The sequence below is a fragment of the Anopheles arabiensis genome, chromosome 3, assembly GCF_016920715.1.
Source record: "Anopheles arabiensis isolate DONGOLA chromosome 3, AaraD3, whole genome shotgun sequence".
NCBI lineage: Eukaryota > Metazoa > Arthropoda > Insecta > Diptera > Culicidae > Anopheles > Anopheles arabiensis.
In genome coordinates, this window is record NC_053518.1 from 22,811,221 (window position 1) to 23,098,917 (window position 287,697).

The window sequence follows — 287,697 nt, forward strand, 5'->3', positions numbered from 1 at the left end:
CCACGGACCCGGTGGGGCGGCGGAGAAACAAAACTCACCTCCGCAATGGCCGTGTTTATGGCGGATGGGAAAATGCTTTACATGGTGATGGCGGTACAAACGGCTTTGCGGGGGGAGGTAAAATCCGGTTTTATTGTACCAGTTTGCTAGCACATCGCACCACCCGTTTCCCGTGCCCTTTCGATTCGTTCGCTCGGTGCTGATTGTTTGTTCGGGACCTGCTATCCCGAATTTCGATCGCCTATCGTGAAACGAGAACCAATTTGCCAAAGTTTCCTGCTGCCCGCCGTCACACCGTTCCCGTGCACTGCAGGTACTTACAGGCAGCCCGCAAAACATCAGCATTTTGGGGCCAAATTTATCTACCAAATACCTTCTTACGTCCCACACTCCACGAAGCAGCAGCACCCCGCTTGGGCCGGTCTGCTGGGCCGGGTGTTTTGAAGGAGGCGCATATTAAATTGCTATTTTCTTGGCCCAGGACGACCCCAGCCCGGGACCCCGCAGGGATAAAAGATGAGAAAAAAAGGGGCGCAAATAGAGAAAATGGGGAATGGAGAACAACAAAATCCCCAAACCGATTGGATGATTTGACCACCGAAAACCGAAAAAAAGAGTGTGTTTTTCGCTGAGCTTTAGCATTTTTTTTCTCCTGTGTGTTCCTTTTCTGCCTGACCGCCGCACAAAACTGCTACTTTGTAATTTTCCAGATATAAAGAAACAAATCGCACACTGGGAGGGCTGGGGCAGTGCTGCTGCAAGAACGAACCAATCTGCTGCCGACATTAATTAAGCCATCGATAAATTGTACCTTAATCAGTGCATCTGCGGCGGTCCCTTGGTGCCTTGGTGTGAGTTTCTTTAGGCTTTTGTTTTGTTTTTTTTTGTTTTTTTCTTCGTTCTGTTTCTCACCCACCAACCACAGTAGCAAAAGCGGGGGGTTTTGTTGTCATGGTGGCAGTGTAATGCTCTTGTTTGCGATATCTTTACGCTCGCGCAAGCACGGAGAAAGGTGAGCAAGCACAATGGAAGCGTCGCGCGGTGTCAATGGCGAAAGTCAATCTAATTCACTGTGTTGTTCATGTTGCTGATCGTGTTTATTATGCTGCGAGCGTTGCTGCAAGGTAACACGTTACAACCGATCCCATTAGCGAGCGAGACTAGAGGTGAAGCTGGTTAATTTGTAAGAGCGTGTTTATACGACGGTTAAATGAGTTTTAAACCATCTGCCAGCCTCGCCGATCAATACACAATTCCTTGACTGGTGGTGGGTGTAAGGGTGTGAGCATAAATTGTGTGGCCTTTTTTCTGTGATGTCGTCTTGTTCCCAAACGAAACGGTCTCATCCCACGCGGGACGCAAAACGAAACAAATGAACAGAAATCGATTTGTAGCGTTCGAACAAGTTCGAACCAATCCCGCCGCGAACTGCGCCATTGTATCCGCCTTGTTGGGGAATTAGGGCGACCCCATCTTTTCGCACTTGCTTTGCCGCTTCGTGAGAAAGATGAGAGAAGCCCTTAATGAACCAGCTGCGGCCATGGATTAAGCAGAAGGTGTAAATCTGCACCAGCCCCTCCCACGAATGAGGCTCGCCAGCGACCGGCGAAGGAATTAACTGGTCCGGTAAATGCTTTTACGGTTACAAAAGATGCTGCCAGAACCTTCTGGGTGAAGAATGGGGTGAAAGGGTATTTGGTGTGTGTGTGTGCCTTTTTGTATATCGCACCTTAACAGCAATACCCGAACCCGCTCCGAAACGAAGTATCTTGCTTCGGAATGGTTTTGCCAGCGGCGTAGCGGCCTGTAACATTCCTTTTTCTGGATCGAATCCATGGCCATGGAGCGGATGAGGAACAGGGATGAGGCACAAGAACAACTTCAAAGCACGAACGGGGCAGCTGCCATCCAGTTAGCTGTTGGGGTATGAGCGGTATGGCGGCAGCAACATTACGGCATTATGTATGTAGGCATAAGGTAGGAAGTGAAAACGATAATGTATATTTAATGATGTTATCATCCTTCCAGCCAACCAAACAGCGATCCCGAGGTACCGTGCAGCGCCGCATTCTGCCGGCGGGAAAAGGAACAACTCGCCGGAGCGAACGTGTGCATCGTACGTGTGTATGTGTGCTGCGGATCCTGTGGAGAGGGACCGATGCAGATGGTGCAGAAAAGGTATCGGGGGCAGATTTTGGCAACATTTGCTGAAAAATAATCCACCGAGAGTTGGGTTGGGTGGTTTGGCGCCGGGGAAAGAAGGAGAGAGAGAAAGAGCGAATGAGGTGGCGCCTTGAACGGAAGGGCACGGTTGTTATTATCTGCTAATTTTAATGCCGACTCTGTTATGGTTCTGTGACCAAGTCGAGCCAGGACCAAATGCCGGAAGTGTTTTATTTCATTTTCCCTTTTTGCAGCCCTCTCGTTCGGTCTTTCTCTTTTTTACAGGCTTCGGACTTGGAGATGCTGGTAGGGGGGTAAACAAGGGCGCGTGTTTTCGATGCTGGAATTACATTTTGCTTATTGATGCAGTGTTTTATGGGATGGAAATTGGTGCGGTGCTGTGCACAAGGTGTGCAAGTGTGGTGCACAAGGTACCGTGCAAACCGTGCCGCCTAACGTGATTGGATGAAGCCATTCAATCGTGCCGCGAAAGGAAAGGAACCGGCATTGTCTTTTTTTTTGGATGAATGCGTGTTTCTGTGTGTGTCTTCTGTTTAAGTTGTGTGCTTGTGCTATCTGCCGCCTGAGTAATTATTGACAAAGGATAGCGCATGGCATTGTGTTCTTGTCGATCATTAGTTGAATTGTTGATCTAAGTAATTCTTGTGCAAATTTGCATTTTTATTATCAGTTATTTGATTGTTAAGTAGACTTTAAACATGGAGGAATGAGTATATAATGTTTACGATTGAATTCTATTTGAATTGTATGGTAGTATTTGAACGAGAATTAAGGGAAGTCAAATTCAATTAGTTTTCTGTTATCCAAGTATAAATTATCATCGGAACTTATTGTAACAGAGAGCATTTTACAAATGAAAACATTTAATTAGTATAAAAAGGATGTACGTCCACTATAAATTTTAAATACGTAACGTGAAGTAATAATAAAATAATAAAATCAACTAATTTGGCAGTTCAATTTTATGAGTCCGAATTCACAAACAATAATTTTTAAAATAATTTAAAAAATATTGTTACACAATTAAGTTAAATGTGCCACACAAAGTAAGGAAATATAAAAGCGTTAAGAACGAAAAATAAATAAAAATTAGTAGTTTCAAAAATATGGAGGTGCCTGGTACTTTGTACAAACTTTCAATGTTAAGTCCTTGACGAGAAAAAAAATGCATTTTTCTTTCTTTTATGCGGATAAATCGAATTTTCTAAATATATCCAAAAACTTATAATAATGAACAGTTAGGAATCACGCGTTTTGTAAATGTTGTATCACAGCCCAAGTGACATTTGCTCGAAATTGGTTTCCCATATCTGCTCGATTAGTACTCGATACGCTTGAAATGGTGGATTTGTGTGTGATTAAGAGTGTTGAAAGCGCCAAGATTTGGTGTGTTCGTAAATTAGACGTTCTTCTATCGAAGGACGATGCCGTCAAGCTCATTTTTCATCCATGGCTATGGTTTTTAGATGAAAAACAAAAGCTAATTTTGTGTGCCGTTATTCTATAAAAAATGGGTATTATTTATGTATAAAATGGGAACATGACCAACTATAACGATAAGATACATAATTTTCAAGCGAATCTATAAGAAAGTAACGAAAAAGCCGCATCACAGGTGATTTTAAAGGACTTTTTCTGACTTTAACGGGAAGTTTAAGGCTTCAGTTTAAGGGAATTTGCTCGAATTTCCGATTATTCGTGCTCGAAAATGTCAATTGGGAGCAGAGATTATGAGCTTTCGTAGATGATGAATTAGTCATGTGCTTAAGCTTCTTTCATTCTGGGTTGTATGTATATTATTGGTTATGCCACGTGACCTTTTAGTTTTGAAGGTGCCTGTACATAAGGGTGTTTGAATCCGTGGCGGTCATACTGTTAGGTCGTTCGACATAATGACTGTATCTCGCGAACGACCTAAATGAGTAATGTTTGTTAATTTAAGTTTCTTAATTTTATAGGAACAAATCCTAAAATGCCATGTTTAAAATAGTGTACGTAAAAAACCTTAAGTGTATGAACAAAAGGCTGTCTGCATGCCTTCAAAACTGTTTTTATGTAGTATAGTAAGCAAACCCAAGTAAGCAAAAGTCTCATTGCGAACAGCTAAAGCCTATTTTTGTACCGATATTTTTTTGCGATTTTAATTTTTCCTTTGCTACTGCATAACATCATATCTAAATCTAAAAATCGAAAAAATAAAAAAAATAAAAATGAAGTATGATATTTTGTTGTTTTTAAACGTGTTTTGATTGGTTCCAAATACCAAAACTGACCGTATACCTTTACCTAAAAAAACTATCAAATTTAACTAGTGTATACTATTAAATCAGTTATAAATACATCCTCAAGAGCTTAACTTCGTAAATGAAACCAAAGTCCTTTACAAAACACAAAGAAAATCGCCTTGCCAGACAGAAACCATACGCCAGCAAAAATGAAAACGATTAACAATAGACTTCCTAGAAATTCCCGAATAAAATTACCTCATTTCAGCGCTCCGTTATGATGATGAGGCCAATGTAGAATGATACTGCTACCACCGTGCTCCGCCGGACTCAATAACCCTAATTCTGTCCGTATCGAATCACACGGTGAAAAATGATACCTATCATTACCATAGCTATTTCTTCCTTCCACCCCTGGATGGTAAATAAATAATAGTATTCAACAAAGCAAAGAGAGGGAGTGAGAGGAGGAGAGTGGAGAAAGATAGAATAAACCTCACTCACAAACAAACACAAACTAGCGAAACATCGCGAGAAAACTAGAACTGGATGGAAAACCACCGAACCACCGTACGATTGTGATGATTCGCCTTTCGCCTGCCGCACCGATACGACCGATCGTTACGTTAGTTCCGTTGGCTAGAGCTTTTTTTTTGTTTCCTCCACCCTCCAGCTCCTGCAAGCAGTGAATGTTTCCCTTTTGTTTCCTTCCATCCGGCACCGCCACTGTGTAGTTGCCACATTTCCACATTTCATTGGCAAATTTTTACATTCCGAAAACGATTCTCATCACCCACGCCCACGTGCCGCACGGCGTCGGCACATATTAAATATGTTTTCTCGGCTTCTCGGTGGTTTTGCCCCTGCATCACATTCTCCGTTGCCATATTTCTTGGCGGGGTGGTGCCACGGCCGCGGGCGAAAAAAAAGGGGCCGGAACGGGTCGTACTGCCTTCGCTGCGGCCATAAATATCCAGCTAATATATGCGTTGATTGTTTATTCGCTTCCTTCTGCACGTTGGTTTGCACGCTGTATTTATTCCCACCCGTTCCCAGCGAAACCAATCAGTCCCGTGCCAACCATCGGGCCTTTGCAGGGGCCCAAAATTCGACCACAGCTCACGTTTTGGTGGTGGTGGAGCTGTGAACGCGTCATGTTTACCATGCCCATCATCATCATCGTCATCATTGCCACCATACTACCTCCGGCGTGTTCTAGCCCGACCACCACCGATCCACGCTTTTCCCAGGGCCGATCCTGAGGGCACATCAGCTTAAGTGATTTTTTCCGTTCTGATTGAATGGTAGGGCAGGCATAAGTTGCAAACTGTGTTAGTGGTCGAACCTCCGCACCCGGCTGGTGTCCGGCCTTTTCACGCCACGGTGGTCCATGATGGACGCTGTTTTATAATTTATGTATTATCCTGCGATAAAACAATAAAAAATATGTTGTAACGCGCCAGGCAGTACGAGAGGGCAGTAAAGTTAAAGTGTTTTGGGTCACTTTTGCTTTGTGTGTGTGTGTGTGTGTGAGAGGCATTTGATTTTTATTTATTTTTTGGTGTGCCCATTTTCACCATACATGATCCCTCGCAGCCATACACACTCATGTACGGCTGCTGGCGAAACCGCTTCTGAGCCTAATCAATGGCCGTTGCAAAGTGAAGTAGTTTTTCATCCCATTTTCGCTCGTGTGTGATAGAATGGACCTTCCAAAAGGACAAAAAACAAAAAACGATGAAAATGGAAAATTCAAGCGCACGGTGTGGATGCGGATGAATGGATGCGGTGCCGTCCTTTATGATACTGCCGCTTCAAACCGCCGGCCGCTTACAACGCCCCAGAGTTCCACGACCTCCACTCGATGGCTAAAAAGCTTTTCAGTTTTCGGGCAATCGAGAGTGTATATTTATTATTTTGAGGCGAGCTTTGGCGCTTCCAGCAGCGTCCGACCGGCGAGGAAAATCGTTAAGAAACATGGAACGTTTCCCCGGACCTTGTTGCCTGTTGATGCCTGCCCTGGTTGTCCTGCTTGAGTGTAGGTCAGTGTTGGTAAGGGACGGGAAAAAAAAGTCAGAAGGCTTCGGACGAAACGAGAGACGGCGGCAGGTATCGGTCACATTCCAAAGATACGACCCGGGCCCTAACATCCACACTAACCACAGTGTGCTGTCCATGAAGAGTCGAAGGGCCGAACAAGGGCGATAAAGTACAAAACAACGATCACATCGCTTGAGCCGTAAACTATGTGTGGTTTATCGATTTTTCTCACTAGTTTTGCTGCCGTAGACACGGTGGGCGTTGTGTGCGAACGGCTGCAGCACGCTCCAATGCTGCGGGGAGGAATGGTAGTTCGTCCATCCCGCTCAGCCTATCGAGGGATAGCGTATCGCTTTATCTTGCCTTTATCTACACGTATCTGAGGCGAACGGGGGTATGCCTCTGTGTGTATCTGTGTGTTTGTGTGCATGTCACTAGATGTAGCCCATTGCAATAAATGCTCGTCCTTGCTCGACTCGCCGTGTCATGTAAAGCGAACGCCGATAAACAAATGATCTGTTCAATGAACATGATTCTCCTCTTAAATAATATTGTTTACTGCAAATTGAATTTTTACCCCCCAAAAAAAAAAAAGCTTTGGCAAAAGCAAATATAAAAAAAGTGATTCTGCATTCTTTGTACGATTGATTATTGGGTCGGTTTTGTGAAGGGGTTTCCGTTGAAATATGTGGTAAATAATTCCCACAATGGTGGTACTTGCAGGAATTGAATTTTTGCTTTTAAGGGAAGGACTGTTGGCAAATTCATCATGTAAATTGTTATATGTGACGAGATACTGTCGTGATATGTGCTCAAATTACTTAAAGCTGTTCTGAAATGCATAAAAGCGGTAATATATAAGCAAGAAATCATAGCTTCATGCTCCAAGACATATATTTTTTTAATTTTTACACGTTGTCAACAGCTTAGAATTGTTTGTTAAAAGAATGTATGAACGTAGTTTAAATTATCTTTCGATGATGCATCAAAGTATTTTTTTGTATATTGTTACGATATAAATTAATGCTCGATTCTTTGCTACATTTTGCGAAAAAAATCCAAACAATTACTATGGTGTAAGATCAGTGGTCTCCAACTTGTGGTCCGTGGCGTTAACAGATGTGCGAATGAATTTATTTTTGAAGAAGAAAAGTTAATTACTATAAATATCGTGCAATTTTTATTGCCACAATCAAGATTAAGTATTCAACAGGCAGGTTATAATGAGTTAAAAACATATTTTTGATAAAAAACGTTGAGCTCTACAAACTGCAAAAAGTCTACAAACTGCATGCCCTCAATCGATGAGGGCTGCGGCAAATGTATTTTCAAAGCCAAGTGGTCCGCGAACCTAAAAAGGTTGGAGAGCACTGTTTTAGTTAACCTTAAGATAAGTCAAAGCAGTATATGTCATTATTGTACAATACTTGGAAAATAAATCCGTTAGCTTTAGAAGCAAAGAAAAAATACAATAACTTCAACTTTAATTTTATCAATATATTCTACTTTTTCTTTTTTGCGTGATAATCTAGAGGTCGATCTAGACAAGCTTCGAGACATTCAGTTGACAATCAAGTTTGTACGGCATTATAGTAACTACTGGCCCTGGTAGTTTTTGTTATACCTTATTTTCCATCAAAACTAGATTATGTATGTAAAAAATCTGTGTATGTAAAAAATAAACTGTCCAGATAAATGATTCAAATTAAAAAATAAACATTTTTCATTAATTTTAACGCCTTACAGATCATTACAACATTATTTTTATTTAGTGCTCTGTTCATATTTTTGATATTATAGTTATTGTTATCATTGGATAATTTTAACGTAAATCTTCATTACAATGATTTCAATACTAATTCAATAAATTGAATTACCAACATGATTGGCAAACACCGTTTTGAATCAAATTACGGACAGCTTCAAACTCCAATAACAATCATCGTGTTTTTATAGAATTTCTTCATTTCCAGTCGCTGGGCATACCGCTTTTTAATTTTAAATGATTGCCATGATGTACAATAATCAATTTAAATGTTTCTGATCTCTAATAGGTCCTGATTCACCATCAGAGGCATTCTTAGCAGCTATGCTTAAAACCGTGGAAAATCGTCAAATCGCTCACCAGTTCGTTCGTTCGTTCGTTCAATGCATCTACGAGCACAAAGAGAAAAACAGTACCCAAACCCCGTTGTGTACAGTATGTTAAAAAAATATAAAAATTGATAGCGAAGAGTTTTTATTTAAAGCGTAATTGCCTGTACATTTGGTTGTTATAATTGAATAAATACATATGAAAACCATACTTCGTTTTTTTAATGGATGATTTCTTTCCTCTCTTAATTTAATGTATGATTTCTTTCGCCTCTTAATTGTCAATCCAACACTTGACGCCTGGTAAACGTCTTTAGCGTCACCAATCGCAACACACAGCAAACAACAGTCTTGACTTGTTGACCGCAAACCTGATTAGCAGTGCAACATATCCCGTAATGATATAATTAAATGAATAAAACAGATTACAGTAACACTCGGTGTCGCCGAAACCAAACCAAGCGCAACTGTGAAGTCATCTGCGAGTCGCCAAATTTGATTACGCTCCGTGGGGCCGTTTGTTCGGCGCGTGGAACACGCACAACAAAAGCACGAAAATGGCCACTCGGTGGTTTATTTTCCCCCGACACTGTGCCCCTGCCACGTCATCACTCCCCCCACCCCCCATCATCCTCCCCTCCACGGACACCGTGTGGCGGGTGTCATGAGCGCTCGATAAAAGGCACGTAATTTGAAATAAGAATCAATTGATCGTCTAACATCATAACAGACTCGCATAAATTAGCAGACAGTTAACAATTCATGCTACTTTCGCGGTGTGTGTGTGAGTGCGCCACACGGCACGGGAAGCTGCGGGATGAAGCAACGGTCGGGCGGCGGGCTGGCACTCTACATATTGACGGATGGCCAGCCGAAAGCCGGCTTCTGTTTTGTGGTTTTTCCACCGTTCGTTCGACTGCGAAACGCAACGGCAAGCGGTGTAGTTGGTGAGTGACCCGAACGTTTTTCACCGAGCACGGGCCCGAACCCGAAGCAGCAGCCGACCTGCCGGTGGAAAACCTGCTGCTGCTCTAGTACTTCACCCGACGGCGAGCCGGCGAGTCTGAGCCGTTTTGTCGCATCGAAGGACCGTCGTGGCAGGCACTCACCGAGCAGGATGCGGCTCGCTTTCCCGTTCTGCGAAGGGAGTGTTATACACGCGGGAGACACGGGAAGGCTCGTGAGTACCCGGTAGTCACCTGTCGGTGGAATACGGCCGCCCAGCGAGGCTTCCAGTACGGCCCTAACGTTCATTGCCGACGGTTCGGTGCAATACGGTCGCTGGGGAAATTTTACGCGCCTGCGGTACATTATTAATGGTGTGTTGATCGATTTCGCGCCGTGCTTCAACCGTGAGCCAGATCAGTGGAGACAGGAAGTGCATGGTGACGGTGTGTGTGATGTATGTGTGTGTGTGTGTGTGTGTGTGTGTGTGTGTGTTTGAAAGGATTTGTTGTTTTTTTTTCTTTTCGCCTTTGAGTGATTTGGGAAAAATTGGAACCAATTTCCTATTCCGACAAATTAGCGCTGCTACGACGCGATCGATGGATATTGTGTTTTTCCTTTGGCATTCGGTGTTCGATCGCTGGCTGATTCTTTTATGAGCTACATTCTCGTTCTCTCGTTGGTGGGGGGGGGGGCGAAGGGGGTAAGCGTGCGGACGAAGTGGCAACCGCGAGACGTCAGTGCATCCCACTCACGTGCTTTCACAACGCTTCGGGAATTCCGGTTGGCTTTGCTGAGATGGGGCAGATGAAAATGGTGCAATTTTCACTGCAGTCGCGATGAGCCCGTACATCGAATGGTTTGCAGCCGAGTGCGAGTGTGTGCCGTTGTTTGTGTGTATGCGTGTGGGTGTGTGTGTTTGTACCACTTCCGTTCGGTTGGTTCGTTCGGATTCACTTCCGTCGCTTCAGTGTGATCGTTGCGTGCGTATTGGCGTATGTTATCAGCTTGCGAGCGGCGGGAAACTCCTACCTAACTCCTTCTTACCTCTCCTCTTACTGTCGGCAGTGGAAGAGCCGGTCACCGGAGGAACCTGTTTGGAGTTGCCAAGGCATTTCGTGTTGCCATTTCAGCGTGAATTGGATTGGATTGGATCGTGTCAGGCATCGTGCCGGGTTAGACAGCCCCACAGGTTGACAGTAAGGGATGGCAGGATGAACCTACCTGCCACGCACAGGGCACACACACATACACTGAGTGGAAGAGGCGCTTTTGTGCTGTATGTGTGCATGCCCACGCGATGCACATCAAAAAAGGGCCCTCGCCCGGGGGTCCGTTAGTTAGTTTAATGAATAAGTAAACGAATCTGTCCGTTCGCGCTGTCCTCCCAGCCGGCAGGCTCCGAAAACCTCGGCACAAGTGACAAGACCCGGATCCTGATCCCAGTTCTTTCGCGAGCGCTGTCACTTTTGGGTTTGAATTTTTCGGGGCGAGGCGGGGATATTCTCCGACATTTTCGACTTTTTGCCTCCCAAAAACTCCCGCGTCCCCGGTTTTGCCATAGATGCTGCGAGAATTTTGCAAAAAAAAACAAAAACGCCACATGTTCCTGCGAAGCTCAGCATAAAGGATTAGCGAACACGCAAACCCGGGTTCGTTGTTTCGGAAGCATTTCGGTAGACGTCCGTACAGCCGTCAAAGCTAATTATGGCTGGTTTAGGGTTTGCTCCAGCCTCCCCACGCAGGTCTACCATGCAGCATGGGGGAGGGCAGGTGTATCGATCGTGTCCTTGTCCGGCTTTGTTCTTCCGTTCAAAGCCGCAGGGCAAAGTGGGATAAATTGAGGGGGAAAGGTGGTTTAAGGGGTGATGGAGGACGTCCAATTTCAAATTCCGCTCCTGCCGAGTGTGTGTGTGGGTCATTGTGCACAGGGGAAAGGGGGGGGGGAAATTGAATCGTCAAGGACCCGGACACCGTAACCATAACCTCAAACGAGAATAAATCTGTGACCGGTAAAGCGATGAACATCGTTCGCTGTGTGTGTGTTGTAAGGCATCCTTTTCAGAATTGCTTTGCGTTCTTGACAAAAAAAAGAAGGTTGTTTGCCATTTTTTATGTATGTGTGTGTGTGTGTGTGTCTCAGGAAGGACCTACAGGGACACACGCCATAAATTAGGTCAAATCAACGCACAACGCAAAAGCGGCGCTCGAACTCCACCACCACCAGCATGCCGAGATCAAGGTAGGCGTTGCGAGCATTGCAAGCTAACCCCAAAAGGTAAAAAAAGAAGAATGTATGCAATCCGCCAGTCGCCAGGCTGCAGCTACGTACGCACCGAGGGCAGGTGAAATTGTTAAAAGCATAAAGTAAATAAACAATCAGAATAGTGGATAGCGGAAACAAAACAAGCAAAAGGATCGCCCCCCAATCCGTCGTCGCTGCGTACGTATCATCAATCTCTTTGCCCGAACAGGCCGGCGCGACCCTTTTACTGAATGCGAGATACTTCCGGGATGGTGGATCGCAATAGCCGGAAGTTGATCTGAATGTGTGTCGGTGTGTCTGTGTATCTGTACAAACGGTTCATCCGTGTACGAACCAATGAATCCTTACCATTCTGCTTGTATCGTGTGATGCGGTCGGGGTACGCTGATAGCACATGTGCACGTGTGTTTGAGAAGCAGGGATTGAGGGATTCCGGGATTTTGCCGGCGAAAAACTGGGGGGAAGGTTGGACGATCCTGACCCATTCGCACCGTGCGCTTTTGGCGTTGGCGGAACACCGCCCGGGCGGATTTAGCGCAGAGCCGCAGACCGGAGTTTCGATTGCAGGAAAAGTAATCCATCATATCACTCTGCGTGCGTGCCCGCCCACCCGCTCTGCTGAATGTAGTGGATGTCTGCATGTAGCACCGGTTCTACTTCTCCTCTTTTTCCCAGTGCAGATGGCGGTGTTGAATAAAAGAATAAGCTTGAAAGCTTGAGGAAGCAGGCAGCAAACCAGAGCGCAAACGCTCCCGGGGAAAGTGCTTACCCGCAGGGTCTGGGTGTACAGTGTAAAGCCAGACCTCCGGAGTACTGTGTGTGTGTGCGTGTGTAAGGAAAAACAAAGCAACAGCAAAAAAAAAACAAACAGGTAAAAGTTGGACATCCTGAAGTTGGTTCGGGTTTTCGGCACCGTGGCCGAAAGTGAGAAACAGCTCTCTAAACCCACTCACCACCACCGCCGCCGATCACGTCAGCCTTGAAACCGGGAAAAAGCGTGCCCAAAGCCTGTGCTGAAACGTTCAACCCCTCCGAGTAGTGTAGAAGTGTATGTGTGTACATGTGAGAGTGCAAGTGTCTGTGTGTGCATTGTGAAGTAAATTAATTAAAAAAGTTATATTAAAACGTTCTAAAAAGGCAAAACCAAATTAATGTTGCACGCTGTTTTTCGGGCACCGGCACACGACGGCGCGGCGTGGGAATACGCGTCAGGATTTCCGTTTGCGAGTGTGTTGTGGTGCAGTCGAGCGAGAGCGGGGGCTGCTTGGGTGAAGCAGTGGCCGTAAGTCCCCTCCTTGTTGTTTCCCTTCGTTTACACCACCCGGTCCCCTCGCCATCCGGTGTCGGCGGTGCAGTGGCTGGATGGAAAAGGGTTTTTAGCCCGAGTGTGATTGCGGTTAGGCGGTTCGGTGTTCTCCGCTGGGAGTACGAGTGCGCGTTTGTGGAATTGTGTGTGTGTGTGTGTTTGTGTGTGTAGTGCATGTTTTTTAATGTAGCAATAGAAAAAGGTGTGTTTTGCCTGTGTCCGACATGTGTACTGGTGCCCTGGTGCCTGGTTCGGTTTGCACGGCAGAAGTGAACGAGCAGCAGCAGTAGCAGCAGCAGCAACGGCAGTGATTTGTTCAGTGAGAAGAAGAATGCGTATTTGTTATGGTGATGGTCTGTTTGGTGTGTGCTTTCGGTGTGAGTGAATGCTGATTGAATCATGACTACCATTTTCATCGCTGTTCCGGTTCGTTAAGTGGCAAAATAAATCGACGACTCGTTTTTTTTTGGAAAGCTTGGGAAACAGACACAGCGAGGCATGGCAATGGTAGTGGGCCATTGCTGAACGACTGAGTTTGTGGGGATTCGTCTGACGCTTTTGATTAGGATTATTGTTTGGGAGAGGCGAGAGTGATCAGGTGGAGCCAGCTTGCAACAAAGTCAGCAAGAAGCGGAAGGTAAGATTGAAAAATTTAGTTAATTAAAGTAATTTTCCCTTTTGCCATATAACTGTACAAAGTGGTTGGAAATGTTAAATTTGTAATTCAACAATCAAGTACGCTTGATGTTGCGAATGACAGATAGGTGATTTGTACATTATTTGAATTATTTTGAGTCTTTTGTGAGCTTTGTAATTTAATCGCATTTGCAACAAAATCGACCTCAGTTTTCAATGTTTTGTTAAACCGCCAGGTACACACAACACCTGTTGTTGTTTCCACTTATATGTATAACGTGTTTTTGTGGCTTGACCCAACTTACAGCCATAATAAGCTTTACCTGAAGGGATTGTTTTGTGTTGATTCCTTTTTTTGTGTTGCTCTTTCATCCTCAATCTATGGTTGCCGCACGATGCTACAAACATATTTTATTCGGTTCCCTTTTGATAGCCCCATGAAACCGAGCGGCACAGCTATACATAACCTTTGAAGTTCAGTGGTACACGGAACCAAATAAACCACATGGAACACACAGCAAGCAGTAAAGAGAAGAAAAAAAAAACGCTCTCCATAAAATAATACTATCGTGACCTAAAAGCCACAGTAAACAAACAAATCCGAACCCGTGTGCGGCTTTGTTGATCCGTACGGTCTTTGATATGTTGCTACAAGCTCAAAAAAAAAAAAAGGATTAATAGTGATATTTTAGGATAATCTTAGATAAACGATGATATTATGCTCGCAGTGTGTGCGCTGGATTAAACTACACTGAAAAAAAAGTTTTTTTATACATTTCAAAACTTTGCAGTGATGTGCTTGATCTTCATTCAACGACGCAATGAAATATATTTAAATCAGTTTGAATAATATTTGCAACCGAGCGTTGAAAGCGTGCCCTCCTTTTGACTTGCAAATTAATATAAATTAAAGACAACGCTAGGCGCTTTCGCGCTATTTTACCGATCCACAGCGCAAACTTTCATTCCCTTGGGCAATCGCTTTAAACAATAGCTTGGAAACCCAATCATCTCCCTCCCCTACCCACCTTCCTCAGCCACAGCCTCACACTTCCATTTTGTGGGAGTAATTTAATCATGGTAACGATGGTTGAGCAGCAAATAGAAAACTCATCAGCTTATCTAAAGATTTTCGGTAAAAATCTTACAAGACACATCTGGCGGTGCGCACAGCAACCCTGGCAGGCCTGGCAGAACCAAAGCGTGAATAAGTTGAAAACTGAGTTTAGGTAAATTTGATTACAGTCACTTCAAGCCCGGATTTTGAGGTTCACGGCTTCACGGTGAAAGGGTTTTTCGAAAGCCGGGAAACGGAGACAGGCGACGAGCGCGCGATTCGCCTCCGCCCGTTTGCTAAGCGAGTGTGTTCCTGTGAGCGCAAGATTAAGTGTATTGAGAAGCCAAACAAATAATACCGCTCTTCTACGTCCGGCCGGCTACGACGACACGCCAGTTAGGGACTGAAAGATCACAAGACACGGGTGTGTGTGTGTGTGTGTGTTGTCGGCATGGATAGGCACGCCAGCCGTGGAATCAGTGTGCGGAGGAACGGGACAGGCAAAAGTTTACACTGTGGACCTGTCGACCTGTCGCTATGCTCTGAGCGGCTGCTTCGCCATTCTGCTGGGCGCCACCGTTTGGAGGTTTTGGGAAACGGTGGTACCTCGGCCGAGATTTGGAAGGGATTATACGTTTGCAAAGTTTAGACGGTGATGGATTTTGGTAGGGAGCAGCGAGCCTGGCTGAAGAGATTTAAGCACTGCCATAGTGAGAGGATTACCGGAGCGAGAGGACCTAGCTTCCGGTGGTGCTGGTGGATGCGGGCCTTTCCGTGCCTTTGCTTTGGTTGTAAAAGGGCTGCTACAAAACAGGATAAATACAGGATGGTTTCCTAAGTTTGATGTTCCATCGATTGGTATTAAAGTGTGATGCTCCGATGGGAACTGAACGGTTTAAATTCATCTTTTGATTATCAAAACACGTGAAATATTTCAGAAATTTTGAAATCAATAGAATAACGTTAGGAACGCTCCTATAGCCGATAATAGAAAACATAAAAGTAATGAAAATGGTCCTTGTAATGAGTTCACAGCATGTCGCACTGCTTGAGCTCAGGATCTCTCTCCTCTTATCTTAATCCCGGGGTGTAGCCTATTAGTGTTCAGTAAGGATTAGCTTGCACTGCTACTGTCCGTTTCCCGTTCCACATGCAACACATTGGCTGGCTGGCCTGGGATGCAGTCGGTGCTGCAAATGCTACTTAAGGTGATGCATCCGAGGCGTTTATCGAACACTTTCATCTTCTGTTCGGGCTCTGGTTGGGGGCTCATGGGCAATGGTACCTGTATTTTTCGATCGAACGATCCCATTTCCCAAACGTTGGCAGCCCCTAGCTAAGGTTAGCCATTGCGCTGGGCTTCAATTTTCGTTCGGCGCTTCGAGAGGGTGACTTAGTGAACAGAGAGCTCTTGGCAATGGATGTAAGAGTGCTTCAGAAAGCTATCACATTCTACACTGCTCCCCAGTAGTCTCCAGGAAGCTCCAGCTGGACGGCCCGTGCACCGTGAGAAACAGCGTGACTCGATGGTTGTACACAAGTGCCCTTTACTGCCGGAAGAATCAGTCGTGTTGCCGAGGAAGCTGAAATCGATTTTCAACAGCTGGTACCGGGACAGCTGACTGTTGTGCTTGGATGGTCGTTGCAAACTTTTTTGGTTCTTTTGTATGAGCTTTTGTGCTAAAGTATTGAATTGGCATTGAGTAAAATGTAATTTAAAAAAAAAGTACTTTTGTGAAATAAAATGAAATGAAGCTTAATAAGGTTCAAATGAATAATCCTGCATACATTAGTAGCTAAACAAACGAAAAATAGTTATGAATAATATGATACAACAATGCCATAGTTTCATAGAAGCGTTCCATATGAAAATATAATACTAAAATCACCCCATGCTCCTTAAATATTATATTTAAAAAAAACACACACACACTAACAACAGAGAACAGTACCATCGTAGTCCATCGTACACTTCCGGAGTTTAGCGCCTTTCATGTAGGGAACGTAAGAATCGTAGCGACAGGCGGAAAATATGAATACGAAATGAGAAGGCAATGGGAGAAAGTCGTACCACCTTCCGGCACTAATCCTAGTCCCTCCACCCACCCAAATGCAATCGAACTTCCACCGTCCACAAGTCAGGCCAGCCATCTGCACCGGCGGTGTCTACCCTCTTTCGTACGTGAGCTGTTGAACATGTGCCGCTCTCGTTTCCTAGAACTTGGGGTTTGGTTGCAGTGGATATATCCGGGGACACCTGGGGGGGGGGGGGGGGGGCGGCATATGGGACCCGAGGCAAAACTTGACTACCCAAAACGGGAAGGTCATTATTTTTACATAAATTCTCTCCCTGCAAAGATGCGGATGTGGCTTATCATTGCCGGGGAGGTGGCCGGCTTCGTATTCGTAGCGAAAGTTTTATTAATAAATCAGACTTCCGTTTGCAATGGTGGCGGTGTTGTCGGGAGAGCCGAGCAAAGTTTGAAGATATTCAAATGGTGTGCAGTTACGGAAGGTTTGTTCGGGGAGAAAATTATTCCTCCCCACCCGAAAAAGGTGCTTTGGAAAAGTGAACTGAACTGTAGGAGAGGATCCGAGTATGTTCGAAAGAGCAATCACATATTTAGACATGCTTGTGTTGTTGTTTTACATAGACAAAGTAATAGACGAATGATGAACTTTACGATTTAATAAAGCAACATTACTTGTCCGGAACAGAAATAGAAATGAATACTATTGTCCCTGAGGGGAGAATCATTGTAGAAGGCCGTTCAACACAAAACTTTTGGAGCATTCCTGCTCAATTTCATAGTTTCTGTTTAGTTTGGTATAGACAGTTGATCGCGTAGATGTGTAGCTAAGCACGGGTAGCTCGTCAAATTCTCATCCACAGTTCAGGAACTTCCTGAACAATTCGTATTGACCACAGACAGACAACGTTTTTCTTGAGAAAGCCTACACATGTGGTTGGAAGTAAATGTATTAACGGGAGGATTAGGAAGTTATTTGCTGGTAGACAGTTTATTTTTACTGCTACTTTCAGTTTAGTTTCCATCTATTTTTGGCCTTTAACTCATAAAAAGTTATAGATGAGTTGGTTATAGCTGATGTGCCAAAGGAACGATTGATAGAATTGCTTGAAGTACAATAGGTATTAGTATCGATTATCATAATGTTTCTGTATTATCGTCTCTTGAAGTAATATCTTAAATGTTCGTTATTGTATTTATGTTTTTTTTTTGTAAGGAAAATAAATTTATCGAATAGGTTTCTAACAGTAACGTATACTGCATTGTAACCAAATGTAATAGCAGTTTTTAATACTGATAGAGAGGCGTGTAAACCTCAAGAAAATGTGATAAGCGATGATAGATATCAATCATCTCGATTCTAGTTCCATAGAACCTTACATTGCATGATGCTCATCATCGTATATTATCGTTCAGCTGCTTAGACCAATTTACTCCTTTGCCCTGTTATTTCTCCTATTTTCATGTCACGGTAAAGCAGTATTTTAGCACCTGATTGAGCTGCTGATATAACTTCCCGTAACAGGCTCTTGACATATTTTCAATTACTCCTAGCGGAGCGTGCCCATCAAACCAGGACGGCTCAAAAGGCGCTTCAAAACTGGCGGGGTGGGTTAATTTTATTAGTGACAAATCTTCCCCTCAACAATATCTGTTGAGTCAGCAAGTACGGCAGCTAAAACGAGCCGTGGCTGCTTTCAGCTGAAGATCAAATCAATAGTAGGGCCCTTTGCGCTTTGCGGGGGTGTGAGGCGAGAAAGCAAAACCGTGCTCATAAAACGGAAGTACAGAGATGCCGTTTCCTGTGCTTGTTGTTGTTGCCGCTGGATTGCATCGAAAGGCGCGCGGCCGCTAAAGCCCCGCGCGATATCCTGTTTTACGACTTTGCCATATTGTCTCAGCACAATCGCCTACGGACACTCTCGCCGTAGAAGAAATTGGTATCGTTTTTAGCCCCCCCGGTCCGTCGGCAATGGAGAAGCAGGGTGGATCGATGGAAGGCTGTTGCTAAAGAGAGGCCTAAGGAATAGGAGTTGATAATAACTTTACTTTTCGTGGATTTATACCAAGCTTTTCCGAGCGCTCCGCACAGAGGGTGCTCAAGATTTTATGAGATAAGCGTGAGAATAAAGAGTGGTCATCAGTGAGTGTTACGACCCTCCAGTTGAAAGTGAGACACAGTGACATAGTTTTTTATGTGCTTTTCCCAGGTAACTCATTTTGTATTTTTTTGTTTCCACCAGTTGATTGGAAAACTTAGTTGCAGTTCTTAAAATTTAACAATTTTCTTTGTTTGTCTAGAGTTTACAATAAATAAACTCAAAAATATGTTTGGACTACTCATAAAATAAATGCAAATAAAATGAGTATAATAGTAAAATTTACTAACGGAAACCCCCAAAACCCTGACCGTACCGAGTGCATCGGCCACACCGGGTGGTAAATCAGAGTCCACTGACTTATCGCTCTTTGCCACCGAGCCCGCGTTGAAGTGTTAAATTATAATAAAAGTAACTCCACCGAACTCTCTCTCTCTCCGTTGCGGTAGAAAGTGGGAATGACATTTGTCATTGGGTAAATGTAAACGAGTGGCTCCAATAAAACAAAACCGTCTGCCGACACAGTTCGGCATCGCTGCCCGTCGCGGTACGGTAGATTCGTTGCAGCAGACAGAAAAACAAACAAACAAACAAACAGACAAAAAAAGGTACAAACCCCCAACACCGAAACGACACCAAACGACTTCGTGAAGCGTAAAAGCCTTGTCCTAGGTAACTTCGTGGCTCGTTTGCTGTTTAGGTGTTGCGGTGTGTGTGTGTGCTTTTTCGTGCTTTTTGTTAGTATGTTCCTTTCCTCCCTTCTGTAGGTGTGCCGCCGTTTCAAGCCTTCCTAGTGAGACAAGACCGCGCTCCACGCTTGCCATGGTTTTCACGCGTTTCGTGAAGTCCCTGGTGAAAATTCAGTCAACAATAAATTTTCAGATAAATGAAAAACGAACTACCCACGGGCTCTGACCGCGAGCGCGAGGCCAACGTGTGGTGTAGTTCGGTGCAAAAACGACGCGAAAACTCAACGCGGGAAAAGCAAGACTGCAGCAGCAGCATTAGCTGCAGTCCTTGCAGTTGGTTTCTTCCTCAACGGAGTAGATATTTTTGCCCACCAGGCACCGGGGCTCATTTGAGACCATGCGAAGGGATGGGAGAAACCGAATCTGCAGGTGTGTAATTTATTTTTCGCTAGCAGCAATCCCTGCCCCCGAGACGGGCTGGAACGGACACAGTGCTTTACCTCGTGCATTATTGTTTTATTTTCGCTCGCCAACCAACGCGGTCGAATGAAGTAAGGCAAAACAATTGCGGCATCCACGTAATAAAAAGAAAATCGCTCACCGTGTAGTAAGGCAAAAAACAAAACGGGAAACGCCACATTTGGCACCACCGGACTCGGACTCTTGGTGGTTGTGCATGCGGAAATGGTGTGATTCGCGGTTGATGCACAACCAAGGTGGAACTGTCGCAGGGAAAGAGAGCGTTTGCTCGGTACGATTGAAATGAAAGCAATGGGGAAGTTTTTAAAACCAACATTTATATCAAGCAGTCCGCGTGTTCAACTGTACGGTTGTTCCGTTTAGTTAATATTAAAAGCGACAAACAGCAGAAGCACAATTTCTCTTGGAAGCGTGAATTTCACGTAAGGGAAATTGTTTATTTTTACAAAACTTCAAAGTTGCAATTTTTTTCCCCAAATCTACCACCAGAACCAGCTGTGCAATCATAAAAGGACCGTAAACCCGTACAACAAATAAAACGGTCTGCAAAAAAAAAAAACAAATCGAGAGGGAAAAAATCGGCAAACAAACAACTTTCACCGGAGGTTGCGACAGTGCAAAGTTGTTAAGGTATTTGCCACCTTTACTTCACCCTATTTCCCGGGAAGAGGAATTTTCTGGCATTTTCAAGAGCTGTGTTTGTGCGCAGTTGTTTGCTAAACGTTGGCTTCACTTGTTGTAGCTCAAGAGCGTACACTGTTAACGGGCGTTCCAACGAATCGTAAAGCTAAGCCGAGTTAACTGTTGCGTGGCGCAACTAGAATGGGAAGTGTGAATTACTTTCGTGCTATATTTGTGCCTTATTTTTATAGATTTTTATGAAATCTGTGATTAGAATGTGAGGTTCTACTTGATATGTTGAGGATTTTTTTTATAAGTTGGAAGCAATTTGGCTGGATTTTTGCAGAAATCCTGTTCTCACTCTTCATCTTGTGGATTTAGCTTACGATAAGATTCACTCAAATTGCCATTCGTAATTGTAAAAGCGTAAGGTCAGCAAGATTCCATATAAACCGCAAGCAGATCTTCCTGACGGTACTGATACACAGTGTGATGCACCTTCACTCATGTAAACAGAACCCATCATGCAAGGACAGGACTATTTAAGCGCTCATTTGAGGTCATATAAATGTAATACTAACGCTTCGCTGAATCTTCGTTCTGAACCGTAAAACGGGACCGTCTTACGAAATGGAAGCATTTCTCGCAAGCAGTTCTGTGCAGAAATTACACCTTCGTTCCCTTCGCACACACACACACGCAGCCGGTGAAAAGTCGTTCCTCCCAGCGTTCTCCCGTGTGCGGTCGTCTGTCTCGGGACGTTTAGCGTTGCCCCATAAATTTGAGTGCATGCATAAAATTTATGAACCCCCAAAAAACCGTAAGGAATTCTATAAATCTCTCACGCGGGTTGGCACATGTATCTCGTTTGGCGTAACATTCGCTTTACAGTTTCCACAGGGGTGGGGTGGAACGCTTTAGGACGTACGTAGCAATAAAGTGATGTCGTAAAAGCTGTCAGGTGTAGTTGGGTGCGATTTTGCATTCTTTCGGCATTTCTCGGTGGGAGTTTTAGGGCAGAGCGTTTGTTGTGTTGTGTGCTGTGGTTTGATTTGTTTTGAGTTGTGTGATTTGTAGAAATGAAAAGAATTGTGGGAAAAGTATCAATAGGGACTGTCTTCAAATATCTATCATTTTGTTTTAATTGATAGCTCAACAAAGCTTTATAAAATCTATTTATAGTGTCACTTGGTCAAACGGTTCAAACGGCAAGTATATACTGCAGATAACTATATATGTCTTATGAAATCTCCAAAATATTTCATGTAATGGAGTTTAAAATCTAACAAGATTGTTGCACTTTTTTGAGCAATACAAGCTAGAGAGCTATTTTTCGATGACGTACATCATTACTTGTTATTATGGGATAGATGCAAAGGATTGTGGTCTACATTTACTATTCAAATCAAATTTTCAATATTTCAAGAGTTTTTCAGCAGCTCAAGATCGTCAGCAGCGTCTTTTTTTAATTCGACTATTTCTTAAAATTCGACTAAAGGAGAATTTCATTTGTATTTTACAATTAATGTGTCAAATCAGTACCATTTGCTCAAGGAACTGTCCAATTAAGAAAACCTTGTATATCCGAATCCGCGTATAGGAGGTACCGTGTATCTTGGGGGCTACCTTTGCATTATTTCTAACGAACACAGAGCATACTTTTCTAAACTCAGATTTCGAATCAGCATTATTATTAGTATTATTATTATTATTATAATAATAATAATAATAATAATAATTATTATTATTATTATTATTATTATTATTATTATTATTATTATTATTATTATTATTATTATTATTATTATTATTATTATTAGTATTATTATTATAATTATCATTTATTATTTACGTTATCGGGCAATAGGCCGAAATAAAAGATACAAATTCTTAATTAGTAAACAACTTTAACATAAATAACACTAGCCCTTTACAACTGACGAAGGGGAGAAAAAGGGATATGAAAATCTGCAGATTATTCAAGTCTATTATAGCTGACACACATTTTAATTAAAGGGTCGTTAGCGCCAAATGAAGAAAATCGAAATGAGATCCTGATTAAAGACCTGCTTCTAAGATCCCTAGTAGGTGCAGAAAAGCTGATTAGATTTAAAATTTCAGGTGCATCAATAAGCATTGATAATTTACTGTGGCATTCTATTGTAATACTGTACTACCTCTGTGAAACAAAGAATTTCTGGCTCCTGCAGTTTTATAGTTTGGCACTCTTGGAGCATTCGCTTCCCATGTAGGAGAATGGTGGATGTGTATTCCACTCACGACTCTTTGCGGAAGATTTTAAGGTAGACGTCGTTTAATTAGATAATCAATAAAGATCTTTGTCAAATTCGTCACTCTTTGTTGCATGGACATCCATTGCAGAACCATTCACATCGTAACAGAAGAGGTATGACGCCCTCAATCAAGGATAGATCTCATCGCCTCATTCAGCAGCCTTTGAAGCAAAGTAAATTGTGTATCAGTAGTCAAAAATAAAATTGTAGCACAGAAATCTAGATGAGGTCGAATCAGTGATTAGAACAGTTGTATCTTACCTCTGCGGTACATTCTTTTTTCTTTCTAACATTTTCAATATGGTTCATAAATCTTAGTTGGTCTTAAAGGTCTTACGATATCAGTATAGTCAGTCCATCGGTTGGAGGGTTTGCTCCATGTGGAGCTTTATCTCATGACGGACACATTGATAAGCAAACTTTTTTCTCGAGTCGGCTCGAATAAAATACCACAAAGGTTAGTGTACAATACATTAGAGCTTTGTTTCAAGATTAACATGCGCATTAGAAAAAGCTTAAACGTACCAATTTACATCGAATCATTCCCACTGATGTATAGTGCTATTAATTAAGCTGTGCGTGTAAAATATAAAAAAAAGTGAGAACAAACGAACGTACAAAGCAAGCATGCTGTACAAGAAACAGCAATGAATAATGGCAAAACCAACCAAAATGCTTTGTTCGCCAGCCCGGGGTCTGCTGCTCAGTTGCTTAACGCCGTTGCGGGAAACTTTGCGCGCTAAGACGATGTGCGATTAAGAAATAATAACAATCCATCCCCTTTAATCAGATTTTCACCGTAACAACCCAGTTCCTACGCATTATGTAAATCAAAACGATACCCCCGGCTCTCGGTTTCGCTTCCACCGCTAGCTCTCGGTAGCTTGAAAATGTCCAAATGCAAAGCGCGGCGATACCTAACAAGAACGCACACACACATACGGTACACGGTAGAGCTTTCAACTACACTTTTATGCTGCGCACTTCGGTGCCCTAGCTCACACGGTGCCGCATCCACGGTAAGCGCCAGAAACACAAACAGTACCTTTACGGTGCGGTCGTTATCGTGAGCAGAATCGAAACCCAAACCCCCGCGTGTAGGGTAGGTTGATGGGGCCCGAGGATGCATAAATAACGAAACTCGCACATAATGCCATTACATAAAATATTTGGCTCGAATTTTATTTATTTTGCTTCTCGACCTCGGCGGCTTTCATTCACTTCCTTGCAGGAGGGGGGACGGACGACCGGCTATGTGAATGACGGTCGGGTTTTATTTTATTTTCTGTGCCCCACACAGGAAGGGTGGCCCATCAAACGTTCGTCTCGTTGCGGTCTGTTTTTGCGTAGTGGTAGTGGAGGAGGGTAAGGGAGGGACACAGTTTTCGGTAACGGTATATGTGTGGTATGTTCTGCTCGAAACATATCGAGCGGTTACACATGGCCATAATGATGGATTAGCTTTTTAAGTTTCGGGGGTTGGTTCACCTTTTGTTTTTACACGCGAAACAATTGAAGTTATGCGTTAGCTGCATCTCAAGAACAGACGTTTGGGACTTCTACCAAAGATCATTATTCTCTACCTAACCCATCACGCGCATCGGCTCGCTTTCCGAGGAAATTTAATGCTTCTGCTTTTGATGTTTTCCGTTTCGAAGCGTTCGCCCCGCGCTGACGTGTTGCTCTTGTACGTTCAATATGTCTGATTGCTCTGACCGACCGTTGCGGTAATTCGCTTGTTTGCAGCTGGTTTGCACAACGGGTCCTTCCCATGGGGGTACAAAGCGACCACTTTGCATACCCCGGGTGTGTCTGCCAACCGGCAAACGGAACCAGCGACCAGGCGCCCCCATCGCCCGGCCCGGATGTGGTGAATAATTTCTGGAGGGCTGTAAAAAAACGCACAACCTCCCGAGCCTCAAGCGACTGCTGCTTAGAATATGTATGTATGTGCACATTACTCTTAGTGGCAGCGCTGGACGAATTCCTCGCAGTCGAGCGCTTAAATATTTGCGCCACTGTACTGTACTTTGGGTGAAAAGGGAAATATTACCATTATGTTTTATGGCGATGTTTCCGCTTTCACCTGACCCGTGCGCGGGGGAGAACGTTATGTACATTTTTCGCACGTTTTGTGTTTTTGTACTGTGTTTTTTCTTCTTCTTCTATTTATTCCATTCCCCTTCGTTTTAAGGGGCCGCTTAACGGTAGCGCTAAACATTGACATTGGTCGTCCGTCGCAGATCGTTTGAGTGAGAGAATGTCTTTTTACTGGCTTTCCATTCCGTCCTTTCGCAGTTAAAACTTGTACCAAACACATCAATGAATGCGACCAAAGCCGCTACGAAGCGTCTGTTTTTCTCAAGCTTTAAAGTATGTTTCACAGCGTTCATATTGAGGGGAGGCCACATACATTACCAAAGCATCACGCCGCTTCCGCGAAAAACGATTTGGTGGTGGATAATGATTTTCGGCTGTCGTACTGGTGGTGGTACCTCTTACCTGTATCGCCATTGCCGGTGCGTTGGGGCGTTATATTTGTCAACCGATAGGAATTCTAGCTCCACTGAATGCTAACGCCACAAAACGCCGGTATACCTCGAGCGCCCGCTTTGTCATCGTGCTGACGGTGTTGACGGTGTTTTTGGGGGCGTTATTTATGCGCGTTGGCTTCGGCTTACGCTTCCTTTGACGAATATTCCTCCCCGGGTTAGAGGTCAAGTCCGTGGCATTCCGTGGGGCCGCTTTTCTGAGTGTCAACGGGTGAAGCGGTTTTACTGACACTTTTACTGGCGCGGCCAATGTCATTTGCATTTCTTCACGTTTTTACGGCTTACCCGGCGCGAAGGCCAATCTCGTTGTGCGGTTGAGATGGGGCAGAGAAAATAAAACCCAAAACACATGCTTGTTGCTATGCGCTTTGGCAAAGCAGTAGCAAAATGTAGGAAATTTATTTCCCATCGTGCGCCCATGCCGACTAGTCAACGCGAGCAAATGTGGGCTGTGTTGTGTACGAGGTACTGAGGCTAGCAAAACAAAAACTACCTGGAAATGTTATTCCTAACCGGCAGTAACACTACAAGTGTACCTGAATAATAATAATAAAAACTAGACCATTCGCTTTGAATTGCAAAGATAATTGAATATGCTGTTAGCTTAACTAATCTGGTTTATAACAAACGCGAATCTTGCGCGGTGGTCCAGTTTCCGACCGGTACTGCAATGTCATTTTCATTTGTAAATTAAATTTACCTTCCGTTGGTTAACAAAACCCCGCTCCGGGGTGGGAACGTGGCCACACGCGTCCTCGAACGTCCCAGCGTGGTTAGAGCTTGCGCGATTGTAATGGCTTACTAGGCGACCGGCGTGGCGGTGCCCAGCTACGGAAGTGGCTTGCGTAGAGCGCGCATAGGAACATAGAATTTTATTTCGTGCGCCCGTTGTTTCGCTTCATGTTTGCGTACGTGGATGATAAATTCCAAACTAAATTAAAAAATGCGGCCTTCCCACCACATGGAGCGCACAAAACAAAACACACTCACACACTAAAAACAGGCGCAGCTTACTACTATGCCATATTACGCCGCATGCTTGCTAGCTTTCTGGCAAACAGACAAACTGCCCCGCCGAAAAAAAGAACCTACAAAAAAGTCTTCCCCTTGGGGCGTTAATTGAATGGCTCCGGTGCACGAAACATGGTACACGATGGTTTGTAAAAATGTTCTGTTTGTTCTCCGCTTGGGTGGTGCGCGAGCGCCCGCCCTTGTTGTTTTACTTTATTATTATCTTTTTTCGAAAAATACCGGAAACCATTTCCATGTGTCGCTGCGGATGCGGCTACAGATTTGAAGACCCGCGGAACCGGACGGGGCCTTTGTTTGCGATAGGCTTTGTCGCTCGGAACGGCTATCTGCGGACCCCGGGATAGGCCAAAGCAAGCAAAACGATCAAAATCCTCACCCGCGGCCACTACGGGCCGCGTGAGTTGTGTATGGACTCGAAAGCAGCTTAAGCACACACTTACACAAACAAACAACGATGGCTTGACGAAACAGTTTAAAAAAAACAGCTCGAAACGACCGAAACTGCAGCCCAAAAAGAAGCGCGGAAAAGTCGGGAAATCCATTAGGACAAACAGAAATGGCTGTGTCAATATTGGTATTTTTCCGCTTTAGAACCTTGTCCGCCGCGCTTGTGCCGTGCTGACTGTCCGGCGTGCCGGTGGGTGAAGGTGCACCCGTGTCACGCCAATAGAATCGCTTGACTGACTGTTTCTTAAATCTCGCCCCTCGACGCGTTCATTTGTTTTGTTTTTTTTTTTTTTGTGAGGTGATTTTGTAGCTGCTGTTTCACGACTCACTCAAAGCGATAAGGTATCAGGTTTACGATATTATTAAGCGGCTGGGGCGGTGGATTTCCGCACGCGCCTGGGTGTTAATCATCTGTGTAAATCTTTACCTTCAACCGGACAAGAATACTTAAGAGAATTGAGAGAGCCTCAAACTTCCATCAACAGCAGTGGCATTGTTTGTTGTTCAACAAGTTAAATAGTTTGGTGCCTCAACAAATCTGGTAGTAAAATGCCTCACAAGTGACTGCCAACGAAGCATTATATCAAAGTTTATTTGCACAGGAAACATTAGTGGATTTTTTTTGTTAATCCGCTACGTTAATGCGCTACAAAATAGTTTTAAAAATGTTTTAAATAAAAGGAACCATACGGTTTATGGTTTAACATAAACAAAAATTGATTTCTTTTATTAACAGGGTTTTGCAGGGGTTTTCATACTTGTCGGACACTTCCTTGACTTTTTCCTATTGGAAGTGAACTGCATATGTTGGAAATAAGACTCTATGGTACGCTTTTAGGACAGGCGTCTTGGAAATTCCTGTTGGATCTGTCCAACAAGGATGCTATAGAGTCCGATTCCCATTACATTAAGTTCATTTCGCGTTTGAAAGAGTCAATATAGTACCCCTAAGCTATGAAAACTTCTGGAAAACCCTGTATATTGCCCGTTCACTTTGGTATTTTTGTAATTTTACACTAAATTAACAAAAACTTTTGATGAAAAGTAATTAAACTATGATTCAGTCCAAATTGCAATTCAATCTCAACTCTAGATTTTTGAAGATGTTAAATGTTTCGATTCATACATTTTTTGTTGAATATCATGTTGAAACATCATAATATTCATGAAACCGTCAGATGTAAAGCGGAATGTCAAAAATTTAAAGGCTAAAAAAGATGTTGTGTAAAAAATGATATTAATTTACATGACATCAGAAGTTAACATCGCGCCGAACCCACCTCGTGCTGTTATTTATTGCAGGAAATTCAGTTTTCATTTTGTTACATTTTCATCGCTGCTACCTGTGTGACATCGAGTGACCTGAAATCAAAGCATCCGCTAACGAATTTCCATTTATTACTCGCCTTTACCTTTTTTTTACCTTTCTCATTCGTCCATTTTGTCTCGTCCGGCAATATTAACCTTCCATTAAGAGGTGGTGGTGGCGATCCTGTCTGGTTTTGGTCGCTTCTGCCCGAAACGGGATCACTTGGGTCTCATGTGTATGTGGTGAAAGATAAAATGAAATAATAAAATTTAATCAAATAAATTGATATAACTTTTGCATGCTGCTCCCCGACGACCCTGGGCCGGGGGTTGGTTTGGGATTGCTCTTATACTTTCCTGAAGGTATATTACAACCCTCAACAGTGACAGGGTTGCAAAAGGGGTAGGCTGGTGGTAGCTGGGATATTTCGAAAATCGAATGATGATGCTCTATCCCTGACGGATGTTAGTCGCACAAAATGAAAAGTGGCAATGGAAAACGGAGGGAGGCAAAAAAAGCGACCTTTTTCCCATATCCAACCGACAACCGCGCGGTGGGTGATGGGACAAACTACTAATGGAACTGTGCAGCAGCAGCAGCAGCAGCAGCAGCTAAAGAACTCCTGGGTCACCTTTCGTGATCCTTCAAATGGAATGGGGTTTGTGGATCGAAAGAAGAAAAAAAAGAGAGCAAGTAGAGATTGAGCATTGCGGTACTAGTACAAGTGATATCCGCAACGCACGTTGCACTTGAGCGACGGGCGCACATTGTGGGACGCAAATGGCGCTGGGCGTCCCTATCGCAAATGTAATTATGTAAATGGAACACGGCACGTGATGTTCAATATTTTAAATTACTTTACCGCTGTGAGTAAGTGAAAAACATTCCTTTTATTCGCTGAGAGCTCTTGCGCTAATTTGTTGCAGCGTCATTGGGAAAATGAGCAAAGGGAAAGCCCGACCCTCGGGGTCCGGCGGGAAAGCTGGATGGTAGAATACTTGCCAGCGCAGATAGGGCTGGGTACTAGGCTGGATGCCAACAGCACTGAGCGAGCATTTAGTTAAATTAACATGATACTGCGGGATGGACGCCGAATCGTTGGCACGGAACTTATGCGTTGCCTGCAGTCGTCGGTCGATTGGTTTTCTATGCCAGTGCAAAAGTAAACACTGAATTTCCAAATCAGGCTAATAAATTATACCCACCGGATGGCTGGCGAGTAGATCTAGCAAAAGATTCTTAAGAAACGAGGCGTTTCGGGTGGGATTACCACAGGCCAACACGATAGGATTTGCAATGGGGCGGGCGATGCCTAGGGAAATTGTTCAAATGTTTACCTTAGTCTAGTTCGTTTGAACAGACAAACCGGCATTCGAGAAGGGCATTCTGGATCAATTGTATTGGCACGTGTCAATTCATTGCCTAATCAAATGGAGTAATGTTGTGGAAAAGCTACCACGCTACCTGTGGGCGTTTGACTTTTATGTTAATGTCAGTATTTACTTTTGACCTTAGCCAGTGCGATGCTTTGGACACCTTCAAAAGTGTGAGCTTCGGTTTGTAACGCATCATTTATTAGAATCGAAACATTTTAGAGTCATCTTCAAAAGCAAAAGTATTTAATCATCATGCACTTGTTACCAAAATACCATTGGTAACTTCCAAAGAAACATATTTTTAAGTCTACTTTTCTACACCCATAATAATAGTTTGATTTTCATAGATGTATTGGGACCCTTTATGTAGGATGGTAACCAAATAGAATAACTGAATCTGTTTTATGGCATGAAAAACTAGATGTGCAAATTCCAGCTAGATTTGGTGCAAAACGTTAGGTATTACAAGCCAGTTAACCGACTTGTGGGACATTCCAAGAAATGGTATGAGTTGGCAGGAAATTGTATTTTGAAAATTCGGAATAAACGATTCTTGCTTGAGGGCAAATTTGCACTCATTTACACTCTAACTGATCTCACATAGGTGAGTTCTATTGCTGTATTGCAAGCAGTTGACATTTCTTCTGATTTTTTTTTCTGTTTCCAGGAACTGTTTTTGTTCTTATGGCAATCTTTGGTGGGAGTCCGTTAAGAATTTTGTTGTTTTTATTTTGTGTTAAGAAAACTTGTCTGTGCGTTTCTGTTGGCAAAATACTTGTTACATTGCCACAATTTGAATCAAACCAATAAGAATTTGAAAAAATCCCATGTCATCGAAAAGAAAAACACTGAAAATCCTCGTTTTGTTGTCACTGTAAATCATACAAAAAACGTGTCTTCTCACCTGTTACCCCTTTTGGTTAAATATTGACACACTCTTCTCTAACCCTGTGCCACATTTGTGTTCTGCACGTGTTTGTGAGGTCCGCTGGCTTTCGTTTTGCTGCGAAAGGTTTTGCACCGAACGATACCGATCCTTCGATAACCGTATCAGCTGTCTGCTGTGTGGCAACAAAAGCTGCTACGGCAAATTTGCATAATACGATTCCTGTAAAGCCCAAACCTCCCTATCCCCACACCCAACCATGCGCAGGGATAATAAATTTATGCACATAATAATTATCAAAAGTACGTGTCATAATGTAAATACATTTTCTATTTCACAAAAACCGAACCCACAGCTGGTTAAGTGTAGCGTTCGTCCTACTAACCAGCACACACACACACACAGAACCCGATACCAACGACGAAGGGAAACTCGGACAGTGAAACCAACTGGTGCCCGGGCAGTGCTGCAAAAAGCACCTTGATGCTAGGTCTCACAACACACTTTTACCAACATATAAACTAACGGGAACCGTTGTGCTAGTGTGTGTGGTATTGTAGGTGGATAGCAGTACCGCCCCAGCGGTTGGCTCCGGCCCAACCAGGAAGTATCGTTTGAGCGAAACGGCAAAACAGTTAGTTAAGCAGAAATGTCGTACCGGGGAAGGGGCCGGCACAGTCACAGGTTTTTGCATGCCACCGGCTGCTGGTGGCAGCAAAAGTTTCGAAACATTTCCGCACAACACAATAAAAGTAGGCATCATAATCGGTTTAGCGCATACCCGATATCTACCTACACGGTTTCACAAAATTCAAAGCCACACATGAATGCAAATCATACCTGTGAGGGGGTAAGAAAGGACCTCATAAATACTCCATTTCCGTTTCGTTTCGGTGGAGAAAAGGAAGCGTGTTTCCGGAACACTGAACCTGGGATAGTCTCTTTTTTTGTGGAAAGTTAAGATGTATGGATAGATTTCCTACCGCACAAGTGCTCGTGCATGTAAAGACAAAAGAGAGAGAGAGCAAAAAAAATGGGAAAAGAATAGAAACAAATAGAACAGAATTGCTGTTTGAATAGGTACAAGCTGCAGTAGCTGAATATTTGAAAATGTAAGAGGATTATGAGTTTTTCTTTTGTTTGCTTCCGGACAGCTGCTCGAGAACAGATTGGCAAACGTTTATAGATCATAGTCGGGCGATAATAAAGCACCGACCGATCGGGCAGGATGGAGAACATCGGTTTCCCAAAATTGTTTCATATAAATGGAAACAAATAGCTCAATAATTCAAATGTCGATCCACGATTGAACGAACCCGGTCAAGTATCGAGCTGCTGCAACTGGGCGTATATGTTCTTGGGTCTGCTATCAGAAGCAGCAGCCACAGTTCATGAAATGTTCCCGGTAAGCTTAAAACACTACACTCCAAAGGTGCTGCTACCCATACGATGGCCAGCGTTTGTCTGTTGCCCTTGTTGCAGGGGCTAGTAACGATACCCCGTTGAGAAGTGCTGCCGAAAATGGGATGCATTTATTTTAAACGATGAAAACCAGCTGCTACTACCTTCTTGGCTGGAGAAATTTCGGCACCCGACACGTGGCTCTAACGTTGGGCTCCGTTTTATAAAGTAGACTCCCGGGAGTAGAATCGGGTGTAGCCAGTTGGACAGTGCACGGAGCCATTTTTCACACAGCAGCAAAGTTTCGGGTTTCTTAGCACGGCACTGCAGGGAGTAGGGGTAAGAAAAGGAAGGTAGAGCCTCGATCAGCATGGCATAACTTTCGCCTCACAACAGACTTTGGGAAGGTTAGGATGGTTGGGAGTGGAGGGGAAAGGGCGTGAATTTGTATGCAAATAATGCATTTTCATTTTTCATCGCAAATGCACCACTAGCATTCGTGTGCCATTCGTGCACGTGGTGCAGAGCGTGAACGAATCATCTGTGGATTTCAGTTGGACCTATGGTGTCATCTATTATTCAGCTGATTTTTGACTTTTCATTTTTGCTAGTTTGTCAGTGTTTTTGTTATTACCAAGGGGGCGGTATTCGGTTTGCAAACTGTTAAAGTGGGGGAACGTATTTACGCTGGAGAGGAAATAGAAATGTGCAATTCCTTTGAACAATTTCCGGTGAGATTTAAGGTGAGCTTTTCAAAAGAACTGCGAAGGCCTCCGGAGAGGATCGTTTTGCGAAGAAATGAGTTATGATGCTTGTTTGTTGCTGTTATTTGAGTGGAAAATAGGTTTTGGTGTATACAAGTGTACAGTTTGATTTTGATCTCCATGAAATTTTCTATACAATATGTATTACAGTTCTGATTAGAAATTATGCGAGTAGCTTACCAGCCTTCAGACGTTGGTGTGCGGAATTTGTTAAACAAACTGTGTAATGTTATATTGGTGTAGAAGTCCTATGTCACTATGTAATGTACTTGTCGTCACAAGCTTAATTAGAGAAAAAAATATAAGAAAGAGACAACATAAGTTTGAGACACGCGTGCGTACAAGTGGACAATCGGATCTAGTTTTGGAGAGTTCGCTGTCTCCACGCAGTCTGGAATGTCACAGCGGAATATTCACTTGTGCAGCAGAACATTCACATACGGAATTGCCCACATGATTGTAAGTAGCCATTTTCTGATATATTAGGTTCTCTTGCTTCGGAAGGTAGTACCCTGGAGCCATCGCCGGTACCAGCGGAACTGGCCATAAGCATGTTGCGATTGTGTCCTGATAATTTCCAATACATTAGGTTGTCCTGCTTCAGAAGGTAGTGTCCTGGAGTCGGCGTTGGTAGTAATGGATCTGACCCTGTGCATGTCACAGTTGTTCCCTGATTGTATTCGATGGAGTTAGACCCGTTCTTTTTTCTTGATTGAACTACGTTGGCCATTTTGGGTATGTTTATGACTCGGTGAATTCTTTTGAATGCCGTTCGATACCACCACTTACTCGTACATTTTTCATTTATTCAAAAACTACCTAAGAGTAATATTAATAATATTAAAGATACTTCCGTCCTTCTCAAATCTGTGTTGGGGTAAGAGGTGCATCTCATCATCATCATCATAAATACTAACCATTAATCAGTTTTTGGTCATTAATTCTAACGGCTCGGCTCGTGGTACAGTCGTCAACTCATACGAGCTAACAACATGCCCGACATGGGTTCAAGCCTCTAAACGACCTTGCCCACATACGTAGGACTTGACTATCCTGCGATGAGTAATCGATAAGTCACTGAAATTCAAGCCCCTCTATTGATACAGGCAGGCCTTGACCGACAGCGGTTGTTGTGCTGAAACAAGAAATTCTGATTAAAAGAGAACTTCAAAATTAGCCTTAGCTCTTTTCTATAATATTTGTAGTTAACAGTGATAATTTAGAAATAACCATTTTTCTTTTCAATTGAAAGACATTTTTATAAAACATATCCCCTATATAAATGTTGTATCACTTAGTATAAGTAGGTTTGTTTATAATAACACCTGTTATCGCATCCACACCAATAGCCACTCCCCATTAAGCTCCACGCAGATGACAAAGGCATTCTGAAGTACGCTTTTGAATGATGCATAGGCCGCTCTGTTCGGAGCCCACAAATTGACATTATGTCACCGCAGAAAACATTATCAATTAAATCCGCCATGTTCGGCTGGCCCTGGGTCTGCGGTACACCGGACGCCTCGCTAAGCTCGATGTCACTTGTTCGATTACGAGCGTAGCACAATAACGATGATGCGTGGTTAATATTTGATTAAAACATGCCCTCAAATCAACGGTTTCCTCGGTATGGAAACGCACACCGCGCTAGCGACGGAGACCCGCACAGAGCTCGGCGAGGTAAAGCGTGGTGGGTAGGCGAAAGCTGGTGATGCAATTATTCAGCAGGGATCTCGTGCATCCCTGCGTGTCCGCGTGTGGCCTAGATCGTTTGGCCATTAACGTTGCCATTATGCAGGCTTTGGGCGACTCGGGTGATATCGGGCGAGAGTGAACCATGAGATACACTTTCAGGCGTAAGCAATTCAACGCTGCGCATTGTCTCCGGCTTCCCCCCAGTGGGCCGTTCTTCAGCGGGCCGGGGGCGGGCACGGTTATAGACATCGAGCGATGATGGCAACCTGCAACCTTTCCAGCCCGCCTACGACTGCAGAGTCCCTGCCCACGAGAAGGCTTTCCTTTGGCCTCGGGCTCGCACATACACACACACGGTCACACAAACACACAAGCTCCCTGCCGCCACCCCATTCTGTGTGCTTCTCTAATGAGTTTTACGATGACGCTAACGCTCCCGGAGACATTGGTGTACCTTTGGGCACAAAGCACAGCACACACACACACACACACCCGTGCGCTCAACTATCTCCTGACCAACCATCCCCTCGCTCCCTCGCCATGAGTTCCGCTTCGTATCGGCTCTCTAATTAGAGCACTCAGCACGACCGATTGCCGGCAAAGATTGTGTATGCAATGTAGCGGAAAATTAGATATGAGCAAGATAACGGACCATTACAGAGCTATTATACGTTTGTTTACTCTCATTATCCCGTGTAGTTTTCCCGTACCAATAGTCGCTGGCATTTGTGACACTGTGGCGAGCGAGTGCTCGGGTTGCATACAGCATCATCATTATGTTGTGAAGTATCTCCAGGGCGAGCCGGGCAGAAACTTCTTCGCCTTGGTGCCAGAGTTAAAAGACAGTTGGGATTTGGAGTTGATGTGAGGGCAGGTTGTCTGCTTCTAGCTGGATGGTTGTGGTTGCACGTTGCAGTAGGATGCGGGACCTGGCTGCACAGCCAGTGGGTATTGTCGGTGAAGAACAGTGAAGATGAATCACTGCAATATTTTGCACTAACTAGACTGTGCAAACGATGCCAACTGAACAAATCAAAGCGGATTTTTTTGGAACAAAAATGAAAAATTTAATGCTTGTGATCCAAGAAATTACTTAATTTTAGGATATAAAGACCAATCTTGATGTTCATTATAATTTAGATGGAAAAGAAGGCAATACATTTTAATTTAATTTTTACTATTTAATAACCATAGAAGGATTGAGTGAAATTGAACTGAAATTTACTGAAAACTCGCATCAAAATAAATGCTTTACAAATGATTTTAAAAGCAAAACACATTGTTTGTCGTACTTGATAAAACCGTTTCGTGGTATGCTTAAGCTTAACCGGCTTTGCGACTCTTTCTTTGTCGTGCCACTGGAAACCCGGCGCACTGCATGAGCCACCCCCCCCCCCCCCCAGCCCGTAGATATTTGATATCGCACACCATCTCCACCCGAGAGGCGTGAAAAGAAAGGACCGCTCATTAAAATGCAAAATTATTTTCCGTTGTCTTTTCCGGAGCCCCTTAAAGGGCGGCGAGCGCTACCATTCTCTTCGTGTCTTGGGCGCTTTATGCTCTCGTTAAACCCCTCGTCCGATATAATACAGCCCCCGTACCAGTATGGTGCGTTTCCCAGCCATAACAGCCTTTTTCGGGGTCTGATAAACAAGACAGGAATCATTTGAAGCGTGTGTCCCTTTTGGTGCGAGAACCTTTCATCGAGTAAAGAAAAAAGGTGGAAACATGAAACACCAAAAAAAAAAAACCAAACCACACTCTTGCCGATACCAGGCCGAAAGCTTAGCAAGCACGCCCATTCTGCTAAACAAGTACTGCTCATTCGCACGGACACCGTTACTTCGGGCGGCGTTTGCTTTATGCTACCCGAGCGCCACCGTTCACGAGCAAGAATCGGCCCCATTTTCAATGCAATTTCAGTTGTCTATTTTTGGCAGTAAACGATGTTTTTTGGCAGCGCTGGTACGATGAGAATGGTCCGGCTGACTGAAAAAAAAAATATTTAAAAAAATATGCGAAAACGTGCGTCATGAATGGTCTTTGATGGAGGGATTTTTATTTTGCTCGGCTACCTTTCGCTGGCTTTCCAAGTAGCTGAAAGAAGTGGTTGCAATAATATCAGCAGCGAAGCAAAGAAGGTGCTACAAAGCTTGAAAAAAAAAAAATTATGGCAGGAAAAAAAGAGTGCCACCTTTTGGGCTAGGGGATGTGCCGTGGTTTGTCGGCTTTTGAATTTGATTTCGTCGGGGGAAACATGAAAAAGAACAAAAACGCAATTTTTAGAAGATATAAATATTTGAATTTTTATGAACCGCAATTTAATTGGCGTTTTGAAAAATTAATTTCACACCCCTTGTGTTAATGGAGCACAACGAGCAAGAAACAACAACAAAAAACAACCGGCAAGATAATTGTTCAGCGTATTTTTACCTTTGCGCCCATAATTGGGACGGTTTGTGAAAAGGCTTTAACAAGATGTCTGGATACTTTATTGCCTAGAAGAATGAAGCGAAAATCCTCCTGTTTTTTTGTCTTTTTAAGTTGAAAACACTTAACTTAATATCAAAGCGATAATTAGGTTTTTTTGCGAACGAAGGATTTGGTGGGTAACTTTAACGATTAATTTTATTGTTTTAAACTCAATCATATACGTTCTATATTATATGTTTTCCCCCCTAATATGTAACAGTCCCATGTTACATACTTCTTTAGAATGAAAGAACATATTGGTAATAGTTCATACGCCCTTCCTTTCGTTATGAAGCATCCTTTTAGCTAATACAGGGTTTTCCAGGGGTTCTCATTGTGGTGGGACACTTCATTGACTTTTTCTTACTGGAAATGAGCTTCATATGATGGAAATTGGACTCTATGGCTCCCTTGTTGGACAGGCTCCTTCAAATTTCTTATTGGATTTGTCCAACAAGAGTGCTATAGATTCCAATTCCCATTACTTTAGGTTCATTTCACGTAAGAAGGAATCAATAAAGTGCTCCATAGCTATGAGAACTCCTGGAAAACCCTGTAAAGGTACTTATTATTTAAACCTGACTGAATTATGAATTGCTGTAGCCTAATATTTCCAAAGAAAATTACCCGTTGTTTATCCACAGCGCAAAGCTATGATTGAAGACTATAAAAATGTGCAAAAAAGTATTGCACCATCTGTATTAAGTGCGTCTGAAACTAGACGTGCGGAGGCCGATAAGAGCAATAATTGATTTTTCATATGTTTTTGTTTTTCAATAGTGACATACAGGATTAATAATACACGTAGACAAAAGAATAGTGAAACAAATGTAACCGCGTAGCTATATTATTTATGTGCTTTACCACACCACATACGTCATGCCCCTGCCAACATCAATAACAATTGTAACACCTTATTGATTATTTTTACTTCACAAACAATCATTCAACTTCAACAACCTCACTGCGATCTCACCGCTAATTGATATCATTGGAAGCTGTCAATCGACGCTAATTAGCGGGTTACGGTTCGTCGACAAGGAAGCTTGCCCTCTGCCGTCAATCCCACCACAAATACCCCTCCTAGCGATATGATGCAGTGTCCTGAGCATTTTTTTTAATTACGTTAAATTATTTTCAAACACTTTACGGAAAGTTGACCCACTCATTCATCGGTCATTTACAGAGGAAAAACAAAAAACAAAGCAACAATAAAGCTTACAAAGTTTATTTACTGAGGCAACAGGAAAAAAACGCAACACGAGCCAGCGTGCCACCGTCGTGCCATGGTGGACCGGTCGTGCCAGGGTAATCGATTGAATTCAATTAAAAAATCATTCCCAGCGTCAACCACCATGTGCGTGCCTGTAACAGAAGCTTTGCAGGCCATTCCAGCCCGTACCGGCGCGTGTGTTTGTGCGGTCCCTGTTGCTGGAGTGCTTCCAGCGGCCACGCACGGGGCCCACTGTTTGGTGAAGGTGTGGCGGTGCGAAACCACCTGTGATTGGATCAGCACGAAACGTAAAGCGACCATTGCCACCACCGTAAAATGGAGCTCCTGTCCCCGCCGAGTTCGGCCCCGTGCGGTAAGCGGGGTACGGCTGGCTTGAATCGATTTTTCTGTCTCATTAATAATGTCCGGTTTCCGGTTTCCCGGCATTTCACGCACACCGGGCTTCGGTTTTGGATAAGCGCTGCCCGCGTCAGCATTATTGGATTGCACTAGTCAGATTAGACCGAGAGAGAGAGAGTGGAGTGCGAGCAGGCTCAGGTGCTTCGCTGCTTTCGAGAGCTGTTGAAGCGCGTGCTAAAAGGGTGCACAATGAGTGTGTTCATAATTTAATACGATGATATTTATGAAACAAACAAACGCTAACTGTTGCTGCAGTGGCCGCGCATCGACGGGCGCAAGCATTAGATCGATCCTGGCCGCACCAGTACCCGTATCATACCGGCATCCGCCCGGGCGTGCCTCAACGATTGGCCCACCCGAAAGCGGGCCACTTCACGATGAAATTATTGCCGGGCTTGCTCTTTGATATCATAATGGGCTCTTCCCGCTGCGATTCTGTTCGCACTTGAATGTGTAGTCGCTCGAGTGACGAAAATCAGGACAAAATTCCATTTCGATCGACTCGATTGCTTACAGCGCCGGAACGATTTGCGCCACTCGAAGAGACCCACTCGAGAGCGATTGTTGAGAGTGTGTGTGTGTGTAAGCTGTATGCTGGGTAACGGAAGCGACACAAAGAAGCAGGTTGTAAGATGAACGCCTCGCCGATCTTTGCTAGCAAAATGAAAGCCCGAACGATGGCCGCATTGGCAGGAGCCAAAAGGGAGGGTGAGACAAATTTCTTCGGTTTGGAATTCAAAGCTCGTTGAAATTGACAATTTTTCCCAGGAACGTGACGCTGAAATGACTCTACTGCTTTAATTTGACGGCGTGCGAGCAAGAGAGCCGTTTTTTCCTGTGCTTTTGATGCTGTCTCATGGGCTTGTAGCTTAAATCGATTTTATTAATTTAATGTTACACGTGTTGGTTGTTACAAGGGAAGCTTTACTAAAAAGTATCACATGCACTCAAGTCTATCCACTGTTTTTTATTAAGTTTCAATGAGTCTGATATTAATAAAAACTAATATTCTGTTTGAGAACCTCAAGGTAAATAAAGATAGACCAAAATATTCAACTACTTGTTGTTCGATATAGCTCTCCTCAGGCTTTTCCTCTTCTCCAAAAACGGAGTAGAGCAGAACGACATGATTGATTATCCTGCACAGTTGTACCTTTCGAGGATGGGTTTGATGTAGGATGAGTTTTCCCGATCCCACCGTGATAAGATAAACATGATAGCGCTCATCTTGCAACCTGCTTCAGCCGCTCCAGCTGCTACTGCAAAAGGTTTTTGCGTTAAAAATCCCCGCTGCAAGATCTTAGGAAACGATTTGCATCGAGTAAGCAACTCACCAAAAACCCTCCGATCGCTTATAACGATGTCCGTGCTCCGTTGTGCCGTAAGAGGATGTTATCCGGGCACAAAGCACCCTCGCGGCGCTGCGGAAAAGGTGAAACGGCTTAAGCGAAAGTAGACTGCGAGTAATAACCATGATGAGAGATTTGATCCGATGATGATGTATCAGCTCGACGTTGTGCCGCTTCTACGCGCGCTACGTCGTCTGCGTTTCCATGCTGTACCGATGGCCGCTCACGACAAAAAAAGGAAGAGCGAGTGGTACGAAAATCCAACGCTGTCTGGCGTAGGGGATAACGCTGACGAGGATTTATCACGTCGTGGCTCGTCCCGCCTGTGCCCGGGGAGCGCCAATAGTAGCGGTGTGCGCCTCGCGCCTAGGTAGGACGAAGTCACCCAAAAGTCACAATCTATCCCCACTGCTCCCCGCATCCGTCGCTGAGGTACGTCTGATTGGGTGTTACGTGCTTGAAGTATTGTCGGACGTGATTTATTGCTTTTCGAATGCTTTGGGATGGGTAAGCTTTTGCACGGCTTCTCCACCCCTCGCACGGCCACATTCCTACTCTACCGGGGGACAGAATTTGCTGGCTTTCTTTTGATCAAAGCAAGGGACGGTAAGCATCGACGACAACGCGTTCGGCTTCCGTTAGCATAGTGTGATGCTAAAATGCGCCATCGTACGTCAGAATTAAGACGAGACGATTGCTGCTGTGTGCAAAGGCACGCCGAACGCCCGCCCGGGCTGGTCGCTCGTTAAAGACGCTCAAAAACGGCACCAAAGTTATGTTCAATTTGTTGTGGTACGATAGCTGTGGGGGGAAATTTTCCGGATGCCGCCATTACTTTGGGGTTGTGTGATTTATAATGTGTGCAGTTGATGGTGCTCGGCGCGCGTTTAGTTGGCCCATTTCGTGTTTTATGGTTAAAATCGAGAAGGAGTTTTTCATGAGTTTGAGATTCGTTTTTTTTTTGCTCGTTTGTTTCATTCTGCTGATTCGTGATTCGAAACGACTGCAGGGGCGAGAGAAGAAAGGGTGTATTGATTTAATAGGTGTGATTAATGGGAAGCAGGGAGTATTGTGACTGTGAAAGGACTCGGTGCTGAGCAGGACGATTGATCGATTTTTAATTTCAAGAATGATGGATTGAAAACATCGATTCGCAATCTTTTACTTTCGACAAAGAGTGTGTCATTTTGAGTGTAGGTAGGATTTTTTGTTTATCAATAACCAGACAGTATTTTGACGCAATGATGAAAATTCTGGTCAAAAAGTAACTGTGCTACATTTTTTTTAAAGTAATTAAATGTTTTTACAGGTTGGTCTGGTTTTTTTTCAATTTAGATGCTCTATTTAGAGTTTTGCTTGAATCTAGAAAACATACATAGGGATGACGGCTTGATGAGGGTGCAGCTGGGTACAAGCTGAGCCATTGTTTTGGAAACGAATAGGACGAGATAGTGAGCTTATTGTCTATCTGTGTTCATTTTGTAAGCTCACGTAAGCCTAAATTTCGGATGCTTGTTAATGTTCCAATTTCTGGTTTTGTTTTTCGTTTGCTTTCAGGCATGAACATGACGGATTTTACTATCACCAGAATTAGAGACCGAGAAAGTGGACAAGTACATGTCACAGATGGAGTCGAAGGCTTTTGTTTTCATTTTGATTTCGATTCGAGAAGCAGCAATCTATTCAATGCAGAATCTTTACAAACTCACAATCGCGGCTTCCCTGATTGTTGTTAAAAAATAAGTAAAATCTGATTATTGTTTATCCATCTCGGGGCCCTAAGCGGGGGATATAATTGGGGCCCTAGTTTTCTGAGAAGTCCAGAAAATTATATCGCATTTTTATGAATATCTTGTTACGCATACCAACTATGTCATCCTGATTTCGTTAGGGATTAATATTCTTCTGTCGTTTTTTATCTTTTAACTAACTGCTTATTATTTTAATAGCTTCTATTGTCTTCGTGTAATCAAGCTAACATATTTTTCCATATTTTTACGATGTGCATCATCGTTGTTTCCGTCAGCGCAAAAATCAAAACTATATTCAAATTCTATACTAGTGTTAGTAGTGTTTGGTGTGAAGAAGCATTTCATTCTCTGTAGTAGTTTTTCAACACAAGTACGTATTAGGTCGTTTTTCTAAACTAAGAGTCTTTTATATTGAAATGAATCAATGAACAGTGAAATTATGAACTGTAGCTATTAAAACTCCAGACTTTCCGAATTTTAGTACAGATCTAGGCATATCTAGATAAAAGCATATCTGGAAAACCTGACAAAAAATCAGAATTTTACTAATTTACACTTTTGTATTTTTAGAGCAGTTTGCAATACATTTGTTTGCTCATTCGTGTACATGAGCAGTGAAAGCCACTACACAAAGCTTGTGTGATTTCCTGTTTCAAAGATGCATAAAATGTGCCTGAAATCCAAGCGTCCGACAATGATTATCCTGCAATTGCGTATTTTTAGTCTTTTCCTCCTTGCAATTGCGACCGTTTAGGAAGTTCTTAAAAAATATAAATTAATCGTCCCAGGAGCTTCTTTATGACTATTATTTATGACCTCACGAGAGGATTTATTGGTTTTAATATGGAAAAGTGGCCGGTCTCGTAGTACAGTCGTCAACTCGTACGACTTAACAACATGCCCGTCATGGGTTCAATCCCCAAATAGACCGCGCCGCCATACGTAGGACTGACTATCCTGCTATGGGGGGAAATCAATTAGTCACTGAAAGCCAAGCCCACAAGTGGGTACAGGCAGGCCTTGACCGACATCGGTTGTTGAGCCAAAGAAGAATAATATGGAAAAGTGCGAAAGTATGTAAAATTTATTTTGGCCTTCAAAAATTATCTCCAAAGTAACAACTTTTAATAGCTATAAATGTTATCAACACATTCCAAACAGTTACTTGTAAGAATTTACTACTTTGAGAATGATTTAGTTTTCCGTTCATTTGGGCATTAATAACAAAAAATCAATCGCTTATAAAAGTGAACTAACATGTGGAGGTTTAGCTCGGAGCCCCCTTTAGGCCGGGGCCCCCCCCGCGGCCGCTCAGTCCGCTTATAGGAAAATCCGCCACTGGGTACAACCATTTTCAGATACAAACTAAGTAACTTACAGCCCGAGGACTCATTTCAAAGATTTCGATGAATTGCAATGCCTGATGAAAGACTTCAAATTTCTCTTTTTTCTATTGTAGAAAAATTTGAATTACAAATGTAGTGAACCTTTCATGTAATATGATTTTGATATTTTGACACAAATTATTGTTTTCGCCATTATTAAGGTAAGGTATTATGCAATTGTTTAATTAGTGATAACCATAACTGCCATGCTGATTCATTTAATAACGTCAAGCTTCATCCACTATGATACGGTGCTAATTGTAGCAAAGTCTTAACCCTCTAGCCCCGCTACTAAACGTCTGGAGTGGGCTAATTTCCCAATAAAAGTACCCCAAATTCGCTGTCTAGCATTATTTCGCTAGCCCAGGCTCATTAAATCTCTTTCAACACTCTTACGACAACGGTAACAATTACTACCCGGCAACCGCAAATTCACGGTTTTGCATCGGTGCTCCGAGAACAGTGCCCGAGTGTACGGACAACACCGTGCTGCTCTACTGCAAGCAGCACCCGGCACCACTGTTGGCCCATCGAAATTAGCCAGCAATATATCAAATTTATCCTGCAGCCAAGGCTGAACGAGAAAAATTCCCTATCCAGAGGATTTCATTAATTTGAAATTCATTCCGTTGTTATACTTTCATGCGCGGTGGTCCCGCACGACGGGCCGGAGCAATGCCGGCCGTCGAGGGAGATAATAAATATTTTAACAATTTTGCCCGTGCAAATGAACGGGATGGGCAAAATGTTTCCGTGTCCGTCTCCTGGGCAGGCCTTTTAGTATTTTTTTGGTGAGACCAAGCAAGGGTCTCACAGCACAGGGACCTTTGCCCGTGCGCTTGGAGGTCGCTTGCACCAAAATTCTGACTAAGGAAAACCTAGTTTGCTTTTGGGGCGATGCTTCACGGAGCGGCTCTCATTGCTCGTTGCATCACCAATTTTTGCTGATAAATACTGCTCAAAGAAGGGGAAAGGGACCGAAAAGCACCAAGCGGCAACAGACGAACAGGCGGGCACAGTGATGAGAAAGGATGGTAAAAAGAAAAAAAACAACCACGGAACACCGAAATCGAACGTATGCTCTCGTCCTAAATCTCGTGGGAGCCTCTTGCCTCCCGTTTTGAACCGCGCTGGCCACAGTTTCATGCCAGCGCTCAATTTACTGCCTCACGAACGTTCGCTGCAAACTATTTAAACATTTCCTTTTCCCAATTTTCAACAGTTTCAAGCCGCCACACCAGCCACCCGCCGGCAGCTGCACTGCGCAAATGGAGCAGTTTCCGGTCATTTCGTTCGGTTGCTGTGCCATTGCCATGTATTTCACCCAGGGAAATTCTTTTTTAATTACCTCGCATGTCGAGGTTTCTTTCGCTCGCTCGGATGGATGGGAAAATTGGGTGGGCGGACGAGTTGAGGCATCGATTTCATTAGTGGCCCTACAAGGTGTGTGTGTGTGTGTGTGTGTGTGTGGGTGAATGAGCGAGAGAGAGAGAGAGAGAGGGAGAGCTTCTAGAAGCTAACGTCGGCGTGCAAGACCGCGCACAAAGACCGTAATGATTTTATTTGATACTCAAACCATTTCTATGGCGTCTTAATGCACGGTAAGAACCATATCAATTTAAATGATAGCACTCGAAATGAGACCACGCCGTTGCCTTCAGCCCTTCGCACCCTTCACGGTGGCATCATGCTGTTGGAGTAAGCGTTAAAGTCACCGTCGAAGCAGCGTACTATTTAAAATGTGCCTTTAACTTCTGTAATTGGGTTGAGCAACTTTTGCGCAGTTTTCGAGCTGGAAATGACAAAAATCGAACTCAACGAGACACACACACACACAAACACACATGCTCAATTTTGTTGAGAAACTTTCCATCAAACGCACCGATCAAGCAACCCTCACCGAGCGCAACCACACATACCAGAGGGGGTTGAAGGGTTGATCACAGTTGAAATGTGTGTTGGGTGAACCTTTCGTTTTTTTTTCTTGTCAAGCTCAACTTCTCGACTCGAACATCAAACATTGGAAATCATGTACCGTTTTTTTGTCGTCCTTCTCCTTCGTTTTCTTCTTCTTCTAGTCGTCTACTATACTTTCTCCACACGTGTGATATGCTTACGAATGCGGAGATTGCTCCCTTCCTTCCTTTGCTGATGGGTTTCGCTTCAATGGAGGTTGAAATTTATTCTCTTCTCCACCTTCGTATTTCCATCACCAAACCACTCCCTTAGCTCCCATGCAAACATGATAAATGGGTTTCATTTATCATGCAGCGTGTACGTGTACGTGTAGACTCAAGGATCGCTAGGTATCGAGTTTGTTAGCAGACTGGGATGGAGTGGGGGCTGGTAGAGAAATTGCTTCCACCCAGCGCACCCAGATTATCTGGAACGAGTGAATTTGTGTTTCTGAAAAGTTTGGCGCACGTGTTTTATTGCACAGCGGTGGAAGAGTTGTGTGTATATTTTTCTTTTTACTCCTTTTTTCTTCTCCTACTACTGATACAGTTCAATTCCCGTTCACGTTATTCTAATCTACTTTGTCGGTTTTATCTTGCACCCTTTACAGCGAACAGCGTCACCCTTCACCATGGGCATCCCGGCCACCGTACGGTCCTGCGCGGACCTCGTTAGCATACTGCTGCTCACTGTGATACAGACCGGCACGCTCGGCTGGAAGCTGGATAATCGAAACATCATGTACACTAATCAGGACATCTCGTACGAGTGCCCAATCAACACCATGTGCCGGTGTGCGAGTTTGCCGAACGAAACCGCACTCCTCGAGATCAATTGCAACGAGGTGTCGCTGTACAAATTTCCCGGTAAGTAGTAGAGGGCGCACTTGCAGCCCATTACACACACACATCCCCGTCTCACCTGCTTAATCCCAACAAAACAAAACCGGGGCGCCGAAACCGGGTTAAGATAACATTTTAAATGCAAACAAACAAGCGAGAACAACGACTTTCGGTCAAAGTCAAAGTCGGCTCTCAATTATTGTTGGCAATGTTTATTCATCGCACCCTGCCGGACACGCAGCAGCAGCAGCAGCAGCCGGTCGATTTGGCGATCTGGAAAACAGGGGGCCCAAACGATGGGCAAGCAAAAGATGCCGTGCGTATCGGAATTTTATTGAAGAATAAATATTGACCTTAGCAAGCGTAGTTTGCCGTCACTGGATCCACCCGGTGGTTCGCTTACGTCGTTTGTCGGCTTTTGTGAAGGGTAAGGACTCTTTTATTTTGTGCAAGGGACGCCCACCTCCCACACCGGCGTCGGTGATAATCTACCGGAACGGTGTAGCAGGGTGAATTTAAATTCTGTTCACCTTCAACTGATAGGCCCAACCCGGTACGGTAACGCAGCATGGTCGCAGCCGTCCTGCGAAAGGACCATCCACGGCGACACGCTTCATTCGCCTCGGACGACAAGGCGTGATGGGTTTCTTTCTTGTTTCGCTTCCCTAGAGAACCCCGGAGGACCTGTTGTGTTTTTTTTTCTTTCTTCGCACTTTCTTGTTGCGCATTCATGGGAACCACCGTGTTCGCGTGAGTTAGTAAATTTGGGTTCGTGGCTTGCTGTGTGTGTATGTCTCTCTCTCTCTCTCTCTCGCTCTGTTTGAGCGCAGGTGAGCCTGTGGGTCTTCCACTTCCTGTCGGCTCTAGTTCGCCCGAACAACGTTAAGCAAATATCACTAACAAGCTAGTCGCACTTCAATCTTTCTCCGAGCGAAAGTGCCCTCTTTGCACCCGGTTCTTCCGGCGGTCCGGACGGGTTTAGAACGGGAAGCTGAGGTACACAGGGGTACATCTCAACTTCATGGTTCGTTGTGTAACTGTGAAAAAGTAGGTTCAACTCAGCACTGCACAGATACAGGCACACACACACACACGGAGCCCACTTTTGGGCTCATTCGGTTGAGGGGTTCGTTTTAGCACGAACTTCTTGCTTGTTCTTGGCCACCGCGGCCCTGCTCTGGCCCTCTCCTTCTGTGGCCGGTCCTTTCTTGTTCTTGGCTTGGCACTACTTTGTGCACGGTCTTACCGCCACACCACCCAACCCCGTTTCGTTTGCTTTGAATGGCCAAACCTCGTTCCTTGGTTGTCTGCAAACCTTCTCGAGGAAGCACTCTTTTGCTGAGCGTTCGTTTGCTTTCATTTCCAAGTAACATTGCAAATAAGAGGATTGGGATTGTTTATTTTGACATTTTGTAATGTTGTGATTTTTTTTTTGTTTGTAGCACTCCTTGCCCTCCTCTCCTCGCCAGCCACCTTTATTGACTTGTGCAGAACAGAGCGTCGGTGGCGTCACACGCTTGGCGCGCCACACCTTTTCTTGCGCGCGTACCGTAAGTGTTGGATTCCCTTTTTCGAGAGTCTTGTTAGCGTGACGGGTCCGTTTGTTTGAATCATCTCCGTGATGGGGCACTTGCACCTTTTCCACTCATATGGCTTATCACAGTGCGGTGTGGGGAAGCGGGTGGGGTAAAAATGGCTGTAGTTTTGCTGAGAAATCAAATTATATCTGGGCGAAAGTCAGAGCTGGCCAGAGCTTGACAGGGCGGTGCCGACCCACCTGCCGTCTTATCTCGGGAGGCAGTCCGGTTCGGTTCCCGGCTGAGGTGTGGTTTGAAATGGCGCATCATTACGATCAATATGTCGAAGTGGCAAAAATGGAAGACCGCAATTTGTGCAAACCAAACCTGTGTGCTCGAGTGGTGACAACTCGTTATTTCCTGTGCACGGACGGAAGCGCCCGGCCATGGTTTGACTCTCTATTTGTTTACCTCGCAGCCCCCTGCCCCCTCGACCCACCGACCCGGGCATACTTGCCAGTGAAGGAGTGCTGAAGGCATGACTATAGCCGAGCACTGTTTATTCGCTTCACCGTCAAAGAGGGCACACGTTGCGACCGAGCACCGAGCATTGATCGATGTTGTTGCAACACATGAATACGAATCATTTCTTGAGCAAAGTGTGGTGACTGCTGCCCTTTTTACCCGTGCTCCGTATTTGTCGAAGTTAAAAATGTCGAATTACGCGCCGGTTCGCCTGGATGGAAGGTTGTCGTGCATTGCGCTGGCAAATGTGTACCAATTGGCATTTTGGAATGGGGTAAACACGGAGGTTAAAAATATAAATATAACTATTGATTCGTTCGCTGCTTACGTCATACGCTGGGGCTGCTGGATGGGAGCGGTTATTGGTGCGTGAAATTAGTCAAAGGAAATGAATTTTGCTGGCTGTTTGCATTATTTCCCGACTTCGGTTTGATTGATTTCGGTGACGTCAATTGCTCACAAAAAAACACATTAAAAATTGGAGATTGTACTCCAGAGAACATGCAGTAGGGTGTTTAAAATGTATTATTAAATACAGTTCTTCTCTTGTGGTATATAATGTTTCATTACAGTAGTTTTCAGTTAATTTTGGTTCTAAGGTATCAATTTTTGACACTATGTAACAATGTTAGCTTCTAAGGGATCAAATTTTGACAGTACCTATCAATTATTGACTTTAACGTTTCGTTTTAGTCTATAAGTCAATAATTTTTTACTCTTGTATGAATAATGAAAAATTTACTAATAAATTTAGCAGATTCATGATATTTTTTTATTTTACATTGAATAAACACTGCTAATAACGTGAAATTGTTTTTAAAACTAATGATAATTTTTTTAAAAAATTAAGACATTATTATCACTCGCAATGCACACAATTCTTTTTTTATTCCGTCGAAACTTTAAAAATTGGAATAACATTCTTTATATTTTATAATTACATCAACTAAATTATTCATGACTTAACTTGAATCGAATTATTTAACACACAGTTTCTGACATAACGTTATAAATTTTTAACAAAACAGTTGACATACCGGCAAAAAAGGATACCCTAGAGACAAAAAATGTGAAATGCTGTTAAGAATTGGTTCCATTTAATATAAAAGTTTTATATTGATAAGATAAAAAAATGAAAATAAAAAAATAAATAAATTAACTTAACAAATAAACAAATGTTTTCGAACATGAATCAGATTACAGTGTCTGAGTTTCTACAAATGTCACATATGAGTTTTGAATATCATTTGATATTTCACAACGTTTTATCTTTGTGAACTAGTCATGATTGTATAGTAGAACTTTTTTAGCATAATTTTTACGAGATGCGACTGCTGCCTGCATCCTTTTCCAATACAAAATTGTAATAAATCTTTTAGCTCAAAAAACCTTGCAAGACAGAAACGTTACGTACCCTGTTTCTAGAAAAAAGATTACGCTTCAATGTAAATTCAAAACGTTAAGGAGCATGCTATAAAAATTTGTTAAAGGATCTGGAAAAATAATTGATAGTATTTAGTAATACTATGTACACAAAATGAAGAATAATAACGGTTAATATATCAAAAAGAAATAAGAAGAGACATTAAATACAATACGAACAAAATTAATGATTTTTACGTTAAAATAATCCACCAAGCAGCTTTGAACGACTGATGTTTTACAAACTTTTAAACAAACAAATAAATAAATAAATAAATAAAAGCATTACATTTTGTTTGGCACTTCAAACACCCTCAACTCATTAATGCAGATGATTTTATATTCACTAATACACAGCACATAATCCAAAACAAGCTATAAAAATAGCTTTAAACTACTTTAGGCACCAGCAAACTAGCCCGTAATCACACCTTCAAAACTGTTTGTTGCTGTGCGCGCTCATCACAGTAAATAATCATCACCAAGCGTCTCCATCAAACTGTCTCGTAAAAAACCCCAGGTTTTGCCCAAACCGGCCATCAAATCCAGACCATAGCGTATACATTATTAGCAAATATCCCGTACACAACAACAAAAAAACCCGCCCAACAGTGCCAACAGTCTTGTGTTTTTGTGAGCTACATTAGCTGCTGTAAAAACGGGGTAAAGTATGGCCAATGAAATATTGAAATGCACCATAAAGAAGGTGATTCCGATCGCCGGGAAGCACCCGGGACGTCGGGTGCCCGGACACACTGGGCACTGGTGCGAAACGTGATATACGTTCCCACGGTGTAGGTTTGAAATAAAAGGTGGGAAAATGGGCGTTGAAATATACGACGACATGAAGACGACACGGCGCCACTTGCACTCATGCCCCGCCGTGCTGCTGGTTTGTTTATTCCAATACAAAATAATCCCACCGATTCAGTGACGGACGGGCAGGGAGCGAAAAAAAGCCACGCTGCACTTTTAGTCCGACCCATTTCCGGTGTTCGGCTTTGCTTCGCCGAATTGCCCTACACGGTTATAAATGGTCCGGTCGAAGTTTAGAATTGGCACGGAAGCTACGGCACTGGGGGCGGGTGGGCAAACAACATGGGAATAAAAGCAAATTTATGTAATGTGCAGCAAGTTCTAGCAGTGCTATCTGTTCCCCTTTTCCATTGGATCGGCCTGCTTCAGGTAACATCTTCTTGCTTCGGTTCTTTCGGCAAACATTGTCACGGAAAAGGGCAAAACTTGATCCTTTTCCATCCATCCGTGATGTTTGGGGAATGGGAGGATGGAATGGTTGGCAATACACTGCCAGGCGTCTGCCAGCCAGCCAGCCAGCCAGCCACCTGCTTATCTGGGTTGTTCTTTTTGTTTCCATTCCGGCAACATCAAACGAAGGGAACGAACGTTTCTCGAACGCTATCACAAAGCAGCGAATAGAAATAAAACAAAGAAACAAAAATGGGAAGCTGGGAAACCCGTGCTAAGCCCCGCGGATACAAACCGAGTGGAAGGGGGTGAGTGAAAATGGTTTGATGCTTTTAGTTACGGAAAACAAAGCTAACCGGTTTTGTCATCTTCCTGCTGTGTTGTTGTGCGTCCTTTTCTTTCCGTTTTTCCGTTAAAAAATGTCTTGACTGAAGAGAGATAGCAGGCAAGACAAAGAAGACGAAACGGTGACCATTGGAAGGGGTTATACCGCCCAGCAAAAGATACAACCATCAAATGGAACGGAACGATGCAAAGAATGCTACGGGAGTGCAGTGGGGGGAAAACCGGTTCTGTTTTGCTCTGCCTCCAGAGTTTTCTTACCAGTTTACCCGGTGTGTTTATCAGCGGCTTGTGCTTTGAAGTGGATAGGGATGCGTGCCAAAGGTGCCATGATCCTCTTGCAGCCGGGCGGCAAATGTTTTGCGGCCCTGCAAACTACCCAAAATGCCGGAAAGTGTTCTGGTTTTTGCTACGCTTTTCAAATCTTTCAACACTTCAGCTTTGGAGCTTACGCCGGTTGAAGATGTGAAGGAGTTCAAGCGTGTATGTTGAAGAAGCTAACGCTCGAGAGCCAATCCAGCAAGCGGAGGACGTTTTATTTGTAAAAGGCAAATTGTTGTGGAAATAATAACAATTGCATACATTCAGGCATTACTACAATATTATTCAATAATTGAAGATTTGATTCAATCGTTTTTTGTGTTTCTTTTCTTTTTTATGATTTTTTAACATTTTTTCAAAATTCTTTTTCATTTATTAAATTATCTAATGTATGATCAACCTGTTATATTTTCTGTAATTTTGAGTTTTATTTCCACGATGGAACTTACCCTCTGCTGTGTTCGTGCTTTGTTAGCCTGTTGTAGACCAGAACTGCCAACGTCGCTATATTGCTGACTAGAACTTTAAGCCATTCATCATCGCAACGCAACCATAATAACCCTTTGTTGAAAGTCCTGAAACGTCGGTTAATGATTGCATGTGTACGCGACGGTAGAGGCCCCCCCCCCCCCTCAGCCAAACCCGTTTGCAACGCAGACACTAATAACAAATACAGCTGCGTTCGCAGCACAACAGCAGCAGCAGCAACAACATCAAAATCAACAAAAATAACTAGTATCACACCCAAGCACGCTGTCCCACCCGAAAAACGAACCACAAAAGCACCATGAACACACACACACGCAGCCAAAATAAAAAAAGGCAATACATAAAGTCTGTGTACATAAACACAATTCACAGGCATCAGCACCGGTCGGTGCTTTCGTCTGTCACGTGATTGTCCTCACGGCGAAACCCCTCGGCGGTTTGAAGCTCATGTGCACACACGTACGCGGATTCAAGGTTCATGCGGCTTTGGGCGGAATGAAAATATAAATAAACAAACAATGCGAACACATTTATAAATATGTATAAAGCAGTGAAAATATTTGCATGACATTTTGGAATATTTTTGCGCTCCGTTACCAGATTTAGACCGACTGACGGTGGACGGTGGAACACGTTCGCGCCCGGAAACGGTGGCCGTGGCGCGCTGTATGCGTAAGTTTTCGCCACGCGGCTCGGTGGCTTAAATAATCGATGGCATCGGGGCGACCACGATTTGCGTGCAATGCTCGCTTCGCGGCTTTAAGGATGAGCTAATATGACACACATTCGCTGGGTACTGGGTGTTGAAAGAGACAAATTTTACCATGAAAGTATTTGGTAAGTGTATCATACTGTGCGTTGGGAATTGTGTTTTAATTTAGAAGTAATGCTATAGTTTTGAATTTTGATAGAACTTTCAGCTATTTAAAATATTTAATAATGTACCGTGACCACTAATTGTTAGCCTATATTTAGTAAAACATTCGTTAGGAAGCAAAAAGTAAAATGAAACCATCATTTTCGATTCATATCGGACTCACCACAGGGAGCCGACCATGTGGCATTTTTAATCCTTCCTGTGCAAAACACCACGCTTTTGTAAGCTTTTCCATGGACGTGAACATGATGCATGATATTTCATTCAACACTTTCCACAGTGATTTCTTTATTTTCAACATCGTTTTCCACCGTGCTTTATCGACCCACAACGAAGGGTCGCATCGATAATGCGATATCATTTCTCGCACTGATATTTGCTGGGATGGTTTTTTGTTACACGTGTTTTTCCCCTCCACGCATCTCCACAGAGCTGTATGCGGTAGGCTCAAAAAGCAGAGGCGTTTATTATGACGACCTGCTTTCATCCCAGGACCTAACTCGATCGATCGATCAGCATAAGCGTCCAATTGTGGTTTGTGAAGTGGCAGATGTCTGCCATGTAGTTATCAAGCATTTACACGCATACAAACGTGTTGTTTTGCTTTGTAGTGTATTTAAAGCATGATACCACAGTGGGAAACTTGAAAAGGGTTAATCATTTACAACATAATAAAAACGTTGTATTCTGTGGCTTATTATATTTTTACATCAAGCCGCAATCTGTTTTGCGTAATCCGTGATCAGTGAGTTTGCATGCAATGGTGTATATTGAATTTTTGTTTTGTGCGTTAAATGTACCCTTTTTGTATTTCCTATGAATGCAATATGAATGGAAATAATGTTCCTATGAAACAAACGAAACGTGAAACGTACTATATGGCCAATTGGATTGTCATAGGAAAAAATACAACAACTTGCCATGTTACAAACTGCAACAACCACAACAAACTGTGCCAAATCTGCAATCGAAGATGAAAATTATGTCATGAAATTGTTACGCGTTCCTCCAGAATAATAAAATATATTAAAAAATGTACTGTGTAGCTTACACCAGCTGGCATGTGATCAAGTGCTAGACAGCGATGTCTATTCAAAAAAGACGGTTGTTATAAACAAGTGGATTGTTTTTTTTATTAAGCTGTAAACTCTGTGATAGAAGTGATAAATATACAATTAATCCTACAGCTAAAGACATTTACAAACAAACTGTAGCATCGCTTCCCCTACCACACATAGAATCCAAAATACCGTCTTTGAAATGGAACAGAATTTAGACGCTTTTGAAAAAGAAGCACTGAATTCAAAACAACGAAACATATTTTATCTTGATTAAGAAAAAATAGTAACTAAAGAACATGAATTTGAATTTGGTATGAAAACAACTCCAAACTGAGCGTAATTTGGAATCATCGACGATCTTGAGAATGAATTTAAATAATTGTAATGATTTAAAAAAAGGATGTTTTTGCATAAATAGTCAACAACGAATTGCATATAACACCAACGATTGATAACCTCATCAAATTAATAATATGAAAAATGAAAAAATGGTTATTTATTATTTAATATTGATGTATAACGAGGACCTAACAAATGCTGTACTCGAAAACCTTTTGAAGGACATAATATATTAAGCAAATAAATTTAAACTAATTAATAAGACTATTGTTGTTAGAGTCTATGTAATGAAAGCAATTATATGTTTAGGATTGATTACAGGTTTTCCGAATCTCTGCAATGCATTGTAAAACATAATACACGATCGGATAGTAAGTATAGTTGATAAAGGATCGCCACAGAACTGAAGCACTTTTGAACCTCCATTAAAAAGCCAGGGAGCCACTTCTTTGCCGAATGCTATCGTGCTGTAAATTAATTCAAACAATTGACTCAACCTACCAAATTCCCGATTGTTTCGCGTAGTGGATTGAAGTACTACCCTTTGAACCATCGCTTTAGGGCTGACTTATCAAACATGCTTTACGCTACAACGACCCAACGCTTCGGCCACGGTTTCCAAATGACACTTCTTTAAATTTCATTCAATTATTCCCCGCTATCTCAGTGTACCGGCAGAAAACAATAAATCTTGTTGCCGATTTGTTCGCCTCGTGTTCGCGCCGCCTTCTAACGACCAAACAATCGCCATCTGTAGTACACCCGGACGCTCCTGACGCTAATGCGACCCGCATTTGCGAAGTGGCTTCGTGCCGGCACGTCTTTTTCTTGTTTCATTGACAATTTCATCAGTGAATCAACCACCCACGAAAGCGTTTGGGCATTTGTTTCGACGTTCGGCAACAAAAAAAGGCAAACCACCCAGCAAGTAACAAAGTCAATATTAAATTTACTTCATTTACACAGCCCCCGGCTCAAAGTGTCGTCAAGGAGCGTGTCATTAATTTTATTGAGATGAAAACTGACTCTCCCGTAATTGTGTTCTCCCGCTCGTGCAGAACTCTTGTCGCTGGCACGACGCAACAGCTTTTGATTTAAAGTACCTGGGCCCCAATCTCATTCAGCGGGTGTGGCAGCGGAGTGGTCGGAAGGAAATTCCGCGGCCCAAGAAAGCAATCAGCCCAAGGGTGTGCACTGCTGGGAAACGGCGAAAAATCCTAACAAAAACTAACCTACGGTAAAAAGTTGATGACAACGGACGTCTTCGACCCAAATCACATAATTTTACCCCTTTTAGCCGCCGGAGGATTCGTAAAAACATGTTGACCCATAGACCTCCGCCAAAGGGGATTAGAAGAAATGTGTGCCAGAGCACAGAAAGAAAAAGCACAGCGGCTAAAGCGACTGCCCATGGTCCTCTTTTTTTTACTTTTACGACACTTTTGGGATTGGGCTAAAAGTTTGCTTCCACTTCACTGGATGTACATGTTTAAATTATTCGGTTGTTTTCCTTTTTTGTTACTGCCTGTTTCGAGCAAACTTACCAACACTTTCCACACCTTAAAGACCGTCAATAAAGTATCGGTTAGGCTAAAAGGTTCGGATCATTCATCATTTGATTTAAAGATAGCCAATGGGCGTCTGTGCTGGTTTTAGGGAATTGAAAAACGTTTTAATGTCTTATGATGCGAAAATTTGGTCAGCTCAAATCGGTGTTGTGCGCCGCTAAAGCTTTCAGGGCCCCAATTTTCACCTTACCATCGTGGTGCGTGTCTTGAGCGTCATATTTTAACAGCACCACACAAAAGCGCTTCGTTTATGTTTCCTGGGGATGGCTTAATGTTTGGCCCCGGATACACGCGCAACGTCGAACGATCGCGCTCTGTGTGCGCTGTGTGTGTTGGGCACGGGAGCCGAATCTTCCACCACAAGAATGCGGACCACAGCCAAGAGACGGGCATCCAGGAGCACCAATTGCGTGCTGGCTCCATTTGTCTTGTGCTGGATGTGCTCGCGTGGCCCTGTTTGGTTTCGCTTTAGCATATCTTCTCCCCCGGGCGAAGCAACTTACGAAGTACGGGCAACCGTTTCCGAGGCTGTTCAATTTGCCATTCGATGAGCGTGGTCTCCCGTGCTGCGGTCGCGGCAACAGAGATTGTACCGCTCTGCACCGCTGGCTTAAGGTTAGAGTTTTGAAATAGTGCCAGCACGGGCTGCCGTTTCATATTTTGCTCGCTTTTCATTTCGCTACTGACTGCTGGTGCCGGTTTTCGTCCGTTGTTCATTCCTGTTTTGGTTGTTGCTGTACTTGTTTCTTTTACTTGAGGGCAACTGTAGTGCCAGCTTCTTTGTCAATAGGGGCTTTGCTCCGGAAGCGCCGAGTCTATTTCTGTTTATTGTTGTTTGCAAAATTCAATCTACAATCAGTGTTGATTGAGTGACATTGAGAATTTCCCGTGCTTAAGCAGAGAAAAATGGAGATTGTTTCAGGCAAATGGAAAGTGAGGAAAGCGTTTCCGTTTTCCCCGGGTTGCGTTGTGGAGCTGGCTGCTGAACGATTTTTGAATGCTATTTTGTACGAAACGATGCCATGATAGCATAGGATTATGGGAAGAGATTTTTGAGCGTGGAGAATGATCTTTTCAAAATTTGGGTACAAAAATCGAACTGTTTGGCTGTTTAAATTTAGTAACTAAGTCAAGTGCATCTACACTCTCAGGATATGACTTTGTGGGTGGTTATGCAAGGAAAAAGAAATTTCTCTGTTGTTGTATTTCATAACCATATTATTGTAACGAATGAAAATTTACTTCAATACGAATGTGTTATCAATTGTGTTCCAAATGTTCCACATGAAATTACAAAACGGATTACATAAACTGCAACCTCATATCGATGTCCTAACGCAAATAGGAATGTGAGAAGCGGAAATGTTCGTGGAATATTGGCAGCACAAAGGTATAACCGTTTACGGGCCACCTACAATTGCTCTATCGAATGGAAAAGCGCCAGGTAGAAGCGGGTAATCGAACCAGTGATATCGACGGGACCGGGACGATACAATGTAAAATTCTTGTTAGTATCCGTTTGGGGAACTGTTTGATCCTGGGCGTGAGTACCTATTGGAGTGATATTGCTATTGGAAACATGCGGAAACCATTCACACGGGCCAGCGTGCAGGGCCATCGAAGCAGTGCACGTAACGAGAAGCGATAGGGAAAACAAAACGGATCAGGTCAATGGGAAATGTAATCCAATTTTTCATCTGTTGAGTGGGTTGATTGTTTAATTTTACTCTTTCTGATCCCCTTTGATCAATAAAGTTCAATTTATAATTAAACGTATTTTATTTAACTTTACCTTAAAATGCAAGGTAAATGAAGCTGAGTTTGTTAAAAACCATTACAGTAAGAATAAACAGTGTCAGTTAACATCAGACACAGCAATGTTCGTGCCAGCATCAAACAAGAAAATCATTGCTTTTCTTAAAACTCTCCGTGCCTCCGTAGTTCCAAACTGTGCAAAAGGCCAATTTGCTGCTTCCCTTGAAGATGCTCTCAAAACATCACGAATCAAAGACAGTTGCGCTGCGTTGCGCTTAGCAGCGTCTTTTGCCGCTACCTGAACAGTGTGTGTGTGTGCTTCTTCTCGAGAAACACTCCGCTGTGCAAACAACCTAACCCCAAACCCGAGGCTTTAGAACGGAATGCACGCTCCCGTTTTGGTGTGCCCGACCGGCAGTTTCTTCATCTGGGAAAATATTTTTCTTTAATTTCTCACTCTTTATCGTGCACGGTCCCCCTGCTCGGAGATGTTGGCGCACTGGAGCAACGCATAAACGCGGCAAATGCTCATCCCCGCCCCCCATCCCGAGGCAGTTGCGGGTTGGCGGGTGTTCACGAGTGCGGTCGCAACAAGAGTGTGCGGCATTTGCTCTATTTATGTTTGACTGCGACGCATGCATGCGCTGCTGTAGGTGAAACATTCGGGCAAACATTCCGTCAGTACGTGGCGCGTGTGTGTTTCGTAAGCAACTCGCCAGCCAGCCAAAACAGCTGAGCTGAATGCACCGTACGGAAAGGATGCACAGCTATCCTGCGGGCGAATCCCGACCCGTGTTTCCGTGCATTCCGGGCCAACAACGTCGGGAAATATTCCTGCAGCGGGCCATGCTTAGCATTGCTTCGTGCTTCGTGAAACGGGCACGGGAAGGTTGAGCGAAACGAGCGCGTAGCCTGCCTGGTTGAGTTTAATAATGATGCTGGCCTTGGTTTAGTTTCTCGAATTAAGCTCACAATACGTGTATTAGATTAGGGCTCGAGAAAATGCCGGTTTGCTTTAATGCGGAGTTTGTGCCTTTAATTATTGATAGTAGTTTCTCTTCCACACTGCGCACAAATACACAGATCTTTTAAATGAGAAAATGAGCAAAGAAAAATGGTTCAAATTGCTGGGAATTATCGATTGATGTTTCGCACCGATTGTTGCCCTTTTTTTGTTTTGAAAACATAATTTCCACTAGGTCTTATTACTTTAAACAAGTGGTTAATTGGTGTTAATTATCGCAAAAACACTTTCAAAAGCTTAATAAACACACTGCGATGCAATTGTGCTTCGTTCGAAGCCATTAAGCTGATTTATCGAAACACCTTTAAAACAATTGAACCCCACGGCTACTTTGGCATGCAAATGCTGTCCCCATTCTGCTGCAAGCTCTAGGGACCTCTGGGTATGCAAATATTTAATCACACTAAGTGTACGATTAGACTGTTTGAGCTTCACATCCACAGCACAGCGCCGTCCGTTTGAAGTGAAAGCCGGACGGACCGGGCCTGGCAACAACCAGTAACACCTATAATTTGTATATCCCGTTAAGTGTTCCACTCCACCCGACGGTGCTGGACGTGCAGCCGAAGGGCGGAAGCAAATGCACACTAATCGTCGCACGGAAAATCCACCATCAATGCGACACGCGTAGACGAAGCGACAGACGGCGAAGGAGAAGTAACAACAACAAAAAAACATTACACATCACGGAAGCCACCACACAGCGCGCACACTATTATCTTGGGATCTTTGCTTGGGCCACCGGTGCAAGCCGCGGCTGCCGTCGCCCGGAAGCAACTAAGAAGCGTGACACACTTTCCCCTGGAGTGCATAAATAACGCCCCCGAACGACTCCCGGGAGGCTTCTGGCCCGGGGAAAATGATGATCGCTATCAGCCGCCAACCGCGATAGCTGTACATGTGACCATGTGTGTGGGTGTGTGTGTTTGTGCTTGGGTACGCAGCATTTTGGGATACGAACAACGATACAGCAAGCCCATTAGGATGGGACGCGGTGTGAACTGATGCCGTCCAGACGAGCGCTACGCTACGCTACGTACAAGCTGTGTCACTCGCTGCGTCAGGGGGGCCAGGGGGGGTGGAGTCGGAGGGTGTGGCTGTGAGTAAACGAAAACAATGTTTTAGCACAACAACTTTGTGTTGTAGCTGCTCACGTGCTCACATGTTGCATGCTAATTTTATTGATATTACCAGAACGTTTGCGCGAGTGGCTAAAGTTTTACATTGTGAGTTTGCTACATGGGTCGAATAATTGTTTTTTTTTCGTTGTGAACAATGAAACAACAGTGCAGGGATGTTTTTACAATACTTTCAACATGTCCAGCCCTTTTACTACGAGTCGTCTAATTTAGTAGCTACACTCACAGTACACCAAAGTAATTAATTTAACCACCAAAATAGTTGTAGGTGGCTATTTTAATCCGTTCTTCCGATAAACCATCCGCAAACCAGAAACGAAAAAAAAGCAACCAGCTCTATTTATTTACGATTATTTGCACACCTTTGCACACAAATAAATACTGACCTTCGGTTAAGGCATTTGAACTCTGCAGCAGTCCTAAATTGGTAGCTTGCGTGTGGATGATCTGCAAACAAAAATAGAGGGGAAGTTTGTTTGCCTCCACGTTTTGCACCACCGTGCAAATAAACTTACGCCTGCAAATAAACTGGCTCTATAAATAAGAGAGACACACACACACAATAAAAACGAGCCCATTTAACTACATGTTGTGCAGTGGTAAAAGCAAAATGGAAACTGATTGTGGTCATTGCAGTAAGAAGCAAAAAACAGTCGCAGCATGTAATGAGCGATAAGCGTGTTCAAACAAACGTGAGCGCCTTAAAAAACAAACACAATCGATCGATTAGGTCCATTTAGTCTGGTGAGATTGGAAACAACAAAGTACTGGTTGATAATTTTAATGCTTTCTATGGCTTATTTTATACAAAATTACGGGGAAAAAAACAAACAAATTCAACCGAACAAAAGGAAAATGATAAATAAACCGATTCTCATTCTTCTCAGAAACATTAAATGTTCCACGCTTCGCTTCGTACCATATATAGGTTATGTACAAAAAGTGCATCAGCTCACTCGGCTGCATAACTTTTTAATTTGAACGGGAAAAAGCCCGTTCCATTATAATCACACCGACGCTTAATAGCGAACAGCACGGTCAAAGCAATTATTTAACGATTCTTACCCCCGCCCAACATCCCCCCCCCCCCCCCCCCGAAAGTCACTGGCTCGAAATGGAGATAATCATTAATGCAAAGCAAATATCTCAATACTCCCAAAGCCAAAGCGAACGGCTTAACAAGGAAGGCCAGCTAACGCTCACAAAGGAACTGGCCGGGGCCGTAACTGGTGGTCCATGTCTGAGTGCGGTAAACACACACACACACACACAAACGACACGACGAAACCATATTTGCATGATTGTATAATTGCATCATGGCACGATAATTAAGCTCCGGAGCGCTGGATTAGAAATATTCCGAGGCAAACTTTAAATCACGGGGCCTTGTTAAAAGCGGGTCCTCCCACCCCCGTTTACCCTTCCCCGTTTTGCATGCGAACCTCGTGACAAATTCGGAAAACGTGCGGTCCGCCACTTGGTCCGCGCGCTCTCCGGCACGACCCGACACGACACGGCAGAACCGGGTAGAGGCGGTTCTTGGAATTCATTTTCTAGGCAAATTGATTTCAGAACGCCAGCGTTAGCATGAAATGACACCTGGTGGAGGGGTAACAACAAAAAAACGGGACACTTTTCGTAGGTGACAATGCGAACATTCCTGGTGGCGCACCGGCACGGCAACAGTGAATGCAGTGCACACCGAAAAGCTGTCGCTGGAATGGATTGCGTGGCAAATGGCAGTGAATTAAACATGCAACTTAGTGCTGAATTTTGGAGCACGTGCACGAGTCATTTCGAGGTGCGGGAACATTTGGCAGGGCGCCCCAGAGTAACAGGAATGAAAGTAACATTTGGTTCCTCGGCTGGTTTCGCGTGGTGTATCTCACTTTGCACTGTTCCCGGGGTGCCGCCTTCAATGGAATCAATGGTGGAAGGTTGGCAACAATAGTCAACCAATTGGCTGAGTAAGATGGAGTGAAATAAGTGAAATGAGCTATCGCTTTTGCACAGTCAAAGTATTTCGGGGGTTTTTCACAGCGAAGGTTGAACTCGATGGAGGCGCCCAGTACTGCATTCGACTGCATTATGATTAAAATTGGAATAAAGTAATGTAATCATAAAATCTAAGATTTGCGGGTTTTTTTTCTAAATTAAGCTTTATAAAATGATTTTAGTCACAAGCAAACTTAATCAAAAAATATCAAAATAATAATTATAATTAAAAACATTTACTGAATTAATTAGATTTTATTCATTCATGCATTACACTAATGCGACTTCCATTTAAAGTTTACGCCAAATTATATGTATCCTACAAAGAAACATGTTTTTATTTCGTCAATTATATGCTTTACATAAACTCAGCTCTATTCATTAGAATAAGAAGGCGTGACTTTACCTTCAGAAGGCTACCAACCCGTTGACCTTAAGCTTTGTTTAAGACCACAAAATCGATCCTTATATACACACCCTTACCGCACCTCGTGTGTAGTGCTGTTTAATTGTAGCTCTGAGGTCAAGAGTGATTTACAGTGTACCACTCTCCACCTCAGTAATCAATGTTAATTGATCCGTACATAAAGCTTACAGCTACGTGGTCACCAACGTTCGTTAGCCGGTGGTTTGCATAAAAATAGCACCAAGATATTTGCAATCGTTTGCATTCACGGTGACCTTGGTAAGGTGGCAAAGGTTCGTTTTTTGTTTTGTTTGCCACGTTTAAATATGCCCTTTTTCGATCGTTCAGATATCGACCATAATTTTGCACACACAAAAAAAAAGCTTAATTGAAGTCATACTGCGGTTAAGCGTGTCATGTTGCAGGGAAATAAAGCTAAAATGATTGTTTTTTCTAGTACCAATAACAACTTATACTGCTCCAGGAAAAAGTTAAAAAGGCTAAAAGAGTTCATTTCATTTTTTGCCAATTCCACGAATACGCCATATTGGTAGTGTTTTTTTTACAACAAAAAACTACCACATTCTTCCAGACATTCCCTTCATGTTCGATTTCTTTGCAATCAATCACTCAAAGTCCAATTATCATCTGTTTCCAAGAAAGAAAAGTGTGTTTTATGTGGTCGGTTGTTGACTGATTTTTATAGCCCCATAATATAGCGAAAATCGACAAACACCGATGGTACCTTTTTAGCCAATCGTGTGCCCTTCCAACCTGTTAGGGGGAGGAAGAAAACATATTTATTTTTACGACTTTTTCTGCTGTGCTGTGTGGTGTTCACCTTTTGCCGATCTGAAGTGTGTGTGTGTTTGTGGTTGTTTATTATTAGCTTCCATCCACACATGCTCCGACCCTGCACCACACCTAATCAGATAATTTGTAGCCCATCATCAGCACCTTGCTGCATCGTACTGGCACGGCACCATCACGCCTCATCATCGCCATCACTCCCGATACCACCCGATACCACAACGGTGACACTCGATTAGGAGGACGAGCATATAACCTGCATGAACGCGGCGGCTCGCATAAGCTGCTCCAACACCGCTCAAGCACTATTAAACTCTCGCAAGACGATGAGGGCGCGTGGGGTGGCTCTCGCGTGATTAGCAGCTTCTCCATCGTGATTCACTCGAGCGCCCAGATGCCACAGGATCAGCGATGGTTTTGCGGATGGACCAACATCACCATCGCCTTCAGCAGCAGCAGCATGAGACGTGGGGAGGCTTCGAGGAAGACCTCAACCTAATAAGCTATTGACAAAAAGCACACAAACACCCACTCGCACACGCGTTCAAATTGGATCGCTTGGTCGTGCTCGTAATTCGCGAAACGGCGAGCACTGGGAGGAAAAATCGTAAAGCTTATACAAACACTCACACACACACATGGGCGCGCGCGCGCGTACGCACTTTGCCGGAAAAGTTTGTACCCGCCTAATCAGATTAGAGAATTGTTTACTTATTTATTTAGTTTTGTGACTCCCCCAACGGTTCCAGCAATCGGTTTGGTGGTGCTACCCGCGTTCGGCAAGAAGATGCCGGCTAAGAAATTGCCGAGTCTGAGTTGTTTGTGTGATTTCTTGGAGTAGCTGTTTCGGTTCATAAAGCTCTGTGATACTTTACCGAGCGAACATTCACTGAACCACGCAGAGAAGAAAAAACAACCACACACAGGCACACGCACGCAAATAGCAGACAAAGATGAGTGGCAAAGTTAGGATGATCGTTCCGAATGGGTATGACCGTGCACTGTGCGTTTATTTGGTTAACCGCACGGTATCGCATCGGAATGGCTGGAATGATGACTGGCGGATGATTAGAGGGCATCGGACGGGGCGACCTTCCGCAAACGAAAGTGAGATTAAGCTGAAAGATTAGGAGCCTTTGTCTGAATTGAATTAGGAGGTTCGGAAATTAATTGCTAATGGATTTCCGATTGTGCTCGCCTCGGTAAGCTAGTCGGCTTTTGATGAAACACATGGCCGAAGCGTGACGGGCAAAGTTTTATTTATTTCTTTCTTGTTTATTTATTTATCTCACCGTTGACTGCCTGTCTCTCCCCCCCCCCTCTCAAGTACTCTAGTTCCACACCTGTTTGAGTGCTCGGCGGCTTTCGACCATCGGTGGTGTTGGTGCCATTAATAGTACTCAATATAAGAACAAAGCCGCAAAGACTCGAGTAGGGGCATGAATTATGCTGACATTATGTAGAAATTGGTAAATAATTCTATGGCCTTGCTAGTAAACTTGATTCTTTGCTGATCTCATTCTACTTATTTGAAGCAAAGCTTACATTTTTGAAGAGAAGTTATCTTAAGCATTACATATAATGGAGAAACGAGCACTTAAACGCTTCTATCTGGAGAAGAGCGATGGATCAAAAATTCTATTGAAGAATCAATTCTCATTCCATACCTTTTTGTGTATAAGAATGGTTTTTGAAGTGAAGGCTGTAATAATTCATCATAAGCTAGTGCACTTTATCCATACTGATTGCTGCAAACAGGGTCAATGTTGGAATTATTCAACAAAACTGATGTCACAAACCAATGATGTTTACTGACCTTTTGTGACTATAAAGAATGTATAAATCATGGAAGCATCATTGAAAAACTAGTTGGTTTCTTGGTATTAACATCAATGAATTTGATTGTTTCGATTTCTAATGTAGTATCTTCTTCTTCTTCTTTGGCTCAACAACCGATGTCGGTCAAGGCTTGCCTGTACCACTAGTACCACTAGGCTTTGGCTTTCAGTGACTAATTGATTCCCCCCCACTGCAAGATAGTCAGTCCTACGTATGGCGGCGCGGTCTATTTGGGGATTGAACCCATGACGGGCATGTTGTTAAGTCGTACGAGTTGACGACTGTACTACGAGTAACTAATGTAGTATATGATGTAAAAATTGTTTCAAATAACAAACGAAAGCTTTGAACTAAATACACAGATATCGTTTTGTTCGAAATTACGCGTTTTTGAAGCATTTCTTGTATGCAATACATTGTTTCTAATATAAATATCCGTTGCCGTATCTCTGTAAAATCCATTTAACTCAAGCAAACTTTCTACATCTGAGATATTCATGATAATTTCCAATAATATAATTCAAAACATTGCAAAAAACATGAAATTTGAAGGATGTTTTGATGAAAATTCGGAAAAGTTTTAATTGTTATTATTAATTTCCGGTACTATCAAAAAATCGTCAATAAACTTCAAGAAAGTTTATAATTGTTCAAAATAACTAAATTATGACCTCAAATTCGGTACTTTTCTTCATTCAATCATAGGTGTTCAATTGTTTTATTTCGAATTATGGGGTTTTTACCATAATTTTTAGTAGAGTGTACCATCGATTTAGTTACCCTGTTGATAGAGTAAGTGATGTATGTGCTGTTGTTATAATCAGAGCCTAGCACTAGAGCTGAGCTGAGTTGCGCGCAAGGATGCTGGCTGCCAACTGGTCATTCTACAGCCTGAAAAAGCAGTTCACCTCAAAGAACCTGTCGGGACGGACGAAGCTGGGACTATATAGTACCTGTATAGTTCCGGTACTCACATACACCTCTGAGACATGGACACTGTCCAAATCTGACGAAACCCTCTTAGCCGCGTTCGAGAGGAAGATGCTCAGAAGGATACTTGGCCCCGTATGTGTGGAAGGACAATCGAGGAGCAGCTATAATGACGAGCTATATGAGATGTACGGCGACCTCACTGTCGTACAGCGTATTAAGCTCGCCAGGCTCCGGTGGGCTGGCCATGTTGTACGCATGGAAACGGACGACCCAGCCCGTATAGTCTTTTTAGGCCGTCCACAAGGACAGAGGAGGCGTGGTAGGCCCAAATTGAGGTGGCAAGATGGCGTGGAGGCGTCCGCCATTAAGGCCGGGATAACGGACTGGCAGACGAAGGCGCGAGACCGTGAGCGGTTTCGGACACTCCTGAGGCAGGCCAAGACCGCAAAGCGGTTGTAGCGCCGGATAAGTAGTAAGTAAGTAGCACTAGAGCATTATGGCGATAATATATACAAACTGAAGCAGTGGTCGGGCCAGGTACTGGATGAGAAGAAGTTGATTAAAACATGATACATGTCCAACATTTGTAGCTGTCTGTAATTTGCACCACAGCGTTGTCAAGACTTCTTCTTTCCTTGTCAGATGACTCCGTAACACTTTTACATAAAATCCTATTTAACAAGACAACCCACTAACGGACGTTTCAAGTTGTACAACGTTAGAATCACAAAAAAATCTCTAATTTAAAAAAGTGAACCCCCTCCTGAGTTTTTAAAAGTATAAAAATGAATGTTAAATATCATTGTGTGTTGAGAGTTGATTTCTCTGTGATAATCATCATTTTCTTCCTCTTGCTGCCTTTAAAGTGGTATGCAAAGCAATTTCATTTGTCATTTTCGTCTTTTCCCGCAACGAAACAACAAAGTCAAACCCCCAACACCATTTTCAATCTGGTAGGAATTGTGTGTGTGTCCGTCCATCCATGAAACATACCTCTTTATTTCCTTTGAGCGCAACAAACGGCCCAAGGCGTCCCACACGAGCTTACCACACCTTCAATGTCGCCTCCCCCTTTCTCCGTCCCATCGCTTTAAGGCGACCTTAAACTTCGCTCAAAACGTTCCGTCGGTACTGTCAAGCAGCGGGACAACAGTGTAAACATATTTGCGTAGAAAAAGCAGCTCGTAAAACCTGGAAACTAACTGATGGCAAAAGCTAATTCCACCACACGTACACGCGGGGAGAGATGGGCACAGGGTATGGTGTTGGGTGTCGTCACCGGCACAGTCATTACCCGGCACAACCCGCAAAACTAGCTGCTACTCGGGAAGATTCCCGAGTTACTGCCACCATTGGTATTATAAAACCCAAAAGGTTGGCCACACTGGGTCGAAAGATTTTGCCCTACCAAGCACGGGAAACGGGAAATGCTTCCCAGCACCTTACACACCCACACACGCACACACTTACGCCAAAGTGCTGCCATGTGTTCGCGAGGTGCCGAAGAAAAGGATATTTTCGTGTAAACATGATGTTACGGCAAATAATGTACCTTTCCCCATCAGCACCATCGTGTCTGTTCGCTCGAACAGTCGGAGGCACCAGAAACGGTGTAGGCTAATTTCACAACCTTGTCGGTCTAATGGTAGTGTTTTGTGACAATCCACCTCGACCCGGGAACTGTGTGACTCTGGGTACTCGGCTGGCACTTTTACCGGCGCACCGATTGGAACCTTCTGCTGGATACGACGCACTAAAACTTCAGCGTCGTTCAGCGCTTCGAGCTGGTTGTGCATTTGAGCCCAGAGCTGCCAACTGTTGACCATGACAGCGCGTTATGTTTAATTATTTCATTGCGAAGGAATAAGTGTCTAACCGCACCGTTTGGTGAAGCCATCGGAAAAGGAAACGAACAAACGATGGTGTAAGGCTGGGCTTTTATTAATCTCAGAGAATCTGCCCTTTTGTACAGCTTGTGTAAAACGGGTTTTAAGTACAAATCGTTGGTTCCAGCCATTCCTGAATTCAAGTTATATTTGCTATCAGAATGCTGAGAAAAAAAAAACATCAGTCAATAATTTTAAGCTGAAATCCAATACCAGTCCATTGAGGTCCTTTTTTCCACATGTCAAACATAAAGCAGACAGCAATTTCAATTCAACGCACGCCCTTTCAGTGAGGTATTAATCACCGTTTACGAGCGACCATGAGCATGAGCCACAGCCCATCGTTGCCGTCCGGAGTCCGTGTCGAACATCGTCGAATCGTTAAGCGTCGAACGCAAATCGCTCGGCAACACTCTCGGTCCCGATACGGGGTGCGATCCATAAATCTTTGCTTTGCCCAGCCCGGGTGCGTCGGGCAGATAACGGCGCGGCACGCTGGTGCACTTAAAACACCTTCGCCCGTATCGGCGGTCGGTGGTTGTTCGATTTGCTGTAACAAATCGAGCATTAGCGAGCGCAATTAAATGAGTGGAAAGTTTTAGAAAGACCCATCCACACAGCACGCTCCCAAGCGTGTGGCGGTATCGATAGAAAATGGCGAGTGTTGTGACCAATCCCCCTTCTTCTCCGTCCCATTCATCAGGTGGTGGAATCGAACCGGCCGGGCTTGCAGCTTATCGTTCTGGCCAGCGGGCAGGGTTGGAATTTAATTATTCATCATTTTTATTGCACTTTGCGAAAGTACATTAAAACTGGATCGATTTGTTTCCCATACCTCCGGCGGAGTTTTGTGTTTGTGTGTGTGTGTTTTACAGCTCGACCACCTCACCCCGTGAAGGGTTTTTCGATTTCGGTTCGACTTCAGCTCGAGCAAAACCCCGCGATCACGATTCGGTTTGCGTACGCAGAGATTTTTGAGAGCCATTTTCTCCCCACGTTCCTGCTTGGTGTCTTGAGGCCCGTCGCAGGGGAAAGATAGTGAGCGCAGACAAGTGGAAAATGCACGGAATGCTATCACACGACCCTTGCGCGGAAACTTTCGCAGTACCAAAACCGAAAAAGTGCCGCCGGCTGACAAGCAAGCTCCGGTGATCCCGGTTAAAGAAATTTCCGGACCCTGGGAGTGGGGGAGGGGAGGAGGGGCAGTGAAGGGAATGATATTTTGTATCCACTGGCCCATCTCTCCTCCGCTCGGTATGTCCGTAGGGTTTTTGAATTTCCATCAAGGTTGAGAACTTTATGAAAAAGGGAATTTATACAAGGTTTTTCCTTCGCGCAATCTGCCCTTCCGACATTTCTTTTCTTTCTCTTTCTTCTGTTTTCCCCCCTCCCATTCCTTATGTCCGTGTCCGTGTTTCAGTTGACTACTTTAAACTTTCATTTCGGTAAATGTAGTGACGGCAATGGAGGAACAAAAACACGCAGCCGAAAAACCGCAAACAACCGTCTTGGCCCACCCAAATCTCTCCTGCACGATCGCGTTGTTGGTACACCGTTCGCCCAAAGTGAAGTGAGCCCCCGTCCCTCCCCTGGCCGAATTTGGCTGTCCCTTTGGTTGGTGGTAGCGGTACCTTTCTTGAGGTCTTATCTTACCGGTTAAGAATCCCGTAAGAATTCGTCTCACCGGAGTGCTGCTGCACGGTGCCGAAACTTTTCTTTGCGTTTTTTTTCTTTGTATGTGTGTGTGCATGTGCCTCTTTGTGTTTCAGTTTTCTTTTGCTTCATCTCAGAGCCCACGTGGGTGTGTGTTGTAAAGCTGGGAAAGTCAAGCCAAACCAGAATGAGGTAAAATTTTTGAGTCAAAAAAAAAAAAGTTTAATTGAAGATAAAGTAACTTCTGCCAGCCTCCCTGTTCCTGGGCGCCCAGGCTCCCCCGGTCGTCTCTACCCATTCTGCCTGATCCCGGTGAACCTGCTGAATACATTAATTCATTACGAAGTTTCACCGGAGGATTAAGCGAAAATAGGATCTCCACGAGTCCCAGCAACGACGACGACGACGACGGTGGCGTCTTTCACCAAACATGAAACTCGTTTCGCCGACCCTAATGGTGTTTTGTGATTTTGGTCGTTTCGAGCGAGCTTGTAAAAACTGTTGTTGCTACATGTCGTTACTAACTATACGCGCTCGGGCATGACACTATCGCCTGAGCGAGCCAGGGCAGGCAACCACCGTATTGTAAGCACTCACTAAGAGCGGACAAATTGTAATGCTTCGTTTCGAAAGAAAGCTTGCAGTTGTATGAGACGGAGAGTACATGCTTGGTTTTTTGCATGGGAAGATTATGAATCATGTGACAGAATGCGGCAAAGTAGTAACGACTGTTTACCTATGTTTGTGCTGAGCCTAAAGTAATTGTAAGCTTGTTTAATTTTTTGTGTCGCGATGCTGATGTAAATGCAATACTGGCGCTAGTAACAAAGGAAGTGAAACTTGATGGGTATCGTGCATCTTTAAAATTATTACTAAAAATTATTATTACTAATTACTGTAAAAATAGCCTTCAAAACAATAGCATAATAGCTCGTCCACGTACTAGTTTTTCTTGAATACGACTCCTATTTAATAAACTTGTAAAATTGTTATCATTTTATTAAATCTTTATCCAAACGTTATAAAAGAGGAAAAAACATTGACATTTTTTATGGGTTTACCTTCACCCGATTTATTCAAACGTTAAATATATTTTATAAAGTAGTGCTCTAAAAGTCAGCAGGCAACATTTGACACCTTTATTCGTCAAACTCTAACCGTGATGGCCAAAACAGTGATGTAACTTCGTTAATAAGCGTAGTAGTTTGTGGATGTCATATAACCCTTTTCCGGCATCTACAACATCTTGACACTATTAGACAACAATGAGAGCATCGAAAGAAAGCCTAGTTCCGAATGGTCGAAGACTCTGAGCGACTTGACGCTCCAAAGGAAATTGAAAATAAAGTCCGAATGACGGTGAAACAACGAAATAGTACCTGTGAAACATGAACAAACATATCAGGAACTAGAAATCGTGTCCACTCGCTTCGCAGCGGCAAGCAATGACGCCAAAACTCAATTGGACAATTTTATGTGAATTTCGGCTGAATTTCGATAGGACAAGTTCGCGAACGGGTCCAACTTCCCCCCTGCTGCGTGCCATCGAAATTTTCTAGAGCAACATGATCTATTGATAAACATCAAAGGTTAATATTAAAAATATGCCTACACGCATTTTCGTCTGCGTCCGCCGTGGCGAAAATTCCGGATAACTGACAAAATGCGCAAGGTTGTAAGTTTATTTTTCCTAGTAATCTTCAATAACTACCTTTCAAAGTATGCAATGTCAAATTTTTGAATGAAATAACAACACAGTACTTGAAACATTTTGGTTGAAAGTAATGTTTTGAGTTATGCATGCCAGGTGGTCCCGTGGTACAGTCGTTAATTTGTATGAATTAACAACATTCCCGTCGTGTGCTCAAGCCCCCCACCGTCCTAAGCCCATTTGGACCGTCCTTCAATAGCAAGAACAAACGTGGTACTGAAATAAGTTTCGAAAGCGCCTGTATAGGCAAGCATGTCTGCATAGAGTTTTTATTTCCATTTCCACATGGGAACAATACTAAGCTCTAGAATCATACTCACGCGTATCATACTTCAATATTTTAAACCATAATTTTGCTTCGTGGAACAAATTATGATGAGAAAATACCAAATTAGTACATCAAGAAGAACTTAAATTTCTGTTAAATAAGAAATAATAGTTAGTCTTTTCATTGTGTACAAAATACAAAGTTCAAAAGAAAAAACATAGAAAAGTCTAGATTGAACGTATAACGAATGTAATAAAAATTTAAAACAGACTACATAAAATATTGCATGCTCATCTCAATATTACATTGCCTTTCAACTGCCACGTCATCTCATTCAAAACAGTTAAATAGCCTACATCTTTAACCTTTCGCAAGAAGCCTCTTGCCTGTGCCCTAAGTTGATTTTATCCCAAAGCTAGGGCAGTGCAGATCCGATTAAAATCTGTTGATTCACTAGCTCCCAACAAGGGCACCAGATTGGCCAGCTGTTCCCCTGGGCGACCACTTGCCAGAAATAGTATCTGCATCGCACGCCCCGAATCTTTACCACCTTTCAGCATTCAACTGGGGAAAACACATCGGGTGCCAGAATGTCAGCGCTCCCCATCAGCAGAAGCACCCGCCAGAAAGACCGGAGCTTAGTTTCACTTTCGGGGTTGACTTTGCTAAACTTGCTCGCTTCTCATTCAAATGATATCCCGTGTGTTTGTGTCCTGTCAGCTTGAGATAAAAGAGATGAATAGCTTCTCGGTTTGTCGGTTTTTGTGGTTGAGCTTCCTCTTCCCTCTCCTTAAAAATCCCGGCCGGCAAACCCGAGCAAAGATGCATTCCGCAGCAAAGTACGGAGTATTTCTGCCGCACAACGGGGAAGCACAACGAGCAGCTGGTCTCCTGTGCTGTGGATGACTAGTTTTTTGCCGGTGTACTTGCACATTTTGATTGTCGGATTTTTGCCATTGGTTTTTATTTGTTCAAAATGCTTCTAAATTGTGCCACGGCAAGCAACGAGCACGGGACAGGAATTTGGTCCAACTGACACGCTTACGGTTCAGCTGCTGCAAACATTCTGCGACAATTTTGCTGCTGCTGCTGCTGCTCTCGTTCTTCAAGACGTACAGCTATTGTGGCAGTTGGGGATGCATCATACAGACAGCTTGAAAGTTTCATTTTGAATGAAAAGGGATAGCGCGGGCCACTTGACTGAAGTGGGCAGTGCTGTACGACATGCCAAACGGCTACCAGCTACTGCTATATAATGAATGAAGAATGTCATTTGCACGTCTAATACGTTTGCTAAGACTAATCTGAGCAATTAGTTAAATCTGATGAAACAATATTGCACAGTGCGAGTGGGATCTTGTTAAGATGAATTGTAATATTTATGAGATATCGCATTGCTGGATGAAAAGAGCATGATTTTTCTAATGTTTTAAGATATAAGAGAGTAGAATAAGTGTTTTATATTTGAGAATGGTGAAGAATAGTAATATATTTCTATAAATTTGAAATTTGAGGCAAGCAACTTTGAATTGATTGCATATATTTTACTCTTCACTCATCCAAATCACGTTACAAGCTTTGCAGAACAGTCATATTGTCACCATTGCTGTAATTGTAATTTAATCAATCAGCCCAACACATCACCAATCTGAACCGTTCTTTTAAACTTATTTTTCAAAGTTCGTTGCTCCATGACAACACCCTCCGTTAATCTAATGTCGATCACATAGAGCCCATTTCTCGTCGCGTGAAAACAACTAAGCGGAAATGATTATCCAATTTCATCACCATCGCCAAATGAAATCCTATCCACTGAGCTTAACCTAGACTTCACAAACCTAGTGACGCGCAAATGCACTGCTGCGAACCATTAAATTAAATGAAACACAGCAAAACAGCGCTTCCTTGACATAGAGCGAGAGTGGAAAATACAAGCGACCAAATGTATTTACGTACCTGTCACAGATGAAAGATTGTCAATGGTTGCGTTTTTCCTCCCCCCTTACCCCACCATGAGCAAAAAACCACCAACCTATTGCGCATTCTATTTCCAGCAGACCGTGTCCTTCCGAGAATCCAACAAGAGACACCCACCGGCTGTTTAGAGCCACCGCCCCCAAAAGGACACGCAGCAGCCGCTCTGCCGAGGCGGAAGCTGGCGCTCGCAAATGTGTTGTGTTGCGTTGAAGTGAAAATTAAATTTTCGCTTCGAAATTCTTCAAACCAATCGGTGGGAGCGGTACGGTCGAAGGGAAACGATTCCGAGCCATCATTCACCATCTGCTTGCTGATAAGCGGGGCCGGTGACGGGCTCGAAATCGGACGGCCTGTTCGATCCATCCTTTAAAGGATTATGAAAAATTAAATCTTCCACAGAGAGAGATAGAAAAAGGGGGAAAAAGAGAAAGAGAGAGAAAGAGAGTGGTGGAAGCGACCACCAACCCGTCCCGTTCTGACAGCGTGTGGCAAACCGACGATAAGCCTGTGTTCTGTCCTCGTGGGGCTCGTTAAGCTTCGGAGAGCGGCGGGAAGATTGCTCCCGGCACGGCAGGGGTCATCTTTCGATCGGGACAAAACCTTTCACCAGCCCAGACCTTTCTGACGGTACGGCTGAGGTGATAATGGGAAAATCGGTTACGTCCTTGGGCAAGAGGACGTGGTGCTTCTTTTTTTCGTTTGCTGCCACTTTCTTCTTTTTAAGGGCACGAAGCGCTGGAAAGGTAGATTCAAATCATTACGGCAAGCTGAGTAAGCACAAGATTCCAGCACCACCAATCTTGGCATGACAATGGCCAGCCTGATGATGATAGTGGTGATTGCCTCGGGAGTTTCGTTGCGTTGAAAAAAGGATAGAAAGAGGGGAGGAAAAACTATTGTACAGCTCCGATGGTGGTGGCCAACCGAAGGCTAGAATGAAGCAGAATGGAGTGAACCTTCCCTCTGACGGAACAGAACACGCACCAACCTATGAACCATCTGCTCCGAATAGCCATTAAGGGGCTGCAAGTGGATGGCTTGCATGTATTTAGACATTTGAGGACAGCAGGCTGGCTTTGAGAGCACGCAGAGCACTTTTATTGACAGCCTCCAATGGCTGATACAATCTCCTGTTGAGCCTTTTTCGCTCGTTTTAAAACGAATTAAATTTCCGATGAGAAAAACAAACCAACTTTCCTTTCATGCGTTCATTCGTGTAACACATTCCAAGCACAAACACTTAAAGCGTCGCTTAAAATGCGTCCTCTTAATGGATGTTTTAATACCTTCCCGAGCCGAGTGTGTTGATCGTTGAACTAAGTGTACACATGGTAAGGCAAACAGAACAAAATGCGCCACCCGTTGGCGAAACAAAAGACTTATTATTTCCGGCACGTTGATCGCTAAAACCGTAAATCGTTCATCGTTTGTCGCCGTCGCTGTATTGTTGTTTGCCTTCCGGCCTCCTACCTGGATGCTCAATCTAAATGCAAACCAAAGTTTGTTTTTCCTCCGACCGATGTTTCGATTAATTTCGCTCTCCTCCTTTTTTGTGGTCCTGTTCCCGCAACCATTAACCTATCGTGCTATCAACCACCACTTGGGCTAATCATTTTCCTCTACATGTTTTTTTCTCTACTTTTTCTTAATGTCGTCACACAGAGTTTCTACACGGGACGATAAAGCACATCGACATGTCACGCACCTTCATCCACAACGTGGACGACGAAACGTTCCAGGGGTTGCGGCTCGAGTCGCTCAAGCTGGTAGACAACAAAATACAGGACATTTCGGAAAAGAGCTTCAAGTAAGTAAACACACATCCACACACATGCACTGGTTACGTTTTATTACACATTGTACCAAAGCACAGGATCGTTCGAACGTACGAACGTACGACCCTAAACCTCTAGCAAGAAGTAGCGACGAACTGTGCTTCCGGTTTCCGGGTGCTTTCAAAAAGGGGCGAAAGCAAAGCGTAGCGAGCCATGAAAGGAACGTGGTGCAACGGAATGAAATATTGAAAAAAACTAAAACGATGCCGGATAAAACGTTAGCTGACCATTCGTCATCCTTCATCGTCCGGGTGATAATTGAAAGCAGAAGTACGACAACCTTGCCAGGCGAGTTTTTCCTCCGTGTTTTCCCCCGCAGTCTCAGTGTGCCGCAGCAATGCCATCACTCGCGCGCTGCGGACGGAATCATTCTTCGCAAAAGGCTCACATACAAAACGGGGAGGTTATAATGAGTGTGTGCGCCTGCACAGGTGGGGTCCTGCCCCATCCGGTGTTCCGAGTCATGCCCCTGCCGAGTGTGGGAAAATTACGGCGAAGCACAGCACAGACCCTCCCGGCCGGTGCCGGACAGGTATGATTGATGATGGGCCACACGCCGAGTGCTGGAGCACGCCACCAACGCCCCAGTAACGAATCTTCAAGCGAGCCTTGCCCTTCCCTATGCAATCTCTGCAACACCCCATTCCTGCCCAGCCTGGAGCTGTGGAACTGTTTTTCACGCTTTAACGTTTCGCTGCAGCAGGAGCGAAAGAATGAGAATGAACCACTGCACAGCATTTCCACAGATCCACGTGAAGGGCACGTTTATGAGCTACCCAGCACTGAAATGGTGGTAGTGCGAGAAGGATATGCTTTTTCACCACCACCATCACCGTGGTGTAATACGAATACAAAAACACCTTTTCTGTGGCGAGCAATCGATTACGTGGAGCGCAAAGCAGATGGAAAAAGGCAGAACCAAAGAAAAAACACCTAAGGAATGCATGAATGAATGAACAGCAGCTACCGGTTGATGGCAACAACCGCAAATCTCCATACACAAATAGAAACACACACACACAAATACACTCAGAAGTGAGGGAAAAGCCTTGACACAGGCGAGCAAAATTTCAATCGTTAGTTTATAATGATTTTCCCGCTACCGTTGTCGCCGAGCGGGGCTGCGGTCCGCTTTGATTTAGGGGAAAGCGGGAAACCGACGGAAAGAAACGTAACGTCTGGCTCGCTCGAAATGTACTAAGAAAACTGGGCGCACAGGTAAGCATGCCAAGCATAGCAGAGCGAGAAGGAAGGCCCAAGGACGCCGGAATCGCGTTGCGACGGCGGTTCATGATGAGTTATGAATAGGATGTAAAATTTAAATTAAGCTTCGACGGTATTTTGTACCGAGACGAATCACGATGAAACGACGGAATGTGCTTTATTTGCGCTGGCAGATGATTTATAATGTGCGTCTTGGTTGCGTCTTGGGCGATTGTTCTGCGCCTTCCCTTGCCGTACAATTTCTCTGTTTGACTCTCACTGTTCGCAATGAGCCATCAATTAGCGGGATAATAAATTAAGGGTGGAGCAATTTTCGAGCCGCTCTCTTGTGAAGCGCTACGGGTAGGAGAAACACTTATCAAAAACGTTTGCAGAAACGGATGATGGAGCGTTTTCTTTTTTTCTTTTTCTGTACCTTTTCTGTAGCTGTACAGTATCGATTTTTTTTTTCGGAACAGAAACAGAATTTTGAAGCACACAAATGTATGGCTCCAATTTCAAATTGGCCGTTAATACTTTATATCACAGTGGAGTGTGCAGCCACCACCAGGTTCGGGAAGCAAACAGGGATTTCAACAGTTTATTTCCCAGCGATTAAAGCCATTCAGCCGAACCGTTCATTGGCTTCTAAATGGCTGTTTAGCACAAAACCCCATTTGAAAACTATTATAGCACGTTCAATCGTAGACAGCTATCAAGATGCACTGGAGCAACTTGGTAGCAGAACGGGCGCTGCATAAACATAAGGCTCGAGCCAGCGTACCATATAGTGCGATTTATTCGCCCACACAAACCACACAAACCACCATCGTCCATACGCGTCTGTACGTTCTACGACTCTGTAAAGAAGCAGCAGCAGCAGCAGGAAGCGCTTGAGAAAAGTTTTATGCCATAAGAGATTAGCAATATTTCGTGTTGAATCGTTCCGCCACCGGTTTCGTATGTGCGCAGTTCGTCGTTGCAGCGCCGGAAACTGTCACTCGGTACGTATGCTGGCCATGTCCCGGACGAGATAAAACGTGAATTGAAGTGGAAAAAGAAAACGAAGAAGAAGAAGAAAAAGAAGGAAAATGGAGGAAAAAAAACATCTGCAAACGCTCACTCACTAGCATCCACACATCAGCACGGGCGCGCCCGTACAGCAGTCACTCCCGGCAGCGCTGCCAGTTCGTTCTCCGTAAATGCTTCAAAGTGTTTGCGGAGCAAAATTGGACTGAAGTTCTGCTGTACAACTGCGCACACAAGTAATGCTCAAGATAGTAGTTGCTCGTTGATCCCTCGGCATTCCCCGCTTTGGCACAAGACAACGGGCCGGAGCTGCCGAGTTGGGTGGCCGAGGGCGACAATGTCTTTGGATGATGCATTTTGGAGCTGATGTTATGTGTTTGAGTGTGTGTATATCTGTGTGAGCTGGTTCGCAAATGAAGCTAACCTACTGAAATGCATCTTTAGCACTTTCTGCATTAAGTTTTATGATTTAAAAGCAAAACACTGGTACTCAGAGTCTCAGCAATACTCAGTGCCGGTGCATCTTACCGGCGTAGGTTCGGATCATAGAGGAGCTTGGAATCCGGGGGCTTGGAATTGAGTTATGTTATGTTTTATTTTAAGTAAGCTCTCTAAATGGTATCATGTACGGTAACAGATTGAATTTCGGATTTGTGGGAGCACCCTCGACTAGGACAATGCGAGATAACCCCAATGGATGGGGTGTTAGTAGTACGCACTAGAGATGTGAACTTTTTGCCGCATGGGTTAAAAGTGTCTTGAGGTTCTTTTCTACATCGATATGTTGGGGCAACAAATCAGAGCAGTAAACTAGTTTTGTCTCTTATTTTTGCGTTTAACTCAACTGAAATGGTAAGCGTTTACCTAGTTACCAAGATTTTGTAATTAATTGTCTGCTATTGGAGCCCTTTTCGTTTTAAGTTCGTAGGCTGAAATTTCAGCTTGACAGCTGTATGCATTGTATAGCAGTTTTCGAGCAGCTATCTAAGTGGGTACAATATACAGGTGGGCTTATCTCAAGGTTTAAGTGTTTAGAAGACTGATTTTTATCGCTTCTGCTTCCGAATAAAGATTTTTAGAGTGTTTTGTGTATTTTTAAAGCTATTAGATCCTGTGTGAGCAACAGTTTTCACCCGTACTGACAAAAGGGGACGCTCAGATTTGGTAATGAAAAACATGCTATGAGGCCACCTGAACTACATACACTTTGATTCTAGGTTCCACCACCTGATCTCTTTAATTCACCTTGGTATAAATGAAAACACCACCTTATTTTGCCATTTATTCGAGCAGATCTAGCTTTGAGGCTGAAATAATCTAGACTGAAAATCGCAGGCTAGTTTTATGTGTGGGTTTGTATGGAGTGTTGACATGATTTTAGCCTCCAACTGTCATACTCCATATAAAAAAGCTGACTAGAATCGTGACGTTGTGTGTTCTTTGTTGCAAAATACTGTACTAATGCTTTCATATCTAAACTAATTAAAATTCGGAATAACTCAGTTCAAAAGGGTTCAAAAACTATTTTCTTTTGAAAAGCTTACAAAAGCTCGAAGCACAAAAACGTATAATGAACAGCAATATGTTTTATAATATACAAAAACTTTTTTTTTACAGTAGCGACAGTACTGTTTTGTACTGTTTAGTATTTAAAATTAATATTTAGATATTAGCAAACTTTATGTAATTTTCGAAGATGCTATATAGCTGGACACATCTTAGATGTATTCCATGTAATGTGTTTTTTAGTTCAGCCTTTTCTAAAATAAAAAATAGGCAAATCATACTCAAAAGTTCATAAAAATCTTGAGGAAGCTCTCATTGTTCGACATACGCGGCTATTGGTATTAACTATGATGTATTGTTTTGCTTGTGATTGTAAAATACTACAAAATATCCTTAAAATTCAGCGAATTGTTAATTAAAATCATAGAAATGAAAAAAAATAGTAAACACAAATATTTCAAGTTTTATTTAATTTTATAGCTTAGTAGTTCTCTCCTCTTGCGCTTTCTTTTAAGATCTTTGTTTGTCATTTGTATTTGTCATTTTTCAATACTGGTCATTTATTCATATTCAGTCTTTTGATACCTGAGCAAGGAAATGTGTATATTGTTTAATTAATTTTGGGGTGTCAGTTTGTAAAACAATTAACTTCATCATTTATCATTATTTACATACATTTCATCATTATTTAAATACTAGCAATACCAAATCCAGCGAATTGTAACACCCGACATGCTAGGTGTATAACACTACTTCACGTTACCCCATCTTGCTAATGTTGCCACTCTACTCACAGAACCACTTACGGTAAAATCGTACACTACCGCACAAGCGTGATTCCGATTTGCACCGAGCACAGCGCAAAAGCTTAATCTATTGTGTTGATACGTACTACGATTACGAAGCGGAAATGGAGATGGAGAGTGCAAATGACTTTACCAGGATTTTTGTGTGCATCGTACGCTGTGCTAATTTCAAACTGCTTGACGTGATTATTTTTGACGCAGCAGTCACTAACTTTGTCAAACTGTCACGGCAATGTACATGACTTACATGCACCGCTAATGCACTCGATCCATTTGTGCAATGCACGGGGTCGGGTCAAGGGGGGGTTGCATATTCTTAATGCACTCTGCTCCCGGAATGGTTTTGGCGTCCGCGGAAGGATTTCTTCTGCCCGCGTTTTGCACCGCGTTCGCCCACACGTACGTTATGCTTCGCGCTGTACAGTGCGCAAGGAAAGCTTATACTTTGTAGTAGGGATTCGACGCGTGTGTGCAGTGTTAGTGTACCAGTAGGGCTACCGACCAGAACAGCCACGGTACGAGTTTGCCGGGGCCAAGGAACATCATACACCAGAAACACAAACACTTCCGGCCCACGTCATGGCGGGCTACTTCCGTTTCGCTGTGGGTTGCTCACACACATTCACACGCATACACATGCATACATGCACACTATTGCCGAGTGGCAAACCGCACGTTTCGTTGGTTTGGTTCTACCCTTCTTTTTTGAGACGCTAGAAAGGGCCGGAAAAATCAAAGTAAATGCATCGTAAACCATAAATGAACCGCCCGAACCAACCGAGTGGGGCGTTAGGAGGCGAGCGAGGAGCAGAGGAAACAACCTTTTCAATGGAATAGAAGAATTTTCAATCCAACCCACATCTTGACTAAGAAAGTAGAACAAAAAATGGGCAAAAATAAGGGCACTGTGGAATTTATAGAATAACGCGACAACCACAAGAATCGTTTGGATGTATATGAATAGTTGGAAAAATACGACAATTCGACATTTTTTGTCATAAGTAGTCCACTGCAAGTTCAAAAAAAAAACTAAAATTACATTAATTATAAATTATAAAAATATGTCTGTAATTAAACCTGGTAATGTACAATTAGTCCTACGATCATATAATAAATAAACATGTATTTTCACAAAGAATTAAAGTACCAGCCACACCGTCGACCCCTACCGGGAGCCCTTTTCGACGGGTAGTCTATTACAAACTGCTTGCTTGGATGCACTCTGCACACACTTAGCGATCCTCGCTAGCGTGTGCGTCATAGTGTGCATGAGTGCACTGTCGTTTCCAGAACGTCGACCAGCAACAGTGTAACTGTCGCGACAAGTCCCGGGCTCAGCACGTCCGCCCACAACATATATGATAATAATAATCAAATAGCTATAATTTAAATTAACGTTAAATTCATAATCTTCGACGATCTTCATAGAACAAATTAGAAATGAAAAGCATTCTGTTATAATACTTTCAATAAGCTCTGTTCAAACCGCACTCTTATAGGAATGCTAAACTTTTCATTTAAAGGACTTCGATAATAAGGTTAATTTAGCTACACGTTTGGTAAACACATTAGCTCCCACAAACCGTGTAATTTATATGCTGTATTCGTGAGAAAGCGTCATTGGAAAGCTGAAAATTGAGCTTAATTTTTAAAACGGCTCTGAAATTATTATTTTTTTTTTCCAACGAATGAAAATAAAGGATGGGAACAAAAAACCAGTGACATTAAATCCACCTGAAGACATGTTTATCTGGACAGATAAATAAAACAAAACATTAAATACACGAGTTCTTATACACATCTAGCTTACACAACATATGGAACGAATTTCACAAAAGTGTGTCTCACTTCTCAAAGGATTTTTTATATTTTAAACATAAACTCAATTTATATAAACGACAGCGAAACTAATTCCCTAATGATCAAACGAAACATTCGCGAAACGTAAAAAAGGAATGTATCTTGGAAAACAAGGCAGCAAGTCATGTGCAAAAAAAAAATAAAACAGCCCCATAACCAAGCAATGGAAAACAATGATGCTGCATTAGAAGCGAATGCTCTCTGCATCGGGATCAAGCTTAATGCCAGTTGAGACGTTACATCGTCCCGCATGCATGGATCTCTTGTGCGAAGGCAACGAAAAATGGATTTTCGTTGTCGATTGCCACTGCCCCCTGATGCCTGCGATGCAATGGGAACAACCCCTAGGGAAACAGCTGGAACGCGGCAAGACGCCACAGCCCACCCTCTCGCTCCGAATGCCAAACGTTTCTATTTTCGTTGGCATTAATACGAATCACGTCGAGTGATCGAGGAACACAGCATGTAAACCTGGTTAGAGCGGCACGCGAGGATAGAATCCAATCCGCTACAAAAGCGCACACCCCATCAAGTCGATCGAGGACCCAGTGCCATCCCAGCCCTGGGCTAAACCCGAAAGGGCACGACAACAAGAAAAAAACCTCGTATAAATCTTATCTCCGCGAGGCAATCGAAATTTCTTTTCAATTGTAAAGCAATAAAGATGTACAATCTCTGATTTCTGGTGCAGCAGGACCCTCCTTGCCTGCGAGTGGCACGATTTCGAACGCTGCAGGACGACCCCGCACACTACTCGGAGATTGCATGTCACGCGGCGTGGGGGTGCCTAGCGGGGAGATGATGAACTTTTTCCGTTGTTATGGGCCGTTCGTTTTGCACGGGGCGTTTTATTTTCTGCCCTCGGAAAATGTGCGGCATCCAGGGCATCCGAGCGCGTTCTAGCAGTCGTGTTCAAAATTGAAATATAAAAAAAAAGGACGAGGCAAATTTTGCAAACTCACAGAGCGCACACAACCTTACAGTCTGCACCAAAAAGGGGGAGGGGGAAGGAATGCATTTTTCCCTGCACAAAAGTCCATTTTCTTCTTCTCATATTTTTCATCTCTCCGTGCGCATGGTCTGACGCAGTTAGCTTCACTCAAGTGAATCGAAACAAAATTGTACCTCGGCACTTCTCGGGTACGGCATGGCATGGCAAATGGGAATCAAGGAAAGGCGTTACCGGCCAGCCAGCCAGCCAGCAGCAAGAGCGAAACAGTCAAAGAGCCTGGAATGCCTCCAGGAGCACAAATAACGGAAAGAGTAAATCAAGGAACACTCGACACGGTAGAGTGAAAACAAACGGGGAGGAAACACTGCAAAGGGAGAGCGGGCAGGAAAAACAAAAAAAAAAGGGAAAAGGCAGCACCTCGTCGTGGTCAAAAAGTTCCTGATAGCATCTCCAAAGTGCAAGGCCTTTGTGTGACGAAGTTGTTGATGTTCGCTGTGAGTACGCTCCAAACGTACGCCATGCATGCGCACCGGAAACGAACTTTTCGATGACCCGTTTGCGGGCCGGGCCGGAGACGGGGAGCAGAGGGACGTTGCTTTAAAGGGTTTAAAGGTCCTGTTCACCCCTTGCTACATCCTCTAGTGTCATAGAAACTGCAATAGTAGTAGTAGTAGTAGCAGCAGTGGTAGTGTTTCATCTCAAACTTTCCACAAATGATACGGTCAATAGTTTTCATGGTTGAAGGGGATTGAATAAGATTTGTAATATTCTATCAAGTACACAGACAAGTGCAGGCAGGCAGGCATGTTGGATTGAAGTGCTCTGTTTACTGCGTACTCTGGGAGGGACTTTCTCATTGTAGACAATGTAGAACTCTCGGCAGCACTCGGTGTGATTAGTAATGCACTGTTTGCCATCGGAATGAAAGGAACACGGCTTGAGAGATTAAATTCCGTACTGCAAAAAACGTCTGACTTTATTTGGATAAAGGACTGTGTGCGATTTTGTTGTTTAACCTGCATTACTGCATTTCAACCTGCAAGCTATGTTTACAGAATAAGTTAGAAGCTTTGAGCGATGCAAACACTTTTGGTTATTATGTTTGTTTTAAAACTGTTTCTGCATGCAATTGCCAAAAAAGGGTTTGTTTTTCGACCGTGTTTGTTAAGTACCCGTGGATTGTTAAGTACCAAATAGTTTCTACAATTTGGTAACCAAATGTAACAAATTTATCTCAAACGTTCCTCTTTTGTTGAACAGTGACCAAAGCTTCTATGATGTGTTTGACTGGGCGATGGCATCCTTATTCCAGGAAATAGCACAACTTAACTTATTAAATATGTAATATGCAACAGTTCCGCTTAGTGTCTGCGTAATGTTCCTGAAGTTTAGCCAACAGTCAAAATTGCCATTTTTCTTTACCTAGACACAAACAAACCCATGCAGAATACAAAGTTTTGCAAGATTCTCGGAACTATCCATTCCAGGAAGCTTCCGTTCACCAGCTCTTTGAGTAGCAATAACAGTGGAGCGTCTGATTCTTGCAATGTTTACTCCACAAGACCGAAAACGGTTTAGGTAAACGTCCGTAGCAATTTTCGGAAAGGAAACTCATTGTTTGATAGGGTTTCCTTTGTTTCATCGCCGTTTGAACCAGAGCGAGTAATGTTTGCCAAGACCCCCAAAACTAATCTCACCCGTACTATTGAATGTTCTTTGCATTTCTTGAAACTGGATTTGGTTCAAAATGGAATCGTATTGAATGACTAAGATGGTAAATATTGCCTTGTTTCCTTTCGCGGAATACAAGTGAACAAGATTCATGATAACTCTTTTCATTGTCCACTTTTTCCATTGATTTCACTTCCAGAATACGATGAACCTTAGAAATTCTTGGTTTTTACAGTTAAAGTGTTATTTACGATACCTTTGTCTAATGTTGCCAGTCGGAAAAGTCGGTGAATACAATACATTCAAGCTCCTCGTTACTCTAGTTACTCCCAAGGAAGACTGATGCCAAAATGAGCGTGCAGTTCAGAACAGTCTAGCGCAGCGGTCGGTAAAGTCCGGCCCGCGGACCACATGCGGCCCGCCACAGCATTCAATCCGGCCCGCGAAGGGATTTGACTGATTTTGAAAGATGGGAAGAAACGATTCGTACACAAATGACTGAAGATCTTTTAGTATTCTATATTATACCTTCGTACTGTTTCAACTTTAATTAAAGTACTATGGAATGACGGACCGTTCAGTATGTTCGAACTCGAGGTCAATATCCCCGTAACTTTTCCATGACAAAATATGCTGGCTGTAGAAGAGAACTAGAAAAGATAATTTCTTTACATTTACATGTGTTGAAAGGGAATTATTTAAGCGTACTAGCACAAAGAGTTCGAGACTTTGCGAATTGCCTTTCGTCAGTAATTAGGAATTTTCACCATGGTGAAAGAAGACATGCATGATTTAGGTTCTACCTTCGTTTTTATACAATTCCTGCTAAGTTTTCGCTACAAAATTGTTAGAGTAGAGTTTTTGCATCACGTTGGTGCAGAAAAAATCGATGGGACACAGGTTGCGGACTAGGGTGTTATATCGAAATTCTGTCGAAAATCACCTGAAATGCAATGACTTTTCGCGTAATTGTTTGCCACTGCGAAGCCAGTGGATGCGATAACTAATTCCTGATCGGTTTCTTCATGTTTCCCAGCTATTATTTTACTGTTTGGAGGGTTGCATCGATCTCCCGGTCCAGCTAACGCAGTAATTATTATTATTATTATTATTATTATTATTATTATTATTATTTATTAATCTTCAACGGGCCGTATGGCCTAATTAAGATGTAACAGTTCAATAAAAAAAAAAAAATACATAGCAAAAACAAGATTTGCATCGCAATTCACTGCGGCCACGGCAAAAGCCGGAGACGTTCCTTGAAGCACTGAGTTGAGATGTCGAAGTCGAAGCAATCCGAGACAGTGTTGAAGACAGCCGACATGCGGAACATAGGGTCTGACCGACCAGCACTGGAACGGGGTTGAGCGAGCCGTAGAGTTTCTCTAGACCTAAGTGTTCGGGATGGTGCATAGATATCGACTCGATGCAACAATGGCGATGAGTCGATAGAGCCATTTAGCAATCCAGCGATGAAAGAACACTGTGCATTGCGTCTTCTAACCGAAAGAGGTTCAAGGCCTAGAAGACGGCACCGCGCAGCATACGGAGGAAGATTATTGCGATCCTGCCAGGGAAGTAGGCGTAGGGCATATCTCGTGAGCTTACGTTGAATCGCCTCAATTCGAGCAATTGAAGAAGCGGTAGTAGGGCTCCAGACTACGCACGAATATTCCAGAACCGAACGAACGATACAGTTGTACACAGCTTTGATGCACATGGGGTTGCGGAATTCATTAGTTGTCCGGATAACCACGCCAAGTAATTGATTTCCTCTGGCTACAACGTCATCGATATGCTGTTTAAAGTTCAAACTAGAGTCAAGCAGAACGCCCAGGTCTTTGGCATGATTCTGTCGATTAACTGCAGTGCCGTCCATGAAGTAGGTCCCAGTCACTAATGTAGCCACTTGTCCCTCTGTCTTCATTTCAGCTTCTTTTGGAACCTCAAAAATGAACCTGTGCTTTCTTTCGATGCTTTGATTGTTGCCTAATAGTGCCAAGATGTTGGTGACCAAAATGCCGAAACGGGTATATACGACGTCCAAAAAATTCCGCACGGTGTCCATTTTGGACGCCACGGGGTGCCATTCTTTGATCGCGCACGCTTTTGATTCACTTTTTTGGCCATCATGGTTAGAGTTTGACTGATAAAGATGTCAAATTTTGTCTGCTAACTAATGGGAAACTACTACTCAAAATGCAATTAACGTTTTGTTAGTGCGGGTTAAGAAAACCCCTTGAAAAATCGACAATTGTTGTCCATTTCGTAATGCAACCGTTATGTGATATTAACATTATTTTAACATCACAATAAGACCATCGAAATGAAGGTCGCAAACGAAATTTTATGATTTTATGATAAAAAAAAAATATTTTAGGTAGGTATTATCAATTTTTAACCATGCTTGGATAACACAATTATAGGAAAACAGCAATAATACCAATCGCATTGCTTGATATCATTAACCAATTATTTTGTTTCTAAAATGTTATACTGTAATAATTAAAGCACAATAATAGAAAATCCGCATTCTCCCGGCCCGCGGCTTTAGATCATTTACTAAATTTGGCCCTTTGCCTCTAAAGTTTGCCGACCGTTGTTCTAGCGTGTTTTTGTGCAAAGATAGTAAGGTTTAATCCGGAAAATAATGTCTTAAGTTTATCTGCACAGTCAGTTCCCGAGTAAAGCGATTTTCTTTTATAATAACATTGAGGTACAATTTACTTCGAGAGCTGTCAAATATAAACTATATTGCTTTTTGAATTAAATCTAATCCTTTAATCCGAAAAACCTTACCATCGATTAGCGCGTATATTTGAGTAAAGGGAATAGCTTGGGAACGCTTATACCGTGTAAGTTGGCAACCGATTGTAAAGTTTTAATCGAATGAAGTTAAATATCATCCAATTTGTGAATTGACATAATCGTCAATTCATAACAATGAATAAAATTCCCCCAAATTTTCAAGTTGCGGCTATTCATCAATATTATTCAAAATAACAATATTCAAACTTGAACTTCAAAAGCACTAAATCCATTTATTTCTGCGTCTAACTGAGCTATTTTATAGAGAAGCCATAGCTAGGGAAAAAAGGAGAGCAAAATATGCTCGTGTCTAAGAAAATATTGTACCTAGCCAGCAGAATTGATTCCCGAGCTCGTCTAGCCGTTCCACTGACTGCGCGTTTTCCCGAAAGACGAAAGCTTCGGTCTATTTCAATTTGCCGGTCGTCGATTGTCAATTTACAACCGCTTTTAGCTCGTTTATGCTTTGCTGGTACAAAAACACGGGCATGGAAACGAACGAACCCCTCCACGGTAGCACACGACCGTCCCCCGATTTGGCATTCGTGGGACGGAACATCGTTCCATCACCGATGTTTAAGGTATGCGACAGTAGCAGTAGGCAAAGCGAGCGCCCACGGAAATCCGTCCACGCTTTGGGGATAAAGCGGGATTTTTTTGCCGTTCTGGGCTTCTTCGTACCTCACACACAGACACAGACACACACACACTCAGCCAAAGAGCGAAGGATAAATTCCATAGACGGATCGGCGAACAAATCGGTCGGCCAGTTGGCCGTTCCGACTGTGCTGGGGTGTCGTTCCGTTAGGGGCTCAACATTCCGCCCATACACGTCTTAAACTATGCCGACCGGGTTTCCTCGACCAGTCCAGGTGCTGGCACGGTGTGGCGCAGGAGCAGGAAGAGGCCATAATATCAAACATAGTTGATCTTCAGTCCGAAGCTGGTCCAACCGCAGCGCCGATGCGGGCTGGCCAATTTGGCCACAGCTCACCGACCCGAGCCTTTTTCGTGGTGGGCTGGAGGCGAAGGCGATATCAAATAAAGGAGATTTAAAATACAATTTAAATTTGCATAAAAACCATGAATAGATATGATGGCATATATTATGCGATGCTTTCTTTTCCCGGACGTTGCGCCGGCGCTGCTGCTGAGGAAGAGGAATGTACACATGCCACACGTCCGAGGGGCACCATGAAGTGCCATGGAACCATGGAGTATGACACAATGCTTCTTTGCGGTGCCGCCACGTTCGCCCATTCCCGATCCTGCATGATGCGGTGTGTTACTTTTCGAGCGGAAAATATTCCCAGCACAAAAGGGCACTCGGTTAGGGATAGGGCCGGGAGCTGGAGGGGCTGTTTTCCGCTAGCTTTCACGATGATTCCCTGGATAGGCTTGACCGACCGGCTTTCTGCTGACTCGTCGTACAGCGAGCCTCAGAGGGGCATCGTTACGGGGCTTTGGCATAACTTGCAGCAAAACATTTATGCCCGTCGTTTTTTTTTTTTTTTTTGCTGCTGCTACATGACAATGATCCTCCAACGATCCAGAACATACTGACAGGACCTCTTCTTACGAAGAAGGCTAACCCGTCTTTAGTCGCAAGCTGCATCGCAATCATGATGCTACGGTTCGAGCGGATCGGGGCGCATTCCCTGGTGCCTTTGGCGGGCACTGCATTTCCATTACAAGAATGGCAAGCCGATGAAAATTCCATCGCAAAGTGCACTATGACAAACGACAATGACAACGATGACGATGTCGACGCCACCGACAGGCTGTGTACTGTATGACGCAGCAGCAGCAGCAGACGGGCGCTCTCCGGAGACACACCAGAAGACGGCGGTACAGTCACGAAAGTCAAATCGTTTCCACTGGATAGTTCGCACTTTGCCTTCACGCTAACGCTTAAGCTTTGCCTCCGTTTTGCTGTGTGATGGGCGCTTGGGAAAAGAAAGGCCCCATATGCATTGTGCAAAAGATCGAACGGAAATCTCGCACTGGCAGCCCGCCTAAAACAGGACCGGCAGGAGTGGGAGAAAGCCGTTCAGAACGATACACCGGGAGCGTATGTGCTGCTGCCGCTGGCAGTGGCAAATCCGTACAATCGAAAATGACGCATCGTTTCGCCGCCCGACTGGTACGGCAATCGGCAACCGATTCGGCAGCTTAACGAACGTCACTTTGATTGTCGGGTGTCACTTTGCACACGGTGCCAGATTGCCACTGCCTTCCCGTTCCGCCGATCGAGAAGTGGAATCGGGGAAATCCAAACGAATCGACGGAAGAATTAAAACTGATTTACTGAAGCGAACCGGTCGAGACCAATTGTGGTAAGTTGATAAATTAGACAAAACCTTCGCACCCCGGATCGCTTGGATCCGCATCCGGGATGGTGGGGATGGGAGTGTGCCTCAATGGTGTCAGCCAACTCACAGCCAACTCACGAGAGAGCGACGAAAGGAATCGAGAATGGCAACCGATGGTTGTCAATGAGCTTTTTCTGTCACCGGTGAAGTGATAAATTTGCAAAAGGAAGTGACATGTTTGCACTGATTAAAAATTTATCACATTTAACGAACGAACAACAGCGAGATGGAGCTAACTTGGAGCGAAACATTAGTAACTGGCAAAATGGTTCTTAAATATTAGTAATGACAAATGCCCAAAATATCGCTTTTTGTGTTATAAATTTTATTGTTTTATCAATAATTATTAAAGCTAATTTTACAAATTACTTGATTTTGTGGACAATCTGTGGTAGCTAAATGAGCAAAAAAAAAACCATATTCAAACAACGTTATACAACATGCAAAGCCTGCAAAACTGTATCTTTTCAATGTTTCCGGCCCAAACGCCCAACGATTGAAAATTGTATGTGTGTGTGTATTTGCTTAGTAAATGGAAAATTTATAGCCCCGTTCCGTTCGAAAACGGCTCCCCTTAATTTTGGAACATTCCAACCATACAAACATACCCCCTGTTCCATGCTACAGTCACACGACGGACAGAAGATGCAGCCGTACACCGGAGAGCGAGATGTAAAATATTAATAATTCACCTCACCGGCACAGAGGTCTGCACTTCAGGTCTGCACTTAACCGATCCAGTGTTCGATGTTCGCTCATCAATGTGCAGGAAAACAACGAAATTCCACATTGTAAAGGATGCAGACGAGCCGAGTTGTTGGGAAAATCGTTGGGAACAGAGCAGTGAAAAAAAGGGGCCAGAGTTTTGGGCAGGAGCAGGATGATGGTATGGCTTTGTGTTATTAGTACATCAGAGCAGTGTCTGTGCCGGTGTTTGATCCACATTTTCGACACAAAGTTTGTCCACACAGGCTCGGATGTTTTTCGTCCCGTAGAGAATCATTGTTCTTGCACTTCTACCATGGCAACAGAACACAGAGAACAAACGACTCATCCGTGTTTGGTTTGATTCGAAAGCCACTCATGCGGATGAGATACCTTGTTGTTGCGGTGTGTGTGTGTGTGTGTGGGTGCATGCAAGGCTTTCGGCTACGGATGTCGAAAATATCGTGCAGTTTTGTGCTTTATACACAATTTTACAGCGAATTTGTGGTATCGTTCAACACATCATTCATGGAATTTAATGTTGGATGGTTTGTATTTATCGCAACAAAGAAAGGGATTCAAATCGAAGATCACAATTAATGCCAGAGAACGATGCATCCAGTGGTAATTATGACTTCTCGTAGAAAAAGCTACGTATGAACAGTTCCGTGCTAAACCTTGTTTGTATAGACGATTTTTGGAAATTGTGTGATTGGTTTGTGTAACATTCCACTTCCAACTCCGATGCACAAACATCCCACGAAGCTACCTCACACATGATGTGGATTGAGTGGTCCGTTCAAACCAGAAACACGTTCACTACCATCCTGTGTAAAACCAGCAATCAAGTGGCATTGCTCTAATTTTGCCCACTCCCAATTCACTCGATTCCCGGCAATTTACTGATACCGTCTACAGTGCGCTTAACCGAACCCGAAACTCCTCTTCTCCTAAATCTCCACCAGATAGGGCTGATTTTTCTAAACTTATCCCTCTGTCTCATCACGCTCCTACAGTCGAGCCTTCGACCAATCGACTTCCGAACATTGTGTGCTGCACAAACACGGTTCGAGGCCCTATGTCTATTTCCGTCCTATCCCTACCGGGCACTACCGAGCATCGAAACAGCGACCATCGGCTAATACCATCAAATGCTAGGCTATTGAATTAGCTTCATCTTCTTATCGGCCGGCCCGCATCAACATGTTTTTGCTGCCAAAGCCCACAGGCCAAGACAAAATTCCAGCCCCACCCCCTCCCAGTAACTGGTCAAGGTGTATGTAGCGGCAGAGGTCAACGGAGGATAACTGCTAACGGCTAAACGGTCCTGGCCCAGTCCACTCAGAGACGTATCCGGGGTAAGAGAGAGAAAGAAAAAAAAAAACAGCTATCGCCAGCAGTGAAAAGCCGAGAATGCATACAGTCAAACAAATGGATTGGGAAATTTGATTTCGTCCGGTAGGAAAAACAATTTCCAATTTAGTTTCGTTTCGTTCGCCCTGACCCGCTCGCACTCTCCCGGGCGGTTTTCTTGCGGGCGAAATCTCCCTGCCGTCCGCTCGGATGCTGAGGGCAAAAAGGTTTTTTACCCGGAACATCGAAAAACGGTGGAAACGAAATAAAAGAAACAACAGCTGGCTGACAGCCGGTGGACGGTTGCATCTGTTCCGATCGATTCCGCAGGGCCCGCGGGCAGGCAGACAGGCAGGATGCAAATACTTTAGGCGAATGAGTCTACTTCTAACGTGCACCGCATGTTAGTTTATGTGCACACACCGTATTGCTGATGTCTACCTTCATCCTGCTTTCGGACAACCAATTTAAATCCTTTTTTTTCGCTTCCGTATCTATCTCTCTTTTCCCACAGCTTCATGCAGCATTCGCTGGTGTCACTGGATCTGTCCGACAATCAGTTACAGGGACTACCGCTGGATTCACTAAAAAATGTCCACACGTTAAGCCGATTAGTAGCTCAGCGGTAAGTATGGGCGTGCTTGGTTGGAAAAACGTATTCCGAAAGCGGGAGCGAAAATAGCGCTGCGGTTTATCTCAGCTTCAATTCTTTTGGTTTGCGTTGGATTTGTGCGAAGGCGTTATACAGATTTTTGATTTTTGTTCAATGCAGTACTTTTTCCCCTCCAACCTGGACTAACGCAAATTGCGTTGAAAACCAACACCAATCTTACACCATTTCAGAAATAAAGGCACACAAAGCGCTTTTGGGCCTTTATTATTTCCGTGTGAACGAATTTGTTTGCACGCCAAACAGAAGCTGCTTGAATGTATTTTTTTTTTTTTGACACTTCGCTTGACTGTGGGTGGCTCTTAGGAATCAATCAAATTGAAATTAAGGCAGCTCTTAAGAACCATTTCGATGGTTGCATTTATTTTCACAAAGAAACTGTTTGCCCACAATTTCAATGGATTGATTGAATGTCAAGAATGTTTACTAGAACAACATCCTCTACAGTGAAGTTTGATTGATTGTTGAGTTTTTTTTTATTTTGTTGAGAAGATGATCCTTCACGTATTTGCAAACAATTCACGTTAAAATCAACTCTGCCGAAACATGGCGATGAAGGTTGGAATATTTGAATGTTTAACTAATTTTACATCCATCGTTACTTGGAACTGACAATGAACCATGCACAGCGCCGTCTAATGATTTCTTTTTTCCCAAACCATTATCCCCAAACAGAAACAACATCCACCATCTCGATGGCAACTGGGGCGGGCTGGCGGATTCGCTGCGCAGCCTGCACATTTCGGGCAACTCCATCTCCGAGGTATCGTTCTACACACACGACGAGAAGCGTCAGAACCATACGGCACCGAACTCGCAGGCATCGATAATCAACGCGAAACAGTTCTCGCAATACCCGCCCGGTACGCCAGGGATGGGGCAGCAGCAGCAGCAGCAGCAGCAACAACCCGGTGCCACGGCGGTCAACGGCCAGCAGCAACAGGGCATCAAACCGTTCGCCAAGCTGAAAAAGCTCGTCTGGCTCGATATCAGCTCGAACCGTATCGCGCACATCAGCCCGAACACGTTCCCCAAGTCGCTGGTAACGATCGATCTTTCCAAGAACATTCTTTCCCAATTCCCGACCGCCTTCCTCGAGCATCTGCACGATCTGCGCGTGCTGTCGCTGAAGGATAATCTGATAGCGAAGCTCGACGGTAGCCCCGACCCGGCCGGCCCCACCCGGATACGGCTCGAGAAGCTCGACCTTAGCCTGAACCTGGTGGAGGAAATTCCACCCCTGCTGTTCAACGGCAGCGTGCGTATAAAGGCAATTAATTTTGATAAAAATTTCATCCGCCACCTCGAGGCCGACACATTCCAGGGGCTGAACATCGTGCACATGGTGCTGGCATTTAACTTTATCGAGTCGATTGACGATGGTGCGTTCGGTTCGCTGGAGAACAGCTTGGAGTATTTGGATCTGGAGCGCAATCGGTTGACGGTGGTGCCGTCCGCCATTGGGCGATTGAATCGGTTGCGCTATCTTTACCTAACGTCGAACGAGCTGACGCACATTCCCGATCAGCCCGAGCCACTGCTGCCCACTACGCTGAAGGTGCTGTCGTTGAGCGGAAATAACTTTACCGCCATCCCGGTGGACGCTCTCTCGAACTGTACCGAGCTGTCGTACCTTAACATGGGCTACAACAAGATCGCAGACATCGAAGAGAATGCGTTCGCCGGCTGGGGCTCGAACTTGCAGACGCTGCTGCTGCGCAACAACAAGATCACGAGCCTCAACTATGGCGCGTTCAATGGGCTGGATACGATCAAAGAGATCAGTCTCAGCTTTAACGACATCCACTACGTCCATCCGAATGTGTTTGATAATGTTTCCTCGACACTTAAGATTCTGGAGCTTTCGTTCGGTATCTACCGAGAGGAGTACCCGGGCGAAGCGTTGGCCGTGCTGACTGAGCTGATGTGGTTGGGACTGGACAATAACAATCTGAAGACGCTGCCGGACGGTGCACTCTCAACGTTGGGACAGCTAACGTACGTCAATCTGGCGTTCAATCGAATAGTTGCCATACCGCGATGGCTTTTCCGGTCAGACATTCATCGAAACTTGGTAGAGATTGATCTTTCGTTCAACCAGCTCGAAGACTTACCGAGCGCAACCTTCGACAGTTTGGAGCTAATACAGATTATCAATCTATCGTCGAACAAACTGCGCACGATGCAGAAGAACGCACTGCACGATCTGCCGTACCTGACGTACGTGGATCTGTCCTACAATGTGCTGCAAAATATAAGCGAAGGAGCATTTAGCTATCTACCCAGCCTGCTGAGCGTGGACCTGATGCATAACGAGCTGGCCACACTGTCGCTGAAAGTGTTTCGCCAAGTGTCGAACGCAACCACACCGATGCGGCTGAACATTAGCAGTAACGCGATCGAGTTTCTGGATGGAGACGTTAACTCATTGCTTTACGTGTACTCGCTGGATGCCAGCCACAACCAGCTGCAGGACACGACCGTGTTTCGTGCGTTGGCTTTTTCGCTGCGCATACTCTACCTGAACTGGAACAACTTCACCACGCTCGGCAACCATGCGTTCGGGGACCTGCAGATACTGGAAATACTGAACCTGGCGCACAACAACATCAGCTCACTGCGGCGGCGCAGCTTTGCCGGGTTGATGAACCTGCAGGAGTTCGATCTGAGTCACAATCGCATCGAAAGCTTGCAGATTGAACAGTTTTCACCGCTGAAAAAGTTGCGCCTGCTGCGCCTCAACAACAATCGATTGCGCACGATCCCGCGCGATACGTTCCTGAATACGCGCATCGAGTTTTTGGACCTCTCGAACAATCAGTTTGTGGCGTGGCAGGCAACGGCATTTGCGGACATTGGATTCACGCTGCGCTCGATACAATTTGATAACAATTTGCTAGAGTTCCTAGATCCGTACATGTTTACCAGCACACAGTTCTTGTTGGAGCTAAATCTGGCTGGAAACTTGATAAAACTCATCCCTGATAATGCGTTTGCAAATCTGAACAATTTGACGGTGCTGGATCTGAGCTACAATCAGCTTATGCCGGTGAACTTCCGCGAGCTGTTCGTGAATGTGCCGCGTCTGCGGGTGTTGAGCCTCCGGTCGACGGGGATCTATCGGCTGCCGACTCTGGCGCTGCCCCAGCTCGCCTCGCTGGACGTTAGCAACAACAACCTGCAGGAGATCGACTCTCAGGAGGAGCTGTTTTTCCTTCGCGAGCTGCACATACAGGAGAACAAAGTCAACAACATCTCGAACCTGCTGCGCAATCTACCCCCTGCGCTGCGCGTACTAGACATCTCGCGTAATCCGATCCGCAAGATATCGTTTCACGATTTTGCACTTTCTCGCCGGCTCGAGGAGCTGTTCATCGAGGACATTAAAATCGTGAACCCGGACATCTTCATCAAGCTGCACAATCTGAAAAAATTGCGCATCAGCGCACAGCACAACTTCAGTGAGTTGGTGTCGAAGTTGCGCGGTTTGCAGGAGCTGTACGTCACCATCTACGACGAACATCTGGGCGATGGACTGTTTACGTCGCGCATGCACGCCAACACGAAGCTAAACGTGGTGGAAATTACGGGCCGAAGGTTGGTGTCTATCTCGAGCAATGCCTTCCAGGGGTTGGCACGGAATCACGATCTGAAGCTGCGGATACGCAACACGATGGTGAATGATTTGCCGCCGGGCGTGTTCTACGCGCTGAAGTACATCCCCCGGCTGAGCATCGATCTGTCGGACAATCTGCTGGCGGCGCTCGCACCGGACAGCTTCTACCCGAATGCCAGCTCGTGGGATGCGGTGGGGACGCGCAGCGTCATCGGCGGGCTGGACGTGTCGAACAATCCGCTGCAGTGCGAGTGCGGGTTGGTGTGGCTGGGGCACTGGTTGCGGCGCTGGTTGCGCGAGACGGCGCAAGTCAACTTGATTCCTAAGGACGAAATGAAGCAGATGATTCGTGTAAGTAATAGATCATTTGGTACAAATTTTGAAATAGATTTCTTACTCGTATTTTGACTGTCGTAGTTGAAGCTGGTGAGGTTCTACGTAAATTGTATTTCCAGTTATCGACAAGTCTTCATTTCTTCGAAGAACTGCAATTTATAAATAATCTGTTTGATCAATCGAAATCCAAATCAGAGAGATTTCATTCATGTTCTACAACAGAGGTAAACTTTTGATTATCAGCTCTACGCTTCGCTCCAAAGAAATAAAACCAGAACCCAAAACTTCGTGTTGCTGGAACTGTGCCAAAGCCAAGCCACTATTCACCCACTCCGCAAGAGGACCCTTTGCAACTGTATCGAGTTGATTAATTACAGCGTTGGCTGGTTCTTCAATCATCTGCAGCGCTGGGGCGAGCACTGCCCCGCGATAAGGCAAATCGATATGACGTGCTGTTTCTTTCCGCCCGATGCTCTGGTGTCTGGTTGCACTGTGATAAAGCAAAAAAAAACACAGCTCTAACGACTCACACAGTCTCTCTCCGGCGCGCCAAGCCAATCGTTGTATTTTGTCGTAATTACGCCGTTCAGCACAAAACACAACATCAGACCAAACTGGGTGCACGGCAACGGGGAAATGGGGGGGGGGGGAGGAAAAGCGCTTGCAAAATGTAAAGCTAATCTGGCGCCACACTTTGTGTTTTTGTTCGGATAGAACCACCAGTACCACCGGTGCCGTTTTCCTCCCCCTGTCTGCGCACCATACACTCTTTTATTCTGGAAGTTGATTAATACGAAACGACATCCATAATTTATGCTTCCCGCTTCCCTGTAATGATGCTTTTGCGCTGGTGCCATTTTATTTTGATGATGCGTTTTTGTGCTTTATTTTTCGAGCTTTCAAAGAATCGTACGATCGTTTTTGCGGGAAAGTTCGTCCTCTCGCCGCAGCAGCTAGTTAGCATTGTGGTTATATTGCTTTCCCCCATTTTTTGTAGTTGTTACCGCTAATGGTGGTGATGGTGCCTGTGGTTGCAAGTGTTTTATTAATGAAGACGCTAATAAACAGCGCAGGATGTTGGTTGAAGGCGCTCAACGCAGTACCGTGACGTGACGAAAGCTGTAGGTGAATAATTGTAGCAAATCTCTCCGTTTCTGAAATGACACGGAACGACTGGAGCAACAATGTTGGCAAATGTTTATGCTGCTGATGCAATTGTTTAACTTATTTGATGCGATTTCATTGCTTTTGTTGACGTTTGACGATGTTTTATTAGGTGTGTGCGAAATGCGCCCATTGCTTGTAAGTGACTTGGCATTGAAACTGAACTTCGGTACAACATCTTCCGCCGAGCTTTCACACTCAACCCCTGAAAAGGCAAATTTTGATAGCAGCTGAAAAGGAAATTGTTGTTCATCTTTGTTGCTTCCGTACCCCTAAATGGATGTTGGCGTGTATGTACCACGAGTTAAGTTTTTGGAACACCCATCCCAGCAGTAGACAGACTCCTGGAGCAATGTGTTTCGTACACAAAACTTGCCGGAAGCTTTTCGACATCCAAACCAACGTGCTAACAACAGCTGCTGTACTATTTGTGAGTATGTGATACAGAAGGCAACCGTTGACACACGTTATGATGCTAAAATTAGGCACCTCTTAGGTCAGCTGCATAGTCCCGCCTGTTTCGTCCGCACTCGTTTAAATGTATACCACTTCAGTGCTACCACGATCACTCTCACCCGGTCTTTAGCCGGGTCGCTCTGGGATTGAAGCGTTGCTCTTTTTCCGAACAGCACCAAAGACTGGCCAAGATTGCTGCCTCCACTAGCTCGAAAGCTTTTAGCAAAAGTTTTCCATTCCCATTCACCCGGTGCAATCGTCCCGCACTGTTTCCATCGTCCAGCTGCTTTTCCGCCAACGCATTAGGCAAAGCATGTGAGCGTCGTTGGAAAGTTTTTCCAACTCTCACACAATACGACGACAACATTTGCACGGCTTGTTTACCTTTTGCTTCGGAGTCGAAGTTCTGTCCAAGAAGTTCTGGCTGGCGACCTGGCTCCCTGCTAATTCCCTACTGTTGTCAAAGCGAAGCTAAGGTTGATGTCTTATCGACGGCAATGGCACAGGTAGGATAGGGACAGAAAGGAAAAAGGTTCACCAGAGTTCGACAGAAGAGTTTTGGGAAGTTAAACTTTCATTGACTCTTCACCCAAAAACATCATTTTTTAGCGTTCCTACAGTTCACAAGTCATTAAATTTAAAACTTATTTTACTCCGAGATTGAAAAGGGTTAAATGGGAGTTTGTTTCATTTCGTTTGAGGTGAATCGAACTGATTATTTTCTTGAAAGCTTAACGTTAATATGTAAACCAGTTGTTTCAGATGTTGTGACGTACTAACGTTCCCTTTTTTCTCTTCCTGTTTCGTTTCCAGCGAGCTAAAAGGAGTACCTGCACGGATCCGCTCACCGGGAAGCGCCTGCCGTTCCTGGAGATCTTCCCCGAGGATCTGCTGTGCCACGCCAGTGCCCTGAGTAGTTTAGCGTTGAAGTTGCGCTTTCGGTTTATGTTGCTGTGTCTCAACATGCTGCTAGTGGTGCTGCACAAATCACGAACTTTGGTACTGTAATTTCGGTTCGGCTGACAGTATCAAAAACCGCTTCATCCCCCATCCCCGGACATCCGATCCCTTTGTAACAGCACGGAACACACTCCTCACTATTCCCCGACTCATCACTATCTTCCCGCGGCAACATGTGTACGCGTAGTGCCAACGCGCCAACGAGTAGGTAAGCATCGGTTAAGAACTGTCCTTATTGGCCCACTGCAAAGCCAATCTAAGGCTCACTAATGTTTGACATCGGATGGGCGAATGTGCTGAAGCAGCACCGTCGCCATCCAGCAGCAACAACAACAACAACAACGTTCACTCATTTTAAGCATTTTTTATCGTCCCACTGGTGGTACATGATTGTACATAGTAGTAGAATTGTAAATTATAGACAACAAAGTAATAAAAAAAACGCCCGTTTTGTACGAAGTACACATTTCCAACACGTCACGCATATAGGCAGCCAAAAATCAACAAATCATAAAACAAAACCCCAACTGATGCGTGCGTGACGGAGAGTGACAGACAGCAATATAGAACATGAAGGAAAAAAAATATTAAGAAAAACAAATTGTCCTAAGAACTAAGCACAGATAAATAGCAGCAGTAGGGTACAAAAAGAAAACAAACAAGGAAACCTCCCCGCAATGTGTAAAATGTGTAAATGAGCAAAACGAACCTAGGTAAGAGATCACAGTATCTCACACGTTTTGATTAATTCCGATAGTAAGATATTAACAAAAAAAAGTGCATGAAGCAGACGAAGAAACCCATCCAATCAAAACCACATTCCATCACGATTGTAGGAGCTTTAGTGTACGATATTAAGTTTTCGGGCACCAGTTTTGCACTCGAGTGAGAAAGGAAGGTAATGGTACCTTCAAATTGAACCAATCGGAGGCTTAAAGTAGCAAGTTTATGGATGCGAAGGACACGATGTATTTAAACCTCTTTATTTTTAATTATATTACTAACATAATTAATGGATTTAATTTACTTTTCATCCAATTTTTAAGCATTGATTAAAGCTACGGCCCGCTTAAACCTCTTCCAATGCACACCTGTGCAAAACTGTTACAATGCGCAGTTATCGGTAGATAAACACTTTACCTATATGCTCATCGCAGCGAATAATGCCATTGTAAGGAAAGTGCTTTCACTTCACAAACAGGCCGAAACAGTACATACAAATGGTTGAACGGTTGAGCCATTACCAACGGGTGAGTGAGTGGGTGAGCGAATAAAAAAAGCTCCAACAACCCGTCAAATGAATTTGATAAGCCGACACGTTTCGCCCCGTCAATCAGCTAACAATGATGGCCCGATGACCTCGCCATCCTGACCAGAAGAAATGCACCCGTAGTGCACTCACGCTGGCACCACCCCACCCCAATACCTCCTGCGGCGCGATAATGTGTGTCGGATCACAGCGAAATGACATAATTATGCAATTTTCAGTCCAATTACGAAAACACACAAACGGGACACAAACCTCGCTCCCCTCAAAGTTTTCCCATTTCTTTCCTTGTCGTACGGGTCCGCAGGACGCTCGGAATGGGACCGGGAGTTTTGCACAGTTTGTGCACACGTGGATAAAGAGAGAGATAGCGAGAGAGAGACAGACAGACAGAGAGAGAGAAAGCAGCATTGGGGGAAGGATTCCATTGATTGATATTCATAATGATCACACAATTATTATCACACACTGTGTGTACGATTATAATAATGCCGGCCGCACAGCCGCATGGCCGTGGCTTTTATCCGGGGGGAAGGGCTGAGATGTTAATTAATTTGCCATTGCTTCCGAGCTGTTCACGTTCACTTTACTGCCATTTTGTGCCCGTAGCAGCGCGCTCTATATGGGACTGTTTTGCTGTAGATTACTGTTTTTTTTGTTATTGTTGTTGTTTCGGTGAGTCCACTAAGCAATGATAATTAACTTTGATTTAACTGCTAATTGAATACTAAAATAGATTATTGCATTTTTAAGGTTTCTAAAAGCCACATAGATTCAATTATTGCTACAATGATTCTTAATTTAGAGTAATTTTGTTATTTTTACCGATACGTTATTCTTTACCACCAAATTAAACTCTCTTAACAACCTGGATTGAAAATGTTTGTTGATTACTTCATACTCAAAAAAAAATGTAGAAAAAAGAAACAATTCTGAAAAAAAGTATTTGAAAGTAGAGATGTGAATATTCTCTATTTTTAGGGATCAATCAATTAACCTAAAGTCACAATAGAGATTTGAATCATTGATTCACTCTTTACAGATCTATGCAATACAATGCATTTCAAGCATTACTAACTGATGCTCAAAGTCTCTATACAATTAGATATAAGAGAAAATCAAATATCTTTTCAACAGTGCTCTTTTGGTACCTCAACTCACTCACTCTCTGTGCCGCATAACGGTAGGACTATTAATTCATTCTTTTTGCATCCAAATCACTCACTCTCTGGACCGATGATTTGAAGTATAACTAACTATTTCTTTGCCCTTACTAGGGACTCGTTTTTGTTTGTTGGATTCTTCTTCGTGAACAAGTTCTGATAAATGCCGGAATGTTTGAGCCATAAAAACAGAATCAAAAGCGAAGAGAATCACATTTACTCTTCGTGCTGAGTTGAAACTATACATTCACTTGTACGATTCAACTCACACGCTGTCTATTTAGTGTGCACATCTCTGTTTGAAAGAGTTAAATTTGCTGGAGCTCATATTTTTCAGGTACAAAATATGACTGGTTAGGAGAATTTAATATTTCTGCTTGGTTATGAATAGTGAAATATGAAGAAACTAACTATTTTTATTTTTAGTTTTACATTAAATGTTACATATAGGTTTTGATTGAAATCATAATCAAAACTTCCAATCTCAGAATAAATCCTATTTTTAGTACACACAATGACCGAAGACACGGATATGAAAGTTTTCTAGACATTTCCTTAATTAGTATTCATAGCATTCGCCAAAACGTGTCCGCCATGTCCACCTAAATTGAATGATGGGCTTTCAAGGCTGATTGGACCATTATTTCGCCTATTACACTGTCACCACATCACATCACTTTCGCCTAACAATGATTGATGATGCAGCTCGCCCATTCTTCAGATTGTTGTCACCAATCTGATACTTATTTAATTTATCAAGCAAACTTGCAGCCCTTTTTTTCAGCGACGTTTGCCACCCCCTGGACACACACACACGAACGCGCCACTGCCTTATTCACACATCGTTGTGCGGTGTTGCGGTATGATCCCCCAATTGACAACGGCGTTTAGCGGCACATAATTTCATAACTTTACCTATCAAACGTTCCTATTTACTTCCGTCGTGCACGTTTGGCGCTACGTGTACATGTGTGAGTGTGTTTGCATGCAGTGAGTATAATTAAATTTCGAAAATGGATTTTCCATCCATTATGAAAGGCCCCGGAACGGCGTCGTGTTTACCGTTGCGTAGGGCACCGAAATTATGGCGCAGCACACAAGACGAAAAAAAAAACGCTTCTCCACACAGTCCGTACAGGTACAGCACTCGAGATGCTGCGACGCGGGAAGGAGGTGAAAGTGTCCGTGCACCCGTTGTGGAGTGGGAATTGTTTTATAATGAATGAATAATGTGTTCGCTTCCCTTCCCTTCGAACCCAACGGTTTGCGGTTGCAAATGGCAAAGAAAAACACTTTTCCATCCATCAATCAAGCGGCGGCAGCGTGTGTGTTTCCGTGTGGCGTCCCGTTTATGGCGGGCGTCCTTTAAGAATTCGATCATGCGTAAGACACACACACACACCATCGATGTGAGCCTTTTGTCGGTGTCAGGTTGAACCGAGCTTGGCTTTTACGCGGCAACGAACGAAGGAAAAATGAAGGAAAAACCCAAAACATGCAAAGCCTAAAATCGTGCAAACCATCATCATTTTTCAACGTTTCAACCCGACCGGGCTACGTACCGCGTTGGTGGATGATTGTACTTTCATTTTCTTCCGATTTTGCACGGTGATGTTGACAGTCACGGGGGGGGGGGAGAGTTCTTTTTTTCCTTTTGCCCTTCGCTTCACCGTTCCGTTGCTGTCAACCGTGTGGCATGGCGTCACATTTCTGATTAATACAAATCACCGACAAATTTCTCAATTGATAAACTTCACGTTTGCGTCAGACGACAGCCTGTATGTGTGTGTGTGTGTGTGTGTGTGTGTGTGTATCTACCCCAAATGCTATCACACATTTGCCGCGAATGCGAAATGGCACACCAGCCACGCCACGGGGTCTGGTACGGGGTAAATGTGCCCCACGCCACGTACGGTTTGCATGTGTGATGTGACAATGACAGGTGATGGGTTTCCGGTGGCGGTTGAAGGCTAAAAGTGGTGTGGTATGAAAATGGGCGCAAAAGAAAAAGTGGTAAATCTCCAATATGAACCACTTCCTTTCGGTGGGGGAACATCGAAGGGGAACCTGCTCCGAACCAAACGCGCGGTCTAGACTAGAGGTTTGGCTGGTTGGTTTTACCTTTTCTTTTTTTGTTCTCCGAACGGAGGCCAGCGCCTGTCAGGAGGGCTGGCGTCGATCAATGAATCATTTTACCCGTAGCGAGCGACCGCACCTTGACAGACATGTCGCGCGCCGATCGATCGATCGCAAAAACCGACATCTACATGTGGTTTAGACGTGTGTGTGTGTGAGTATATATGTTCCAGATACTCCACTGAAAACTCTCGCTGGAAAAGCCCGGCGCAATGGAGTCCTGTGGCGCGTAAGGAGCGAAGTGAATTTTAATCTTTGGATGTTTTTGGAGCCTCCATTCCCCCATACCGCACGCTTGGCGCGTACCATCCATCATGTGTGGTTCCTTCGATAGGGGACGGTTCCTTCCGCAGCCATCCTAATCGAATCACCCTGAACGAGCGCACGTGGGATTGTTGGGTACGTGTCAGTGAAAGGAGAACTAAATTATGCCCCCTTTTGCCATATCCATTGTTGTGCAGAATGCGGGGAAATGGAAGAAAGTACGAAAAAACGGTTCTCCTGCCAATCATTCAGTCACGAAACCAGGCCGCACACAATGGACGCTTTTGCTGGACCCCGGGAAAGGGGCCAGGCGAGAAAGAGCGATCTATTGCGGTTGTTCGGTGAAGGGCGGTACGCGTGTATTTGAATGTTGTTGTTAAGGCAAAAGGACGACGACGACGACGACAACGACGGTGTGCGGTTGCGTGCCGTGCGTGCCAGTATACGCTTTGTTCCAAGCCATGTCTTTTCCGTCTTTTGTGAATGGATGTGATTTCCCACGATAAGGTGCTTCGATGAAGTGGATATTGAGCGAAAGCGGGAGGGGTTTTGTGAGAGTGCGAGTGAGGGCGTTTAAAAACTTTGAACGTTCGCCCTGATCGGTTTTCATGTCATACCGATTATCGCAAATGTTGGTAAACATTATTCTATTTAATCATTTTGTCGTAGAACAACAAGTTAGGATACTGCTGCTGCCGCTTTTGAGGGAAATACCGGGTTAGGATCGAGACTTGGGATTAATGCATGTTCCAACATAACGTCAAGACTGTAATACGTCCGGTCTTAGCGCCAGTTCCGGAATTAGTTTGTAGTCCTGAACAAGACGGTATGCAAGTGGTAAAAGTCCTACTACTAGGTTCAGTTTAAGTTCCGGTATAATTGGGATATGTTTGGAAGAGATCCTAATATTGCTCCTAAGACTGAGCTAAACTACCTTACAACATAAATAGAACCAAACCATTACTTCCGAAGCTAATAATAAGTCTACAAATTATTGCGCATTTAGTTAAAAATATAAAAGTTTGATTTTGTATAATTTAAATAAACCTCAGTTTTATATCCTTTAATGCATTTAGTTAAACTTAATATTAAAGTATTAACTCCCAAACAGCACAAACAAAATACAGTATACTTTCATAATGATGATTGATTGTCGATTATAGCAACAAGCGTGGCCTTATTTCTCTTTGTGGTACATACTATCACGAGCGTACAGTACTTGTCCACATACACTGAGCACTGTACTCCAGACAAAGACACTTGAAGTAGAGAAATGTTCCACCCCAAACCAAGGCATATTAAAACGTATTCTGAAGACTTCATCACTGCATGTAAATTAGTTGAACTTGAACGATTCAAGGAACTTTACTCCAAATCAGGACCACAAACCGCTGCTCTCGACGTAAGCTTGCAACCACTTGCCAGAGTGAAAAGAGCACTAATTTGCTGAATAAATGCATCACAAAACATCAATGGGGAAACAGTTTACACACTGTTTCCCTTCGCTGCCCTACAGCGTGCTTTGTACTATCGCCCGGTACAGAACTTCCCGAGGCAATGCAACAAACAACGCTCAACAAATTATCGACCGGAAATGGAAATTTCCAACAGTGGTTTAACAACTCGGTTGATTTCCTTACCGTCAAGCTGACACCCGTACGAAAAGGGAACGAGTCACCCGATGGCCCGAGTGTCGGAAGGAATGGAGCAGCACTACACTAACCTACGAACCTGCTGCGTGTGATTCGCGTCGTACACCCGTAAACTATCTGCAATGCTGCCGTACTCGGGAGCCCTTAAACTTTGTGCCTGCAAAACAAAAAAGGAATGTGAATATATACACACCCCATATTAAATATTAAAGCCCTGTAGACAGCGAAACTCAAACTCATTACGGCAGAGTAATCCTGGCGCGTTTGGTTGGGATAGGGACGGGCGGGCAACGTTAAGGGCAACGTGGGGGCTTGGGCGCTTGACTTCAATACCATTGTCAAAACAGCACAAAACCTAACCCTGACGCCCTAGGTGGTGGTAGTGGTGGTGGTGGTGTTTTGACCTTACAGGACTCATTTCAATGCCAGCCCGTGCCAGACGGTATCATGGGTGTGCCACGCTTCAATGAACCATCAGAAAGGAAGCATGATCCCGTCACTTCCCTTCCTAATCCACACTGCTCTCTCTATCTCTCTCACACACACACACACATAAACACACATAACAACACACACTTTTCCATACTTCTTGACGCCCTTTTATAACACGCAGGTTAAATGTGTAGCCCATGTTGGGTGGGGGCCAGACCGGGCTGAGTTTGTTGGTGGAAAATGACGTCCCCACAGTAAATGTCGACTGTTGTGAAGTGAACGCTATTCGCAGTGGGATTATCCTGCCCCATGAAGTGCATCGCATTACACGTCAAGCGTTGCGAGCAAGTTCTACGTACTGCACCAACTGTTTCATGCTAGCAATGGATCTAGGAAGAAATTTTGAGACCAGAAAATATAGAGTAAATCTTTGTCAACTTAACACTAAAGGTTAAATATTCGAGCCATTTTTGGAATAGAAGCAGATTGTAGCTTCTTTTTAAGGGTCTGTTTTTAGTACATTTATACTTATTTTTCCTTTATTATATATCATTTTAAGGCTTCTCGCATTGTAGGTTCATTGCCTGTATCTTTTTCTAATTAGTTACCAACTCTAACCTTAACATAAGCATACAGGTGTGACATTGTACATTGTATGCCATTCACCTGAAGGAAAAAGTGAGACATTTCATCAAAACATTTCCCTAACCTGAATTCAATTCCTATTTGCTTTTCTTGAAAAAATATATTTTTACAAATATATCGTGTCTCTGAGCTAAACTTTAGCTAAGCAAAGGATGAAACGTAAAGGGTAACACATTACTAAAGAGAGCAGAAACCAGTTCGTCAGTCACGTTAAGGACGTACACGTACGGGACACTCACGCATCCACTACACGAATGAATTGTGATATATTTTTATACGAAAATCAGCGTAATTGAATGAACAAGAAAGCATAACGGTAGCCAATTTGTAAGGAACGTTCAATGTGTACGGCAACGAAGAGCCAACTACAGAAAAGTGTAAAAGTATTGTTAGTATGACTTATTTGCATTTTTTTGAAACGTATCTAAAGTTGGGTAAATCGTATGAATTTGAAGAAGTTTAATTTAAAGGTGAAAATTGAATGAAAAACTAATCAGAATGTTGAAATTCTTAGAATCTGTATTTACTATTTCCAAAAACATACAATTTTTTTAATTGTGTAATGAGTTTAAAAGACATTTACAAAGTAAAACATTATAGTAGATAAGGAATGGATTATTTGCTGTTGCAACATGAGAAACAAGAGAAAGTATTATCAGTTGTAGTATACATGTTTACTATCATTTGATATTCAATTGCTGTTATGTAGTGTAACCCCTACCAATCAGGACTGATGTGAATAATTTACCCATAGTCTATCGTTGCTTAAATGTGTTTTGTATTTGGATGTGAACGTTGTAAAGTGATGGGCAAAAATTTAACGAAACTAGATAATGAACGAACGTGAGATTTTAGATAATGAAAGCAAACTGAGGTGTAAGCTGCTAAATTGTTTTATGCATAAGAGTCACTGCAGAGTTTACGATCGTACCATAGCAAAAACCAACTAACGCACTTAGTGACAGTAGTATAGATTTTTTTTGTTTTTATAGAAACATAAAAACCGATCGATCCGATAGGATTGAGATAAAACACAACAAATGTTAAAAACAAACAAGTCGTAGTGGAGCCATTATTGTTTGACGCTCCAAGCACACCACACTCAGCATGATGGAATTGCACCATCATCGATAATGCTTGTCTGCAAAAGAAAAGAAAAGGAAAAAAAACAGCAAAACACTAGAAAAATGCCACCAAATGTAAAGTAAGACACCTCTCACACCTTCCCGAGCGGATGACCTTTTATTATCCCTTAGCATACTAACACACAGCACACGTACGTAGGACACTTTGCGGGCAATGAGTTTGGGAGTTTGGGACGTTCGTCGAGCAACCAACTAGACATTACCTTTAAAGACGCATCTGTAGCAGTGAACGTACGGCTCATGTGCAGGGAGACAGGAGACGCGCAGGGCAACTTCAACTTCATCCGCAACACAATACACGGATCGAATCGATAGCATGCACGTAATAGAGTTTTTAAACAGTTGCTCCGTGCGGCACTGACTACAACAGAGAGCGAATGAAAAATCCATTTCCCAAAACTAAAAGCAAGCAAATCAGCATCGTCAAATTGTTGATGATGAAAGCAACATTTAAAAGACGCAACTAGACATACAGATAACGAGAAAAAAAGGGGAGAGAGCTCTAGAGCAAAGAAGAAAGAATCAACGAAATGTACTAGCGCGATACTAAATGTGCGTGAAGGTCCTAACGCTTGATTTTTTTTTTTCGAGCACACACTACCATGAGGGCCATCTGCTGCAGTCACGTCGTCACGTCAAGTAGCTCAGAGTGTAACGTACTCTCGGTGGGGAAATTTTAAAAATTTCCCATGTAAAAACAAAGCAAATCTGATGCAGATAATAAATCCTTGATAAAATAAAACGTGTCTTACATAAGCATCAGTTACAACCTTGCGAAAGAAAAGATATCATTAGAATAAATAGTACCATGATCAGCAATTGACTTCCTATTCAAAATCATTACCAGCCCAACTCTTCCTTCTTATTTCTACACAAGATATATAGCCGACACATCACAGCTACCAGACACAGTAAGTAATCCTTAAACTAAAGCATACTACAATCTCACCATGTTTGACAAGGAGATGTCATGTACGTTATAAATTACCCTAGTCTTTCATTCATCTTTTCAGCAAGTAAACAGAAGCTCCCTTCCATCGATTAAGCATTCAAAATGGACATGATAACGCTGCTCTGTTTTACATCGCCTCGGACTAAACGTTCGGATGAGTTTGCAGCCCTTTTGGCCCTTTTTCCACAAGCAACGACACGATCCCCGTTTGGGGTAGCCTCGCCCGTAAGACAGACACCCGGTCAGATCAGGCCTAAGGAGCAAGTTCGTCGTCGAGAAACTCCACTTACCGTAAATCATTTCTAATGAACCTGTCATAGATCATTACACCACTACCGCGTGCCACCGTTTTCCCACCCGTGTGAGGGTGTCATTCGCATTTTGTAAATTGCAACCGGTGCAGCTTCGTTTTGCTCGGTGTCCCCGAAGCCACAGCTGAAGCCAGTTGCCATCTACCGGCAACCACAAATATTTCAATTACCCAGCTAGTAATGCAACTTGCGGGGCGAAGGGAAGAAGGTGGTCCACACGCCACTCGAAAAAGGAAATTCTTGCCCGGAAACTTCATCTTCATCTACCGGGGGAACCGGTGCGAGCAAGGAATGCCGTAAATTAAAAATGTTACAACCACACTCACCGGAGCCAACCGTCCCGGGAAGCTCATGAGCATGAATCAGGCTGCAGTTTAATTGCACAGTTCCTACTCAGCGTCCGAGCGGCGTACAAAGTGCACTCTGCCAGGGCGGCTCTGGTAGTACTGACAGATGCACATGCACACGACATGTATGCAGCGTCATTGTCACGTCAGGGATCAGGAAACTGCCAGGGTTGTTTGAGGGAGTAGCAACCCCAATAACGAAACTAACAGAGATGACATAGAGTGGGAACAAAAAAAAACCAAAACGATCTCACACAGACGTTCAAAAACATCTCTATTTCACGTTTTTAGTAGGACAGTGGTGCGTTCGTAACCAATGGAGATGGGACAGCAGTAGCACCGGTAGCAGCAGCAGCATCACCACCATTACCAGTTTGGTTTTTCCAAAGAGTTTGTCAAGATCGGGCCAATGATCGGGCACTGCGGTGTTTGCCAAACTGTGCATGTGTGCGGTTTTGCATAAATGCGGTGCTGGGAAGGGAAAACCGCACGAAACGGCAAATTGATAAAGTCGTATCCATCCAGCCGGCAAACCCACGAGTGTCACGAACTTTTCGAACAATTCGAATTTACAGCCCGAATGTGAGTGCACTTGATACGATACCCCTCTATGGGTGCTCTTCGGTGCGTTCAGTCCTGATAGGGCTTGAGGGGGGGGGGGGGGGTTGTTGCATTGCAATGGAGGAAGAACAGATCAATATCAAAAGTGGTGTTCCCGAGAGCTTACAGCTATCATTACAGCAATTAAATATTTGTGTTTCTCGTTGCTCGACGGGTCAAGTGTACTTGACTACGGAACGAATGGATAAAGCCAGTGTAAATTTTCCCTCTTTTTACATTGTTAAAGTGAAAGAAGTTCGTTTCACGGCACCGTTAGCATTAACAAAGAAAGTGATTTTAGTGTATAAAAGAAAGGTGATTAATCACAAATTTGTAGAAAATACGAAAAACATGCAAACTGTTAACAAATGACATTTGAACTTAAAGATTAACTTCATGAATTAGATGTTTGAATTCAGACAACTAATAAATAGAACACTACAACTAGAAACCCCAAATGAATCAATAACAAAACATTGTTTGATATTTGCAAAACAGACAGTTTTGTGTTCAGGAAAAGTGTTTTGATGTTTGAATTATACCGTTTACATTGAATATTTCGTCGTTTTCCCTATTGGAAACTACCTCCATTAACAAGAAATTCTTGTTAAAAACCTTGGTATAAAATTTACGCAAAATAGTGTTCATTAAGCTTACGATTTTAACAATTCAAACATGTTATTTTTTAGTTTTCTTCGTACCTTGCTTTGTAAAGTTATATAAAAAATCGTTCGTTATCCGCCATTATTGTAATGCGAGAATGTCTATCAATTGTTTTTATGGTTATTAATTTGTAAGAAAAAAATATAACATGTTACTCTTCAAATAAACGTTATAATTTGTACTTCTATGAATTAAATAGGGCCCAAAGTTGTAGAGACTTCAGGAAACTAGAGTAGTAAAGTTGAGAATTTTGTTGTGAAAATTTGAATGAATATAATCCTTTATTTATTTTCATACAACCCGTTGATTCCAATTTCAAAGTGAAAACTCTCAACCTCGAAATCAGTTGACCACCCTCAACCACTCACTAATGCTTCCCATTGGTTTTGCATGCCTTCATGCTAACTTTAATTTAAATATGCTTCCAGTGCCAGCTATTGGCACAGCAGCACAGGCATACTGTCCGGAACTATTTCTGCCACTGTACATATTGCAAAACAGTACCGGGTGTGCGGTTAACTGTACCAACTATATCGTTCGTGTTAGTGGTAGTTTGAACTTTTCGGTGACATTAAGCCCGTATAACCCGCTGCCGGGCGGCAAGCGCTCCAAAACGACTTTATTTGCAAACGTGTATCCTCCTGCTGGCGATGGTGATGGTGGTTCGTTACCCGTGAGTCTCCCATGGGTGCACTGGTAACGAGCAGTCGAAATTTGTGCTGCTTTGTTCCACTCATAAGCCGTTTGAAGAAGTCCTAGCGATGACAGTAGTGCTGCGGTTTCGCCAAGCTTACCTCCCTTAATGCAGTGCTACCATGCAATGCCCTCGGGGAGACGGGGAATGTGTGCCGTATGGATGCCTGTATTGCATAAGCATTTGCAGTATTAATTCTAAGAGTAACGGGTGTATGTGTGTGTGTTTTTTTTTGTATGTCTTTTCTAACGAGTATTGGGGTTTTGGCAGATGAAAGGGGAAATAAAAATTAACAACAAAATAGTTTTATACCATTGAGGATTAAGAAACTAGCAACTGTATGTTGAAAACATTGCATGGGACGTTCGTCATGCATGTTTCCGTTTATTTGTTTTTGTTTTTTTTTGCTTTTGTTATATGCTACAACATTTGCTTAGCCATAACATTTACCATTGGACATTTGCAATTGCTATGTAACTTTACGGGGAAAATATGGAATTCTTAAATGAACATCATGCGCTTTGAATATGAGTTTTATTATTAACATATATGGTAATTTAACGGTTATAAGAAAAGTAACGAAATTTCCAGATGGATCTTAAATCAATCAGAAACATAAAAAGAAACTGATTGCATCCAAACTGGTCCTGGAACTGATCACAGACTCATGTTAATCTTGACATTTTTTAAAAGAATTTTACTCATTTCAGTATTGGAGCTGATCCCAAACCCATACAGGTCTAATCATTGATCGTGAATCCAAAATAATCTTGGATCTGATCCCAACGCCATAACAGTCCTGGAACTGATCCCAAACTTAATACTACTCCTGCAACAGAACTTAACCCCTTCTGACACTGATTCCGAGCCCATAAAGGTCCACGAGATATCCAAGAACCTATACTATTCCTGGAACTGGTACCAAACCTATACTACTTTTGTAACTTATATAGTACCTATACTGGTCCAGGAACTTATAAAGCACCCATTCATGTCACCATAATGTTCCTGTTACTAAGCCTCCTGGCATTGATTACGAACTGAACATCCATAGCGTTCCTGGAATTCTAAATCAATATCTGTCCTCAAACCAGTCAGCAATGGATTCCACTATCATATAAGTCAATAAACCATTCCCAGTAGCAGTTGATTGATAAATTTCTGCGTAGTCATATGGAGCCACCCAAGCATTTACTTTTCCAACTCAATCTCAACCAATCAGTGGTGCCAGCAAAGTTTAACCAGAAATCATCTTCCACTTGATCGCTCTCTAACCGGTGCGTCCCAGCTAAAACATTCGCCAAAACTAACCCATACATCATTCGGCATCCTGAAACTGCTGGCCCATATGAAGTTTGCAGCTTAATTTATTTTCTTCACTGCTGGCTTGCAAATTTGTACAAAGTTTACATTTTCTGTCTAAACAAATCAGCAAGAGAGGCAGGAGGTTGCTGCTACCGGGGTCAGACACAGACAGTTTCAGCAAAAGTTCAATTCCAACCAGTTAGCCAACGACCGGGGTTCCCTGTCGGATTACATGCTTCCATCAAGCGATGACATTGATCCGCTTCTGCCTTTCTATCGGCATGCTTAGCTGGAAATTCGCTTCCGAAAGCGATTCATCCGGCCAAGCGGCTTAAGCGTCAGTCCGCTTCTAAGCCTATATCACTCGAAGCAAAACCCTTTCCGCGTGAGCATCCCATACCCACCCGCCACGTGTCTGTGTGTGTGTGAAATGAGTGAAAGATTGAGCAAATGGAGCAAACAACACATATGCAACCTTGTTGATATGTTATCAAGTTACGGGAAGCATTTTTCTTTTCCCACTCTTCACATCCAAAAACCTTTCAAACCTCCCAAAACAGATCCCCGCTTCGTGCAACGATATCATGAGAAACGTGGAGAAGAAAGAAAAATTATTATCCTTAAATTTAAACTGACATCCCTGGCCTGCGAATAGAAAGATGGATTTTGCAGGAAGCGGACGGATGGAAGCAACGGCGAGAAAGGATCTCACGAAATCTTACATATTGACAGTTCCATTCCCCGATACAAATCAGCCCAGTTACGGAAAGGGATACCTAAGCTGAGGGAAGAATTTATTATATACACTCACTTCCATCCTCCGTCGGGTTTCGGCTTCCCTCAAACAACACACAATTCGCACACATCGCAGCTATACACCCGACACGGAGCAACCAATCAATTGGGCATACTAGAACGGTTTGGAAGGTGTATAGGTTACCCCAACGTGGCTAGGCTTTTCGTCAGATGGTTCGGTAAATTTATCTATTCGTTATCCGTCGCTCCATGGTTGATTACATGTGATTAGGGAGGCACATAAATCTGTTGTTTTGATTTTTTTTTCTTCCAGTTCGTGCCTCTCCGAGCATAGGAGCGTGCTTGAACAAACCAGAACAAACTAACCGGAATGAATGGATTTGGTTGGTTGAGTAGCTCGAGATTCGGTGATGCCTTTGGGAGCTAAATGTTGAACCAGGGTGTGGTACAATTGGATCTATCAATGCATCTTGCCAGCTGGGTGGGAGGTTATTTGGGAAGCTTTTCATCGAGATTATTGGATCGAAAGGCATGTTTTCTGAAGGTGCGATTGTAAGGACGTGATAAGCAACGCAATGTATCGGTTTTAGGTTTGAGGTGTTATCAAGATCGGTTCAAGTAAACCTCTCATACACTGTTCTCACATGCTCCGTGTCTTCGTGTTATCAATGCCTGTATCAATTATTTTTCCAATACCTACTTCAGCAGGATAAATCAAAAGCGTCCGCACTGTTGGATGTACTTGCGCGCAGAAACACGTGTCATATTGAAGTATTTTAAATAATGAATCATAAATCATACATTATTTACACCCCAATAGCGTTTCACGACATTGCACCCACCGGCTCCAATAAGCCACATTGATAGCTCTGTATCTCTCTCACTGTGTATGATAACGATGCTCGGTGTGATGGTTTCTTTGATATCGTCCGAGCTCGTCCGAACCACACCAAGACTCCGGGCCTTCCGGACGGTGTGCGGCTTCTAACGGTCCCGCACGACCAACGGAACGCACCGGCCGGTGACGAGATATCACACGAAGCAAGGCCCTTAATGCATCATATCAAAAGTTCCGATACAAACACTGACACACGCGTACGGATCATCCGCACGAAACCCCGTTAATTAAATATTGAAAGCTAACGCTTGTCCAGCGCCAGGAAAGGAGCCCGGCTTCAATGGCTCCACTCGTATGCCGCACTCGACATGATACATGATACCGGCCAGCCGGATCACTGTGGCACAGGAATCGATACAAACGCGCTGATTATTATGTGTACAGTCACATAAAGTAAATCTATGAATGCGTACCGGCAGTGTGTGTGTGTGTACACGGAATGGATTACTTGTGCAATGCAGCCCGGTTTCGATGCAATCGTCAGCTGCTAAGCCCCGTTCTGCCCCCTGGTTTCTGCCACCCGGATTTCGTTGTTTGTTAATTTATGAACGCCCGCTAGTCACACAATTAGAAGACGATACGTACGGTATCATCGCCACTATTCACGCCGACTGATCACTGTGCGATGGGCTTTGGTTCGGTTTCTGCCAGCCGGCGATAAGGAGGATCCACGGCACTGCACTGTCCGGTTGGCATCGGAATGAACTGCACTCAGGTGTCTGTTTCGCTTACTCACCTTTTACAAGGCTCACGTGACCGTGGCACGGCACTACAATGATCAACTTCTATGATTTAATGAAACGTTTCTTCCCCATTCCCTTGCATCACTCACAGTTGGCAGCGGAAATGGGATTTACGAACTCTCCATCCCTCCCCCCTCTCTTCCTTTGGGCTCCTTGAACTGCTTGAACTGTCGGTGGAAGCTGCACGTAGTTTGCACACTGCACGGCCCGCCCCTCCGCCGGGACTTTGGGGTTGGTTTGCAAACATTTTACATTAGCATCAATCTAAATGCCAAATATGACAATGAATATTTATGACAGTAAATAAGACTTCAGGCGGGCAGGTGGGTGCGCGCCCGCGCACATGCATCAAACCCGTACGCCCAAAGCGCAACCTAACCCCATTGAGGCTGATTAAAATGAGCTGCAAAGTTTGCTTGGATGAATTTCGCTTTCCCGAGCGTGGACAAAACGCACTCGTATACACACACACTTGCTGAAGGAAGATTGTTTAGTTGTCGCCGTGTCGTAGCTACACTTTACCGCACCATGGCTTGCCAGGACGGTATCGGTGAGCGTTTATAATGAATTTTAATCTTTCCTGTTGTACGTTGATAGCAAACTCTCTCCTTTTTCTTCGCAATTTGTTATTCCTTGCAAGACAGTCACAGAAAGGGTGTAACCAGTTACATGATAACCAATGTAGTACAACAGTCTTTCACTTTCATGCCCACCTGATGTGATGATTATTCATGTCGGTTAGGCAAAGTAATCATAATGTTACGGCAAAATTCGCCCTAAATGTATGGCGGGATTTAAATGTAGCATAGCTCAACCCTCTGGTCAATCTTTATAATAATATGCGTTTGGGGTGTGCTTGGTTGCACACCTATTAGGTTTATTGCATAACACGCCGTTCGCCGTTGCCCATTGCGCCACATGACCTCTGGGACCGTGTGCAACCGTGCAATCTTTCATTCCGGTCATCAAGTCTTATCGAACAAGGCTGCAGCGGCGAGGCCACAGACCGACCGAGTCGAAGAGGCACCTTGATGATATAGTTGTTTTGATCGGTCACTGTGCTCATAAAGCTTGGCCGGTGGTTTGATTTTCACCCTGCAACAGAGTGTCCGAAAGTCCGGCCCGATCGAAGATTTCGAAAACAGCACAAGTGGATTAATTACTCACACTGCTCCTTGAACCGTGTCGAATTAGGTACCGGAGAGAGGGTGCCTTAAGGCTGAGCGTGTGTGCTGGGTTGGATGTTTTTTGTATGGATCTTGTGAGATAAAGCAAATCGACACACACCAAAAACGGGAGAAACCCCTGTTAAGATCAATACATGAAATGTATCAAATGTATCAACGTACAAACAGAGATGTCAGCTTATTAATTCAGCTACAGCACAAGTTGAAGCTACCAAACACCGACCGAGCGAGAAGTAAAACTAAAAGCGTAGCAAAAGTTTCTCCTGCATTACGAGGGCCCACACATGTATAAAGTTGGGTTGTAAACTTTTCTCTCACCTTTGCTGCATGTACAATATCCACCTGCACACACTGCAAACCCTTCCGTAGCCATCCATGAGACGCCTTCCCAATAATGTAGAGCACTTACGATGCTTTTTTTCTTTTCAGGGATTGAAGCAGCTACACACTGCAAAGCAACAACGAAACAAAAAATTACCAATTCCATCGAAAAGTTGATTATACTTGTAACTTTTATTTGCCGTCATGATACACGGCTGCCTCCTCGGGCTTTTCCGAATTTCCTAACACACCCCCCGTGTACGATATCCGTCAGTGATTTTGCGTCATTAAACGGCCGCAAACGGGAAAGAAACGACGACGACGACGACAAAGACGACTACAATTCGGGTGAACTTCATAACGGCGTTGGGTTGAAATCATTTTCGGTGCTGTTGCAGCATACCACCACCACCACTACCATCCACCGGTGTCCGAATCTTGGAAGATTCACGCATCACTTCCGTGCAACAAGCAGCAGCAACAACAACAACAGCTCGCTGTCGAACTGAGCCGCGACCAAGCGAGAGGGTCGCTGGCCGCTTGGGCGCCTTTTGGGCAGGGGGTCTTGCCCGAATCTTAATTTTCCAACTCAACTCCGCGGTATAAAAGCCACTGGCCGGCGTCTTCGAAAATCAGTTCTTTCTCTGGTCTCGCTATCTCTGGTAGTAGTTTTTTGGTGCGAAGATAAAGTGTACGCAACCATCAGCGCGTTTTGGGTCGAGCATCGACACTGCACCACAATGCGTATGGTACGTGAACGATTTTGTGAAAAATATATAGAGATATAACTACAGTGTGTGTACAGGTTCATATTGAATAGTTTGTGGTGAATCTACCGCAAAGCAGTGAACATCAACTGTGATGAGTTTTGAGGGTGATGCGTGAAAGTGGCTCCAAGCATGCTCGGGCGAGCATTCTACGCTCATCTACTGAACAATACGCAAAGGGAAAAAGGGGGTGCATCTGATAAGATAATTGCAGAACCAGTGAAAACCTAACGGCACTCAACGTCTCTCTGTGTGTGTGTCTTCACTTTCTTTCCTGCCTGACTCGATCGATTCGGACGCTATCGCGATTCGAGAATGATCAAGTGATCGATAGAGAAGCGAAGAAGAGCGAAGAAGAGCAAAAAGTGAAACGCACGCCGTATCTAATACTTGGTTCATACAAAAAAAAGCGCGTCATGTTTTTGCCCCACGCGCAAGCTTGAACTCCCATTCCGCACACACGCCCATAACGCGTGTATAATAATGAACCCCTTTTCGAAAGGGGGCATCGGTGATCGAATGGGCCGTAAAAATCGACTCTCGCTTCATCGAATCTTCCTCCGTGATTGAATGCCGGGCACCAGCGGTGCACCAGCTTCCACCAGTCTCTCTATTTGTTTTGTGCGCAAAACATCACCGCCGAAACATCATCCCGGGGCCGGGTGAAAATTCGATCGAAAGTGGTGCCCCACATTAGTTTGGCTAAGTGGAAACAATTTAAATCGCACTCGGCCGCTCTTACGTTGCAACGTTTTTACGCACACCGAAGCAGCGCGTACAAGGAATTGCTTCCGGAATGTGCATCCAATCGCGGGCATTTGCAATTATGCATTATGAAATGATGTGCATTTCAGCGCGGATCGAGCGCTAATTTGATCGGATGGTTTGAGAGTTTTTGTTTTCGAGTTTTGCGAATTCGTTTTCAACGTGATTATGGAGATTTGTTTCCCCCCGGATCGAATGGTTATGGCATTTTGTGGGGTTTTCAATCCGATGTGAATGGTTTTTCCTGCTCGTCCGATCATGTAACAGCTGCTGCTGGCAACAATTATGACAGTTTATAGATGTTTGAAGAAAAGAAATAGAGATATATGGAAACGATCATCTTATTTCATCACTCTTGCATAAGACCAATCCAAAACAAACAGTCAACAAGATGTCTAAATGGTTCCCTTTCGAATTCCACCTATTCCCTCTCTCTTTAGTTCATTATCCCATGCTGCCTGGCCCTGCTGGTGGCATTGGCCACTGCGGAAAATCCTGCCGAGCAGCAGCAGCATCAGCAGGCCGAACAGAGAAGCGTAGAAGCTGAGTCAAAGGATTCTCAACGTCTAGAGAAACGAGGAGCATCGCTGGACGAATGGAGCCACCTGTCGCACGGATACGCCGAGCAGCACGGCTACCAGCAGTATCAGCCGCAGCAGGCGCACTATCACCAACAGCCGCAGCACCACTACCAGCACCAGCACGTCAAGTACGAGGAACCGATCAAGACGATCACGATCGAGAAGAAGTACCCGGTGCCGTACACCGTGCACAAGCACTTCCCGTACACGGTCGAGAAGAAGGTGCCGTACGAGGTGAAGGTACCGATTCCGAAGCCCTACCTGGTGGAGAAGAAGGTCCCGGTGCACATCAAGGAGTACGTGAAGTACGCTGTCCACGTCCCGGAACCGTACACCGTGTACAAGAAGATCCCGTACGAGGTGAAAGTCCCGGTCGATAAGCCGTACGAGGTGAAGGTGCACGTCCCGAAGCCGTACATCGTGGAGAAGAAGGTGCCGTACGAGGTGAAGGTCCCAGTGCCGGTCCCAGTTACCGTCGAGAAGAAGGTGCCGTACGAGGTGAAGTATGAGGTGGCCGTCCCGAAACCGTACACCGTCTACAAGAAGGTCCCGTATGAGGTGAAGGTCCCGGTTGACAAGCCGTACAAGGTGGACGTCCTGAAGCCGGTCAAGGTGGAGGTTTTGAAGCCGTACCCGGTGGTAGTGGAGAAGAAGGTCCCGTATGAGGTGAAGGTGCCCGTGGACAAGCCTTATGAAGTAGAGGTGCCACGCCCGGTGAAGGTTGCCGTTAAGGTCCCAGTGCCAGTGCCGTACACGGTCGAGAAGAAGTTCCCGTACACGGTGGAGAAGCCGGTGCCGTACGAGGTGAAAGTGCCGATCGATCGCCCAGTGCCCGTCTACAAGGAGGTGAAGTTTGCCGTCCACAAGGAGGTGCCAGTGCCGGTGAAGGAGAAGGTCATTGTGCCGGTGCACGTGAGCGAGAAGAAGCCCGAAGCCGAGTACCACCAGGAACTGATCCAGGAGCAGCAGCACCAGCAGCATCACCATGAGCAGCCGCAGCAGCTCGTGCAGTACGAACAGCAGCATCAGCAACAGGAACAGTACTACCACGATCAGCCACAGGCCCTGGCTTACCACGCGGAACCGCAGCAGGTTGTGTACCATCAGGAGGCGCCAGCCCACACTGCCTACCATCAGGAGATCCAGCACCATCAGCAGCAGCAGCACCAGCAGCACCAGCAGCAGCAGCAGCAGCAGCTGCATCACCAGCAGGAGCAGCAGTACCACCAGTACCAGCAGCACCAGCAGCAGATCTACAACGCTCACCAGCAGCAGCAGTACCAGCAGCAGGAGCAAAACCATCACCAGCAGCACTACGAATCGCACTAAAGGGCGGTGATGCGTGATCCCCCGTGCCAGACCGACAATCCGGACGATGTGATAAACTGTTCGCCTTAATTCTAAGAAGTTCATATACCTTGCCTCGTGACGCTTTGCAGCAAAAAAAAAAAACAAAATCGGTTGTGCCGCGATTGAACGGGTGTCGCTACCTGCTCCGTCCGCAAGATCGAAAGAGTCCTTCGTTTCGCGCGACTCGTGTTTATGTATAACGCTTTACTGTTTAAGATTAGCCCCAGCCAGTGTGTCAGCGAGTCAGCCGGCTTTGCCAAAAGAGAACTGACCCAGACGCAAGCAAGCGCCAAAATTGGGAATGTAGAGTCAATGGAAACAAAAAAATCTTGAAATATTCGGATGCACCAATCGAGCTGCATGGGTCGAGAAATGTCGCAGCCTTAACTGCTCCGGTCAGATGCAGCCACATTGACTAAAGGACTGGGAAGATGTGTGCGTGCATTTGGCTGGAGCCGTTACCGATCGGGGCGAAATGAACGACCACAGGTGGCGCGTTTGGCGATATTTGCATCAAGTTGTTGTTAGTTGTTGTATCGAATGACTGAAAATATTAAAACAGAAAAAAAGATAAATATACAAAAAAGTTATGATCACAAAAATGGAGATTGAGTTATACTTATTGTAAGAAGATGAGAAGTTCATCTAAAAAAATAATAATACGGAATGTGTCCCAATCCGAACCATGCTGAGTTGAATCTTCACACTGGTAGCTATCTTAACCATCATACTTTACTAGCTTACTTACTTATCCGGCGCTACAACCGTGACTCTGTCATAAGATTTGGACAGTGTCTCAGAGGCGTATGTGAGTACCGGTACTATATAGGTGCTATATAGTCTCAGTTTCGTCCGTCGCGACAGGTTCTTTGAGGAGAATTGATTTTTCAGGCTGTAGAATGACCGGTAGACAACCAGCAACGTTGTGGGCAACTCAGCTTCCATTACACTTTACCTACGATAAACAGTGGATGTTAAAATTATGATTACTGATTAATTTCATTTGAATTAACCGCTTCAAGAAGAATTGTAAACTTCAAAGATTAAAAAAATATTTCCGATGTTTTGAGCCATCCGTCCTGGCCTGAGCGACGGTTTCGTTACACATTGCTCTTGAAATACTAAATATCTCAATAATAATAGCTTGTTCCAACTTATGTTTTGGATCACTACTTTATGCTGAAGAGCTGAGAAAGAAAATATGCACGTCAAAGTGTGGATCTATTTGGTGGAACAGTCGTCAACTCGCCAGACTAAACTACATGCCCGTCGTGGGTTCAGGTATAGAACGGTACATGCTTTTTACGCTTGTGTGAAAACTACCGATAAATTTCAGCGGGATAACGTATACAATAGCTAACCTAAATCCGAAAGAGGGATGATCTAGATACGTGAGGAATTGCATGTGACGCACAAGCCATGCTTTGCTGACTTATGCCTTTGATAATGTCCAGTTCTCTCACAATTGTTGACAAGCCAATTGAGTGAGGCTCAATACTTTTCTCAGCTAAAACTAAACGCTCTAAGAAAGTAAACTTTAAATGATCTCTATGATTGGTAGGCCCAACCTGAGAAGGCTCGAGGGTTTGAACACAGCCTCTTTAAACTACTAAACTTTGACAAACGACGCCTCTGAACTGAGAACAACTTGAAGCTGCTCAGACCTATTCAGACCACCAAGACTGTAATGGCCAACAAGAAGGTAAGCGAAGGAAGTTACTGAAATGTGTTTCATCGTGCTTTGCTATCAAAGTTTGGTTAATGTTTTTTCTCCAAAAACATTCAACAAACAATCCCAACAAATCAACTTTTTTCATTCGCCCGAAAACTGGACCAAGCCTCCCGGGGTGGCCGCAACTCGGGAGGCCTCGGCGATAATTTGTATGCACTATACCATCGCAAAATCCTGCTGCTGCTTAATTTCATCCAGTTTTTTGTTTCTTCTTGCCGCCAGCCCCGTACCGCCGCGCTCGTGGAAATCAATGGATGGCCGGATTGCAAATTTAAATGAAGCGTAATCTAATTAGGTGGAAAATTTATAAAACCCCCTTCGGGCCTGGGTCTACCCATCACCCCTGGTCTACCCAGGTCCCAGGTGAGTATGGTTCGATTGGGTTCCCCATAGCGGTGCTGATTCGGCTGATTTCGGAATTCATCATCATCCCGCACGGAGCCTCCGGAAAACATTTGGACGGAACGGGCGGCAGTATCAAAGTGTACAGAGGAACAAACGGGGAAAAAAGAAAGCCGAAAATTAAATGCACCACAGTGCACACGCGGGCGCACGATCGGGTGCATACGGTCGATTCCCTTTGTATCTCTTCCCTTCGGCTTTTCCTCCCTGCAGGCAAAGTCGTGGCAGTCAGGCGTGCCGAGAATTCCGAAAACAGCCTTCCGAGTCCACTCCGGGTCCAAGCCGGGTGGATCACTTTAGCCCCGGATGTTATTGCCGTTCCTCCCTTGGGGCGGAGTGAGGTCAAATGCCGGCCTCCCTTCCCAAGGGGACACGCACACACACACATACATCGAGCTGAAACCTGGGAAAGCTAATTCCCGCCCAGCTCCAAACCGAACTGAACCCGGCTCAATCTAAATAACAAATTTTTCATGCATAAATTTGATTATTTGCAACGCATCATTGATTACGGGCGCTGTCGGTTGTGCTGTGGCGGTGCGCTAATGCAAAACCTTTAGCTACAGCAGTTTGCCCACCGTACTTCCGCCGGTGGGTCATCGGACAGGGTCTGCTCACTGTTCGGGGCCGTAAAAACAGTCGAATTAAACAGCCGACCAGCATCATCACTGTTTGCCACCCAGCTGCAGCCTTCTGCATTCTTGCATTGCCCCGCGAATCCACGACTCCACGGGGCGAAAGTCAACAGCTGCAATAATAATTATGACTATTGCTGGTTTCGCTGTCAGGGATGCTTTTTTATTCCCCTAGCCGAGCGCTATTAAGCCAATTGCCATACCATTGTGCTATTTTGGGTTGCTTTTGCTCGCGCACCTAATCAAGCGCACACGCGCGCAGAAACCAATCATTTCCTCACCCACCCAACTGCTCAACTGCCATACTCGAGCGAACTGGTGTGAAAAAATAGCTGTAATCAAACGGAAGGGAAACATCGACAGCAGCAGTTGCAGTAGCAGAACAAAAACAGGGTGGCGTGGTGGTTTTTCCACCAAAGCACCAAAGCACACATGAACAAATGAAACGTGTCTAAAATGCTGGTGTGTAGTCGCAGCCCAAACCGCTCAAAACAAATACACTGTTCATTTATGCGTACTCGCTAAATAATAATAGTGGAGGACCAAAGTGGAGGAGAGAGCATCAAAAGGGTTTGTAGTTGCAACCTCATTTGAAATTGCCCAACGTTACACAGCTCGCGTATGTATGTGTATTCCCTTTTGGTGCTTCGTAACGCGTAACACGTCACGTGCCACTCACGAAGGTTGAGTAAATAATCAGCCCGGACGAACGCGCTGTGGCCGTTTTTCACCTGATCGTAGCGTTGCGGTGACAAGCAACCAGTCCCCGGCCATAGGTCGACTGGTGGGCAGGACAAGCGTGGGCAGGGCAGGCGAGGGTCTAGTACCATTCCACTTCGGTGCGAGCATTTTAGTATTTTTCATTATTAATGCGATAAAAATTGGAAATATGTTTTCCAATTTCATAATAATTTAATATGCAAATTTCAATTGAATTTTAATGCTACTTTTCAGTCGTAAAATGGGACCCATTGGGCTGCAGCCTGCTTGCGAGTGAGGACGGGATATGGGGCATGGGTGTAGTAGATGTGGGCAAAGCAGGAGAGACATATACAGGAACAAAACACATACTGTGTAAAAAATGCTATGCACAGCTAGTGGGACACCACATTGCATTTCATCGCTGCGTGCTCATTCACAGGGAAATGGGAATTTGAAAAGAAAAAACTGGGTGGTTGGTTTTTAGAGTGAATAATACTTGTATGATCTAGCATTGTCGCAATGTATTGAGTCGAATGAAGCATTCCTACCGTAGTGAACAGTTCGTGCACATTGATTGTTACTTTTTTCATTTCCATCAATTGTTATCTGCTTTAACTACACAGCACGCCAACGAATCATTGCTATGTTTCAATTTGGAAAGAATTTACTTCGTTTGTGATGAACATGGTTCATAATTCTGATTGATAAAGTTCAATCAATACAATTCAACGGGAATTTATAAAAGAGATAATTCTAGATTCTACTTTTTACATGAACTTTAAATTTTAATACAACCGGTATAGGCCGAACACGATTGAAAGTATGTGCTATCGTATGTATGATTGGTTTCTATTGAATGGTAAATATGAACGATGTCTTTCAGATGTAAAAAAAAACTATGATGCATTGTTCAAATTTAAAATTTTCTGAAGCTTCCTAGAAAATGATGATTGTGAAATAAAATATTCAGAGAAACAGACTATGAACCTATACCAGCTCTGGGAGTGAAAAACTGATCATGAACCCATAACGGCTCTGGAACTGATTCCTCCATACCATAACGCTGAAGGAACAGATCATAAACCGTTTTCAGTGCCAGTTGTTTTTTTTACTGATTCCGTTTCCATATTGGTCCTGGAACTAGTCCCGAACACAATCCTTGTACAAATTCCGATTACATACCGATCCTGTAACATTAAACAATCCCAATACAGACGTTAAACTTATGGAAAACGTAATTCAGTTCTCGAGCAGGTCATTTCAGACCATATTAAAACGAGAACTAGTACCAAATGCGGGCCAAAAATAGATCTCAAACTCTGTTCTATAACTAACACATTATCGATAGTTCCAAATTGGTTCTGGAACAGATTCTGAACACGTACAAGGCCTGGACATAATCTTAAATCGATTCCAGTTCTGGAATTCATCCATATTCCACATCAACAATTGTATCCTGTCCTACTTTTAGGCGAGAACTCCTTACTACAAATTGTACAACGATTGTACAAACTTGGGAAAAGAGAAAACCATTTCACAAATTTCGATTTGCCAAGAACATCCTAGAATCCAAAGCAAGCAAAATTTGTAAGCATTCTAATTTTCCAGAAATGAATGATTTTCTAGAATGTAATTAGATGCACAGAAATATAATTCTTTTCATTCGTTGAAATAATTACAACACCAGACCGCTAATACCATCTTTTATATGGCTTCACATGAGTGTTTTGTGCAGAAGTTCAGATAGCATTGTAAACTTTCTAGCATTTTTTAGCCATAGTCATATGAATTCTAAAGTGGCATAGTTTAAACGGGACCCATCTCGGACAATGATAACACTTCACTAACCTTGCTCAACTGACATACCAGAAATATCATGGGTGATACAGCTGAGATCCCTGTTAATCGTTCGCTTCCATTTGTTGGCGAATTGAAACGAACGTTCCACAATTAATAGTTCGAATCGTGTATTACGAGAGTAAGCAATACTTTCTAATACATATGAAAATAAAAAATATTCCCTACGGAATAGATGATGGTTGGCTTCGAGCCAGTTTCATGTCAAAAATGCAAAAACTAATTAAAAACTTAGAATGGAAAAACCAGAGAGCAATAAAACAAAAAAATATGATTCATTTAGATAGATTGCTCCTTTTAATCGTCCTTCTTTCCTAACACTTCCTAAAACCAGTTTAAGTGTGTTCTGAATCCAGATCATCCTATGCTTTTCGCTAAAACATTATTCTGTGTTATGGTGGTTAGTAAAAACCACTCATCTTTATATCCAGGCTCCTCAAAAAATCGGAGGTCTTTAAAACATGGCTTCCGGTGGTAACATTTAGCAACTTAAAAACAATGGAAACTCTTTTTCATCTGCCAGAATTAAAGCTTCGCTTTTAAACGCACAGCAACGCTCGAAGCCGCTCACACTCACAAACTGTCTCTTTCGGTCATTTTTCACGTCCCATTCACTTCCTTCCAAACAAAACGAATAGCTTTCAAAAGCATTGCGAGGCAATGTGGGCAGCATAGCCAGCAAGAAAAAAATAACATCACTCATGCACTAATTGAAACAATAAAACGTTAAAAGCGATTCGCAATGAAAAATATGCACTTTGCACTGGTAAAGCTTTCATTAAAGACTAAGTGCATTTAAAGACACTGACGTTTGGGAAGCAATTTTACCCTATTAATTCTGACAGGCACGTTCTACGGCAAGTGATAACTTTATGGAACATTGATTTAATGGCTTCAAAAACGGAGCACAAAGGGTGAATTGATTCAGCGCACTCCAAACACTTTATTTGGTATGAAAATAAATCAACTTATAGTGAGGTTGGGTTTATAAATATTTATTCTTGGGGACATGTAGCGTTTAACACTGACAAACTCGTGTTTATCCAGCTGCTGATGGTATGGTTGAATGGAAACTCGAAGTAGCTCATAAGACCACACTAAACCCATCCACCCGAGAGCAGTGTCTTATAAATTCTAACCCAAGATCATCATGACCTGCCCTCTTGGAGGGATAGAACGCCTTCCAATTTGGCGAGAAAGCGTAACACAGCAAAGAACGGGACCATCATAATAAGCCCTTTTCTTACGTGTGCCGCCCGGCAGTGTGCATTCAAAACCGTGCTAGAACGGCGGCACTAAACCCGAAAAGGGAAAGGGCTTCGTCCTAATAATTCATCCACAAAGCACAAGGCAGCACAAGCAGCAGCTGTGTGTGTGCCCAGCATCAGCTAAAACGGCTACACCGTGTCCCGTGTCCACCCCTACCGACCAACGCAGTGGAGCTAAATGTCTCTTCGGGTTGGAATTGCCGCGTCGGCCCGAACCGGGCTGGAGCACGCACTAAAAAGCTCATTCGCTGTAATTAACTTTAATAATACCACTTTGTCATGAATATGAAATTTAATGTAGCCGATCCTACTAAATAATGTAGGCCTACAATATTCATATCCGAGAGCGGGAGTGCTAGTGCCGCCAGTGAGTGTCGGCGAACCGAGTGAAAGATTAAGGAACGTATGGTGCAGAGGTCGGGATTTTTAAAGTGTAGCCGCTGCCAGGATCGATTTTGCACTAGAAGCGAGTAAACATATTAGATGGAGTGGTATTTTATCCCGTGCAGTTCAGTAGATATAGAACTATTAGTTATGAGCATGGGTAACAGTGGTGATTGTTTTGTTTAGTTTTGTTCATTTTATCACATCATAAAAATATCAAATGATATTATCTGAATATTAATGAGTATAAAACTTATAGCTACTTGAATTGTGAAATAAACATTGCTCGCAAAAATGACTTACCGATATAAAATATTCGAAAATAGACAAACTTTTAACTTGACAAATGGGTAAAGATTAATTATGCAATATCTAAATATCAGGATAAGGCATTTTTCCACTCTTGGGACGCATTTCAAGAACGAAACAAGACCATCCTAATGTGATCCAATCATGAAGGAAGACCTAGACAAAATTAGACTGTTCACAAGGGTAGTTTACCAAGAAGTAAAAGTTAAAAATTAAGGGTACATACTCGCTACGAAACCTCAATTTAGTACACCTTGGGCTTGCAAATTTTGATAGCTGTATTTGAGCCATATTGGATAGTTTTATGTAATTAAATTTAATTTAGATCATTTATTCATCGAACACTGCGGAAGGTTTTTTAAAGCCTATCGTACAATTGAGATGAGTTAATGTTCGATAAGCTGGATCAATCGGCAATATATCACTTACGGGTGTTCGCGCTAATGTAAACACACGATCAAAAGCAGTAACATATTGCCAGTTCCAAAATGATTGTTCCAGAAAAGTTTGTAAAAAAAAGATTATTTGCATATTCTAAATTAAATGGCTTAAAATGCATAAATGAATCGTAACCGTCATAATTTGTAGCGGTGATTAATTTCAATCCATAAATTAATAGCCAATTTTATTAGGAAGAAAGACACAATTTGAATTAAGTTTCGCTCTTCTCGAAACAATTTTACCACAAACGAAAATCAAAATGTAGTGGGCCACAGGTTGACTTTATGCTTGCTTTATGCTAATTAAAATCATTCAAGAACATCTACGCTATCAAAACTTAGTCACATTCCATACCACATTTGAATCGATTGACGTTTTGCTAGGGGCGACACAACATTATGAACTTCGATCACTCGAACGCAGAGAGCAGTCTAATAGATAGATCCATCGAATGGTATAATTTGCTACTCATGCAAATGGTTGTAGCTTGTCTTATATGAGGCTTACCTTTGATGTAACGCTTTCGAAAGTGAAGATATTAAAAACTATATTTTTCATAATTATTTGAATAACAAAGTTGATCAATCGATAAAGCAGCAAGTTTTGGAGCATACCATAGTGGATGAAGACCAAATCAGTTTCAGCATCACTTTTAGCTATCTACATTAGTTTCTGGTAACTCATAATAATTTCATAATAACTATATTTGAATCACTTGTTTCCCTACATATCGTTTCGTCAGTGCTGAAAGTTGATTTTATTTCATTGCAAGACTTTCGTGTAATTCCTTTGAACTTACTCTCATTCGAAAAGGTGGATTAAACATGTTGTTTACCTTACAGTACCGGAACGTTTTAAAAAGCCGCTCCTAAACTGTGAGCTGATTGTATGATACGAGTGCATATATCAGTGTAAATACAATCTCGATCCACTCGGCCGTTCAGCAGAACAGGAAGATCAAACCGACAGTACATCAAGTACTGCCGGCACAGTTTCCGGCAAGCAATACCTATCCTATATGTGACACAAAATGAATCTTCAGTTGCTACATCAACTCGCCGCCCGTGCCGTCATTAATAGACCCATACGCACCGAAAGCAAATAAAAGGCCCCCAGCAGGCAAACATTTCCATGCAAAAAGCGACCCTTCCCTCCCCTGCTCGGGAAATGTGTGGTAAGAGTGAGAGGGTGCGGGAGCGGGCAAAAAAGCAATCTTCAGGAAATATGGCAAAAGATTCTTCCAAAGATAAAACACCCGAGCTTGACCCCGTCGGGCCGCAGCAGTCAGTCCTCCAACAAAGCGATGGAGCGAGGGTCAAAGGTTATGAGAGCAGACGGCTCCGGGGGATCGAGTGCCATGTGCACTCACTGCTATCTTTCTGAACTCCAAGTAATTACAGCCAGTCGGAATTGGCCCTCAACCCACCGCCACACGCCGGGCCTAGCAGACGACGGGACCGCTCCCAGGAAGCAAAACGTTATTTTACTGCTGGCGGTGACTTTTGTCAGCTTTTATCCAAGCTTCATCGTTGACACCCGACGAAAGCGAAGAAATGTGTTAAATTATTGATAGCATCTCCGGCGGCCAAGCCCAGCCCGGTCCGTTTGCTTTTGCGTCTGCCTCGATTCAATTCCTGTTATCGGCTTGCGAACGGACAGGAGCTGTCCCGTTCGGGAGGTTGACAGTGTCGGTCCCTTGCTGGAGACTGGAGAGGCTGATGCGTACTCGAGCCGGAGCTGCTCATCCAACCATTTCATTCAAGATTCAGTTCATTCATGCATTGCCTTCAAGGGCAGCGGGCAAACGATGGAGTGCTGGCCTCGGCACACGGTACGACGAATATTTATGCATTCAAAACCATCCTGGAAGTGGATCCCAACGCTCAATCTGGCATCCCTGCGCAGAGCAGAGTTGTAAATACTTTCTAAAAATGGACAGTCCGAACGGTTCACCGAACAAGTACACAATTGAAGTTCTTTTGGCTTGCGTGCGAAAAAAGTTCAACAGATTGATTGAAGGTTAATTGCACGAATATGTACGTATCTGTGCGTCGTCTAATGGGTGTGAGTACTTTTTTTCATGAATTAAGCAAACCGTTGCTTTCAAGCAGAATCAATCGTCAAGGGTAAAGGTTGACTTAATTTTTTACAATGCAATCACACGTGAAAATCATTTTCCAATGAATCCATTTCGCTTCCATTTCAATTAATGCTACAATGTACGCCATTGCAATTGGAAATTGACAGTAATGCAACAAAGTGCACTTTGGTAGCTTGACGGTTAATCATGGTTCTGAAAATATTGAAATTCTGGAAATATTGAAATGTATTTGTACATCAGTATGTTTATTGATTCCAGTTATAAAATGATGGACGTTCCAACCATTCTCATCACGACAGCGTTGTCCGTTTATTAAACATTTCAACAAAAGGAAACAGTCGTTTAATCCTCATCATAAAGTAATAAATGCATGACGTTCTTTGAATTTAACGAATAGCTCTCATCGCTTTGAAAAGTTAGGGCTTCAGTTTGATGCTCATGGTCAATTTCAACATAATTATACAAACGTTAGATGATATTGTTTTTGTAGAAGAACTTTATTGCATCCTGAAACATTTTTGAAGCATTCCAAGCCCGTTCCAGCTCAAAAGTATACATTCGAAAATATAACATATTTAATGACAAAATGAGCCCCCAGATAATTTCCAGCTAAGTTCTCCTTATTTCAGTTTTACCGATCCTGTTTTACCTAGAAGTTAATTAAATGTAGAATTTAAAACAGCATATTGAATTCATCTAAAGCATTCGTTGAACAGATCATGCCCCAAATACCTACAAACATGCTATACCATAGAACAAAAAAACAGAACGTACTCAGAAACCTTCAAAGTACAATGTAAATGGAAAACGTTATTTTCAACAAACAGATTAACCACAACTACTTAAGGTAGGATCTTTCTGCCCCAGCACCAGATTTGCAAATAGTGGCAAAGCGGTAATGGAAGAAGTTGTTTTACGTGTCCGGATAATTTATACTTTCCCCAATATACAGACTCTGCAGCTTGCTGGACACTTGCTTAAACTTCTCTACGAAAAACTGTTCTAACAAAGCGTTTTCCTATCAATTCCTATTTGCACTAGAAAAATAATGTCAATATTCTACAAAAACAAAATGGAAAATTTAAAAAAAGGAGGGAAATTTGTGAGTTTCTCCTTATGTTGAACAATCTACATTCCACACAATAGCCACGCAGCTTCCCAATTATGGCCTCTACTACAATTCAAGCCTTGTTTTCTTCTGAGAATGGATTATGGTACTTTCAACTAATATAAAAAATGGAATCAAACAGCTACTATTATTTCTTATCAACTTATTTCTGCTTCAGCCAAACAAAAAATCAATATCTAACGAGCTAATTTGATCGAGCCAGCGACGAATTGGCGTTTATTTGCATATTTTCAGGCTGAAACAAGGTATCATATGTTCAGGCCTAATAGACTGCAGGTAGGTTCTTAGGTTTGATTTTGGTAGCCATGGTGGATGAAGCTTTTTTATGCATATTGGCAGATGGAGAGAGATTTTTACCGAGCTGTTCAATGAAGACTTTTCTAAGTACAGTAGAAGGTCGATGTTTAGTAATTTATAAACTTTAATCTAGGCTGAAAATCTTAGCCTAGTTTGGCGTGTGGTTTTGTACGGAGTGTTGAAATTGATCGACCAATATGAGTTACATCTGCGTAATACATTACCTTATCCAAGCGCACCGACCAGTCTGTAGTTAGTTATTGAAATTGATTCCTGATTTTTGGTAGTCTATTCGAACTGTTTCTCAACCCTTTTATCATCCGCCACCGACAACAATACATCAATTATTTTGTTCATGTCAATTTTTATTACTGAAATACAGCGCACCTGCCCGGCAGTACAAGTTAAAATTCAATTTCCAATATCGTGTTTTGTATGTATTTTTGTTTGTTTTTCACTTTCACACATTTGCTTAAAAAATAAAGAAAAACCACCCCTCATAAATCGCATCCAAAGCCAAGGGAGCGATAATGCCCGCTCCTGCTAGATGCATCGTTTGCTGCATGTGATACGGAAAATAAATTAGAGCACCTGTACTAGCAACTAGTGCAGCACACCCTGTGCGTGCGAGCGTGCTACTCCTGTACAAATGAGTGCCTGCGAGAGAAAGATTACACACACACACGCGTGCGTGTGTCATCTCTCGATCCTGCAGCTTTCATTGCTAGTGTTACTTAACGCGTACACGATTGTTTCGAGTTTAGAAATAAATTATCTGCAGTACGCACGACCACTGCGCCTGCTCGTAAGGTAACTTACTTACACCTATATTTACTTACTTCCTAAAAACACTAACCAGTGTGCTTAGCAGATCGAGGTTTAAGTTTGTAGTCGGTGCCAATGCGTGTAAAAACAAAACCATGGGGTCCTGCTGGGGCTTGGGATACTGCCCAAGCCTCCCAAGCTGTCCAGTGTCCACACGCGCACGGGCATCAGTCTTACGTGTAAGCAAATCCTACAATCCTGACAAACCGGTACGATGTAGTCTTAAAAACGAATCTCACTGTTTTTTGTGTCTCACTCCGGGACACAAGTTTATCTTTCCAAAACCTGGAACCATCATCACACCAAGTGTGTGTGTGTGTGAGAGAGAGAAGGATGAGTTTCCACTGGGGAGCGATTGTGCTTGGGATCACCTCAAAGCCACCGAACGCACAACGATGGTTGTGACCGCGCTCATTGTGGCCAGCGCGTTTGCCGTCACTCAATTATCACCTTTTTGCTTCCCTCTCTCTCTCTCTCTCTCTCTCTCTCTCGCTCTCTCTGCTTCTTACTTTTGTCATCTCTCTATCTAGCTATTGCTGCCGTAGATTGAACGCTTTGAAACGGAACTGCTCCCCCGTGACCCGGAAGCCGCGACCCCCGAGGGCGGTTAGCTTTACGACTCGAAGCGCATGCTGGCCCTCACCACCGTTTCGACCATTGTGTTATTTTTATTACTACCTCCCTGCTGCTGCTGCTGCTGCTCGACCGCCACCGGATGCTGCTCGGTCAGACCGCTGGCCGCGCGCCTGTCACCGTCGGCGGTTTTATTTGCATTCATTAATTTTAAGCCGAGCGCCTGGGCCGGGTCCATTTTTCTGCTCTCCGTTTTATCACCCGGGGGGGCCGGCGGTCCGTGGGTGACCGGGGGCGGCGGTCGCTTCGTTTTCGGTCGGAAGTTGCGGATGCCCGAGTTAGACTTGACCGGCAGCAGCGTCACCAGGGTGGACGGTGGGTAGGGCGTCGTCCCGGCGTGCTTCCCGACCGCCATCGACTTGAGCATCTCCTCGTACTGGTTCGGATCGATCACTTCCACCTCCGCCTGGCCGACGACGGCCTGCTCGGCGGACAGCTCGGACGATGTCTCGAGCATCACCGGCACGACGTCGTCAATTTCGTCGTTAATGACGGTCGGAATGACCCGTGACATCGGTGTCGTCGTTTCCGGGTACTGCTCCGTCGTCGTTGTCGTGGTGCTGCTCGGGACTTTCGTGGGGCGGTTCTTTTTCCGCTTAGGCCGGGTGGTTGTGGGCCGGCTGGCCGTCCGGTTGGCGGTGTTGCGATATTGGTTCTTGATCTTGGCGAACGAGGAGAACGGTGGCATCTTGCTCGAAACCTCCGGCTGGATGCCGAGCTTGGACGCGAGCGTGTCGAATATGTCGGACAGGTTCTGCAGGTGCGTCGTGCCGTTCGGCCGGTTGCTCTTCAGGTCGTCCAGGTCGGGGGTGAGCGGCTGGCGGGGCAGTGCCGTCGTCCCATCGGGCTGCACGTTCACCACCACCAGGGCTTGCAGCGTTTCGTTGAAAACCTTCCTGGTGGGTGGCTTTTCGGCCGTGGTGCGTCGCGTTCCGTTCACAAACTCCCACTTCGTGATGGGGAACAGCTCCGGGAGCGTGTTGGTGGTGGGTGGCGGTAGCGTGGAGGGTGTGTACTTTAACGTTTCCACCTCGACGTAGGCGGGACGCTTCGGTGCGCTGCTGGCAGGGGCAATCGCCGTGGTAAGCTCCACGGAACTTTCTTCCGAGCTCGGTGGCATCGTTTCGGTCGTGCTGGTGATCAGCAGGTCCTCCGCGTCCCGCTCAATCTCCTCGCTCGAGCTGTAGGTGGTGGTCGGCATGGTCGTGGTGGAGGGTTGCTCCGTGCCTTCCTCAAGCTGCTCCGTTGATCCACCGGCGGTGGTGATGATTGCCGGACTGGGCGTTGTAGTTATCGCCGCCTGTTCCGCATCGTCCGGACTGTTGCGTGACTCTAGATCCATCCCCACGTCCACCAGTGCCTCATCGTGCGTCCCATTCAATCCCCCGGACAGTACCGGATCGATGCCTTCCGTCGCGGATGCCTCTCCATAAGCCTCCGTGGAGCTTTCATCGGACGATTGACTTTCCTCGCCGGAACTGCCACTCATCGGCGTCTGGAGAGTGGTCGCGCTGTCGCCAACCTTTTCCGTCGTCGTCGTTACCGTCGGTGCTGCCGGCTCATCCGGTGGCCCGGACTGGTCCGGCTTTTTGGCAATCACGCCATCCCCCAGGTGCTCGAACCGCTGGTCGTCCAGCGTCAGGTTGAGCAGCTGCTCGGTCGCATCCACTGCCGTCGGCGTCAGGTACTTAAAGTCCGGTATCACCTCCTCGTGGATTTTGTCCACCGGCAGCGGGTACGGCCGGACGTCCGCCACGCCGAGCGGCTCGATGCCGAGCGTGGACGAGCCGAAGCTGGGGTTGGTGTAGCTTTGGTAGTAAATTTGCCCGTTGGGATTCTCCGTGTACGCCAGCACGCTCTCGATGTCCGACGGCCGGTTCCGGTAGAGTATTTCCTCCGCCAGGGAGGGCTTCTTCCGGGCGGGCAGACCGGTGCGCTGGTCGGCCTTCGCCTGCTGCTGCTGCTGATTGGGATTGATTGGGTGCCACGGTTGCTTATCCAGCACCGGGGCGGAGGTGAACAGATTTACGTCCAGCTTCGGTATGCTGTCCGGCTCGACCGTGCCGATGCGGCGCCGTTCCGGCGCCAGCTCCCCCGGGATGCTGTCGTTAAGGATGGCCTGAAAGATGGTCTCAAGCAGGGTGTCGTTTTTGAGCTCGCTCTCGGTGTCGCCCGGCAGCCCGATCACATCCACCACGACGGGGAGATGCGAATCGGTGTCGGTCGGTTCACCGACCAGCTCGTCCTCCTCGTCGCTGGACGAGTCGTCCTCGGCGGATGACGATGATGGCTGCTCGTTTGAACCGATGCCCTGAGATGGCAATACCTGATAGCGGAGCGTTGTCAACCGGCTGGTCGTCGTACTGCCGACCTGCGTAGGTGTCCTGCTACGAACGGGCTGGGTAGGTGCCATCGTCGTTGTCGTCGTAGTGGTCGTTGTTGTGGTGGGTGACCTTGTCGTTGTTGTGGTTGTGCTTCGACCGACATTTGCCGTTGTTGACCGACGTCCTGCTCCACCACCACCCACCGGGCTGGACGGTGGTTTGAGTGAAGTCGTTTTAATTTTCTTCGTCGTTGCAGCGTGCAGCTTATCCATTTTTTCAATCTTAGCCGTTGCCGTTTCATATTTTGGCTTGGCGCCGCCCGCCGCCTGCTGCCCGTACCGGTAGCCACCGGTTGATGGGCTTTCACCGTCCGCCTTGATCGCCTCCGTCGCCTTCGTCCGGTCGCTCCCCCTAATCGTTATCTGGGCCGGGCTGACGGCGAACGGTTTGAGCGTCGAGGCAGCGACCGGCACACGTCCGACCGGATCCGTACTGCTGCTGCTGCTGCCGGTTCGCTTCTGCGTGATGTCGGCATCTGTTTTCGTTATCTCAAACGATCCTTGTATAACCGGTAAATTATCCATGTCAATGTCAGATTCCGCCTCGACGATTCCGCCCTTGCTGGCGTCGCCGGCACGGGCTGGTGGGGCCGGCGTGACGCGCGGTGTAAACTTGTGGATAGTTTTTTCGATTACTCCCGTCTTCTTCGTGACGTGCCGCTGGTCCTGATCGGACGGTGGGCCCGTTCCGCCGGGCGACGATTTGACCACGGTCGGAAAGGCCGGCTGAGCGAGCACGGTCATACCAGCAACGTCATCACGGTGGCCATGAGTGATAGTGTGCGTCGGTCGGTTGCAGCGCCCGGCAAATAAAGAAAAAAGGGGAAAAAGATGGGGGTAGGGAAAAAACAAATCATCATCAGTGTTATCTAATCCAGGGGTGGGTTTCGGGGAAAGTGCTTACCTCATGCCGGGTGAGCAGGGCCGTCTTTAGGACCTCCTGGTCGAGCAGCCGCTTAATCTCGATGCTGTCCGGATCGATGCGTATGTTCTTGAAGGCCGAGCTCGGGTTGAGCACCTCGCTCAGGAAGGCGGTCCGGATGTGCTCCTCCACGTTGTTGATGGTGCTGCACGGTGGCCAACGATGATGACATGAAAAAAAAGTGGAGTGCATGGAGAAAAGAATGTATCGTGGACGTTACACAATCACAACAATGGCGCAGCAGATAAGTTTGAGCTCTCCAAACCGTAGCGATCGAGCGGCGGTAGTTGCAAACTACTTACATCTTTATCTTCCGCATGTCCAGAAACACCCGGAAGCTGAGCGCTATGGTTGGGCCGTCACCAAAGTTCATGATTTCCGTGCGGGAAACGGTGAGACCGCTGCGTTCGAGCGACGTTTCGATCAGCTTTTCGTAGAACGCCGTCTTCTGCCGGTACACCGGCGTGCTGTTCGTGCGCAACCCGGTCGTGTAGATGTCGCCCCGTGCGACCCGGAACGTACAGTCGAAGGCCAGAATTGCTGGTGTTAAAGGAAGGGCGGGAAGAAAGAGGATAAACAAATTACGTTTCAATATGCTGTCAGGTTTGTATTTATGCGGCTCGTGTACCACTTTTCGATAAATAGCAGTGCGTTCTCCCGTGATGATATGTAATATGAATGCGTTTCGAAGATATTAGCGTTACTTGAACATCCGTGATAATCTTACATCGTTCTTTTGACTCTAGATACCTAAAAATATTTATTTACACAGGCTTTCGAGAGTTATTAATATCACGTCGCCTGATGGTCAATCCTTGTTACTACGAGACGGTCATGTAGGGGATCGATTCCGTTCGGTCTTGTAGGAGCCGAAACTTTAACGAAACTGACAACTGAACCAACCCAAAAGTTTTTAATTTTATTCTAATTTTATCATTTGATAAAATAGCAACAAAAAACAAATAAAAATTGAAAAAAATCCAAATTTTTGAGCTCAAAGCATTGAAATTGCAAACAAACTATTGATTAAATCAGTATAATAGTTAGGTCAAAGCTTTATACAATGTCCTTGGCAACTAAAACTCTCTATCTGCCATTCTTCATAAAAATCAAGGTCTTTGAAAGAGAACAGATCGATACGTTTAGAATAAATTGACAGAAATCCATGGGAAAAATTTGACAGTTAAATTGAACATTGTTTATGTTTAGCAATGGACGTTGCTATGCAGTGAATAAGAGTTTTGTTCAACATTTTGCACTCATTTCCTGTTAGAATATTATAAGAATTATAATCCAAATAGGGTATTACATGGCTGATACAATCCAAGGATCTCTTTTACCATTCGTCGCCGGGTTATAAACAGAAGACGGTATGCATATTGTACTTGTGTGTGCCGATTCGATGTTTCATTTAACTCTCAGTGTTTAAATGAAAGTAAATAGTACTTCTGTTACCCAATTGGAACATGTAAAGTGCTATTTTGTGCCTGTTAAACTTTTCGTTCTTGCAGCAGGACCGTTGCAAAAGGTCCATTCGTGGTCACAGAATGGCAAACAATGAGGTTTTCTGAATACATAGTAGACTGCAATTACTTCTCCTTTATTCTCCAGAAGTGATTGTCCGCAAGAAATTTAACCAATAGAAACTTCCTAATAGTAAATTTGTCCACTTTTCTACGTTAACTATTAGCCTTTTTTTTGTAAACACTTTTTCATGAAACTGTCAAAAGCGAGCTGAAAATGGCAACCTAGCAAAGGGCTTTGCGTCGACCTGTTCTCCTCAATAGCTCTTGATAAAAATCTTCATCCATCATGGCTACCAAAATTTAGGCTAAGAATCCACCTGCAGTACTTCTAGGCACCTTGTATGATATATCACAAAATCCACATCAACACAGTAAGCATAAAACATCAAAGGAAATGATCTTTTAATTAAAAATTTTGTGATTACAAAAATATATTTCCTTATATATTCCCTTATTTTAATCATAAGCATCCCATTTGTTGGAGAATTTGTTGGTAAATTATAAATATATTTATATGATTTTAGTATTACTAAATCAGAAGTATAGTATTCTTCTTTTATGTATTATAAAATGTAAAAATTAATGAGAAATAAAAAAAAATTAAAACAAATAATTTCTTCATTGAACTTATCTCTACCATTAATTGGACCTTAAATTGCTAACCAATTCATCGAGCTACAGACTGTACATCATAATAAATATGATGTTTTGTGTAAAAATTCTTTACAGTTACCCTGAAAAAAGTGCAGCCAATGCAATACCCCACAAAACACCACAACTCTCTGAACTTCTGAACAACACAAACAACACTCCAGCACAGTCAAGTACATCGTAAAACCACTCACACACACGCACACCCGCTGCTTGTTCTATTCTTGTGCAAACACAACGCCAAAACACGCACCGGCACACCGCCTCTCGCTTTTAATCATGAGTCGCTGTGGTTTTTTGATTGAAGATTGATGAGCATAATACGATAGTGCAGCACAATATCATTCGGCCAGGCCAGCCCAACCACCGAGTTTGCTAACCTTCTGCCGTGCGCAACAGCACACGCAGGATGACGACAACGGGCAACACGACAGAAAAAAAGAGCACCACAAAAAACACATCACAGAACGGGGCTCATCTATTGATCAGCTGACTTTAATTAAGCTCCAGTGCAAAGTTTGTTTTTCGGTGACCCGAACCGACGCCGGTCGGTGGAAAACTGTTGAATTATGGTTCGCAGAACCCCGGTCCTCCTCAGTGTGTGTGATGGCACGTTGGTGTGCAAAAAAGTCATTCCGATGGTCAGTCGATAGACTGACAACCCCTACCGCGTAGTAGTGGGTGAGCAAGCCAAAAGGCACACTGGCAAAAAATGCACCGGTACCGTCAGCCATTTGTCCACAGGCAGGGACTATCATTAAATCCACAACAAAGAGACCCCTCGCGTGGAAAGCGAGGAAGGGGGAAAGGATATGAGCTTCATAGCCAGGGTTCCGTGATGATGGGGATGATGATGATGATGCTAGACAAGTATGGGGACAAAACCGAACCAAAAAAGCATCATATACGCCGCCTGCCACCAGGGGCAGTGTGCCCTTCAACCGTGGTGTGCCATGGTTATCTTTGAGCTGCCGGAAGGAGTGGTATTAAATCAGTTGATGCATCAAGTCCCGGCATGACATAATGAATGCCGGGAGTAGTTTTGCAACTTGTCCAACCATGCATGGGTCGTGGCAGTGGACGTGGTGCGCCGTTGTTTCAGCCCATGTATATCGTACTGCGGAAGCGGGGTGTCACAAAAAAAGGGCGACACAACTGTAGGAATCATAGCACGAGAGGACACGATGGATGCGCCAGGTGTTTCATGCTGCCCACACCTGTCAACGGGCGGGCTAATGTTATCCATTATGTTTGTGCAGTTTTGTGCTATCCGAAGCGTAACGGGAATGGTTGTGACGAAGTGCTGGAAGAAAGTGGTGTTTTCATACTGAAGAGAGAAGCTGTTAGATGGCACCGTTACCTACCAGAAATGGTTCATAATTTGCTCACTAGATATAAATTCCATTGCTTACTCGATCTTTTAATTTCTTTTTGCCCTTTTTTATACTCTTGCTTTTGAGACAAAACAATGGAGTTTTCAATGACTACACACTTGCAGCTACTTACTTTCGCTGAGATCCGCCTTAAACGTGCTGAAGTAGAACGCCAGTCCGGCGACGCACAGTACCGCCAGCACGACGATGAACGCGGCCGACATCAGCAGGATGGAGAACGATTTAATGTTCTTCTGCTTTTTCGCGTACAGCGACGAGGACAGGTTGCGGCTGTCCCGCCACAGCCCCCAGGACGTGTAGCCGTAGTGGCTGCTGAGGCTGACGTCCGTCGGGTAGGAGTATTTGCTCATGTGCGTGTACGGTCCGACGAGCGTCGACCGGCGCCCGAGCGTGTTCTGGTAGGAGGCATACTCATTAGCCTGGGAATGGGGAGAAAATTTAACAAAGAAAAAAACGGTGTTAAAGAGTTTAAGACCAAGCAATACAATTTTTTGAAAAATAATAAAAATATCAGTTATGATTACTATAATTACTGTTGTTATTTTAACACTTCTTTTTAATATGTTTAATGTTTTCATCTGTTTAAAAAAGACATCTAGCGTAGGCTGGCCTACATTACTAAATAACAACGAACCTAACTGAACCTGACATCATAGAAAACACATAGTTCTGGAGAACGAGTAAAAATAAATTATTAAAAATACTTGAATATATAACTTAAGCATCCGATTGTCATTGAGCAGCTCAAAGCATCATTTAAGATGATGTACTAATTTTAAGGTAGACAATGTTTTTAAAGAGCTACATTCAGTTATCATTTGGTGTTATGGATATTTGCAGTTAAATTCTGTCGACCTTAATTCAATGCTTAATATTGCTCGTAGTCTTGATTCCCTGCTATTGACCATATCATAAATTTTCAAAGCTATTACATTACATTTCCTGTACTGCTTTATTATTGAGATCAATTATGCACATTTAACCATATCTATAAGCCATACTGTGCACTAAGGACTTGCTCGAACTGTGACAGTTTTATTGAAAAATCGCTTAAGCAGCGAGAATTATAATGCTCCTCTGATCAATGAAGAACGTTTCACGACGTGATGTGTAGTTTTGTAAGAAAAGCCATCCCGTTTTGGTGTACTGGAAATCGTCAACAGATATTGTCAAGTGATAGAGTTATTGATCAATTTTTAATCGGAAACGTTAAATCACGCCTTGTTGCGTATGAATAGGCACTTGTTATATGGAAGACAGCTTAAGGCCAAAATACACTGAACATGTTGCATCCAATTAAATAGAAACTGTAAGAAAATTGAGGCAATTTTCATTAGATTTTGTTATAAAAAGTATATTAAAACAAATTTCAACTTAAAATGTGTACTTTCAATATAAAAATGCTCCAAAAGCATATGATAAAAAGCAAGACATATGCAAAAGGTCATGATATGAATGGAAAACTTACACAATAACAGTAAATTACCAATAAAGTTTCCATTTTTTGCAATGAAAAATTATATCTTCAAAAATAAGGCATGATAACTCGTCAAACTGGGAAAATGAGTAGATAAATGATGAATAACAATCAGTATAGATACATCGCAACCCGAATAAGTAAAGAACGTAAGTTAGTTGTGAACGTACCACCTAATGAAAAGAGCAGTTTAGTTCGAGTAGAGCTAGGATATTAAATATATTGTCTGCCCATCTTCTACCAAACTGAACTAAAATCATCGCTAACGATAATAACATACCAATTCGAACCAGGAAACATGTATTTATGTTCGTGTAATTGCAAACACTTCTTCGCGTGCAGTGTGTAAAGTTTACCATTCGCACCGCTTAATACCCACCGCTATAGGGAGGATGAACTCATAAACGATCAACGTAAGACAAGCTCCACAATGAACCACTTAACACCTGCACACCACCGTTTCACACACACTTCGCTTTGCCGTCCACTTTTCTGGCCAGCATTACCAGTACAGCGCATGAACAAAAAAGATAGAACTGGGCCACAGAGCGAGAGAGAAAGGATACGAAAAAACCAGCACAAATCAAAAATCAACATCCAACCGATAGGAATATATGAAGTGTATGTGTGTGTGTGTTTGTGGTGTGGCTTCCGTCTGGTCGGCCGAGTTTCGTTCACATCGTTCGATGTGGATCATCAGTCGACAGGAAATCGAAGAATACCGACGTACCGGGTAATCCGCCGTGGGATCAAATAAATCCCATCAATTACGAGAGCATTGCGGTTTGCCCCGTCGACCACCAACCTACCATCCCGTCTAGCAACCGTACACCTTTTTCCGGCGGACGGGCTTGTTTTTCCCTTTTTTCAGCAACACTCTCAGCCCTCGCAGCACACAGTGGCAGAAGTACGTGGAGTAAAAAAAAATACACACAGACACAGCAGCAAAATGAACGTTCACATTCAGCGCCACAGTGCGCAAATGGATGCCATTTGGTAAATGTTCGACTTCGAAACGATCGAGGAGTGTTTTGTGCAGTACATACATATGGGTGAGTGTGGAGTGTGTTTTATGTAAGTGATGTTTTTCTATTTCGCAGGATGTGCCGGCCGCCCCCGGTACCATAAATACCGATCGGTGGTTTATTTGTTCCGCGTCCACACTCACTCGGCCACGCCAATGCAAACTCTTGCTGCTAGCGGAAAGGGAGGAAGGTGAGATAGTTCTCCCCGCTCGAATAAAAAAGAAGAGCGACAGAAAAAACAGGTGATCTAAACACCAGCCAAAGCCCGGCGGTCGGATTGGCACCACTCGCGTGTGATTCTTCCTTCCGGGGCTGACGACGGGCCGTGCCGGAACACTTCGGAAGCGTTCAATCAAACAGGGACATGGGGAAATGGCAGAAGATGCGACCAGAAGAAGATGTGCGCTGCATTTCCATAACATGGCACCGACTGCCGCGCCCTATCGTGTATGTGTGTGTGTGTGTCACTGAACTGGTAGCCTTGTCGGGCCGGCAAATGGCCATGATTGAAATTCTATCCCAAAACATTCGCCAAAGACACAGACAGACAGACGGACGGTTGCTCACGTTGCAACGCGAGTGCACCATCGCACCATCAGGCACATGAGAAATGTCCATCACCGGGGTTTTGGGCCGAAAAAGTCGATTCACTTCGGGGGCAGTGGACGATGTGTGTTTTTTTGTGTAGAATGGAATGGTGGACTTCAGCATGATACTACTCTCTGTTCGTGTGGCACGGTGGCTGCAATTTAGGCAATAGCTTTTCTATTAGATTGATGAAGTGCATCACCAACACCGGGGCTATCGATAAGGAACACTGGGGGAAGAGGGGAGTGTTTGATCCAACACACACACACACACACACACACACACACACACACACACACACACACACACACACACACACACACACACACACACACACACACACACACACACACACACACACACACACACACACACACACACACACACACACACACACACACACACACACACACACACACACACACACACACACACACACACACACACACACACACACACACACACACACACACACACACACACACACACACACACACACACACACACACACACACACACACACACACACACACACACACACACACACACACACACACACACACACACACACACACACACACACACACACACACACACACACACACACACACACACACACACACACACACACACACACACACACACACACACACACACACACACACACACACACACACACACACACACACACACACACACACACACACACACACACACACACACACACACACACACACACACACACACACACACACACACACACACACACACACACACACACACACACACACACACACACACACACACACACAAACACACACACACACACACACACACACACACACACACACACACACACACACACACACACACACACACACACACACACACACAGATAGACAAAAAATCGCAAACATCTCGTTGCGCTCGAGGGGTGACAGGCGAATCAAATCGTCTAAACCCCCCGAATTATGGGGTAGCGTGACTGCGCGGTGGCAGTAGAAGGTACGGTGCAAAAGTGCAAATGCAATCTATTTTGCCTGGGTGTGTGTGAGTGTGCGCGCAGGAGGGAACGTAAGGGTGTATTGAAGCCCTGCGGTCTGATGGCTTGCGAAGCTGCGGTGAACATTCCACCAAGAACATGTTGATATTGGACCGCAGGACCTTTCGCAAAAAAGATGCATCTAGTTACGTGTGAGAAACAGGTACACTGCACGTTTTGCGAGGATGAAAATAAGGAAACGGTTGTTTTTGGTATTACTATAATCCGTTTTTTTTTTACATTTTAGTTTGAAGGATTTTTGTTTTTGCTAGCTGTTCCTTTAAAATATTTTAATATGTTTTTGAGCAACCATTAGATGATAAACGCACATCTATAATGAGGTGAACCCATAATTCAGGGATAGAAAATGGTGTTTACACAGCCATGAGTCCAACGTTTAAACAGAAACAACTGCTGATAATCATAAGCATATTGCTCAGCCGGATTTAAATGAGTTGGGGTTACAAGGGGCTTTACTGAAATGTTTAGAGACAATCTGAAGTGTTGTGAGTGTTACACATAATCTTGTTTTATCTTAAGACGATGGCAACCCATTGCAAGTATTTTGTCGTGTTGTAAAATAACGATGGGATCTAGTGATGTGCTCTCTAGATCGCAGCCAAGAATCTGTTCCGACTCCCGCTATAGTTAGTGCGAATCCGACTTCAGGGTCGGCCGGAGTTGTCTAGAGCCGCTTTGAATCGTCTAGAGTCGTTCGGAGTTGACCGAAGTCCGGAGTCGTAGTCGTCCGGAGTTGGGGCCGTCCGTAGAAAGAAAGATCTGTTTAAGAAGTACAAAGCGAAAAAAAACACCACGAAATGAAATGTCTGACCACACACACATTACTCCGGCCAACTTTGGCCGACAATGAACGGCATCAACTCCGGACAACACCGAATGAATCAGAACGATTCCAGATTACTTCGTAAGACTCCGGACGACTCTGTACGACTCCAGACGACTCCGGACGACTATGGACGACTATGGACGACTTTGGACGACTCCGAACGACTCCAGACGACTTCAGACGACTATAGACGACTCCAGACGACTCCAGACGACTCCAAACGACTCCAGAAGACTCCGGACGACTCTACACAACTCCTACTTCGGGCGACTCCAGACAATTCCGATTCTGAACGACTCTGGACGGCGTCAGACGATATCGAATGGCTCCTGCTAATGCTGTAAGTATCCTTTCGAGTCGTTTCCGAAATTGTCGGAGTCGGATCGAAATCGGCTCCAGATTTTTGACAACTTTTCCCATCACTTCTAGGAACGTTTGTGATGTAATTTAAAAAAAGGGTCTTAAGGCTTCAATATGTTAAAGATATTTTGTTTATTATTTGTTAGTTGTTTATTCAGTATTTGTTTACATATTTTTCTACCACACTGCATGCTCGAGCTGACAGTGTTGTGGTACAGAAATTTGGAGAAAAATCAAACAAAAACCCTGGTAGATGTATAAAAGATATATATTTAGAGTTAATTCCTTGCTGGATTGTGGAGAGCTTTACAATTTACGCTTTTCATTGGACGAGGCAAAGTAAAATTTAAAAGATAGCACTTTGAATGATTCCTTATCAAAATCATATTTGCTTGTAAAGGCCGGGGGACATTGCCCGTACTCGCAAGTGTAATTTTGATTTTCACTAGCACATCTGGCGGCGGCTGGTGGAAGCTTTTTTTGGACGTCGGTGGAATGGTCGTGCCGGATCTCAAAATTAATTAGTTTTTTCACCGTTTTTTGATGCGAAAGCGGCTGAAATACTTGTACAACATATTTATCTATCAATTACAAAGCTTTTCCAGTTAAAATAAAAAAACAATGAAAAATAACTTACTTTCAGAAGCGGCTCCAAATTGTTTGGTAAAATGCTTCGGTCAGTTCTATTAAGAGTTCTATTCCATCAAAAAATATGTCCACGTAACTATTATGACCTTAGCTTACTGTGTAGTTATAAATAGCTAAATAACGAAGAAGATTTTACAACCCACATGGTCATATAATCATTATTTTACATTTATAATTCCGTTGCCAACGTAACAATTTGGGCATTAGTTAAAAACCATCCAATAATTAGTGTTGGCAACGAGTAGCGAGAGCCTTTTTACGCACGCTGGTACACAACATTCCAACACGTTCGTCGCTCATTATCGGCTCATCTAAGCACCAAAGCTCCCGGTAACAAACGAACGTACGAACGAACGAACGAACGCTGTAGTACATTTTTGCAACAGTCGCCCCGGGGGCGAGCATTTTCCAAATTTCACTGCAGCAATCACACCAACTCGGGTCGGGAGCCTCTAACGTACGCTAGCGCCGTTGAAATTTTGCTCACTGCCCTCCGGGCCCCGTACGTTGCAGTAAACACATTAGTTCTCTGATAATGCAATCGCAACGCAAATGGAGAGAGAGAGAGTCCGAAACCGGGTGGAAGTGGGAAGTGACCCGTACCCGTTCGATTTTCTGTCCAGCGCAGCCGTCCCATGGACATGTAGATGTAGACAAGGCGATCGAGGGAAAAACATCCCTTCCACAGCTTCCATCGCCTGCCGTATGCACACCGACACCATTTGCAAAATAATAAACAGATATCCCGTGTGTGTGTTTGTGTCTGTGCGTCACAGCAAGATAACCTTGCTGCCTGCAACCAATCAGTGGGGAGCTTGCATTCGATTGCTTGCGTTACCAAACAGGCCGTTTCACTCCGAAACGCACTCCATTAATGGGGGAGTGGAGAAAAGTTTTTCACGCGCTAAAATCAATTCCCAAAACATGCTAAAATTCTCGGCTTGTAGAAGAATCATTTCACGTCACGTCAGCTGCATGTGCCTCTTCTACCCAATCTGCCCTAAATCAATAACGGTTGGAACCGTCGGAGTTGAGATTTCTTTCCGCCTCATTGCTACGAGCGGCAGGTGAGATAACCTTTGCGGCCCTGCTGCATCGCGCCGTTTTGCTTGTCGAGGAGGACGAAGCACGTGCAATTGCAAGGGTCCAGCTCACGCGTAGGCTGGGCATAGTTTGGGCCTTTAGCGCTGGCCTGCCCTGGCCAAACGATGCACACTTGTTTGCCCGGCCCGATTCCGTATTGTCAGATCGAAGATAAATACGTGCGAATGTGCATATTTCTCCACCCTTTGCTTTGCTGCTTCCGCGGTCATGCAGGTCCTTTTTCGTCCCCGGTCACAGTCTCGGTGTTATCCCCCCGCGAATCGTGCATGTTCGTTTTTCATCATTCGCAGCATCGGTGTCGTACACACTTCTGCACAAATGCGGTTAGCGTGTGCGTGTATGGGCGCGATAAATTACACTTAATCTCAAACGTAAAGCACATTTGAACACAGGGATTGCAATTGAATGAAATCTTACTTTATAGCAATGGAGGGAGGGTTTTTTAGCATCAGTTTTACTGCATAGCTTTTATAAATAAAATACCAATCGGAATGCACTAGGATAAACGCACCAACGGTGATGGTTGTGGTATTATTCCTGTTAACGTGAGGTAATCAACGATTTTTCATCAATAATTATCATCAATCGTGTTGGATTTGGACTTCAAGATGTTACAACTACACACTATTTTCTCATTATGTTTTTCTTTTTTTAATCGTTCCACCATACACTAAACAGACATATTCCGATAGTTGTGATCATTATAACATTGGAAGAAACAGAACCAATTTTTGATCCATGACATTGTTTAAAAAAAGTAAGGCACTGAAATGAATTTGATATTCATTATTTATCGGACAATGCAAAATCGACCACGAATTAACATTTTATACGCTCTTATTGATATTGAATGCTGTATTGAATAATTCATAAATCAAAATCGTACATTTCTGACAGCTAAATGTTACCGAAATGTAAAGTTACATCATAAATTCTCGATATTCCTATTAAACCAGCGTCAAAATTGAGTTGCATTACAATAATGAATAGTTTTTTGTTGGTCTTTTTGGACCATCACAATAGCAGCAAAGTAGTCGGAAAAGAAAGTTTTTTGATCGAAATTTGCTTTTTCAAATAGTAAAATATGTTACAACCAGACAATGAACACGTTTATGAATTTAATCACGCACAATTCTATTCAATTCCATTCCACTCCATGAATTATTTCCTTTTTAATATTTGATTTGCATTAAAATGTTTCTGTTTCACTAAAATTTCTATCAAATTTCCTAGTTTTGGCCTTGGTGAATCTCCATTTACTATCACCCGTTGAGTTTCTTGATTACATTTTCCATGATAGTTTATAGAGTTTCAACATTGATGTTCCTGAAAACGTATGCATTTTCTAAATAAATTGTCATCAACCTATCAAACCTGCAACTACAAGGCATTGAAAATCGAAACCGTTCATGGGTAAATAATATTTAATAATAATTTTATAAACAATTTACATCAACAATGTTTTTCCTTGTTTGTGTCTCGATTTGTATATTGTTTATCTTTTTTTTTTTTTCAGCAAAATTCATCATCCGTTTGCCAACAACATGAACCTTCCTGTGAATGCAACACATTTCCCAATGCATCTCCCACAGCAACTGTTCTGTTTGTTTTATCCGTGCCTCAATTTCGCCCCTGCCAAGGCTTTCGATATCTGTCTCGCACCCGCCGTATTTTATTCGCTTTTATTTCAATAAAATAAAAGGAAAAATCACCCCCGAGAACGATTAAAAAATTCAACAGTAAAATGCTTTATTGAATATAATGCTGCAATCATTCGTCGCGCATGACACGGGTACGAAAATAGCTCCCCGAAGAGTTGGGCCTGGCTTGGATATGGGGCTTCAGCCGGCGACACCAGCCGAAAACGTGCATCGGCGTTTCGTTTCGAAGGATGAGCCCTTGCAGCTAGAGACAAACAACCGCGCGCGCGATTGGGCAGGCTGCCGGAAAGTGGGCAGAACGCTCAACACAAAACCCAAAAACATACCCCAAAACAAAAACAAAAGGAAAAAAGTGAAGCACAGGCTCCCTCTACATAAGCCGTATTGCGCTCGAGCGAGCCTGGATAACGGGCCGTTGAATGCAGGGGTGCAGACAGGGATTGTCGGACGGGCCCGCGGCAGCAGGGCTGGTAAAATATTGACCAGCATCGGAAAAATTCCGTGGACACGATTCTGTTCTGGCAATTGGCCAACGGTACGACATCATTATGGAGAACGGTTTCGACTGCGGATGGGATTTTGGGGTGGTACACCATCGGTGGGTGTGTGTGCGTGTGTGATGCAGGATGGACCGTAAACGCAGACACGCACCCGGGAACACAGCCCAAATGGTTCATTGGATAATGGTTTGTCAGTTTTGTTGTTTTTTTTTTTTTAAACCGTACAAATTGTTGGCTTGTTTTTGTCTCTTGCTCATCCTCACAGGGAGAGTATTGAGTTGCTTTTTTGTTGCAAGTAGAACATCGTAACGATAAAAATGAAGCACACATGGAGCCAGCTCTATGCACTTGGGAGGAATAAAGTGGACTGCATTCTTTATAGAGCTGAATTTACGCAATTTCCTTTTGCGCCCCTTGTTTGCATTGCATTCTCTGGAACGAAATTAACTTATTAGCTTTTTGGATAAGCGCAGACCATGGATGAAACAAAACACAGATGGGAAATGAAAATAAACTCCCGTCGGAATGTATTATCTTCTTAACATTTCATTCCCAGAGCATTCTACAGAGCTTTTTTTGCGTGTTGTTTTTTTTCTCAATTTGTTTGCAAAATCTTAATAGAATGACCATTCCACCTATTAAAGCTTCCCCGGTTTTGCATCCAGCCCCTAAGACGATTTCAGTGCTATTTAACTTCTACCTACAAAAAAACGAACTCAGATCTATTTCAAAAGACCGGCCGCTATGAGTTTACTAATTTTCAATTCCCAACATGTTGCTCGCACCCTTGCACCCCCAACCCGTCGCCCCGTTCTCGCCAACGGTAACGAGATAAGGCAAACGGACGACCCGTACCCGCCACCGCCAGTGCTCAGACAATATAAATTCTTGCAAAAGTTTAATTGAATTTTTCTGCTCCCACCGAGTCACCGAGTCTCAACCACTGCCTGGCAAAACCACTGCCGGTGGACTTCCGTAAATTCGCTCGACTTCCCCACTCTGGAGGGCCCCCGAAGTATTGGCGAGTTTTTATTCGGATTCATAACCGTGTGCGCACTGTTCCGACGCGGCACGGAACGGAGGGATGGGGAAGCTGAGCAAAGCTTATTTATAGATTAAAAGTTAGCGGTACGGTGGGATGCGGAAGATGGGCCTAAAGTAGCATTAATTTCTAGCTGTCAGAATTCATTTTCTACCCTGGCTGGAAAGACTCGCCGACGGTCGTGGAGTGGCCGGATGGCTGACCGGCATAACACTACACACTGTCTGTGGAGGGGCGGAGAGTGGAATGGACACGCAATTCACCGTTCGGTTGCGTACGGACGCGTTCCCAAAGCAAAAGCTCCGAACGATGCGAAACTGTCCAACCGATACTGATTGGAAGGATCTTCCAAATTTGCTGAAGCTTTACACACCGAGTCTCGAGATGGGAAACGGTAGTTTGGCGTGGGTAATGAAGCGGGATCGAAGAATGGAGAGCGTGGAGAGAGAGAGAGCCGAAGGTATAGGAACAACAGCTAATGAAAAGCTTGTAAATAGGAGGAAATGAAATGTTTTATCAATTTTCCAGTTATTAAAGGTTTTTTCGTGTGTTTGAACTTCATGGTGGAAAGAGCTTCTACCGTAAGAAGTGTGGCCAAATGTGAAAATTAGTGTGGAAAATGTTCTAGTTTTCATTTGCTTCATGTATTGAAAATAAATGAGCAATAGAAATGGCCAGACCGTATCGCTTAGTCAATTAATAATTGGATAGGCAGCACACCAAATTTGAACAGCACGAAATTAGCGGACCATATCCAGCATTCTTACGCTATCTAATGACATCCATCCAGGGATGTGTTCGCTCTCCAATTTCTTCTAATTAATACAGCAAACAGTCCGCATTAGCTTACAATGCAATTTTTGAGAACTTATAGAACATCCGATAAATTAAAAAACTTTTGTGGGCCGTACCTTGTCCAGAGATAACAGAACCGGTATATTAAGCCATTATCTGTTAGGTCACTTTTAGCCTTTCTCAGCCTTACAAGGTATGCGAGTAACTTATTAAAATTCAACACTGTACTACAGTGGCTCACGCAATGGAAGATACAGTTGTGTTCGGTAGTTTTGCTTTCCCTTTTCTTAACTATTCACTTTGTTTCGATACCTTCTTGTTCTTTGGCTCAACAACCGTTGTTGCTTGGCCTTCAGTGTACGTATGGCGGCATACGGTCCATTTGAGGCTTGAACCCATGACGGACATGTTGTTACGTCGTTCGAGTTGACAAAAAGCAAAATTAACAAAGGCATCGAATCCTACTTAATTAATATTATGTCCATGTTTGCAATTTCTCTAGGATAAATTGAGACACAACGCCACTATGTGTTGGGCGACATTTTAGATCATAATTTAGTGTTATTATTAGTTTATACCAAATGAAAAAAATCTAGTTTAGCCAATAAGAATTTCGAAAAGCACAAAGCCAACAAGAATTTCGAAAAGCCAAACAGTTGAATTATAAATTGGCGAAAGTCTTACAAAATCTGTCTGTGTTTCGAGGTGCAATAAATTTATGAACAAGATCACCTTGTTTGGTAGGGTTTTTAGCCATTTTGTCCGCATAAGATAATTAACAAATGAATAATAAAATAGCTTTTTCCCGCAGCAAGTTGACACAACATGATGATAGCTTATACAATATAAATTTAAATATTGATACCATGTTCTCAGCACACTAGTTGTGCACACAATGATTCATAAACCAAATTAATCCAAATAAAAACCCCCATAAAATCGTTCCCGAGTGTAATTTAATTAGACAAAAATTATACAGCGATGTAATATATGGTAAGAACAACTGTAAACAAACAAAGAACAACTGCGGCTGGAGATGGCCATTGTACTTCATTTCCATAATTCCATCAGCACCATCCATAAATGGACCACTCGCGGTGCAAAAAGGGGGGAAAACACCCTTTTTCCGCCGTTCAAACTCACAACGGCTACAAATCTCTCGAAAAGAAGCAATCTTTCTCCTCCGCCGTTCGCTATCTAAAAGCACGGGGGGAGAGCCATCTAATTCGTTGTTCTTGTGGATAATTATTTCATCGTAAACAGGCAAGAAACAAAAAAAAAACGACGAAACCCGTAACTTTAAAACATTGTTTGCCCCGGCCGGGAAAAGGTGTAATACCGAACCCGGCGGTGTAGTTACGTTCGCCTTTTTCTCCACACTTGACCCATCATACGGAAAGCTCACCCCCCCGGGGGGGGCTCGAAATGACCCCTGGCAAAGCAGTATGCAGCGTGAAAAGGGGAGCGAGAAGATGCACGGGGGATGATGCTTCATCTTTTTATCGATGCTAATGAGACCGGGAAGTTGCGGGAAAAGAATCAAAACGATTGCTGCTTCCGTCCATCCGTTCGCGTCCCGCTAGCAGCGATGAGGGCTACACTCCGTCCTATGATGGCGCACTGATGGGACCCTTTTCTTTTCCTCCCCCTTTCCCCTCCCCACCAACACAGGTGTACTAAGTGGGGGGAAACCCGTTGCCCGTTATGGTAATGAGGGAAGCGAAAGGTTGCACAGGTGCAAAGCAACCTCGAAGTGCCGACCTATTTCAAACGCATTTTAATATTGCTCTCTTGACGCCCCGGCCTGGCCCCGGTTAGCGGTAAAATAAAGAAAAAAAAAACGACGGAACTTCAGAAAACCCACACCGTGCAATCGTGGGGTGGTAACGAGAACGCAATGGAGTAGAATGATGGAACAATAAAAAGGTCCGCACAAGCTCAAAAGCTACGGCGCAGCTTGTTGCCGCGGCAAAAGGGTTTTGATGGGAAGGAATAAAAATTAGAGCGTAAAGCGCGCCTTTTACCCACAAGACCGCTGCCAGGAGGTGGAGGAGGGTGTGAGGGGTAGGAGAGGTGTCTCGATACTCGCTGTGCCAGTGGTGAGCCCGCCCGCCAGCCAGCGAGAGACCCTTTTTCCATTATGATTTCACACGCTTATTTATGTTACGCAGACAATGAACATTAGCGACAACTGTGTTCGAGAGAGAGATAAAAAAAACGACAAAACAATCAACTCTGGCACTGAGGTTTCACAATGTGTGTGTGTGTTTGTTTGTGTATGTGCAGTTGGTTTGGCCCCCTGCCGCGGCTGCCCGAAGCGCGACAATGGCAATGATGACAATTTTCCTGTTGATTAATGGCTCCGAATTAGGCAAACAAAAGGATACGAAAAGCGTTCCTTGCCGGTGGGTACGTGGTGGGGATAGGAGCGAAGCATAAGTATCTCTTTCATTTATGATGTCATTACATAATTTTTCAAATGACAATAAAAAAAAAGAACTGTGACAAGTATTTTATCCAACGTTCTTGGAACGGTTGGCGGTTGCGTTTTATTCTATCGCGTAAACTATCGGTAAAAGAACTTCGATTGAAGCATCATTAACGTCATAATCAAACCATTATCGATTGCGGGCGAATAAAATATGCTCTTATCGAGCGCAGTCATTGGAGAGACAGTTGGATCAGGGAGCAAATAGCGGAGAACGGAGTGAGAACGGTGCTTTTGTTCAGCGTGTACTGGAATGTGCATTACAGGAAGTAATTATCAATGACATTAAGCGTATCAAAAGTACTCCTCAATCGCAAGGGTTTTCAAGAATTTTAACATTTTTCTATTGGTTTTTGAAACTGTTCTCTAAATATTTTTCTAATTCGAACTTATGTGAAAAACTATAAAACACAGACAAAACCCTGTGAGCTTGTCAAATATAATGTGTTAAAAATACAATTTTACCTGATTTTTCATCCATTTTTTTCGTTATTAAGCACAATTGACTTAAAACTCATTCAACATCTTTTTTGTGTCATTTTTATTCATTTTTTTTACTGCGCTTTTGTATATCAATTTGTGATATGTATGAAGCTGCAGAGGTTCTCGTTGCTGTTTGATTTGATCTTTAGATTTCGTTACTGCTTCTTTTAAATATTAAAGTTAATTATACATTTTAGTCGATTATCTTCTTGAATGGATTGTAATATGAATCGTCAATAGATTGTAGGATGAGTTTATAAAAAAAAAAACTTACCGTAAACATTCACAAAATCTTCGCAAGCCTCTTTTAGGAGTTATCCATTTTAAGGTAAGGAAAATTGTTGAACTGTTCTAAATGTATTTTATTTGTGGTTTTCATAACCACTTTCTAAAGCACCATTACTTTTAGAAACATTTTAAATAATTTCTAATTTCACAGTTCTTACATTTTTTTAGATTACTTTAGTAAAATTATTCATCTTTTTCCACTCATAGCAAAAAACAAAACTTTCTTTATTTGGCCTTCCTGCTCCATGCTCTCATATTTACAGTTTTCAAGCACTCCACTTACACAAACGAAGAAAAAAAAATTTCATTCTTTCTTCAACAAACTCAAGAAAGCAAAAAAAAACCCTCCATCCTCAATGAAAGCGCGTTATAAAAATTACCCAGACGAATGATTCCTACCTATCTAATTATAATTTCGATAACTGTCCATAATGCGGTCAACGCGAGCAATTGTGAGCTTGATGAAGCCGCCAGTAAGCAGCCGTCCCAGTCCGAAAGCCACACAGGCCCACAGTTGCCGGCGCTCGGACAGTGGTGCAATGTGGTGTGCCGCCGCCGCCGCCATCACGCTATCTGAGCGCCACGGCCAAATTAGCACCCACCGGCCCACAGCACTGATCCACTGATACACACAAAAGCGTACCATAATAATAATGCGATCCAATTTCTGATTCACGCTCAATTTTGTGGTCACCTTTCTTCTGCTGTCTCCTTCTACCTTCCCTTCTCCGGGATGTCCAGCGAGTTTTGGTGGGATGGTTTAGATGGGAATTTGCTTAGATGGTTTGGGGTGAAAGGAGCAAAAACAAGCAGACAGCACACCATTGAACAAAGCGTCTGTAATAAGATTAAAAATTAAATGCAAAGGTTTGCTTTTTGCTTATATCTGCCGCCACCAACCTAACCATCTTGAAACATTCTACTTAGGTTTTCTTTTCCCCGGTTTTTTTGTCAGTACCTTCCGTTAGCATTATGGCAGCATGTTTAAAGGGCTAACGTTAGAACCGTCTTCTGCATGGGATTCCGTCTTCTGTAGTTGCGCAGGAGGAGTGGGATGTTTCGGTGCCATCAGCACATCGAACCACCGTTTGTGCAAAAGCTTGTGCAAAAGTATGTGAAGTCGACGGCCAAGCCCGGCAATTGCTTTTATTTTTTTTTTCTCGACACAACGGACACGGCGGGGAAGCCCGAGAAAACGAGCCAAAGCCATGCAATGCAACGGTTTCCGAGCCAACCCCCAGTAGAACGGGGCCCGATGACGGAGGGCCACGCAGCAACGAGGGAATTCACAGTTAGCGAATTGTTGTGCAATCGCGTTCTGCTTGCTTCGCCATCGCCGTTTTACTTTACCATGTGCACACGTACACCTCTCACGAAGCTCACGGCAAGAAATCATTAGCATCAAATTATTGTTGAATAAACATTTCGACCTACTTATTCGGCGTTCCCGGCGATGATCCCAGGGGAACGCTACCCTTTGTTGATGTTTTGCCTTTTTTTTATTTGGTTTTATTTCTTGCTGCTTTGCGTCTTGATTCGTTCGCGCTTCTCCTTCTTCTGGTTAGTTACTCATCGCCAAACTTTACGCCGAAATGCCACGACTGATGCAAAACTCCCGCGACACCGAAGGCCCTACTAAGGCATCGCTCAACCTCATAGATCAAGAGGCAGGCTGGCCCGGACTCGGAGTCCCGTTAACCCCGCGTAATGAATTGTAGACATTTATCGTCCTACTGCGAATTGTTGCCGTACGAAGAGCGTTGAAGTATTGACCGCCCGGAAGAGCTTGTTAGCCGAAAAGGTACCGATTTCCATTCCATCTGATTGGCAGACACTCAACTCTCGGGCCGCGCACTTTCCCGCCTGTTTGCTTCTTTCATTCGTGCCCTTTTGTGTGCGAAAAAACGGATTATAATTTGCCGTTTTCGCTTTACGTTGGGCGGCGGAGCGGGTGGGGCATCGAACAATTGGTGCTCATTTCGGCGGGTAGCGGGAATCAGTAGTAAATAAATAAAACAATTAGCGCTCTTTTTCAATTAGGTAAATTGAAAAAATGCAGTGCCTATCAATTTTTGATGTAGCAGCAAAAAAATCCAAAAAACTTTAAAAGTACTTCGAAGTACTTCTATCACTTACAAATAAAAACTAAGAAAAAATCTTCTACTAGCTTTATGTATCATAAGGTATGGAATAATTTAATGTAAAGCAAATTAGCATTATGTATGACAAGAAGGAAAAGCGCAAACTACCACATGTAAAATATCAGCTACAATAACATATTTACATCCAGATGATAAATTCTATGATTCAATCTCTTCAAAGTTTTTTGTTTCTTCAAGATGAACGTTTTGACGGTTCCTTCATACATTAAATTTCCCGGAGATTAATCACTTTTTTAGTTGGTTGGTCGCTTAAAGAATTATTTTAGAGAGACTTCTCTGTGGTATTTATTTTCTCTTATGACATAACATTTAACCCTGTCAGTGGAAACAAAAAAAATCATTTGTTCTCTCCCCGAACTACGCGACGCTCGAGTTCGGCGAATTTGAATTTGAATTTGCCCTAAATTGTAATTTTGATGTGTCATAATCCTCATGTCGAATCAGAACAACATTCTGCAACAATTGTAAAGTGAAAGATAAATAGCTTTTTTCTGACAGTTTGAAATTATTATAATGAGTCAGAATCATTCGAAATTTCTACATGAATTGTATTGCATAAGTAATAATTTGCATGAAAGCATTACATTTCGTAAAAATAACTATTTATCAACTATATTTTGGCCGTTAAATGCGACTTTTTACATTTTTCCACTTCAAAAAACTATAAAATTAAAAAACACACAGTAACAGAAACTGCATTTGTTGATTAAATTTTCATTAAAATTATGCAAGCAATATTGGCTATTGCATTCGAAAGCTACAAGCCTCTAAAGTCGCTGTCATCTCGGGTAGCCGGGTTGCCTGGAACACAGGTTTAATTAAATTTAAAAAAAACTTTTTCAAAGAAAGATGTATGTAGCTTATACACATAATACAAATTTCAAGGCATTCCTTACCGGATAAATAAGCAAAAAAAATCTATTTGGCTACCCCATGTAGTCGATTGCCAATTGGAATAGGGTTAATTACATTATAGCGTTGCAAATTTACCGCTCACATCTTTGAAGTACAATTTCCACACAAACAAAGCATAATTTTAATTGGAAGATCATGCTCAAAAAAAGCTTACAAAAGAATGAAATAACTTGTAAAATTAAATCACCATCACTACTTCTGTGTGACGGGTAATCCATCAAACGCATCGCAACCCATGTAATGAATAGCCCTCACATTATTATTCTCTTCTCATTATTTTTATCATCCTCCATAATCAGATGTACAACAAAACGAGCACCGCATCATTGTAGCCATAACGAGATCAATCTAATCAGTGCTACATGCCACACAACAATAACAAAAAAAACCAATCGAGATCCATAATTACCCCAAGTGCTGTCAAAATTTACTTTTGTACGCTGTTTGATCATCACTTCCGATTGCTTTACACTCAATACGTCGGCTAAAATCGTGTGCCCTAGTTTTCTTTCCTCTCCGTCCTCCACAGCTCTACCCCTTTCCCATTTGTAATGCATGAAAACTTAATAAGCCAGATGCACCCCCAATTTTCCCTACGGAGCACGGTACGGGCGTATGTCTCCACGGTTCGTCTCCCCGGCCAGCCGGCGACCACTGCACTGATCCTTGCACTGATTTGTGTAGCGAGGGACTCCCATAACTCAACATTAATTGTGTTGGCCCGCGTGGCCGACAAACGCGGGCCCGAAACGATACGTACGGGGCCGCCAACCACGGTGCACCACGGCTAATCAATATAATCGCACTAGCCCGTCACAGTGAGGGACACCAATTAGACACACTCCGCTCACTATTCAATCATTTTCGAGTCATTTGTACAAACAGATAATTATCGTGCCGGTCTCGACAAACTATCGCAACCGTAAGCGAATCATCGATCTCGGGCAACGCGTCCTGCCGTCCACGGCATGGGCCGAATTATTTGCACAACTGTAGCGAGGACCGTGGGCAAGCACTGGGACAAGCACCCGGGAGCAACGCAGGTAGATTAAGCTGTCAATCTATTATAATTGCGATAACATCTACACTAAATTAGGGGACCCGTCCGGGCCACCCCACCCTCCGAAACAGCACCGTGGAGACCTGATCGGTCCTGGGGACCTCCGAAATCAGGTCATTCTCGATTGAAACGAAGTTCAACGTCACCCGGAACCCGGTCGTATCGGGTCTTCTAAATTTATTGATCCTTGCACGGTGTATCACTCCGGCTTGACACAGAAATATGTTCGTTCGGTCGTGTTCCGCGTTCGCCCGACCCGGGTGGTCACTCGTCACCCAACACTCCATCCATAGGGAGCATCACGGGAGCAACATGCAACAAAAACAGAAGAGGGACGCGTTATGCTGTGACGATAGAATGTGTCCTCGGCGCGAGTGTTGCAAGTGCCGAAAATTCCACCAACATATTTTTCGGCCAACGATCGGGGGGCTCCATTTACATGCTGGCCCCGGTTTTTTGGGAGGATGTTTGCATATTGTGCAGGCAGGCAGCGCATAACAAAATGCTACATTCCACGCTAACGATACTTGTTATCCGACCCGGGCCGTCACGCTGCAATCATAACATCGGGTGGAAGAAATAATCCATCAACGGTCCCGAAACGGTCGCGTACGGTGCATCCCTGTGAGCCGCAAGGGAGAAACAAATGCACGGTTCCTATTGCATCGATATTTTGGCAAACTAACCCCATAAACACACACGCACAAAAGGACACGAACGTATGCATATTGTACCGCTGGTACAGGGAATTGGACGCACGCATGGAAAACGCACTCTCTCTCTCTCTAACAGCGCTCCGCCAAGGCTGTTGTGGAAATCTATCGAACTGGAATAATGGAATAATAATGTTAACATTGATTTTCAGCCAACCAAATGTGTGTGTGTGATGATGCATCGACCCCGGGATGCCCCACCCAGGGTGTGGTAAAAAGCTAGCGCGTGGCGTGCTGTGGGGATAAATATTATTCGATCATGACACTGGACTCTGCCGGACGGTTATCGAACGATCAATTGGAGGAGGGAAAAAGCATATGGGGGGAGTTTTCACCTCAGGGATATTGGGGGTTCACGGTTCATATCTATTTCAACAACGCGCGACACACAAAACGCGTTGAAGTGTTTTGAGGGGGGGTTGGGTTTTTTGTTATCTCTTTCTTCTTTCTCGTATCGCTCGCGTCACGTTCAATTTTGATTGCAAATTTCCATTTTGCGTGGTGGTGTCGTTTTGTTTCGCTTTTATTCGTGTGGGAAATGGCTGTCAGCTTTGCGTCATTGTTGAACGTTTATTTAAAGTTGCTCTGTATTGTATCTAAACATTTTTTTCTTTCTTTTGTTTTACATTGTGCAACAAGTTATGCGATGGGATTGAAACCATAAAATGGACAGATCTATCAATAACTGTGTTTTTTTTTTTTCGTGTTATTGATGATGATGTTATACAGTTTCAACCGCGTTTGTGGAATTTAGTCTATTTTGTAATGATTAAGTGATGATAGTGGTCGACGGTTTTAGCTGAACCGAGCTCGAATCAAATGAACTTGTTTTTATGGTTGACCGCCTTTTTGTGTACATTGTATTTTATAAAGCTACGACCATTTAGATAAGGAGCACTTTCATACGATTGTATCTTCTTTGTAAATTGTTGCAATAGGAATGGTTTCTATGAATTAAATGCAGATCTATATTTTAAGCCAGAAAGCTAAAATTTAAGTATGTCAGTGGAACAACATTCATCATTTGGGATGTATCCATTCGACAGATACGTACCGCCATGTTGGATTTCACCATTTGTGTAAAATGGAAGCATTTTTAATTAATTTTGCTTTCTTTTTTCTGATTAAAATTGGTCATAATACTTCTATAACCATAAAAATAACGGATCAAGCAGTTGTAAACTTTGTTGACTAGAAATTTATGTTTCAGTAAATAAAAATGAACCATTCATGAGCTAACCTGACCAAGCAAACGATCTATTTATTAAGGGATTTTCTTTCAAATCACCTCCAAATTGATGCGACAAAGTTGAACGTTTCTTAAGCATATTTGCTTTATCGCAATTAAGCACCTGTCAAACTGTCTTTATTCAGAACATTTTATCTATTGATTTACAACTGGCAAAATAAGCCATGTAAAGTTAAATAAAGCCAACAAACTGCAACCGTTTTGATCTATATTCTAAGGCAGTGATGTCACACTCGTTTTGGGGTCGCGGGCCGGATTACGGTTAAAAATATTATCGCAGGCAGCTGTCAAGCGGGATGAGGGAGGATTACACTTTCGATCTGCAGAAATATTTATTTTTTATCATTATTATTATTTATTTATTTATTAAAGACTTATTCTTGGATTCTTATCTTATCTAAAAAAATTTTCATAGCCTCCAAAAGGTTATTCATGACAAGTTGCCTACCATACATCTTTCATTGTGTAGAAATTAAGGGAACATAGAAATAACATTATAATAATAAAAACAGTTCATGACATTTACATTTACTTTCATGATTTGCTTTACTGGAGATCACCCTTATTTGGAAATTTTATTGGACCTGGACATTTCTTTAAATCTCTTCACACACGACGACACAAAAAGTACAAATGTGACATTTTCACAACGCTAATAATCGATAATCGATAACGATAACTCAAAATGTTAGCATTACATCGGCAAATGTTACTTTTTATCTTACAGTCGGCCTCATACAATTCACGCCATTTTAGAGTGCTTGGTTTCTTGAGATTTTTGCAGAACTATAGCTAAAGTGTACCCTCATCAATGACATGAAGAAAGTGGTATTCCAATACATGGTTTCCAAACTTCCCAGAAAGCCTCCAAGTCAGAAAATGGGTGAAAATGTGAGGAGACCGACTTTAAAGTGAAGTCAGGAAACAGTTGCTAAAACACATGCTACATGCCATCATCGAGAATACCTTCTCAAACAAGCAACAATCTCAAACTTTACACTTTGTTAATCGAACTAAAAAGACTGAATGTTGAAACCTTCTTCCTCAGTTAATAAATCTAATACACCCGTTATCGTCTTATCTTATAATCTATAAAATATGTCTGTTACATTCAAATAACTGGCAAAGTTCTTCGCGGGCCGTATGTTTGACATGTCTGTTCTAGGGGCTGCCTGCTAGAGAGGCAATATATATTTATGATAATTCTCTTCAATTAATGAATGCTACTTTTTCATCCCCTAAAAACCGGCCATATTGTTGTTTAATAGCATCAAACAGCCATAATGTAAAGGATATTTCGACACGCAACAAACACGCAAAGCAATAACATCAATTTATCAATCATTTATCAGCATTTAATCTGAAAGTACACTCCGGACGACCTACCGAACGCGCTGCAAATGTAAATGGTTCACCCGAGCATGCTCAACAACGGTTTCCGCAATACCGCAAGGATAATTTGCCCCTATTCTAGCCTTCTAACTACATCAAGTGTCCCAAATTTGCCAATTCCAGCGCACACACCGGCACAATCTCCCACATTGCTGACGCCACCATTTCAGCCGGTTCCGTCCGATTGCCGCTAATGGCTCGGCACTGGCACAGCATGGTTGTCAAATTTTAATCCCCGTGCCCACCGAAAACGGCCATCCATTGGTGCAACCCGTCCATCATCACGGGCCACGATCACGGGCTCGATCAAAATCAAACAACACATAATGCGACCACAGCTTTACGAGAATCCACCGACGAGTGCAGCGCGCACATGTAGTAAAATCTGTTTCCAACACCAACACATAGCATTCGACTGGACGGTTGGTGGAATGGAATGGGCGCCAGCACGACCATCATCCCGCCAAGTAGCTCCAGCTTCACGGCCCTAATGATGACCATTTTGCTGCAGCGAACTGTAAATTGACACCACCAGGGTACGTTGCGCTGCTTACAGATTCTTCCCCCTTCTGCCCGATGTGCTTCACAGTGGTGTTGATGTGCTCTTAAATCAATTTCAATCCACCGCATCCGACACCCGTTACCCTGCACGTTTGTTGCAAATGCCCCTGGACTGCGGATCTGTACACAGACACAAACAGTTACACATACGATTGCTCTAGCGAAAGGATATGCAAACACAAAGTACACACTCAAACACACAACCACAGACAGACACGATCACACATTAGGACAGGCATCATCGCGAACCGGCCCACCGATCGATGCAATGTGCGCATGGAAGTAATGGTGTCGTTTTTCGAGGCCCAAAAGGGATTTCAAATGCCGGAAACCGTACACTCTCCTCAGGCGCGTCACGGTCCGTGCACCACGGACAATCCGTTAGACGTCACCCATTTCCCGGGGGGAAATAAAGATTTATGTTTCATCTATCACGTAGTCATGATTTGATTAATGCAAATTTCAGTGTCCTTGTTTGACGCCCATAGTGCGGCGTGACGGCGTGTGAAAAGCTGCACCACAACACACGGCTCAAACGTACTCTCGTCACATGTGTCCAAAAAGGGCAAGCAGAACGTAATTGTTGACTGGTTTAGAATTACCCACTCTGTGTGGGGAGTATCTTTGCGGGAAAGCTCTCTGATTACAAATGAACACTGTTTTTCGTTACATTTAACACCCCCTTCAGGTTCCAAGAAATTGAGCACTCGCTCGTGGTTTTAGTTCCGGCACATCAACAGATCAGAAATATCGTTCAACCGCCGAATAGTTGCCTAACACACACACACGGCAAGCAACGAATTTAATCACATCCTCCGTTTCGATCTATTTTCACCAGTTCTGTAGCCGAAAACATCGATCGCGCTAGCACAGCAAGGGCTAGCCATTGACTCTCTCTCTCTCTCTCTCTCTCTCTCTCTCTCTCTCTCTCTTTCTCCATCTCTCTCTCTCTCTCTCTCTCTCTCTCTTTTATACCACCATCGTTATGGGGCAATAAATTTCTGTACGGTCAATTAGCAAAGTGATGAAGATATTAGCCCTGGCCGCGCCCATTACAGTAACGAGCAGGAAAACTCCGTTCATCGCGGGCAGCATCATCCCGGGCCAATGCATTTCATGCACGATGGGAGGGATTGTTGGGTGGGCTCCCCACGCTTCACTGCCCATTTTACACACACACACACGGTCTTTGGACTGTTGATTTCCTGATGGTTCCTGATGGTTACGGAGGGAGCTAGCAGCTTCCCCATTCGAGAGCGCGCCCAGCATCATTGTAATAGCAGTGGCGCCCACCAATCGATGGGCTGTGCTTGCTGGGAAAAGTGTGCAAATTGCTTCGAAAGGTGAAACGCTCCTGAGGAGGCACTCGAACTCGAATCGATGCTTTTGGATGAGAGAGTGAGGATGGAAAAAAGAATGGAACTTTTTTTTGTGCCAGTTGTGTGAGGTGCGCAAGAGGTCAGAAGAAGCTCTCCACTCTTCACTACTAGTGGAGCTTGCTACATAGGTTGTTGTATGGAGCTCTTTATTGTAGTATTGTGGTATGAGAAGTCTCTTTTTATCAACTAGGAAACATTTTTCTGTAAATTGGCTTTATCTCAAAACGAGAGGTCCTGTAGCTTTGCACTCTCAGTGGAGCTCCATGCGCTGCTGATAGCTCCGCACGATAAATGTAGCTCTCTTAGCTCAATGCAGCTCAAGGCACCGCTGTAAGCTCAATCGAGCTCTGTAAACTCTTATTAGCTCGCAACTCTGTTTATTCGAACGTGAAAGTGTCTTTAACGTTTATTTACAAAACAGTTAATTAATTTTTAAATGTTTGGATAAAATATAACTGTCAAAAATATTAGTAACATTTTCATCTTACGAAATTGATGCTTTTGCGGGTTCATCAAGCTGACTACCACTCCCTGAACGAGTCATGAAATCATTCGCGTATAAAAATGAGCATTTTTTTCTCCCCTTGCAGCACAAAACATGACAATAATCTCAAACATGACTTTGCCCACTTTCTCTCTCTTTCTCTCTTATCAACTTCAAAATCCCCTGTTGAAAAAAAAGATATGCCAAAATCGCTATATTATCTCCACTCACAAAGAGCTAATTATTTTGATTAGGATCATTATATACTTCCCCATTTGCTGCTCCTCTCCCCAGCAGCCAACACAACCAAACAACGGCAGCCACCGCCTCCCGTTTGAGGTCGAGGCCACGGTCATAATAAATATTCCATGAAATATAGGTACGATCTTGGGTTTTACGAGCGCAATTTCGCGCTTCTTTGCAGGCTGAAGTGTCTGATATCATGCGCACCGGGCGTACAACTTACCGGGCCTGGGTCCTTGGCCCGTTCTGCCCGTACAGTTTTACAGAACGCATAAGCGCTTGGCACGGCGGGCGGATGCGTGTCACCGCGGTTTCTTTCGCCCGAGCGATGATGAAAATCATTTTCTGTAGCAAGGCACACAAAAAAAACCTCAAACCTTCCTGCTTCGTTTTTTAACCACCACTACACACATCCACTTGCAAGTGAGCCCCCGCGCCAGGGGCACGTCTGACTCCTGTTGCTGGGTGGCGGCTTGAGAGCGCTGAGTGATTTGCTGCTAGATGGCAAAGTGTTATCTGCCATTCTGACACAAAGTACAGATTTCACGCGTAATAAAAAACGAAAGCCATTTATTTACGGTGAAATTTTTTACGACTTTTCATGCTGGCGGTAGTGGATCGCTTTCCAAAGCACGCAAGAGGTGCTAGAACCGTGCCGAAAAACATGGCGCGGAAGTAAGGCAATCTGCTTGTGCTATAGGAGCTATGGGAGCTTGAAAGATGGAGTTTCTCATCTAAAAACGAGGACCAGAAAAAAAGTTCTAATTTTCCTATATTAATTTGCAGAGCGTTTAATGTTTAACGAATGTGGTAGTGGCTTTCATTGAACTAGTTTTTTTCCAGACAATAGGACAATTTTGGGAAACTGAACAACATTCCTAACCACTGATATGTGTTCCTTTTCTTGTCATCCAAATTTTACAGGCCCGAAAACACTTCACTCCGAGCATCCATGCCATCCATTAGAAGCCCCATTTCAAAGCACCGGCCCCGTGCCAAAGGATCCGGATGCACGAAACGAAACCGACTGGAAACATCTGGAGATTGATGTGTTTCTAAAAGCGTCATTCACCACCAAAACACCCTAAAACAACTTCATCGACAGCCGAAAAAATGACACATTTTGGTGAAAAAGCTCGCACCATGCCGGAGAACACGGGAGACCGCGGCGGGCAATATCGGCTAACAAGTGGTTTTCGCAGACAGACGCTTTTTCTAACGGGCCTACGTCTCGTACCGCAACAAGAAAACCCAACAAGAAGCCGCTTACAGGGGTGGAAATACAATTTGTGAAAAATCGACGCCCATAGCTCACTCAGTGGCAGGCCGGCACTCGCTCAACCGTGACATCGATAGCGCTCGCGCTCCAAAGCAAAACGCTTGTGTACAATCGCTGGATTCACAATTTTCCACCACAGCATCAAGATGCTTGCGTTGAACAAGTTTTGCGGTAATACAACCCGTTCCACCTCCCCCCACACCACCGTTGGAATTGCGGTGCTCATTGCAGGGGACCGGCGGGGCGCGAACCCGCGAACCGGTGGCTCGTAAATCTCGTTAGCCCTAAAATTGGTTTTGATATTCCGCAAATAGTTCTTTTCGTCGGAGAAAATTTACATAATTAAATCCGCGAGCGCGCGCGCGCGATGATGTTTATTCACTGTTTTTGCACTTGCCAGCGTTGATACTCACGCCCAAATAAATCACGACCACCGTGGAAAGCTGATGAGATCATGGTGCTTTTTGGGTGGTGGGGGGGGGAGAAAAGGTGCGCAAAGTTTACACTGTGTCATTCGAACCTTTGTAAATTAAGGGAAGCACTTGGAGCAGGAAGCGCGAATTCTTTTGCAGTCTCATTATTTCTGTGCCAAGCTTCTACCGCGGCCGGGTATCGCAATAACAAGCGGTGGGCGTTCTCGCAAAACCGTTTCATCCGACCCGGTGGAGCCGAGAATCAACGAGCTAGAAATAAATAATTAAAACATTAAGAGCTAACGATGGTTTTGGAATTTTACCTTTAGAATGGCATTTTTCACGGAGCACGGTGACGGATCGTGATGGTGAAAACAGGAAACGGAGAAGAACGAACAAAACAAGATTGTAAGTTTCCCCGATTTGACCATCAATTGAGGTGCGAGGAACGGTCTTAACGATGTCTCGGAAACGGTTCAGATGGAATGAAAGCGTCCAAGTGTATTTTTAATATATTGCCAAAGTGTTTTGCATTTTGAGTGTTGTGATTTTTTTGGGAAGTAATAAGGGAAAAAGGGAAGAAAATTCATTTGAGTATTCAAACATTATGAGGCAATGCCACAAGAACATATGAGTAAAATTAAATTTAAATTAATTTAACTTAAGTAATTGTAATAATAGAAGTTTTAGGCATTGCATTCTCTTTCAGTACGAATTTCCAATACGATGAACTCGCACAAAGAATTCAATTCTGTTTTGTTATAAAAATCACTTTTGGGAGTACTTTACAGCAAAACAAATTATTTTTGTAAAAATCTGAAAAAAGAGTAATGTAAGTTTCATGTAAATTTCAAGAAATCTCGTACATTTCGGTAAATTTCGTAAAGAAGAATTAATTATGTAAATTTCTCCTTCTTCATCAAAGCGTGTAGCAGCCAATTAAAAAGCAATAAAAATATTCATATTGCATACATTCAGGCGCTTACATTAAACTCCTCAAATTCCTTTGCTTCCCAGCTGTTTACTTTACTGGGCATTTTGGTCGCTTATTTGACTTTAAAAAGAATGAAACTGCTTTTTCTTGCAAACCAAAGTTACCACCCATCCGAATCGAACCTCTCCGCATGCTCCGCCCCATCCCAACATAGTTCGATCCATCCAATAGGTCACATTCCATCACGTGCTGTGAATACCAAATGACGGACGGAATAGTTTAACACTTCCGCGGGAGAGAAAATCACGCTGTAAGCTTGATATTTGAAAAATGTCAAACATTCCGATTGGTTTTATTTGCTTTTGCAGAATAAAGTGTGGATGCAGCAAACACATTATTCGACGTAATTCCACACTCACAGACCAGTAATTGATATTCCGGACACAAAATTCCATTACACATGCTGCTTTAATTTGGTTGAAAATTCGAATGCAACGCATATTTACTCTCTAAACATCTTCAAACCAAAAGTAAAGCTCTAGCACCAACCATATCACCCTGATTGCTTTGCATACATTTGTTTCATTTTGCTGTTTCTGGCTTGCAAATTGATTTTAAACCATCACATTGTCCAGTTTCTTCAACCGAAAGGAGCAAAGAAAGAAAAAAGCAACTCGAGCCAACCCACGCCACGTTCCTTCGAAAAGAAATCAATCAACAGCAAAATAGAACAGAAACCCCGCAGAACGACCTGAATCGTGCACGATGCATTGCAAAGAGCATTGTGAACGTGTCCGTGTCCAACACGCCTCACCTTGCCCCTCGAGCTCGAAGCAGCGCTACGAAGACTTTAAAGACCTAAACCGCTCAACCGCATTGGTTTTGCGGGTGGCAGCATAAATGCACTACGGTGCATGATGGGACGGTCCCGGGCCCCGGAACCGATGCTTCATACGGCACGCAATTGTTAGGGTCACAGTTAGAACGAAGTGTGTGCAATTTTTGCTTCTCCTATCATTCCCATTCACACTATCTGCTGCCCTGCTTTTTTAACCAACCTTGTACGAGGGCACACTGCTGCAAAAACTGACGCTTCATTGTGATGGAAACGTATTGCAATCGTACGTCGGTTTATTTCCCTTCCCATTCCCTTTTTGTCGTACCAAACCCCTTTTTAGATGCACTGAAGGCTGTACGCATACGCCCTCGTGCCAAGTTTTCAATTAATTGGATCGTTTTTATGTTTTGTTTTTTGGTCATCTTTAACGCAGGCCGTAGGTTTTTGTGTTAGAATTTGTGTACGGTCAAATCAGCAATTGAATTGAAGGGTTGCCACGCACCGGCAAATACTGATTGAACTGTCAGTGATCCACGGTATTGTCTGACGAGAGCAAAATTCTGCAAATTGAATGTTGTTGGTGGTTTTGCATTAAAACTAAAGTATTTACAACAACGAAAACAAAAAAGGATATATTTGATTTTTCAAACATGAATCGCAGCTTGACAATATAGCAGCTTCATAAGGCAGTTGTCAGAACCTTATGACTATTTTTAAATTAAATTTAATTACAATCAAAACTAGGAAATGACATAAGATATCTATAATTCTAAATTCTAATAATTCTAGGAAGATTCATATGATCTATTTCTAATAAGATCCTAAAAATTCCCAAAATGCACAATATAAGTATATCCCTCTTCTAAGCCTTTTAGTTCGATCAATTTCTTCCCATCCCATCAGCTCTCTTGGACGCAAAACAACGCCCTTTAAACACCCAACAAATTCCGAAAAAACGCTGTCGCATGAATTGGTTGTAAGCAATCTGAAATCCACTTTAGTGGGAAAATAATTTAAAAATTACCAATTTCGGTAATTCACTCGAACCACAGCGATGGCAACACAACGATGGAGCAGTCGCTCCACCGCAACTGTACCAGTGGCCGAAAACGATTGTGAACATTACTTGCACAAGTTTCCGCCGCCACGTGTGTTCGTTCTTCTTTTTTGGCAAATATTTCCGCTTTGAAATATACTTGTTTCGTTTTTTGCTCCTCTTGCTTCTTGCTTCTTTTCAAGAACCAGCAGGACACTTTTGCACACAATTCCGTGCTTTCCACCGTACACCGCGCGGAAACGCTATGAAGGAAAATCCATCCATCCAGTCCAATCCGACCATCCGGCACACGCCCGCAGCCCGTGGTGTAAAAGTTTCCCGCGAAATAGCTTTACACTTTCCAAAGTGTCAATAAAATTTATATTCCACATCCCATTTCCTTCACCACGGCCATCCAGGACCATTTGCCGCCAACCAGCGCTGCGGCGAGATTGCAAAATTCGAAGGATGGTAGAATTGGAAAACAGCTACAGCAACAGCACACAAAAAAACTCTACCTAAACGGGCAACCATCCTCATCGAAGGACACGCGAATCATTTGTTGTAGGAAAAGAACGAAACGACGGACGGTAGAAACCAACGAGCAAAAGCGAAAGTAAAAGCGTTGATTTCTTAGCCAAAGTTTGACTTGTTCTGGAGCGACCAGCGATGCAGCCATCCCCGGGCTGCTGGCGGAGAGTGCTTTTTCAAACCAGTGCGCCATCCAGCAATCCGCTTCGGAGTGCAGTGGTCTGTAACGATTATGAATAATTTAGGATGAAAAGTTCTGTTCGGTGGCGCTTCGCTTTTGCGCTGCGTTCTTGTCTGGTCGGTCTTTAGTTTCCGTCACACTGTCTCTGCACTCTGTCTTCGGACGATCGTACAGCAGCGGTGATGAAAGAGAGCCTAGCGTTATTCAACCAGTACAGCGCTGTAACGACAGTACCCCTATTCCTGGTCGGATGTCGTGCAACATCACCGCCACCGTTCGCAGTCATAAATCTAGATTAAATTGATAAGTATTTTGATCGGTGAAGTAATAAATCAATCATCGGTCGGTTGGAGGAAACTTGCCGTGGCCGAACCAACCGATCATCCGCCGCGACAGCGTTGTTAAACTAGCACTACCAGTGGAAGTATCGGAAATGCAATAACAGAAAAGAAAGAGAGAGAGGGAAAGAAAAAATCCTAACAGTGATCGATGCAGAGGATGAATTCAAATGCAATGTGATTGGATTGAGCACTTAAATTGCTGTCATCGATCATCCGCCAGGTACGGTGCGAAAGCCGCTTGTGGAGCGCCGCCTGCAAGCGTTCTGATTGCGGCTTGAGAGTGCAAATTACCGCCCCGTGATGGAGACTAAGCGCCCGTCAATCGACGCGGTGAGCAATACGCACCCATAAGCACATATTAATACGCTGGAGGGCTGTTTGTGCGCCACGCACAGTGCACCCCTTTCATGATGCTAATTGCTTTACAAGTAGTACATGGTTTATTAATGGTAAAGCGGAATTAAAGCAAACAGTGAAACGATTCACTGCCGTTTAGTTGATTAACGATTGGTTACACATGTTGCGCATGTTGTAAAGCTTAATTAGAATGACTTTTTTTTTATTACACACACTGAAAAGCTTACAGATGTAGCATATTAGGTTTTTTGTGGTAATATATCGAAGCAGTTCGTTATTGTTCGCTCAACTAGTCTATAGACATTTCACTCTGGATAAAAAAACCTAGGTTTCGTGATAAAAAAACGGGCTTACAATCGAGCTTTGTAAGACTTTGTAAGACAAATTAAATAAATAATCGGTATGTTTTTTAAACGGAAAAACTTTAATCGTTCCCGGTTGTTTATTGATAGAAATATAGATAATTGAATACCACGATGGTGAGGTAAAGTGGTTGTTCTGTGTGAGGGTGAAACTGTCCGATCTCGGCTGTGACCCAGAAATTCTGACATCAATAATATTCCATTTGCATTGAACCGTAGCAATATGACTTTGCATATCTTGACCTACTTTTAAACTTGTTACTGGTAGCTATTATGATCACTATCTTAAGAGTGGCACATTTCATCTATTTGAAGTTAAAGTTTAACAAAAAGTTATTAAGCCTCACAAATAACTAAAATTAAAACTAATTGTAATCTCCTAATATTTAAATGTGAAATTATTATATTCCATTTAATCAGAGCTGGAGATGATGCTACAAACTAGGATGAGGTAAAATCTTTAAAAGCTCTCATTACCTATTACTAGCTTTTTCTGACTTATTTAATTGAAAAGTTAGTAACACCTTTTGGAATATTTAGGATAAGTTCTTTAATATAAACCGTTTTCGAGCTCAGATAAACAATATTAAGCTGTCTTTGAACATTGTTCAAGTATGAGTTACAATATAAGTTAGGTTATAAATAAAATAAATAAGTAAACATTTGACGTTCAACTGATATACTGATGCCTATCTGAATTTCGTTCAATCGTAACTAAACAAATGAGACCCCTAAGTAGCTCCGTTAGCTGTATGGAGTGTAATCTTCTGTTTGTACCTTTATTCATTAAAAAAAAAAAAAAAAAAAAAAAAAAAAAAAAAAAACACATTTTAATTTGTGCCAATTTTTATGTTTAATTGTGAAATAATATCCCTTTTATTTCACAATTAATAATTGACCATTACATTAGTACAAAATGAATAAAATTGAAGCGCCAGTCAATTTAATTTCAACAAAATGGTCATCTAACAAAACGAACTCGGGTAATATAAACTTACATTAATCTTGGGGAATGCATATGTTTAGTTGGGACTGAACAATGTTCAGAAAGGTATCAGAATTTCAGTTGACCGTCAAATGTTTACTTATAGTTAAACAATGTTCAAATGCTCCTTAATTCTGTTTACTAAGGCTCTAAAATGGTGTAAGTTAGTTAAAATTATATGATAATCCATGGATTTGTAAATACACACCTTTAAATATCGTTGAATTTATTTAAAAAAGGTTTGAAACAAAGAAACTACAAAGGTGAGATACATCACTTAAAAGAATGTGTAATTTTTTCAAATTACTATATTTGATCGCATTGTGAGGGCTCTGACAACAAAGAAAGCATTCTATACCAACAAACATCCCTCTTCCTGCAGCACAGCTACCAGAGCTTTATTTGGGAGCTATGAAAGTTTTTATTTTAATATGCAACTGTCTGCGTTTCAAATTTCATTTTATTTTCTAAAAGTGTGTTGATAAAGCTTCCTGCTATGAATTTGAATAGCAAACCATCCCCTAGCAGCTGTCCGTGAGCAAATCAAGGTGATTGTTACGTTTCATTGTCCCTACTAGTTTCAATCAAGTCGCTTCTCCAGCACACCGGCCAAACTTTTACGATCGACAGCAGCTGTTTCGAGCACTGTCAATTTAGTCCGGATTTTGCACCAGAACCACGCAGCAGCGCTCCGGACGCATGTGCATGTGCGTCGCATGTGGGAACGTACCGAACACGTCACAGACAACTCTACCGTGCCGCGCAAAACCCAACGACCAACGGTGGCAGTGGCGAATGAAGGACTGCAAAATGAAGAGTGAGACAACACACACACAAAAAAACGAGCACAGAAAACGAGCTGGTGGAGAAAGTTTTGGCACGTACGTTTTCCTTCCTTCACGTAGAATTTCCCATTACCACCCCCGTACGCTGCTGACCGTGCCACCGCCGACCATCGCTGTCTGCCGGCAGAGGCTTAGCGGTCAGACGATTTATCTCACGGTATTTGGACCAACTGGGGATGGCTATTAGAAACTGTTCCGGCATCTTCAGCATTCGCTTGAGCCGCATAGAGCGCCCCGTTGAAAGGAGGTCCCGCTTTTCGCTGCCACGGTCAGTTCGATGTACGAGCTGACCGAATTACCTTTGCGGCTGCACCCGGTAGCCGCGGAGGAGGTTTTGCCATCGGTGTGACCGAAGCAGGCCAAACTAACCCGCTTCGCATTAGGTCAGGTCAATTATCTAATAAACTTAATTATGTAAATTTGCCCACTCCAGCATCCATCCAGTCCGTCCGTCCAGCGCCGTCCGGCCGAATGCATCAATCTGGCACACTGGTTTGCGTTTGCAACACTTTCTATCTCCCGCACACGGTGGTCACTCGAGAATGGGCAACGGTTCGGTTCGGATCGGAGCTTTTTTTTTGTGTGCGTTCATTCCCTCTTATCCGATTTTCTACCCAAAATGTTGGTGTGTCATCAAAATTTCTCTTTTTTTTGGCCCACCCCTTATCTACGCATAGCGCACTTCCGTATCATCGATTGTAGCCTTAGATGCGGCGGGGGAGATCTATTAGCCGCCAGGCATTCAGCAATGTTGCGTTGCTTTCCATCCATCCACACCAACATTCGATCTGGCTTTACTTTTTTGTGCACGTTCCGGCACACTCAATCGATGGCCCGGGTGTGGTGATCACTTAGCTATGGCCATCCCCATCTATCAAACAATCGGGTACGGATTTCGGATTTCCGTAGAGAGCCATAGTGGGTAGAAAAAGAAAGCTTCTTATAATTTTAAACCCCTCTGCACACCGTGCAGTGGCAGTTTTCCGGAAATCTCCGGATCAGCATTCCCACCTTTTTTTTTGTCGGAATCCTACCGTGCGGGTAATCCGATTTTCCGATCGCACTCATCGCTAACTTTCATCGTCCCGGAGCGTGATACGATCAAGATGTTGATCTACGGACGGTGCCGGCGTTCCGATGAAAAACGTTTCATCAAATTGATTTTCCGCTGCGTCTGGTGTGAAGCGGCGCTGTGTTTAGTTTAGGTTTATGTGTTTTTCATGTGATTGTTTCAATATTTTTCTTTTTTTTATTGATGATTTAAATATATTTATTGAGCCTTTAAGAGAATGAACTGCGAATTTGAATGAAACTACTATAGATCTGACATGACTCGCTTTTCTCATGTCCACTCTACCATTTCAGCTATTTCAATTGCGAATTTTGTGATGTTTCAGGTATTCTACATCCGATCATATAGCTATCAATGGTAAAGGTTGAAAAAAAATAAAAATAAAAGAATTGGGAAAAGAATCACTCCAATTCGAAAGCATGTACGAATTATACCTTACACTGTTTTCCAGGTCAGTTTCTAATGTGAACAGCATTATTCAACAATTTCAAAAGTCACATTTAATGACAGCTGTTAAAAACATCTTCGAAGTTTTGAATAATGCTTTTCACATTGAAAACTGAGCCGAAAAACAGTGTATTTCTAAAATTCCATCAATCAGTCTCAGTCAACTGGTTGAAGCACCAAATGCCGCTCCCTACATACAAATCAAAGATTCTTAAATTTAAATAAATTTCACCTCCAATCTAATTCACAGAACACACACACACACACAGAAAAAAACCAAACCTTCATCCTCATTTCTTCCATCAATTGCAAATGCATAAAAGCAAAACAAACTCTAACGTGAAAGCTCCAAAAAAGGAAGAAGCAACAAGCAGAGCAACAACAACCATCACCGAACACCAAAAAAAATTCAATGCACTCATCTTCTTGTGGCCAAATTTCCATTAACCAGCACACCGGGACGGGTGGCTTTCCCGCCTGCAGGGGGCAGAACAAGAGGCAGAGAGAAAATCGACCTCAAAACGATGGGCACGTTTTGACCATTTCGGTTAGCTTTTACGCCTCTCCGCCGCAGGTTAACGTGAAGACGCGCCTCGCAGGGACGTGCGGGAAAGTGGAACTGATTTCATGCTTCTCTGTTTTTTCGTTTTTTTGTTTTTTTTTGCTTTTTGGGGTGGAAGTGGGAGTTTGCTGCGATGAAGAAGCAACATTTTGGAATGAAACATCGAGCCCGCGTGCCCGGCTCGAAGAAGATGGAGTGCGCATCAAATTTATGATCAACCTGGAAATTGTTTACTTCATGCTTTCGGAGGGGAATGGTGCCGGAAGATCTGGCGGATGAAATGTTCTCAGGCACGCCTTGCAGGTGCGTTGATGGTGGGGGGGGGGGTATTGATGAACGTTTGTAGAGGGTTTTTTGTTGTGTTTTCGCAAGAATCTAGATTTGGGCTTGTCCGGTGAGAAGCAATGGTAGTAAATTGTTGTTGAATTTTAAATCACACGAAGAGAAGATGTTGTAAACGCAGATTGATCGTTGCATGCCAGAATTGAATTAATTCAAACATCAATATTTGCTAATTGTTTTGGATCGCTTTAAGTTGCTTTAAAAAGCAGAAATTATTTTTGAAATATTTTGTCTATAATTTTCCTATAGGAAATTATGGTTCAGACTAAAAATTAAAAAAACATCATACCCAAATCCTGTACGAAATAATCTAATAGAATATGTAGAAAAAAGACCAATTAAACACCCGAAATATCCCGACCACTACTCACCATCGGTCGCAACGTGCTCGGGTTCCGGTAGTACTCGCTACCGGCAATGCTTTGCAGGTATTTCTTATTAGTTCCATAGATTGGCTCCATTTTCACTGGTTCGTTGAATATTTCTTACTTTAAAATAAACACCCAAAAAAACACACTCACACAAAAGACACTAATCCACCGAAAACGTACACTCACACACTAAGTTATTCACTTTCACTAGTACACTCGACTACCTGGGTCGCACTACACCTGCGCGAGGGAAGATGATGTAGCCTTTGCATGCTTTTTCTTCAGCATCATCATCACCATCAGCAGCTCGTACGGACGATGCTCCATTGCATTAAGTATGACACACTTTCCTTCGCGCTGTACATCACACGCTCCTCCGCAACTGCACTGCTAAAGATATTCCAGTTTTTCCTCTTGTTTTTTTCTTGTTGTTTCGTTTGCTGCCACCCAGCCGTGTTTCCCTTTCGAAGCTAATCCATCGTTAGATAATGAACGGCACAGTCATCTAGGCTAGGCACTGTTCGCTTTTCAGCAGAGTTTTCTCTCTCTCTCGCCCGGTGAATCTGCAAAATAAACGCACGTCCCAGATGAATAAAATAATTAAAATTTGGTTCACTTTCGATAAGGGCAACAGAAAAAAATATATGCGGCACAGCTCACAACACTAAAAACGTATCATTAAACGGCAGCAACCGCCGGGGCAACGGATCGAAAGGAAATCCTCTGAGCAACGTTTTTCCGTCAATTAGATACGCCTCGGGTGCGATGAAGCTGCCCGAAGGCTGATGTGTGTGTGTGGGGCTCAAAAGGTTTTGTTTTTCCACTGTTTAATACAACGTTTACAGTGAGTCAGTGTAGCCATCTTGCCGGTACCATGAAATAATGCGGAAAGCTGCTGCAAGTAACACCTTTTCAGCGTAATGGTATGGTAGGTTTTCCTTTCGATTTTCCGGGTAACTTACCCGCCTGCGACGGGGAGAAGCCGATCAAAAACCACCGGCATCGAATCCGCATCGAAAACACACGTACGTACCGGTGCCACCTACGTGTGTATGTGCTACTTAACACCATCACACCCTTTTCCCACAGTTCCCATCCCTTGTGAAAGAAAAAGTTTCATCTGCATGATTACACTCGATATTCGTCGATATGTGTGTGTGTGTGCGTGGCCAGTGTTCAAAAAGCTGATCCAACTACCTGGGACCCCACGGACACTGAAAGTTGTTTGCAGAGCAAGCTGCTTACCCCTTGCCGCAAGGTGGAGGGGACACACTACTCAATGGCACTCTAATTGCCCGCTTGATTTCGAAGTGTGACGTTCGTTGACCAAAACTACTACCCAGCCTCACGATGCTCGTGCTCTCGATTCCTTCCGTTCTTTCTCTCACACACACACACTGACCGCACTACTGGCCTGGACGTTCTTGCTTTGTGTGATGCTTGAGTGGTAGGACGTCCTTTCCGTTCCTTGATCCAAGCCGATTGCCGTCGTGGTAATATTCACACTTTTGTACCGGTCTGGCAGGGGAAGAACACAACACACACAAAAAACTTGTCACCATCGACCACTTTGCTGATCGGGTCACGGCGTCATGCTGTTCGTGCCGATACTGTCCCAAATTTACTGGCTACAGGTCGGCCGAACTTTTGCATTTTTACCGCAACTGGCCGATTTTCTCGTTCGTTGGTTGGTCCCTGACGTGTGAGAACGGTTTTGCAAAAGTTCAAGTGTCAACTTGTTGTTTGCCTTTTTTTTGCTGCTTCTTTGCTGCCCAACAATAGCGCCACATTTTGCACTTTCATCGTTCAATCGAAGGGGAGCTTTTTTTTTGTTTCATTTTTTTTTTTTTTTGTTGCGTAGAGTGGGGTAGATTTTAATGACAAAAAGGAATAAAGGAGTGTTGGCTTCGTGTTGTCGGTAAGCATTTTATATACTTAAATATTTCACTTTCAAGAAAATAGACGTGGATTATTCATTCATTAATGATAAATGATTCCCTTTTTACCGGTTTGCGTCATATCATTGCAGTGGATGCCGGACAAAATTCTGTATTATTAATTGAGTTGAACAAATGTGCCCATTAATCCTTTTTTATTGCTTTTCAACAGAATAGTCACCAATAAAACATGTTCATGTTCAACCCCAGACCTACTGTAGGCTTTTTCTCCCAGACATAACCAAATCAATCCCATCGCAAAGCTTCATTAACCTCTCGGTCCATCTATAAAGCAATAAGACAGACGGCACGAAAAATCAACACTATTCTAAATCAACACAACGACTGCAAAGCTGTTGATCTTGTTTACCACGAGCCCCGGTATGGCGCACTACGGAAAGCAGGTTACCGGAACAATGAGATACAGTCCGAAGTCTTCGAAGGCTCCCTCTGCCCCTTGCATTGCACGATTGCGCCACCAAGGAAAAGTGACACATTTTCCGCGACACAATGTCCACAGCGGCCCACCGCCGGACTGACCAGACTGGCCACTGGTGCCCTCCATCGAAAGTCGCTCACAAGGGGCAGCGCAGTGCCTGGGAAATGACACCAACCAGTTTACCCAGCGCGCGTTCCGTCCGTCGATTGCAGTTTCATTTACTTCCTACTTTTACTCTAATTAAAAAATAGCGAAGCCCGAGGCATGGCGTTGAGATGGCGGTTTTTTGCGGTGGACCGTCACCAGTGGTGGGCCGGCCCGGTTGCTAGACGTGTTTGTTTGTGCCAACCCCTTCATCTCCTTTGCCCGTGTTTTGCTGACGCGTGTAGTGTCGACGCAGTGGAGTGCGCGAGATTCGCCTGATGTCTCGTGCGCATTGCAAAACCTCCATCACGCACTCACAAACACATTGTAAAACGATCAGTGGTCGGGTAGATTGTTTTCCACCCAAGCCGCCACTGCCAAGCACAATGGGATGTTAAACTGTGCCATTTTCTCTTCGAATGATTAATTTTATCCACAATCAATAAAGAAAAAAGCGACGCAATTCTCACGCAACGGTTGGCACGGTTTGCGCTCCGGCAGCTTTCCTCTCTTGCGGTCGGTTGTTTAATTCAATATCTTCCCAAATTAATTACGATAAGTTTAATGACATTCGCGTCATTTCTCACGGTAATTAACCAAACGCCAAAAATTGACTCACAATGGTAACCAATTAAACAGAGAGCTGTAAAACAGTTGTAGAAAAAAAGGCGAAACAATCACTACAATACAACCATACTGTACCAATTTCGGGAAAAGTGATGTCGTCAGCAAGGGGACACTTTTCATTTCTGTCAACCGGGAGTTTTATGTATTGAATTAGAAAACTTATATTGTAAGTCGGTGTTAGTGAAACACTCTTCAAGCTGGTTGCATTACAAATAGACATAGGCAAAGGCCTAATAGATAGTTGTGCTCCACCATGCTGAATTTTGACAATTATACTACATTCAATGAAACTCAATTGTCAAAATACATTTAAAATCAATTATAAATCAAAGAAAGCCTTTTCAAATATGCAAAAAATCAGCATTTGTTTACATTTTTTGACGGTACATAGGTTTGACGTTTAGTTTCATAGTTTCAGAAACCAAATGTCAAGCACCATCTCACAAAAATTGTTGAAATCGTAATAGTCTCCAATATTGAAATTATTTTAATTATTTTTTAGTATATTACATGAATGAATGTTTGTTTAATCAAACCAAATACATCTCAAAGATAGAATTCTGTACTCCGAACATAAACTTAGTACCAATCACACAACCTCATCATAATTAAAACTAACTTCTATGGCGAACCTACCCATATAAGGTCAAAGTTCATTGAAAGGATGGTTCAAATCATGTCTGTATGTCTTTTACTTGATTTGGTTCAAACTTTCAACACATTTCATATCTCCAACTATTGGAGCCAATTTTCATTTGCGGCTCGTTTTAATTATCATCAAAACATGCATATCGAAAAGGGAATGAGTTTCCTTGGCAATTTTCATTTCCATTTCCAAAGACCCTTTCCTTCCATTAGCCTCCTCCACAGCCTGCGCCTTATTGTTCTGTACCCATACCAAATGGTCAAACCGAGCGCCCCGTTGATTGTTTGCTCCTGATAGCATCAAGTTACCTTTTGCCGAAAAAGGTAAAAGCCACCACCAACAGCCAGTAAGCAGTAATTGATAGCAAATATAAACAAGCCCACACCTTCTTAGGCAGCTGGCCAGCTTTGGGGCAGGGTAGGTAGGAGCCGCCAATGGAGGCAGCATCAAATTTAAATCATCAATTAAGGGGTGCGAGACTGGGCCGAGGCCCACTTCACCGTGCGCTATAATTCACACATCACACAGTGACTATCATCTTTAGCTCCCCTGTGGTGGAATAATTACCCTGCCGCTTTCACCCGGGGCGGCAGCCCGGCAAACATGAACTTTCAAAGAAAGCCCACGCAAACTCCTTAGTGGGAACTGGTGCAGGTACGGCACCACCGCAATCCGTTGCTTACGCACGTCCGTACTGTTTGGGTGATTCAAAGAGCATAAACTTTAACGCCGAAGCTTTGGTTCTAAAACCTCCACCCTCGGTTAGGGTTGAATGAAAGCGGCCCCTCCGCTTCGGACACCGGCATCGATAGTGATGATTGAAATTCTTGACATAACGAGTTGCAAAACCACAGTCGGAAATTAAATCTGCACTTATCGTGCCGAGACGAGGGTTTTGCGTTTTAATGACTGTCGACGCACTGACGGCAGGCTGACCTCAATGAGATGTAGATGTGTGGATCGAGAAAAGTGCAAAACCCCGTACCGTTGCTGTGACGGTAAGAAGTGATTAATATCTACCCCGAGTACTTAGTGCATCTTTTAATGGTGATGTCATGCTGGAAGGACCGGCCAGTGGCTTCACATGCGACTAGCTCTTTGTTTGTCGTATGCACAGAATGATGATGTCTAGTTTATGCAGTGCTACAAATGCAGTTAACTAGTTCCATCCCATCAATCATCGGGCGTGCATGATGAGACCGGCACGATGGCCTGTCCGGAGCCTGTGTTGAAGACGGACGGTGGACGATGACGACGACAACAAGCTGTCCGACACTGAAGCTGTATTTTCAGTTCGTGCCTTCGTGAGCTAAATGTATGCAGAGTGTTGGAAAGATTCTTACCCCTTTTTGCCATGGCATGGTTAACAATATTACCTAACCGTTCCGAGTAAGAGCAATATTCTGAAAGCAACCGGGTGGGCTATAATAATTGGACTTTGATGTACATTCCACTCGGTATGTACGTTCACAATTTGCATGCAATTCGCATGCACAGTTGAAGAGCAATAACAGATTTTCCTACTAGTTTGTTCAACATTTGAAAATATTTATATTTTGGTACACTTGGGCGCAAATGTGTGTGTCTTAGATCCTCACAAACACACGACATGAAGTCTACAGCTAGCAGCAACCGGTAAATTGCACACACTACAACAACCTGCCCCATCTAGCACAGGGCTTTTGAAAAGCAAAACTTGCTTTTAAAGAGTGAAATTACACACATTCCATTCTCTCAGCCCAAGCGAGTTGGTCGCTACCAAACCTTCTAAATTGTACATTCTCCATTTCATTATCCCAAGCCCGGTTCCGAGCAGCCGGTCTTTGGCTAGTGAAAGTACCAAAAATGCCACCAATGCCAGGCGCGTGTGGGAGATGAGCTTGGCGCGATTCTACAAAAACAGGATTGTCGGCACGGCACCAGCAGTTTGCAGACGGAACACAGCGGCCAGGTTTGCTCAGAACCGGCAATCCTCGACTGCTGTGCCGGTCTTGATTTAGTTCACCGGTCCAGAGAAACCGGTTCGCTTCGGATTTACGTTTCATAGACGTCGACGTTGGGTGGCGATAGACCACTCAACCGACCGACTTGGTTCATCGTTTTGATGTTTTGACCAATCAGACACAGCTAGATGAAAATTAAAACATCATCTAAGTAAATCCCAAACCCTTTTTTTTAGATTTTTCATTAAGAGTTTAAGCAAAAACTTTACAACACATTTCCCAGCTACACTCACTGCTAGAAGCTCATTAAATGAAATAATACAAACACGTTTTCCAATATCCGGTGCCTGTTTGCTCTCGCGCGTGCAAATAACAATACACTTCAGCCCACCATCCATCAATCCATAAACACTCGCCTTATTGAGCATTCGAGGCAACGGTGGGGTTATTCCTTATTCGTTACTACTACTACCCCTTTTCTTTGCTGCAAGCCCTTATTCCCGTTTTTTTTTTCAGTTAAAGCGTTTGTTTGCCAGACTTAGCGGCCTTCGTTCATTTTCCACGGCCCGGGAATTGGAGCAGCGCAAAACAAACAAGTAGCAAACGTGCAAGAAAGAATTGAGTAAAATAAACACACACACAACAACACAAGGTACCGTGCAATGTGTATGGGAAAATGGATCGTCTCGAGACTTTACAACCAAGTCAGTGGAAAGATTACAGTGCGAGCAAAAAAAAAGAAGAAGAAGTAGGAAACAAATCATTCCCTTAGCTGGCTTGTACTGCCGTACCCGATGGGATGGAAAATTATGTCTTGCTCCAATTTTATTCTGGAAGACGCGGGACGCCACAATCGATCGCAAAAAGGGTATTAGAAAGCTGTTCGACAAAAGTGGCTTCGTTAAACAGATCAGAACTCTAAAAATGTTTAATGGCGGTAGAGCACAGCATTGCATCTCTCAAGAACAACTTTAACAGTAATTGGCATTCTGCTAGGCATGCTGGGCATGACGGCGTTTGCTACGCAGCCCAGAAATCAAGCTCCCCGTACAGTAGCACCAGCACGACGAAAGGTCAACAGTGGCCAAATTGTGACCCTTTTTGGGATGGATAAGACACACACGAGAACGAGACCTAACACATTCCGGCAGCCACCGTGTTCATACGGGATGGTTCGTGCCTTGTAAAAGACCAAACAAAATCCACAACCAAGACAAAGTGCGGCAGTGGAAGAGTGACAAACAGGAAAATAACAGCATGAATAACAAAGCAACATATAGCGTTCGCGTACCGGGCCGAAACATAAAATGTTGTCCACTCGCCACCGTACACATCGTCAGTGTCAGGGACTTGGAGGGACTTGTTCTACAAAGGGTATGAAATGGGTCAAAAATTTGATTGTTTTCCTCCCATTTTTTTCCTGCAAATGTGGCACGAGGAAACATACAGTTCACACTCTTTATACGTATTGCAAACGTTCTTAATGTGCGAATGGTTCAAAAGTACAGACGCATCACTCTTTCCGAATCACACACACAATTTAAGGATTGTATTCCTTTTTTAACCATCCATAGGTTCCAGCTCGAGAGAATGCTTGGCAGCACTTGATCTCCAACTTGACAGCAACCTCTGTTGCATGTTTCGGTATAGAAGATTTCATCAAGTGCTAAGTAACGTTTTGGGCTGTTGTTGTTTGAAAATGTTCGGCTGGCGGTACCGAAACCAACACAAACAGCTAAACAGAGAGGAAAAGAGAGTAAACATCCGAAACAGATCGTCGACGGAACAATACGCCCCGGAAACTGGTCCTTTGCTTGCACATACATCAGTAAAGGCGGGATAAGTTTGCAGCAACCCTCGCACATTCTTGCTTTTCATTTCGTCACACAAAGAATTCTATTCTTGGTATTTCTGTAAGTGTCTATGTCTCGTTTTCCAAAAGTTGTACCTCACAAGTCGACACATTAATTTGAACTCCTTTCCAGCAAACAAAAAAAGAAAGACTACACTCAAAATATGTGCCAACAACAAACCCAAAAAAACACGCAAAACATAAACAACACACACACATACAAAACAGACACAGCGTGAGTGCCACACATTTTTGACTGGAATCTGGTTGCATGATTGATGGGGTGAAGCCACACCGCCACTGCGCCGAATATTGTCCTGCCAGATCGCTTTCATCTTTCATCACGAATCGTTCTAATGTTTCTCAGCAGCAGCAGCAGCATCATCACTGATTTGTTTTGGAATGCCAGTATGACTCGGCAGCACGTATTCGGGCACGTTTCTGGGGAGCTCGTTTTCCCTGGAAAGTGAAGCCTTCATCATGTACGATTGTAACGCGCATTGTAATATAGCGATGATGGCAGCAGCGACCACACGCTTCTCAGCACGCTGCTTTGTTCTAGAAGTGTTAACTCCCGTTTCCACCGAAGAGCACACGTGCAAACACCGAAATGGAAAAATACGCCAAAAAAGCACCCATCAGTTACTGAAGAGTGGATATGCAAGACTTCGCAGAAAAGGGTGGCAAATCGTTCCGTTTCGTTTCTTTTTTTTTTTTTTTCAAGAAAAAAAGGTAACCCTTGTGCCGGTTTCGATGAAAATCAAAAGAGTTGGTAAATTCACCACAACACCAATCTAACGTCTCTATCGCTCAATTTCAACCTCGGGGAAAACGACTCGTGCGGACGTGTGTATGCGTGTGTCTGAGAGCAGACTTCTTGCTAAAACCGTGATTCTTCTCGGCATACGGAACGATGATCAACCAGCCCCAGGTTCGCTGTAACGAATCGTAATGGAACTTCCGAAATACGCTCTATTCCCTACACAGGGCTGCAATTCCTTTGATATTTAAATTAACCTTTCCGCAAAAGTTTTCGTTTCTTTTGCCAGGTACCGGGATGGGGAGGAGGGCGAGGATGGATCCCTTATGGTCCTCCCAAACACTTCCCAAGCGGCGCAAAAGACGGTTCTGCTTGCAGCTCTCTCAGCAAACCTCAGAGGCCGTGGCGTAACTGATATTACTTCAAGTGCTACTGCTGCCTTGCCGCTGTTCGCCGTCACGGTGAAGTTTCACCTCCTCTCCAAACGAAGAAGCGGGAGGAAGCTTTTGGGAATTATTTCGGATCCCTCCGGTTGGCACAACAACAAGTTGAGAAAATGTTCTCGCGTGGCTCTAGGGGAGCCCTTTTTTGTCGCTTTTGCCTTCCTCATCCTCCAAAAGCGACTCAACAATCGAGCCATCCACGATGGGCCACACTGCACGAACATTCTTCCATCGCAATATTAGCGCACTTTGCATCTTCCATCCAGCCTCAAGCACACACACACACACCCAGACAGAGTGGCGCACCGTGTCAATCATCCTCGAATTCCCTCGCATCCCTTCCATCATTATGAGCTGTTTTGGGGCGCCAGCAAGGCAGCAGCCGGTAATATTCGCATTTTGCAACTTTTCATTTCGAAAACCGCTTCTGATTCCCGGCTGCCCAGGCCCTCCCAGGGCAAGCGGCTGCCTGCTTTCGTCCATTTTCCAGCTCGCCATTTTTTTGCTGCTGACTTTTTCTTCAAGCTTTTCACGCTCTGCAACATTGCGCGCCATCTGCACGCCGTCCGTGTTGTTGGTGTTTCGTGCGGCAGATGATCTTTCCTTTGGTCGTGGCTTGACTCCGGCTCGGTTGACAGTTGGGTCTGCCAGATGGGCTTAGCTTTGGTCCCATCACGTCACTCACACACACACACACACACACACACACACTGAGCTTCTAACGCACCCCGTTAATGCAATATTCAAGTGATTTCCGTCGTTATTTCTTCGCTTCACCTCCAGTTCTCCGCACTAGTTCTTCTCTCGCGAGCTTTTCCGTTTATTGCTACTTTTGTGCTTTCAGACTTTACACACTCACACACACGCACTGTTGCAGGGTGTTATTCCCTGGAGAAGGAGGGAATACGTATCTCTCTCTATCTGTGTTTGTTTGTATTTTGTATTCTAATTCTTTTCGACTTCCCACTTTACCTTCATTTATGCCCGGTTCGGCTTCACTTCGCAAAGCAACTCCCTACCCAACTTACTGGTGTACTCTCCAGTAATGATGGCACTTCCCACTTCCTGCCCCTTTTCACGTCCCCTTTTTACCCCTTTTACCACCCTCCCTCAGACGGCAGAAGGGGGGTATGCAAAAGTGGATAACATTCTCACATGCGTTTTTGGAAAGGAAAATGGAGAACGAACGGTGTGACGCACGCTTTTCGTGGTGGAAAAATTCAAGCGCTTCACCATTCGTTTCAGGGTTAATGTGCAAATGTGGCGCGGCCTCTTCTGGTGGCCCTGTTTTTTCCTTCCTTTTCTTGTGGAGCATACACACACACTTACGTCTAGAGCCATACACATGCACACACAAATATAAATAAGCTCCCAATTACACAAGAAGTGTTTCTTCCCTTACTCTCTTTCTCTCTGTTTCTTCACTTCAATTTCCCAGCTGCTTTGAACCGAACCGAACCGTAAATGGATGTCACTTGGCACACTTGGTTCGAAGGGAAGACGAGCTTAGCAATACATTTCCCTTGCCTATACTACACACTGGAATGATTGCAAAGTTTCGGGGTTCAAATGCTAATACACGTGTGTGTATGTGAGTGTGCGAACGGGAAACTTTTGCAGCCGGGAATGTTGATTTCCCGCACGAAGCTTCAAAAAAACGCCAACTGCTAATTTTGCTGGAATGCGCACTGTGCCTCCGAACGTGAACTTTACCGATTATCACGAGGAATATTTTCCCGAGACATGAGCGACTCGAAACTTTCCACAAACTGAACTCTCCGACGCCGTGTGCAATCTGCAAGCCTCGAATGCATTTCATTCAGCAATCGTTTAAGCCACACAGCCACACACTCGCACACTTTCTTCCGCGTGCTTGCACTCCGGCGCTGTGGAATGTTTCTTCACCCAGATGCACTTTCACAACCTTTCTCACCTTTGCCGCACCGTTTCGGTCGCATTTCTTGGGCATGGGGGGCAAGATCCCAAACAATTCCTACACACGCAATGATGGGATCAGTTCTGACAAGACAACAACAACAACAACCACAAGCAACGGAGAAAAAAGCCACAAACACAACGGTTCGGTTGCGGTTCAACTGCTTCAAGATTATTCTGTCGCGCTGTGCACTGTGTGTGCAATCCGAAAACAACCCTTCGCCTCACAAAGGGCCGCTATGCCGCTGCGCCCACAACGATAAAGACAACGACCGCACTAAAGAAGCACACACACACACACACACATGCACAATGAAGGAACACAGCAAGAATCGACAAGATCGACGAACCGAATGCACCGTTAGGCCGCCCGGACGTAAAGACGGGGGCAAGTACACACTGCCAGCACTACCTACCAAAGACGACACCGGTACACAACGGACTGCCAGCGGACGGTGCACGATCGTGGCGGAAAAGCGATCTTCCAAGTTCAAGATCGTCTTCTTGCAAGCTCTCTCTCTCTCTCTTTCTCCTTCTCTCCCTTCTATTACTCTCAAAAACGATGTATGCTCTCCGTTCTCTCCCATCATCCTTTGCTTTCATCTGCTCTTCGTCGAGCGATTCCGCTTTGGTGCTGCTTTCGCCTGGAGCTTTGATTCGTTCGAGCCATCGAGCGTCGTCGTCTTCGAGCCACAACCCTTCCCCACAACGGGGTTGCCAACCCCTTTACTATGCTCCCCTCTGCAAGGGAGGCTTCGCCGCTCGGCACCACATCCGCGCATAACTAACTGTGTCGATCGTGACCGCGGCCACGGTCTGTGTGCGTGTTTTCTTCTATTTTCCCTGTGTCTGTGTCGCTCTTGCTGTATGTGTTTCGATTGGTAAGTCTTGGCTTGGATGGCTCCGGAGAGGCCGCGGCCGCTAGAATCTCATTTTCTGCCTTCAGGTTTATGAGGGCTTTCGTGCGGTTTCGGGACCCGTGCGTTTGAGCGAGCGCGCGCGCCCGGGCCCATGAGAATTGGGTGACTCCAAGAGTGAGGCGCACTTCATTTTTTTGTTTTACTTTTTTTGCGCAATGGCTCGCGCAATTGTTACGGTGGATCGGGCAATCGGGTTTGGTAGCAAATTCAGTTTTGTTCTTTGTTGTTGTTGTGAAATACCGGGGAAGTAAGCAGTAGTTCCATTAAAATGCGTTGGCTCTTTAAGCTTCACCGTACAAGTAAATCGTCAGAAGATTCATGACATCTTATTAGGCATGTACCAGCGGTGTTGGAGATGTATTCTTTATGTATTGGAGATATATTGAGACATTCAAATACTCTCTTCAACAAATTATTTGGTTTATTTCTTTAAATAACGACCTCAACGCATTGATGCTTACCCTTGAGCTATAGCATCTACAGATGTCGTATTGAAGAATACGTTGTAGATTGACTTTTCAATACATATTGAGTATTGTACCTCCTGTCAGTAGATTATTTATAGAGCCAAAGCCCAATCTACTTCTATTCAGCTTTCCTTCATTCCGCCTACCAACACACGTAGCAATCGGGCATAGAGTTCTGTCCGTTCGTTGACTCGCCTTCTGCGGCAGTTCGCTTGCCATAGCCATAGCAAAACAGGCACGACCATTCCCAGATATCGGTCCGATCTACGCGCGAGCGAAAGAAATAAAGCAACAGGGACAGAGAAGGCGAATAATCGATCCGGGCATGAAATCGTGTTCTGGCGATTTTCTTCCCCTGCACACCGACGTTAGAACCTTGCTGTAGAACGCGACTAGTTTTGATTCAGAAGGAAGATGCGAAGATCTTCGCATCTTCGTACGTACATCCGTGCAAGCAACGGCGACAGTCGGCTACAGCGCACATTTCACACACCACCAACCATCAAACAAGCTGAACGTCAACACGTGCCAGTAAGAATTCTTTCTGCGCCAATTAAATCATGGGCCGAGCCTAGCATCAAATACCAGCACCAGCAAAGAGCAAGAGAAAACGGAAAGATCAACGCCTGTCCGAGAGGTTGTTGGCAGTGTGATCTTGAACTTGAGAACATCCGAACATCCATCCCGCAACGCAGCTGTTGTTTGGGCAGACAACAAAACAGTGCTGCATCTTCACAGAGCCGGATCCTATTTACACAACAAACAACGCACCATCCAACAGCTCGCTGTTAACTAATCAGATGCTCGATTATTACACAAGTATCGTGGCTCGCACTGCAACGGTGCTTCGAAGCTCGGCCAACGATGGGACCTACGTTGCGAAACATGTGTTAACGAAGGGGGGCTGTATAATGATGATAAGAGCGTAAATCTTCCTGGGAACGTAACTGATACTCGACAACTGGACCGCGACGTTGCTGCCACTGCAGCTTCGTTCTTCCACGTCGATGCGCAAAACCTCATTATACCACTTACCCGGTCAACGAAGCCTGGCCGAAAGATTCTACCAAGAGGTTAGTCCACTCTCGGTAGCCCCGAAGCGGTAATTAGAGGCCAGTGCTTAACGGAAACGTTGGCAGCGAGGGATTATGGTAAAACGGTGGCGAGCGCTGGAGTCCAAACTCTTTTCGTGTGCTCGCGAAACAATTAGCATTAATCTTCGATTTGATATTCCTTTTCCGTATGGCGAACCCGGGATTGTGTGTGTGTGTGTGGGCATGCTTTCGCATTGCTGCGAACCATGTTCAGCAAAGGCGGCAGTGGAGGGGGCTGGGAAATTTGCTGTGACCAGTGCCTTGAACTCTGATTCCGTCGGCTTGATTCTGATTATAAAGGTGTAAGCGGGTTTTAACCCGTCTTTATTTAAGGTCACAATTGGATCACACTGAAAGCGAAGAGGATCCGTTAAGTTTTTGCTGCTTAATGTTACCTTTAAGCTATCCCAAAGACACCTACAATGTCTCAATGTTTGTTTCTAAAGCATTGTAAACGTTGCGTAAAAGTCACTTATTGTTGTCACTAAAACAATGATTTTTTGGTCAGGTTCTTCTGCATAATATTACTGAATCGTTAAAAAATGATCTAAAATAACACATACACAATATCTAAAGATGAATTCGTTTTTCTTGAACCTACCTTGAACCGTTAATCTTTATAAAATGAAATTAAATGGGACTATAAAAAGAAAAGCATCTTTAAAAAATGCATAAATAACAAGATTGTAGATGTTTTAATCGACAAATAAGTGCATTATCGAATGGATATTTATGAATTCCAACTAAACTAACTTCTTCCTATGTGTTTTATTTCAACGTCATCCAATTTCTCGGTTAATGATAAACTACATCCATTATTTCATTTTTTACATCATGATTTTCATCCTTTCAGGGATTCCAAATGCTGTCCGAATCATATCGTGTTCGTACCATATCGTACCTGAAACTTAACCTTTTATACTCTCCTGTATGCTGTTTCTATTGAAACTCTAAGTACCCTACTTTGATTCTTTGTTCTATGTTATTCTGGACAAAATGTTTTAGTTGGTTTCTGAAAGTTTTTGTTTAATTATTGGTCAATAATAGCAGGTTAATTATTACAATTATAATGTCAATCTGGATAGTCGCATTGCGCGTCTGAGCCAACATGGACTTTTGTCCATATTTCATTTTAAGTGCAGTGTGAATTTATTAAAATAACGGAATTTTTAAAATCATAAATTAACAATTACTCAGATTTAATTCAATACTTTACTTAGATTAATTCGATACTTACTGTATCTTTTAAAATGGATAAGGTATCAGTGCTACTAGCTAATTAATTTTGCAATGATTTTACCAGAGGCAGAGATAATTGCCTCTCAGACAAAAATCGGGGTATTGAGATAAAAACTGATGTAACCGCTTCGTGGTAATAGTCAACTACAAGTTCAAACTGAGTGACTCTGAACAAACACGAATAAAAATGCAAACGTTATGGACATTGCTAGAACAATTGTACTACAACAACCCATCTGCAAACACTGGTTTCCGCTCGACACTCTTCATACTTTGTGTTTGCTTTTGATAGAAATGAAATTAGCCCCCAAAAGAATGGAAAATACAATAATAAGCTTGTACCCTAACGTAACCACCAACCGTAATGATGATGACGCCACCAAATCTCATTTGACTGGGCATCAATTTTTCATCCTCACCAACGCTCCCATTCATGATGACAAATCAAAATGCATATTATAACTAGCGCCAGGGAGTGAAAGTATGAATGAAACAGAAGAACAAGAACAAACGGTCTCGAAAAAACAGCTTAAAACAATCGCCTTCAACCACACTCTCCCTTAGTGGAAATGTGAAAAGTTCTATTGCAACTATTATCACACACAATGCAAACAGCACCGCTGATGCCCGCCGTGGAACGGTAAGAATGCTGTTTTTTGTTTTTTGTTCCCTTCTGCCCAGCAATTATGACCACCGCGACAGATTTTTCCGACCTGTCTCTGTTAGTCGTGGCGCAGCTGCGGTTGAATGATGCATCAGGTAATGCAAAAAATGGGAAAGCGAATCTATCCACCAGTACTAAAGCATCCGGAGCGCGTTTCAGAGGGCACGTACACCCGTACAGCCCAGGTAAGGCGGGGGACGCAGTGCACTGTAAAAATGGTACAGGAAAAATTCACCATCCTTTCCCGAGTGCTGATGCACTGCCGTCCACCAGCATGGTGCCAGTTTTCTGGGAACTTACCCAGTCTCACACACACACACACACACATAAAGGCACACAACTACATGCAGAGCGGAAACGGAACACATCACCGGCACAACCGGAGACAGGTTGACAATTTTGCAAATTTTATGAAGCCCGTAATCCGATCTAAAAAGAAATCATTCCGACATCTGCCCGTGCACTGTGGCGGTAGCCGATAGCGAACTCACCAAGGTCGGTTGGTCGGTCGGTCCGTGGCAATCCAATGACAGGGCTAGTAGCAGTAGTCGCTGGCATTTTTTTTTCCCTGCTCTCTGTAGTAACCGCGACGAGTGCTACAAACATGGATCGTCCGCTGTAAACTAGCGCGGAACCGCCAAGGAACCGAGGGTAGGCTGCGGTTGCCCATCAACCCCGCCCGGGGGTTTATCCGTTCTCCGCACGGGAGGCGAAATGGACACAGCGACGAAATGGAATTCTATAACATCGCCCGAAAGGATCGTCCATCGCCGCCGGGAGTCCTTTCGCGTTCGGGAGGGGTGTGTATGCCGGGGCAGGAATGGGTAAGGACAGCACACACACACAAACACAAACGTGAATAATGTTGCAGTTTGCTCACTAATGGCCCATAGCTCCATTGAAGTAAGGCAATAAAAAAGGCGACCAACGGGTAAGCCATCATCATAAATACCGGAGAAGCTACGGGCTTGCTGCCGGGCTGGTCCACACGGGCGCACTGGCTCCACTGGGCGAAGGTAGCCTTTTTTGTGAGTGCAAACTCCGAAAGGCTTCTTACACCAGGTGAGGTCAAGCCCGCGTGTGCGTTTGCGTTACGGCAACGGTAAGGTTACCACGGCTCACATGACAAGCCGGTGGCAGCATGCCTGACATCATTATCAACAACAACGGTCGGTTGGTCGGTCGGAACACGGATGCAGGACTCGACCGCAAGCAACGGGGGTGCCCATTAGCGTTTGCCCCCGTCCCTTTTCCACACTCCCCCTTTCGCTCCACCCCATCATGTTTGTTGGTCTGAGGTTGGTGCACATTAACCATTATTGTCGTTCGATAGTGCGAAACGCTTGTGGTGCATCGAGTTGCTGCCACTATCGGCAGCAAAATATTCACCGAAACAGCGCGGCACAATTGAACACCGACACCGGGCTTAACACGCGTTTTGCTGTGCCATATAACAAAAAAGAAGATGAAAATTGAAGTGTGTGTGTGTTGCTAGACTGGTGAAGGTATTTGGCACCGTGTCAGTGTTGCAATATGGAGGGAGGAAATGTGGAAAAGATAGCAAAACAGTTTGATAGTGCGTTTCAATGAGTGTCAACATGGCGGCAATAATGGCGACCGTGGTGAAAACGCACATCAGCAGCCCATTTATGGCTCAACAATGTTGCTCTTTGTATGATAAAATTGTTGCTCGTAAGGTGCCTTGGAAAATGGGTCGAGGTATGCCAAAAGGATAAAAAGTTTTTGTAACCAATATTTTCCAAAAAAATTAAAGCATCAAATTTTGTACACTTTTTAATCTTTTTACTGAACAATAACGGCGCAAATTAAGGTATTTTTACAGATTGCAGATAAACGAAACAAAAACCAAACTGATGGTGGCAACATAAGCGGCCCTACAAAGAGCAGATGCAAATCTATGTAGGCGTGACGTACAGATAGGTGAACGCACTTTTGAAGTCCTCCTAGAATTCACCTATCTCGGGTCAAAGGTCAGCAACGACAATAGCATCTCACATCGACAATTGAATTGCGCTCAAGGATGCTGGCTGTCAATCGGTCATTGTACAGCCTGAGAATGCAGTTAACCTCCAAGAACCTGTTGCGACGGACGAAGATGGGACTATATAGTACCTTTATAGTACCAGTACTCACATACGCCTCTGAGACATGGACATTGTCCAAATCGAATCCTGCTTAGCCGCGTTCGAAAAGATGATGCTCAGAAGGATACTTGGCCCCGTATGTGTGTAAGGACAATGGAGGAGCCGTTATTATGACGAGCTATACGAGATGTATGGCGACCTCACTGTCGTGCAGCGTATCAAGCTCCCATTCCGTTCAGATGATCCATTCCGTAAAGTCTTTTAACGCCGTCCTCAAGGACAGAGGAGGCGTGGTAGGCTCTAATTGAGGTGGCGTGGATGCGTCCGTCAGGATAACCTGTGGCAGGCCAAGACCAAGACAAAGGCCAAGATAAAAATCGCTTAAACGTCAAACTTGGATCAATCAGAAACCCAACTACAATTCCACTGCGAATGCCGATGAAAACATTACTCCAATATCATTTTCGGTTCGTATTTGGAAGCGTTGGACAGCTTAAAATGTATCACAGTTTGCAAACATTTTCCACCAACCAGCTCAAAGACTTGACCAGAATCGATAAAAATGGCAACAGTGTAAGCGTTTTAAAATATTTGAATTATTTACATGATGTTTTGCATGAAGCTATGTACTTTGTATGAACGATGAGGTGAGTACCATTATTGAGTTTAAACCTTGTTTAATAGCTAACTAAACTTTGTTTATATGTTGGAAACTTCTATCTTCAAAATGTATAAAAAAACAATTACAGTATTTTATATCATCTACCATTATCGATACTGAAAGTGTAAAGTTATTTCGACAAATGCTTTTTAGTAAAATATAAAAAAGCGTTAAATATCTTTATGAAATAGTCTTACATTAACCTTAGCGAGCGAACCTCTAAACATCAACACCCAATCTAGATAACAAACTATTGATTTATCATCTCATCTGCGACTGCATTTGTGCCATGTTTTGCCACCCGCGCATAGCTTTTCCGCCGTGCTTTAGCAGCAGCGATTTCAAGCGCTTTTCAAAAACTTGTACCACAACCCCTCGGATACCAGCAAACGGCCATAAATCTCCTTTGCATCACGAGGAAACCCCAAGAATCCGCACACTCTCTGCAACGCTACGGATTCGTGCGGCATTGTGCAAGTTTGCCATCACCGCACATACTTACACACACACAAACATCTACGATGGATGAGGTTTCGTCGATCTCGGGACGGCCTCTGTCCCGGTGCTTGGTCCCGGTGACCACAGCGAGCGATCGCGTTTGTAGTGCACGTCCAATCGAAGCCTGTGCACACCGAGGAAGGAGCAGTGTGCCTTCTGCGGCGGAAAAGCCGAAGCGAAAATAAATAACATAATGAACAGGGAACAAATTATGAGTACCGTTGGAACTGCCTTCAGCATCGTTGTAGCCCGCGCGTTGCCCAACCGTTGCCATGGTGGAGTGTGCGGCTCAGCCGACGACCAAGCCGACGGCCATGGCTTCGCAGCGTTGCGGTTCGCTGCATTCACAACCGTCATCGAGATGTACGTGAACCGCACGGTTTTGTCGCGGTCGTTCTGCGTTTGCGTCGAGAATCGCGCGCCTTGGGTATCGCCTCGGTGACGGTGCCATTGCTCCTGTTGCACATGGGTATGGTGCAAAGCCATCCGGGAACTTGCACCTATCCACCACTGTACACACACCCTACCGGCGAACCGCTTGCAATCAGTGTACGGGCGTAATGTTTCCTTCCCCATAGTGACATACACACACACTCTGTTTCTCTCTCTTTCTCCCGGCAGCGGATTGTACCCAGCCACTGGCACTGATTTGGGAGAACTTTATTATGCGGTAACTATCCACAACTAACGCGCGGTAGAAACATACAGCGAGCGCTCACCCGCGCACACACCCATCGACCGACGCAATTTTCCGCATGTGGTGAAAACTCCCGGTGGGATGGCAATGCCGGGCCGCGGCTGGAGACTACCGCGCCACGATATATCGGTTTCAGCACCACAAACTTACCCACACACCGGTGCTGGCGGGAAAAGTGCAACAGCGGAAATGACGCCAGCCCCCGAACACATATACACACATAGGCACACGGGAGCGGTGTGTGCAGGTGCAAATCGGTTGGATCAATTTCCCATTAACAGTGAGCGTTTTGGCGAATCGCTGTAATTTGTAGTAATTTTTAATAACTATCCGCCGCTTGACTAATGAATGGAATTATGGATCTGCATGAGGAGCTGTGTGTTTCCGCGTGATACTCGATAGTACGGGTAGCGTAAATTAGACTATATTTGGGTAATAAAAAGTGAATTATAAACGAAAATGAGGCTACAGGGCCAACCCTGGTTTGCCCGGCGCTGCGAAGCTATCGAAATAAAATCTAGTTAACACGTTATTTGCTATCAAACAATTTCGTTTCAAACCCTCACTGCCTTCTGGTGGTCTCATTAGCAAAGATAGATGTAACAGGTCCTCTGACAGTACAGTCAACATACATTTTCCAGATTCAACATTTCACGGGGAACAAAATCTAGTGTTACAATTTTGAAAAGGGTTAACGGGCTCGAATTTTATGTACCATGTTACCAATCGTTTACCGTGTTTGAAAAACAGTGTTACAATGTTGTGCTGGCCTGAGAAACCGTGTCATTTGCTTATAACGTAAATTGATAAAAAGTATAGGCATGAAAGAAATGAAACCAATAAATTGTGGACATTATCCTAAAATTTATGGAAAATAATGAATAAATTGCCAGAGGAACACAAAACATCACGCGAACCAATCCGTTTTTCAGCAAGAATTTTGTAACCAAGAATTTTGCAACCAAGACTTTTGCGACCAAGACTTTTGCGACCAAGAATTTTGCGATCAAGATTATAGAGACCAAGAAATTTGCGCCCAAAAAATATTTTAAGTATTTACGGCGACCTTTACCGTTGTTACGATGCCGGATGGGCTAGGTAAACTCTGTAAATCGTGATAAACTTTGTAGTTTTTTTGTCGCCATTCATATGTTATACCATAGGAACAGTTTTCTTAGTTGCTATAAATGTAAAAAAAAAATTAACAAAAGTTGCCAGTTTATAAACAAGTTGGCACTGGCTAGCATTTCTTAATTTAATCTCAATTCTTTAATTCATTATGGAAAATTCTAGGAAAATTAGAACTTTTAAATGTTGTTTATGTACAAACATTGCCATTAACTCCTTTATGGTCTGTTTACGTTTCATGTTTTTAAATGCCCATAGTTCCGAGTGAGAAAAATTTCACTTGCGTTTTTGCATATGCGTTTCACCGATAAACGAAACGATTGACAGGTGCTGTTTTTGTGTGTATTGGTAGGGAATTAGATCGCGGGAATAAGCTGCCATAATGATATTCATCTTGTAACCGACCACGAAGGAGAAACGGCTGTCGACAGCGCGCGTTATAATAAAGTTTTGTAAAATTGTGAAAGCGTGTTCTGGTTTTCATAAAAATATAACACAACGTAGGGATTTGCGCGATCATGGTCTTTTATCGTTTCAATTGTTGATGAGATTTTTTTTCGATTATTTTCTTTCCTGGCTTTTGTAATAAATAGCTGACAATTTAAATCATTACGCTCTAAAGCTAGAAATTTATTTCTGTGTGTCTTGATTTTCATTTCCTTTTTTTAATTAATAGTTTCTTTACACGATCGATAATGTGGATCCTTTATGAGAACATTAAACTTATATAAAGAATTTCTCCGTAACATCGAAACTATATAGCCACTTTCCCAAACTCGATCGAATTGGGGAAAGATCGCAATTGTAAAAAGAAAAAAAATGTGTTGTACTTGGATGTTTTTTTAAACATGAAATCAATTAAAGTAACCATTGTATCTAGGCAACTTCAACTATCGTTCCCCTTCGATCGAGATTGGGAAAGTGGCTGATCAATACGACAATAACAAACTACGATATTTGCTATCGAACTTAACAATCTCAAATATTAGCATTCTGATGAATTATTTATGTATTTATAAGATATATTTACTTTTTAGTCCATTTTATTTTTAAACAGGTGCCTTTCTTGTTTTTCTAGCGAGTTTAATCATCAGTTTCGTCAAGTGTGTGATGTTCACTAATTATAATATTTGATAAGAGTTCCGTAGCATTGCCATACTTCCTTCTGTTCCCATGCTCAAATGGTGATAGAAAGCTGAGAGTGTGTTTGAAACAAATGTTATCATATTGAACTCACATCCACGATTACTGTACTTCAACGTCATGGCATTGCAAAAGTCTTACACTGAAAACACTCAAAAGTCTGAGGAAAAAACACTCACCCACACACACTCACACATGCAGTTGCTCTAAAGATGCCACTTTACAACCGTTTGCAACCCAAGTTCAACGCCACCGGCAGTGGGTGAAGAAATCGACCGACAATTTGCCGGAAGTAACTAGCGATAGATCACGTCCTCTCTTACGCGCGCGGTATCATGCCGGCACATCTCTACCAAACCCCGCCACCCCGGAGATGCTGATGGTACGTAAGTGATTAAGCTCTGGTATCGCGTCTCCGATTTCATCATCGCCGGGCGTTTGTTGCCACATCATGCCCACGGTGCCAGAACAACACCCATGTCCCGTGTGTAGCGCATAAGAACGCAAAGAATCAACCGAGTGTGCGATGGTTTCTCTATGGACTCCACGGAGTGCGCTGCACCACATGCGCCCACTTTCTTACGATGCGCTCACACTCCCCCACCTAACTGTGAACAATTCCGTCACAAAGGAATCGGTAAAACAAAAGCTACCTCCCCGAGCCCCCGCCGTGAGCTGGCGGGCGTGTCTGAGATGCAGGGTAGCTTTTCCAGTGTTGCTTTGTAGGAGGTGTGTGTCTGTGCGAGTGTGTGTGAAGTCCCTGCCCAAGTTAAGTCAAACCGAGCGGAGTGCATTCAGCGGAGTGTGTAACTTGAATGAGTCAGCTTTTAAGCAGACAGGAAGCAGAACCGCCCGCGAATATGTGTACTGGGTGCGACCGAGTTCGTGTGCGAGTGTGCGTTCTCACTTTCAAGAGTCTAGCCTCATTGACACCATCCTGGTCCTGGTTGGCGCTTGTGCAAGGATGATCAAGTGAGGATAGAGCCGTCTGGCACGGAAACTCTTATTCCGCTGACGCACGCAACCACGTCCCGTGTGGCTTCCGGTGGCCGCAGCATTGAACGCATTTTACGCCTCACCTGTTTACGCTTAGATGGAGCATATGCACGCTTTGCTCGCGATTGCTGTAATGATTAAACCAAACGATAAGCGTGATGTTGGTGACGATATGGTGAAGATACAGAAACACAATGAAGGATACAACTTTGCCAAGCTACTGGGAAATTGTAATATCCCTTAACACACACTCCGAGCTATTCTTTGCGTACATTTACAATGCGTTCTGGGAAGAATGACACGCTGCTGGATAGTGCAATATTGCAATACGACTTCAAACACGATTTCATGGTAAAAACAACGCTTCCTCAGAACCAGAATGCAAAATCCAAGACAAATATGCAACATGCTTCGACAAAAATGTCACTTGCTTGCTTGGAAAATTCCCAGTTTTCCCCAGTGACCGGTTTTGTGCATTCGGTCCGACAAACGAATGGTGTAAGCTTCTCGGGAATTTAATCTTACATGACGAACAACTATTTTTAGACAGGGCAGTCCCTAGAATGCCACAGTCTGGTCGAAGCACCACAATGTAACCATTTCGAACCACACATTCACACAACAGTCAATCGTTTCGAAATGGAAAATGGTAACATTTTCAAATTCTTCAATCACTTACTAAGACGACATACAGAGGCTCTATAAGTTCCTCACTACCAACGCTTGAGCGTTTAATAATTACACTCTCCTGCACTATCGCTTTTCATGCGGCGAGACAGCACGTTTCGCTGCATAATACTGACCTCATTTCTTCAGCCAAAGTAATCATTCATCTTCCGTTATTTTTCCCCAGCCTGATGACGTCCAGAGTCGCCGCAGGTCCGCTTCAAAATAGCTATCGTTAGTAACCACCCTCACCGCCTTCCCTCAACCCCGATTGGCCGATGATGCGATGGATGGGATGCCGGTTTCATTCGCGTTATCGTGAAAAATCATCTCAGTTTCATCCGAAAACTGTCGTCCCTTGGTTTGAAATTACCCTCGGTTCGCGCGTATACGCAAACCGTGAGCGCGCACCACCCGGTTAGCGCGGGGCGTAATGTCCGAGCGTGACTTAATTTATTCCCATAACTCTTAGCAATATACCATTGTTGTGCACTGTTATCTGATGTAGAATGATTGCACACACACACAAACACCCACCGGTACCAGTTGTTCCCGGTTCTGGGGATGAGTGGAGGAATGAGGAAGCCACCCATATCTTCCAGGGGATGTAAAAAAAACAACAACCCTCACCCAGCAAGATGGTAGCTTTTGGGAGATTACGGATGCTCCAATTCTCGTTGGCTGGAGCGGGCTGAATTAAAAAAAAAACTTGTTCCTCGCAAACACAATAAGATCGGGATTACGATTGCATGGCGCTCGTCTGTGTTGATGCTGCCCTTGATTTATGCTTCCTTTTGCGCTGCGTGTTTTACACCATTCGCAGAACCCTTCCCACCCTGGAACGGTATCGTTTGTTTTGGCCCCGCGTTCTAGAAGTAGGCAACTGCATTGCGCTGTTGCAACATTCATCTGGTAGTGCGTAGTAGTGTGGTATGACTTACTTGGCATTTCAAAATGTCACGTGTCAATAACGGAATTTAAACAGGTGAGAAATTGGGATGCATGGGATGCATTGGGGATGGAAAAAAAGTCTTAGTTAAAAGTGGTATGCAAATATTTTTTAATAATATGAAATTTTTAATAATATGGTAATTTTAATATTTTTTTATTCATATGAATCAGAGAACTGAGATTTATTTTCAATATTGCCATTATTAACATTAAACATAAACATTAGCAAATCAGGGTAAATTATGATTACAAAACACTGTTTATCGAGTCATTTTAAAATGTTGGAGTTCTTTCCGTTTTAAGCTCGTAGGCTGAAATTTCAGCCTGTGAGCTGTTTGCATTGTATAGCAGTTTTCGAGCAGTTATCTAAGTGAGTATAATATACAGGTGGGCTTATCCCAAGGTATATGAATTTAGAAGGCTGATTTTTATCGCTTCTGCTTCTGAATGAAGATTTTAAGAGTTTTTTTTTTTGTATTCTTCAAGCCTCCAGAGAGCATATTTGAACAACAATGTTCACCCATCCTGTCAAAAAGTGATATTCAATTTTGGTTATAAAAAGATCACCTGGACTAGATACACTTTGATTCTGGATTCCATCACCAGATCTCTTTAATGCACCTTGGGATAAATGTAAACACCACCTTGTTTTGCCATTTTTCGAGCAGGTACTCGAATCTAATTCTAGCTTTGAGGCTAGAATAATCTAGACTGAAAATTGCAGGCAAGTTTTGGTTGTGGTTTTGTATGGAGTCAAGGTGGATTAAAAATATCAGGTGGTGGATTAGGGCCTTTGGGGGGTCGCCATAGTTGAGGGACTTTACGTCATTTTAGAACCGTTGACCATTGGTTTCCGCACACAAAGCTTAGCAAATATAACAGATTTCTTTGTTATTATGTGTATTTTTGTGTGTCTATTGATTTTATCGAAAAAACGTAATATATTAACAAAAGATTTGATGATTTGTTTATGCACGAAATTTAAAATAATGCTAGCATGAGTTCTAATCTCAAGTAAATTGTCCATGCGGCTCGTAGATAATGAGGAATTAAGGTAAAAATTGAAAAAAAATAATGATTTCTTAATTTTTATCATCAAAAATGTCGAAAACACAAAGAATTCTAGAATAAATTCACAGAATAACACAAAATAACACACTTTAATGTATGTTTCAATGTTAAATAAGAACTCACAAAGTCCAAAATATATTTTTAAAGAATATTTATTCGAAAAAATGGGGTAGATAAATTATATGAACAAATTTAATTAATGTAAACAAAGTTTGAATCCTGGGGACCTTACGTCAAGTGACGAATTGTCAAAATGCACTAGAGTACACCACCTGATATTTTTAAATCCACCTTGGTATGGAGTGTTGACATGATTTCAGCCTTCAACTGTCAAACTCCATACAAAAAATTGACTAGAATCGTGAAGGCCTCGTTATTTGCATAATTCAACACTTGCGATATGTTTTTCGAACTAAAAACTTTAAGCAATATATGACAGCTGTTATAAAAATGCAAGTAAATAGGTCAACAAATAACCTGCAAAGAATTTAAAAATACAACAGTATTCATTTGATTTCAAACTATTTACTTTGTTTGCTCTTGTTTGATACTGAAGATTGTATATGTATATTGGTACAGATATTTATATATAAACAGAAAGTGTTTTATTATCAAAATACCAATAATTACCAGTGAATTTTATGTCGTAAACGGCTGTTGATAGTGAAAACAAGGATGTTTTACCGATTTGTTATGGGTTACGTTATTTTACCGACTTGCTTTTAGCTTTGCCCAACCTGCCAATTATTACGGAGATGTTGGATGGAACAGTTGTGCAATATTTTCCGTTTGCTTTTCGCAAAAAAAAAAAGACGGATAAGAAAACTGCTATGATCTAGATACAGACTAACGTCTACTGTTACAGCGTACCATTTGTTTGCTACACACGCTAACCAACACAGGTATGCTACCAGCTTGCAGCAGAGCAGAGCACCACATACTAGTCCGCGTACCCCCGAATTAGCTAATACTTGAGCACAATCAGTGTGAAAAAAACTAAAATTTACGCATCAAATAGAGCAGTTTATGTGAAGTAGGTTTCTTTCAAGTTCTGTCGATGCAAAACGGTTATCGTCAGTCGGTCATATGCCAGCAAAGTATTGAAGCTCAGCACCTGTTTCAGTTGAGTTAGAATAATTTATTTTCTATTTGTAGGATGGAAGATTTTAAAACAGTTTCCAAAATGCATGTAAGGTCAGGGATTCATCAACTGTTATTCAAATTTCAAAGTCAAACAAACGGAACTAAGCGAGGAACCCAGCTATACGCCTAAAGGTATGCAATATGGTTTTTATTTTTATTTTTTACCTGAATTTCCTTAAAAAATCATTTAATTATTTATAAAAAAATGTAGAGACCTTTGAAGATATTTAATAACCAGTATAACATGAAGCAAAATGATTCCATATAACATTTTATACGATTCAATTCTCAAACTGCCCTCGCGAAACTGCTTACTCATACGAAATTACCACATCGAAATTATCTACATTTATTTCCTTCTGCTACAAACTCATTTAGATATCACAACCATTCCCATTTTATAATTTCCCCCTCTCCCACAGTCAAACCCAGCCAGGGACGCAAAAATGTTGATTATTATTTAACGAAATCATTTATCGCTTACCTGTGTTTGCTTTCAAGAGCTTACAGCGCCGTTGCTGTAGTATCGCTCGCCGTTCGAAATTCGCTTCGAACAAAACCTCAATCTGCACATACTTAAAATAGCATTATGTCCTCGGGGCACGGGAACACTCAGTCCATTTGCTCGACCGAAACCAAACCGACCAACACCGTCTCGTACCAATGGCTCCGCTGGTTTCCGAAGGGTCCTCCGAAATTTATGAAATTAGTTTTGCTGCTAGTAGCAATGCATCCGTCTGCTCTTTACCATCACGGCGTTTCCCCACGTGTTCGTGTATGTGTTGTGGTTTTAGCTCGAACCTGCCGAGCGCACCGAAATAGCTCGGAACGGTACAGCAGCAGCCAGCAGCGGACCAAACCGGCCCCCGGCAGCCGTTCACCAGGGTTGCAATCAAATTTTCATTCTAATTCCTGCTACAATCGAACCGTAACAATTAACATACTTTTGCACTAAATTTCCTCGGATTCCCATCTGCAAATCCCGTGACATCTGGTCGTACGGTTTGCGTAGAGTAGCTTTGGCCTTTCCCCTCCGCTACGGTGGCTTTGGCCGAACCGAACCGGCAACGGTGGCTCGGTTTCGCAAGTAAATAAATATACATGCTTGAGTAATTAGTGTCACGCCGGGCACATGAAGCTGGTGTCGAGCCTGGTCAGGTGTCGAGCCGATCGTCTCACCTTGTAGCTGAAGGTCGTGTATTGCGGGCGATGTGGCCAATGTGGAACATCATTTTCCACGTGATACATTAAAATATGATGATTTCCCGAAAGAAGCTTTCCATTAAGCGTTCCAAGCGAATAAATCACTTCACCGGTTGCGGATGGACGTGTCGGAAAGTGGGGCAACGTGTGTGTGTGAGTGGGTTTGCAACAACCAGTGACCAGTGATTCCAGAAGGCAACCAACGTCAGCAAACGAAGCCGACGACAAAATATCCCTCGAATGTAGATTTTATCCCTACGCCGATGATAACCAGACCCGGAGTTTCCTCTACGTTGACCGTGCGCAGCAAATCTAGCCGCCGGTCATCATCATCATCATCATCGTCGTCCAGCCGGTATGGCCATAAATTTTACGAACCCGGCCCGGATCTGCCCATTGCCAAACCCATCCCCGGATGTTGACAGTGTAAATATTTTAAGGAATAGCTGAAGCCCAAAACCTTCGGCTCAAACTCGCCGGGGCCACGGGACAGAACGACCACGGGACTGATGCAGTTCCACCAAGCGTTCCGTGACTTTGTTTCGTTCCATTTTTCGACCTGATAGATTTGTTTGACCATCAGAAGCGAGCAAGCTACGAACGGGTTTGGAGCGACGCAAACAAAGCAAATATTTTCACTCCCGCTTTGAAGTACATTGTCCAAATGTTTGGCTCCTATTTTCCATTCCACCCACTCGGCAACGCAACGGCATTCTGTCTGGCCAGCGGGATTGAAATATTTAGCACCGTGGGTAGGGGTTAGACAGCAAGAGCTTTAAGCTTACAAATGCTCCCAAAAAAAACCTCTCTATGCGAGCAGAAAAACAATCTTCCAAACTTCACCGAAACAATCCCATTCAAGCGGAGATGATTTAAATAACAAATTAGATGCCACCCAAGCGCACCAACCGCCGACGGCAGGGGAAAGCGCATCGGCACCGGCGGTGGTGGTGATTCAATTTGCTCCGACAGCAAACACTCAGCCGGCGATGACACTCTCACATCATTATCGTTCGGTGTCGTTATCATCTCGGCGTCTTCATCGGTAACTTTTGGCGATCGATTGCCGGGGTCGCTGTCAGCAGCAGCAACTTCTGGCAGAGGCCTAAAACACCGTGAGCTGACGCGCGAGAGAAGTAAAAAACGGCGCTGCACGCCTCAGTTTCCAAGATTCGATGTTGGTTAAAAGTTTGGGTGAAGCGCGATAGAGCGATGGGGAAGGGGACACACCGAAGCGTCAACAGCGCGAGCCCTTCTCGCCCTAGCTTTGACGAGGGTGCGAATTTTTAATCCAATTCTCTCATTACGCGCATGAAGACGTTCCGCTTACCGCACGGCGTCGGCTGACTTAACAAGGTTTTGATTAATTGAAAAGTCAAGCTGATTGCAAAAACATCCCTTGCTGCTTGGTGGTGGAGGGGGAGGTAAGAGTGGAAGAGACGGAGGGACGCTCGAACCATTACCATCGAGTGAAAACGGACAGCGCTTGGAGGTCGCGAACGCTGTCGATCCTTCGATAAACGGAATAGGATCTATCTGCACCAACAGCGCAAAAATCAAAGCTGGAAAAGTATTGTGCACAGGCGACAGTACCAGGAATTAAGGATAATTTTATTAGAATTGATAACTGGAAGAAAAAAAAACACATTGCAGAAAAATATTTGCATACTATCAACTTGTGTTAACTTGCAAGAAACAATAAAAATGTTTTCTTTCACTGATTTTTCTTTTATTTTTTTTTGTTTTGTAAATCTCGATGTTAAACTATCTAATGTCTGAATCTCAATGTTCAACTATCTAATGTCAGAATTGAAAAGATTCTCTAAAATTTTGGTTTGATCACAAATTGCTCGCTCGAGTAAATACCATTAGTTGCATTTAATATTTATCCTAATGAATTTTACAGAACTAGTTGGAGTTTCCAAAAGAAAACATTTGTCACTATTTATATGCAGCCTGAGAAATAACGCAGCTTCTTAATCCTCATGAAAATTAGATTAGGAACTCAAGGACGGTTCATTCCTCTATCATAGGTGTACCATCAATTGTTAGTCTTCAAATTGAGGTGTTTTTGGGAACTTTGGATTAATACATTATAGACAAACTGTTTTGTATCGAGTTTGACATTTGGTGGCTGATATCATATCAAAACTACATCCAAATCCACACTCAAAACAAGCCTCAGATTTTCAGCCTAGATTATTTAGGCCTAGGTTTAAACAAACACCAATTCGTCGGTCAAATGAAGAATTGATTTTTTTAGCGGAAGGATAAATATTGATCAAGACGGGTTAGAAATTGTTCGATTCGTTTAATCAAAGTACTCTAATTCATTACAAAAAGAAGAAAAAAAACAAAACAATTTGAAAATGTATATTTTTTTTACACAATTGCTTAAATCCAATATGGTAGACCGTAAATGTCCAATGGATGCAACCCGGATGGCTACACTGAAAGGCTGAAAATTTCAGCTTTCTGGCTTAAAATAAAGAACAGCTATGGTTTTGAACTATAATTATGAGTTTTTAAAATATTCGAACATAGAAAAATACAGTTTTTTTTATCCAAATTCAGCTCAACCAACCCATTCGTAGCTAGGAAAGGCCTTTTCCGGCTGTAGTTATGTCACAAAATGTTATTCATATTTCATATTATTATTGAATATTCAATCCTTATAAAATGAAATATATCCTCAATTATCGTGCAAAAAACACCTTTTTACACACACATACATACACAATCCATTTCCCGCAATCTACCTACGCGAATCATTACCATCATTTCACAATTTCCTACAACCCGATACTGTGTTACCTAACATTTTACTCTTACCCCAGCCCACGGTGCCGTGGTACCCATTCACACCAAAACACGTGTCATACTCATTTACCGCAATTTCAATCTAGCTCCGATTCAATTAGCACCTTACCCGCGGGCGACGGCGCCTAGACGCGCGCGGTTGAGCATCGCGGACGCAGTGGAGCAGAAATCGGGATAATTGTTTACAGCAATCCATTTTCTTCGACAAGCACTTGTACGAACACTGCCACCCTTACGCTCCCTTCAACCCGGCGATTGCGTTGGTTCCTGATCAGCGTTGGTACGAATTTATCAGATCTTTGATCCACATGCACCACGATAGCTCGCCCTTCGACCTACCATCCTGCAGGTCGGGAAGAAGGTAAAACATAATAAAAGCCACGAGTGAGCCACTTCAAACCATGGTTATTTGCGGGCATCACAGCACCACGGTCACCGGCAACCAACTAGGTAGCAAACTACCCACGTGGAAAACCCTGCTCGTGCGCGCGCCTTTGAACGCAACGGGAATAATTAAAACTCTTTCCGTCAAATCCCGGCTAGCAGCACAGAGCGCGGCTTTCGCTTACCGCCGCGAAAGAAGAATCGTTATTACTTCATTACTTTCACCCCCAGCGTCGAAGCGCGGCTACGATCGCGCGCAAAGGGTTTCCAACAGCCCGACGACACACACCGGGCACATGAAACGCGGGCGCATGGTGATCACCATGGCCACAAGCCACGGTTGGTTTTGCACATCGGTTTCGATTGTTTGTGTTCGGTTCGATTATAAAACCAATTAAAAATCAAATTAATTTCTTGTCCTACATCAGGGTGGCGCTCGGGCGAAAGAAGAAAAAAAACGCGGAAACCAAAGCGGCAAGCGGCAAGAAAAACAACCACACAGCCCCACACTCGACCTGACGCGGTTCGCTTATCCTCGTGCTTTCCGACGTTTTCCGGTACGTTCTAGTGGTCCGGTAATTCTATGCCGTTCGTTTTTTTTTCTCTCTGCTTTTACTGCGTGTTCCACGTTCTTGACAAACAATGTTCTAATTTTTTGTGTTTCCCCTCGCTACCCCGTTCTTTGATTCTTTGCGCTGTCCGCGGGATTGGTTCGGAGCTTCGGTTTGAAGCTTTTGAAAACTGCTGAAATTGGCAGTGATGAACGACGAGCAGCGGACAACAGCGGCAGCGATAGCGTTCTTTACAAAAATGTAAATTTACAATCATGCAGCGAGCGCTCGGGTAGCACGAACCCTAGTTCGCTGACAGTGCCAATTTTATTTTCTTATCCATCGATTCGTGAAAGCTTTTTTGAAATGGAGTGGGGTTCTGGGTTTTTATTTTGCTGTGCCTGAATGTGATGAATGCAGTGAGGAGCTATTACTTCATTTAAATTTTAACTTGAACAAAGTAAAAACAAGTTGATGAATTTTTGTTGTGTTGAAGTGTATAGCAAGTACTGATGAGTTGAGATTTAGTTTAAGCTATAAACTGCTCGGGAGTGATTTGACTATCTTTTTTAAAATCCTATATTAATCTTGTAAACTGGAAATTCTTAAATTCTATGGTTTATGGGAAGAACAATAGGATTTCTAACTAAATATTTCCTAAAATCTATACAAAATGATGTACAAAATGAATCATTGGGTCCTTTTATTTTCTCTTACCCTTGAACGGTCAAAAGCCTTGACGTATATTTAATTAATTTTCATTTCTGGTTTTATTGCAATACTCCCAACGTCTGTAGGTTATTCCTTAAATTGATGTTCGTCTACATACTAGAGTTCCGCTCTCACAGCATGTATTTAATACATGCTTTCCGTATTTCTAAAAATAGCTTGAACATGTTCCGTAAAAGCCATAGTTCCTAGAAGTGTGTCATTGTGCTTTGCGTTTGATGATTGATTGATTGACCGCTTACTTCTGTTTATACGCAACAAACTGATATCTTCTTCTAGCCAGGTGATTTTGATGGAATTCTAGGAAGTATATTCCCAACTGATAGTTTTGTTTTCATAGCAATATGTTTCATCTGTCAATATGACTGGTGCAGTCATTCAAAGTATTAAAATAATCTTGAACATACATTAAATCGTTAGGCAAATGGAAGTAAAGAGCAACACGCATTTCATTTGTTTCTACGCCAAATTAAAAAAACATACTGTTTTGTAAAGATTGCTAAACCGGAACAGGTTTACGTTTCGTTCCTTAACTAAGACATGAGCATATGGTTAGAAGAGCTTCGATAAAAAAGGAATGAGTTCCTGGATGGTATGATCCGCTCCAGGGTTTGGTATAAGCTACATATCAGTTTGCAACACCCAAGATGGTTCGGGATCAGCTCCAGGACCGGTATGGGTTCAGAACCAATTTCTTATCCAGTATTGGTTCAGGGTCTGTTATAGGACCTAGTTTTGTTTATGATTAGTTTCTGAAATTAAGATTAAGATCAATTCCAATATCGTTAAGGTGTTATGATGTATTCCAGAACCTATAAACATGATCAATATCCAGACCGGGAAATGTCCAGGAGTAGTTCTAGGATCGGTATGCATTAAGTAAAAATTACGCAACCGTTATTGGCTTGTGATCACTTCAGGTCCGGGTTGTGTTAAATAACAATTCACTTTCAGAGAAAAACTATGAAAATTTAATACCATTATAGTTTCAAATTTAGTTTCAGGTCCATTTAAAGGAATAGATTAGATTCCCAACTGTGTTTGGAAATATTAAACCTATTTGGAAAAGCTTGCGGCAATTTTTTTAAACATGAAAATTTGAGAACAAAAACGTAAAATAATATTATTTTCTAGAGTACATTATGTTCCGAACCTTGTTTGTAATCGCTGTAGTAAAATCGCTGAGGAACGCAGAAAAAGAAACGCTTCGATTAAGTGTCGCCTCAGAGGCTACCAGTACTCACCTGATCCTGGAAACATCGTAGATCGTCCATATATTTAATATTTATTTCGAATTTGTTTTTATTTGCGAAATGATCCTAGATTCATTTAAAAGACAAAGCAATTTAATCCAGTGTGTTTTTTTATTTGTATTACGAGAAGTTAAATTAAATCCTGTGACAGAGCATCTAACCTGCAGGTCTCTTTACTGTTATAGCTAAAGCTGGTTGTTTTTCGTTGCTAAATCTATGTTTAACTGTGGGCTTTCCGATTAAAAGTACGTGGAATCAATCCCTGTCCAGATTACCGATCAGCCCACGTGCCTCTTCTGTGACCACTCGTCCCCGTTACACCACTCACACAATCTTTCTTCCTATAGTTTTTGCATTACAAACGCCTACACTGCCTGAGTATGAAAACCATTCGACGAATTCCAAACCGTACGTAATTTGCCATGAAATATCCAAGCGTTTTCCAATTTGGTCAGGTGTACCATGTGTTCGGATATTTCATAGAAATTGGAAGCTGCTATTTTTCCACCACATCCACCTCACACACAGAGGTCTCACCATTTCTGCTGCCGTTCGATCGCTTCCATCACAATCGTGAAGCCTTGTGCAGCTGGACCGAACCAGCTGCTGCTGGACAGGTTGTCCATCCATCCCGACGCGCGTCTGCCACTGGTTTGGGCGGACCGGGAACCCGTCTCATCTAACGGCCGTGCGCCGGCAAACGAGCGGCCACCGTTCAGATAATCGATATAGTCGTAATCCGCCGTAAGCGGTGCCACTTTCGAGTAGTAAATGGCGGTTAGCGTCGAGTAGATGACCACGGCGGCCGTCACGAGCTGCAATGTTGGTGGAATGTATTCTCATCAGTAACCGATCGATGGGGAGGGAACACGGGTCGATCACTGTATATTACGGAATCAACAACCGCTTTACTCACCTGGAAAACGGCCCAAAATTTGTACGACCCTTCGCTTATGATAAAATCGTAGTATCCGTTCAGAGGGTCTCCCTTGATGTAGCGACCCTCGGCGGTGGCTGTGGGAAGGATGGATCGATACAATGCACTTTTACTCCTCATTTACTTGTGTCGGACGGGTAGTGAAGCTTGTCAGAGACGAACGTTTCGTCATACCGCTTCGTTTAGTATCTAGTTGAACAATTACACCTAGCAGCAGGGCAGCAGGATACTTTTGTGAAAGAAAGCATACTGCCCGAAAACACACACAAACACACAAACATGCACCCATACACACATTCAGATAAAACATTCAAGGACTCATTTCGGCCGAATCAAAGGGAAGGGCGTTAAATGTTTCATTTCAATGCGATCCCGATGTGCTGCATCTACTTCGGTGCGTTCTCGATTGCCTGCATCACGATTTCGAATGTTTGGGCCGCCGGTCCAAACCACCAGTTGTTGGCAACCGTATCCCATATCGAACCCCCGCTAGCACCACTCGCACCGCCTGCCATCGAACGGCCACCGGCGAACGAGCGGGCCCCGTTCAGGTAATCGATATAGTCGTAATCCGACGTGAGTGGGCTCACTTTCGAGTAGTAAATGGCCGCAAATGTGGCGTACATCACCAGCCCAGCGGTGAAGAGCTGCGTGGTGGTTTAGGATTTTCAACCCAGCAGCGAAAGAGAGAGCGAGAGAGGGCACGAAGGATGGAATAAAAAAAAAAACAAAAAGAAAAATGCATTTGTACACACAATTGCGGAAAGAGGAACACACAATTACGTCCTACCACCATTCCCGAGCGCGCATCCCAAATTGGTGCGAGTGCAGGGCGTGGAATTAGGACGCAGACTGTGCTGGTTGATGATTAGTTTATAGTGCAATAGCTACCTGCATCACCACCCAAAACTTGTACGATCCTTCACTGATCACGAAATCGTAGTAGCCATTCAGGGGATCGCCTTTAATGTATCGTCCACCTGTCACCGCGGTTACTGTTTCTGGAATGAAACATAAATCGCACGTTTAGCACCGGTTTTAATTAGCTGTGCAGGTTGAAAATGGGAAATTGAACACGCTGCGGGTTTTACTTTTCGGGGGGTGGATGAGGGAGAAGATGAGGGCGAAAATTGTGTTCTAATCGCCACGACAAATGTGTACAATGATTTCGTTTGGGGTTGGTAAATTGGATGTGTAGAGTATGTATCATTCGGAGTAGTTTCGGGCAAGGTACATTATTATAACTTAAATGATCTGGTTTATCTGTCGATTCTAATATTCTATAGCCTGAGTAATCTGATGAGACGGTCGATGCTTGAACAATTATAGTTTCAGTGAATTTTAAATTAGCCTCTGAGGCATCAAACCTGTCCAAAGGTCAAAAATCATTTTTGAAGCGTGTGAAAACACATCATGTTCATGATGGATGTTTGCTTTTCGAGGAACTGTCAATATCAAATATGCCGGAAAATATCTTCCAATTAGGAATGGAAGATGCAGCGTTGTTTTGAATTATCGAATATATTTTTGACAAACGCAGGCTTAAGATATTCCAATTTAAAAGTTTAAAATGTCAAACACAGGTTCATATCCTGATAGAACAACAAAAAGGTTTATTCGGCTAGATCATCCAATATCTTATGAGCATATCAATAACATTTCACAAGTGAATGTGTGAACGCTAGTAAAGGTAAGTTCATTCGCCTGAACGTTAGAAAAACTGTCTGTTTTAAAGTCTATTTCCAAAATACGCAGGGTAATGCATTCACAAAACCACAAGTACCGCCACAAGTAGAGACTATTGTCTTGGACGTATTTTTCAACAAACACTATCTCTATATCGACTTTCCTATACCGTTGAAGCCTATCAAGGGATTAAACAGGTAGCAGAGAATCCCGATTGCAGATAAAAGAGATAAATACCAAAATGATGACATTAACAAATCCAGATCTACGTAGGACCGACGTATGTATGCTTTACGTCGTCTAAGATTTCTCCTACCTCAGGTCAAAGGTCAACAGTGAGAATAAGCGCAAAAAGATACTAGCTGCCATCCGGTCATAATATAGCAAGCAGTTCACCTAAAATAAACTGTCGAGACGGTGCAATCTAGAACTATGTCGTACTTTTTTCTAGTATCAGGACATATGCCTCTCAGACATCTTAATCTTTAGCACGTCGACAAGGTTTTCTAACAGACTCGACAGTGCATACTGTTGGTCGACAAGTACAATTTTAAGACAGCCTAGACAGTCTACATTAGATATCTCACAATGCCCTGCAGCTTGTTGAACAACTTTTCCAGCAAACCTGCAGATTTTAATCGCGAAATAGTTTCCATTTGATAGTGATTTAACTTACAGAATGAGCTATCAGAATTTCTCGCTCAAGCTAACGCAAAATTCTACCTCTAAGTCATAAAAAACCACCACTACCGTCCATCGTGCAAAACCATGAACCCCTTTTTTCTGCATCCAGCCCCGTGCACATTCACCTCAACCAACGCAGTTCAAATCCCAGTGCATCATTGCAAAACTATAGTCTTTGCCTCTACGCTTCCTTTACGCGTCTACCACCTGAACACACATGAGTGGAATATCACCGCATTAAAAAATCCGGCCGGGAAAAATCAACCTGCAAACACACAGCTTTTGCCTCTATTTTTCACAGTATTATCCACCGCCCTCCCACGTTCGGTTGACTTTTTACGCTGAAAAATCCCGATGCAGCTTACGGTAAGCGTAATAACCGGGAAAGGGAACGACACACATACACGCCGTAAATGCCGCAGTCCAGCGGAGGGTTGCTGGGGAGGAGAAAAGTTTTTAATTTGTAACTTTATCTCACAGCACTGTTCATGAGCATGCAGCTGGCGAAAAACTAATGCTCACCAACTGATGAAAAGTGAAAGATGGCCAGCTTTTTTTTTGGGGGGAAAAGGTTATAAAACCAAGGATTATATTTCTCGCATCGTCAACATGGGAATGTTTGCATAGAGCTACGCCATGGAACCACCACGATTGAAGGTAGGGTTATGTGTGTAAATGTAGAACCGTTTCGAAATGTGATGTGTTAAAGTTTTTCAATTTACTCTTACTCATATGCAAGTAGAATGTTGCTTTGGAATGAGCACTTCAACCATGTTTAGCTGAATGTATGAGAACGTTGTGAGACGCATACCAAAAAACACAAAAATTGCTTAGTCTCAATATGGCCTAGCAACGTGTAGTCGTTACTTCCCAAACAACCATTTTGAAGGATAAATTTTAATTACACTTTTCCTATTTCCATCTACAAAATACTGCCACTGGCCACACTACGAGACCAGAGCACACATTCAGCATCGACCGGAACCATATTTATTGCGCCCCGGGATCAAACAACCACATCAATATGCCGACCCGCACCCAAATAGCTTAATGTCTCCGAAGCTGTTTTTTGTGTGTTGCCGAAAACTGTTTGCCAACGGCGCCATAAAAGCGTCTAATAAAAATCCATTACCTTCCACAATCGCTTCCTCTTCCTTATGCAAACGCTTCCATATTTTATGTGCCCTCTCGAAGAGACGTATGTGTTCTTGGTCTTTTCCCGAATGTGACAACCACCGGGGCCAAAAAGGCTGAAGGCGCGCGCTGTGGCGCTTTTGACGGTAAAGGATATCCGTAGGCTAACGCTTTCCGAAACCGGGGATTCATTGAATGCGTGAATGTGTCCTTTGCCCATTCCGCAAAAATCCTACTCGGGCTGCCAAACGGGGGGCCATACGGGTCACAGCTTACGACCAGCCAAACAAAAAAACCAGCTCCTTTGCATGCAAAGCCAGCCTGGCTCCGTTGCTGCATTCGGGAAATATGCTAGACATTCAAAATATTCATTACCATTTTCATTACCTCCACCGGCGGTACCGCTTGTTGATTTTTCGCCAGCCGTGATGATCTCGGTTTTATTGCCAGGATTGCCGTCATCGGTGGTGGCTAACGTCCGCTCGGTGTCGTCTGCTGCCGGCCGCTCCCAGCCCGCTGTCACCGTGCGCATTGATCTTCCGGACGATAAAACTGTGCTTATCACATTAAATAATGTCAGCATCGGTTTCACCATATTGTTGTACTGCTGGTCGACGCTCTGTTCCTGCTGCTGCTGCTGCTGCTCGCGCTCGGCACGGTCCGCCGCCTCGTCGTAGTCTTCCAGGCCTTGTTCGTAGCTGTCCAGGAGGGGGAATCCGGAGAGATAGCGTGAGCACCGAGAATGGTAACGTAGAACAAACGGGGCGAGGGGCATGGTTAGAGAACATGTGGACAAGAGTTAGCAGCAGCTAGAGGTGGAAAGACATATTCAATTTGCTAGCCGGCATCAAGGCAGGAAGGAAGGAGCTGCCGAGCCGGAAGGAAAGTAGACAAGGGAAATTTTGTGCTGGGAACTAGCGAATAAAGCATTTTATTCTTGGGTAACAAGATGAGAACGGAGAACCAATGAAGCTCGACATCGATATTAGCTTTCGGATTTGAAGTTATTCAATTTTTTGGGGATGCAAAGACAAATTTAGACACAATAAGTTCATATAAAACCAAATAAGTCCAGCAAAAGTAAGTAAATGTACGAACAAGTCGTTAAGCCCGCACACCAATCCAATTCTCACACAGTGGTTTTAGCCACTTTTATGGCGTTTATGCCACATCGGCCCGTTATTGTACCGAGCCCTCCAGCACTATTCTAACGGTGCCATCGTGCATGACAAAGGAATTTCTGGCCACAACCCAAGTGAGCACAACTTTTGCTCAGCAAAAACGACACACAGTACGTCGTTTTGCCCCCCCAAAAGGACACAATAGTCATGCGGAGGGGCAAGACTTCCGACAAATTCGTGGAAAGAGGAAGGCGCAATAAGCAGATAAGATAAAGGGCCAAACAGAATTAAGCGATAATAACAATAAATAAAATTTAATTCAGTTTGTTCAAATTGTTTTATTAGAAATAATGAATGGTGTCGCCTGCGGAAAGGTGCCGACCCGCGAACGGCAATGACCCGAACGGCACACCGTACGGCCATACGTCTCGCTCCACGCTTGTCCCTGGTGCCACATTTGCACTGGTACTGTTGTTATTCTAACACCGCTTCTTTCCCTGATATGGACTCTGGTATATGTATATATGTGTTTGTTTGTGCATGTGAAGACAATGTCCGAAACGGTGCGGTGCGCCCCAAATATCCTTCCCAAAACAGCAAAAAGGTACTTCCGGGGTCGTGCCAAAGAGCTTCATTATCGTTCGCTGCGGTTTGTTGCGGGCAAATGTTTTTGTTGCTGTACGCCCGTCCGTGGTTTTGGCAGAAGCGGGCAGTTAATGAGGCTAATGAAAGAAAAACCTCTCCACTGGGCTGGGGCCCCCGAAACCGAAACCGAATACCAAATTCGGGGTTTGGGACATTAGGCTTGGACGTACACGGCACCACGTACACGGTTGCACACACACACCACACTTCCAATTCCCGTCCCGCGAGAATCATCATTTTATGGGGTGAGACTAACGGTCTAGATTATGATCCTGATTTGAGTTCAAAGGATCACCCCGGACGACGGCGACGACGACCACTGGCCCCAAACGCCCCCATTAGGAGACGGAAGCTGGGAATGGGGAATGGTGTGCGTTTTTTCTTCCATTTCACCGAACACATGTACGATGCGTAGTGTAGTGCATGTTGTTGTGGTTATGTTAATTGATAATGGTGCGTCGGAATGTTGGGCTTCGGGTTGGGCTTCCCCACAGCGCAACAGTAGCACAGCAAAGGCCCGAAAAAAGGGAAGCTGCCCAACAGCAGCAACTCTTCCCATTTGGTGTATCGATTTTTGGGGGGGAAAGGCAGTTCATGGCTTTGCTCGGAATTATCTTATTATCAGCACCGACCGAAACACGTCCTCCGCACGCATTGGAAGCTCCGGCATAATGAGCGGCAAATTGAAACAAATGAATTTCGTAGTATCCTGGCGTCCTTTTTTAAGGGCGGAGGAGGAACTATCGTTCCCCTCGTACCTCGATAAGAAAACAAATCGCTCTATAGTTACACGTACACACACATACACGTATGAAGCGGTAAAAGGAGTTTCAAAGGGGCGTGTAACCCAACTGCTGCAGCAACTAAACTTTAAGCATTTTTGTGAATGAATTAATTGCTAAACTTTCTGCTCCACTAGCCTTTGTCGCTTTGAACGATTCCCCGGGTTAAGCCGCTTTGAAAATTAAATCGACTGGATAATCGGCACTGCTTTGCATGACCGCACACGGATGCAATTGGGGAATATTTACCCAAACACAGGGCATGGCGCTTAGGTTAAAGGGCTTTATAGCAGGCTTCACTCTAAACAACGCACATAAAAGTAATTAAGCTGACTAAACTTTCGCTCCACGTCCAACGTTCGCCTTCGTTCCCTCGGCCATCCATATTTCTAATTTCATCAAAGGCAGTGATTATGATTACATTTTATGCAGTGCGTTCGGCTGTAGCTTGCTATGAGCTTAGTGTAGTGCATGTTAATGTAGTTTCGGCAATGAGTGGCACGGTGTATTGAGGCAAAAAACCGCCTGTACGCCCTTTGCATTAGTGCATTTTTTACTCTTCCGTAGCACGTCATTGGGAATGGATGCATTATGCAAACCCGGCGATGGATTGAACCTCTCACCCCAATCAGCACACCCATCAGCATATATTGCGCATTCTCTTTGAGCCTTTTGACGGGCGAACGGCCTACGCGCGCGCTCGCCCTCTGACTGGACTGCAAATTGGAAAACCAAAATGATAATTAATATCTTGCATGCGTTCGGCATTTCGGGTGGGGGTGAGCGCTCACTCGCCAATCAAATGGTACACGCAGCAGCAGCAGCAGCAGCCGCACTGTGTGTTTCATACACGAGCATAAAGAGGACATTGAGTTGAGTGTACTATTTTTCTGACTGATCCATTACAGCCTGCAGGCAGCGTTCGCGTTTGCAGAACCTGCATCAGGATGGGTTCAAGTAGCCCAGATGCGTCCGTTGCGTGTCCCCTTTGTCTGTCACTGCCCTGCCGTTGTCGTCGTTACCATCGTGTGTGTGTGTGTAATTCGTTGAATATTCAATAAATATTTCACCTGTTTATTTACGGCGCACTTCATGCGCTGAACGATGATGCACCAGCAGTGCAGTGGTCTTGCAGTTAAAACTGAGATTATATTTTTTACAATTTTTTTTATATTTTCGAGAGTATTTGATAAATTACTCAACAGACCACAGGTTAGTGTTTTTATACACTCTTATAAAGATCTAAAACAAGTCTCCCTTTTTGACGTTTGAGTCATTAAAAATATAATCAAAATATAATTATCTAAGGTTTTTAACAAGCCACATTATGAAATCTATGATTGGGGCCCTTCACGATTCTAGTCAGTTTTTTGTATGGAGTTTGACAGTTGGAGGCTGAAATCATGTAAACACTCCATACAAAACCACACACAAAACTAGCCTGGAATTATCAGTCTCGATTATTCTAGCCTCAAAGCTAGAATTATATTCGAGTACATGCTTGAAAAATGGCATAACAAGGTGGTGTTTTCATTTATCCCAAGGTTCATTAAAGAGATAACGTGGTGGAATCTAGAATCAAAGTGTATGTAATCCAGGTGGTCTCATAGTATGTTTTTTATAACCAAACTTGAATATCACTTGTTGACAGGATGGATGAAATCTTTTGTTCAAACAAGCTTTCTGGATATTTCACGAATACATAAAACACGCTTAAAATCTTCATTCAGAAGCAGAAGCGATAAAGATCAGTCTTCTAAATTCATACACCTTGGGATAAGCCCACCTGTATATTATACCCACTTAGATAGCTGCTCGAAAACTGCTATACAATGCAAACAGCTGACAGGCTGTAATTTCAGCCTACAAACTTAAAACGGAAAGGGCCCCATTGATTACAAAATGATGGAAGTTCAACATCAAAATATTAAACTTCAACTAAACGTGTTGAAAAGCATCTCGATAGTAATGAAAACAAGAAATAATTAAGAATAATTAGAATGCCCATTAGAATGATACTCAGGAATCGTATCAACACAAATCTTTGACAAATTTTTAGGCTAGCTTTCATTCTGCCTATAACCTTTTTTATATTTTAAGCCAGGAAGCTAACATTTCAACCTGTCAGTGGAACAACATTCATCATCTTGGTTGTATCTTTTTAAAAGTTACGTTCTGCTACATTGATCATTTATCATTTGTCATTATTTGCAAAAATTTAATCATTTGCGGAGGAACAGAGGTGCGACTTTAAAATCATATTGTTTTTTTTTCTTTACTGTTTGAAACGGATTTAAACGCTTCTAAAATACATTCAAAATTATCGAATTAAATAGTTTTTGGCCTTTCTTGACAGAATACTTGAGCTTCAGTTTGGGATCCTGTTCGTTTCTGCAACGAATCGACGTTAGTTTACATATTTTTCAGGCTGAAAAATATAAGGCTTACAACCTGAGGCTAGTTTGTATTGCGGTTTTGTATGGAGTGTTGACATGATTTCAGCTGACATGAAGTCAATAAAAAAAACTACCAAAAGTCGATTTGAGAACGAATGAAACAATATGACAAAGAGTTTATTGTATTTTGCAAGACATTGATTTGAACTCCTTTCCTAATTATAAAAAAAAAAACATCAAAATAAGAGTTTTTAGAATAATGTCGGAATTCATCGGAGGAATCAATCTTAAGAGCCCGAGGAAAATGGAAAACTTAATGATCTGCCGTACTCTGTACTTGAAAGGTTGAAGAACACTGCCAGTGCGGTATGAAATCCATGCACCAGCACAACAGCCCGCTGGTTGACTGTAACAGTTAACCTATCGTAGCTGGGCCTGCCATCGGTGTGTATCGAATGAAAAAGAAAACTTTTAACCCCAACAACACCGCCATTTTTTCCACCCCAGTACAAAAAAGCAGACACAGTAGCGGACCAAGCGAGAGAGAGAGAAAAAAATGGACATCAGAAATGAAATTACGACCCCACTCACATACACGAGATGAATGCATTCAAATGATATTCAATTTATATTTATCTGACCTTGCCGACGGGGTCGGGGTGAACGAAAAGAAGAAAAAAAATAATATTAACAGGGTCACAGAACCAACCGACGGTGCTGGTATAAATTTCATATGAAAAATTTAACCATCAGCCACCACACGCCATATCGCATCGGGGATGGGATGCGCGCAACGGTAGCAAACCCGTTTCCCCTTTCGGGGAAAAATCTGTACCCATTGCATCTGTACCGCCCGGGCTCAGACAGCATTAAGCAAATGGATTAATTATGATTTTGTGCCCCCGTTCCACAGGCCCACACATCTTAGCACGCACCTTTCACCTAAGGTCGTGCCACAGTGCGCTACCAAAAAGAAAGCGGAAAGCATAAAATATATTTTGTATTGAATGATAAAACAACGTACCAAATATTACTTAGCCATTTCTAATAAAAATCAGTTAAAATATGTTTGTTTTTCACATAAACCATCACTACAGCGGTAAAACAATCACCAAAAGAGCATCACATGTCAGCAAAACAATCACATGACACTCACGGCAAGCTTGATGCAGTCAAGCACGTTAATCGGCCAACCGGCGAAGCCTTTCGGGTAAACTTTGGCAGAGCGCTTTCCCCATGCCCGCAGCAGCACTTTCGCACGCAACTGTTCGCCTGCTTTGTTTTCTTTCCGATTGATGAAAGCAATCGAGTGCACTCGATTGGATGCCATTTTTCCATCCCTCCTTTCCATTATCTCTCTCTCTCTCTCTCTGACCATCCCGCATCCTCCCCTGTCTGTGCACAACATTTTCGGAATGTTGAATTAATGTTTTTTTTTGAATTAATGAACTATGGCCCGGGCTTTCATATATTATTTGCAATCGATTTGGCTTTCGGATGTGCGTTTTCCCCACCACCACCACCAGCAAGGTTGTGAAAGGAGCAATCGACCAACGAAGACAACGATTGAATATCAATTTTCAATTGCTATCAGATAAAAATTAATTCCTCAAACCCCCTTGTCTCTCGACCTCGCATTTCGTCACCCTGTCAACGTCGCATCCTCCCATTTTGGCCGTTGGAATGGGTGGAAAATGTGTCAAAGTTATCCGCGTGCCTGTTTTCCCCCGCCGCCCACAATTCCACCCATGGGAGGGGGGTGGAGGCCATGAGCACTCAATTCTTTTGCGCCCGTGCGCTCGTGCTGTAATAAATGAATGTACGGGCATAATTAAAATTAAAAGCTCACACGGTCACCATTCCGTTTGCGTCTCTCCACCTTGTGTGCCCGTTTCACCTCATTTTTGGGGTGGAGAAAGAGAGAGAAAGAGAGGAAATCTGTGGCTCCAATAGGGAAGGCAGAGCCCGGTGGTGATAATGGCAAATGGAAAGGATTAAACACAGCGGCCCCAGCACGATTGGTTTGACCGATCGTGCGTGCAAATTATGCGCCACGGGTGAATAGATGCTTTTTTGCGCGAGCGAAACTTTTACACCCACACACAGGGGGATGGGGTAAGGGGCAGTGCCCACTGCTCCTCTCCTCCCCGACACTTTCCGGACATCTGACTGTAGTGATTGTAATTGTCAAATTAAGCGGTTTAATTTAAATCGCAACCCGTTTCCCGCACCCGGCAACGACGGAAAAGAGCCTCCAAAGTTCGTGGCGATGCTTCGGCCAGACTATCCCGGTGCCACAAATTAAACCCCGTCAAGGACGTTGAATAAGCCCGGTTGCAAACCTCCACTTCTCCCCCTCCCCACCTCAAGTACACGTGGACACACGTGTGTGCGCAATTGAATATCCGGCTGGTAAAATTATGCAGGGTGAAATAATTCAGAAGCCAACACTTCCCAACACACCCGCAGAGTTCGCGGAGCGTAACACAAAACCACGCGCGAGCGCGCCAATTGCATGTTATGGCGCACAATCACGCCGTACACGCCCGTGGCGGTTGGTTTGAGTTGGGTCGAAAAAATCTTACTCCTGTCGCTCTTGCTCTCTCTCTCTCTTTCTGCTCATTACACTTTCCTCCAATTTCCCGGGAAAAGACCAAACCGCTCGGGTACGGAATAAGGGATGGACGACATCCGCCCCGACCCTAGAGCCTGCTGGCAGCCAAGCGTTTAGTCGGACCCAAGCCAACGCGCCACACAGCCGTAATGAAGGACCTCATCGGAAGAAGCGGCCGAGCCGAAACTCCCTCCACCGCCACAGCTCTTGTTTTAATGTTTGTTATTGCGGGGTATCCGGTACACATTAAATTCCCTGTGATCATAAATTTAAATTCAATCTACGTACAGGGAACGGACGGGGCCGTGGTCGTATTTTTTTCTATTAAGCTTAGCCCCCGGTGCATGGGATCACAAATTCCAAACTCACCAGCAACCAGCAGTGCTAGCGACAGCAGCAGCACAGAGCAGCGAAAAAAAGCCGACCAGACTACAATCTACTAAATGGCAAATTGGTATGTTACTACAATAAATCCCACCGCCAGGTCACATCGGCTGCCCGCTTTATTGTATTAGTACACCAGGGGCGTACCATCATGATACAAGGGGAGGGGGTCGGTTGCTTATATTGGCCTGTCTGGTGCTGGTCTGGGCTAGAGAATGAATTTAACCACCGCTACGATGAGCCTCATCGACAAATCCAAGGTCCGGCGAGGCGGAGGTCGGTGGCAACGGCAAGTACTGTAATTATCGTTAAGCACAGTTTTGTACACTTTTTACACACACACATACACACAAACACACAAACACACAAACGTGATCGATTGTTAATATGGGGTCAACACGTATCCAGTCTGTTTAGTTCGAAGCTGTTTCGTTCGTTTGTTTGCAGGCGTTGTAGTAAAGCTGTTTGTCCCTATTGCTGGTTGGCAGGTTGGCAAGCAAATGGAACATCCGCCCCCCGGACCGGATATGCATTAGCCGGGCATTAATTGGAAGTTTTTCCTGTGCAGTTTTTTTATGATGAGTGACATGCAACAAGCATTAGGGTTTGGTTGTTTTTACTTTATTCTTGGCGGTGGAAGACTTCAATAATTGTACCGTATCGTGTTTATCATTTTAGTGGTGATGGTTTTGCTTTGATTGGTATAAGTGCTGCCGGAGCGGGACGGTCTACTCCGTGTTGTAACCCATCATCAGTAACCCAAGTCGAAAATACTTTCTTTGTTTTTGATGTAGTCATTCAATGGTACAGCTCATTAAGGGGATATTAACACTCAGAATTTTGGGTGCTGAATGATAGATTCATTTAAACAAACGAAGCGTAAGTTCATGTAAAGACCGGACGATTCATGTATGTGAAACATCTCCATGGATAGCATTTGCCGGATATGAGGTTCAATTTAGTCTTGAAGCCAGACTATGGAAGAAGCCTCAATATTACCGTATACTACAGCTACATGCTAAGTAGGACAAGAACATGAACTAAGAGCCTCCAAACGTTTTGAGATCTATTTTGAAAGAAAATTTAAATCGATTTTGTGCGAAATTTAATACATTACATAATATGTTAAATAACCATTTAGCCAAATTCAAATTCAAATTCAAATAGGAATGATAGTTGCAGTTGCCTAGATAAAATGGTTGCTTTAATAAATTTAATCAGTATTCTGCTCAGTTTTACGTACAATATGGCAAAATGTTTAAAAAAACCAAAGAAATCACCAATGTATGTCATTTTGACAATCGCTACGATCGTTCCCGAATTCGATCGAGTTTGGAAAAGTGGCTGATTATTACAAAAATAGAACGTTCAAGGAGCAAAAAACAAAATAGTTTTGAATGCAAATCCAGTCGGAATTCGGAAATTTAGCATCTGACAGCTTAAATTACACCCTATGAAGCCGCTACAACGTCGAGTGATCCAACTGTAGTCTAGCGTGCCTAATTCAATAAGATTAGGTGGACTGGTCTCACGCTTGGGCTCAGATGACTCCGGACATAGATGGCGCACGACATGGAATCATAGATCTATCCCGACTATAGTTTTAAAACCTGAATCTCTCTCCAAATCAAAACTAGATTGAATTCCACAATACTGTACGTATCTGAACAAGTGTGGAAGACTCCTGACGAATACGGTCGACTCAGAGCAAGTCCGGGCGTGTCTGGCTAAGTCAGAAAAAATCTGGCTAGTTTCCAAATGAATCGAAACAAATTTGAATGAAAGTTTTAAGTTCAAAGTAGACTATTGTTAATCTCAAAAGTTATTGCATGTTCGAAAAAATCTCATCGATTCTTTAAAATTGCATTGAGCAATTGACATTGAAGAATGTGTAGGACTTCAGTTCATACATTTCCTTTTATATATATATATATATATATATATATATATATATATATATATATATATATATATAATACCAGTGGTTTTTCAAAGGTTCAAAGCAGTAATGTATCGTAAATTCCATTGCCATTGTATCTTCCTGAAATGACTAAGATTTTATTTGACTTTGTCGTACTTGTCCGGAATCAATGGGCCCTTACGCGTCCGAAAAAGATACAACACCGTAAATTAGTAGCAAGTATGATAATGTTATATTCATTACATTACAACAACACGCTCAAAAATAGTAAACGCTACCTACCAAACCAGCAGTTTATCAGAAGGATGTTCCTAAATAGTGCAGAATGATCCTCACCATGGAGCAGATTCATTCACCGGTAAAAGCCGCCAATCTACACTTCGATGCAATATAGAGCGGATTATTGCCGAAGTAGTGTGGATAGAGCAGATGCCGCTAATACGTCTACATCGCAATGACACCTGTTTCATTTTCCACACACCATCTACGAGAAACGATAATCCTTACACCGAGTGCTATCAAAGCATAATATTAAAACTGGCTCCGCTTACATACGCTCTTCAAGCCTTCAGCAAATCCGTCACATTGAAGTTCCATTCCATCCATTCCATACGATGAATCGTACGGTTGTACAAGTGTGTAAATACTTTCACAGCGCAAACAGAAACCTCTCGGTGAGTGAGCTGCATAATTGTGTAAATAACTGCAGCCTAGAGTGTGTCTATTGCAATAACGACGGTTCGACGGCGGGTTGGCGAAAGGGCGAGAGAAATTAATAAAACTTCCCATTCAAAAACACCTTTTCAGAACATACACACGCACACACACGTTCGTAGCTTGATACAGTGTGTTGAGTGTGATGAACACCACCGTTGTACAACCACCCCCCACCACTTTAGTACATTTGTGCAAAGTTTCAACATCCGCACCGAAACTGATTATTCGCTGCAAAACTAACATTTGTTCGACCAGAACTATGTTGCCGCGGCGACACCCGCCGAAGTTCATTAACACCCGCAACCGAACGAAAGCGAGTTGATGAATAGTTTCCGCAGTAATTAGGCAACTTTATTTGAGAGATAGCAAAACACATTCCATATGCATCCCACCCCACTGCATTGGCGGACCGTTTTTGTATGCGTCCACCCCACTCCCCCCGGATGCAGTTTTCATGCGTTGCGCCGGTTGTTCGGCGGTGCGCCAGATATGATGATGCCAGCTGGTGACGTGCGGGAAACTCATTTTAACAGATTGGCCTGGCTTTTGTGGAGTTTTGTCAGTGCGCTTGTAGTGTTTTGTTCTCCATTGGTGGAATAACTTTTCACTCGCAAACCGGTCGGGCGTTGGAGTTTAACGAATTGGAGTGTGATTTTAGTGAGCATGATCGCACCGGTAGCAACTGAAACTCAAACAGCAACAGCACACGGCTGGGTGTCGAGTGTCGGCCACTGTTTGCCGACCGATGTGTGACCGATGCGGTGATAGCCTTTGCTCTTTGCTGGACCCTTGGTGTATCAGACAGTAGGTACATTTTTTTCGGAACTTTTGCTCAAAATCCCCGGAAAAGCGTGTGCATTCGTAATTGCATGTATAATGCTGCAAGTGTGCGAGCAAGTGCGGTTTAATCGATTACAGTATTTATTGTAATTGAGATTCATATAAGAGAGCAGAAATTGAGGGAAAAATGTTTTGAATTAATGTATTTATAACATTTATAACATTCCTCAAGGCTAATACAAAAAAGTGTGAATTCTGCTTTTGGAATAGATTTTGAACCAATATGAGTCCAGACACTGATCCCGAGCACGTATCGATCTAACTGATCTTGAACCCATTTTGATCCTGAAATGTTTAAACATCCCATGCGGACCCTGGAATTGATACGCAACGCATAAAGTTCTTAGAATTTTTCTTGAATCTATACAAATCCAGAAACTGATCCTCAATCCATACCGGTTCTGGAATAGATTCTGAACTCATAGCTCCTAGAGTAGATCCTAAACTCAAACCGATCCTTTAAGTGATACTAAACCTATACCGGCCTGGGCCGGTCTGGTGGTACAGTCGTCAACTCGTACGACTTAACAACATGCCCGTCATGAGCTCAAGCCCCGAATGGACGGACCGTGCCCCCATACGAAGGACTGACTAACCTGCTACATGGTAATGACTTATTTATTACCATGTAGCAGGTTAGTCAGTCCTTCGTATGGGGGCACTGAACTGAAAACAAATCCCACTTGTGGGTACAGGCAGGCCTTGACCGACAACGGTTGTTGTGCCAAAGAATAAGAAGAAGAAACCTATACCGACACAGGATCTAATCTCGAACCGACATTGATCCTGGAACTGATCTTGTACCCGTAGCCGTTCTGGGAGATCCTTTACTCACGCCGGCCCTAGAGCCGAGCTCAAACACATGACGGTCCTGGAACAGATTCCGATCTCACACCGGTCCTAGAGCTGAGCCTTAACACATTACGGTCCTGGGACTAATTCCGAAACCCAGTTTTCTTTAACTACAACTAAACGTGTGCCTATCCTAGAACTTCTGAACCCATGCCAACCTTGAAACTGCTTTCTTTATTATTCTGGTATAAAAACTATTCCTATGTCCTATGTCTTCCTATGGAACGGATGACAAACGTGTCCCGACCCAGAAACCGATACAGCAAACTAATCCGATCCAGTAAATGACTGGGCGACCATGCAGTACTGTTCACTGAAAAAATGTAATCCAAATTACCAAGAAGTAACATGTGGAACGAGCGTTACCCCTCACTATAATTTGTATAGCGGGAAAATGTCGACGCCTCCATTTAATGCTCTACTAATAATACGTAAAAATAATACAATAACTTTTTGTCAAATAAAAAAAGTAACTTCAAGAAAAGCTAGCAAAAAAATACTTTCAAATTTGAATAAAAAGCAACCAGTCCCAGAATCTGCACTTCTGCCAGCAGCATTCTGTTGATTTTAAGGACAATCGTAAATTATCACGCCACGCCAATCACTCCCGGGACCGGAAACGGGCACAAAATTACCACCATCCGCTGCCGCACCGTCCACGGCCGGCTCATTACTTACCGGCTTAGCTGCTTCACGGGCCGCACCACTATCTTGGGCGTGGTGGCCACCGCACCGTAACCTAACGTTGTCCCCGTTACCGAACCGGCATCGTCATCTTCGTCCGGTGCGCCACCTCGCTCGGTTGTCGATTCCGCACTTTCGTGCCGGCTGGGGGATGGGGTTTCGCCACTGCTGCTAGCGTCTTGTTCGAAACTTTCTTCACTCTCCTCGAGCATCTCGTCCGATGAGCCTCCAACTGCTGCACTGCTGCTGCTATCTTCATCTTCCGCTACAGTGGCTGTCGTTTGTCTCGCTGTCGCACGGACACTTCCGGCGGCCACCACTTCCCCGTTCAGTACGACCAGCAGTACCAGCCCCATCAGCAGTAGCCGAACGAGCAGCAGCTGCATCGTTGAGCCAGGTCCGGCGCCGCTTCTGGCCATCATTACGCTTAATCTCTTCGCTTTTCGCAACGATCCGATGCAGATTTCAATACACACTGCTGCTGCTGCTGCTTCTTTAATGCACAGCTGCACTCACAGACACACACACTCACACTAACAAACACAAACACACGTCAAGCGGATGGCGATGAGAAGGCAAAGGCACAACTTTTCCTGCTTCTCGTGTGGCTCTCCCCGTGGCGTCCTTAAGTGTAGCACGAACTGGAAAGTATTCGATGGAGGCGCGCTGGGTGGTCAGGTGTGTCAGCAGGTTGCGGTTTACGGACTTTCTTACCGTTGAGTTTGTGCAGTTCGAATCGGTCCGGATTTTGCTGTCGATTGGTGCTACCGGTTTCCGTTCCGTTCCTCAATTATTTAGTTCCTGCAAACACTTTTTAAAGTGTCACTTGTAGCCGGCGACGGGGATGGGGGTGCCGTTGCAACGTAACCTGATCCTTGACGTCAGCAGATGGTTGTGTAAAGTGTCTTGCCTTATTTCATACGATAAGGATAAACACAGCCAAATATTCACACACACAGAGATGGGAAGAATATTTTCAACTTAAGTGTGTCTGAAATTTCACCTTCATGATGGACAGTTCTCGAGGTCTTCTTGTGTTTAGTGCAAGTAGTTGTGTTAGAGTAGTTTACAAACACTCAATGCTTTCAGTAAACATAATCTGAGCTTGAGCTTAATAACCACAAGAAACGATTTTAGCACGAAACTCCTGAACCATGTCTATTCTAATTCTGTTTGGCTCTCGATTTTTTTTTTATTTTAAACCAATCAATGTTGCAGCCACGCGACAGTAGTAAAATGGAATCAACCAACAAACCAAATCGTTACTGCACCACTAAACCTTCACGGACACCGTTCTGCGCCGGCAAGTGTCTGGCGGTAAACTACACCATCCGATGGTATCACACCGCCAAGTTATCGTCGCTGCAGTCGGGGGCAACAATTTACAGCTCAACAAAAAGCGACCTAGAAGAATGTGCGGTTCTAATTAGCACCTGGTGCGAACGTGGCGCACGCTTGGCAGGCAGGCATCGGGAAGCGAGGGCCCACTTTTGGTTCGGTCCCGGTCGTTACCGATTCGGCTAACCTAGTTTAAGTTAGTGGTCACTTGTTACACGTTAGCGAGATTTTTTTTTTTTCTTCGAAAAAGCTTCCTTTCCCTCACCACCAGTCACAGTCACGATGACTTTTTCATTCACACCGGCTAGGGGAGGGTTGTGAAAGTTTGGTTCTTTTTTTGTCTTTTTTTTTTTGGTTTCTATAATTCACTTTACAATGTAGTTGTATCTTAGGGCAATTTGTTTTGCTGCTTATATTTGGTGTTTTCAATTGAATTCTTTGTAGATGCTAGTTTAGGGGTAAATTTATCTCGCAGTTCAAGAAGTTCTCAGACTTAGTTCTGAGCAAAACCTTACCCAAAGTAAGGGAACATCGCAGTTCTTCGGCTCGGGACTTTAAAATCCCTTACTTGCCACAATTAAATGAGAAAAACAGAAAGTTCTATAAAAATGATCAACCACAACAATCGGTAGCTTCGTAAATTTTTAAATGAGTTTTAAGATCATTTGGTTTAGGCATACTTGAAGCTACGTGAAGCATTAGTTTTCTTTACTATAACTTCCATGCTTTCAGCTATGGTTTTTTTATGTTTATGTCTCATATTTTATCTTGTAACCTAGACATTCATTTGAAACATTTATTGGAGTAGCGCCTGTAACTCATCGACGAGCAACCTGTTTAGCTATTCTTCAACTACAAACAATCAGGAAAGAATACATTAAAAGCTCTGGAAAAACTATGCCCAAATGCCGAAAATAGAGCCTTAAGTTATAATAGGCATTAAACGACGACCGACGAGATCAAAGTCCGATGCATTATGATTATTTTTTTCAATGTAGTTAAAGGTTTTCTTTGGTATTATGATCTTGATTTTGTTAAACGATGCAACTACTGTGATCCCTTATTTACGCAGATTATTTGCGAATATTCCTGCCAATCGTGACTAAAATGGGCAGTGATGCGCTGCAAGAATACTGCGATTAATTATGTAGCTGGTGGAATTTAAACGAGCTAACTATTATAATCACTAAAAGTTTCATCTTACTGAATACTTTAACTTCAGCTCTGCAATTCTTCGCTTTAAAAATGAGATGTTACAACTTAACGCTTAGATTAATTAATAAAAGATTAACTAGAAGGTGTTCGGTCCATAACATAATTCTTACGCATATGGTCATATATTCAATGTCTAATAATAAATAAATAGCAAAGCTTAATAAATTAAAACAAATCAAATTCAGTAATATAAGATGAGTAATAAAAAATAATTAAACCAATATCCTAAATAATCAATGTGTAAATAAATCGATAAAAAATCATTTAAATTAATCTACCAATAGATACAAGAAAAATAATATAAGAAGTAAATAAATAAAATGGACCAAAACAATATCTATTAAATAAATAAATCAACTTCAGCTTTTAGCCGTATTGCTGTAATTCACAGGTTTGGTTTCAAAAAAATAAAAATCCATTGGCGGAAAAAAAATCCTTAAAATTAATTATACTGAAGTGTTTGCATTTCTTTAGATTCCCGATGGAGACTCAGTCAATTTACTACTTTCAACTGGAGTTCATCGTCGTTCGCTCAGCAATAACTTTATTAGAAACAATCCAATATCTTTAATCGAACTTTTAAAGAAATAATCTTCTTCTTAAGGTCGTCATATTGCAGTCAAATCCTTAAGTTACTAGTAATCCTTTCGATGTGGCCTGTGAAATTAATATAAAATACATTACACAAGTAAACAATCCCACTTAAACCGCTCAGCAATTCTTGCTAATTTTAGCAATGTAACCAATCGTACAAAACTACAACCCACCGGGCAATTCCGTCTCAAAGAAGGACAACCCACCCAGCCATTGTACAGCCTACACGACACAACAGCACACCACTGCGCTAGACATTGCTTGATAACTTAATTTATCTCCGCCGTCTAGACAGAGCGGGCTGCAATTTCCTTCCACCCTTCAGTGCCATTGCAGTCAGGTCTGTCAGGTTGATTTCCGCTCGTTTATTATTCCTCACGCTGCCTTGTCTGCTGCCCACCAATACCCGGAATCGGATGAAAATTGAACTCCTCGCCGGCTGTATCAATCCTTCCTCCAGCCGGCCAGATTGATGAACACGCTTGATGATGGGAGTTTGGGCTAATAAAATAATTTGCCTACACGCGGCGTTAGAACGGTTTTTTCGATCATCGATCGTGAGCCCCTGGGTTATTTTGGACTTTTCCGTAGAAAGCCCAAACCGTCATCCTTCAATCGACGGAACGCAGTTAGCAGGACGTTGGAAGCCTCATTTGTTTTGCTCGAGACGGTCAGACTGCCTCTCTTGGGGTCCAGGTGAGGCTGTCCGTGTCCATTCTAACGCTGGCGTGTGCATACATTACTTTCGCATCCTCCCAGGCGCACATTCCCAATCCAACCTCAAAGCCATGTGTGAAAAACCGCCCCAAAATAGAAACACACAAACACATAAACGACGGCACCGGAATCTGGACAGTCTCGTCCGGATGTTCAATTACGAAAGATTCCTCAATTTTCACGAAACGATTCGTAAATCGATTTACGTTGCATCGGTGGCAGAGATAGTGGAGGAGTGGAAATGAAACATGTTTTTCTTGGGCATCATTCATTCGGCACCGTAGGTATCCCCTACATTCTCCCCTACAGGGGGAAAAACAGCCCCATCAAATCACCGAAACTAGACGAAATGGACACACTCGTCAACCAGCCAACACCATTCCAAACCCAGGAAACAGAGCAACACCACAGTGCGCGGGGCCAACGAAACGGCCGCAAGGGGGCAATCGAACAGATGTGCCAAACGTGTCGTGCTTCCGGCGACGAACTGATTTCTATTCCTACCAAACTCACAATGTTTTCGTTCGGACAGGTTGTTGCAGATGACAGGAGCACTCTGGTGAAGAGTGGTTTTGATATTTTAGCAGCGATTTTTTCGAAAAACACATTTTCCCAGAACTCGGAACATCGGGGTAGTAGAATTGGAACCAAATTTAATTCATTCAGCTACTCTTCGTTGGCAAAAATAGCAAATTTATTAAAAAAAAGAAACTGCTCCAACTGCTCTAGAATTTATTAGGCTTTCTCTTATACTGCTCCACATTTGCCTGCCAATGCGTAAATGGCTCGGGAAGGGGTGGCGCTAAAAGACGTTAATTTTCGGCAGCAACCCCCTCCTCTGAGTCCCGGTCAGTACACGCCAGCGCTCGGGTCACGTTTTGTCGGATAGTAAAATCACACGCATCACCATCAATGATGAAAAGCACGTAACATTTGTTAATCCGTTTGTACTGCTGCTGGGGACGGGGGCCTTGTGTTTAGGCTTCACACCCCCGGATGCCTCGTGCCTCGTGGAAGAATGTTGGGGCATAAATCAAAAACCCTTCGGTTCGAACCCTCAGCAATCTCTTGTAATCACGCGTCCGGCCCAACATCACGTCCCACGTTGCCAGCACAGTCAAATGAAGAGAGCCCCAAAAACCGAACCCACAACACACGCTAACGCACGCTTGACCGGTGTTGCTGCTGTCAAATTTGGCACCTTGCGTACGTGCTTAACACCGCGCCAACGCCACGATTTGCTGCGGAGATAAAGAGACTGCAACGGTTCTGTTTAAATATCATCCCTGATTGGGCGCAATATTGCTGGGCTGGGTGGAAAATTGCGACGATGATAAACGCACTTTCACAAGCAATTGATTGGACACGTCACATTACGAAGGGGGGAGAGGATTACAATCACGGGGCCGAAACCATAAATGGGACCGCTGGATGTCCTGCTTTTTTGCAACCTCGCCGGCAGCAGCTTGTTGGACCCTCGCGTAGAACGACATCATTCGCCACTAATTTGCGGTAGAGCGTAGTTCGCTGGTGGTGATGTTCAACATACAGAAATGAATGTGATTTTTTTTTGTGGATTCAAACTATCAAACACACACACACGTGAACAAATTCATTTTCCATCTTTTCCAAAAGACCACACGAAACTGTAACCAACTGTACACAGCACAGCATCAATCATCCAAGCAGAACTGGCAAACACGCACACGCACGGTTTCCTGTCACACAAACACACACACACACACAACGCAACGATTCCTGTGGGCAGCTCCCAGGAACCAACATCGAAGCTCGGAGCCCACAAAAAAAATGAAATCACTTTCATTACCCTTCCTTTACTGGGTTTTGTGGGGCCAGGACACAAAAGCAAACAAATCTGTGCAAATAAACCGACAGTGACAGGCGACAGAGGGAGATATAGGAAGGAAAGGGTTGAATTGCACGGGAGAAAAAAACATTGATTGATATAATTTTCATTCCGAACGTAGGTTGAAGGTTTGATCGACGAAAGCCATATTTGCGATCACCACCTCCTCAACCTCCCCGAGCATGGGCAATAATATCATAGCAAAAGATCAATCCCGCCTGTCGTGATGTTTTATTTCATTCGTTTTATACATCATCCCGCACCACCACGTGTACGTAAAATGCAGGACTGTAAAACGGGAAAAGTGGGGAAAAAAGAAACGTTATCGAGCTGGCTTTTATTCAAATAGAACCGATAGAACCACACTGGACGCTTGTTTTATAACAGCGACGATATATATTTTGATCTCGATTTATTATTACACATCAAAAACGAACGGCAACTGTTGTTTATAATTCAATTTCCATGAAATGCATTTATTTTCCTTTGTGGAATTGTCGTTAAAAGGAGCAAATACATCAAACTGGTTTAAGCTGGTAATGGATTAATTATGTAACCGGACGTTTGTGTTATTACAGTTGAATGGATTATTTTGGCAGGAAGGTGGTGGATGTGTTTTTAGTTGGAGTTAGCAAGAATTATAGAAAATGGATTATTGCGGTTCGGTGGGAATAATGACGATATTCTAGGAATATTTAATCCAAAAGTTTAATGCTACAAATGAACAATTCCAGTAAGTGGAAGTAATATTAATTTTAATTAATTTTAATTCAACGAATTTCCTTAATCAGTGTGCGATTCCGGCAAAGCATAGAATATTAATTACATTTAATTTGAAAAAATATGAAAAACTAAACTACAACCATACACTTAGTGTTGTGTAAAGAAAGTTATTGTGAAGAGAAGAGGACGTATGCTCAAGATCAGCTCTGTGTAGCTCCGTACGCTCCATACGCTTAATATAGTTCAGGACGCTCCGGACACTCCACATGCTCCTCTGTAGTGTAGTTTATGCAGATGCAGCATGAAGCATGTGCTTGTCGTAGTTTGGTTTATGTCATGGTTAACTACAACCAGAACAAAGGTCGTTGTAGTCTTTTTAAAACCAAAAATCGTGTTTTTTGTGCAAATTATCCTAAAAAGACACGGAGCTAGCACACAGCTTCCTATTGGAGGAGATTAAGACAGCGTTACTGGATTTGTATTGAAAATAAGTCTGTACAAGGTGGTTAAATTTAAAATAAATCGAAACAATCCAAAATAATCAAAAACGGTTTCGACCAATCGAAAATTTAAACAGAACAGAAGGTTCACAAATCAGAATTGTAATCAACTGCTTAAAACTGCTCAAACTGCTCAACTGCTTGCGATAGATTTGAAAACATTCTTTGAATTTTGCACGGCTCCTATTTATGAGAATGCTGTCCTCGAAAAAGTCAAAATTTATACCAGTTTACATTAATTGTTTCTTAGGTGTAGTGTGGTGTATAGGGAGACTATATGATCTTTATTATATTGAGCTTCATTAATTTAATCTTTTTAACTTTGATGTTTGATCACTTTAGAAAAACAAATGTATTAAGTGTTGTGTGTTATGAACTCACAAAGTTTTTCTTAAATTTTAAAGAATATAAGAAGATTGTTTACTATTTTTTTACATTTTTGCAAGCACATTTGATGCAGTGAAATTAAATACAAAAATATAGCAAGAATAACAAACTAGCTCAAAAAATGTAATAAATAATAAGTCTGCTAAACGAGTTCATGGCCACCATTCATTTATTTTTATTGCAAGTTTATTACAATTTATTGTGTTATTTAAACTCTTTGAAAACTATTATTATAATCTTTTTCAAACAAGAAGAACGTTCTGTTGTCTTCCATAGACCTTTTTAAATTGAATAAATGGTCATGATCTATAATAGCACGATATCAATAGCGATTTGGAGTGCCAGGACAATGAAACAACTTTAGCGGGACTTTTCCTCTTAAAAATATGCAATGAAAACCTGTGCTGCAGTATTTAAGCGCACTTCCTCCTTCCACGTGCAAGTCAAACAGGCTTACAATGTTTCTTCTAACAGAGGGCACCAAATTGAGCTTTCTCCACCTACGATACACTTTCATTCAGTTGACTACATCTTCATTTCCAGTCTAAAAACTGCCACGCAATCCCACTGTTTGCTTTGCTGATTCTCGTCAATGATTATAACGCTTCAACTAAACTTCTTTACGCATGATTTTAAGCTCCATCGCCCCAGCGCACCAGCGAAACGTGGTCAATTGGGGCCCATATTTTTTTCCAGGTCGCCCCAACAACCACCGACTGCACTTTCGCTTACGTCGAATCAAAAAGCATAGCAAAGCCATGGCAAAATATGGGTCAAATGATGATGATGTCCAGACGTCCTAACTTTGCGCCGAGACGGTGAAACTTTCTATTGGTTTCGCGCAATCCAGTGGGGAAGCGCAAGCCAGTGGCTCGATCATAAGAACTGGAGCATGCAAAGCTGCCGTCGACACCTTACTTAGAAGAAGAACGAAGCTACTTTACACCGATTAGCACCTTTCATCTTCCAGCGAAGAAAAGCAGGTCATTTCACAGTCGAACTCCGTACGAGTGAGGGAAATCTATCCTTACCGCCCGATATGTATGGCCCAGTTTCAACGAGCCAGAAAATATTTGTCACGTTTCGAAGCACAGGAGCAGAGGAGCCGGAAACGGGTACGGCTAGTTGGTGGTTCATGGTGCAGGAAAAGCTCACGAATAATTCGAACCTCGATCGGACCGACCGGAGCCGATTACTGTGTTTACAGCGGACGGTTCATGTTCATTTCATCGCAAGATGAGTGCGCGATAAGACGCATCTCTACTGCTTCTCGCTGATAAGACAAATGTGGAATGAAAGCAGCTAGAACGTAGACAGTGTGTGCGAGTGTGTACGTGTGAAATTGTAAAAGGACATTCAAACAACGCGTGTGTGCTACAAGTTTAGTGAAAAAAGGCGCTGCAGCAAGCTGTTACTATTAAGAACCCGACAAGGATACACACAATTATGCCAAACACCATGAGCCACATTAAGCGCTCGATCGTTTTAGTGCTATTTACACAGCTGCTCGGCTACAGTGAACCGAAAACGATCGTTTTCAATTCATACTCGAGTGAACCGGCCCACCAACCGGAGAGCAGCCGGAATGTGACCAGCGAGCAGCAACAAATCGCTGGCAGTGCACACCGGCAGGAAGCAAGTGAATCGTAAGATAACCCACCGTACCACCAACCGACCCAATCTACTTCAATGATTCTGACACTTATTTCATGCGGTTTTTGTTCTTGTTCCCTCCCATCATCATCATCAAAGCTCCGGCCGAGGGTTTTCCAGTGGCGGTGGCAGTGGAGCACCCAGCTTCCCATTCTCGATACATCCCGATTTCCTGTCGAAGCCGGTGCAGGTGGCGAGACCGAACGCCGGTTACAAGACGCCGAAATACATTGTCTATCCGAGCTACTCGCAAAACACTCCCAACAGTGTACCGTACTATAACGCTCCAGTCGGTAAGATAAACACGATTTGGGTGGGGGTGGACTTGTTACTTTACCTTTTTCCTGTAGTGATGGACAAAATGGAATTGTTTCGTATCCAGCTAATGTAAGATTCGAATCCAGATCAACTTCAGAATCAACAGAATTAGTGATAATCTACATCCTCCAACTATACAGTTCCTTACAGAAACTTCCTATATTTAAGGAACTATATACAGTTGTTGGGAATTAAATGCAAGACATGCAAGTCGTAATTGATAAAGTTCCTACTCCACAACAAGATCTTACTCTACATTGATTTTGTATCTACACCATATCGTTCACCTTAAACACGTCTCAACCCAAAGTTCCCCAAAGTTGCTTTGAGCATAATGATAACACACAGTTATCATAGTTGTTCCACTCGAACAACTGGTAAGGAGCTAAAATCAGATCAGCTCCTAGTAATCTACTAAATTTTCTCTACTAAATCTACTAAATCTACTAATAAATACGAAACCAAGCAAGACAAATGAATCAATAACGTACAGGTATTCCTTGATATACGCTGATTCGCGGACCGGAGGCAATAGAGACAATAATATCTCGAATATTAGCGTAAGTCGAATTTCGAGGTTTTCTGTCAAATTATAGCTAAATTTAGTATAATTTTGCTTAATTTTGTAGGTTTTAGCCACTAAATTAGTTATTGGATCTGATTTTAACTAAAGATAAAAATGTTGTTCTTAAAATGTTTTGTTTTTCAATTTGACCAATTTATTTTGCATTTCACATTTGATGTGTCAAATCGGTACAATTTGCTTAAAGAACTGTCAATTTCGGAAAATCGCTTGTATCGAGTATGGCGTATATCGGGAAATATCTGTGCATTCTAAAATCTTTGCAGTTAATTCAACCATACATTCCAAAAGAGAATCATAAATAATACCAAACAAAATATATTTATTACAGATGCGAATATTCACTCTTTTCAGTCATTTAAATCGGAGTATAGGAGTGACTATGATAATTTAAATCTTTTAAAGTTTGAATTTGAATTAGTTGTTAAAGATCACTCTTTAGCGTGTCAGTTGAATCCTGCAAAAGCATGTACTCAACATTCAAATCAGAGTTCATTTGAATCAGTTTACTGATTCAACTCTCTCACTCTCTTTGCCAACTTGAGATTCCCTCTTTTCGGATTCAATTCACTCACTCTCTGTGCTGACTATTACTAGCCTCACTCACTGTTACTAATGCGATCGTTTGAAACACGCAGCGCTTGCACAGTGATGATAACCTTTTAAATTGGACGGTTTTTTTAGGAACGTTTACTAAAGTTCATATTTTTGATTATTCATATGAGTAGCTATGATGATAACAAACGATTCTTCTTTATTCGGAGCAATACGGATTCAATCCCGATTGATTGGTTTCCATTCAGAGATATCCAGTTTCGTCTGAGTCGATGTCGATGTATTTCTAATTCGGATTTGGTCTCAAAAAGTCGGAGTTGGATTGGATTCACGAATCGATTACTGTACTCCCATCACTACCTTTCAATTCCTACAACGTATACTGCATCCTGGAATCCTGGGCGTATGCTGTAGACAGCACTGTTTTTAACGTTTTTTGGGTTTTTGTTTTTTCCCCCTTTCCAAAATCACCCATTTCGGGCTACCAGCAATGGACCGATTTGCACCCGGCGAAGCGTACGGCGGCACCATCTACAAGCTGAAGAAGCAAAAGCAACCCGGTAACAGTAGCGTCACCACAATATTGCCCACTATTTTGCCAATCAAACTTCCACTTCAATAACTTTCCTCGTTCCCTTGTTTTTCGTTTTCCCAAAGCAGCCGCCGCTCCGTTTGCATCGATACCGGCCGCTTCCTTCAACAGCCCGGTCAGCGTACCGGTCCCGAGTGCGCTGCGCCCTGCTGCCTCCGACAATAGTCCGGTCAGTGTGCCTGCGCCACCGTCAGGACCGCCATCACCACCAGGACCACCACCGTCCCAGCCAGACCAACCGATCTTTGTGCCGACGCCCGTGCCCAACTCTGGTGAGGATTCGTCGCCACCATCCGCTTCCACGAACAAACCCATCCTGCCCACCTCGCCCAGTTCGACGATGGATGCTTCTTCCGAAATTATCCTCTTCCCTCCCAACTCCCACACCGGTCATTTGCCCCCGCAGAAAAAGCCCAGCACGGACAGTTACAAACCGTCGAGCGATTTGTTCCAATTTCCTCCCAACACTAACGCCACCTATCCGGTGGGGACGTTCGAACGGTCTAAAAACCCGGTCACGAGCTATCTGCCACCACCTTCGGGTGACATTACCGTGGCTGTCGCTGCACAGGCTGGCCAATCGTCGTACAAAGGTACGGTCGAGCTGTACCAATTCCCGCCCAATGTTAACGCCAGCTATCTGCCGCCGGATGGCAATGGAGACGCTGACTCTACCGAACACACGGGCACGAGCTACGGGGCGGCACCTTCGGGTGATCCCCGTTCGCCGGCCAATTTAAAGCCCGTTCCCAACAATGAATGGGTCAATCCGACAGGGTCAGTTCAACCGTCCGAACTGCACCGATTTCCACCCAACACGATGGCTAACTATCTGCCACCGGATGGACCCAATTCCCCCGCACTGCCCTCGGCTACCAGCTACATACCACCCCCTTCTGGTGATCCCCAGGCAGCGGCCAACTTAAAACCCGCCCCCTCCGCTCAAATGCCTCCCAGCCCGTCCGGCAACTTCAAATTCCCTCCCAACATTCATTCGGACTATCTTCCACCCAGTGGGAAAGAGTCCCCACCAGCCTCCGTCACTAGCTACCTTCCACCGCCGTCGGGCAATCCGAACTCCCCCGTCAATCTTACCCCACCCTCACCCTACCGCCCACCGTACATAGCACCGGCCGAGTTGTACAAATTTCCACCGAACGTCCACTCGCCCTATCTGCCTCCCTCGAACCGACCCCCGAGCCAAAACAACGCTGTGACCAGCTATCTTCCTCCTGCTTCCGGCATTCCAGGTGACGATGCCATCGGTACCATATCGGTTGGTCCGGGCAAGCCGCAGTATCTGCCGCCGAGCTACTCCGGTGAGTGTCCCACTGCTGAAGAGGGCCGTGCGACAATGTTACTTATCATTTTGCGCCTCCACTCCAGATAATCGCCCACCGATGCAGCAAATGGCACCGATGATGGCGCCGCAGCAGATGAACAAAATGCCCCCGCAGATGGCGATGCCGATGGCGAGTGCTCCGGCAATGGATGGCCCACCGTCCGGCCCACCGTCCGGCATGGATGCAGACTACGACCATCATCATCACGACCATCACCATCACGAGCATGATTTTCCTTACTTCACCGGCTTCGACCATGATCACTATCCGGACATCATCTTCGACCATGATCACGATCATCACCATCATCACGACGAGCCTACGACGCCCGCTCCTCCGCCACCGCCACCGCCCGCACCGGAAACGCCCCGGCTTAAGAACTACAGCTACTACTACCTCAGCCGGACGCTTTGGTACGTGCCGCTGTACTTTACGCTGTACTTCACCGTGTACGTTGCGATTCTGATCATCCGGTCCATCGCTCGCCATAAGGTACGAATGCACGGCTACACTACACTGTTGCACAAGGAATGAACCGTTCTGTACTGTTGTGGTATCATTTTGCCTTGTTTCACTGTTTTGCAGGTTAATCTACCGAATCAATGGGTCGGCAATACGCGATCGTTTGGCAGCATCCGGGACCTGAGCAACAAGGAGGTGCAGGAGAAAGCGAACATGATGGCAGCGTTCGCGATGAAGCAGATCGAGGATTTTAGGGAAAAATATTTATAATGCATTAGCGCTTAGTGGCAGGATTGCGAGGAGTCCCACGGTTAATTGGACGCTAGACATGCTCACCCAGGACGCAGACATGGACAGCAGTCGGGAGGGAATGTTTATTGATCAATGAAGAACTGTAAACTACCTGGTATTGAGGTTAAGATGGGGTGTGTTTGATTTGTTACTGTCGATCATCCGAAAGGTGACTTACATTGGGCATGTAATAAAACTCTTACATAACTCTAACATTTAGGTACGCACTGTAGCAACCTCTAAGGATTCTACATGGGGTCAAGAACAAAACAATCACATGATTAACGCCCCAAAAGAGTGAGAAGACATTTTCGAAACACTAGAGCAGATTGGATTGAGTGTGAGATGGAGCCGCCTCATCTTTCACAGATGCTCTCGAAACACTTATTGCAGAGCGTGAGATAACTAACCTTGACTCCAAACTGTATGTCGGAGTTGTTGGAAACAGTTCCGTTATATCAGAAATTCTAGGGCTCATGATCTGTTGAAGATTTCAAGATCATCATGAACTCTGGAGACTGGGCACAGATTCAAAAATAGTTAAGAATTCGTTACAGGGCTAATATCAGCTCCAGAATCGTAGTACTTTTGGGATGAATTTACAATATCCCTGTAAGGCAGGGAATTAACTCCAAAATCGGAATAAGTTGGGTATCAGTGACTGAACCGTGATAGCTCTGAGACCAATTCTTCGGTCAAACATTGGGATTTCCAGGACTAGATTGTTTTACTCCCAGGTCTGGTCCCAGGAACAAGAACAACCGAATTGATACTGAGCTAGTTCCAGAAACGACACAGTTAGGAGATCATTTTCATGACCGCAATAGGTTCGATACATCCCGATATCAGTGCAAGCTTGTTCATATCAAAAGCGGTTTAGCATTAGCTCCCGTACTGGAGTAAGTTTGGATATAATTCTAAGGGAAGGATAGCTTTGGGATCATTCGCAGGACGAGATTGGTTTAAAACAAGCTTCAGAATAGACATAGATACGATACCAATTTTCAGGAATTCTGTACCAATTCCTCGAATCTTTTTCGGATCATTTGAATCCCAATTTAGGAATAGAATCAAAACCAGTTCAAGAAATAGGATCAGTTTCTGATCAAGATCAAGATCAGTTCAAGATCACCCTTTACATCGATAGGTTGGGGATTAGTTTCTGGATATTTGGATTCTGCTTCACTTTCTGGCCACGGAGGTCGGTTCCATTATGAGGATTTATATAGGAGCATCCAATAAACATGGAGATTCGTGAACTTATAAACATGGAGATCAGCTGGAAAGCGAGAAACAAACTTTCCCACGATTTATTGGTTAGTTCCCATCAATTTTTGGTTGGTTTCCATATTTCTTTGGTGCGTTCCCACGATTTGTTGCCGTTTCCCATATTTTTTTGGTTTATTTGTATTGATATCCAAAAATTTATGGAATAAGATAAAAAAAGGAGGAGAACTGACTAGTCTTGGGAAAAAGAGCACAATTAGGTGTGCTGTGCGCATACGCACGCACATCTTAGTGTGCGGTGCACATTTCGCACTGTGCGCGCACTCCGCACTGTGCGCGCACTCCGCACTGTGCGCGCACTCCGCACTGTGCGCGCACTCCGCACTTTTCGCACAGTGCAAGCTTCACTTGCTTCACTTTGCACTGTGCGAGCACACTTCGTACCATGGTGGTACGTACACAAAGACCACGACCACACGACCAAAGTCAGCTTTTTCTCTTAGAGTTCATTTACTCAGCCATCGGGTTCGTCTAACAGTGGATGAACTTGGCGGACACGTGACCTCTTCAAGTCAAACCCCCCCCCCCCTCCACTCCGCCCGCCCATCCACGATGGCTATTATTGGTCCCAACAGAAAGCATGTGTAGATCCATGCAAATATTGGAAACTCCATCGATTTGGCATACACCTGTTTCGAATCCTTTAAAGGGTATAGACAATATTTTTTCAATCTAAGAGCCCCCCTTCTACGCTGCATTTCATTCCTCGCTCTTCTTTTCCACCCTTTTACGCATGGCAAAAGCGCAGAACGCTGAAACACGCGCGCACTGCTGAAATCAATACAATTTAATCATCGTTGGCCCAAGGCATTGGGTAGAGCGAGAAACAACATAATTCTTTGCAAGTGTGGATGGCCGGTACACGAGCACACCGAAACCGCGCGGAGACATTTGCTGCGCTTGACCACCATCGAAAACCCGTTACACAAACACAAGGATACAATACACCCAGACAAAAATTTAAAGGCCCCGAAACACAATATCAACACAGCGGTCCGTAGCCGAAGAAATTATCAGGAAAAATCGGCTGACATCAAGCACGCGTTTCTTTAAAACAACTATGAACTGTGAAGGTCGTAGGTAAACGACGCTCCAGTGGGTTGAGGTTTCTCTTGAATTTGGCTGAGATGAAACGTGTCTGTGCTTGTACTCGGAGCCACCGCTTTGCGATTGTGCAATAAAACAGACAGCTGGTTTCACGCGAAAACTGTTATTCGCGTCGCAGGCTTGCGATAGCAGCGCATGTTTTAATGCAAAAATTACAATTTTCACACGGAGCCCTAGTCAAATTTTGTGATTAACTGAAGAGAAGACATGGGACAGGGCGAGAGGGGGGGGGGGGGCGATGGGCATGTGTGTGGTATGAATGTGACCGACTTGAACTCGTAGCACCAACGGATCGGAGTCGCTAATGCGAACTGATGCTAATGCTTAAAGGCGGTTTGTCAAAATATGCTCAGTACTATACCACCTGACTTCCTGTGGTACGAAGTGTGCTCGCACAGTACAAAGTGAAGCACTGCACGAACTTAGCGAAACATGCTTGCACTGTGTGAAGTGTGCGAAAAGTGTGGAGTGTGCTCGCACTGTGCGAAGTGTGCGAAAAGTCCGGACTGTGCTTGCACTGTGCGTAAAGTGCGCGCACTGTGCGGAGTGTGCGAAAAGTGCCCGCACTGTGCGAAGTGTGCGAAAAGTGCGGAGTGCGCACGCACTGTGCGAAAAGTGCGCGCACCGTGCGGAGTGTGCTCGCACTGTGCGAAAAGTGCGAAGTGCGCGCACTGTGCGAAGTGTGCTCGCACAGTACAAAGTGTTCTGTGCAGTGCGCACAATGAGGTGTGCTGTGCGCACAGTGCGCACTCGCGCACAATGCCCAACACTAGAACTGACCAATAAATCGTGAGAAACCCTGTAAGATTCAGAGTAAATTTAAGGTTCTGGTAGTTCCGGGGCCGATATCTACGATTTGAAGCTCCATCGACGTTTATAAAATACAATAGCCATTTAGCATTAGGATAGTTAGCCAACTGAATGAAATCCAACAAAAGCTAATCGTCATCTGAACTGGAGTAAAGGAATCAATCAAATAAATAGTTTTTTGCTTATACAACTGTTGTGATTCAACCGCAATCCTTAGCTTAATTACCGTTACTTAGTCTACACCTTACAATTGCCTGTCCTAAGCTACCTACCAGCGAGATATGCCGGATCTTTTCACACATTAAGCTCCATTTTTAGCTCAGATTTGATCGGCGACCCATCCGTATCTGCTTCATCAGCAGTGAGCGTCAGTTGTTCCTGTCGTTCTTTCCCTCTGCTACTGTTCGATGCTCGCGCAGTTGAGCGAATGTGTTTCCTCGTAATCTCAACGCCTTCCCCATCGCTTTGGCTTCTGGAATGAAATGAAAGATTATTACTATTTCTCCTGAATTGACCACACAGCACTCTGTCTATTCTCACTTTCGCTGAAGGTGTTCCAGTTTCGGAATGTTGGCAGCCGGTTTCTGCCCACCCGCCGCCTCCAGTGCGGCCAGCTCGCGCGGATGAAACTTCTTCTTGTGGCTGCGACAGTTCGATCCGTTTGCAAAGGTTTTATCACAAAACGGGCACTGGTACGGCCGCAGCCCGGTGTGCAGTATTAGGTGTGCCTTCAGCGCCTTGGAGCGCTTGTACTCGTTGCCACACTCCTGGCATTTGAACTTTTTCTGATCCGAATGCACAACCATATGCATGTTGAGGGTGCGCTTGGTGTTGAGCTTCAAGCCACAGTGCGGACACACGTACAGCGTATCGTTGTGAGTATCTTCGTGTGTCTGCGGAATGGAAAAGGGAATGTGTGAAGTGTTTGCTGAAAGCGTTCAGGACAAATAGTGCAACCAAACCTACCTTAAGACGTGGCGCATTTTTAAAGCTTTTCGGACAGTACGCACACTTAAACGGTCGCTCCTCGGAGTGCACGATGTAGTGCTCCTTCAGTGCTCCCTTCGAGCTGAACGGTTTGCCGCACTCCTCGCACATGTACGGTTTTGCGCCCTCGTGCATCATTCGCATGTGCGCCCGCCGGATAGAGGATTTAGTAAACCTGAAACACAACGCCGAGAAATTAGTTTGCTGAAAGTGATTCCCACCCTCAAAACACCTACACTTTGCGACAAATTTCGCATGAGTAGCGTGGCTTCCCATCCTGCGTCAGATGGATGTACTCATGCCTCGTTAGCTGACTGTTGCATTTGAACGTTTTCCGACAGTATTTACACTGATGCACCTGCTGATTGGGGGAAGCGCCTCTGGCCGTCGTGTACCTTCGTTTTTGGGGCAGCTTGGAGGGTACGCTTTCATCGTCCCCATCGATCGGGGACTCGGAGTCATCTTTTCCCTTGCTCTGGTCACGCTTTGTACCGCTGGCCGATCCGCTCGTCTCTGGTTCGTAATCCGAGTCGGAAAATTTGTCAAACTCCTCCTCTTCCACGTTCTCATCGTTCGTCTCCAGACCATTGCTACAATCGTCCATATCGACCTCCAACATTTCCCACTGCTCCGTCTCGTTCGCATTGTTTTCCAGCTCATTTTGAACGCTGGAAACAGTCAGCGACTCCACCTGGTACAACACTTCCGTATTGTCGTCCGCCACTTTACCGAGCTCTGCAACAAAAGGGGACAACGTTATAGAACGAATCGCAACGAAAGCTGCAGTGCATTTCCTATTACCCTGTATATCTTGCGTTTCCAGCACGGGATCAATGCTTAGCAGCTCCTTCGCACGTTCGCTCTCCACTTCCAGCACCTCAAACAGCTCCTCATCTCCATCGTTCGGAAGCATCTCGTCGAGATACTTGCTGCGGATCTGCTTCAGGTCGAGCGGGTGCGTTTCGTCCGGCAAGTGCTTCGCCAGGTAGGTAAACAGCCGGTTCGTTTGATGGCATCTCGCTTCGAAGTGTTCCAGTTTGTTGACAAAGCCTAAACATTCCTCGCATATGTTCGCTGCTGTGCCTTTGATTTCGATCAACTGCAAAGAGAAGTGTTTGTTTCAATGTAAGGGAAGGCGTCGGCTTTCTCTTGATGTTGGTGGAGGCTTACCGAAACATTGAAAAAGTTACCAATAACCGCATTAACATCACGGACCGATTCCAGTTTTAAAAGCGCTTTTTCTTCCGCACAGAGTCGGCACCAGCTTTTCCAGCTCGTTAACATCTTCGCGTGTCCTTTCTTGGTTCAGTTTTCCCGCACAGTTTTGAACAACACAAGCGTCGTCCGTATTGAGCTATAGCATGCTTTAAAAACTATACCACTGCATTGCACTTTAAATCGTTTAAATCCACACAGTTAAATCGTTTTATCCTGTTCGGATAATTAACGCTACAATACACTTTTATTGTAAATTTAATGCAAATGAATTGATACGATGCCTCACAACTTGTTTGTTGATTGTTTACACTTTCCTTCTAGCTGTCAGGAGCGTCCAGCCAGGCTGGATCATGATTCGCCCGTTCGCCATCTTGATAGTCAGTACGTCAGTTAAATTTGTTTGCCCAACTGCTACACTGCAAGCAGCCATACACTTTCATTTCTTCTGCGTTTTTGTGAATGAGTTTTGCATATTTAAACAAATTCAATAATATTTACCCATGTTTTTTGGTACTTTAGATAAATAAATAAAACATTTAAGTTAGAAAAAAAATCCACATAACGGACTTTTGAAACTGAGAGATCAACTGTGGTAGCAAACAACCTAACCACAGTAAGCGCCAGAAGGTATGCAATTTGCAATACATACAACAATCGCTGGCTAGCTTATTTGAATTAACGGCGTTTTTGTATTAGGGATGAATGTAAATTCGGTAGGAGTTTTAATAATTTCGAATTGCATGGTAAGGGAACGTTCTTATGTAAAAAATAAATGAAAAATGCAACTGATTTAATATCCTTCATTACTCCATGCTCTCAAATCTTTTGAAATCGATACATTAATACATTTTATATTTGTAAATCAACAAATTTGGACCTGATAGCAGCCTGTTGTCATCAATTGGACCTGATGATGAATAATAAAAATGTTAGAAAATCTTCTATCACAAAATTGTATGAAGTTATCTAAAAAAACTGTTTTGCAAAATATTTTTTCCAAATATCTTTTTTTTACAGAACTTTTTAGGACTGGAAGTTCTTTCTTCACCTCTAATTGAAACCAACACATTGAACGTTCTATTCAGACAGGGAAGTTTTTATTTTATTTCTAGCATAAAACAGATTCGTTCAGGGATTCGTTACCGGTTTCCCTCTAAGAACCCAATTTGCCTCTCATACAGCTCAAAAACGTCAGCTTAAACCAATTGCGGTCGACCTGTATCGCTGCAAGAGATGATTCAATAGAACTAAATCATCCGCGTCACATCAGCGCGCTTAAATGCACAATAAATACACCTCACCAGCTCGCTCTAGTCGGTAGTATAAAACGGTTTCTAATACTATTCGTGAAATGCAGTCTAAGTTTGTCGTAATACTACTAATTACTTTGTTCGACGTTCCGTTGGTAAGCCTAACCTTTAAAAAGAAAAAGCACCCCAAAACGGGGTGGAGTTTGATTTTTTTTTTTTGCACACCGCCGTATGTAGTTAAGGAATGTTCTTTTAAAAATCAGGCTTAATCAATCGATCGATTAACAACTACTTGCAAGTGCTGTCTAGTTTTCTTTCTTATAGTAGAAATGCAGCTACTGCACCTACTCTCTATTATGCTAAAAACTACTTGCAAAAGTAACGCTAAGGTTGGAAGAGGAAGCGAAAAACACAATCAAACAAAAACTAAAAGAAGTAATGATACTAAATATTGCAACTCGAGTTCCATTCGTGTCTTTGATTAAGCTTTCGTTTGGTGACGTCTCGTACCGTGCGTAACGAGTGGTTGTTTTTTTAAAGTCCTCCAGATGCGCGACAGAAGCATTCGTAAAAGTGTGTCTTAAGTGAAAATCCGTACCGCAAGTTACTGGACAATCGCCCGCCCAGAGTAACCCTTCGCGTTTAGCTCATCGATGCTCTTCTTGCCACTGCCTTGCATGCGCGATGCCAGTCCACATGTCTGAAGAATTGAAAAGTAGACGAATTTTACATTTAAAAAGCAGTCTTGATTTGAATTTCCCACATCTTCTACTTACTATCACGGTGGAAAGTGCCAGCAGTGCCGCTAGAAGGCCCGATATGACGACAAAATTCTTGCACTGCTCCGGATTCTGCTGGTAGCGCAGCGCATCATCGTACTCTCCCGGCATTATGACCGTATATTCAATGTTTTCCTTAAATTTGGTGTACTCGGTACGGTTCCGGGACTGCTCATCGCGCCGTCTTCTGCCAAGTCCTACAAAACAGATCAACGATGTTTTTTTGCGGAGTTTAGTACACCGAAACTTCTTCAAAGTTAAGCTCTTCATCAAACACTCACTCTTGGACGGTTCGTACATATCCAGACAAAAGTCCGGCTGACAGTCCATCGCGTCCATGCACGCCTTAATCTGCGAATGGATCCACAGCGTGCTCCGCTCCTTCATCGAGCTCAGCAGGAACGCCTCAAAGTCCAGAAACACCTCGTTCGGCTTGTCGCGGTACCGGGCCGGCTGGTGCGGTATGATCGACGCAAAGTCCCGGTTCCGGCAACCATCCCGCACCAGCGAAACCGATCCTTGCGCGTGCGGATCGTCCGGATCGGGCGAAACCGTTACCTCCATCAGCTTCACGTACTTCCACACGCTCTGGGAGCTGATGCGGGCCCGCAGCTGCAGCTTCGTACCGATCGGGACGGCCTGATCGACCGGAACTTCGTTGTTGGTCACCGCCGGCAGCGAGGTGGCCGAATGGTTCTTCAGCCCAGCCAGATTGCCGCTGATGCGAGCGATCGGCGGCGCCTCTTTGTACAGCGCGACCTCGTACTCCAGTCGGCCCGGTGTTTCCTCTACCACGCCCGAAACGCGTGCACCGTGTGGGCTGGCGGGGGGAAATAGGAAAAATAACACCCAAAGGAACCAAACAATCAAAACAAACCAATCAACCTGTGTCGATGCTAGCTCCAAAAAAAAACCAAAGACGGAGGACTGGGGGAGCAATTTGGAATTAAGGTCAACCGCGCACACTTACAAACTTCCCGCGAATCCGGCAGCCTTGTTCTGGATAACGGTCGGTTCCGGCGGCTTACACATGATGATCAGTTCCTGATCGGATTGCATTACCACCGATGGAAACTGCGGGAACCAGATACGGACGTGCACGAACCCCTGTTTTGGGAGGAAGAGACAGAGAGAGAGAGAGAGAGGGAGAAGATGATGGGCAAACCGTACACCAAAAAGCAATTTCTTCATTAGCCTGGTGCATCACGGCACCTTACCGTGACCCTATTACTATCCTAACGCCCGGAGGCTCGTTTTTTCCAACCAACGCCCATATCGATCGTGCACAAGCCTGCCAGGCGCTGCCCGGTTCCGGATTAATGGAACAGTAACGTTCTTCGAATGTTGTGCGCCGTGTTGTTTGGCAGTTTTTTTTTGTAGTTAATTGTTCATACGTTTTTTGTTGCCTGCTCTCTCAAGAACTTAAGCAGCCTGCATTCGCTACACGTGTGTTTGTGTGTAGTGTTGATGGACTGAAACTCTTAACCCCTAACCAGTAGAAGCGCGTAAAAACTTACATTTCGTTTCAGCACACCGCACCGTGAGAAATCGGTAATCTTCAGATCGTACGCCAGCTCGCTCACGTCTTTACGATCTTGCTTGATGGAGCAGGCAAAATCGGCTTCCGGATTCACGGCCCGGTCGTCCGCGAACAGGGGCGCCCCCTTGAAGCCGATCGGTTTCTTCAGCTTTGCCGTTATAATGTCGCCCAGGTTGGAGCCTTGCGATGCGAACGAGCACTGTATGTCCGTCACTGGTGTGAAAAGGTTAAGTGGAAATGGGGAGGTATTATTGGTATGTGGCATTTGATACAATGTGTTTGGTTGGAAGGAAGGCTTTTTTGTGGACATTCTTCATTAACGTATAGCGCAGCATACTTACCATCATAATCCTGTGCTCGAACCAACGGCAATAGCTAGACCATGGGAAGAGAACGAACACAATTAAGTATGATTTTTATGATAAAAATGTAATCAAAAAGGAACAACCGGCAGCGTGCGAGGGCGTGCGCACCGCCACGTCCATATGGTGCAAAATGGCCTAATTACGCAATTACAGCATGATCGCTTGGGAGGGGTTTGGGGCTGTGAGTATATGCAGGAAAGGCCAATTGCCGCACAGGCATGCGTATGGTACCGCGTGGTTCATGTGCGCATGTGCGCGAGCCACTGCCACTGACCTTCTTGTTTCTTGCACTGGACCCCAAACCCCGAGTAACCAAATTGATCAGTAACCTCTCCATTCAAAGCGGTCCACCACCACCACCGCCACCCATCGGCAAAACACAAACATCGGCAGAGGAATGAAAACAAACCCAAAAATGCCCCTCGCCGTAAATGCTTTTAACGGAAGAGCATTGGCATGCTGTGGGTTGTCCGGTTTGCTCGAAATTCACCTACACACCGATCGAGCAGCGAATGGAGGAGAAACGAATTTCGATGCTGCCCGCACGAACAGGGTAATTGCCATAATAGGTGGCTCAACGCAGAAAGGTGCTATTGTTGTTTGTTTTCCCTCGAGTGGTGCTTCTGGAGAGGGTCTGGTCAGGTGTTGTTCCGAGCATTGAAGAACGACTACAGATCAGATGTACCCCGTTTGAATGGTTTTTTGGAGGGGCTAGAATTGAGGTTTTTGGTGAGAATGCGGCCAGCGTAAAGAATTTAGTGTGCGTTGAACTAGACTTTAATTTAAAAAAAATTAGTTTAAAATGGAAATTGAAGAAGTTGATGATGTTGAATGTAGAGAATGTTTGTTTTCTAATCCAGCTTATGCTTCTAATATACAATATTCTTTAAACTAAGCAACAAATCAACAAATATCACATAAATTATGTTTAGTTTGTTATTCCTTTCCCATACAAACTCTCACTTACAGCACTAAAGAACATGTCTAATTCTATTTTTAAGATTTGGTAAAGATTGAGGTGACATTATGGTGTGTGGAGGCGTCCGCCATTCTTGTTCTTCTTCTTCTTCTTTAGCACAACCAACCATTGTCAACCATGGCTTGTCTATATCACTAGTGGGCTTAGCTTTCAATGGCTTATTGATTATCCATAGTCCATGTCCATCCATGTGTCCATTCGGGGCTTGAGCACATGGTGGGCATCTTGTTAGGTCGTGCGAGTTGATGACTGTACCACGATGCCGACCAGTATCCACCATTAAGACTAGGATAACGGTTTGGTTGACGAAGACCCGGTGAGCCAGTGAGTGGTTTCGGACAGTCCTGAGGCAGGCCAAGACTGCCAGGAAGTTTCTACAGTCTGAGTTTTACATACAAAGCTTGGTGATATTTAAACAAAATACCAAGCGACTTACGCTTTTACTGCCTGGACATATTAGTAGGCCCATCACAGGACTGATCCATCATATTAGATCGTGTAGGACCACCAGTTATAATCCACCAACACGAGTGTAAACCCTAGAACTTAGGCGGTCACACGAATGTAGGTCCTTAGTTTGTGTAATGATCGATTCACCTCTAGTGAGACTGTGGTCTTTAGGTAGAAGTAATGGCTCCTTTAAAAACGAAACGTCTCAATACTCTTAGCTTGACAGCTTCTCTGCAACAAGAACTGCCCGGTTCAGTGGTACAAATATGTCTAGTAAAAGCCTGCATAATACCGGCATGATTCCAACGGTTGTTAAATGAAGCAGAGAGAAATACAAGAAATAAGGCATTCATAAAAATCAATTCCTTCTCAAGATTTTACATTATATTTCAATGAAACCTTCCTTTTTATCAAAAATCATGCATTGCATCATACAAGCAAACGACGACAGTAAAGGCGTGTAATCTTTTAAAACATTTAAAAAGCAAGTTGAGCGAAATTTCGCAATTAAAAGAATTTACAAACATTTTTCACTCCATTAAATTTACGAAAATAGGCATAACAATTGTTATATTTTAAATTCTACCAATGACATTATTAACTACTTAACTTAAATCCAATACTTTTTAAAACGCACAATTTCAGAAATTAAGTTAAATTTTTGCAAATAAAGCTATTGGCTCCCTGTCACAATTTGATGCCTTAGAGACAAAAAAATGATGCCTTAGAGAAAAACATAAGAGAGTTAGAGTCTAAATTTAGCGGCAACGACTGTATATCGTCTGTATTATGCATTTCGAGTGTATTATGTCTGTAGCCGTGTGGTGTAATTAATAAGAAGATAAGCCAATATTTTCATCTTGAATCTCATATTCATAGTTATTTAATTTATTTAAAATAATAAGCCCTGAGGCTACGTAATGGGTAAATTATGAAATATAAGATCAAAACTTATGTATGCAAACCATTCTAATTAAAAATTAATTCATTTGACATGTATTCAACACACGTTCGTTTTAGCAAGATTTTGTTTTTAAGAAATAAATTTACGTAAAATAACAAAACATTTAATCAATAAATACTTGCCTAAGCTTAATCAAAGCAGTATCAAAAGCAGTACTTCAAATTCAAATTGCTCTAGTTAAACGTTAATCAATAATGTCAACAGAAGAAAGCTGTCGCATGCCCTCTTTAGTTAAGCGATAGGTACACATGTCATCGAACAAACGCTATTAAATATCACTAGACAGCAATGCAATGCGCAACACAAAAATAGTTCACTAGCTTTGATTGCACGTGCATTTTTGTTTTTCTATAAATCAACCCTCCATTGACCGCTAATGAGAGAGATACACAGCGGCAATCGTATAACCTGCCTACCTTACGGAACACATTTAATTCGATCGATTGTGCGTTGCCCTACAAACCCACTAAAAAACATCCCAGCTTATGCTTGGCAATCTTGCCACTCTTGCCCACAGTCGTCACATATATCGTCTCGTGTTTTTGTTGCTGTGCGTATTGACTGTTTTGTTCGCAGCTTGTTCGTCGAGCAGCTTGTTAAGCGGTTTTCATCAAATATGTCGAGGATTCCACGTGTGTGTGTGCGTATTCCCCCGCCTGACAAGGAACCCTTTCCTTCGAACCTGTTCCGTGGTTCAGTTTGTTTAATTTTTTTCCCTACTTCTCATTCGTTCGCCTCAGCATTTTCGTGCCGTTTGAGCCGCATTTAGCACTCTCGCTGCTCACCACGTGTCCAGCACTGGGAAGCTCGGGAGCGGCCCATCGTGCGGCGCAGGAAAAGTGCCGGCTATTTAACGGCTCCCCCTGTTCGTGGCTTCACCGTTCGTGGCGGCCCATGTGGTGGCTGGTTCGATTACGCATCAAAGTGAAGGAGCGAAGTGGCTCGAGAGTCGAGAGCTGGATGATACAATTATCCAATAAGGCAAACAAAAAAACCCTCAATCCGCTGAAATCGCATGCCGCGATCGTAGCGGGAAATTGTGAAGGGAAAACTGACTGACAACAAACAGACGCTGAGGTGAAGCGCGGCCGTAAAAACAGGCAAAAACAAACGAACCCAGATGCCCAGCCCAACTCAACATGCTGGGGGGATGGTCAGTGGTACTGCGAGCTGCTTGGGCATGCTGGGCAATTTACACAGCGCAGCGCCGGCCCTACAAAACTGCACCTGTTGCCGAGATTTAACGGATATTTATCCGGTGCAGCTCGATAGAAGACACACGCACACTCTAAACAAAAAAAAAACGCAGCAGGAGAAATACAGCAAAAAAGCTCACTTTCTCACTTGTTCTAGAATTAATTGTGTTACTGTGTTAACTGCTTTTTTATAGATTTTTGTAATTGTGCTGCACTGTGCTGTATTACTGAACTAAGGTAATGCATGGGAGAGGCATGCATTGTTTAGCGAAATAAAACTATTACAAACTTCCTGCCCACATGATGATCGTATTCTAGTTTAAGGCTCAGCATGGTCAAATTTCTTCATTAACAGTAATGACCTTGCGATTCAACAGACACAACTCTGCCTCTGCCCGTCACTGAACAAACCCCCTTTTAACAAAAGCATTCGTTTAATTTTATGCAACCACCAGTGGGGACTGAACCGCAGCCAGCAGCCAAAGTGCATGAGAACCCACTAACCTCTTGCCACGATGGGCTTGTGAGAAAGTGTGAGCACCAAATGGAGGTACTGCCTCACTACCCGCACAAACACACACACACACTACGTCACAGTAGAATAAAATGTGGAACATTTTGGATAGGAAAATTGCCACGATTATGATTGCCACATTTGCATAGCAGCAACTAGATCATAACATCATACCCTGCCACTTATGCTGTCTGGCGTGTCGCTCTGTGTGTGTGTTTGTAATGGTTCGGGGGACAGGTGGCACGACGGTGGCAAAGATTGTGTAGAATGTATGCCAGCAGCCAGGCCCGTCGAGAACTTGGACATCAAGATTGCAAACGCAGAAACGGTGTCGACAGTTGCTTGCGGACTGTCCATCGCTTGTGAGCTGACCGATCATCGTCATATACCGAGGGGCATTGTGTGCTAATGCCGGACGGCATTGCAGTTCGGTTGCCCCATGGTTCACACGTGGTGGACAAATTTTGTGGGGTTTGGGGTTTCGCTCGGTACACACTGCCTGAACTTTGAGCGCTGTCAACTGGTGGTGTGGCGGCTTAATCATGCTGACACAATTATGCCAATAAAAACACACACAGACACAGAGCTGTACGAAAGCTGCAGCTGTCGTAAATGTGTACTTTCGTGGGTTTTTTTCCTTTTTCCACCCCTTTTGACTTGCGCATTTGCCCCGCCACGGTACGGTACTTCCATTGCCGGTGCGCTGAAATGGACTCCGTGATGACAGTCTGTGCCTCAGCCTAAGCTCATGTGTGTGTGACTGAGCGTGAAAATACGAATTTATGAAATTGAATCTCAGCATAAAAAACTGCAGTGCCCCCCTGCGTATGCCCTTTTTGTACCTTTCTTTCCCTTGCTTCCATTACGAGCTGACCGCGTTTCCGCGAATGCGCGCTTGGGATTTGAATGCGCTTTCGTTCCCGTCGAAAACGTTCTGTGACGGAACGGCCCGCCCGCTGGTGTTCCCCTTTTTGCGAAGTGGGTCTCTACCGAGGGCAGCATGCATGCACCCGACCAGGCAAGTGGGGAGACTGCAGAGAAATTGGTGCATGAATTTTGATAGCTTTTCAAAGCGTCTCGAGGGAACGGGGGAAAAAAGCAGTCATTTCAAATCAATGGCAAAGGGCTGCACGCTGCACGCTGCACACAAACTGCCACGGATTAACTGTACACTGCAGGCTGCTGCAGGCTTTGCTGGCTTGGTGGATTTATCGCTTTAAATAATTTCACGCTCCAGTAGATCACGCTGATCGTGCAAGTAGCGGAAGCATCCGTTCTACGGGGACGGTTCGGTGCATTGGCGAAACGATTCCGTTGCCGGAACTGCATGCCTTCGACGGTGAGGGGGCCGGTTTTACATCGGCAACTGCACCTAGAAGCCGTAGTTCGCAGTAAAATCATAAAACAATCACTATTAATTAAATAATAAATTCCGCATAAACGAGGTTTACGAGGAAAGATTAGAAAAAGTCTCTCATCCCTAACCGCTCTAAACCCACTAATCAAAGCTTTCGTCATAGTCAGTCATTTGTCTCTCTCGCTCTCTCTCTATACGTGTGTGGTTTTAATATCATAGCACGAGATGGCCACGTAGCGGTACTTCAAACCTACCACTAAACGATCCCATCCCATCCCTGAGATGATTTATCAATTTGTACGATTCGATTCTCAAACTCACTCACTGTGTCTCTCTACCTTGATGCGCTCCCTTGGGCTGCATAACAGCATAACCACGCTTGCGGTTGACAGTTTAACTTTAAAACGCTATAATAATACCCCCGGCAGCACTTATCCGTTAGACTAAATTAATACCCTAATAGTACACCCGGCTGGCAAAATTCCAACGAACCATCCAACGATCACGGGGTTTTACAACCTCCGCTTTTGCTTTCTTCAGACCGCTGCTTGTTTGTTTCATTCATGCTTTTGTACATTTGTAACGAACGGTGTAAACCGATAAGCCGGAATTGCACTCTCCAGGGCAATATGCAAGCGCCCGGGTAATTTGTACCGGGCACCTTTCAGTGGGGAGGGGCGCATGCAAATGCACGTGTTCCTTTTTTGCGCTCTATTTGCATTCCCGTTGGCCTGAGTTGGCCCGCGGGAGTTGGCTTGTTTTGCACTTCGTTAACAAGAAGCTTAACATGCGCTCATCAACAGTTCTTTATGGCTTCGGGGGTGTGTGTGTGTGTGATACCTTGTTGTCCAAATGACAGTTATTTTGGAGGGATAATCTAGATCTAGCTCTGTTCTAGATCAAATCGTTCGGAGGCGCTTGTGGTTGAAAAAATAGGCAAAAAATGGATTGCAATTGCTAGCTTAATGCTCACAACAATAATAATAAAAATAACAATAATAAAATAAAAACCACAAATTTGATGATTCTTGAGTTTGATTTTTCATATTTTAAAAACTTTTCAATTTAATGTTTATAGTTTTATGCTTTCAAAATGTTGATTTGATCGATGCAGAATTTTATTTCAAATGGGTTATTATTGGATTTAACGTTCGATTTGAAATTTTAATAAAATTAATTTTTTCTCGAATTTCTTTAAAACATTAAACTACTAAACTAAACTTTTTTAGAAATTGGAACTTTCTGCTATTTATGAAAAAGTTGTATAAATTGAAGTTAAAAATAGATTATGGAACTTATTGGAAGTATACATAAAATTCATATACATTACCAACTCATTCCAGCTATTTATGCATTGCAGGAATATCCACAAAGATATCTCTTTGAATGAAACACTGTAAAACAACCAACCCTTTGCCTTCTTGAGTTCCCTTACTCTTACTCTCATTTCGAACATTCTTGGAATTATTTGCGCACGGGAATATCTTTTTTTTTGCAAAACCATACTGCAGCCTTGCGGAACAGCAGCAAATAGCGTGAGAAGTGAGTACAGCTATGCAGCGCCATCGCGGATGATACGGTTAACAGTGGCTACACTCCGTTTCGCCAAACAAGCAAGCGAAAGATTTCAACGATAGCGGTACCGACGAACCCGGGCCCTGCATTCGCTATGCAGCGTGGTAGCATTTGTTGCACCAGCTGCAAGTAAGCGCACTTGAAAATTGAGCCCTGAAAAATCATACATCCCGTAAACCGATGGAGGAGGGGGTGGCTCCATTACAATATATACTTTGATTGGTTGTTTTTAGACTAAACACACACACTGAAAAACTTCCTAGAAACAGTAGCAACACAACGTTTGTTCATAATTGCGTTCACTTACCACAGTAAAGAGCACTGCCACCAGGTGACCACTGCTGCACTCGACCAAACTCGATTTTAGTAGCTTCATTTTGGCTTTCGTTGTCAGCATTGAGTCCGTTCAGGCGATCCGTTATAGGGGATGTGCAGTGGTGCTGCTGCTGCTGCTGCAGGAAACCGTGCAACCGTGCAACCTTATCGTGCACTGCTCGTCATTCAAATCTCTGCTTGACCGGACGTCCAAGCAGTCACTGGGGCTGGGTACACTGATCTGCCTTCCCACCTGTTGTTGTACGCGCCTGCAAAGAAGGGAGCAAGATTAAAAACGTGAAGCAGCGAACCAACCGCCGAATGCTAATGTAAGTGCAGCAGCAGCACCCGTAATTATTGGTTTTCGTTTTCGGTATGGAAAGTAAGAAGGAACGAGGGCCCTCTAGCAAGGTTCATGGCTTTAGTGCAAAAAAAACGGAAATATCTAACGATCGCGAAAATTTAAGGTCTATTTATGGAACTAATTGCGGAGGGATTGTTTGGAGGAGATGGTTTGCACGTGGATCAGCCGCTTAAAATGGCAATTGATGCGAGAGAATGAGAGAAAGCAACACTCTTCAGAAGGTTCGCTATTACTGCTTGTGCTGCACTGTTCATCATACACTTAGATCCAGCTCCTACAAAACAAAACAAACTTCTTTTTATTGGTATCGATCTTTGTCGATCCTCCATTTACGATCGATCGCTTCTCCGTTATGTCTCACGCACATAAACCCTAATTAGGCACAACACTAGCAACACAAACAGAACCACCACCAACCATGATCCGCGTAACTAGTTTCGATTTCTGTCCTCAATTTACGGCGCGGTTTTTTCGCTCCTCCCCGCTATTTCTCCGCGACCGGTAACCGTTTCGTTATCGGCTACAGCGGCCTCCCGACACAACGGCCACAGCCACGGCCTGTATGTAGGTGAGCACCGATTACAAACCAACGCTTCGATCTACCGAGTGCGCGATAGGGGCACGGTTTAGATGCACTCGGCGACCGGTTCCCCGGCAAACCGGCAAACCGGCTCGAACACACTGCAGGCACTTCGAGCACCGATGACACCCTCGATCGTACAAAGCTGCTGCTGCTGCTGTCCTACAAACAGGATGAAATAAGGTTAAATGCACCAGCATCCGTGGCTGGTGCGAAAGGGCCTGAGCGGAAGCAGTGTCGATCGTGTGCACAGGGGCCCCCATTACCTTAGGGTCGGAAGAGATCATTTTCAATTTCGACCGCTTCCTGCGCGTGAAAGTCGGAAAATGAATTTGCAAAGTACGGTTTAGTGTCATGCGGACATGCTGGTCTGTCTGTCAGCAGGTGCATCAGGTGCAGCAGCAGCAGCGCGGGATAGTAAGATTGAATTTCTTCTGAACCCATTAAAGGGGAAAGTGCTGATGCTGGTCCCAAACCGCAACAGAGAAAGTAAGCGGTTCCGCTTCTAGCAGAACCAGTTTATTAATCTGACACCTTTACTAACTGCTGGTGCGGGCAGCACTGGAGGGTAATGCGCCATTGAAACGAGATCTTCGAAGCTTCCAAAACGCAATTTACACCGAAACGCCTTCCTAAACGCCGGGTATGCCCATTTGCTAAACTGCGCTGTCCCAGATATTTCCCCAAAATGGGTAAAAACCCCGCATAAACACACCCGAAACTTGTTCCAGGGCAAAGCGGAAAGGAAAGCTGATATCAATCGCCAAATTGCTTGTCTCTCCCTCTCCCGGGTGCGCTTCCAAACATGTTTCCCCTTTTTCCCAGTTGCCCAAACATTCCAGCCGATAGTGATCTCTTCAGCCGGGGGTTTACAAGCCCTCGTTTCGCTTAGGTGTGGCCCCAAACACCAACCGTACACATCAAAACAATAACAAGCAGCAGAGAGCGGGTACTGGTGGCGTCACGCCACCAGCCAGTACTTGTCGCCGGAATCTGAGAGTGTGGCGGCCCCGGCTGACTATCGTTTTTTTCACGAATCGCGTCGCGCGTGACACCGCGACACCGTTTCCCAAGAGTGGATGATCGAGAGGTCTCGATTTCCTTCACTCTAATTACCAAAAATCTCTTGCCCCGTCTCTCCCGGCATCATTAGCAGCACACCAATCACCGGGATTGGGGATACACACCACAGCAAACAATTCCTTTCACTCTCAGTGGCGCGCGTTGTGCTTTGTGCTGTGTGGCATATTTTTCCCAATTCCAAATCTGCTCGAACGCAAAATCGGCCCAATAGTACGCTTGAAGGTGCGTGAAAAATTAACCCGGAACCTTGTTTTTTCGGTGCTGCTTGGAAAGTTTGTTGGTGTACTTGTGTACAAACCCCCATTTTCGGCCTTCTCCTTAAATCGAAACCATCCCCTCCTCCCGAGGCTCAGTGATGCGAGTCGATTTAACACCGCTTTTCATACACCAAACTAATTTCACTCATTTCTCACTCTGCGGCGAACATTTCACTCCCTTGATCTCGACCTTGATCTCTTCGGGCCCGGTGCGATCAGTGGAGAGGGAGCTGGACGTTTCTGGATCGCAGTTACGGATCTGTCACACCCGCACGGGCGGATTAAATCGTTACTCGGTTTCAGTGGGATGACCAAAATGGGACCAAAATGAGAACTAATCAACCGTGCTTTAGAAGGAAAGTAAGTATGTGCAAAACAAAGCAAGCGGATCGTTACGATTCCTTGTCCCCCCACCGGGCCCTACTTTAATGCCTGTTCCGACTGTACCGAACAGTGTTGTGCTGTGTTTCCCTCGCTTCACACTTTATCCATCACAATCAATTGGCACACATTTTCGACGCGTTTTCCTTTTTTATTGCCGCCAAGCCGGCCGGCTGGTGCGGTGCAAACCGCGCTCCCGTTTCGCGTGTTTTTAAACACAAAAAGGGAAAACTTAAAAAAAAAACAATCCGACCAGCCACACAAGCGATCGTCGTGCATCGATCATAATCCAAAATATGACGCACTTTGAGTTTGAACCAAAAAAAAAAGGCGGGCGGTAACAGGGCCGGAGATGGAACCCCGGACGATCGCGCGCAATCCGATTTAGGTTAGGCGCGGAGAAAGGTTGAGCTAATTAATTACACCTCCCCCTGTGGGACCGCGTGCGCTCTAACGAACTTGCTTACCACCGGTTCGCTAAAGCCGGTGCGATGCGATCAACAGGTTTGGCAGGGTTCCATCTCCGGCTGATGGATGGGCGAATGGGGTGACGAGTTGCTGATCGCGTTGCATTCATCGCCGGGGAATCAATTGGTACAGCGTGCAGCAGGAGCTGGTCGATTTGTTTAATGCCGCGTGCTCGTTACAAATGAGTTAAACTTTAGTCGATCGTGGACAGAGTGGAGCATAAATAGGGGGAAACGTTTGCAGTGAATTGCGTTAACATTAATTTTTAGGAGCTTAAACAGCAATCGAATGGTTCCCTTGACATTTTTTACTGATCAAATAGTTCGGAAGGGATGGAAAAATGTCTTCAAAACCTCCTTGCCATCCGCTTGCATGTTGACAAATTAAATAGCATTCTGTACAAACTATCACCACCATCATTGAATGACCTGTCAAGAAAAGCGCTTTCTTCGTCAACAATTTAACCCACTTCCCATAGATCGAGCGCTGTGGCTGTGGCTTGATCGAAGCGGCGAAAAAGCACAGTGAAATGCATTTTAAAGTGCAACGAAATTTAAAAGCCAGCAATTGTGAACGCTTTGTCGAGCCTTTGTCTTTGCGCTGATGCCTTATGAGAGACAAAAAATAATGGCAATCCAGCATTACAGTGCAAATTTTGTCTCGTGGCTAGTGGCGGAAGTTGAAGATCACTCGATCACCTCGTTAGCACGGTGACTGTAATAAATGTTTTATGCCATTTTACAATGTCGATATAGGGTGTGAAGCAAAGAGTAGCACTAGCTTTAGAGCTTGTAGTCCCACTCTAAACCACTTCATCATAGTATTGTTTAAGAGTTTGAGTAGCTGTACAAATTTATACAATTTTTATCATTGTCCCATTGCCCTATCGAAGACTCTCCGACGACAGAACCATCCCGTTTACGACGAAAATTACACACAAGTCAGTACATTTCTTGCTCATTGCCTTAGCAGGTTGCCCCGCAAACCGTGGAACCGGCTGTTCCATATTCAACGCACCGTAATCACTGCACCGGGGGTAAGCTCCAGCAACTTCTTCACCGGCACACACTCATCAACTGCAGCAGCTCAACCCGAACGACAACTGGCAACTGGCAATTGCAATCGACCGCGCGCGCACACACTCTCGTACACACTGCAAATGGGGACAATTTTTCCAACCGTTGTCGAACGGGAGGTTGCGTGACAAATTCCTTTCGCTTCCCACCTCTGTTTTGTTGGCACGCGTTTTTCGTGAAATGGGGAAAATTTTATTATTTTATTGTTTTTGCGTTTTGTGAACTGTTTATGCTTTTTTTTGGAACTAACACTCCCACTAAACCACCAACACCTACAATTGCCGATCGCGTTAATGATACACTTCACGTACACGCGTGTGTCTTCGGGAGGGGAGTTTTCCCCGAGCTACTCCGGTTGGTAGGTCCGTACGGGCCGCGCGCTTAACATGGAATGAACTTGACTTTGAGCATCCAGCCACCGGCACGGTACTTTTCTTGGCGTGCGCGCGTGCGCTCCCGCTCTCTTGCTGTGGCAACTATGGTGGGGAAGCTTTGCCTTTTCCCGCTGGGCGGTGGTACATGGTACGGATGGAGCTGGAAGGCAACGGAGAGGGAACAATTTTCCTTCCGTCTCGCCGGTACAGTGGGGTAGAGAGACGGTGCGGTATACCGTGCGGCGGTCCCTGCTTGCAACGAAAGTTTTTTTTTATTGTTTCTTGCAGCATTGCTCCCGAACAGGGAATGCTAATATCGGAGCGGTGTATCATTCGCAGGGTAATTTATGATGGGATTGAATTATGATAAATCAATCAGAATGGTTTAATTTCAATAGACCTTTTTCTGGCTAGGTATCTGGATCTGTTTCACTTATTTTAATAAAAGTGTAATGAACCTTATCTCTTTGAATATTTACCGTTATATTATTGTTACCTTTAATTTGTTTTGAATTCTTAAAGTTCTCTAAGTAACGACCTTTTTCCTGAGCAAAAAATATAACAACATGAAAGTTTACTCGAATAACACGAATAATGGGTGAAAGTATATATTTTATCACAAATTCTTGAAGTTTTTTTTTGTATAATTTATATGATGTTTTGGCTAAACTTGAATTGAACACTTGAATGAAATTGAACTTGAATATTTGAAATTAGCCAAGAATTTTAGCATTTGTTTTGTTATGATAATGTGATCTAATAAAGATTGTTAAATATTAAAAAAAATTAACGGACAATTCGATGGCACAGTGGTGTTTTCCGTCAATCCCGATAGAGGACACTATCGAAGTGGAGTCGTGCTGATAACGATCGGGCCGAGCAGTCCCGATAGCACGAAAATTCCCGAACGTGGCAACGATTACGATCTTTAGCCATTCTTTCACCAATCCCCGAACCAAGCGACTGAATTTTTAGCTACAATAAACTAACGTTGCTTAAAAAACGCTTGTGTATCTCATATTTATTGTAAATTCGGGTGAAAGAAAGAATCCTGTTGATAACGCCTGGACAGTAGTGATGGGAAAAATGAAGTTTTTGTCGGAATCGATTCCGGCTAGCTCCGCAGTTTTCTGATGGATAGGTCCGGAATCAGTTTCCGTATGTATAATAAGTAAATCACTGAAAGCTAAACCCACTTAGTAAGTACAGGCAGGCCTTGATCGACAACCGTTGTTGTACTAAGAAAAGAAGAGAAGTTACGGCTAGGTCCTTATAACCAGGAAAAGACTCATAGCACAACATCAAAGTCTGCGTCAAGATAAAAAGCGAACAATTTGTTGTCTGGATGCTCTCAACTCAAAATTGAACGACCATTATAACACATTAATTTACTTTCAACGATCATTTCACAGTGTGAAAATACTGCAACTTTAGGCGGCGCTCTAGCAGCAATCGAACACGACATCCGACACGATCAAACCCATATGGAGGTGCACTGTCAGACACAAACAAACAAACAAGACAAACATGTCAAATCCTATTCATTTTTTATGTTCGATGTCGTGTTCGATTGGTGCCAGAGCGCCGGGTTACTCTAAATTCGCACGATTGGACCACTCACATTACCCTAAATCGAAGTGTTTGATTATGATTAATCTTCTTCTTCTTTGGCTCAACAACCGATGTCGGTCAAGGCCTGCCTGTACCCACTTGTGGGCTTGGCTTTCAGTGACTAATTGAATCCCCCTCCATAGCAGGATAGTCAGTCCTACGTATGGCGGCGCGGTCAATTTGGGGATTGAACCCATGACGGGCATGTTGTTAAGTCGTACGAGTTGACGACTGTACTACGAGACCGGCCTAATGATTAATGATTAATATGATTTTTAAATATAAGAATATTATTTTAATTATTGTATGTCATCCATATTGAGAAAATTTTCACTCATTTTATTGAGTAATTAGAGAAAATATTCAAATATAAAAATACAAGATCTCTTTTTTTATTTCCTCCTAACTTTGAGCTAGAATACCATAGAACATGATGATGCATACTTGAAATTCCTTTGAAGAGCATATTTATCCGTATTAGTGAAATGATATCCTTTATTGCTTCGTATGGATATTTTGCTCATTGTCCCTATAAACCTAAGACAAATAATATGTTAAAATTTATGAAATAAATACAGGTAGTCTCCGAGATACACGGTATCTCTTATGCGCGGATTCGGAGATACGCGGTTTACTAAATTTGACAGTTTTTTGAGCAAATTTTACTGATTTGACACATCAATTGTAAAATTCCAAATAATTTCCCTTTTAATAGAATGTTAAAACCCATTGCGAATGGTTTAAAACTGTTATATTCTATCAGAATCATATCAAATATTTAATTAAGTGGATTCAATCACCTCCTACTTGCAAAATTTTACGAAAATTAGTAATATTTTGGCTGGAAATCACAAGATTCGACTTACGTTAAAATTTGAGAGACGCGATCTTATACGCAAATCATTCGTACGAAGTAGTGTTGGTTATTTCTCCAAATAAGCAATAAAACATGCATAAACGAATTCCTGAAACAACTACAATAACATTGTTGTTCTTCCATATTTTTGAACCGCTTTGTGTAGCGTATTCTTACTCTCCGGTTCGCACCTTGCACAGGAACATGTACTCGGCTGCAGCAGTTGATACCACCAAAACCCCAATTTGCTACCAATATGTTATAACCGGGAGGTACATCTCATCAAACATACCCGTACCGGGGTTGCGGTATGAAAGGCACCGCGATAGTAAATAGCAGTAATCAAAATTAGCTACCTTGCGTTCTACCCCTTTTTCATGGTCAACTGGCGAATCTGAAATCGACCGTGTAAGCTCCCCCATATTGCAGCACTTGTGGCGGTCCGTGCGCCCGTTTACCGTTTAGTTTGTGGTTTATTTGCTTTGTATTTTGTGTGCGTTTGTGTGTGTGTTTTTTTTGTATCTTCTCACTGCTCCATACGTTCAAATTTAATTAAATCTTACCCCCAGGGCCACAATTCTTAGCCACGAAAGTAGGTGAGAACAACACCAACTATGAAACAGGCAACAGGAATCCAACGAAAACAAAAACAACCTGCGTCTAAAATGGACGCAGAAGGGGATTGGAGTAAAAGCTTTCCACGTGCGTCCCAGTCTCCGTGCGCCGGGACTCAGCAGTAGACACGCGAATGCTTTCTAGATAGACTTAGAAAACCTATCGAACACTTGAGCGGAAGGGGGAACAAAACGGCTCGTGGAAATAGCGCAAGCTCGAAAGCGCACCTTCGCCTGTGATGGTGGGAAGCCCGATCGAATCGGATCAAGTACCGGACCGCAATTGCCAATTACGAACTAGTGGGTACCGTGGTGATTTTGGCGTGATCTTACATGTGTTTATATTTTCTACCCATGCCAATCGTACCGAACGGAACCGGCACTATCAGGTGGTTGCGTTTTGGGGGAAAAACACGCTCCACGGCCAGATCATCTCACATCATCGCGGTTCTCTCAAACATCTCCAACACCACTCGAATCAGAAGATCTGAAACTGATCCAGGGGATAGCCAAGGCTGTTGATGGTGCTTTGGATTAGTTTTTTTTCTCTTCTAAATCCGCGTGTAGGAAATAGTTGCACGCACTATCAAAAATTTGCCACGCCATCCGCCGATTGGAATTTCCGGCCAGTGGTGGTTTACCGTTTACCGTAAAATGTATTAACTTCAATAATCGGAAAGCTGAGCAATAATCGGAAAGCTGAGCAATAATCGGAGAGCTGAGTTGGATCGATTCTGAATCGCTTTTTTTGCATTTTCTTAATGTTATTCTTGAAAACATAACAAGTCTCTAAATATAAATCAGTCCGATTTTACAATCTCTAGCACTTCTAAATATTATTCTTGTTTGGTGCAACAACCTCAGTCACGAATGGGATTGCCTGTCTGCAACTAATTGGCTCAACCAAAACATATTGTAGTTAGTTCTGCGAGATTTGAACCTATAACGGGTTTGTTGAATCCTGAAGCAAAGGGTGTTTTACTGCTTAGGAAAATAAGCTCACAGGCGCTTTTGTGGGTCCAATGTTAGATGTTAAGACGGTATTTATGACGTAGGGGAACATCCCTTAATTACGTGACGCATATAATAGCTCCAGAGTACACGAGGAGTTTTACTCTCCAGGGTACAAGAGTTAAATAAAATAGTATGCCTCCGAGTTCTTTGTTTTATTCTTTTCAACGGAAGTAAAGTTTGCAGTGTCTTGGTTTTAGAAGAAGTCTTGATGTCTTGAAGATGTGTCTTTTGCAGGACAAGATCGTAGTGATGCAAGCTACTAATAAGTAAGGAATCTAAGATTAGTCTTCGTATAGTGTTTGTCTACATAGATCATAATTAAATTATGACAAAAGAATTTCCGTTTTAAGTGTTCAACCTAGTTCGATTCATGTGACCAAGGTTTTGGCCGTTTTTGAAGTTTTGTGAAGAAGCAAGGTCTCAAGAAAATGAAATAATAATTTTTCATGCAACAAAGGGATAATTTTATCTCAATTTCCAATTTCAATCCAGAAATCGCTACATACATTCTAATGTAAATTACTACATTTCAAAGAAGAAACTAGCAATACAAGTACAAAAAATGAGTGATAAACAAATCAATGCTACGAGCTTATACAATATGATTTAAATTTGTTAAACAATATGATTATAGACTGAAAACAGAAACAGCTTGATACCTCAATTAATCAATTAGTAATTTAATCTAAAATGGTTTATTGTTAATAAAAAATATTCTTGAAATGGCAGCGTTAGTTAACACCTGCAAATCTCGAACTGTTATCCGTTTTATCAGCTACACTTCATCACACCAGCTTCCTGTCCTATTCGAACGAAATCCAATGTTTGTGCTTTGTAGTATGTACAACGCCACTCTATCTAGTTCGCAAGAATGGTGTGCGATGCGCACCTGCCGAACATTCTTCAACCCATATTTTCCCAGAACGTTTTTCTCCACGCCTGCCCCCACCTTACCCTTCCGATGCTCGATGTGCGGAAGTGATCCAGAAAATTTTTAATTTTCCACCATCATCCGAAGTGGTGCAATCGATGATGGATGAAAACCACAGCCACAGGAAATATTGTACACACTCACCGTACAGGGCGCCGTATACATTCCTCTTCGTCCCCTCCCCCTTTCAAACAGCAAAACTCCCCATTCAAACATCCAACTAGCCAACTGTAACCGATCGGAACCGATTCCGCTACGGCAGAATGGCAGCGGCGGCGGCGGCACAACATTCTTGCGCTCGATCGAATTTAGATAAATTTTGAAGAATCCGCTCGCGCGCACTAGAACTGTAACGCAAATGTACAGTTGGGGATCCATCGCTCCATGGCACCTAGTTATGCGAGCGTGAAACTAGCGGTCGAGGACGACACATAGTCCCCTGGTACATCCCTTTCTCTCGCGCTAGCAATAATTGTGTTTGTTTGAAAGTGTTTTGTCCATCGGCGCTCATCGGCACTTGCTTCCTCATTGACAGGCAAGCGGATATACGTATGTGCATGTGCGATGATGCTTCTGCAACTGGGAATAATAACCCCCTTGCCAACAAATGGGGTCCGTGTCTGACCGCCCGTTAGCTGCACTCAAAAAAAAGGACCACCTGCCTGCATTCGACCATGCATGTTCAGTTTAGGGCCGCTGCTTTGACTAGACATCGCGATTGGAAGGAGAAAAATGCCAATCATGGGCTCCAAACAATTTGTGTCTGGGTAGGAAATACTATTGGGGTGGGATTGAAAACAACTTTGCTGTGTACTGGTAACCTCAATTGTGTATTGAATAGGAAACAAAGTTTTGTCTCTGTTTTATTCTGCAGTTGTGATTTTACTTGATTTTTTCCAAGCAAGATTAACACATTTCAAGTTAAATGAATGGAAATTGAAATAATGTAAGTGAATCATTAAGAATTAATTGAAAAGAATAAATTTAAGGAAATAGAGAGAGAGAGAGAGAGAGAGAGAGAGAGAGAGAGATCGAGATCGAGAGCAGAAAAGAAAGGAATAGAGCGATAAAGAGATAACAAATTAAACAGACATAAAATAAAAATAAAACAACTTTTTAAGTAAAATTATAAATTAATTGGAAAAATTATTTTAAAAAATGAATTCTCTTCCTGCTCCTTTGCAGCTAGCGATAAATGTTAATTAGCTCCATACTGATCATGTTATTGTCCGTTTTGAGTTATGTTATGTTATTAACACTTTTATTTTTTGACGTAAAAAATAATTCTCTTTATTTTGTCTTTTTATACAATTTTTGTTAGTAAAACTTTTAGTTGATTTCTTTTCATTATTTTATCGTTGAATATTTTTATACTTTTTAAAATTTTTAAAAAAAAAATTCATTATTGTAGAAAAACACATATTTTTTTAAAAGATTGAGTATATCTTAAAAAAAAAAACATCTTATTTTCTCATACTTATATTTTCAGACTCAAACGGTTAAAATTTTTTAAAAATATATTTTTTTATGATAAATGAATGTTTATTTTGGCTTCATAATTTCGTTTTTTTTGCTGAATATTTTCACTGTCTCACTCCAGTTTCTCTCGAGCAATGAAATCGAACCCCCTTCGCCCACCTGTTCCCGGTCGTTCCCTTTGCTAATTCAGGTCAACCGACACACGCGTTGTCGAAATTCTCGTCAAATTATGCTAACGCACCGCAGAAACCAGATTTCGCGTAATCTTGCACACTCTCTCTCTCCGCTCTCCTTACGTACGACGGTGCGCATACCTTCACCATACCATACCATACGAATTGGCTATCCCATGTTTTATTTCCCGCGCTCCCAACTATGCTCCAAAACCTTAATCCAGCACCAAACTGCACCAAACTGATGCGAAACGGTTAATCGCTCACACCTGTAATGAACGGCAAAACGGGCGTGTGTGTGGGAAAAACGATGAACGAATTGAACGCGCACAAACACACACACATACAGACAGTGGCCAGTAAGGGCCCTGCGCATTGCCCTCCGCTAGAACGGGCGCGTAATGTGGCGTACAAGAATTTGCGCACCGGTGCAGCAGACAGCGCATGGCTAAGCTGTGTAGATCAAGATCAATCGGCATTAATAATCCCAATTCCATGCCAAACGGATTTCCACCCCACCGGTGTAATTGGGGGCGTTAATTTATGCTATTTTCCTCGCACCATCGGTTTTACCTTTCCAAAAAAACACTGTTACTGCCAACTTGCCGGTGCGTCGGCCCTGGGGCCCTTTTTTCACCGCAGTGATACGCTCCAAATCGGATGAGGTTTTGGGATTATGTGTCTGTGTCGTTTATGGCTGGTACACGCTCGCAAATGGCTGCAGGTGAGGTAGTAGTAGCAAACCAATGAAACATGAAGCATGGTACAACTGGAAGCAATCGCACGGTTGTTTCCGCGGTTTGCATAATTATTAAAATATTTGAATCAGGTGTGAGTGACAGCAATAAAATTATTGTCTTTTTGATTCGGGTTCAGTTTAGCAAGGAATGGCAGTCTCGTTGCTAAAGTGAATGCTTTCTTGCTGTTTTAAAACAATATATTGCCAGCCATCATTTGTGTCCTAATTATTACCTTTCTTTCAATGAAAACTTAAACAAACGATCGAAAAAAGGTTAAAGAAAATTTATAAATATATTTAAAAAATTAACAAAATATTTACTTCAGTTTACGCAATGTTTAAACGATAGCAAACATCACATAAAATATTTACTTAATTTTAAGATACTTTGTTTATATAATCGCTGATGCCTTTTTATTAATGATGCTTTTTGTAAAAAAAGAAAAAAAGCCAATCGATACATAATAAGTTTCTTATTTCGGCTGCATGTTGCTTAACTAGCACGCACACGTTCCATTAGCCGTTACGCTGCACGAAACATGTTCAAATCATTCAAAAAATGGAGCACGCTCGCAGAACGTTCCGCGCGAGCGTGCTCCAAAGCAAATGGAGAAAAACCGACCGAAAACAAACAGCCGCATTCGGGAGAGGAAAATGTGTGATTTTGGTCAAAGTAAGCGTATTTTTACTACCAATTATTGCTTGGTGATTCTGTAAGAGAGAATATAGAAGATGGCGGTCGATATTTGTGTGATATTGGAAAAATGTAGTAACGGTTTTTATCAAGTGTTCTGTGCTGTGATAATTATATCGATGCTAGAACACGGAATTGAAATCGAAGAAGATAGCATTTCTACAAACACCGTAGTATATTGGACAGCTTCTAATCGCTCCGTTAAGCATGTTCATGTGACTCTGAATGCTGTTCAATTGTTCTACTCGCGCTAAGGCACGTTGTATCGACACATTCGGATTGAAAAATGAAGCGAAGTCCGGACCTTGGACGAAGCAACTTCTCAAGATAAGTATGCCACAGTCTGTCTGGTCTATGGGTAGTAATATTAGGAAATAATCTCCACAAAGTTCTTGTGTGTTGACAAAACCTCTCAGGGAAACGATCCACATTTAGCTCTCTATATGCATTATACATTTTAAATGTTAATTGTAAAACTTATAACCATCATTTACGATTACGGGGTTCAGTTTAAGCAATGTAGCAAAGAAACATCAATCAGAGAGTATATTTCATTTCGCGTCGCGTAAATATTTAATTCCCAATAATGCTGTCGTAACAATAAAAAAAACATTTTACTTCTGTTCGGAAGGTTTGCACATGCCAGACATCTGCGCCATCAGTTCATCCAGGCTAACGTCATTATCGACCGATACTTGACCAGTTTCCGCCTCAACCACCGGTGCATCGTACGCCAGCTTTAACCCTTCCGCAATGTTGCTGCCGTGCGTGGTGGCCGCCACTTGCTCATCACTTTTGCCCGCTGTGTCCGCATCATCCGCCACCAGCTCAATCCCGTACAGATTATCTTCGTGCAAAGGACCTTCCGGTTCCTCTTCGGCAGCGACTGCCGTCTCACTACGCGGTTTGGCCAGATAGTCCCGCTGCCGCTCGATGCAAAACCGATCATCACACGTCGGGTTCGGTTTAAGGCTCATGCGGGGAAAGAAATCGATCATGGCATTATACCCGAGATAGTCCGATACGGTGCCGAAGTTAAGCAAATACTTGAGCGTATTTTGTACCAGCATGCCCGCCACAATGCCCATCGTCGTGGGCAGACTGGCCGCACAAACGCCTTCCCGCTTTAGAGTCTTCTCGTCGATGTTTTCCGCCACCACGAGCGGCGGAGCGCAGGCAAAGCAGGCCGTCTCGCCCGGCCGTATGAACTGTATGTGGCCGGAGACGGCATTTTCCGACACGCCCGATTCGAACCAGTTTAGACTGAGCTCGTTGCAAGCCGTGTTGATCGCCATGCGTGCCTCAAAGTTGTCCACGCAGCTAAGCACTAAATCAACCGGCGTGCCCTGCTCGATGCCGCCCGTGCGAATAGCGCCGAGAAAGTGGTCAAAGTTTTCCACCGTCGTGATGTTGTAGTTGTGCGTGGTGATTGCCACGTCCGGGTTGATAAAGTTGAGCGTTTTCGCGGCAGCTTCCACCTTGGATAAGCCTGCCTGGTCCGGGGTGAAGAACAAACGATTCATATTGGCCAGCTCAACCTTGTCGTAGTCGAACAGCATTAGCTTGCCGATACCGCACCGGGTCAACATGTCCGCCGTTACGCTACCGACACCTCCGACGCCTGTAAAAACAATTACGTTCGTTAGATTCAATCATTGTTGTTATCTGGGCCAGGCCAGATGGGTGATACATACCGACAACGGCCACACTCTTTTGCCGGATCCGCTCGTACTCTTTCACAATTCCCATGCGCTGCAAAGCCATCAGGCGACTGTAGGGGTTAGAATCCACCACTTCTGCGGACATTTTTTCGATCCGTTCTCGTCCCATTTTAGCACCTTCGTTCGATTTCTCCATAATAATCACAAGCAAATATGCTCAGCTTTCTGTTAACTGTAGCTTTATTCCTGTTCTTGTTTGAGGGGGTTTGTATCTTTTCCTGGGTACGGAGTTTAGCTCTATCTTCGTTCTGTGATACTAGTATACAATTGGAGTTCTCAACTTTTACAATTACACAAACTTTAACTGGCTTAAAGCAAACGATTTTTAGCCATATGCGATTGATTGAGGATCGTTTTCTCAGCATAGATCTTAGGTGAAAGTAACTACAACTTCTTGGCCACGGTTTTGTTTGCCAGCTGTCGTGGCTATTGCAACTGACGTTTCTAGGGAACATGTCAACAGTGTGGCCAGATTATTTAGACGGTTTTCGGTAGGCGCATCAAAATTTTATCGGTAGTTTTCGGTAGGTTAACCGTCTTGTGTACGACCAAAAAACATCACGTAATCGTACAACCGCCTACCCGGGTAGGCCATACATTTTGTATGGAACAATGATGTTTTTCGTGGTTAAAAGAGTATATCTTTTGAATTTCTTGTAAGCTTTGAATGAAAACTGTCTTAAAGGTCCATAATAATGTTTTATAACATATCGTAGTAAGATTAGAATTTTAAAAATCCTATGAAGATTTTTTTCATTCGAAAATATGTTCTAACTTTTCCACCATAACTGGCCAGGCCACATGTTTTAAGTGGATGATTAGTCTTTTTCTATGTTTTAATTACATTCCTCTCTAAGCCCAAGTGCCACAAATCCACTAAACGGCCACTAAACGGCTTCTAAACGACTCAAGTTCTCTACCTAAACGGAATGTAGAAAGACTTCGTTTAGCAGACGGCAAACGACTCATGCATTTTAAAAATAGCTGGTGGCGCCATCTGTTTGTGGGATACCCAACCAGTTGAGCTTCCTCGCTTGGAGGAGAGCTTTCTCATTTCCTCTGTACTGTTGTATGGTTTCGCATTAAAGTTATGCATCGCTAGAACTAGAACGGCGATACGATTGTTTAAATACTAAACTCCAACGGACACCACCAGCACTGAAGCAAGTGAGATTTGAGTAATGGTCGTTGCTGTTGATACCCACGTATCTGACCACACGACCATTCATAAAGATTTTTGCTCGGAAATTTAGAAGGCTATATAGGTCATGACTAGATGAAACTTGTCGAAACGCATTGCAAGAAAAAGATAGCAATGTAATGATGAGTTGTAAACGCCACCTATTGATCAAACCAATGAAGCTGTGAAGCTTTCATTTTTTTCTATGGATATTCAATTTTCCAGTCGTTTAAGCATAATCTGTGGCGCTTGGAATAGCTTTCGCTCAATAGATAGCGTTCTATAACTTATCATTATATTGCTCCGCTTTTTTAGCAATGTGTTTCTTCATTTATTTATGGCCTACATACCTCTCTAATTTTCTAAGCAAACATCTATTAGATTGTTAATGTGGTCAGATACGCGGGGTATCAACAACAACGACCATTATTCGAATCTCACTTGCTTTTGTACAATTAGTTCACATTAGAGTTTAGTATTTAAGCAATAAACAAAGAATGTCGCCGTTCCTGCTCTAGCGATGCATAACTTCAATGCGAAACCATACAACGATACATTAGGAAAGAGAAAGCTCTCAAAGCGAGGAAAGCTCCACTGTGTGGCTATCCCATCAACAGATGGCGCCACCAGCTTTATTTTTTTGCTATTTATAGAATGCATTTTTAGATTCCTTTTATGTTGAGAGCTTGAGCCGTTTAGGACCCGTTTAGTGGTCGTATAGTGGATTTGTAGCACGTGGGTAGTTGCATTGAAATAGTCTAGCAATTGTTCCAAAATTCTGTGATAAATTACTTGAGCGAACAATGATTTAGATCCCAAACATAATTTAAGAACAATAAACGATCTTATGCATCCTGTATTAATCATTTGCAACAACCTCACTTTTTATTCAGCTCTTTCTCATCAACTCGCTACCGTTAGCACTTCACAGCCTTCATCCGTTATGAGAACTGTATGTTCAAACTGGGCACTGCGTGCATTATCGGTGGACACGGCGGTCCACGCGTCCTCCAGAATTTCTGCCTCGCACGTGCCCAGCGACAGCACTGGTTCAATAGTGAATGTCATGCCGGGAATCATTACGCCGGGAAAATCATTGTCTAAAAACAGAAAATGTTGTAATCGTTAAACTGAAAAACTTGTCAGGCGTATCTTACCGAAATGTAGAATGTTGGGCGGCCCGTGGAAATAGCTACCGATCCCATGGCCAGCAAAAGCTGGCATTACTGACAACTTTTTGCGTTTGGCGTATTTGTCGATCGATTTGCCAATCACGCATATTGGTTGCCCAGGACCACAGCAAAGAATCGCTTCCGCCAAGCATTGTTCGGTGCATTCCACCAGATATTTTCCCCGCTCGTCTACATTGCCTACCAGCACCATTCGCGAACAGTCACCGTGGTAGCCGTTGAAAAACACCGTAATATCGATGTTGACGATGTCTCCATCGAGCAGCTTCCGATCGTCCGGAATGCCGTGGCAGGCCACGTTGTTCACGGAGGTGCACACGGATTTGGGAAAGCCCAAGTACCGCAAGGGGGAAGGATATGCGTTCGCTTTGATCGTTTCTTCGTGCACAAAGCCGTCTATTTCGTCTGTAGTCACTCCAGCCTACAAATGTAGAAATAGTTATATGCTGTCTTAGAATACTTGTCCAACAACTGCTTAATACCTTAGCAAACGAGCAAGCACTGTTCAATATGGTTGCGGCCAATCTGCAGCTTTCTCGCATACCGGTGATCTGTTCGCGTGTCTTTATTTCTGGCTGCCCTTCGCCGGTGCTGGGTGAATTGCGCACATAATAGTAAGGCGGTTTGACGATGTGCTCTGGGACCGCTCTTTCCGGGGAAACGTTTCCAACTTCTGTGATGATATTACACGTTCCAAGGTCGGGTCTGTAGCGATGAAAGATATCGGGGATTAGTTTATGCAATGCGCGCTAACCCATACCGTGTTTACGTTTTCCTTCTACCAAAGAACATTCGGCACCAGTTGGTTCTCCATGTTTGCAGTCCTTGTTTTAATAGCGTAGAGCTAAACAGCATTATGAATGTACTTCCGCTTAGCAATCCAATTTATGATACAACTTGACAACAATAACAACAGCCAGCCGGTAATACAAAATGATAACAAACTCTAGCTTGGCTTTGGGCAGGGCTCTTCTGCACGTTAATTAGAAAAACAGCTTCTGTTTTGCAGACTTTACTGTCAAATTCAGCATTAAAATTTCATTGTGTTGTTGATAACCCTTTTTTCAACAAACTTTGAAAGATTTCTGCATGATTTTATGGTTTTACTAACATTTTTTTGTGGAATTTTGAAAAATAAATCAAAGCAATATCAAACCAAGAGCCCTGTATTTCAACAGAAGTCTTACCGCTGAACAGCTGATTTTCTTTGTGTGTTGGTAGTGTGTGTGTGCGTGTGGTTTGCTCGAAATGTCAAATCGTTTGCACCTCACTATGAGAAATGGACGGACAAGTAACAAAGTGTTTTGTTTTTAATTTCTTAAAAATATTTAATGAAAAACTCTAAGTTTGTTTTTCTCGGGAAATAAGTTTGATCGTTCATTTTATTGTTATGACAAACGGAGGACTGAGTTGAATCTAGGACAAGCAACCTAAATTGACTTATGATAAGTTTGCGGAAATATCGCCATCTGCGAATCAGCTTCGATTAAAAAAACTGCATCCTTTAGACAGTGTGAAAAATACATCACAGATTTTTCACAAAGAAGCACCATAAAGCAATTCTTTTGTTTTGAATTAGAATATGCTCTCTCTATTCTAAATTTATAAAAGCCAAGCCATTGGGCTTGACCCCAAAATTTCGCATGATGTTGACTTTAAAATTATAGTATATGTTTACTATTCTTCTTCTTCTTACGGGACGGGAATGACCTAACGAACGAATGTGTAACAAACGCGGTCATGATGAGCTATACAGACTTTCGAGACTTGTTCAGTACAACACAGCTGGATAGTCAGTTCTTGCTACGAGGTGACGGTCCATTGTAGACTTGAACCCACGACGGGCATGTCGTTAGCTCTTGCGAGATGACGATTGTTCCACCAATTATGCTTGAAATCTCGGCTCATAAATCGTAACTACTAATTTTCCCTTGAAACCATTTGTTCAGAGACTGGATCTCTAGATCTTGACTGGAACGAGCTTTGCAGGGTTGCTGGATCAATACTAAACAAACTACATTTTTGTTCAAAATCTGTTGGTCTTTTTTATGGGAATTAGTTTTGGAACATATAATGTTGATAGCTAATATTAATTTACAGAAAAACATCACTTCTTTCATAGAAGAATTAACAAGTATCGGCTAAAGATACCAAAGACGACCGTTCCACTATTGAATATTAATAATTAAAAAAAGGTTTAAACGGTTTTCTGATAAATACATTTTGAAACTACTTACATGTTTTTTTCATTGCTGCTTTGTGTTACGGCAAGTACTATGACGTAATTTTTAGTAGTTTGTTGCATCAAAACCTCACGATGTATGCCACATAAGGCATTTCATAATGCTCGTTTACCATTGCTGCTAGCTTAGCATGTGTAATAGAAAGTATAATAATTCTTCCTGTTCATTGTGTGGGGATTACCATAGGTTTTGAAATTCAAAAAATCGTTGCAAAATGCATCGCCAGTTCACAAAACGGGCAAAACGAAACCTTTTAATTAACGTTAGAAAACTGCACCCCCGACTGCACTACCCAAAACTGGTTTATCTTCTCCCCCTTTCAACGGACCCTGGCGAGGGTGTAAATGAAATCGTCGAAAGCTGCACATCACAGTTCCTGGGCAGAGGCAGCAGCGGCCGGGCCGGGCAGAAAGCGCACGGTGAAAATTGAAGCCCACTCGCATGCGGTGCCGCGCCGATCTTAAACTCTTCGCTTTATTATTATGTTTTACTTACTTCGCTTCTTTTATTACGGTTGATTATTACAATTATATTATTACTGTCCTCCACACATTATAGGTTTTGATCGATAGCGGGTTGCACCCCAGGCCCACACCATCATCACGCAGCCGCACCGCGCATCGTTTTGCGCAGGTTTAAGCTACAGTTTTACGAGCGATCAAGCTAGTGGGCCTGGCCACCACGCTTTGAGGAACATTGAAGATGGCACATATGGTGGCAGAAATGGGCTAAAAGCGGGGTGTTCTCCCCCTCACTGCACCGCGAGCCGGTCACGACGATCACTTTAGACTTGTGATCGCAACGTGATACGGAGAGGAATAAGGGAGGCGGTCTGGGCCTAGCTTAACCTAGCTTCCACGGCATCCGGCTGCAGCGTCTTCCAGTGGACTAATTATAAGCCATGGTTGGTCAACATTTCTGCACTTTGCTCATCAACGCGTTATTGCATTTTTAATGAGCCAACGCGCGCACCACCGCTGCCCGTGTCGGTGGACGTGGGAGAACCTGCGTGAGGTGGACGGGTGCGTGAGCATGGGGTGATCTTTTGCTTTGGGATCTAGAAACCCTGGGTCGCGAGGAGCCCGGCCAGGCGGCAGGGAGACACGCGGTTCAATTGTGGACGAAGCGCCCGCGCAAAATCCCCCTTGGCAAGGCCTCTCGCTCGGGGCTCGGGGAGTGTAGCGCGCAGGTCAACAAGACTATTATCATACCAGCTGGATGAGCTGGAAAGTGTTTTGATTGATCAGGCGGGGAAGGAGAGGAGGGGAGTTTGCAGCAGTTCACCGCACGCTAACCAGTAGTCCCCCCCCCCGGCCTGTGCTCATTGCGCACATTTTATTGAACAGCGCTAGCAGTCAAATAATTTACTTAACATTTCTATTGCCCAAGCCTAGCAGGGCGTCCATTAACGTGCCGACGCGGGCCCAGAGAGTGGACGCAGCGCGTGTGAGCATTTAACATATCATCTTTAACATTTTAAGCATCGTTGCACCACATGCCAACGCTAGGACCGGTGCCAGTGCAGCCCTGTCTGCTAAGGTTTCGGTGGACCCTGTCCGTACCAAAGGGGCTGACACCGAAACAATGAGTGCCAGACATAGATTCGCACGAGTATCGGGGTGGGAACCTTCCCGCCCGACGCGAACCGTTAGCCGGTGCATTTTATTGTCCTCGGTGTGTTGAGTAGGAGCAGAAAAAATGGAGAATATTAGCCCCTGAACGGATGCCACCGTCGTTTGATGCATCGTAAGGGCCTCTGGCCCAGCGATGATGTTTCTTGATGCACATTTACAAAGTGTACCGTGCCGCAATCCAAGTACAATCAGAACCGTTGGGAGGGACTGCAGTTTTACGATCCACGAGCTTTGAACTAGTTTTTGGCCCTGGTAGAACCCACAGCAACTGGTTTCAGTTGCATTGCGCTTGAGTGGATCGAGTTGTAAGTGAAGGTGCATCAAACTTCCGCAACCAAACTACTCCTGGGCGTTGCTAGAAGTAATGCTTCTATTTTGTGCTTTTATTGTTGCAAATTTCGTTACAAATCCTCACTAAACTGCACACAATCTTGTCTGCGATCTATGTTTCGAACGGTTGACTCATCATTTTCATTGAGTATATGATCTTTTCAAGTAGAAATATAACAAAGGAGGAAACAAATCCAGCTGCAAAAGAGTTTAAGCATATTATTTGGCGTCGAAAATGTACGCTGATTGTGCACTATTACCGGCGAGGATTGTGAAAGGCGCTGTTACTCCAGCCAGGACAACGGGATGCACCAAAGCTCCGCCCTGACAAGTTGGCTGATCACTGCTGTATGTGTTTAAAAGCCGTTTTATCAATCCTATCTCTGTAGCTCTCGTAAGGCTACGTTAATCAAGATAAATAGAACGGAATTCTAGATTAAAAACTAAACTTCTAAAACTAAAGTCAACAAAATCATAATTATTGAATTTTGAATTATATTACGTGATTTTGAACTGCTCAGCGTACATGCTTCCCTGCGGTACCACAAAGCTCATCAATGGCAGCTCAGTGTACAAGCCTTTCATCTGCATACATCCGGCATACAGGTATCGTCAAGGAGATTTAAAGAAAAATATGATAAATAAAAATAAGCGACAATTACGACCACCTTGCGACGCCAGACAGGAAGTGTGTGATGTCCGGGAACAGTGAAAGTAACCCGGACAATCGATCCTGGGTAATATGAGACGCTGCGTCAAACCTCCTCCTACTTACCGTACGCAGTTCGCATATTTCGTGCGCATCAAAGTGGCTGGCTATCGCTCGGAAGGCTTCGGTCAGTTCGCAGTGAAATGCGTAACCACCCAGCTTCAGCAGCTGAACGGCTGTGCGGACATCTGCGTAGATAGGATCGGAAGTCATCGCGTCCGGTACCCTGGCGTGCTGCTGCTCGTAAAGGATGTAACTGTATAAGTGGATGTAATTTGGTAATTAATTCCAATATAAGATACCCGCACAAACTGTTGCATTAAAACGCCAGTGCCATTATCCTGCAATGGAGAGTTGTAGTTAATTTGTGGCTATTAATCGAACTGATAGCGTTTGCCCGTACCACCGCAAGTGCCCGATTGTACGAATCGTTGGCGAACATCACGGCGAGCGGCGCATTGAGCAGCTGATCGATCGTTGCTGGGCCTTGGTTGGAGATGCTAAGCAATTCCCCGACGATCGATGCGGTGTAATAGTTGTACAGTAGGAAAGCCATAATCAGCACCGCGTACAGCACGATTCGCAGCGAAATGTATGCCGAACTCTGCGCGGTACCTTGCTGAGCAATCAAACCGATCGTGTCAATTAGGTAGTGATTGCGAGCGAGGAATGATAGCTCAGCATGAAATATTGCTATGCATTGCAAAACGCCCAGAACGAGGGCTAGTACTGAGGCGACGGAGTACCACGTAGTGTCGGTAAATGGTGATAAGTAGCTCGTTTCTCTCGTTGCACCGTTCAGCTCTGGCGTGAGACGAAATATGAAGCCCAACCTATTGCAGGGATGGGAAGAAACACTTTCAGATGAATGATAACTAAAGTGGCTCTGTACAATTACCTGTAAGTCCAAGATTGTAACAATATGCGAGCGTTTAAAGGTTTGCAAGACAAGCTCTGAAAAACTCCGGATGCTACAACGTCATAGGATGGAATTACTTCAGAACGTTCCTGGCTCGAGTACTGATATTCTACCCTAAAAAGAGACAAAACGTCTAACAAGAGAGAAGTTCCATACATATTTGTTTGTAAAATGCTTACGAAAAGTTATGCTCTTCTTGTAGAAAGTTCAGCAAAGCATAGTGGAATAGTTCATGTCCGAGAGCTTTACTCGTATCGACACCATACATATGGTTTAGCTTCGTCTTAAGCATATCCGGCGTCGAGTGCTTCAAGAAATTCCAAAGACATTCTAAATATGTCCTGTCTAAATTATGTCACAATCAAAAAAAGACCTTACCATAAGCAAACCACGCAGCATCGTTTGATGTAAATTCTTTCTTAATTTCACTTTGCTGAATCCATCAATGATATGAAGTCCTGACGTTTGCCTCCAATGTCCGGCCTGAATCATTTGAAACGTTTCACAACGCTTATCGCTTAATGCGAAAAGATCTACAAGATGGTAGAAACAACTGTTTGCTGCTTTCTGTAGCCACAGTACATCTGAATCTAGACGCAAACAGAACGGTTTCTTCTGTTCCAGCACAAGATCTTGAAGTTTGTATTCGTTTGCGATGAACAACCAAGCGTATGATCCGTTGAACTTGTCCTGAAACTCAACCTATTTTAATGTTAGTATTAAAATAGTGTCACATAATGTAGAAAAGGTTACGTTAGTGCGATCTGATTACCGTTTGAATGTTCTTCCGTACGGTAGAGCAATCAATATTCGCAATAATTGTATACGAATTAGGCGAACTTGGTGCAGAAGATGGTGTCTTCGAAAATGTATCGTTAGAAGTGTAATGCATTGATTGTACGAACACACCAGTAAGCATTAGATCCTTAGCAAGCGGCACAAACTCTAGAAAGAGCATTTCACATCACTTGATTTTTTAGACTTATCAAAAGACACTTCACGAAACTTACCTTCGTTACAGTCCATAATCATAACACGTTGCGAGTTTTTGTATCCTAAAATGTCCTTTATCATTTGTCCGTCAAAACTTAATGTCCAAGCGAGATCTACACATGCAAATACTAACAGCGTGAATGCAAACATAATGTTGTAAATAGCAATTCTTTGCAAGTTGGTCAAACAACACCATCGAAATGAGTTTACAGTCTAAAATATCCGCTTATAAGTGCAATCAGGGTGTAGTCTTTTCAATCATAATTACGCAATTATATCATTCATCATCAAGTTTGATCTATGATTGACGTGAAATTACCATTGTGAGCTATTTGTTAAATATGTATCAAGCGGTCTCTGTTCTTTTACTGCATTATTTGCTCAATAAAAACAGACCAACATCCTCCACGTCTCATCCGAACCCTTGCAGAAGCACATACACACACACAAAGCAACAATGATACGGCGGAATACACATTTCTACTGTAACGGGTCCCCCGGTCAGATTGTACGGCGCCGCTGTACGCTTTCCCGTTTTTCCACCAGATAAATTAACCCCGATAGTGCGATGCCGACTGCAAAAAAAAATTAAATGGAAAGAAACATAGAAATAAAACAGGTCACAAATCCCAACGCAGCATTAGCATTAGCGAGCCGGCATGATACAAGCGGCCACGGCCTGCACCAGCCACCGCGTCTTTTGGCGTCTTTTACAACCTCCCAATATAATAAACGCTAGCGAAACCTCCGTCAGCTCCACCGAGTAGACCGTTGCACTTCCTTGGCAGATTGGTTTCGCTATTTTGTGGATCCTATAAATCCGCTTTACGATCCCCGTTTCCTGTGCCCGCATCAAGCTTTCGAGAGGGTGTTTTTCGGGTGGGAAAAGAGGTGGGCAGAGGGTGTAAGATGCAAACCGAAAGATGAAAACAAACAAACAAAAAACAGGGGAGGGTGGATAACTCCATCAAACTTACGTGATCTTGAAGAGCTCGCTGTACATGCTGTGTTTCGGCAGCACGAACGCCATCACTCGTATGTCGTACCGGTACAATCCTTCAACCTGGTGTACAATCAAAAGGCCAAAAGATTTTGATACAGATTTATCCAACAACTATCAGACGGGGTTCGTCGCTTGCTGCTACCAAAAGCGGGACCGTTTACCGTTCGCAGCTCGCATATCTCGTTGGCGGTGAACTGATTGGCGATCGCGGGATAAACCTCTGTCAGCTCGCAGTGCAGCACGTGTCCGCCGCGTCTCAGATACGGTACCGCATGCTCGACGTCCGTAAACAGGGGCAGATCGTTGGGTGACCGTGGCGACAACGCTTTGCGCTCGTGCATCCGTGTGCTGTACGGTAGCGTTTGTTCCTGTTGCAGTGTGAACAAAAATGAACTCGTTAGCCGCAAGTCACCAAACGCCGACGACCAGCGTGTAACGATCTCTAGCGATAGCGCAAAATGGCAAAATAGCTGTGATAGGCTCACCCGCAACAGTATCCGATGGTAGCCCGTGTCGGTCAGGGACAGTAGCAGCGGGCTGTCGATCACCTGCGCGATCGTTTCCGGCCCAATCATCTGCGAGCTGAGCAGCCCGCTGACCACCGTGGAGGTGTAGTAGTTGTACAGCACCAAATTAGCGACGAGCAGCACGATCACGGCGACGCGCGTCGGCACCAGGCGCGAAACGTTCGGCACACCTTGCTGGGCGACGCACGCCATTACGTCCAGCACGTACGCCATCGTAGCGCGCGTGTTTCGCTCGTCCGCGGACAGCCGGGCAAGATACTGCAGCACCAGCACCGACAGGGCGAGCGATAGGAGCAGCGCCACCCAGACCGGGAGCGAAAATGGAGCAACGAAGCCGTTTCCTTCCGATTTGCTCCCAATGTCCGGTGTGATTTTGTAGATGAAACCCGTTCTGCAACGAGACAGTGGGTTAACGATTTTGTGTTAGCTGGACCCGGGGCGAGTTTTTGAACCCCCTACTCAAAAGCCCAGCTGTAGTGGATCGAGTCCAGTTCCGGCTGGCGGCTCAGCCGCATGATGATACCGGTCGCGGCGACATCCGTTTCGTGGCGCTGCACCACACCGAGCAGCCCCAGCCGATAGCCGGAGCGTAAGCGGCCGGCCCAGCCGCGCGTTGGACGAAATTTGATGCTTGGGGAAAACGTTCGTTTAAAAACGGGATTAAAGAATAAGCGCTGGAGGAAACTGCTCGAACGGACTTACGTGAAGTTGTGAAAATCTCGCAACACGACCAGCAGCGCGTAATGATACTTAACAAACGCGACGATGCCCTTGGTCAGCCCCGGTTCACCCAACAGCTGATCGACCTTGCCCGATGTTACATTTTCGCGATCGATCTAACAAAGAGCAATGCACTAATGACCTAAATTGCATCAAAACGCCTCTCTTTCTCTATCAAGAACTAACCACGGTAACTCCCCGGAGCTGCAGGAAGTTAAAGTTTTGCCGAATCTTGTACGGGCTGTAGTTGGGCGTCAGGCGGAAGCCACCGTCAGCGCTCCACGTTCCCAGCAGCGTTTGGAAGATATCTTTACACAGATGGCGACCCTTGGAGTAGATATCGAACAGATTAAACACCCCTCGATGGTCGGTAGTTTCAATGGCCGTAACAAGATCCGAGTTCATCTGAATGCCGGCCGTGTTCCAGAGCACTCTCGGCAGCAGGTCGCCACGGTCGGCTGTTGTGTTGCGAGATAGTAGCAGCCAGCTGACGGTGTTGTTCATGTAGCGATGTTTGGAGACCTACAAAGATAAAGCAAAAAACAACAAATCGAGTGGCAAAAAGATTTGCCCAGCCAGCGCTCCCTGGGGCTTACTTCCTCCAGAAGATTCGGCGCTCCCGGGCAGGCAAAGTCGAGCACGGCGCACAGTTTGGCGTGCTGGCGAGGTGTGAACAAGGCTCGGACTACTACGTTCGATGGCGTGCTGTTTGCGGCTATGTCGACGAAGCGAACGAGCTTGCTGCTATTGTGGGAAACTTTTAGCACTTGGGCACGATCGAACGCGGAGGAGTGGCAATCGAAAATGATGGCATGGTGGCAGTGTTTGAGTGTAAGAAAGTCCACCAACAAACGGTCAGTAGTGCGGTGAGGCACTCCTAATGTAAGCCTAGTCAATATAGCTGCAAATAGTACTACGCTGGGACGCATGATGCACTGTACTAGGTGTGTAACATCACTGTCGTTTGATTTTTAACTGATTGTCATACTTTTGTACGTCCGGTTATTCATGATACGATGTTGATTGACAGGATAAACCAACATACTAACTTATTCAAACCTAAATTGCTTGATTGCATAACTGCGCTATCTCTCTCTGCGCTTCCATGGAGAAAGAAACTTCCTTTTAGTACAATGTTTTGAATCCGTTAACTTTAACGACTCCTGGGACACTTGCTGCGTCTAGAGGCAGTCCCTTCGTTCGTCCAGATTATTGCAGCTGTTGATGGGATAATAATGGTATGCGCGACTGGGATAATAGCCCCACACTCGGGCCAATTGCCAATGACATACGGCAAGGTGAAAGAACACGGTCTGCACGTGACCTTCCGTCGTTAATGTAGATAACACTGGGAGCAAAACAAAAAGGCAACTACACTTGAGTACTTCAACCCTCAGCATCGTTGCCTTAAAGATTCGTTTCGTGCTTTTTTTTCCTCCTCCTCTCGCTCTCTGGTTTAAGTCGTTCAGACCTAGAACGCTTTGCACAAGCTCTCACGCGCGCGCGCGCGACATATGTCGTTCAAATTCTGCTACCCTTTCCAACCTTGACCAGCTCCATCATCCCATCTGGCCGCACCAAACCGCAAACCAACGAATGGTGTCAGTGGCCAGTTGTGCAGCGCTGCTAGCGGATGCAACTTGCGGTGAATATAATAAAATTATAATTTTTATTACACATCCTTTGTTTTGTCATCCATAAGCCTAGCCCGGTGTCGGTGTCATTGACGCCGGCTTTGGCCGGCCGGGTGCGTTCGGCATCGGGTCGAAAACGTTCGATCACTTTTACACCCCGCGCCAGAGTCACCTTGAGCCAGCACCAGAACCGGACGTGTATGGAAACGCACCGCTGCGACTGGCACTGGGCAGTGGCTGGCTGTTCCTTCGTTCCGCTTTTCACCGCTTCCCTCGTGCCCGTTTACGGCCGGCCTGTTGGGTGTTTTTTTCTTCTCCTCTCCATGTGACATTATACATAATTATATGCAAAAGATTGACATGGTCGAAATAGACCCGGGCGAGCAACCTGCAACCGCAACACGGTCAAGCGACAAGTAGTCGTGCGAAAGAAAAGACATCCTTTGCCAAGGGTGCAACGGGTGCAGATGCGTGGATCGCACTATTAAAAATGCAAATGTAATGTGATGTAAGAACTAGGTACGAACATTTATAAGGCAAAATTTGCATCCACTCCGAGGTACTCGTTTATAATTGGTGACTTATTTTATAAAAACAAAAACCGCCCGGGAACGATCGCTTTCCGTGATTGTTGTGGCAGCTCATTTAGTGTGTGTTTAAAGGCGCTTCCGAGCATTCGCTTTATGGGTGTGCAATTTTATGCGTATGGCCCGAAAAATGGGGAAGTTGTTATAAACAAAAAGCTTCTAATGTTATATTGCACACCCGCGCGTTCTGCCGAACACTCACATTTGGCGGAGTAACAATATTTATGTCTGCGGTCACCACCGTGCACACCAGACACAACGATTGACCGCAGCGATGTTGACGATGAGGCAAACGATTGTAGGCCAGCCCAGACGGTTTCAGTGAGCAAATGAGAAGCCGGCGCGCATTCCCAGCGCAGTTATGGGAGAGTGATTTTCCCGCTTCACACGGCGCGCACTCGGGCGAGGAAAATAACTGGCAATTGTGTCTGGGAAAGAGGCATCGTTGCGGAAAGCGGAAGGTTCTACCCGTTCGGAGGTAAAACTGAAGGAAACAGAGAGCGGAAAAAGGGTTTATTGTGTAGCAGACGGTAGCAAAAGTTGCGAAACAACGCACGCCGGGATCATGGGTGGCATCAAAACGTTTTCCCTCGGGCTGCATTCCGTTTTGGCGACGATTCCCTGTTCCATTTGCGCTCCAAGTATTTGTGTCAGTAAGTGAGCGGCCCGAGCGCGGAATGACAGTTGTTCGATGGAGAATGCGTATCAATTCCAGTCCACACGTGCCGTCACGCGGTGATTACCTGGATTAAGGCGCTGGAGGAAGGCGACATGCTTGAATGTCCATCTATTGGAAGTGGAATTCAGGATATTGCTCTGAAAGTTGGCTAGATGCTGCTAGATTAATTCTGCTTAATAGTAGCATAACCTGCACCATGTCTAAAGAAGGTAGGTCAGAAATGTCCCACTGTTGGCCTGCGAAGTCTTTCTGAGTGGTCCGCGACCGATTGAAGCATTTTTTGTATTTCTGCTTCTACAGTACTGTATCAAGAGATTTTTATCTTCGTAGATGTCTTTTTGAAGAAAAAAAGGTTTGTTTTTTTTAAAGAAACAACTGACTTCTTTAGCTTCAAAAAGATAAAAAGATCGTAAATGTGCTGAATTAACTGGCACATTCTGTGTGTGGTTTTGGAACATTACTTTTAATTAAAATTCTAAGCAAACAATCAGGGTTCTTGGTGACCAAAAGAGCATTTTTTGTAAGAAAAAGACTTTGAAAAATTAACAACCTTGCTCCACCTAAAGGAATAAAGAATGTATGTTCTGACATTTTTTTGCATATTGTTTTGGGAAACTCTCATATCGAATTTTTTAGGCAAAGGTTGCAGTTTAGAACATTATATTTCTGCAAAACGTTTAGAAATCAGTTGGAATTAGAGGACAGCTCAAACACGTGTTACTTTTGATAGGATGTTACGAATGATTTCAAGTTTTCCATGAGGCAGCATCAAGGTGACTAGATATAACAGTACAGGTGAGCTTATAATTCTGATTTTGGTCACCAGAAAAAAGGTGGCGTGTCGTTTTGTCCTGAAAAGTGATTCTATGGAGATTGCAAGGAAGCGAGTTTCTAACGTACGTAAATGCTGTTCACAATCAATACCTGCTTAAATTTATTTATAATTACAATCACACCAATATCAACATAAAATTGACTATCCTGCCAGGAATAAATCAACATAGTTGGTCATTGCCAGTTGCTGCTATTACTTTTGTGTTAGCCTATTACTTACTTACTTACTTCTCCGGCGCTACAACCGCTTTGCGGTCTTGGCCTGCCTCAGGAGTGTCCGAAACCGTTCACGGTCTCGCGCCTTCGTCTGCCAGTCCGTTATCCCGGCCTTAATGGCGGACGCCTCCACGCCATCTTGCCACCTCAATTTGGGCCTACCACGCCTCCTCTGTCCTTGTGGACGGCCTAAAAAGACTTTACGGGGCTGGGTCGTCCATTTCCATGCGTACAACATGGCCAGTCCACCGGAGCCTGGCGAGCTTTATACGTTGTACGACAGTGAGGTCGCCGTACATCTCGTATAGCTCGTCATTATAGCGGCTCCTCCATTGTCCTTCCACACATACGGGGCCAAGTATGTGCCTTCTGAGCATCTTCCTCTCGAACGCGGCTAAGAGGGTTTCGTCAGATTTGGACAGTGTCCATGTGTGCGTATGTGAGTACCGGAACTATACAGGTACTATATAGTCCCAGTTTCGTCCATCGCGACAGGTTCTTTGAGGTGAACTGCTCAGGCTGTAGAATGACCGGTTGGCAGCCAGCATCCTTGCGCGCAACTCTGCTTCCATGCTATTGTCGTTGCTGACCTTTGACCCAAGATAGGTGAATTCTGGGACGACTTCAAACGTGCGTTCACCTATCTGTACATCACGCCTACGTAAACTCTGATTATTATTGGTAGGCCCGCTGATGTTGCCACCATCAGTATGGTCTTTGCCTCGTTTATTTGCAATCCGGGGTTCTCTGCCGCCTGCTCGATCCCTTGGTAGACTTCTGCTACATAGGAGAGCCGCAGACCAATGATATCTATATCATCAGCATATATCACGATATGGGTTTACTTTCTTTGCCAAGATCTGGGTGTTAGCCTGTTAGCTGCCAAAAAATTTGAAAATATCAGATGCCTTTGGCCAAATGAACATAATCTCTTACAAAAGTCCTTTGGAAATACATTTCTTTATTTTAGTAAAATTGATCATGTATTAAAGTTTTTACTGTTGTTACGTAGCTGTTATCCCAATATGAAATGGAAGGAACTGCAAACGATTCGATTTTTGCATCATATAAAATCATATAAGAATTTGGCTCGTGTTACTATTTTAATAGTTTGAAATCGTTGAGCTAGATAAATAAAATGATTCGAGATAATGATAAGAATCCATCTTTCATGTACAGAATCGAACAACTCGCAGCGATTACGACCGCTAGAGCACGGTAAGCCATAACTCATCGCTGAAGAAATATATCAACGCTCGCACGGCCAAACCACCACCGTATTTGATAAACCACCGTGGCAGAGAACCGTCAATCGATTATCTGGACAAAACGGCACGCCATGTTCCCATACGCGCTTTAGTCTAGTTCAGTTTTGCCTCGAGCGATGCGTCTCGATTTCCGGTGCAGCCGCCAGACCCGGCGGGCAGATGCACCACCGTCTTACTCTAGCAGACTCGAACAAAAAAAAAAAGATTATAGAAAAGTACAGGCAAACAGATTACAGCAGACGACGACGACGACAAACCGTGCTGGCCCGAACAATTTGCTTACGGTGCTTCGACCACTCTATCAATCTCTCGCATAGTTTGTCTTGAGCCGGGGCGATGTTTAATTTATCATTGCAATCAATCATTTTACGCAGCATTAATGCTATCATTCGGCGGGATAGATTGCCGCCAGTTGCGACAAACAAAAAACGTTTCTATGGCAAACGAAAGCAAAGCGATGCAAAAAAAGTGCACTAACTCACACACAGGCATAACCGCCAGCCAGCCAGCCGGTGTTGACGGTCGGTCGGGACTGGAAAACATCATGATAGGTCAATTGTGGACGGTGGGTGAGTTATTAAACGCAAGCAACGACACCAGCCGGCAGCGCCCAGCCAGACCAACGAGGCAGATGGGTGGAATTTATGCTCGAAAGAGAGCGATGATAATGCGACCGACAGAAGGGGAGAGAAAGAGGGAAGCAACAAAAAAAAAACGGCTTGCACGGAGAGCAGAGTCGGGTCGCGTCACGAAGCTGGTGGAAAAACGGGACAGCAAAGCTGCAAAGAGCGCCAGAGCACCCTTTTCTGCGTCCCGGAACGATCATTCGGTGCGGCGGTGCTTGGTTGGCGGCACATCATATCGGTGCGCCTTCGTCGCCCGTTCCTCGGTGCGAGCACTGTAATATTAAAAGCTATAACTTTTTTTTTATCATAAATTATAATTGTGACAATAAACGGAGAATTACACCTTCGCAGGCTACCCATGATGGGTGCCCGGGTGATGAACGTTTGCGCACTTCTGCCGATCGGTGTGGTGATGGAAAAACTCCGACCACCGTATCGAATTCGATCAGTCTTGATTGGGGTGGGTGGGGAGGGGGATGTGTGGGTGCTGCCAGTGGCTTGCTTGGAGCAGAGTTGGCCGCAAAAGCGCAAGCCGTGCTGCAGTGCGGAGGTAAAAACGCGCTACATCGCCGCCACCGTCAACGCTGAATGACAACCGACCGTGCACAATTGTGCAACACTAATCACTTATTCCGTGGAGACAGAGCGAGAGAGGGCCGTCTGTGTCGTCTGTCGTTCGATGAAGTCCTCACCACCAACGCCGACGGTGTCTAGGATGTTTCAGTATGGTTTCTGTTCCTTCTCTCCACTCCTGGCCAGTTCGCGTTCTTGCCAGGCATTGAAGTCGGCGAGCAAAACATCACTCCCAGCCCCGATCATCAGGGGCCAGTAAAGTGTTACCGTTTTTTTGCCGTTCGATTGATGGTGGAGGCACCATTTCCACCCGGGCCCGGGCGCGCATCATCATCATCATTCAGCCGAAGCCGCTCGCTTTGGCTGAGTCTCGCTGCCTCAGGGCGAACTCGCCTCTTGGGAGAATGGGCCACTGTGTGTCTGTGTGCCGAAGGTGATACCAGCGGGCAGACCAGAGCTGCAGTTGCATTCGGCTAGCCAGGTACGAGTGAAGCAGGGATCCGTAATCCATCCCGAGCGCGGCGTGTCCCGATCCGCTTGGCCTACACCTAAACATAATAACTTCGACTGTCGACCGTGAATAGTTGCGCGCCTGCGCGCACTGATTGAATTAATTGATTATGAATAAACATCATGCGGAGATAAACGATCGGTGCGTTTGAGAATTGATGTTTATCGTGTGGACGGGACGAGATGCGCACGGCAGGCAGGGAGAGGGTGGAAAAGCGGCGGACAGATCGATCGAGGAAGCGCTTCCTGCAAAAAAAAGCCGAGCGACGAGAGTAGTAGTATGTTGATCGATCGACGGAGCAGTTGGAGGATCGACGGGCAACGGAGCATGAGCTATGAACGGTAGTGAGTTTATCATCATCATATGTGTTTCCTCCGCACCACTAGCACACCCGATTGGACATGTTTTAGATATATTTTATGCTTCAGGATTGCTTTTTCTCGTCAGC

The 287,697-nt window shown here is 43.8% G+C and overlaps 10 protein-coding genes across 21 annotated transcripts; 3 read left to right on the forward strand and 7 right to left on the reverse strand.

Annotated features, from left to right (window-relative positions):
* The first annotated feature begins 9,785 nt into the window (after positions 1-9,785).
* On the forward strand, positions 9,786-107,630 carry LOC120902166 (protein artichoke). 3 transcript variants are annotated; one of them, XM_040310708.1, is made up of 7 exons: positions 9,786-9,862; positions 12,435-13,697; positions 45,585-45,840; positions 74,542-74,686; positions 91,497-91,607; positions 92,328-95,619; positions 98,038-107,630. In XM_040310708.1, the coding sequence occupies exons 3-7, from the start codon at positions 45,606-45,608 to the stop codon at positions 98,230-98,232; spliced, it is 3,978 nt and encodes a 1,325-aa protein (XP_040166642.1). In that variant the 5' UTR covers positions 9,786-9,862; positions 12,435-13,697; positions 45,585-45,605; the 3' UTR covers positions 98,233-107,630. The 3 variants fall into 3 exon arrangements, with proteins under 3 accessions (XP_040166642.1, XP_040166644.1, XP_040166641.1); XM_040310710.1 differs by having other exon boundaries at positions 9,792-9,862; positions 12,430-13,697; XM_040310707.1 differs by having other exon boundaries at positions 9,795-9,934; positions 12,430-13,697.
* An 8,691-nt stretch (positions 107,631-116,321) lies between these two features.
* LOC120902186 (involucrin-like) lies at positions 116,322-119,722 on the forward strand. Its single transcript, XM_040310733.1, has 2 exons — positions 116,322-116,414; positions 117,638-119,722. The coding sequence occupies exons 1-2, from the start codon at positions 116,406-116,408 to the stop codon at positions 119,105-119,107; spliced, it is 1,479 nt and encodes a 492-aa protein (XP_040166667.1). The 5' UTR covers positions 116,322-116,405; the 3' UTR covers positions 119,108-119,722.
* An 11,007-nt stretch (positions 119,723-130,729) lies between these two features.
* On the reverse strand, positions 130,730-185,342 carry LOC120903607 (mucin-2). 5 transcript variants are annotated; one of them, XM_040313132.1, is made up of 6 exons: positions 185,264-185,342; positions 174,122-174,684; positions 138,832-139,138; positions 135,451-135,688; positions 135,131-135,293; positions 130,730-134,952 (listed from the first exon to the last, which is right to left on the reverse strand). In XM_040313132.1, the coding sequence occupies exons 2-6, from the start codon at positions 174,209-174,211 to the stop codon at positions 131,824-131,826; spliced, it is 3,927 nt and encodes a 1,308-aa protein (XP_040169066.1). In that variant the 5' UTR covers positions 174,212-174,684; positions 185,264-185,342; the 3' UTR covers positions 130,730-131,823. The 5 variants fall into 5 exon arrangements, with proteins under 5 accessions (XP_040169066.1, XP_040169067.1, XP_040169069.1 ...); XM_040313133.1 differs by having other exon boundaries at positions 185,260-185,278; XM_040313135.1 differs by having other exon boundaries at positions 185,198-185,266.
* Positions 185,343-207,322: 21,980 nt separating this feature from the next.
* LOC120904309 lies at positions 207,323-225,937 on the reverse strand. 5 transcript variants are annotated; one of them, XM_040314216.1, is made up of 5 exons: positions 225,342-225,937; positions 224,622-225,268; positions 212,047-212,369; positions 208,147-208,244; positions 207,323-208,045 (listed from the first exon to the last, which is right to left on the reverse strand). In XM_040314216.1, exons 2-5 carry the CDS (start codon positions 225,047-225,049, stop codon positions 207,764-207,766), a joined length of 1,131 nt encoding a protein of 376 aa, XP_040170150.1. In that variant the 5' UTR covers positions 225,050-225,268; positions 225,342-225,937; the 3' UTR covers positions 207,323-207,763. The 5 variants fall into 5 exon arrangements, with proteins under 5 accessions (XP_040170150.1, XP_040170152.1, XP_040170149.1 ...); XM_040314218.1 differs by having other exon boundaries at positions 212,059-212,369; positions 224,622-225,937; XM_040314215.1 differs by having other exon boundaries at positions 224,622-225,937.
* Positions 225,938-233,217: 7,280 nt separating this feature from the next.
* Positions 233,218-237,878, forward strand: LOC120899547 (leucine-rich repeat extensin-like protein 5). Its single transcript, XM_040305522.1, has 6 exons — positions 233,218-233,614; positions 233,721-233,914; positions 235,566-235,637; positions 235,738-236,988; positions 237,056-237,504; positions 237,598-237,878. The coding sequence occupies exons 1-6, from the start codon at positions 233,415-233,417 to the stop codon at positions 237,742-237,744; spliced, it is 2,313 nt and encodes a 770-aa protein (XP_040161456.1). The 5' UTR covers positions 233,218-233,414; the 3' UTR covers positions 237,745-237,878.
* Positions 237,879-241,140: 3,262 nt separating this feature from the next.
* On the reverse strand, positions 241,141-243,477 carry LOC120904013 (zinc finger protein weckle-like). The gene is made up of 6 exons (XM_040313714.1): positions 243,127-243,477; positions 242,758-243,055; positions 242,193-242,691; positions 241,936-242,131; positions 241,510-241,862; positions 241,141-241,441 (listed from the first exon to the last, which is right to left on the reverse strand). Exons 1-6 carry the CDS (start codon positions 243,238-243,240, stop codon positions 241,264-241,266), a joined length of 1,638 nt encoding a protein of 545 aa, XP_040169648.1. The 5' UTR covers positions 243,241-243,477; the 3' UTR covers positions 241,141-241,263.
* Positions 243,478-244,249: 772 nt separating this feature from the next.
* LOC120901908 lies at positions 244,250-259,034 on the reverse strand. 2 transcript variants are annotated; one of them, XM_040310271.1, is made up of 8 exons: positions 258,609-259,034; positions 254,451-254,727; positions 247,085-247,118; positions 246,721-246,956; positions 246,174-246,310; positions 245,485-246,023; positions 245,201-245,400; positions 244,250-245,124 (listed from the first exon to the last, which is right to left on the reverse strand). In XM_040310271.1, exons 2-8 carry the CDS (start codon positions 254,538-254,540, stop codon positions 245,029-245,031), a joined length of 1,332 nt encoding a protein of 443 aa, XP_040166205.1. In that variant the 5' UTR covers positions 254,541-254,727; positions 258,609-259,034; the 3' UTR covers positions 244,250-245,028. The 2 variants fall into 2 exon arrangements, with proteins under 2 accessions (XP_040166205.1, XP_040166203.1); XM_040310269.1 differs by having other exon boundaries at positions 245,201-246,023.
* An 8,466-nt stretch (positions 259,035-267,500) lies between these two features.
* Positions 267,501-269,307, reverse strand: LOC120903598 (ubiquitin-like modifier-activating enzyme 5). Its single transcript, XM_040313119.1, has 2 exons — positions 268,847-269,307; positions 267,501-268,773 (listed from the first exon to the last, which is right to left on the reverse strand). The coding sequence occupies exons 1-2, from the start codon at positions 269,007-269,009 to the stop codon at positions 267,767-267,769; spliced, it is 1,170 nt and encodes a 389-aa protein (XP_040169053.1). The 5' UTR covers positions 269,010-269,307; the 3' UTR covers positions 267,501-267,766.
* Positions 269,308-270,841: 1,534 nt separating this feature from the next.
* On the reverse strand, positions 270,842-272,183 carry LOC120904299 (methionine aminopeptidase 1D, mitochondrial). Its single transcript, XM_040314191.1, has 4 exons — positions 272,013-272,183; positions 271,726-271,948; positions 271,211-271,664; positions 270,842-271,153 (listed from the first exon to the last, which is right to left on the reverse strand). Exons 1-4 carry the CDS (start codon positions 272,096-272,098, stop codon positions 270,957-270,959), a joined length of 960 nt encoding a protein of 319 aa, XP_040170125.1. The 5' UTR covers positions 272,099-272,183; the 3' UTR covers positions 270,842-270,956.
* A 3,211-nt stretch (positions 272,184-275,394) lies between these two features.
* Positions 275,395-281,244, reverse strand: LOC120899552. Its single transcript, XM_040305539.1, has 16 exons — positions 280,508-281,244; positions 280,304-280,437; positions 280,061-280,231; positions 279,560-279,992; positions 279,155-279,442; positions 278,089-278,284; positions 277,851-278,023; positions 277,457-277,780; positions 277,258-277,385; positions 277,058-277,192; positions 276,563-276,992; positions 276,462-276,500; positions 276,226-276,396; positions 275,953-276,035; positions 275,711-275,850; positions 275,395-275,648 (listed from the first exon to the last, which is right to left on the reverse strand). Exons 1-16 carry the CDS (start codon positions 280,823-280,825, stop codon positions 275,563-275,565), a joined length of 3,249 nt encoding a protein of 1,082 aa, XP_040161473.1. The 5' UTR covers positions 280,826-281,244; the 3' UTR covers positions 275,395-275,562.
* Positions 281,245-287,697: the final 6,453 nt, after the last annotated feature.

Excerpts from the sequence above, each read along its gene's own strand:
- LOC120902166 (XM_040310708.1), top strand. The coding sequence starts at position 45,606 with ATGGGCATCCCGGCCACCGTACGGTCCTGCGCGGACCTCGTTAGCATA. Across the intron at positions 74,687-91,496 it reads ATTTCGGAAAAGAGCTTCAA|CTTCATGCAGCATTCGCTGG; the intron begins GTAAGTAAACAC and ends CTTTTCCCACAG. Across the intron at positions 95,620-98,037 it reads AAATGAAGCAGATGATTCGT|CGAGCTAAAAGGAGTACCTG; the intron begins GTAAGTAATAGA and ends TTTCGTTTCCAG.
- LOC120903607 (XM_040313132.1), bottom strand. The coding sequence starts at position 174,211 with ATGGAGCCAATCTATGGAACTAATAAGAAATACCTGCAAAGCATTGCC. Across the intron at positions 139,139-174,121 it reads CGAGCACGTTGCGACCGATG|GCTAATGAGTATGCCTCCTA; the intron begins GTGAGTAGTGGT and ends CCCCATTCCCAG. Across the intron at positions 135,294-135,450 it reads GACATGCGGAAGATAAAGAT|CACCATCAACAACGTGGAGG; the intron begins GTAAGTAGTTTG and ends GCCACCGTGCAG.
- LOC120904309 (XM_040314216.1), bottom strand. The coding sequence starts at position 225,049 with ATGATGGCCAGAAGCGGCGCCGGACCTGGCTCAACGATGCAGCTGCTG. Across the intron at positions 208,245-212,046 it reads CGGTGGAGGTAATGAAAATG|CCACCGCCGAGGGTCGCTAC; the intron begins GTAATGAATATT and ends TCCTTCCCACAG. Across the intron at positions 208,046-208,146 it reads AATTTTGGGCCGTTTTCCAG|CTCGTGACGGCCGCCGTGGT; the intron begins GTGAGTAAAGCG and ends CCAACATTGCAG.
- LOC120899547 (XM_040305522.1), top strand. The coding sequence starts at position 233,415 with ATGCCAAACACCATGAGCCACATTAAGCGCTCGATCGTTTTAGTGCTA. Across the intron at positions 233,615-233,720 it reads CGGCAGGAAGCAAGTGAATC|CTCCGGCCGAGGGTTTTCCA; the intron begins GTAAGATAACCC and ends TCATCATCAAAG. Across the intron at positions 235,638-235,737 it reads GAAGAAGCAAAAGCAACCCG|CCGCCGCTCCGTTTGCATCG; the intron begins GTAACAGTAGCG and ends TTCCCAAAGCAG.
- LOC120904013 (XM_040313714.1), bottom strand. The coding sequence starts at position 243,240 with ATGTTAACGAGCTGGAAAAGCTGGTGCCGACTCTGTGCGGAAGAAAAA. Across the intron at positions 242,132-242,192 it reads TGCGAAATTTGTCGCAAAGT|GTTTACTAAATCCTCTATCC; the intron begins GTAGGTGTTTTG and ends GTTGTGTTTCAG. Across the intron at positions 241,442-241,509 it reads CTGGAACACCTTCAGCGAAA|AAGCCAAAGCGATGGGGAAG; the intron begins GTGAGAATAGAC and ends ATTTCATTCCAG.
- LOC120901908 (XM_040310269.1), bottom strand. The coding sequence starts at position 254,540 with ATGCTGACAACGAAAGCCAAAATGAAGCTACTAAAATCGAGTTTGGTC. Across the intron at positions 247,119-254,450 it reads TGGCAGTGCTCTTTACTGTG|CTATTGCCGTTGGTTCGAGC; the intron begins GTAAGTGAACGC and ends CCCATGGTCTAG. Across the intron at positions 245,125-245,200 it reads TGGCACTTTCCACCGTGATA|ACATGTGGACTGGCATCGCG; the intron begins GTAAGTAGAAGA and ends TCAATTCTTCAG.
- LOC120903598 (XM_040313119.1), bottom strand. The coding sequence starts at position 269,009 with ATGGAGAAATCGAACGAAGGTGCTAAAATGGGACGAGAACGGATCGAA. Across the intron at positions 268,774-268,846 it reads AAAGAGTGTGGCCGTTGTCG|GCGTCGGAGGTGTCGGTAGC; the intron begins GTATGTATCACC and ends TTGTTTTTACAG.
- LOC120904299 (XM_040314191.1), bottom strand. The coding sequence starts at position 272,098 with ATGCTGTTTAGCTCTACGCTATTAAAACAAGGACTGCAAACATGGAGA. Across the intron at positions 271,665-271,725 it reads GTGCTTGCTCGTTTGCTAAG|GCTGGAGTGACTACAGACGA; the intron begins GTATTAAGCAGT and ends CTACATTTGTAG. Across the intron at positions 271,154-271,210 it reads GCCCAACATTCTACATTTCG|ACAATGATTTTCCCGGCGTA; the intron begins GTAAGATACGCC and ends TTCTGTTTTTAG.
- LOC120899552 (XM_040305539.1), bottom strand. The coding sequence starts at position 280,825 with ATGAACAACACCGTCAGCTGGCTGCTACTATCTCGCAACACAACAGCC. Across the intron at positions 279,993-280,060 it reads CACTACAGCTGGGCTTTTGA|AACGGGTTTCATCTACAAAA; the intron begins GTAGGGGGTTCA and ends GTCTCGTTGCAG. Across the intron at positions 278,024-278,088 it reads GATTATGGACTGTAACGAAG|AGTTTGTGCCGCTTGCTAAG; the intron begins GTAAGTTTCGTG and ends TGCTCTTTCTAG.